Genomic DNA, 288,358 nt, shown 5'->3' on the forward strand with positions numbered 1-288,358 from the left:
GGTAGTTTTCTTCAAGATGCCTTGGCAAGGAATGGAATGAATAATAGTTTATACTGTGTGGGTAAAAGGTAAAATAAGTGCTTTGCTTTTGTTATCTCTAGCGGTGAAAGTAGATTTTAAGGATAAAACTTTTCAATTAAAAGGCAGAGAATGGAAGAGTAGATCAAGAAGCACGATGCAACCATATGATAACTAAGAGACACACTCAAGATTTGAAGACACAAATAGGTTGAAAATAAAAGTATGGGAAAGATATCCATGCAAATAGTGACCTAAAGAGAGCTGGAGTGGCTATACTAATATCAGACAGATTGAATTTTTTAAAAGATTTATTTATTTATTTGAGAGAGAGAGAGCACATGCACGAGTGGGGGAAAGGGCAAAGGGAGAGAATCTTTAAGCAGACTCCCAGCTGAACACAGAGCCTGACACGGGGCTTGATCCCATGACCCATGAGATCACTATCTGAGCTAAAACCAAGAGTCGGATGCTCAACCAACTGAGCCACCCAGGTGCCCCCAGACAAAATGGAATTTAAAACAAGAAAAGATGACTAGAGACAAAGAAGGACATTTTATAATGATAAAATAGAAAATCCATCAAAGAGCTATAACAATTATAAACACAACAAGAGTCCCAAACTACATGAAGCAAAACCGACAGAAAGAGAAATAGACAATTCAAAATAATAGTTGGAAACTTATTACCTCATTTTCATTAATGAATAGAACACTTAGACAGAAGATCAGCAAATAGTAGAAGACTCCCAACACTACCAAGCTGATACCTAATAAGTCTAACAGCAGAATACATTCTACCCAAGCGCACACGGAACATTCTCCAGGATAGACCACATATTCGGCCACGAAATGAGTCTTAATAAATTTTTTTAAATTTTATTTTATTATGTTAGTCACCATACATTACATCGTTAGTTTTTGATTTAGTGTTCCATGATTCATTGTTTGCGTATAAGACCCAGTGCTCCATGCAACACGTGTCCTCCTTGATACCCATCACTGGGCTAACCGATCCCCCCATAATCCTCCCCTCTAAAACCCTCAGTTTGTTTCTCAGAGTCCATAGTCTCTCATGCTTCATCTCCCCCCCTGATTTCCCCCCCTTCATTAGCACTCACCATAGCACATACCTTCCCCAATGTCTACCACCCAGCCACCCCATCCCTCCCCTTCCCACCACTCCAGGAACCCTCAGTTTGTTTCCTGAGATTAAGAATTCGGCATATCAGTGAGATCATATGATACTTGTCTTTTGCTGATTGACTTATTTTGCTTAGCGTAATACCCTCTAGTTCCAACCACATTGTTGCAAATGGCAAGATTTTGGTTTTTTTGATGGCTGCATAATATTCCATTGAATCTATATACACCACATCTTCTTTATCCATTCATCTGTCAGTGGACATCTTGGCTCTTTCCATAGTTTGGTTATTGTGGACATTGCTGCTATAAACATCGGGGTGCACGTACCCCTTCGGATCACTACATTTGTATCTTTGGGATAAATACCTAGTAGTGCAATTCTGGGTCGTATGGTAGCTCTATTTTCAACTTTTTGAGGAACCTCCATACTGTTTTCCAGAGTGGCTGCACCAGCTTGCATTCCCACCAACAGTGTAGGAGGGTTCCCCTTTCTCTGCATCCTCGCCAACGTCTGTCATTTCCTGACTTGTTAATTTTAGCCATTCTGACTGGTGTGAGGTGATATCTCATTGAAGTTTTGATTTGGAATTCCCTGATGCCGAGCGATGTTGAGCACTTCTTCATGTGTCTGTTGGCCATATTGATGTCTTCTTTACAGAAATGTCTGCTCATGTCTTCTGCCCATTTCTTGATTGGATTATTTGTTCTTTGGGTGTTGAGTTTGATAGGTTCTTTATAGATTTTGGATACTAGCCTTTTATCTGATATGTCATTTGCAAATATCTTCTCCCATTCTGTCTGTTGCCTTTTGGTTTTGTTGACTGTTTCCTTTGCTGTGCAAAAGGTTTTTATCTTGATGAGGTCCCAATAGTTCATTTTTGCCCTTGGTTCCCTTGCCTTTTGCGATGTTTCTAGGAAGAAGTTGCCGCGGCTGAGGTCGAAGAGGTTGCTGCCTGTGGTCTCCTTTAGGATTTTGATGGACTCCTGTCTCACATTTAGGTCTTTCAACCATTTTGATTCTATTTTTGTGTGTGGTGTAAGGAAATGGTCCAGTTTCATTCTTCTGCATGTGGCTGTCCAATTTTCCCAACACCATTGGTTGAAGAGACTGTCTTTTTGCCATTGGATATTCTTTCCTACTTTGTCAAAGATGAGTTGACCATAGAATTGAGGGTCCATTTCTGGGCTCTCTATTCTGTTCCATTGATCTATGTGTCTGTTTTTGTGCCAGTACCATGCTGTCTTGATGATGACAGCTTTGTAATAGAGCTTGAAGTCTGGAACTGGGATGCCACCAGCTTTGCTTTTCTTTTTCAACATTCCTCTGGCTATTCGGGGTCTTTTCTGGTTCCATACAAATTTTAGGATTATTTGTTCCATTTCTTTGAAAAAAGTGGATGGTATTTTGATGGGGATTGCATTGAATGTGTGATTGCTCTAGGTAGCATTGACATCTTCACAATATTTGTTCTTCCAATCCATGAGCATGGAACGTTTTACCATTTCTTTGTGTCTTCCTCAATTTCTTTCATGAGTATTCTATAGTTTTCGGAGTACAGATTCTTTGCCTCTTCAGTTAGATTTATTCCTAGGTATCTTATGGTTTTGGGTGCAATTGTAAATGAGATTGACTCCTTAATTTCTCTTTCTTCTGTCTTGCTGTTGGTGTATAGAAATGCCACTGATTTCTGTGGATTGATTTTATACCCTGCCACTTTACTGAATTCCTGTATGAGTTCTAGCAGTTTTGGGGTGGAGTTTTTTGGGTTTTCCACATAAAGTATCATATCATCTGCAAAGAGTGAGAGTTGGCTTCTTTGCCAATTCTGATGCCTTTTATTTTTTTTTTTGTTGTCTGATTGCTGAGGCGAGGACTTCTAGTACTATGTTGAATAGCAGTGGTGATAATGGACATCCGTGCCATGTTCCTGACCTTAAGGGAAAAGCTCTCAGTTTTTCCCCATTGAGAATGATATTTGCTCTGGGTATTTCATAGATGGCTCTTAAGATATTGAGGTATGTACCCTCTATCTCTACACTCTGAAGAGTTTTAATGAAGAAAGGATGCTGTACTCTGTCAAATGCTTTTTCTGCATATATTGAGAGGATCATATGGTTCTTGTTCTTTCTTTTATTAATGTATTGTATCACATTGATTGATTTGATGATGTTGAACCAAACTTGCAGCCCAGGAATAAATCCCACTTGGTAGTGGTGAATAATCCTTTTTTTTTTTTTTTTTATTGTTAATGAACATCCACATTTTATTAAGGTCTCCTTAGTTTTTTACCAAGTGTCCTTCTGAGCCTGTATCCCATCCAGGAGAACACATTATATCACTTTATGCTCCTCTGGGCTCTGACAGTATCTCAAACTTTTCTAGTTCTCTTATTTTATTTTATTTTATTTTATTTTATTTTATTTTATTTTATTATGTTATGTTAGTCACCCTACAATACATCATTAGTTTTTGATGTGGTGATCCACGAGTCATTGTTTTTGTATAACACCCAGTGCTCCATGCAGTACCTGCCCTCCTTAATACCCATCACCAGCCTAACCCATCCACCCACCCCCCTCCCCTCTAAAACCCTCAGTTTGTTTCTCAGAGTCCATAGTCTCTCATGGTTTATCTCTCCCTCTGATTTCCCCCCCTTCATTTTTCCCTTCCTTCTCCTAATGTCCTCCATGCTATTCCTTATGTTCCACAAATAAGTGAACCCATATGATAATTGACTTTCTCTGCTTGACTTATTGGTGAATAATCCTTTTAACGTACTGTTGGACCCTATTGGCTAGTATTTTGGTGAGAATTTTTGCATCCGTGTTCATCAGGGATATTGGTCTGTAATTCTCCTTTTTGATGGGGTCTTTGTCTGGTTTGGGGATCAAGGTAATGCTGGCCTCATAAAATGAGTTTGGAAGTTTTCCTTCTATTTCTATTTTTTGGAACAGTTTCAGAAGAATACATATTAATTCTTGAAATGTTTGGTAGAATTCCCCTGGGAAGCCATCTGGCCCTGGGCTTTTGTTTGTTGAGAGATTTTTGATGACTGCTTTAATTTCCTTAGTGGTTATAGGTCTGTTCAGATTTTCTATTGCTTCCTGGTTCAGTTTTGGTAGTTGATACATCTCTAGGAATGCATCCATTTCTTCCAGATTATCTAATTTGCTGGCATATAGTTGCTCATAATATGTTCTTATAACTATTTGTATTTCTTTGGTGTTGGTTGTGATCTCTCCTCTTTCATTCACGATTTTATTTATTTGGGTTGTTTCTCTTTTCTTTTTGATAAGTCTGGCTAGGGGTTTATCAATCTTATTAATTCTTTCAAAGAACCAGCTCCTAGCTTTGTTGATCTGTTCTACTGTTTTTTGGTTTCTATTTCATTGATTTCTGCTCTGATCTTTATTATTTCTCTTCTTCTGCTGGGTTTAGGCTTTATTTGCTGTTCTTTCTCCAGCTCCTTTAGGTGTAGGGTTAGGTTGTGTATTTGAGACCTTTCTTGTTTCTTGAGAAAGGCTTGTATTGCTATATAGTTTCTTCTTAAGACTGCCATTGCTGCATCCCAAAGATTTTGAACAGCTGTGTTTTCATCATTTGTTTCCATGAATTTTTTTTAATTCTTCTTTAATTTCCTGGTTGACCCATTCATTCTTTAGTAGGATGCTCTTTAGCCTCTATGTATTTGAGTTCTTTTCGACTTTACTCTTATGATTGAGTTCTAGTTTCAAAGCATTGTGGTCCAAAAATACGCAGAAAATGATCCCAATCTTTTGGTACTGGTTGAGACCTGATTTGTGACCTAGGATGTGATCTATTCTGGAGAATGTTCCATGGGCACTAGAGAAGAATGTGTATTCCGTTGCTTTGGGATGGAATGTTCTGAATATGTCTGTGAAGTCCATTTGGTCCAGTGTGTCATTTAAAGTCTTTATTTCCTTGTTTATCTTTTGCTTAGATGATTTGTCCATTTCAGTGAGTGGGGTGTTAAAGTCCCCTACTATTATTGTATTGTTGTGGATGCGTTTCTCTGATTTTGTTATTAATTGCTTTATATAATTGGCTGCTCCCATGTTAGGGGCACAGATATTTACAGCTGTTAGATTTTCTTGTTGGATAGACCCTTTAATTATGATATAGTGTCCTTCCTCATCTCTTATTATAGTCTTTGGTTTAAATATAATTTGTCTGATATAAGGACTGCCACCCCAGCTTTCTTTTGTTTTTTATCTCTCTTTTTCTCAGCTTCTTTATTCCCCATCATTTGGTCGTCTATATCATTAATTGTCTCTTCTGCCTCATTTATCTTAGCAGTTAGAGCCTCCATTTTTTATTGCACCTCATTAATAGCCTTTTTGATTTTGACTTGGTTAGATTTTAGTTCTTTTATTTCTCCAGAAAGGGTTTCTCTAGTATCTTCCATGCTTTTTTGAAGCCCAGCTAGTATGTTTATAATCGTCATTCTGAACTCTAGTTCTGACATCTTACTAATGTCAGGATTTATTAGGTCCCCGGCAGTCAGTACTGCCTCTTCGTCTTTTTTTTGAGGTGAGTTTTTCCATCTTGTCATTTTTTTCCAGAGGAGACTAGATGAATGAGAGAACAAAATGCTAAAAGGGTAACAATGACCCCAGAAAAATATACACTAAACAAATCAGAAGAGACCCAAAACCGGGGGGAAAGAAAGGGAAAGAAAAAAAAAAGATTATGATCAGGCTGGTGAATAGATCAGAACCACACACTAGATTTTGGGCAATTTTGGTCTTTTAGAAGAAACTGCCTCCCAAAATGTTAAAGAAAGAAAAACATATATGTACAAAAATAAGGGTAAATATGATGAAGGAATGGAATATGACTGTAAAGATGAAAATTATAAAAGATTTTATAAAAGGAATTGATAGGATAAGAAGTTGGCTGAAAAAAGAAAGAAGAAAAATTAAAAAAAAAAAAGGGAGAGACTGTGATCAGGCAAGATGCTAGAACGAAGCCATACACTAGAGATTTAGGGTATATTTTGGTCTGTTAGAAGAAACTGTATCCCAAAATTTTAAAGAGAGAACAACTTATATATATACCAAAAATAAGGTTAAGTACTATGAAGGGATAGAATATGACTCTAAAAATGAAAAATGAAAAAGATTTTTAAAAAAGGGATTGATAAGATGTTGGTTGAAAATGGAAAAAGAAAAATTCAAAAAAAAATAGAAAAAGAAAATTAAAAAAATTAACTTTGAAAGACTAAAGAATCATGGGAAAAAAGCCATGAATTCTATGTGCAGTATTCCCTTAGCGCTGGAGTTCTGCCGTTCTCATTGATCCGTAAACTTGGTCTTGGCTGGCTGTTCTCGCTGATCTTCTGGGGGAGGGGCCTGTTGCCGTGGTTCCCAAATGTCTTTGCTGGAGGCGGAATTGCCCTGCCCTTGCCGGTCCGGGCTAAGTAATCTGCTCCGGTTTGCTCTCGGGAGCTTTTGTTCCCTGCAAGCTTTCCCTACAGCTTTGGAGGCCGAGAGTGAAAATGGCGGCCTCCCAATCTCCGCCCCGGAGGACTCGAGAACTCGGGGCCCCGCTCCTCAGTGCGCCCCCAGAGAAAAGCAGTCAGTCACTCCCATCTCCCTGGTCTCCGGCTGCACTCCGTGCTCACCCGGCCTGTGACCAAGCGTTTCTATCTCTGGCACCCGATTCGGTGTGGAGTCTCCAAACCCAGCAGATCCCTGTGGTGCGCTCCCGTGCCGCTCCTCCTGGGGGAAGAAGGGGAGTCTCCCCGGATCTGCCACTTGTTGGGTCCCTGCTGGAGGAGCAGTGGCCCGACTATGCTGTGGGTCATGGTTTATGGCAACTCCAAGCTGAGAGCCGGTGCCTCAGCTCCGTCTCTGCAGCCAGCTTCCCCGCTCTGATATCTGGGAGCTCTGCCGCACTCAGGCACCCCCGGTCTTTCTGTGACCCCGAGGGTCCTGAGACCACACTGTCCCACGAGGGTTCCACCCCCCACTTAGCCACTGGAGCGACACCCCTCAGTGGAGCCGACTTCTAAAAGTTCCAATTTTGTGCTCTGTGGCTCTATCACTTGCCAGAAGCAGCCGACAGAGGCCCTCTCCCCCCGTCTATCTTCCCGAATATCGCCTCAGATTCACTTCTCTGCACGTCCTACCTTCCAGAAAGTGGTCGCTTTTCTGTTCAGAGAGTTGCTGCTATTCTTTTCTTCAATCTCCTGTTGAGTTTGTAGGTGTTAAGAATGGTTTGATAACTATCTAGCTGAATTCCTCGGACCAGACTAAATTTAGGTCTCCTACTCCTCCGCCATCTTGCTCCTCCTCTATGAGTCTTAATACATTTAAGAGGATTGAAATCATACAAAGTATGTTCTCTGAGCACAGTAGAATAAAATTAGAAATTAATACCAGAAGGGAATTTGAAAAATTCCCATACATATGGAAACTAAAAAATACACTCTTAAATGATCAAAAAGAAATCACAAGAAATTGTAAAATATTTTGAGATAAATGAAAATGAAAACACAACATTCCAGAATTTATGGGATACAGTGAAAGCAGTGCTCAATAGGAAATTTATAGCTGTAAATGCTTACATTTAAAAAGAAGAAATATCGGGGCGCCTGGGTGGCTCAGTTGGTTAAGCGACTGCCTTCGGCTCAGGTCATGATCCTGGAGTCCTGGGTTTGAGTCCCACATTGGGCTCCCTGCTCAGCAGGGAGTCTGCTTCTCCCTCTGACTCTCTTCCCTCTTGTGCTCTCTGTCTCTCATTCTTTCTCTCAAATAAATAAATAAAATCTTTAAAAAAAAATAAATAAAAAATAAAAAGAAGAAATATCTAAAGTCAGTAGCCTAGCTATCTACCTTAAGAAATTAGACAAAGAAGAGCACTAAACACAGACATCGGCAGGAGTTAAGTAATACAGATAGAGTGGAAATAAATAAATTGGAGAGCAGAAAAACAGTGGAGAAAATATACACAACAAAAAACTGGTTCTTTGAAAAGATGAACAAAATTGACAAAGCTGTAGTGAGACTGATGAAGGATGAAAGAGAATTGACTCAAATTACTAAATCAGGAATGAAAAGGAGGACATTACTATGTATCACCCAGAAGTAAAATAGATTATAAGGGAATACTATGAATGATTGAATGCCAAAATTTAGATTATCTATATAAAATGGACAAATTGCTAGAAAGATACAAACTACCAAAACTTACTCAAGAATAAATAGAATATCTGAAGAGATTTATAACAAGTAATGAGATTAAGTTAGCAATAAAAGAAAGCTTCCTACAAAGAAAAACCCAGAACTAGATAGAATCACTAATAAATGTTATCAAAATTTAAAGACAAATTAACACCAATTCTTCACCAACTCTTCCAAAAAGTAAAGGAGGAGAAAAGACTTCTCAACTCATTGCAGGAAGCCAGTATTACCCTGATGCCAAAACCAATTATATCACAAGGAGAGAAAACTATACTCTAATTTTTCTTATGAATATAGATATCCTCAACAAAATACTAGCAATACTAGCAAAATACTAGCAAATTACATACTAGCAGCATGTAAAAGTTATCATTCACCATGTCATATTTATCCCAGGAATGCCAGGTTGGTTCAATATACAAAATCAATGTAACACATAATATTGATAGAATAAAGGGTAAAAATCACACAATCATCTCAATAGATAACAAACTCTTGACAAAATCCAAAACCCTTTCATGATAGAAAACACTCAACAAACTAGAACTGAAAGGGAATTTCCTCAAGTTAATAAGAGGTATCTATGAAAAACTCACAGCCAATTCATACTTAAAGGCAAAGGACTGAAAACTTTCCCCTAAGATCAGGGATAAGACAAGGATGTCTCCTTTCACCACTTCTTTTCAACTTCATAACAGAGGTTCTATCCAGGCCAATTAGGCCAGGAGAAGAAATAAAAGACATGCAGACTGGAAAGGAATAAGTAAAAGTACATGTATTTGCAGCTGACATGATCTTTTACAAAGAAAATCCTAAAGAATGCACAAATAAACTATTAGAGCTAATGAGGGACTTATATAAAGTTGCAGGATACAAAATCAATATACAAAATCAGTTTTATTTCCATACATTACCAATAAATATCTGAAAATAAAGTTAATTTCATTATGATACCATCAAAACTAATAAAATACTCAGGAATAAATTTGACCAAAGAAGTGTAAGGCTTGTATGCTGAAAACTACAAAAAATTGTTGAAAGAAATTAAAAGAACAGCTAAGTAAATGAAAAGACATCCCATATTTATGGGTTGGATAAATTTGTTAAGATGGCAATACTCTTCAGATTGATTTGCAGTTTCTATGCCCTCCTTATCAAGATTCTTTTTTTTTCCCAAAATGGGCAAGCTGATCTAAAATATTTATGGAAATGGGACATAGAATAGTCAAAACAGTCTTGAAAAAGAACAAAATTAGAAGACTCATACTTTCTTGATTAAAAACTTACTACGAACCTACAGTAATCAAGACAATGTAGTACTGGCATAAGATAAATCTATAGATCAGTGGAATAGAATTGAGAGTCCAGAAATAAAACTATGCCTCTATGATCAATTGGTTTTCAACAAAGGTGTTACAGCCATTTAATGAAGAAAGAATAATCTTTGCCACAAATGGTGCTGGGACAATTGGATTTAGGCAAAAGAATAAAGTTGGACCCCACTTCAAACAATATAGAAAAATTAGCTCAAAATGGATTAAAGATCTTGATATAAGAGCCAAATCCTTAAAATTTTCAGAAGAAAACATAGATATAAATCTTTTTGACCTAAAGATGGCAGAGGAGTAGGAGATCTGGATTTCGTCTGGTCCCAGGAATTCAGCTGGATAGGGATCAAACCATTCTGAACACCTATGAACTCAACAGGAGATGGAAAGAAAAGAATAGCAGCAACTCTCTGAACAGAAAAGTGGCCACTTTCTGGAAGGTAGGACATGCAGAGAAGTGAATCCGAGGTGATATTCGGGAGGATAGACGGTGGGGGAGGGGCCTCCGTCAGCCCCTAACGGCAAGTGATAGAGCTGCAGAGCACAAAATCGGAACTTTTAGAAGTCGGCTCCGCTGAGGGACGTCGCTCCAGTGGCTATGCGGGGGGGTGGAACCCTCATGGGACAGTGTGGTCTCAGGACCCTAGGGGTAACAGAAAGTCTGGGGGTGACTGAGTGCGGCAGAGCTCCCAGGTATCAGAGTGGGGAAGCCGGCTGCAGAGACAGAGCCAAGGAGCGGGCTCTCAGCTTGGGGTTGTCATAAACCATGATCCGTGGCACAGTTGGGCCACTGCTCTTCCAGCAGGGACCCAACAAGCGGCAGATCCGGGGAGACTCCCCTTCCTCCCCCACCCCCTGGGAGGAGCGGCGCGGGAGCGCACCACAGGGATCTGCTGGGTTTGGAGACTCCACACCGAATCGGGTGCCAGAGGTAGAAACGCTCCGTCACAGGCTGGGTGAGAACAGAGTGCGGCCGGAGACCGGGGAGACGGGAGTGACTGACGGCTTTTCTCTCGGGGCGCACTGAGGAGCGGGGCCCCGAGTTCTCGGGTCCTCTGGGGCGGAGATTGGGAGGCCGCCATTTTCACTCTCGGCCTCCAAAGCTGTAGGGAAAGCTTGCAGGGAACAAAAGCTCCCGAGAGCAAACCCGAGCAGATTACTTAGCCCGGACCGGCAAGGGCGGGGCAATTCCACCTCCGGCAAAGACATTTGGGAACCACGGCAACAGGCCCCTCCCCCAGAAGATCAGCGAGAACAGCCAGCCAAGACCAAGTTTACCGATCAATGAGAACGGCAGAACTCCAGGGCTAGGGGAAAAAGGCACATAGAATCCATGGCTTTTTTTACCATGATTCTTTAGTCTTTCAAACTTCATTTTTTTTTAACTTTTTTTTAAAAATTTCCTTTTCCCCTTTCTCAACCAACATCTTATCAATTCCTTTTTTTAAAAACATTTTTATTTTTCATTTTTAGAGTCATATTCTATGCCTTCATAGTAGTTACCCTTATTTTTGGCATATATATATATATATATATATATATATTGTTCTCTCTTTAAAATTTTGAGATACAGTCTCTTCTAACAGACCAAAATATACCCTAAATTTCTAGTGTATGGCTTTGTTCTAGTCTCCTGCCTGATCACATTCTCTCCCTTTTTTTCTTTCTTTTTTTTTAAAATCCTCTTCTTTTTTCAAACAACTTATAATCTTATCAATTCCTTTTACAAAATCTTTTATAATTTTCATCTTTACTTTCATATTCCATCCCTTCATCGTATTAACCCTTATGTTTGTACATATATAAATTTTTCTTTCTTTAAAATTTTGGGAGGCACTTTCTTCTAACAGACCAAAATACACCCAAAATCTAGTGTGTGGCACTGATCTATGCACCAGCCTGATCATATTTGATCATATTCTGGGTTTTTTGTTTTTGTTTATTTGTTGGTTTGTTTGTTTTTCTCTTTTTCCTTTTCTTCTTCTTTTTTTTTTTTTCTTTCTTTCCCTTTCTTTCCCCCTGGTTTCAGGTCTTTTCTGATTTGTTTAGAGTATATTTTTGGGGGACGTTTTTACCCTGTTAGCATTTTGTACTCTCATTCATCTATTCTCCTCTGGACAAAAATGACAAGACAGAAAATATCACCTCAACAAAAAGACCAAAAGGTAGTACAGACTGCCAGGGACCTACTCAATACGGACATTAGTACGATGTCAGAACTAGAGTTCAGAATGACGACTTTAAAAATACTAGCTGGGCTTGAAAAAAGCATGGAAGTTATTAGAGAAACCCTTTCTGGAAAAATAAAAAACCAAAATGTAACCAAGTCGAAATCAAAAGGGCTATTAATGAGGTGCAATAGAAAATGGGGGCTCTAACTGCTAGGATAAATGAGGCAGAAGAGTGAATCAGTGATATAGAAGACCAAATGATGGAAAATAAAGAAGCTGAGAAAAAGAGAGATAAACAACTACTGGATCACGAGGGCAGAATTCGAGAGATAAGCAATACTATAAGACGAAACAACATTAGAATAATTGGGATCCCAGAAGAAGAAGAAAGAGAGAGAGGTGCAGAAGGTATATTGGAGCAAATTATAGCAGAGAACTTCCCTAATTTGGGGAAGGAAACAGGCATCAAAATCCAGGAGGCACAGAGAACCCCCCTCAAAACCAATAAAAATAGGTCAACACACGACATCTAATAGTAAAACTTAGTCTCAGAGACAAAGAGAAAATCCTGAAAGCAGCTCGGGAGAAGAGATATGTAACCTACAATGGTAAGAACATTAGATTGGCAACAGACCTATCCACAGAGACCTGGCAGGCCAGAAAGGACTGGCAGGATATATTCAGAGCACAAAATGAGAAAAATATGCAGCCAAGAATACTATATCCAGCTAGGCTGTCATTGAAAATAGAAGGAGAGATAAAAAGCTTCCAGGACAAACAAAAAATAAAGGAATTTGCAAACACCAAACCAGCCCTACAAGAAATATTGAAAGGGTCTTCTAAGCAAAGAGAGAGCCTAAAAGTAACATAGACCAGAAAGGAACACAGACAATATACAGTAACAGTCACCTTACAGGCAATACAATGGCACTAAATTTGTATCTTTCAAGAGTTACCCTGAATGTGAATGGGCTAAATGCCCCAATCAAAAGACACAAGCTATCATATTGGATAAAAAAACAAAACCCATCGATATGCTGTCTGCAAGAGACTCATTTTAGACCCAAAGACAACCCCAGACTGAAAGTGAAGGGGTGGAAAACCATTTACCATGCTAATGGACACCAAAAGAAAGCTGGGGTGGCAATCCTTCTATCAGACAAATCAGATTTTAAACCAAAGACTGTAATAAGAGATGAGGAAGGACACTATATCCTACTTAAAGGGTCTATCCAACAAGAAGATCTAACAATTGTAAATATCTATGCCCCTAACATGGGAGCAGCCAATTATATAAGGCAATTAATAACAAAAGCAAAGAAACACATTGACAACAATACAATAATAGTGGGAGACTTTAACACCTCCCTCACTGAAATAGACAGATCATCTAAGCAAAAGATAAACAAGGAAATAAAGACTTTAAATGACACACTGGACCAAATGGACTTCACAGACATATTCAGAACATTCCATCCCAAAGCAACGGAATACACATTCTTCTCTAGTGCCCATGGAAAATTCTCTAGAATAGATCACATCCTAGGTCACAAATCAGGTCTCAACTGGTACCAAAAGATTGGGATCATTCCTTGCATATTTTCAGACCACAATGCTTTGAAACTAGAACTCAATCACAAGAGGAAAGTCGGAAAGAACTCAAATACATGGAGGCTAAAGAGCGTCCTACTAAAGAATGAATGGGTCAGCCAGGAAATTAAAGAAGAATTTTAAAAATTCGTGGAAACCAATGAAAATGAAAACACAACTGTTCAAAATCTTTGGGATGCAGCAAAGGCAGTCCTAAGAGGAAAGTATATAGCAATACAAGCCTTTCTTAAGAAACAAGAAAGGTCTCAAATACACAACCTAACCCTACACCTAAAGGAGCAGGAGAAAGAACATCAAATAAAGCCTAAACCCAGCAGAAGAAGAGAAATAATAAAGATCAGAGCAGAAATCAATGAAATAGAAACCAAAAAACAGTAGAACAGATCAACAAAGCTAGGAGCTGGTTCTTTGAAAGAATTAATAAGATTGATAAACCCCTGGCCAGACTTATCAAAAAGAAAAGAGAAATGACCCAAATCAACAAAATCATGAATGAAAGAGGAGAGAGAGAACCAACACCAAAGAGGAGAGAGAGAACCAACACCAAAGAAATACAAATAGTTATAAGAACATATTATGAGCAAATACATGCCAGCAAATTAGATAATCTGGAAGAAATGGATGCATTCCTAGAGATGTATCAACTACCAAAACTGAACCAGGAAGCAATAGAAGACCTGAACAGACCTATAACCACTCAGGAAATTGAAGCAGTCATCAAAAATCTCCCAGCAAACAAAAGCCCAGGGCCAGATGGCTTCCCAGGGGAATTCTACCAAACATTTAAGGAGAATTAATACCTATTCTTCTGAAACAGTTCCAAAAAATAGAAATGGAAGGAAAACTTCCAAACTCATTTTATGAGGCCAGCATTACCTTGATCCCCAAACCAGACAATGGCCACATCAAAAAGAATTACAGACCCATATTCTTGATGAACACGGATGCAAAAATTCTCACCAAAATACTAGCCAATAGGATCCAACAGTACATTGAAAGGATTTTTCACCACGACCAGGTGGGATTTATCCCTGGGCTGCAAGTTTGGTTCAACATTCACAAATCAATTAATGTGATACAGCACATTAATAAAAGAAAGAACAAGAACCATATGATCCTCTCAATAGATGCAGAAAAAGCATTTGACAAAGTACAGCATCCTTTCTTGATCAAAACTCTTCAGAGTATAGGCATAGAGGGTACATACCTCATTATCATAAAAGCCATCTATGAAAAACCCAGAGCAAATATCATTCTCAAAGGGGAAAACTGAGAGCTTTCCCCCCTAAGGTCAGGAACACGGCAGGGATGTCCACTATCACCACTGCTATTCAACATAGTATTAGAAGTCCTAGCCACAGCAATCAGACAACAAAAAGAAATAAAAGGCATCCAAATCGGCAAAGAAGAAGTCAAACTCTCACTCCTTGCAGATGATATGATACTTTATGTGGAAAACCCAAAAGACTCCACCCCAAAACTGCTAGAACTCATAAAGGAATTCAGTCAAGTGGCAGGATATAAAATCAATGCACAGAAATCAGTGGCATTCCTATACACCAACAGCAAGACAGAAGAAAGAGAAATTAAGGAGTCGATCCCATTTACAATTGCACCCAAAACCATAAGATACCTAGGAATAAGTCTAACCAAAGAGGCAAAGAATCTGTACTCCGGTAACTACAAAGTACTCATGAAAAAAATTGAGGAAGACATAAAGAAATGGTAAAACGTTCCATGCTCATGGATTGGAAGAACAAATATTGTGAAGATGTCAATGCTACCTAGAGCAATCACACATTCAATGCAATCCCCATCAAAATACCATCCACTTTTTTCAAAGAAATGGAACAAATAATCCTAAAATTTGTATGGAACCAGAAAAGACCCCGAATAGCCAGAGGAATGTTGAAAAAGAAAAGCAAAGCTGGTGGCATCCCAGTTCCAGACTTCAAGCTCTATTACAAAGCTGTCATCATCAAGACAGCATGGTACTGGCACAAAAACAGACACATAGATCAATGGAACAGAATAGAGAGCCCAGAAATGGACCCTCAATTCTATGGTCAACTAATCTTCGACAAAGTAGGAAAGAATGTCCAATGGCAAAAAGTCTCTTCAACCAATGGTGTTGGGAAAATTGGACAGCCACATGCAGAAGAATGAAACTGGACCATTTCCTTACACCACACACAAAAATAGAATCAAAATGGTTGAAAGACCTAAATGTGAGACAGGAGTCCATCAAAATCCTAAAGGAGACCACAGGCAGCAACCTCTTCAACCTCAGCCGCAACAACTTCTTCCTAGAAACATTGCCAAAGGCAAGGGAAGCAAGGGCAAAAATGAACTATTGGGACTTCATCAAGATAAAAAGCTTTTGCACAGCAAAAGAAACAGTCAACAAAACCAAAAGACAACCGACAGAATGGGAGAAGGTATTTGCAAATGACATATCAGATAAAGGGCTAGTATCCAAAATCTATAAAGAACTTACCAACTCAACACCCAGAGAACAAATGATCCAATCAAGAAATGGGTAGAAGACATGAACAGACATTTTTGTAAAGAAGACATCCAAATGGCCAACAGACACATGAAAAAGTGCTCAACATCACTCAACATCAGGGAAATCCAAATCAAAACCTCAGTGAGATACCACCTCACACCAGTCAGAATGGCTAAAATTAACAAATCAGGAAATGACAGATGTTGTTGAGGATACAGAGAAAGGGGAACCCTGCTACACTGTTGGTGGGAATGTAGGCTGGTGCAGCCACTCTGGAAAACAGTATGGAGGTTCTTCAAAAAGTTGAAAATAGAGCTACCATACCGTCCAGCAATTGCACTACTGGGTATTTACCACAAAGATACAAATGTAGGGACCCAAAGGGGTACGTGCACCCCAATGTTTATAGCAGTAATATCCACAATAGCCAAACTGTGGAAAGAGCCAAGATGTCCATCGACAGATGAATGGATAAAGAAGAAGTGGTATATATATACAATGGAATATTATGCAGCCATCAAAAAGAATGAAATCTTGCCATTTGCAATGACGTGGATGGAATTGGAGGGTTTATGCTGCGCGACATAAGTCAATCAGAGAAAGACAAGTATCATATGACCTCACTGATATGAGGAATTCTTAATCTCAGGAAACAAATTTAGGGTTGCAGGAGTGGTGAGGGGTGGTAGGGATGGGAGGCTGGGTGATAGACATTGGGGAGTGTATGTGCTATGGTGAGCACTGTGAAGTGTGCAAGACTGTTGAATCACAGATCTGTACCTCTGAAACAAATAATACATATATGTAAAAAATACAAAATATAAATAATACCTGAAACAAATAATACATTATATGTAAAAAAAAAAATAAAAAAAAGAAGAAGAAGAAGATAGCAAGAGGGGAAGAATGAAGGGGGGGAAATCAGAGGGGGAGATGAACCATGAGAGACTACAGAGTCTTAGAAACAAACTGAGGGTTCTAGAGGGGAGGAGGGTGGGAGGATGGGATAACCTGGTGATGGGTATTAAAGAGGGCATGTTCTGCATGGAACACTGGGTGTTATATGCAAACAATGAATCATGGAACACTACATCAAAAACGAATGATGTAATGTATGGTGATTAACATAACATAATAAAAAAAAAAGAAAATGGGAAAAAAAATCTTTTTGACCTTAGATTAGGCAATAGTTTTTAGATATGACATAAAAATCATAAAAAAATCAAAGAAAAATAAACTGGACTTTATAAAAATTAAGAATTATGAGCATCAAAGGACACTATCTAGAAAGTGGAAAGACATAGTGGGAGAAAATATTTGCAAATTATATATCTGACAAGGATCTAGTATCTGGAATATAAAAAGAGCAAGTAAAAAGATAACAATTGAAAAAAATGGGGAAAGGACTTAAATAGCCATTTCTCCAAAGAAGGTCTACAAATGGCCAACAAGCACATGCAAAGATACTTAATGTCATTAGTCATCAGGGAAATGCAAATGAAAACCATGATGATATACCACTTCCTATACATGAGAATGGCTATAATCAGAAAGACAGTCAGTAACAAGTATTGATAAAGATATAGGGAAATTGGAACTCTTGTACACTGCTGATGGGAATGTAAAATGGTGTGACTGCTGAGGAAGACAGATTGGCAGTCTCTAAAAAAGTTATCCATAGAGTTATCTATGACCCAGGAGTTTCACTTGAAGGTGTATATCCAAGAGATTTGAAAACACATATTCCCCAAAATACCTTGTAAACAAATGTTTATAACAGCATTATTCACAATATCAAAATGGTAGAAACAACCCAACTGACCATTGTGATAATGGGTAAACAGAACATGGTATGTCCATACAATGAAATATTATTTAATTATAAAAAGGAAGAAAGTACTGATACATGCTATCATGGATGAACCTTGAAAATACTTTTATAAGTTGAAGATGGCTGATACAAAAGGCCACTATTGCATACCCACGCAAGTATGGAAAACTCATGATACCTATGGCGTTTATACAAAATGTCCACAATAGGCAAATCCATAGAGACAGAAAGTAGATGAGTAGTTGCCAGAGACTGGGGGTAGGGGAGAACTAGAAGTGACTAGTAATGGGTATGTGTTTTTTGGGGGGGATGGGGGGGTTGATGAAAATATTCTGGAATTGGATAGTGGTTATTGTTGCAAAATCTTGTGAATACACTGAAACCACCTGAATTTTACACTTTGAGTGAATTTTATGTTGTGTAAAATTTTATGTGAATTATACATCCAAAAAGAATCTCTGCATGTTTGATGATGCCAAATTACATATCCTGAGTTGCTTTTCCCAGTAAGGATCTTGGCTTGCCTAGACTCCAGGAGGATATATAATAGACAAATTTACGATTACTTTTCTTTTTGACCATATGATATTTTCTTCTCAAAGTGCTCTAAGCTGGGAAATCATCCCATGCCTCTTTGAGTAAAACACCTTGTCCTAAGCCTGAGAGAATGTTCTTTATTCTGAACAAGGAGGATATGGTCACCTCTCTTTCTCCTTTAAGCAGTACCCTGCATGGTATCTGGCACAGAGTGGGTGCTTAATTGCAGGTAACTTACCAGATGTCTTCACAGCATTCATTCATTTACTCATTTGCTCCATTCATCCCTCATCATACATTTCATGTCTTTAATACACATTATGTGCCAAGCATTGCCATTTTAATTCAATCCAGCCAACATTTATTGAAGAACCTATTGTATACCAGATGTCACGTGTGGGAGCAGTCAGGGAGTACAATGAAAGCAGAAATGAGACCCTCCAGTGGCTCATAACTAAAGAAGGTAGGCAGTTATAGACCCAAGATAGTTTATACCAAAGTTAACATGACTAAAATAATGGTGGACATTAAAACAAGTGCAATGGGGCCTGGAAAAGTCTAGCTCAGACACATTGGGCCAAATACAAAGAAGGGATTCCAGAAGAACCTCTGGGCCTCTGTTATTGAAGTATATAAACCAACAGTTACCAATTGATTACTGAGGACTCAGATCTCCTGAGTTCAATGCTCTGTTGACTATGACTCCCATGTAAGGCCTTCTTCTGCTGTGCATAGCTGTGAAGTTTCACATTCAATCTTGAACGCACCAGCAGGGGTGGGAATGGTGGCATTTTCTAACTTGGGGAAAGGACAGGAAATATACCCAAGGGCACATCTCCCCACAACATCCTATGAGGAAGATATCATTACTCATCCTCACTCTACAAGTGAGGTCTGGGAGACTCCATATGTCTTACAGACCTTCACAAGACCACCCAGCCACAGGTTTCAGTCTAGTGCAGCAAGTTACACTGGCTAGTCCTGGTCAAGCAGAGGAAGGGATGCAAACTGAAACTCATCAGCGTCACTCCCTAGCACCTGGCCCAATCTTTCCCCAAAAAGCCTAAAATACAACTACTGAGAAACCTCCTAATTAACAATGGGGCACCCTCTTAGGAAAATGTCTGGAGCATTCATTCAAAGGCTGCAACATGATATCCACATCTTAAGTAATTGATCCTATTGAATTTAAAAAATTATCCTTTATATATTACCTCCTTGCAGACAGGATTTCAAGTGGCATATAGAAAGACTTCAAGTAGATATCTACATCATAAAAAAAATAAAAACAAACATTTTGGAGAATGAATATAAAAACTAGTGTTAATAAAAAATAGAGTTACTAAAATTGACCTTTATATATTGTTTTGAGCTTCTTAAGAGTTAAGGGAGTAAAAAGGAAACATAATGATTTACAGAAGCACAGCAGCCTTTTCTTGCACTCCAATTCAAAGTATTTAATTACAATGGACCCTGAACAGCTATGATGGATAATGGCTTCAATACAAATTTAATGGCTTGTAGTTGAAAATACCAATGTAAAGTTATTTATATTCTATTACTTATGAACAAAAAGAGCCCCAAAAAATGAAAAAATTGAAATCTCCATGTTCAACTAAATAGAAAAAAAAGCCACCAACTCAAACCACACACCATGACTAGCTGGAAAATAGGTAAAATTGGGAACTAACAAAAAATAAAAAGCACAAAGTAATGATGACTACCCAGGTGGGGTAAAGTGGGAGCATACATAGCCATCAATGGATCAGATTAGCTTAAGTAAAAGCTAAGTGACCACAACATGAAACTATGCACCCGTGTTAGATGTTTTACCAGCCCAGTTCATGTTCTTTCCTTCCTTGACCTCTATCTCTTCCTTCAGTGGGTAACACTCAGAATGGACCAGCAACTAATGCTGGTCCAAAGAGGAAAAGAACTTAACAAACAAGGCACATGTCTGAAGACTTGAGCTGTAAAGTAGAAAGGAATTTTGGACGAACACTTGTGAAGTATGTTGGCTACCAAGCTGTCTCTTCTTGGCTTTGTGCCCCCTCCTTCTACTCTCTGCTCTTTGATGCTAGGGCTGGGACTCTGCAGCCACATTCCTGATCCATCAGTGGCTCCACACTGGGCTCTGCCAAGAAGGGGGTATTAGAGGGAAATTTTAAAGTGGGTGGAGGGACAGGGACCTACTCCTTCCCCCCTGAGTACTTCCTGTTCCTGTCAGCATTATCCCAACAACCCTTCTTCAATCCAGCACTGGCAAGTTCTTCCCATAGCAGCAGAGCAGCTGAATCTTATTTACAATTTTCTCACATTCATAGAACCAGTCACCTCTTGCCATTGACACACAGGCAGCACTCAGCTGGGACCCCTCCTTTGAGTCTGGGTCATAGTACTAGAAGACCCATCCTTGAGAGTCTGAAGTACCAGAACCAGCCAAGCACTGCCACTTCTCTGGTCCTTGATCTCAGCTCATTGGGCCTCTCCCTCTGGGGTTAGAGACATCAGCCCAGACAGGCAGCACCCCCTCACCAGGAGTCTTGGCCCCAGTACCCTCCTCTCAGTTCCTGATGTACTAGCACTGGCCAACCAGTCCCACCCAGAGATATCTGGGCCATAGGCCCTTAGGAACCTTCCACAGTGCTTGGAGACACCAGCATAACCAAGTAGCAACCTCCACTCAAAAGTCTAATTTCCAGATTGAGGATGTGCCTTTGCCAAAGTTACATACTTTAATATTCCAACATTTTATTTTGATTCTCTGGCTTAGGGATGATAGTGGCTTTCAACAGTAATTATCTTTATGATATCTCAGTGTGTCCCTTTTTCCTTTTCAGTTCTCCAATACTTGGTTGACAATGTTTTATATTAAATTCTTTCTGTTAAGATGCCTGAGGTGGTTTATTTTTCCTTACTGAACACTGACTGATGATAAGTTGTAAGGAAAAATAGCACAAAAATATACTAGACATAAGAGAAGAGGTAAGACAACAGAGGGATAATATTGGTCTGGGTGAGTTAAGGAAAGAAATAAAAGTAAAAAAAAAAGGGTAAAAATAAAGCCTCATTAGAAACACAAAATGTTAAAAATGTTAAAAAAAAAAAAAAGCCAACATTGAAAGTATAGGCAGAGGTATGGATCACACACTTGGAAAATAACAGAGAGATACAAATAATTAGAGAAAAAAAAAATCCAACCATATATACATATGAATGGTGGTCAAGAACATGAAAATTTAAGAAGTGGAAGAGAAAAAATATGTTAAAAGTATAATAAAAGAAAATAGGTGCACTTGGGTGGCTCAGTCAGTTAAGTGGCTGCCTTTGGCTCACGTCATGATCTCAGGGTCCTGGGATCAAGCCCTACATGGGGCTCCCTAACAGGGAGCCTGCTTCTTCCTCTCCTCCCTGCTTGTGCTCTCTTTCTCAAATAAATAAATAAAATCTTCTTTAAAAAAGAAAATACTCCTGGAATGAAGCAACCAGAGTGAACAGAATGAGAAAGAATGTCATAACTTAGGAAAAACTGATATGGAAAGAATATCTTCCAAGAAATATCTTGGTGAACATTTCAGAATTTGAAAATAAATAATTCTGCAGCGTCTCACACAAAATATACAAGTAACAGAAAAAAGAGAAAATCAGTTTGTTCTCAGGCTTCCCTATAGGAATAGTGAACACAAGTAGATGGCATGGAATATGTTTGGATTTATTAGAGAAAAAAACCCCCAAGAATTAAATTTTTGGAAAATTATTCTGATATAAATGCAAAAGTAGACATTTCCAAATATACCAGAGCTTGAGGAACACCATCTGTACATCAACCATTCCTGAAAAAAAAATGACTTTCAGCTAAAAGTGGAAGTTTTTATAAAAATAATTAAGCATGCAATGAGATGAGATGACATGAAGGAACTATAACAATAACAATAATATTCACAAAAGACAATAGGAACAGATCCATAGGAGATTCAGATATTTGAGTTATTAGATACAGACTTTAAAATAAGATTGTTTGCTATGTTAAAGAAGATAAGAGAACAGCATGAGACTTTCAGCCAAAAATCAGAATGTATAAAAGGAATCAAATGCAAATTTTAGTATTATAAAATTAAAGTAACTAAAGTTGAAAACTCAATGAATGAGTTTAATGGCAGACTAGACACAGTTAAAAATAGAATTAGTGAAAGATAAGCTTGAGGAACATATCTAGATTGATGCATGGGGAGAAAGGAATTAAAAATAGAGAAAAGATTTTAGGAGACATAGGGCATATGGAAAAGATCTAACATATGTCTAATTGGAGCCTGGAACAGAGAACAAAAAATAGGGTAGAAACAGTATTAAAGAGATAATTGCTGAAAACTTTGCCGAATTGGTTAGACAGTTAGAAGTATAAACTCTGGGTAAAATATATATAAAGAAAACCACATCTAAGCACTTCACAGTAAAACTACTGAAAAACAAAAACTAAGACAAAATCTTTGAAGTATTCTGAGAAGAAAGATATACCTCAATCTAACTTCCCAACACACATAATGGAAGTCAGAATGCAATGTAAACAATAAAATGTATGGTACTGAAAAAAAGAACTTCCAATCTAGAATTCTATGTTTAGTGAAAATATCATTTAAAAATTAATGTGAAATAAAGATACATACAGAAACACATACACACAAATGAGAGAATAAATCAAGTGCAAACCTACAATAAGATAAATACTGAAGGGAAGATAAAAATAATCCCTGGTGAAGATTTGTAAATTTGGTGAGGAATGAACACAAAATAGGTAAATTTATGGAAATTTAAATAAGTATTGACTGCATAAGAATGTCTTGTGGGGTTTAAAGTATAGTGAATTAATAATATACATAACGAATATAATTAGAGGTTGGGGTAAATAGAATTAAAACGTCCAAGTTCCTAGAATTGTCTGGGAAGAAGTAAAAACAATAAAAATATGAGACTTTGATGATATATAATGTAATTTCTATGGCAATCATTAAACAAACATAGTAAAAGAATGTATAATTACCAAAATAATAAAAAGAAGACAGTGAAATAATAAACCTAATCTGAAAAAGGCATGAAATGAACACAGAACAAATAGGAGATACAGAGACTAGGAATGTGGTAGATCACATCCAAACATATCAATTATTTCATTAAATATAAACGGAAAAATTCTCTAATGGAAAGATGAATAATTTTAGGTTGCATAAGGAAAATAAAGCATATGTTGCTTATAATAGACTGACCTTAAATATAAAGAGAAAGATTGAAAACAGAAGGATAGAAAGTATATAAATTAAATAATTTATGTTAATACTGATATAGTTAATACTGATATCAGTCAATGTGCATTTTTAGGTATAAAACATTTATTAAAGAAAATCATTTCATAATAACGATGGAAATAATAACAATAATAATAAAGGAATATGTAATTATTCTAAATTTGTATCTAATAATATAACATCAAAATATAGGGCAAAATCGATAGAACTAAAAGGAACAAAATACCAACCCACAATTTTGTGGGAGAATTCAATATGCTTCTCTCAATTGTTGATAGAATAAGCAGACAAAAAAAATCAGTAAGGAAATAGAAGGTTTGAACAACATTGAGAAACCTGGTCTGACTGATATATTCAAGTGCACAGAGAGCATTAACGTGGTTTGCTGCTGTGGCACAAACATGTCTCGTAAGTTCGAAGGACTGAGATTATTCAAAGTATGTTTTATGACAACAGCAGAATTAAGATAGAAAACAATAGGGGCACCTGGGTGGCTCAGTCATTAGGCGTCTACCTTCGGCTCAGGTCATGATCCCAGGGTCCTGGGACTGAGCCCCGCATCGGGCTCCCTGCTCTGTGGAGAGCCTGCTTCTCCCTCTCTCACTCCCCCTGCTTGTGTTCCCTCTCTCGCTGTCTCTCTCTCTCTATCAAATAAATAATTAAATAAATCTTTAAAAAAACATTATGGAAAACAATAATCAAGAAGACTAGAGAATCCCTGTATATAAGAAAGTTAAAAAACATCTAAAATAATCCATAGGAACAAGAAGAAATCACAATAAAAATTTGGATATATTTTGAAATAATTTAAAATTTATAACATTAAAACTTGTGGGGTAAAGCTAAAAATATGATTAGAGGGAAATTTATAGCTTTAAGTACATATATTAGGAAAGAAGAAAGGCTGAAATTTATGACATAAGTATCTGCCTAAAGAAATTATAAAAGAAATAGCAAATTAAACCCAAAATAACTGAAAGGATCAAAATAATTAAGAAAGCAGCTACTACTAAAATAGAAAACATACATATAAAAGAAATAATCAACAAAATTAAAGTTACTTTCTTGAAAGATTAATAAAATTTATAAACCCTAGTTAGACTGACCAAAAAGTAAACCAATATCAGGAATAGCAGAGAATGAAACTATAGGTTTTAGGACCTTTATATACTGAAAACGGAGAATACCATTACTTTCAATTATTTGTGCAATTACAAAAATTGTCTATCTGTTAAACTCTTAGGAAAAGCACTTTATATATCAAAAGCTTTATTTTCTTTTTTAGCTTTCTCTTCTTTAAAAACCAACACCACATTCTTTGACCATAATGTAATCAATTCAATTTTGATAACTATCTAGAAGATAGTAAAAATAATCTCATGTAGCTGAAGCTGTGCTCAGATAAATTTTTTTAGCCTTCAATATCTACCTTGGTCACAAGAGTAAAGAAAAAAACCCAACAAAGTTAGCCTTAGAAAAGACAAGGCAGGGAATTTAGTAAAATAAAAGAGATTGATGAATTTGAAAACAGAAAATGAGCAGTAGAAAATAGTCTCAAGAGCCTATTTGAAGATGTACATCTGGGTGCACATTCACAAGCTCCCAAGTGCACGTATGCTGTACATGGGCAGGTAAGCATGTGCACGCACACACGCAATCAATTCAGCAGCTTAAAATGAGGACAATTCACAAGGAGAGAATGGGGGAAACCACAGATACAGAAATAATGTTTCAAATTCAAATTCAAAAGAATACTTTGCTTAACTCTGTGTAGATAAATTTGAAAATTCATACGGACTGGATGATTGATTCCAGAACACCCAAGACACCTAAACAGATCAATGGCCAATGGCCATGTATGCAGCTGAGAAATTGCTCAGTTTATCTTCCAGAAGCATCACCCATGAGAAAGGAGATTATGACCAGGAAGAGGGAGTTGTGTATCACTATGGAAAGGTCTCCAAGGTGCTCTGCCAAATTGAGCCTTCAAGGGCACACAGGTGCACACCCACATTTAGGGTGGGTTGCCATTGGTGTAAATTGTGAACATGTGCACACAAATGTGAGTACTGTTGTGTGTGCATGTATATCTTCTGAGCACCCCAGAACCTGAACTCAGGAATACTGGGTCTGGCACACAGGCATGTGAGGTGGGAAGAAGCTGATTTTTCATTGCACTTCATTTCCATCCATCTGGGTCATTTTTATCATGCTCTTATTATTTTGTAATTAAAAAAATGGGGACAAAAAGAGTTTTATAGAAAATGCCAGAGGAATCTCCCCATTTATATTCCTTATAATACAACCACAGGAGCACTTTGAAATGTGAGCCCAGGATGCTGAGAGCCAGTCACTGGTGCTGCGGCTGTTGGTCTCCTGTGATGACCTCTGAGTGTCCGACCAGTCCCATCGCCTGTGGGTAATAATAATAACCCTCGCTGTGAGGCCCTGATTCTCTTTTTGCCAGTGGCAAATTCTAACTCATTCTTTCACTACGAAATAATAAAATTGAGTTGGCAGGATAGTTTCTGAAATGAGAACAGTGATTAATACCCACAGCTGTCAGTCTTTAGCAAAAATGTGTCATATTATACAAAGAATTGAATTCATCCTCCATTAAAAAATGACTAAAAGAATTAATTAATTTTCAATGTAATAACTTAAGCAAGCAAATCTTGCATGACAATGAGAGTTTCTGAACTTCTAATGAACTGTTTAAAATGTTCGAATGAAGCTGAATTCAAAAAGAAGCTCTCTGATGATAATTGCTAAGATCCAAGACTCCCCTAAATGAGCTATTAGTTGAGATGATTTCCAAGGGAATTAATTTGAGATAAGGACTGATGAGTAAGGAAGAAGGAAGAAGGGAATCAAAGGTTGGAGGTGATGGCAGACTGTGGTATTTGTGGCCCATGAACCACCCTGGCCTGGTGACCTTGCCCTTGTGTGGCCCACTTCGCCTTGCCCCTGGGCTTGGGCGTGTGACTTGTTCAGGATGGGTTATCAGCAAGTATAATGCCAGCAGAGGCTTGATAAGTACTTGTGTGTGGGGTTTGTCTTCCTGGAATGCTCCTTCATGGAAGCCAGCTGCCACATAAGAGGTCCAAGTGGCCTGAGGCCACTGTGTTGTCGAGGAGCCCAAGCTAGAGTGAGGTAAGGTCAGCTGGAGAGAGAGCTGTGTCTGATCAGCTCCGAGCTGGTCTAGCTCTCCCAGCTGGAGTACCAGATAGGTGAACATCCGTTGCCACAGCCCTAGCCGTATCCTGCTAGCACGGAGGAACCACCCAGACCAGGCCAGATGAAATTCGTTATTGTTACTTAAGCTGAGAAGTTTCGAGGTGGCTGGTTAGGCAGCAATAGATAACTGAAACAGAGGACTAGGCGTCTGAGCTGAGACACCTTGAGAAAAAGGTAGCGGGTACCAGAAATTAACGTACAAAGAGTGATAATACTTTTATCAGTAATGGGATCGGAGCACCAACTACCTACTTCATGAAGATTCTGTGGGTGACAGTGTAGCACAGATCCTTACAACGGACGTATGGTCCCCACACCAGCAGCATTAACATGCCCTGGGGGCTTGTTAACTTCAATGAATGAATGAGTGAATGAATGAATGAGTAGTTCAGGCCCTACCCTAGACCCGCCAAATCAGAACTTGCTTCTTCACAAGATTTCCAGGTGTTTCCTGTGCATGGTCAAGTCTGAGACACGCCAGTCTGGATAAAAGAGCAGCAGTGTGGGTCTGGATCCCCGTCTGTGAGCCCCCAGGGATGTCTTGCTCTGAGCGGCGGGCAGGGGAGGGCTGTGACTCCCCTCGAGCGCACGCACACACACACACACACACACACGTGTGAGCACGCGCACACACACATGCGCACGCACACACACGCACATTTGACATGTCTGTCTCCTTTGGAGGCCTCTGAAAGGGAGTGAGTCATCCACTGAAGGTCTCACTGCCCCCTACACATCAAATAATCAGTCTTTTACATTTCAAACTTATAACTTACCAGGCCACTGTGGCCATCCTTAGACAAAATCAGTAAATGGGGCTCTTTATTAACTGTACAAGCAGAGATACTGTATTGAGCAAGAAAGGAAGGTGAAGGCAAAATTGACCCCATCTGAGCGGGGTCTTGAGGAAAGTGGGAAGGACAATGGCTGAGGGTTCCATGGTCTCCGAGCACCTGGAGGTGTGGGGTGGGACCTGAGAATCTGCACGTTAATAGACACATAGCAACTAAAAGTCAATGCAGGTGACTCCAGGACCATCCTTTCTAATTTAATTTCAAAAGTAAAGAAATTTGACAGGCAGTGGTGTGCAGTAAACTGGCAATCCAGAAGGAAAACAACCCACAAAGGGACCCTGAGCTGTAGTGTCTTCTGATCTCTGTGGAGTAAACACTCCTACCAACAGTTTAACAATTGGCTCCCCAAATTGCTGACTATGTAACAGTTGGCCCTCAGACTTACCCAAATAAACGCGTAAGTGTGGTTTTTCTTGTTGCAATATTAACGCTGATAGTAACCCTAATGCAGCCTGCTCAGTGTGGGCTGGGCAGCTTACAGACCTCCCCTCCTGTCCCCTGGCCTTGACAACAGCCTACGCGGGGCAGGGAGGATGAAGGGAGTCTAGGCTTAACGCATGCTCCCAGGATTGGTCCCCTGCTGAGTGATGGAGTCCGGGCCTTGGTTTTCCTCTCTACAGCACTGCTGACCCTCCAGGAAGATCAGCGGACTCCTACCCCATCTTTGTAGACCTCAGAGTGGAGGACTCTGTCTGCAGCTCTATCGCCACCTGGTGGCGGGGCTGTCGTAACCGGGTGCTCAGCAAAGGGCACAGGTATTTCTTGGGATCTGGTCTCCCTGGTAGCTGCCTGGGGCCTGCCAGATGGTGCAGCTTGCCCAGGTGAGAGGTGGCTGTCTCATGGGATGACTTTTGATCAATGGGAGATAGAAACCAGAGGATGATTTCTCCTTTCTTCTGTGTCTGTCCCACCTCTTACGAATTCTTCCAAGACAGCAAAACACATGCCTCCCTGAAGAAGCTGGGAGACCTATGACCTGTGGCCAGCCCAGTAATGCAGCCCTTTGGTTCGGACCTTCCCCGCCTCACTGTCCTCCCTGCTCATGCCTGCTTCCCTCAGGTTGTAATTCCAGGGAAGCATTAGCAGGGACGTCTTTGTCTCAGGCTCTGCTTTATAAGGGACCGAAATTAAGACCAAACCCAATTCCAAATCAGGGTGGTTTCATTAGGAGCATGAACTTGTACCTGCTGTGCTGTCAGCCCCCCCTCTTCACGGAGTTGTTGTCCCCCCTCTGGCCAGGCCCCCCCTGTCCAGCAGCCAGACCCCATCTCTGGCGGGTCTGAACTTCAGGAGCCGGGAAAGTAAGTCCCCCCACTCCCGAAAGTCCCAGGGGTAGGAAACTGACTGAAGCAAAGAAGCATTTCTTCCTAAAAGCCTTTTAATAATGTTTCAAAATCTCAACTTTCCAAATATATTTAATATATACATGTATATAATAATATATAATATTTAATTTTATAACATAGTAATGTATAATATATCACATTATGTAGTCTCAGCCTCCTAAATATATACATAAATAATGATATATATATATTTGGGAAGCTGGGATTTTGAGAAGATATTAAAAGACTTTTAGGAAAAAAGACCTCCCTGCTTAGGAAGAAAGTTCCTAAGTTATAAGAAAAATGTTCTCTATAATTTTGCCCAGAGAGAATCCCATGGGTGGCTTAGCACATATTTTGCTACAGCTGTTCTCTTCTCAATAATTTATGTATGACTATATAACATAAAGTGTTATGACTCTTGCAGCCTCAGATTTCCTTAACCGCTAGTCTCAGAGCATTTCCAGAGGCATTTGAGCTCAAGCACCTCAAGGCCTTCAAGGGCTGATGGTGCGCCCTTGAATGAATGCCTGGGATTTACTTCCAGTGTGGTTCATCAGTCCCTACTGGGAGGCGTCTCGCATCTCACTTCCCACTTGCACATATTATGCTGCTTTCCGAGCAAGTGCATCCCAGATTCAGAAGTCCTTATAGGGATCAGTAGGAGATCCCAGGACCCCAGGCCGGCTCCTTGGTGTCTCCTAGGCCAGGCTGGTGTCTGTGTTCCCCTGGGGCAAACCAAACCGTGAAGAGATTCTGAGGGGACAAACACGTGTGCAAGCTTGCTCCCATTATCTGCTATAAGCCAGGAACATACTGTCATGCATTTCTAGTTCAGTTTTGCACATTTGTTGTTTTGCTGTTATTGACCATCAAGGACTCAGTGACCCAAAGAAAAAGCCCAGTCACATTTGAATTCGGGGATGTGAAACAAGGACCAACAGAGCTGCCTGAGAGAGGAGCTGCTGTCTGCCCCCGGCCTCCTGTTAGAATCGACCGTAACCCCATCCTCGCTCACCACCCAGTGCTTCCCTGCAGGCCCCAGGCCCAAGCCAAGATGTCCTTGGAGACACACACATTGTTGCGGTAACTCTCTCCACAGAGAACCGCCTGCCCTTCCAGAGCCACGGGGGCCGCTCCCTGGCTTGAGTCTCTGCAGACTTCCACCCTCTAGTCCCCAGGATCCACCTGGGTCCCTGCATGCCCATGCTCACTGCAGCTGTCTGTGGCTTCTTCTCGGCGTTTGGCTTTTGTTCCAACTTCTAGGATGTCACATGTCCTCTTGTGACTAGAAAGGACTCTGAAGCTTTGCATGATTTTGGTTCCAACAAAGCAGCAGCCCTTGCTCACGATGTAGGAAAGGGAAGGTGGCACCAGCACGAGCCTATCAGTGGACCGGCGGGGTGGGTAAAGGAGGCTGCTGGCTCACTTGGAAGGCTGGGCGGGGGGGAGCAGGGAGGCAGGAGCATGTCAGCACCCGTTTCTGAGAGCCCCCCTCCGTCCACAGGCCCAGCCTCCAGCAACCAACAGCCTTGCCCAGAGCTGAGCCAAATGGTTGGAGAGAGGCCCGTGAAAGGCACGTCCCTGCCTGGACATGGGAATGTTTGGACTCTTAATTAATTTAAATGTTCTTTACTCATCTTCAAATGGAGCCGTTGATGGGGTTGCCATGGCCACTGGGCTCTGGTGAGTGAAGAGCCCTCGACGCGTTCATCCCATCACTGCACACCCACACGGAGTGCAGGCAGCTCGTGCTCTGGGCACTGGCCGCCTACTGCAGTTACTGCGAGGGACCCGGCACCTGTTCCTTCTGGCATCCAGAGAATCACCCCACTGTCCCGTGGCTAGGAATCAGTGATGGCAGGCGGCCGTGGGACACTTGTGGCCTGCTTCTGTGTGTTCCGTGTGCCTCGCAGCACCACCACCAGGGATGGCAGGGCAGAGGCTCTTCCATCACCGGGCAGAAAAGAAGACGGAGGTTCCTAGAAGATCAGTGACTCACACCAGCTCAGCATGATTTGTCAAGGCCTCATGCCCTTTGAGGATGCTGATGCTACGGGCAGTTCTATGGCATCAGGTGCTGAGCTGGAGCATACATTATCCCACCCTATATCCCAGAGTGAGAACTAATGTGCAGATATCATGGTTGATGTTCAGGTGAGGAGAGAGGCCCAGAAATGGTGAGGAACTTGCCTCAGGTCACAGAGCAAAGTGAGTAGCTGAGCTGGGACCCCACGGCTGCCAGTGCCCCTGCTTGGGAGCAGAGACAGGGCCCAGGGCATGCTGTTTCCTGTCTGTGGCCCAGTATTAAGAAGTGGCCATAGCAGCGATGCTTAGCCACCCGCATCCCCCACCTCCCACCTCCAGTGTGTCACCAAGGGCCTTGGCACTGGACTGGGAAGGCAGGGAAAGAGGGGAGAGAATTTTACCACAGTCTGTGCTTGGATACGTCTGGGTTTCAAGCACGTTCCAATCAGTTAAATACCCCAACCAGACCTCCCCTGGTTTAGAAGTGAATTCTGTCCAGAAGGCTGCCGCGTCTCCTTCCAAAGAAGGCGAGTCTTTCTGGCTTGTGCCAGCACGTGGGGACTGCACAGCAGCCAGGCAGATGTGTGGCGGGTCCTGCACCAGCTGTGGATGTGGTGAGGAGCACACGGGGGGAGCAGCGAGCAGCCTGCAGCTGTCAGGAGTGACCCCCGCAGCTGGGCCTGGGCCCCGGTAATGAATGTCGCTCGCCCTGCTGTTCGGCCTCCTAACTAGAGCCTTCTCCTACCGCTTTTTCAGATTTTTTCTTCACCGGGCTATGTAGGGCTGTTAGGCCTAATCATATTACACGATTATGGGTTACACATGATCAGACATTTATTCTGGGAAGTTAGGTCTTCAGAGCAGGGAACTGTGGCTTGCTGGCCCGCCTCTGTGTTCTGGGCTGACCCTACCGGTTTTAAGGAAGGATTGTGAGCCCTGGGCTGGGCTGAGCGGGCCTGGGGCCTGTTCTCTTGCCTGAGGCATGTGCTTGTCTTGGACTTGACCAGATCATAGGAGCACAGCCCTCTCTTCTCTTCCGAAGCCCCTTGCTTTGTTCACACAGACACATCTCCCTGATGCCACTCTCCTTGTAAGAAGTTTTGCAGATAATTTGGGTCGGTCCCAGTTAGGGTACGCTGGCTGCTTTAGCAAAAAGACCCACAAATATCCAAAGTCTCAAAGACAGAAGTTTATTGCTTATTCATTGGAAAGTCCACAGTGGTGACTTCCTGGCTGGCAGGTAGCTCACCTCTATCTGAAGGTTCCTCCCAGAGATCTGTCCTCCATGTCCTCCATTCTCTAGGGCCTCATTGTCCAAGCCTGGATTCAGCTGCAGAAGGGGAAGGAGCATGGAGAAGGCACGGCCACTTCTTAAATACAGGACTAGAGACCGGCTCACCTCGTTTACCCACATCCCTTTGGCAGGAACTCTGGGGTCACCTAGCAGCACCTGCCTGCAAGGAAGGCCACATTTAGTCTGCTGGGCACAGAGGAGGAGGAGGGAAGAAGACACCTGATAGGTAAGCGGGCCCTCAGGAGCCCGTCTCAGAACAGTTGTGAGTGTGGAGGATGGAAGGCAGCTCATGGAGGTCTGATGGGGACCAACGAGCTGCTCTCAGCTCTTTGCCTTGCACCTCCTCCTTTCTTCATGACCCGCTAGGTGGGCACTCAGAACACCTCTCCATCCACAAGGGAACACAAACCTCAGAGAGCTGCCCAAGATCACACAGCTAGAAGTAGCAGAGTGGGATTTGGATGTCCTCTTTCTGCAATATGACAGCCTATAGCCTCAGGGCACCTGTCCACCTAGGGAGACAGGACAGTCCACTTGTTTGGCCTCTATCCCTTGTATGACCCAAAGTCTGAATCACCAAAGTTAACACAAATACATTTGGTTACTTTCTGGTGCCTAAATAATTCAAGATAGGCAAATGGATCTCCCCAGGTGGCCCATCTGGAGCAAGTGGAAAGCCCCTGCGAGCAGGATGTTGGAAGTAGGCGACGAGGCTGACTGTTCCAGAGGCTGCACCGATGTATCTCCCTCCCTGAACCCTTCAGAGCCTCTATGGAATGAACGTCCCGGTGAGGCCATGGGTCTGAGTCTGCGAAGGTGAAGCCCACACAGCACTGCCTCTTCCCAGTTCAGACCCCGGGCAGGCAGGGAGCAGCTACCTGCTTATCAGACCGCCCTCCCACCCCTGCGCCCTCGCCACTCCTGCCATTGCACCGCACACGGCCCTCACCTTCTTGGGGTCCAGCTCAGAGTCATCGGTGCTCCAGGCCTTCCATCTTCCCTCCCCCCACCCCCACACTGGTCTCCCACCTCATCCCTGCATTTCCCCCATGTTTCTCCCTTCCTGGCAAGTACCCCAACTTAATCACCCCCATCTATCACCAGTAGTCAATTCTGATTCCCTCTCCTTTCCTCTGTAGTTCCGGCCCTGTAGGTCCCCCCAAGAAGGGCCTCTTGCCCCTCAGCCCTGAGGACTCACCTGCCCCCCTCCCATGGCCCCTATCACTTCTCTCGGCTAAGAGTGGGTCAGGACCACCTGTTCGCTGCATGTATGCCCCAGCCCCACCACGTGGACCACACCACATGTTCAGCACACACAGGAACCGCTGTCTCTGATGTGCAGAATCAAATTAATGTGAGTTCCATAGGGCCCTCGTTCCAACTATAGGCCATTTGGGGGAGGATAAGGGGTTAATGGTTAAGGCTGAATTTGGAGGACTGCTAGTGGTTGCTGATGGACTGTTCCCTGCCTCTGGCTTCTTCCCATCATCCTCCTTCAGGCACCCCTGGAGCCCCATTGCGGTTGGTCGACCCGTGTTTGTCTTGGGGACTGCTCTGGAGTGCTGGAATGCTCCCATTTCCCACAGAACATCCAAGCACATCTCTCAGGGCAACAATCTCTTTTTGCCTAGTCATTCATGCTTGCCTCATTATATACGTATTTTATAATTCATATGTAATCATGCCACACACACACTCATACACACAAGACTGACCATTCCTCCTCTTTCCTCTCTGGCAGAATCCACCTATCACAGTGCCTGGGGCATGGCAGGTGCTCAGTGAAGTGTCTGTTGATTGAGTCGATACAAGAGTGAATGAATGAGTGAATGCACTTGCCAAGAAACAATGTATTTTTAACTCGATTTTAATATCCAACTGTAACTCAGCAATCAGGGGTCTATTTAACCCGTTATTCTCTATACATATTGTGCATTTTCCTGTGCTCGGCTTCAGAAGAAAATACGATTTTGGCCATTGAGTTGGCATCTGAATTAACTCACACTGCAGCCAGCAGAGCGCCACATCTCACTGCGTCAACGATCAGCTCTGTGGCATGGAGTGATCCCGGGGCTGGTTGGGGAACTGCAGCAAGCTAGGCATGCAAGGGATTTTTATGGAAATCAAAGAGTAGAAACAGAGGTAAGAAGGTCAGGCCTTGAGAAGTCTTGTTATTAGGAAATGAAAATTGCTTTAGATATGGCTTGGTTTTCTTGTTTTATCTCATCAACATTCTTGTGAAGGAGTAAGAGGAAGATGCCATTTCTCATCGCTCCCATTCAACCCCATCCTCTTCATGATGAACATTATTCTTGCAGTCGAAATGTCCCGGGCACGGAGAAGTCGGCCGTTTGATGACATCCACAAATCAGACGAATGCCCACTGGGACCCAGACTCAAGGACCTCCATCTGGCTCCTTCCCGGTGTCCTTACCGCCCAAGAAAGTCAAACAGGACACTTGCCTCTGGGAACAGAGGTCTTGAAGTTCGCTCATTTTTGCTTTAGTTGCAGTGAGCATCCTTTTCTATTTCTTGAAGATTAAAGGAAGAAGTTTGTGATAGCAACGTCACAAAGCAAAGCACCTCCAAGGAGAATTTTCTTTTTAATTTTTAAGCAAAGTATTTTCTAAGTGAAGTTAGAGTCTCCAGTTCCCCTTTTAGGAAACCGAGGTTTCTCATGATGCTGGCGGGTTGGCTTTCATGATGTCCAGCAACGCTGGACTTTATTCCCCAACGCTTTGAACCCTTTTCTTTTTAAGTTTGTGGTTGAATTCTCAGAGGCAGAGAAAATCCATACTCTTTTAAAAGTAGCCTGTTTCTGCATTTTCCTTTGTCAGAAGAGGAACTGCCTTGTCCGCTGAGAGGAGCTTCCATTTGACCTCTCCGAGCCTCAGTTTCCCCGCTTATAAACAAATGCCCTGCCTGCTTACTTCACAAGGGCATTTCTTGAGAGGATTAAATTTAGTCAGATTCAAATATATAAATCACTTTCTCAAATGACCAATGCAAAAGGAAACAAACAAGTGCATAAAATAAGATCTCTGTTCTCAAAAAAAATTGTTAAAAGACAGAGGAAGTTAGAGTCATGTCACCAGCCACGACGCAGGGCTGAGTTGGTAATCACAGTGACAACAGCCGTGGCCCGGTGCCCGCTCCCACCCGCAGGCTCTCCGCACTGTCCCAGCCTCACCTCCTCTGCTCCTCACGGCGGGTCTGTGGGAGACGATGGGCCCCCCACCTTCATGATGACATCGAGGCTCAGAGGTGTTCGAGAACGTGCCACCTAGGACCCCAGCGCATCCTGCCAACCCGAGGCCTGTGGGTGGAGCAGCTGTTGCCCAGGTTCATAGGAGTGGAGACAGGGAGCCCTTGAGCAGACGGGCATTGTCTTCTTAAACTCTTTATGCCTCAAACCCAGCAGTGTGCCTGGTGCAAACTAGATTTTGACTTTTTTTTTATTAAAAACCACGCACCATATATGTCCAAGCAATATGCATGATGTGGAAGCTGAGGAGCACTCACCCATGGAGCCCCAGCCAGCCCGAGAAGAGGCCAGGTGCTGGTAACCTCTGCTGACCACCCCCGATCCCCGCTATGGGAATAACCACTGTCATGAATTGTGTGATTTCCATGCTCCAGCTTTTCATTATAGTTTTAGCACCGAGGCATCCTTCATTATGGTTCAATTTTTTCCCTTTGAACCAGATCTAAATGGATCACAATATGTATCTTCTGTGACTTGCATTTTTTTGCTTACTGCCAGGCTGAGATTTGTTCAGTTGATGTTCCTTTGTTTTCAGGGCCCCAGAGCCCCTCAGGGCAGGGTTAATGGCTGTGAGTCTGCAATAAAAGCTGTTGAGTAAATGAATGGATAAAGGTCTACACGTGCCCCAGCAAGGAGGAAGGAGAGAGAAGTTCTGAGTCTTTAGGCAGCCTGAAGGCAAGGCTTGATAGATGTCCGCATTTATCTGGACCTCTGGGGGTGAGCCCATCTGTGACGTGTCCCTGAGTGGCCTGGGAGTGGGGTGGAGAGGACGGTGGGGGACCTGGGCAGGACTGGGCATGCCACACTCAGGGATCAGCATGTCCAAGGGCAGGGACAGGGAAAAGTGCAGAGAGAGGAGGCTCCTAGGGGCCAAAGTTAGGATTTCAGTTCCCTGTTCACACACTGCTCCCCACCCTCAGCCCAGAGGAGGCTCCCCGATACATGCTCTGAGGGGAGGCAAGTCAGGCTCTAAGCACCTCCTAATTCCACAGTCTCCCTCACCTCAGAACAGGAGGGCTGAGTTACACACCTGAGGATCACTGATGAGTTCTGAGTCACCAAATCACCAATATTTGTAGGTGGGACCATGGATGTAGCCATTCACAAGGTCTAGAGAGACCCATCCTACATGTTTTCTGTGTTTGCTTCTTGTGCACGCCAATATCCCCTGCTTTTTGCTCACCCAGGACTTTCCTCAGGATATCTGTCCACAGACACAGACTGACAAAAATTCAGGATAGTCCTGGTCAATGCCAGCAAGTGAAGTCCTTTGGAGGACAGCCTCTCGGGCCGTGTGTCCCCAGCTCCTGTGGATCTTTTTGTTCTTCCCGTGGGATGGTTTCTGCTTCAGGCCCCATTCCTGCTTGGTGTTTCTGAGGTCAGGGTATGTCGTGGAGAGGGTAGGCTGAGGGTCAGGCGGGATGGACTTCCCCTCAGGCTGAGGAGGTGGGACTCCATTCTGCAGGAACTATAGAAGGTTTTTAAGCAGAACTATGATATGCCACATGCATAATCTGTTATCTTGTGTGTGTGCCCCTCTCAGGGAGAGAAGGAGAGGCAGTTTGCTTCTGGGCCCCAGGGAAATATTCACTTTTAAGTCACTTATTGAGCCAAAAAGAATTAACCTCAAAATTGGGAAAAGTTAAGGAGCAAACTGGTGGCTCAGCGAGCTGGCTGCAGGGGTTTATCAACCGAAAAGCCAGAGGAGGTCAAAGCCACTTCCCCTGTGCTCTCATTGTTCGAGCTCAACAAACACTGGGAGAGAACTGTGCAGAACTAGCCCCTGGGGGCTGTGAGAAGCATCAGGGAGGACGTGCGCTGCACAGTAAAGAGGGGTGTTCAGCTGTTGGGCACCCTCGTCCCCTGGTGCTGCGAGCACATATGGGGTAGGACTGAGGTGACAGGCTGAGTCCACACACCGTGGCAGGAAATTAATCTCACTGCATTATAGCCCCATCTCACCCACCTTCCTCTGTAATTATATGAAATGCCCTCTCCCCAGTGTGTGCATGTAAGGAAGAGAAAGGCCTCTGCACTCGCCCTCACGATACCCCTTGTTCTCTGAGTTTCTCAGCTGGTCAAGGTCACTTTCACACGTCCTGCTTTTGCCAATGAGCAACTCAGGCTGCTGCAGGGCTGCCTTGGGGAGCTTGACACGGAAGTCCCTTCCTAGTGATCTTAGAATAAGTTCATTTTATTTGTAATCACGGGGCTTGGAAAGACCGGAATTCAAACTCTGAGAAACCAGGGCTGAAGGCAGGACCTTAAGGTAACCCCAGAGCATAGGGTGCTGCCAACTCAGCCTCCAGGATCCTGACTAGAGGATGCTGGCCCTGGGGGCTTACTGTCATGAGGAGGAAGATGGAAAGGGCCCCTGAGACAGTCCCCATGATTGATGATCCAGGGACATTTCCTGCGATCTTTTATTACTGAGACCTGCCACCTTCATTCTCCAGCTCCCGCTCTTTCTCACTTTAAGATGGGCCTCTCATTTTGGTTTGGACAGGCTTAGCACATCACACCTGAAGAGGACAGGCTATGCATAAAATCGCAAATTCTATGTAATTGAATTCCACAAACATTTAAGGGAAGTCTTCCCTCCACATCATTCTAGACATTACAGCAGAGTCCCATCATCAAGGTATTTAATTGACTTGCCCTCCATGGATGCAAAGAAATAGAGAGCTCTGGAGGCAGGGCAGAGGGAGGGACTCTCCACAGATAGGTCCCTCGATCAATGAGCATTCATCCAGAGGCCACAAATGCAATCAGGCCGAAAAAAAAAATCAATGCATTTAAAGCCAACTCAGACAAAGAATACGAGTGGTCTTAAGGTTTTCCTGCCACGAGGGGGTGAAAGAGGTTCCTGAGGGGATGGCCAGTGTGTGTGAGGTGATGATGATTCCTTCGATACTCAGAAGGAAGAATCCAAGAAGCCACTGGTGGCCTGACAGAAGACTGGCTGTAAGGGACACTCAGAAAACCTGACGCGCTGTCTCTGGGCGAAGGGTCATGGCCACCAGGAAGGGCTGGTATGTTGGAAGCTTCCTGCACTTGCTGCACCGTTACCCACAGTGACACACCGTGATAACCCCCTTGATGAACGGGGTCCCTCTGTGTGGTGAGATGTGCTGGGCCATGCTGTGCACGTGGCGCTGGAGGGTTGCTGTGCAGGGCTGTGGACCCCAACTCGTGATATCTGCTAAAGTAACATAGACCTTTCACATTACACTCTTAGTTTATAGGATCTCTACATTTTACATTACAAAATTTCTAGGGTCATTTTAACCACAGGAGGTTTTCACTTTATGCTCTTTTAGAAACTATTTCAAGATGCATCTCCAGGGTATGACCTGAGATCTTGTAACACCCAAATATAACCATCTTCGTCATCTACATCATCAGTGATTATTGCCAGAGCCAGCATGCATCACCACTCTGGAATGACAACCTGAATTCACCCCTCATCCCGGCCATCCTAGCTCTTCTCCGCAAGCCTCCCGCATCCTTTGCTGACGGTTACAGAAAGAGGGGTAGGGACGATGACTCATGTCCATGCTTTTCTTAGGAAGGGAAGGACACCAGCCTGGGGCAGAGGCTGTGAGTGAACCTGAGCTGGCCTCAGGCATGTCAATGTGACATCCCCATCACTGAGGACACATGAGGCTCCAGACCAGGGTGGAGCATGCCAGCCAGTCACCAGGCTCCAAGCCACTCACTATCCCAGAACTTCTGTGTGTGTGGTGACACCTGAGCTGGCTCCGGGGCATCTCAGTGTCGCCCCCTTGGATTCACCATCCCTGACGTCCCTGATCACCTCTGCTTGGCCCCATCCATGCCCATTCTGTCACCTGCCTTTGTTTCTTCATGACTTTCCCAAGCTCTGCAGTTACTTTATCAGCAGCTGGTTTGTACGATCACTGTCTGTCTCCTGCAAAGGCTGGTTCTTTCTCTTACCGATCACCATAACCTGTGAGCTCAGATCAGCACTGAGCACCAAAATAAAAGTGTTTTGGATGAGTGTGTGCATGGCTAGTCATGCACACCAATCATTTGGGAATGAGTTCTAGGGGCTATTGTTAAATGTTCCAGAGTTCACTTCAGGCAGGGGCCCTTGTGTGCTGGGGTCGTGGTCAGAGAAGGCTTTCTGGAGAAGGCGGGCCTTGGCTGGCCCTAAAAATGGGCAGAGTAGTTCATGGGCATTGGATGGGGCAGGAAGATGCTTCGGCTGTCACAGAGGCCAGTGTGCCTGGACCACCATCAGACACCTCCCAGCTGCTGCTTACCTCTGGGGGAGGGGGCTTTGGGAGCATTCTGAGTTGACCTTTGACAATCCAGGGCAGTGGTACCCAGAGTGCTGTGCAGGCTGGTGCAAAACCTTGTCTTTCCAAATCTGAGAGCTCTACTTGAAGTTTGGGTCTGGAGGGCCCCTGTTGGTTGCTAAGGGAAAGCCCCAACTTGTGGAGGTGGGGTGGACAGGGTCCAGGGCATAGATGTGGGGCTCCTTATGCCTGAAGTTGCTTGAGGAGGGTGCAGAAAATGCTGTTGGGCTGCTAGGGCTGCTGAGGAGGTGTGGGAAGCAGAGCCCAGGGAGGTCCATGTGCTCACAGCTTCTTTTTTTTGTGGCACATTCCTCAAGATCCATCCTTTAGGCTCCGTGGCTCAGCTGAGGCTGGGGGATCGGGTCTGGTTCATTTTCCATGGAATCAAATTTGCTTTTCTAACTTTTAAGCTGAAAAACATATTTATTTTTCTCTTTGACACACCTCTTAGAAGTGATGAGAGTTTTCCCGGCTGCACCACTCTAATCCAGCTCTGCTCCCAGAACAACGGAGCTGGGTTTTAGTCCAGAAGGCGATCTCTTCTGCATTGATGAGCGAGTGAAAATTGAGGAAGTTTAACTGCACCAGGAACCACAGGATAAAAAACAGTATAAACTGCCATGGCTCTGCAAACCGTGGTTTGGCAAACATTTATGCTGAACATTAGCTACACCTTCTCCTCGGTTCTGCTAACGGTGGCCTTCTGCAAACAAACACAGGCCTACAGTCTTTTGCAGACAGAGAGAAGTTTGCACTGTGCTATGCAGTCTGAGCGGATTCACTAAGTCTGTCAAACCTGCCTCGGTCAGAGTGAGTCTGTGAGGGCCGAACGTTGCCAGCACCTGGGGGGCAGGAGCCCGGGGGAGGCAGGCACCCATGGCCGTGAGTCCGGAGCTGTCTCCACGGCGCCAAGTCTTGTCCGTCGGAAGAGGGGAGGCTGGGGCGGGTGGGGGCAAAATGAGGGACATGAAGGCACTTCACAGATAGCCTTGTGGCTTGGGGGTGTGATGGTGGGAAGAGGGAGGCACCCCTGGCTCGTCTCTAATGGCTCATGAATTCTGGGCCTATCTTTTCACTGCTTTGGACTTCAGCTTCGTACAATCTGTGTTCTGGTTTCCCAGGACTCACCAGCAGGGACTGTTGTCGGCTGGGTTCTCCAGGAAGCAACTGGGCGTGGGGGGTAAAGACGTTTCCTGAGGAGTGAGCGTCTGTGTGTGAGTAACGGAGGAGGCGGGACCGGGCAGCCAGGGGGCGCCTGTGGCCAAGGCAAGTCCTCCCCGGGGACACGGGTGCTGGGTGGAAACGGCCAGGCTCCGTGCCTCCACCTGGCTCAGCCCTCGGCCAGGGCTGTCCTGGGAATTGTGTGGCCACAGCTCCAATGCCACAGGCTGCCAGCCGCCACGCTCCTCACAGAGGGCAGCCAGGGTCTCGGCGTCTGTCGGACACAGGGCCACGTAAGAGCAGCTGAAGAGGTCTTGGCTCCTACCCTCAGAAGCCAAACTGAAAGTTTGACCTGCCAAGTATTTCTGGGCATTTCTCAGGGCCACCCCCTCCAGTACCGCAGGTGGCCGTCCTTTCTAGTTCCCCTCTCTGCCCCACCTGGGGGTGGCCCTGTGTCCAGGCTTCTTTCATCTGTGTCCTGGTGGGCCCCACTGTTCCCACCTGACCCAAGGGATGCCAGTTGCCAAGGGGCTCCACACTGAGGCGAGAAGAGCTGCAGGCTGGGCTCTCTGAGTTTGACTGGGAGCCCCTGTCTGACAGGCTCAGCTGTGGCTGGACTGAAGGCAGGCCGAGTGAGACCCGTGTGGCCCCTAGCCTGAGGGGCTTCGTCGCTGTGTCACCAGTCAAGCCTGGCTCCTTCTTTGTCTCAGATGCTGGGGCACCCTCTGCCTGCAGGATTCCAGGAGCCTGGCTCAGCGACACAGCCTCGTCAGGATCCCACACGGGTATAAGCTAGTTTCCTGTTGTAGGGACAGTGGGGCCTGGGATCCTGAACATGTGGGCAGCTTGAGCCTTTGGGCCACCACACAAGGTTTGGGTGAGACCTACAGGCACAGATGGACAGAAGGGCAGATGTGGGTGGGGCTGAGGTAGGGGTGGAGGGGAGGATCGGTGAGGAGTTTGGGATGACTATGGGTGGTGTCTGTGCACGAGGGGCGGCAATCACAGGATGGAGGATGCACAGGCTTGGGTGCTGTAGGGCTCAACTCTGTCCCCCCCAAGTCCTGTGCTGACGCCTGGCTCCCAGTACCCCAGAGTGTGACCAAATGTAAAGATAAGGCCTTTAGAGAGGTAAATAAGGTAAAATGAGGTCTTAACGGTGGGCCCTAATCCAATATGACTGGCGTCCTTATAAAAAGGGGAGATTAGGACACAGACACATACGGGAGGAGGAGCACGTGGAGACACAGGGAGAAGGCAGCCATCTGCAAGGCAGGGAGAGAGGGCCCAGGAGAAACAGCCCTGCTGGCTCCTTGATCTTGGACTCCGACCTCCAGATCTGTGAAGAATACGTGTCTGTTGTTTCTGTCAGCCTGTCTGCGCTACTTTGTCCCTGTGGCCGGGGCACACCGGGACAGGCGGGACTCTTCCAGGGGACACGCTCACTCTCCCAGACATGGGGTTGCAGCCTGCTGTGCACGTTCCCAGTGATGTCCTCTTCTTCCAGCACATCCGTGCCTTCTGTGCATCCTCACCTCCACTCCTGGCCTGGGCAGGGCCCCTGGGAGGCGCCCAGGCTTCTCTGACTGACGCACAAGCAGAGGCGCCTCTGGGGAGAAGACAGGGCCGCCTGTCTGAACTCTGGCTCTGGCCTGCCACGGACCCGCTCTGTCATACAGGGAAGGTCTTGGTTCTCAGACCCTCAGTTTCCCCATCTATAAAGTGGGAATGAAGAAACTGGGACTACCTTGAAGGGTTGGGGTGGGATTTCCAAGGGACGGGGCACATGACGGTGTTTACTCCCCACTGACCATGTGCTGGCCCAGGGGCACAGCTTTCCTCCTTCCCTAGGGCCGCCACCATCTTCCAGAGATGTGGGGACATGGGTTTGATTTTCCCAGGCTCAAAATAAAATAGGATCGATTCTATCCAAGGAAGGGAAGGGGACCAGAAATCTTAGTCCAGGGCAGTGGAGAGAGCATACCAGACCTTCTTGGTCCTGGGACTTCACATCTGACACTTGATACTGTGGGAAAACTAGAAAGGCCACCCTCTGTTTCTCCTGAGCACCAGTGGTAAACAAATCGGATTCAACCAAAAGGCATGTGTTGGGGCATTAAGACTGTGAACCTTGGATTCAGGTAGAACTGTAGCATGATTCAGATTTTTGTTATTTGTGTGACCTGGGACAAATTCTTTCCCTCTCTAAGCCTTGGTCTTCCTGCCAGGATACGGGGGTCACAACAGTGTGCAGCACCTAGCTCCTGGCATGGACAGAAATTACATCCCTAGAGCCTGGTGGCTGACAGATGCCTTGCTCTCTGTAATTCCCTGTTATCCTCAGTGTCACTGTTCCCTTATCCTTGGACTGAGGTGTTACTCTTGACTAAAGGGGGATGACCCAATCAATTCTTCAGCCACCAGATCATTATTTTGTAGGTCGGTGGCCTTATTCTGTGGGAAACGAGGCTTCAGCCTTCAGCTATGCCCAACATGAACAGACGTGCGGTGATGACCATCTGTGGCTGCTCACTGGCCACGTTTGGTAGGTGAGACCATCACCCATGTTCAGGTAGACTTGGAGAATGTCTCCATCTTGTGCACAAGGCTGGGCAGGAGCACTCCCATGAGTGTCAGCGACGGTGTGCCCTGGGCCACGTGCTGCATTTGTGAACGATGTCAATGCAAGTGTAAGAACTGAACGAGGTACCAGGAGTGCAGGATGAAAAGTTGGGTCTTCACTGAGTTTGCTGCCCCAGGCCTGAGGAGTGCCCCCACTGCAATGAGCTTTTGGGCTCAGGTGTCCTATGGCCCAGACATCGCCCAACCCCATCCTGTAGCCCATCTTCTGGAGTGCTGGTACCCACAGTCTTGGCTTCTACTCCTGTACTCCCTCCTGGGAGGCTGTGCACTTCCCTAGATGTGATCCCTTTCTGTCTTTGTCACCCAAGGTCCCATCACAGCCTTTGTACCCAGCTGCCCCAAGGCACTGAACCTCTGGTTCAAAGCCTTGTCTAGGGCTCCGAATGGATGAATCCTGTGGGTAACCAAATGAAAACCCACAGCTCCCCATGACCCCTCTGAACTTCATCCAACCTCCGTTTTCAAACTTGGTCCTCCCCTTCTTCATTGAGAAGACACAGCACCCTTTCTATGACAAGCTTTAACCACGTGTGAGCTGAGGGATGGAGGCACATGGCTCCCTGGCAGAACCTGGACCCTTGTCATGGAAATGACAGTAAGAGCTGGCCTGGCAGGATGGCCTCCCTGGCCCTCACCTTGACAGGGCAGTGGGGGGAAGGGAGCTTGGCCGCCAAAGAGGAGACCTGAGTCCTCTTTACAATGATCTGACCACGCCGAATTAAGTCCCCTCCATGTGGCACCTACAGCCTCTTCTGACCCGGGGGATTTCTATGGCACCCAGCGGACAGGAAATCTCCCTTTGCAAAGCCCTAAGTCCTGTGAAGTGGGAGGGGTGTTATCACTGTTCTGTGACTGTTTGACTAGGACCACCCTGGGCTGATGGAGGCAGGCGATGTGTGGCCAGGCAGCGGCAGCCGGGCTGGCCTCAGGACCCTCCTTCCAGGAAACAGGGGCGCCTGCTTTCCCCGTGTACAAATCCTAGCATGACTCTGGGGAGGGATTGCTAGTGAAGTGTGGCTGTTCTGTGAGTGATTCCAAGCTCACTTCGCGGGTTGGTGCTCCACCTGGGGGGTGGCTAAATCAGACTCGGTTTTCCAAATGTTTATGCTGCGGGTGACCGGGGTGAATAATTGAGTGCAGGGTTCTTGGCCCTGCTGATGTTTGGGGCTGGCTGACTCTGTCGTGGGGACCGTCCTGTGCCTTGTAAGATGTTTGCAGCACTCCTGGCCTCTACTCGCTAGATGGGCAACTGTGACAGCCAGAAATGTCTTCAGACATTGAAAAATGTCCCCACAGGGTAAGGAGATGGGAACTATCCTTGTTTTGTTCATTCATTTGTGGCCAGACCTTGACTATCTCTGTGCCCAGGGTAGGGGGTCCAGGGCTCTGGCTTCACTCTCTCCAGCCTGCATGCCTTTGGCTTCCTCCACTGTTGTCCCTACTTCCCCGTGAATTGGCCTCTGACAGCCCTGGGGCTCGGGTCAGGATAAGTTCCCTCTCTGGTCTGAAAAGCCAGACTGGCTCCCACTCATACTCTGCCTGACGTCGGAGGAAGCCTGACTTCCCCAGCTTCCCGGCTGTCACCCATCCTCCTGTGGGGCTATCAGATCCCCCAGCCACGTGCCTCCTTGCCCAGGCTTCCGGGAGACTCGGGTGGAGCCTTGTAGTCTCCTGGCTGTGCTGGGGAGGGTGTTGGTGCCAGTGCTGCTGGCTGAGCCCAAGGCCAGGTTCTGTTCCTTCCTTGACTGTGACGATGGGGATGGCAGCCTCCTGAGCTCTGTTTCTGCATCATGTCAGGCCCGGCACAGGGCTGCTGTGAATATGAAGCTGGATCCATTTGCAATGCCCTCTTTGAATTTAAGGTCCATGTTATTTTAAAAAAAAACAAAAAAACTGTTTGGTGCCTGGGTGGCTCAGTTGGTTGGATGGCTGCCTTTGGCTTGGGTCATGATCCTGGGGTCCCAAGATCGAGTCCTGCATCGGGGTCCCTGCTCAGTGGGGAGTCTGCTTCTCCCTCTGACCCTCCCCCCTCTTGTGCTCTCTCCCTCTCTCATTCTCTCTCTCTCAGATAAATAAATAAAATCTTTAAAAAAATAAAAATAAAAATAAAAGAACTATTATCTGAGAATGCACAAGATGTCAGATGGAGATTGGTTTGGGTTGCTCGAACAGCTGGATCTCTTTGGGGAAGACAATGAGAGGGGCGTCATCTGGGGACCTCCACACTTCATTCCATCTAGGACAGAAATGAAGGGTGAGGGATCCTGGAGAGGCCTGATGTCTGCTTCTAAATCAGGTAACATCACTGGACAGTGACCATCTCTTGCTTCCAGTTGTTCTTGAGGGATAAAGGAAAGTCCTGTCTCAAGGTGCCCCAGTGGGAGACCGTACAGCTCTTCACCAGCTCTCATCTGCTCCAGCCCCTCTTCCATGTACCAGGGATATGTCATGTACCAAGTCAAATAGAAAAAAATGCATATTTAAGAAAATGTGCTGGGACCATATCCAGGGAATGAAGACATGAGCTGACTGAGAAGAATGCTAACTGTTCCCCATCTTGTCCCAGCTATACATCTTGATTAGCTTAATAAAATAGTTTGAATGTAAATATGGGTTCTCTGGCGTAGACAGACAACAGACCCAAATCACTGTCTGTTTTTCAGCTGAGTCATGAGCTAGGTCAGGTGACATGAGGTGTCATAGCCTGTCTCACTGGTGGGTAAGCACAGCCGTGTGCTCACCGTGTGCTAGAGGAAAGGGCATCTGGGTGACAGAGGGGAGTGACGGTAGTGCTCAGTTCAAGGCGCAGTCATCTCGCTGCCCGGAGCCTGGATCTGCCATGGAGGCCGCTGCACGGTGGGGCCTGCTGAAGCAGCAGTGAGGACCATGGCACGTAGGCCAGAGCGGTCTCGGAGCTGTTGCTGAACTCAGTGGAGGCGGAAAAGCCGAGACAGCCTGTCCCACCGTGCCTTGTGCCTCTCAGCACTGTCTGGGTTTGGAAGCCCTGGGAATGTCTCCAGCCTGGTGCTTCTTGGAGGCACCCACATTCTGCTCTATCAGCCCTGTGATGCTTCCTGAGCCAGCCACACTGTCTTTTCCACCTGGTGGATTTGGGCACATCTCTTGAGCCTCCAAGGGCCTGCCCTGCCCTCAGATGCACTCTCCACGACAGAGACCCGTGTGGCCCTCCACTCCCCGTGGTCACCATGCCCTGCTGTGTCGGCTGCTGTGCTCTCTCTTCTCATTTCCCTGGGGCCTGTTCAGAGGCTGCAGTGGGCCGTGGCCCATCGGTCATCCCTGCAGCACAGGGCAGCTCCGGCCCACGGGAGCTTGCTGCACCCTAAGTGTAGGGCCGGCAGCTCCCGCCCCTTCCCTCCTCACCCACGCGGAGCTCTGACGCCTTGCTATGGGGCTCAGCCAGACGACAGATTCATTACTTGTTTTACGTGCTTGTCTGGCAGGGAGCCAGCAGTCTGCAGGCCTCGAGCATCTGCGGCTTTGGCGTCTGTCGTTGCTTTGCTAGGTTGAGCAGAATCTTTAGATGAGTACCCCATGAGAGGGAGGCCACCACCTCTCGGGCAGCACAGCTCCTCCCGAAGACCAGGGAAGGGCTTTCAAGACGTCACCGGGTGGGGACATCGCAGCCATAGCCTCTTTCCATTTAGGGCTCTACCTGAGGCTCCCAACTTCGAAGGCAGAACACAGGGGTGAACGCGGCCTCTAGATAAGAGAGGGTACAGCTGCATTTTCTGAGAGGGCAGCCCCAGCTCAGGGTCTGAATTTTAACTGTTTGTTGGCAAATTGGGTCACCAGATGTCAACACCCATGACAACAAATACAGATGAACTTCGAGGTGCGTGAAACCCTTCTCATAAGGGCTGTTGCTCAAGCCAGTCCGCAAGGGGCCTCTAGGAGACCCTGTAAAACCTCAAAGGCAAGGCCCTGACCCTCAGGCCAGGGCCTCTGAGAGGCAGCGCTGACCATGGCTCAGTGGCGGTAACATTTGGCATCATTTTCTGCAACAATAGAAGCTGTTGGCAAACGGACAGGCTGATGCATTTTAAACCCAGAGGCTGCTCTGAATGAGATTTCCTCTAACATCTTGAGAGGGGCATGGTGACTGGCTGGCTGTGAGGAATGCCCTGTCCCAGCTTTTGGAGAGGCTGGTCCTGTTTCCTAGCCATAGCTGCGTGGCCTGACTGTGACATCTTGGGCAGCCGTGGAGGGCACAGTGACGGACGGATGCAGCCCCTCCCACCGCGTCCTCCTCGGGAGCCACTGTAGCTCCCCAGGGAAAGCTGGACTGTGTGGTCAGGCGGGGACACCTGGTGAAGTGGTGATCCTTGGTGAAGCGGAGGACCCCTGATGAATCCGGAGATGCCTAGTGAAGCAGGGGCAGAGAGGAGCTTGAGGGGGGTGAGGTAGGCAGGCCGGGGACGTCTCTGAGGATGCGGGAGGGACATGTGTAGAGGAAGAGAACCTGTCCTAACCACGTGTACCAAGGTGTCCTTTTCCAGGGAAGTCACCCCAGCCCCGCTACTTGTTCCTGCCACCCTCTGGCAAAGATATGCTGTGAAACACAAACCAAAGCAGCTTTTACGTTCCTGAGAGTCTTGACCCACAAACAATGTGATCTGTGCCCAGATGTGATTTTTCTTGCTTTGTAGAGCTATGCCAAGGCCGTGTGGTTTTTAAGAGGAAGCCGAGTGGGCTTAGGATGTGATGGTTGGGGTTGCATCTTGACTTTGCTATTTCCCTGGCACATAAGTTTGAGGGAAAATTACTTATAAAATGCTTGTAGTAAGGGTTTTTGCAAGTTTGAAATGAGTAGCTGTGGAATGGGGATCTTCGTCTGCGGTCAGGGGCGAGGTGGAGTTTCTACCTGTTGTGTGAGCGGCAAGGCCACACATGCTTCTCCAAGTTGTCCTCTGACTGGTTTGGCCGTGACCCTAGCACCGTCACACCCTTAGGGCCACCTGCACCATACGGTCTTGTGCTGGGTCTTGGGAAAGCCTTGGCAGAACTGGAGAAAGTACAGAGAGGCTGAGTCCCTTTAGCCTGAAGCCTTTCCATGTGGAAACACAGGGGGCTGAGAGAAGATGGGAAGGTGGTCTAGCAGGAGACAGAGCACCTGGGCACCAAGGGGCCGGGATACAGCAGCCATGACGGGGGCGGTGGAGATGGTGGGGTGAACACATGGGGTGGATTCTACTTCTCAGCCAAATCCAAAGATACAGAACTTTGGGCACCTCTTGAACTTAAAAGGGACCGATTTAGGACCACTACAAATAGGCCATTTCGCACAAGGTCTGTCGTGAGGAATACACCCTGAGATGTTGGGCCGAGAAGATAGGAGGACACAAACAAGTCGTGGGACAGGCTATCCAGGACACTGGGAGCAACCACGGCCACCCCATCTCTGGCACGCCAACCTGGGCCAGGCACTGGGCTCCGTGTCCATGAGTTTGCCAGCAGTCCTCGGAAGTGGACATTTGTTATCCTCTCCTAGAGATGAGGTTCAGAGATGTGCACCCACATGGATCACACAACTGGCTTGACCCCAATCCATGTTCTCCATCACCAAGTTACTGTGACTCTTACAGGGAGCTTTGGGCTTCCTCTATATATTCTTCTTCGGGTTAGGGTCTTAGACTATACTTTTGGAGCATCCACTAGAGACAGATGCTAGATGGATCTTGGATTTGGCCCAGGAAGACAGTGCTAAACACTTTCAGAATATGAAGCATTTAAGGGCAAGGGGAAGAGGGGCAGGTGAGGGAGAGGAAACCTGAGTCTGTATTCCAGGACACCTGACTTGTGCTGCCCACGAGCACGACCAGACAGTGGCCCTGGTCAGTGACATCAGGATTTCTGGGGCTCGGATCCAGGTGGCAGGGAGTTTTTAAGTGCCATGGATGGAACTACTGTCCTAGAGAGATGGCCTCTGTGTCCCCTAATATTATTATTAGGACAAGGATATTAACGGTGTTCAAGGTGAAAACTTAAGCAGCCAGGGGTGTTGTGACCCTTGTCTTAGGAGACCCTCCCACTCTTCTACCAGCTGAGTTCTGAGTTGCTCTGTGGTTATTTAAGACGAGTGAGAAGTAAAAAATGAAACCCAAGAATGGATATTCATTAGAAAAAAAAAGTCTTAAGCAAGAAAAGCTAAAAGATAATTTTTGTTAAATAATGAACACTCGTAAAACAGCAGTGAAATGGTATTAAAATGTCTGATTACTTATTTCTCAGCGTTCGTCTGATAACTTAAGCAGCATGAAGCAGTAGTTGCACTTAAAAAAATGACAAGAAAATAGCTATTCATTTAGTCGACAGGGAAGGTTCATTTCCTTTTAAAGATCACTGGTGTCACTGCTTATCGCCAGGGTGAGTGTCAACACAGGCATCTTTATGCTGAGACGGTGCCCACAGCTCCTTTGCCTACAGTTCATGGATCACACCTCGGTCCTTCCGGGAGGGGTTGGGAAGGGCTGTGGCCTGCTCCCCGCCCTAGATCAATGAGGCCCCGGGCCTGGTGGCTGCTGAGTTTGGACACATTCCAAAGGAGGCCCGATGTTCCTAGGCTGGGGGCAGCGTGGAGGGAGTGTCCACTGGGCCTGGGGACAGACCCCATGCTATTCATTCTGACGTTGCACTCTCAGGGCTGGACCCATCTGAAGACCAGTGACAGCTGGCAGTCCTGTCAGCAGTTTTGTCTCTCTTCCCGCCAGCCCCATTTTCTTCCTGCAGGGAAGGCTCGTGGGCGGGGGAATGCTGGAGGAGTGAAGCAGGGCCACAGACAGAAGTGACGTGTCCCCTGCCCTCTGCCTATTGCACCATATTCCATAAAAAATAAACACATATGTACTGTTCATGTATTGCTAATGCTATGGCATTCCAGGCCCTGGCAGGCTGCAGAGAGGGCTGCACTGTCACGAATCCACCAGAATCCATCCAAGACGGCTTTGCGGGTCAGGATCTTTGGAGCTTCCCTTTGGAAGGGTCAGCAGTGCCCATCTGCCTCGTGCTCTACACAGTGCTGTGAAAATGAAATTAACGGGTAAAAACAAAAGAAATCCCTGGGTAGAAAATCCCAGGGCTTTATGGAGTCGTTTGGCAATAACTTCTAGTGCACAGCATCGCACAGGTGTGTCTACCTGCGTGTCCACCCCTTGCCAGGCCTGCCTTCTCGGCATCTGCGTACGACTGGCCCTGGTTTCTTCCCCTGCACGCCTGGACGAAGCTCATAGGTGGTTGTTCTTGGAGAGGTAGGCGATGAGGGCCACGGCCACGCCCACATAGATGCCAGTTCCGATGGTGATGGACAGCACAGCCAGGAACAGGGCCCGCCGGGAGCTGGTGCTGGCCTGGTGGAAGTCCCCCTTGGCCACGGCTTTGTTCGTCTGTTGGAGAGAAAGGAGGGCGGAGAAAAGGAAGTCAGGATGAGCAAGTCAGAGCAAATGAAATGAGTGGGGTGCCCACCTCTGGCGCCCTTCCAGCCTTGAACTTAGCTGACACCAGACAGGGAGGACTCGCTAAGGGGTAACTGAGCATGCTCCCAGCATGATGGCATCTGTTCCGTGACTGGTAGAGGAAATGGGGGAGTATTGCCCCCCTAGACTGCAAGGCAGGCAAAGCTTAAAGAAAGGAAAGAAAAGAGCCCCCAGGAATGTCCATGGCTGGCAGCACTCCACCACCAATGTGGGGTCGGGGCCTTGGGCACCAGGATGTGAGGGAGAGAAGAGATATGATACCCCCAGCACCCTCATTTCTACCAAAGGATGACCTTTCCTTCATTTGAATAACACTGAATTTTTAAAAATATGTTACACTTACCTGATTTAATCTTTACAACATAGTAGGGGTGTGGGGAAGGAAATGATAGTTCTCCCTTCCCAGAGAGGAAAGTATGGCATAAGATCATTAAATCAATTGCAGGATACTTAGCACATCATTCTTCAGCTGGTGGCCATGGAATCACACATTTCTGACTATAATCCTTCCTCACCATAGCTGGAGTTGGTAGAACTCATCCATCAATAAAATATTTGATATAAGACAATACCCATATTTCTGTTCACTCAGTTGCCTAACAAGGTGTTGCTTTGATAATATTCATGTTTCTTGAGGTCACGGGGTGGATGGGAACATGGAGGTCTTGGATGTTGTATCTGGTTGGGTATTTTGTAGCATATCCCATGTACCCATCCCCAACCCCTTCCTTTGCCGTCCCCCTCCACAAGTGAGATGAGAAACGTGACACAAGAGTGGGACAACTGTCGTGTGCTACAGCTGTAACCACCCTGAAGGGACCAGCTGAGTAAAATGGTGAATTTGGCTGATGGGGGTGGAGGCTACCATGTCACCCTGACCCCTGGGAGGGTCATATGATGCTGAGGAGAGCTAACCCCAAGCTGGCTGGGGATTCTTTGTGGTCAGGGTAAAGGCAGAGCCCACTCCCCAGGTAGATGTCCTAGCTCATTCTCTGGCCCATCTCCAGAAAGCCAGATTTTCACCAGCCCCCCTCTCCGCGTGTCCTCAGGGGTATTTCTGCATTGTGTAAGCCAGTAGGGGAGTCGGTATGTTCTTTACTCAAACTAAAATATGTCACCGCGTGTGCCATGGACAACAAAGGGTGAGACTCAGAGGTAACTCGTGAAATGAATTTCCACCCTCCACAGTCCTGACCCTGATCGATGAGATGTGGAGCTCTGCATCGGGCTGAGGAGGGACCCTGGTCCACTTGGTGGCCTCTTTTTCCCTCCCTGCTGGATGCTGGAGGTCAGTTTTTGTCCTCCTCCCCTCATTTTCTGGCTTGGAAGGGAGCGTGGGGAGCTTGCTGCCGACAGTTCTTAATGAAGCAGAGCTAAGGGAATGCAGAATGGGAAGCCTCCTAGGACAATACTAATTAATTAATTAAGCCTTAATTAGCTGCATTTCATTTTATCTAATGCAGTACTCTCTAACACTCCAGCGTCCCATAACATCATTCACTTGAACTGCCCTTCCTTAGCCAGGCGGCCACCCTCTGTTAGAATGGGGCTTTGCTGCTCTCTCTCATTATCACCAGCCTGAGCCCCCAGGAGAGGACACAGATGTGTAGAGAGGAGGGCAGGGTGCACTGGGCACTCCCTCCCCTTGAACACAGCCCTCCTCAACCCCCCCCCCCCCCGCCCCGCTGGAGCACCTTTGTCCCAACCGACCTATCTCGTCGGAGCCCATGCGTTTCAGTAACTATGTTAGTAGTTGTCTTCCCGGCTCGGCCGTAAGCTCCAGAGGCAGGTCCACGTCTGCCTTGTCCATGAGGTCTGCCTGGAGCCTGAGGAATGGCAGGCACTCACTGCACACTTGAATGACCAGGTGAGTGGGCTGTACAAGATCAGCTCCCTTCAAACACTTCCAGGTGGTACTGGCCCCAGGTGCATGCTCCTGGGTTCGCTGGTGGCCTCTACGAGGAAAGTAGTGGCATGGGGCAGCCTCGACCTAAGCTCTGGCCCAACCCCACAAAGCTCCTCTCTGGTGGGTTCTGAGCTCACAGCCAGCCCTCGCAACCCCAGGAACCTGGAGCGTCTGCTGGGGAATCGAGCTCCACGGTTGACTCTCATGGTCCAAGCTGGGAGAACTCCATCTACGATTTGTTTGGTTATAGGGCAACTGTTCCAACAGGAAGTGTGTAGTGTTGAGCTGCTATCAGCTGAGATGCGTCAGGACCAGCAAACAGAGCCTCATTGACAAGCAGTCTGCTTTCAACAATGCCGCTCGGTGTCTGCATTTCGCAGAAGCTCCCATGAGGTAGCTATGCCATCTGCACCCCACGGACTGGGCATCCTGGTCTAACAAAGGTGGTGTCTGATGCATCCTTTGTTTCAGAAAATGGATCCTGTGGCTACGAAGCAGGTTGCACATCCGTCTGAGAGGGTGCAACTGCAGAGAAATATTTCCATTCTGAAAACTTCTGGGCTGTCTCCAGGCTCTTCTTGCTAGGCATGAGGGCAGGGGTTCTTGTCCTGGGTCCAGGGGTCTTCGAAGCCCTGATGCTGAAAGTAAGACTGTGTGTGCATGAGCATTTTTATGAGCGGAGGGTCAGCCACGATCACTGGATCCCCAAAGCAGCCACGTTCCCAGTTGCTCTGACTGCTGCATTGGGGCGGGCGCTGGTTGGAGAAGGAGAGGGGGTACCAAGGAACAGAGCCAACCCCGTGTCTCCTGGCAGGGACAGGAGGACGTCACAGGTGCTTCTTGGCTGGAATGAGCTGATGTTGTTTGCTCGTCCTAATTGGGAATCTAGACTTGTCTACAGCCTGGTCTGCACACGCAGCCCCTGGTTTGTAAGTGAGCGCGCTGCAGGCATTGCTGAGAACCCGTACTCGGAACGGCCCGTGGGTCTCGTCGGCACAAACTGCACCCTGTCGGAAGGCTCTGCAGCAGGAGTTCTCGAACCTGGTGCACATTCCAACTGCCAGGGAGCTTTAAGAATTCCTGATGCCCCGGTGGCACCCCGGGCCAGGGAAGTCAGAAGCTCTGGGCTGGGACCTGGCTTCTGTGCCTTTCATGCTCCCAGGTGATTCCCATGTGCAGGCAAGGTCGAGACCAAGGTGGCCAACTGTCCTGGTTTGCTCAGGACTGAGGGGATTCCCGGGACTTGGGACCTTCAGTGCTGGAATAGGAACAGTCCAGGCAAACCGGGATGAGACCCGCTGTTTCGCAGGAAGGCAGCCCTGGATCTGGCATGGAGAGCATCCTGGTGACCCACCTTTTCTGACAGAAGCATCTTTTCATGTCAGCAGGCCCGTGGTAGAGGGAAGTCCCCAACCTGAGGTCCACCCACACGTTTGGTTGTGGCAGCTCTGTGCCCCCATGGCCTGTCCGACTGGTGTGCAAGGCACCGTTTTGATTCCTGCATGTGGATGTTTGCAGGAAGGGAAGCCACATCCTGGGCACTCATCGTTTTGTTTTTAGTTGGTGGGGTGTCATTTCCAAACCTCATTCCCTCTTGACTGGTTTATGGCCCCCAGGAGTTTATAACCTGTTGGCATTTTACCTCCTGATCACCTCCTTTCTAAGGGCAGCATCGGGCTCAGCCCTGTTTTGGCAGGGCCAATGTGCCCTGCAGGTGGGGGCCCCATCCTTAATCTGAGTCTGTCCTCCTGGGGAAATGCCTTCCTCTGTGGAAGGTGATGTGTGCCGAAGGAAACAGAAGGCTTACACCCCCTCCTACTTGTTCTCAGACATTCAAATGGCTTACTTGAGTGGTGTTGAGCTTGTTTGGGGCCCCTGCCTCCTGATTTGCCTGCACCTCTCCCACTCTCTCTAAACGCTGCCCAGGACAGACCCTTCCATGGCAGACTTGCTGTGGTCCCTGTGCCCTGCAGCATGGCGTGTGTGGCCTTCTGACCCTGAACCCTGTTCCTGCCCAGCCTCATCTCCTCCCACTGTGGGGTGGCCTGCCACCAAGGCCCTCCCACTGTGGGGTCAAGGATACTCCCAGCCCAGGGAGTGTGTGTGACTTTACTTCAAATCAAACGCTCCACTGACTTTAAAAAGGGAACACTGAGACTCAGTGTTCCCATCTGTGCAGTGGGGCCATGGGAATGAGGTAGGCCTGGTCAGTGGAGGCTCCGAGACTGCCTCCTGCCTCCCGCCCTTCGCCCTCCAGACCCATGCTCCTCCCACATTTGCCTGCCCGTGGCCGGGAGGCTGACCGGGCTCCTTCTCTGGTCCCCCAGCTTCTCCCTGAGTGCTGCCCAGCAGGCCCATCAGACTGGAGGAAGGGAGGGGCTCACCGTTGGTGAGGGCCCAGCACTGACGCCTCCTGCAGGTTCTAGCCCTCCGTCCTACTCTCTCCAGGCCTCCACGTGTGGTGGCTCCGACACACCTGTCCCCGTCACTGCACTGTCCCTTGTGGCTCCTTGCCAGCCACCTTTGTAAATCGACCCTCCCCAAATGATCTAACTGGGGTGAGCCATCGCTTTCCCAAGTGAAGCAGCTACAGCTACGGGGGTGACAAATGTTTGCACCCGCCATGACCTGGCTGTGGGCCTGCAGCAGCCTCTGTGAGGACCTGACCCCCAGGCTCTTTGTCACCCGTGAGACACTTGCTGGTGTCCAGGCACCCAACGCAGCCTGCTCTCTCCTGATAGCTGTGCTCACCATCCACTGCGGAGAAACACATCATCCCCAACTTTGTGGCTTCAGACAAGAATAAGCACTGATGTGTCTACCGGTTTCTGAGGCTCAGGAATTTGAGACCTGCTCAGTGGGGCGGCTCTGACCTGACCTCAGGTGGGCCTGGGCTGTGTCTCCTCAGCGTCCTTACTGCGTTGTGGGCTGAGGCAAGCCACTGGGCTGGAGGGGAGGCAGGTTTCACTTGCTCACAGTGTCCTCCTGCTGGAAGCTTCTGGGCTCCTTCCTCATGGCTCTGCTCACCTCCAGTCTGCCCGGAGTCCCCTCCTAGGACAGAGGCCTGTCCTTGGGGCATCTGGGGATCTGCTCTGGGGGCCCCTTCACAGAAGTGCAGCCATGGTTCAGGCTGGCTCCTCCTTGCCCAGGTGAATGTAATCTCCCATGAAGCCACGGGACGCACACATGATGTCATAGTCCGGGGCTCCTCCAGCCGGCGCAGAGTCAAATCGGCGCCGACTGTCTGGGCAATGACCATTCCGGCTCCCGGGACTAGGCTAAGAGGTGCTCCTCCCCACGGAGCTCATGTTCCAAGGGCAGTTGCCCACAGGCAGCTCTCTCTCAGTGCCACCTCTGTCATCCCTGAAGGCTGAACTGCGCGGGTCACCGCACTGGACAGAAGGAGGTGTGACACTGTGAGCTGGCCCCTCTGGTCCAGTCTGCAAACAGCCTTTCCCATTCAGGCCCCTGCAGAGGAAAGAAAATCTACCTGCTCCCACTTTGGGCTGGGAACCTTACCTCTTGGGACTGGGTTTGCCTTCCCTGCCCTTTCTCCAACAGGTCATGAGTGAAGTTTGTTACTTTCATCTGGGGGCCTTTTGCTTAGAAAACAGAAAGTGCAGGTGGCCGGCAAGGTCCTGAGCAGCACCTAGCTGTACCTTCTCTGGGACCCGGATCTGCACCCTTTGGACGGCGGCTGGGAGTAAAAGTCACAGGGGACGGGGGAGCATAAGGAATCTGCCATCAGCAGGCAAGAAGCCCTTGGGCCCCATGGGGCACCCTGGGGGCAGGGCTCAGCCACAGCCCCGACTGGGGAAATGTCCTCCGAACCCGCACCCGGAGGCGTTCAGCCCTTCAACACCCCACTGGAACATTTCACACTGAGACATTAAATGTGCACTCTGGCTTTTCAGTTACACAATTACCCTCACTTATCTGGTTGTGAAGATACATAGAAAACCCGACTTTTAAACTAAGGAGCAAAAGGAAAACATTAGTGCTAAAAGTCATGAAAACCATCGGCTTCCTTTCCTCTCCCTTGAGTGAAGGGACTTACACTGAGGAAATAAAAATCGTATCAGCAAAGAATGCGCAACCGGGACAAACATGCTTTGGCTCAGTGTGAGGTCAGTCAGCTGCGCCACGGGGGCTGGGACAGGCAACAAGTCAGGCCACCATGTCAGGGGAACACGCCATTTATCACATGGCAGGAAGCTCCTTGTACTCAGTTAAAGCTCATTTTGCTCAGGTTTTCACGAGAATGGCCAGCTTGCGGAGGACTGAAGGCAAATTTACATTTCTTGGGGGGCACTTTTTAATGTTTATGCTTATTTATCTAGCCACACCTCTCTCTGTTGGCAGTGACAGAACCTGCCGAGTGGTAACTTTTAGGGGCTTTATCTGCAGGGACTGGCTTTTCCTTGTGGTCTCCGACCAGACTGGGGGCCCTGCTTTCCTCTGCTGCTTCCTGTGTGTCCAGGTCCTGCCATAGCCAGGGATCAGCCAGGCTGCCCAATTCTCCCCCCTTCCTAATATGGCTCCCCTTCTCGTTGCCCACTCAGCTCTGGGCTGACCTGAGATTTATCTTGGCGTTCGTTGGCATGCTGAAGCTCATGACCTTATTTGTTCACTTTCGCCTGCCTTCCTTCTTCTGCTCACTCACAACAGTTAGAAGTTCTGTCTGAGGCTCGACGTCACAAGAGACGTGGCCCAGGAATGGTTATATAGCCGCTTATCAGCATTTGCCAATTTTCAGAACAGGAGAGGAGAACCAAATCAGACATCTGAAGCCCTGTGCCCCCATGGAGAGGACAAAGGGGTTGGGTGTTTGCAGGCAGGGAAGGGAATCTGAAGGGACCTCAAAGCATGCTGTGAGACCCAGGTTCACTCCACTAGGAGGGTAGGCGTTTGCCTTTCACTTTAGGAGAGCAGCTTAAATGCGGCGCTGCGGGGTCTTGTGTGTGTCCCCTACATGGAGGGCATGAGGCCAGTTCTTGCCTGGAGAATCTCGAAGGCAGAGGTGGGCTGGCCAGTGGCTTCAGGGTCAGAGCTGAAAGAAGTGGTGCTCTGTGGGGACAGGCCAGGCCCTCCCATCGAAGACCAGACAGGGTGGGCTGCCACGGGGACCGTCTTAGATCCTGTCCAACAGAGACCATCTGAGGGGCAAGCAGATCTCCACAGAAAATGCTGATGGGAAATGCATGGCTTGTCTCAAGCAAACTGTAGTTTGAGGATGAAGAATGTGTGTGGGGTCTGCTAAGAACCCACCAAAATGCACAGATGGGAAAGAAAGCAGTATACATCCTCCAGGCCCAGAGGGCGTGAGGCCTAGTGACAGGTTGAGTTGGGCAAGACTGCTCTATTCCCTGTCTGGCCTCACCATGGCCAGACACCATGGCTGGCAAGCTGGAAGAGGGGGTGGGGGGTAGAAACGGCACCTCTCCTTCCTGGGCGTGCAGGCATGTCCCAGCGGTGTACAGCTTGAAGGAACAGTGCTGCACACCGACCCCCAGGCTCAAATGGAAAAGAGACTCAGTACCAAGTATTGGTGAGAATGTGGAAAAACCAAATTCTCATACAGTCCTGGTGGGAGTGTAAAATCTTATCACTACTTGGGGAAAGGATCAGTACTTCTTACAGCTGAACATGTGGGCATATTATCCAACAACAAATTTACTCTTGGTAAATACTTAAGAGATATTATTTATATGTTCACCAAAGGACATTGACAAGAATGTTTGTAACAATAACCATCATAATAGCTCCAAACTGGAAGCCAGCCAAATGTCCAACAGCAATAAAAAGGAATAAATAATAATGGTACCCAGTAACGGTAAAGAAATAAATCTCAGAAACATAATGTGGAACGGAAGAAGCTGGACACAGGATTCTCTTTACATAGAGTTCAAAATAGGCTAAAGTATTCTATGCTGTTGGCATAGAAATCAGGTTACTGGATATCTTTGGGGAGGGTCAGTCATTGGAAGAAAGCATAGTTTAAAAAAATCTACTTTTTCACTCCAAGATACTTTTAGAAGTGATTCTCCCAAAAATTAAATGACCAGATAAGAACTATTCATTAAGAATAGAGAAACTCATTTTATGAAACTAGTAAAATCTTGATATCAAAACCAAAAAAAGGGAAGTAAGAGAGAAGAAAAGGAGATGCTGATTTCTCCGTAAACACAGAAGCAAATCGAGGAAGTATGCTCCAGCTTCCCTCTCCACACTGCTCTCTGGCCTCTGTATTTGCAGGGGCCTTTTAAACCCCTAACTCACCTACTGTATCCTCACAGGAGCCTTACCTGCCCTGCTGAGAGAGGGGCTCCTGGGGGTCTGGTGCTCACCACCCGGCGCCCTACAGCTGCACGTTTCAGGAGCGTGGACAGGCTCAGTGCACATTCGCTCAATGAATGAAGAACAGAGGACAGTGCAGCCTTTGCTCCCACTGTTCCCGAGTGCAAACACGCGTTGGTCAGAAACATTCCCACCTTGTACAGGAACCCCCTGGAGGCATCCCCGTGGTTGACAATCACCGGCCTTATACAGAGTCTACAAGCTGATAAGGAAGATATAAATCAAGGATATCCACAAAGGAAATATTTACAACCACGCCTCCTTGCTGTGCAAGGTAAAGCCTAGTAGGCTTTGCAGCTGAGCACCAGGAAGGACGTGGCTGTTGAAGTTTGGGCATGATGCAATGCTCTGCATGACAGAGGGAGAGGGGTTTGCTGCCCCTCAGGGAATCCAGGAGAGGAGGGGGAAGAGAAGAGCCAGGAAGAGGGTCAGAGGCTGGGTCAGAGAGGGACTGTCTAGTGTGTGCCCTTCAGGAGAGCTTTCTGTGAGGATGGAGGTGTTTTATGTCTGTGCTGTCCAGCATGGTGACCACTAGAACACCTGCCTCGTGTGACTGTGGAATCTTTCATGGGGACATGCACTGGCTCTCGCTAGGTGACCATCTCCCCTTCTTGAGATGATCTGGAATGTCCCAAAGGATCTGGGCTCTGGTCCTTCACAGATGGGCCAGGAACCTTGGGCCAACATTTCTCTTAGCTCTGGGTTGAGTTTCTTACAAGCTTTGTCAACGTCTTCACTTCCTTTGGCTGGAAATGTTTGAGGTTCGAGTAAAATCATGATTTTACTCTGAGAGACACCCTGCTGCTTTGTTTCTCTTACACTTATTTTGAGGGTAAGATTGGGTAAGATCAGATGTTTCCACGTTCCATATCACCCATGGACACATTCAGTGCATTCCTGTTAAGGAGCAGGGTCCAGGCACGGCTGGGAGGGCCTGAGCAGAAAATGCCAACACCTGACACCAGCCTCCAAGATTTGTGACAGGCTCCCAAAGACACCTGCTGTCTCCAGAACCATCTCTCTGGAAATTTATAGCACTTTGGAAACTTTATGGCTCATTTTTCCTCTAGTACCAATATCTGTCTGACTGGATTACATTGCTTTGCATTATTTCAAAGGTTATTTCCATTATTTATTACTGTTAACATTTGCTATGCACTGACAAGTTACTCAGAGCTGTACTTGAAGAAAAGACAGACTCCATGTAACATTCTGAATGAGAGCAGCAAGAGAGTTTGGCCCTAAGCCACAAGGATGTAAAACCTCCCAGAGGCAGACGTCTCACACCAATCCTCAACACGCGTGTTTCTTTCCTCACATGTATTTAATTCCACGTGCGTTTTTATGATTTCCCCCTTTTAAGCAACTGTTGTATTTTAAGCCATTTAAGACAATGGATCTTCTGCTGCTAGTTAGGTCTGTACAGCTGAAAGGAGACTGGTTATGAAACAAATGTACAATTGTGTTAGAGGAAAACCTGACGCGAACCTCAGTCACCTGGGTGCGGGCACCGAGCGTGGGCTTTCACAGAACCACCGCACCTGTCCTTGGTCTGGGCCACTGCCCTCGGGGGCCAGACTTCCTGCAGGGCCATCCGAGGGCCCCTATCTTCAAAGTCATTTCTTCTGTGGATCTCATTTCATAGAGAACATAACTGCAACCACACACACATCAACAGGAAGAGTGGCCACTGTGCCACGCTCGTGTGGGGCACGTGAACTACTGTCATCGGCATTCTCCATGGAGAATGGCGGATTAGAGGAGCTGCCAGACCCTGGAGCACCCAGCACCCAGCTCCTGAGAGGCCTTCATGAGGGCCTTCCACCCTGCAGCCTCTGGCCAGTTGACAGCTGACACTTTCTCCACACCGCCCCCCAGGCTGGCCTCCGGTCCCATCCTGAGAGAAGCTTGCCGTGGTTTCCCCACACACTTGTTTTGTTTGCCTGTGAAGGGAGGGCTGGAAGGCTGGAACTCCTCCAGGGAGAGCCCGGAGAACTTGAGAGGAACCCAGGCCAAAAGGGAGCCTCTGGGGAGGGTGGGGGGGCCTTCCACTCCGCCCTGCCTCCTGGTGCCTCTGACCACCACCTTCCTGCCCAGGCCACCCCTCTACACTCCTACCTAGTGCCCCAGCGCCCCTCCTGCTGCTTCTGGGGACACAGGAGCTCAGAATGCAGGCTGTTAGGGTTGGTAGTGATCACAGGATCATAGGAAGTTCTATTATTAGTCAGAATTAGAGATGAAATCAGAGGGACTGAAAATTGTCACCTTCTCCATTTCTCAAATTTCAACAGCAGTAAATGGCCATATATTTGCATATTGGCTTATTCTGTGTCTTTCATTCTTTTAAAAAATGTGTCTGTATAAATAAATAAGTGTATCTGCATATATATAGGTAGATACACACACACACACACACACCATATATGTATTATATATACACACACCAATATATATAATATATATACATATTCACATACACACCCTCCCCAAATACAATATTCATAGCGAAAGTGCAAAATTCATAAACATACAACTTGGTGAATTTTCACAACATGCACACACCTGTGTCACCAGCGTCTGGATGGAGCGCAGAACACAGTCACTACCCGGAAGCCTTCTCTGTCCCCTTGCTGTCACTCTCCCCCAGCAGAAATCACCGCCCTGACTTAAAACAGCCTATATGAACTTTGCTTTGAAACTTCCTATAACAGATCCACAATAGTGTGTGTGGCTTCCTTCACTCTCAGAGAATCAACCCTGTTGGGTATATAGATAATTTATTCTCTAGTGTCCTACTGTATGAATATTTTATAACTTATTTGCCCATTATCCTGAGCGAAGGTCGTATCCAGTTTTTGGCTATTATGAATAGGGCTGCTATAAACATTCTAGTATCTTATTTTAATGAACATATATACTTATTTTTGTTGGTATACAGCTAGGAGAATTGTTGATAATAGGGTATGTGTATGTTCAGTCTGTAAAATTGTTTTTACAGTCACAGTAATGGGTTTTCTGATAAACTAATGTTAATACTTTATCATAAACCAAAGCCCATTTTTTAAAAACTTACTGTCCACCTTCTGTCCATCCCAGATACCACATTGTATTCAGATGTCAGGTCTCTTTAGGCTCCTCTTGGCTGTGACAGCTTCCCAGACTTTCCTTGTTTTGGATGGCCTTGACAGTGTTGAGGAACACTGGTTAAATATATTGTAGGATGTCCCTCTACTGGGAGTTATCTAAAGGATTTTGGGGAGGAAGAGCACAGAGGTAAAGTGGCCTTCTAATTTTTTTTTAAATTTTTTTATTGTTATGTTGATCACCATACATTACATCATTAGTTTTTGATGTAGTGTTCCATGATTCATTGTTTGCGTATAACACCCAGTGCTCCATGCAGAACGTGCCCTCTTTAATACCCATCACCAGGCTAACCCATCCTCCCACCCCCCTCCCCTCTAGAACCCTCAGTTTGTTTTTCAGAGTCCATCGTCTCTCATGGTTCGTCTCCCCCTCCGATTTCTCCCCCTTCATTCTTCCCCTCCTGCTATCTTCTTCTTTTTTTTTTCTTAACATATAATGTATTATTTGTTTCAGAGCTACAGATCTGAGATTCAACAGTCTTGCACAATTCACAGCACTTACCAGAGCACATACCCTCCCCAGTGTCTATCACCCAGTCACCCCATCCCTCCCACCCCACCCCCCACTCCAGCAACCCTCAGTTTGTTTCCTGAGATTAAGAATTCCTCATATCAGTGAGGTCATATGATACATGTCTTTCTCTGTTTGACTTATTTCGCTCAGCATAATGTAAAGTGGCCTTCTAATTACTTCATGTCAGGGTTACATCCTATCAATGGGACTTATCACTGGGGCTGCTGACCTTGATTGCCTAGCAGAGGTGATATTTGTCAGGTTTCTCCACAGTCACTCTTCTTCCTGCCTTTCCATACTGTTATCTGTCACAGGAAGTCACTGCTTAGCCCACACTTATGATATGGGACATGTGCTTTGCTTCCTTCATGTGGAGTCCCTACATAAATTATTTGGAATTCATCTGTATGAGAGATTTGTGTGTTCTCCCCCATGAATTGATTCATCTGGTCATTTATTTATATCAGTATGGACCCTTGGATATTTACATTATACTTTGGCTTATAATTCAGTACTACACTTTTTGCCACTTTGACCATTGAAAGCTCTTTTAGGTTGGTTCCTGTGTCCCCTTGACATGCTCCCATCCTTTTGCTTTTGGAGCACTTTTTCCTTTTTATACTATAGGATGCTGTTCCAGGTTCATCTTGTATATTTCCTGCCCAAATCCTAGAATCAGCCATTGCCCATGGAGCTCTGATCTCTTTTATTGGAAAATGGTGTTAGAAAACAAGATTTGGGCACTGGGTGTGCTTGTCACTCTAGAGATCTCATTGATTCTGGGATTTCTCAGCAACAGACCTAGGAACTTATATATATTATAATATATATTATAATATATAATTATACTCACACACACACACACACACACATACACACACATAAGCATCCAGTGCTTGTTGTCTCAAGCCACTTGGCACTTAGCTACAGAGCAATAGATCACCAGAACATTCACTACTCTGGCCTAGGTACTGGGTCTTAGTACCAAGATGTCGTGACATAATGACTGATTATCCTCAGTTACAGAGGAGGAAACTGAAGCACAGGGAGGGACAGAAACTTGTTCAAAGTCACAGCACTGTTAAAATGATGGATTTGAAACCTGTAGGTCTGACTCTACAGGAATGCTCTTGCATTAAGCTGTGCTCCTCCCAAAAATGCTCACAAATACTTTGGAAAGGAAATGAAAAAGAAATTAAAGTCCTCATCCACACCACCTGGGATCACCGTAGTCGAATGGATGATGCTGTGTCAGCATGGTTCTCTCCTGGTTGGTGGACTGAGCTTCCTGTTAGAACAAGGAAGCCAAACCATCCTCGAGCACCCTTGCTCATTAGTTATCATTATTGTTTCAACTGAAAGCATCTGCACCCTGTTGGATGTGGATCATCTGAATGGGAATGTCAGCCCTTTTACCCAAAACACAGATGAGCAGACCCCGTAGCTGGCTTTCCAGCCATGAGCCAGCTTTCCCACGCTGCCAGGAGGGATGCTGATGGCTAGATAGGCACCGTCTGTCCCAGTGGCTGCAACTCCCACTGAAGCAGCTCAGCAAGGAAACTGGGCACAGGCTCCAGAGAAAGGAGGGAGGGTGAGAGAGCAGGCAGGGAAGGAAGTAGGAGGGAGAAGGGCCTCCCCATTGCGGGAGGCAAGTCCTCAGCCTTGAGCAGGCTCTCTGGCCAATGAAATGTCTGCACTAGCAGATGGTCCTGCTGCCCCGTTAACCTACAAGCTGCAGGTCTACACCTGGGCTCAGAAAGGGGGGCCAGGGGAGAGAGAACCTCATGCCACCAGTATATATTGTTACCATTGGATTTATCTTGTATTTGCAGGGCTGAAAATTCTCAGCAAATCCTCATGTGATACTATCTCAGCAGTCTCAGGAACCAAAATATTCAGACCATGGGTCCCTCCTCCCTAACCCAGTGGGCTGTAGCAGGAGCACCTGGGCTGGCCAGCTGCAGAGGACAGGCTTCTTTCTCCAACGGTGGCCGGCACGAATCAAGGCACCCTCTCTCACCTGGACAGAAGCCAAGCTTGACGCATAGCTGGGGATGGATCTAGCATAGAGCCTTGTTGTACACAGAGCTGCTTCCATCTGCCCTAGCCTCCAGGAAGCTCCCCTGCCCACATCTGAGCTCTTTTCCAGTCAAATTCGATGTCAGAGTAGAGACCTACCCTTTGAAACCCAACATCTCATTTGAAACCCCCAAATCCATGTCCAAATGCCATTCTGAGGAACCCGTATGTCCCCTTCGATGCTGGGAGGTCCTGTGGACAGACCAGGGACCGTGTATACAGCCCAGTTCACCACTGAGCTGCGCTGCCTGCACACAAGGATGGTTTTAAATTATTGGCATTAGGGGACTTTTAAAAATTTCCCCTATTCTTTTAACCCAATAAAAGCAGATTTCCTGCCTTTGCTTTTGAATTCATTCCAACCAAGCAGATTCTCATTAGCTCACATCTGACATCCGGCACTTCATTAGAAGGTCTAATAAAGAAGTCAGCATAGGCATATTTGTGATTTGCACTCTGTTCCCAATCGGGGAAGCTGGGGGGGACGAAAGTGCAGAGTTTGCACACACGTGGGCAGAGTGAATGACAGCGCTTTCTCCACAGCTTGAAATCCATGCATCTGAGCTGAAACGGGGCGATGCAGTGGAATAAAGGGGACTCTGTCTGTTGTGCATTCATATTGCATCAAATCATGCCTCAGAGGCAAAATTCTCAAAATAGGGAAAGGAAAATCAGCATTACAGAAACATCCTCTTTGAACCAAACATTTCCCAAATAGTGGCACAGGAGATGTGGCTCAATAGGCATTTGTGGGAAACAACAGGCACTTTTTACTTCAGGTTGAAATATCAGGATTCTTCTCAAATGACAGCTCTCAAGGACTCAGGGAGAGCAGGAGACATCTGGACACCTTTCAGAGAAAATCCCATTATGATGGCTGGTCCAGCTGGAACCTGGTTTCCAAGTGGAAATTCCCTTTTTTATTTGGGATTTAAAAAACAAAACAAAACAAAACTTGGGAAATAAGTGTTTTATACTCATAATTAGGTAGATGCAAGGGAGGCCTGTGGAGGTTGGGGAGGGACTGGAAAGTTTGTATCTTAGCTTGGGTTGCTGTAACACATTACCAGAGACCTGGGGCTCATCTTTCTCACAGTTCTGGAGGCCGGAAGTCTGAGATCAGGGTTCTGGTGAGGACTCTCTTCCTGGTTTGCAGATGGCAGCCTTCTTGCTGTGTCCTTACATGGAGCAGTGAGAGCACTCTGGTCCTTTTATCCCCTTGTGGGGGGACTAATCCCATCATGGGGCTCCAACCCCATGGCCTCATCCCAATCCAATACCTCTGGAAGGCTCTACCTCCAAACGCCATTGCATTGGGGGTCAGGGCTTCCACATGTGGATTTGGGGACACAAGCTATCTTCGGCAGTCTTGTTCACAGGCAGGTTTCTGGGGGACAAAGATGCAAAGTGAACTGAACTGAAGCCCTTGTCTTGAAGTGGACACTTTTCCTTTCAGCAGAGGCGCTTTGTGAAGGTTCCTGTGTGATTTACAACTACTGTCCCTTGGGGTATGCCCTGGTGTCACGTCCCAGGGATGCTTGCCATGATCACCACACCTTCATTCCGCTTGACTCAAAAATAAGTTCTGAGACTTGACTCCCTCTTTCCCACTATGTCATCACACATTCGGAGTTACTTCAGGTCAGGAATTCTTGCAGCAGGAAAATAAAAACAAATTACAGGTCCCTTAGGAAATAATACTGGAACGTGCACAACCCCAGCTGGCAGGCCTTGCAGCCAAGCAGAAGGCGGCGAATTTCCCGGGGAAGAGGCCAGCCAGCCAGAAGCGAGCCCCAAACAGGGACCAGCACGAGCTACTCGCTGGCAGCAGATGCGGAACAGTTTTAGCAAGTTCAAATCCAGCTCCTTGCTACGCAAGCCATCATTAAGAGGACTGACTGAATGTTACAAACGAGGGAGCAGCCAAGTGCAGCAAGGCAGAGGCCCAGCCGCTGAGCCAGACGCAATCTCAGCAGCAAACACTGTGATGCTCACAGCTTGGGGTGGGGGCGGGGGACATGTCTGCAGGACACATCATTGCTGCATTCACAAATCAGCATGGTGTTTGAATTCATGATGGAAAAGGTACTGATTCACTCAAGTGTTTGGGATTTAACTGCAAAATCATTCCTTAAAATCATTCATTAAAGGAATATTTTTTAGCGTCATCCTCATGCAAGGTGCTGTTGCATGTTGTGTTGAGTGTTGAAGATAAAAGGGTTGAAGATAAAAGGGTGGGGAGCTGAACATTAATGTCATAAATGGTCCCATGAGAGCATGGTACAGAGGAGCATGACCTGACCCAGGGGCCAGGGAAGCCTTCCCTGGGGACTCAGGGCTTGAGCTAGAAGATGTCCTCTTGTGGGAATAGGCAGGGGGAGGGCTGCTGCCGGCTGAGGGTGGAGCACAGGGTGAAAGGACCTTTGAGGCCAGAGAGGACAGAACAGAATGGAGAGGCAGGGAGGCCCAGACCGTGCAGGTCTGGTGAGCCCCTTAAGGATGGAAGCTACTGAGGGTCTGCTTGAAGAAGAGGGAAGGGAGTGTGGGTGGAAGAGCATGAGGTGTGCATCTTTCAGATGTTCCCCATGCCTGTCCCAGAGCAGCCCAAGTGCGGGACAGGGATAGAAGACTGTGGCTAGTCAAAGGTGATACCAGTGAAACAGAGGGAAGTATATAGATTTGGGGGCACAGGGACCAGCAGGTTGGTGGCAAATTTGACCTTGGGCCCCGGCTTTGAGGTTACCTTTGAGATATCCAAGTAAAGACACATATTTGTCTATATGCATCTGGGCTGGAGTTATGAAACCAGAAGTTCACTATATGTAAGTGACGGTCAAAGGGGTGGTCAATGAGATGGCCAAGGGTAAAACAGTAAAATAGGGAGATGAAGGGCTTTTGTTGCCTTTTGTTGATTCTCCCACAGCCCTACCATGATGTATCCTTATGTGTGTTCAGCTTACTTTTTTCTGCTCAGGACTCAGTGAGCTACTTCAGTCTGATGATTTTATCTGTCTTCACTTTGGACAATTTCCGGCCATTACCTTTTTAAATGTTACTGCTACCTCATTCTGTCCTTACTTCTCTCCTTCCGGAATTCCTATTGGTTGCATGTTGGAACTCTTCTTTCTGTGTGCTATGCCTCCTTCCTGTTTTCCATCTTTCTTATCTGGATGATTCCCATGTATCTATCTCCTGGCGTACAAATTCTTTCTTCAGTTGCATCCAGTCAATCTGCTTTTTATTACAGGGACTCTATCCTTTCCAATTCTAAAAATCCTAGCTGTACAGTTTCCAAGTTTGGGTTTTTAAAAAATTTTTAAATATGATCTCTTATTCTTTCATATGGATTTCTATTCCTCCTTAATCACTTAAATGATTTTAATTATTTTAATCTCTTTGAGTTTGTTGTAGAGTTCTATAATAATCTCAGATTAAAAATGAGTTGTTTTGAGATAATTGAATTCTGGAAGTAATAGTTCTGTTTTGGGAGATAAATTTGGGAGATAAATACCCTGACCACCTCCTTGTATGATTTTCCCCCTTGTACAGATTATAATGTTCTATTGTGGTTTTATCAAGAACTAGGATTAATTATTTTCTTCCTTGCTGGTTTGCAAAACTGTCAGTCCCTAGAAAGCATCTTTTTATTGTCTGTGGCATAAATCCTGAATCTATGTGTATTTTAATTTCTCAGCAGGGTTCCTGCACCATGCTTATATGTAAATTTGGGGCCCACACCTAGGATTAGCCTGGCCCTGAGTTTCTGACAGTGCCCTGATGCTCCAGGATAGACACAGAGCTTACTGCCTGGTTTCTGAAGCCTAGGGGAAAAGTTTCTAGGCCCTTTCATAGATGGCACTCTCTGAAGCTATGGATTTGTGCATGGTCCTTCCTGGCCAAACACCATGGTCTCTCTTCCCTCAAAAGAATTAGAAACCCAGCCACAGTCCCCGGACCTACCTCCTGAAATAAGTTACCCTGGGTCTGCATGGTTCTGTGTCTTGCCATGTTGGCCAGCTTGCCATCTTGCTGGAATGCAAGACGTATTTCCTTGCATAGATAAACACTGATGACAGTAGCATGTGTTGCAGGGATAAATATTCCTGAGAGCAGATCTGAGATCCAAGAAACAAAACACAAAGGAATCAAAAGGAACCCCTAAGATGAGGTTAAATGGAGGCCATTAAAGAGCAGTCAACTTAAATTGGAGCAGGAAGACAGAAGACCCCAGGAGTGTGGTCTCCAGGAAAATAAGAAGGAATCCATAGTTTATCTGATATGTTTGGTCATATCATGAAAAATTGTATTTAGAGGCTATTGGTGAGTGTGGTAAAGAGAAAGAGTAAGTCCATGAACTACAGTAATTGAGGCCGGGAGAAAAGCAACAATACCACTTGGCATAGCAGTGACTGGATGTCTGTAGTAGATAATGAGTTAATGGGATGCCGTGATGACCATATTGGGAGGATGGGGGTGGGCAGAGGTGCCATGGGAAGAGTGGGCCGTAGGGACAGAGGACTTTTGTAAGAAAACAAGTCTTCACCCACCACGATAGCTGGCCCGTGATAAATAAATGGTAAGCCGACAGATTAAGAAATAAAGACCTTTCATAACTTCTTAAGGAATTACTAAATACCAGACAGATCCACTAAAATGTCCCAAACGTCCCTGTGAAAGGGCCTCAGACGTTGGGAAGCACTGGTGGCACCGCCACGGATGCTTTGTGCTACAAACCTTTTGTGCAATGTATTTATTAGTTGTGACAAATGGACCACACCCTGAGAGGTCAACAAGAGGGGAGACTAGACAAGGGGTAGATGGGAACTCTCTGTACTGCCTCTGTAAATTTTTATAAATCTAAAACTGTTCTAAAGTAAAAGGCTTATTTAAAAACAAGGCCAGGCTATGGGATGGGAGCAGGTGAGAGGCCGGGAGCGGTGACCACAGACGCAGGTCCTCCTTCCCGTGCTCCGTCCCTGGGGACCTGGAAGGCAGAGCAGGGCTGTGGGAGAGGCTCTCCTGGCTCAAATCCAGGGCTGACATGAACTAGCTCAGCCCTTGCACTACTCACTATTTTTTGAGTACCCAATTTTATTTTTCTCCCTAAAACAGAGTTATGATCCCTACCTAGCTGGTTGTTGTGACAAATATTAGCAGCAATAACATGCTGACTTCCCGCTTTATGTGGGACACCACACTGACACCTTACTTGCCTCATCTCATTCCTTCTTTCCACAGCACTGTGGAGTATGTGCCATTATTAATACTGTTTTCCCTAACAATGTATTATGAAAATCGTCAAGCACACGGAGAAGTTGAAAGAACCTACAGCGAACACCTATGTATCCACCACGTCAGCTGGCTATTAGCATTTTGCTCTATTTATGTTATTAGATGTCTGTTCATCCGTACAACTATCTGCCCATCCATCAGTCTGTCTTTTCTGGGGCACATTTCAATGTAAGTTGCAGATACTTTCTGCTAAACATGTCTGCATGTGAATCCATTAATGCGGGCCTAGAAATGTGGAATTAAAGTTCAGTGAGGTGAACTTATCCAAGATCACACAGTCGGTGTGGACCTCCTCTCACACAGGCGACAGCCTCCACCCCACGACCGTAACAGGTGCTCATCAATGGAAGCTACTGCCATCATTCTCAATCTCTAGGCAAAAGTCCCTCTTCTTTCCTAGAGATAAATGGGTGTTGGGGGGGGCAGATTTAAAGATTTAAAAGCTAGAAGATGAAGAACAGATCTTTCTCTTAAATACTCATAGGGGACATATAAAAATTCTCAGGAGCACAAATGAATGTTTGGACACTGCAGAATGATCAGCTGGGTCCTGGTGCCCCGGGGGCCTCCCGCAGTACGTGGGGTGCTTCCCTGACGTACGTGCAGCACCTGGCTGTGCCTGTGGAATTCTATCAGGGTGCCAGTCCAGTGCCTCCACAGAATTGGGGGTCCACCCCATGATGCCCAGAAAAGAGAGCCCCAGAACTTGAATTTGTGTGCACAACAAAGTTTCTTGTAATTGCTATAATATGGGTGACATGTCAGTTCTCTTGTTCTCCTCTTAAATACCCTCCTTCCGGTCCATTTCACAGAAAACCAATTACATAATAAACAAAACACATTTGTTTTAAAAAGTCTCCCCACAGCAGGGCCACTAGATAACCAAGAATTAAATTGCTTTAATCATCTTAAGAAAAGCTTATTAAAAAAAAAAGAAAAGCTTTTTTCTTAAGAAGTGACAGTAAAGACTAGCAAAGATTTAAGTAAAACATGAAAAAAAAAAACCCTACAGTGTTATTTATTAGACTGGAAAGTTGGGGGAAATCTAAATGCTTTAAAAGGTGAGTAATTAAATAATCATGTTATCTCCCTATGGTGGGGTATTAGGTAACAATTATGCTCACTGAGCATTGCTAATTATATGAAAAATGCTCACAATATCAGTTACAAAACAGTAGAATTTAAGACTTAATCTTACTTATATATATAGAATAATGCATAGAAAAAGGGATTGGAAGGAACAGACTAAATTCTTAAATGTAGTTGATTTTACAGTTTTCCCCATTGTTTTTATAGTTAATACACCATCCAAAATTTCAGTGGTGGTAAGCAGAAAGCCAAAATTGATACGCAGGGTCCATTTTCTCCTAGACAACCTCAGTCCCACCCCTGAGTGTGTGCAGCTGAGAGGTGTTAGTGTGGGTCCTTGGGGTGGGGGAAGTTCAAGTGCAGCGACCCCAAACATTCGTCCAGCACTGAGGATGCTGGGACGCTGCACAGAACCCAGCGCCCTGCTGCCTGTGCATCTGATCTGACTGCACTCTGCTGACTCTGAGGCACAGCACCTGCCTGGATCCCGGGGCGGGCCTCCCCTGGGGATGCAGGTCCCTCGCTGGCCATCCCTCAGCCCTCTCTGGAACCTGGTCACACTCTCCTTGGCCACCACTCACCACGCAAGGCAAGCCTTTTGTGCTGCTCTGTACCAACCTCTCCTGTCTCCACGTTTCAGACGGTGGCGGGGGGCTCTGTTATAATCATGTGAGCATCTGTCACTCTTGCCGTGAGGACCACACCTCCCTCACTTCTACTTCCTGGGTCCCCTGTTCACCGTCCTGCATCACCCCTGGAGAGAGGAGGAGTGTGAGGAGAGCAGGTGGCTTTCCAGGCCCAGGTGGCCTGCTGATTCAGTGCAAGGCCTGAGAGCCGGGCCTTTGACCTTGGGCATTTGTGGGCCGCTGGGGGGACACTTCATCAATAACACAGTGTGTCCACTCTGTGCACTTGGAAAAGGAAAGGATCACAGCCCCAAGCTGAGAGTCATGGGGAGCCCAGGGCTCTGGTTTCACATTTACTACACCATTTATGCTGACAACTGCCCTGCCTCTTTCTGTGGGTTGGTTTGTTTGTTTCCAGTAACAATCGCATCTATAGATATTCCTCCAGGGCCACATTTAAAAAACACACCAATTCTATTTTTACCTTACATCGTATTGCTGTTCTCAAAAAAATTTGCACGTTCGTCCATTATCGTCCCTTGTAAAAAATCCTGTTGTGCGTCTGGAGCAGAAGGATGAGGGCTGGCGAGCAGGTTCCTGTGTTCCGGGGGATGGCCTCCCCCTGTGTGCCGGGGGCGGGGACGGGGAGCAGTTCGGCAGCCTCCTGGACCTTCTTCACCGCGCTCGGTATCTATGGTATCTATTCCTTTCCTCGTAGCTCCTGCTCTTCCCAAGGTGGGAGGGAAAGGGTGTGTCTCAAATAGGGTGTTGTCATGGCAACGCAAGGCCGAAGGGCCTTTGACAAACCCTTGGCTCCTGAGTGCTGTGAGGTGAGGCGAGGTCAGCTTTTGCCTTCTGAGGCTCAGAGAGTTGCCTTCCCCGAAGCCCGGCTCCTCCTGGCATGTGGCGGAGTGCTGGGGGGACCACACCTCCCCAGCAAAAAGAAGGATGCTGGAGAAATGGGAGGGAAAGTGGACCTGCAATGACAATCCCTCACTGAGGGGCTCAGCATCAATACGAGGTGGCAGTGCTGGGTTGTGCTCGTGGCTTTTCTTCTTCTTTGCTTAGAGGACCTGTTTGCCTTCACGTTTTATGATCCTTGGGAGGCTAGGGAATGTGACGTCTGGAGGGAGCACTCTCCCTGACACTGGATAGGCAGGTAGGAGTCCTAGCTTGGCCATTAATCAGCTGTGGGTTGGGTCAAAACATTTAACCCCACAGGGTCTCAGCAGTGTCTAAGATGTTTCCATGATGGCCCTGGATTGTGTCCAGGGAGCTCTGACTACACAGAGTCCACAGGAAGTAGAGAGGTTTTCTGGTGCACAGGATGGAGGAACTACAAAGTGAACCGGGTAGGCAGAGAAAGCAGCCGGCCCGCCCTCATCCCTGTTCCTGCAGCCCGTCCTCCTGGTGAGACCTGCTGCCTCTGGTGCTGGATCCCTGGATGGTGCTTGTTGGGGAAGCATCTGTTTTACTCTTTGCTTGTTTGTTTTGTTTCTGGAACATCTGCCTTCTCCTTTCCTTGATTTGGAATTTAGGACTTTAATGACTTGGTATGTATCACATCAAGGGATATCAGTGTTTGAGAAAGCTCTCCCCTGTGGCAGGAAGGTAGGGGAGCCATTTTTCTGGGTTTTTCCAGGTTAGCAAGAGGCATCTGAAGAAGATCCGATGGCCAGGTGGTACTCGAGGACATGCTTCTCTGATTTGAGGGATTGTCATTGCAGGTCCACTTTCCCTCCCATTTCTCCAGCATCCTTCTTTTTGCTGGGGAGAGACTGTTCAAGTGAGGGAAGGGGGCAAGGGACAGAGGGAGAGTCTTGAGGAAAATGTTGCTCTGGGTGGAAGGAATTTTTTTTTTTTTTTTTTTTTTTTCTGGGTGGAAGGAATTTTAAGTTACCGTATGAAATACACACACACATAGTGCATTTTGTTGCTTGCTCTTCATTCACTGGCCTGTTTGCGATGTATCTGGCACCTCTGATGTGTGGGGTGGATCCTGTGGGTGCTGTGCCCTGACCCCTGGACCTCTCTTCAAGGCCAATGCCCCCTCTTTGACTGCAGGAAGGATGGGCTGCCGATGGCTCCCAGGGAACTGTCTTACTCAAGGTTCCCCTTCAGGGGAACATTGACCAACGCCTGGCAGATGTAGAGGGGGACATTGTCAAGAGAGTTCTCTGTAGGACTGACCAAGATAGGGTTCCCTTATAATGCTACATTAAAATTGCTTTCAAAATATGTATGATGAAAAGGAGTTAATTGTTTTCCTCAATAATGGAAGGATCCTACTTCCGGTTTAGCCTTATATACCAGTAAATAGGGATATAAACTTTCACCAAAGGCTACATTTGACCGAAACTTTGTTCATAGCCCCCCCCCCCAACCCAGAAAGAGTAAATGCACAGTGATGGAAGACAGTTGAATAAATTACAATTATCTTCCTGTAGATTTCTGCATGGATATTAAAAAGAGTAATATGGGTTTAGTAAGAAACTTCAAGAGTGTTGGGAGGTGTTGTCAGAGAAAACACTGAGATGCAGTAAGTGTGTCAAATCTCATCTAATTTGAAATAAATGATAGGACCCCCACACAGGTAGGTGTACTTGATGCAAAAGTGCACAGATGTGCACATACAAAGGGCTGAAGATAGAGGGGCCATGGTGGGCATTTGAGGTGGGTAACATAGACGCCCAGTGAGGGAACTAGTGTGGGGGCCCAAGCACAACACGGAGGGAGAAAAGATTGCACGAAAAAGTAAGGAGCGTGTGTGAATAATTACATTTGGTGCAGTTGTGCAAAATTATGTGTTTTTTAAATGCATAAAGAAAGAAAATAAAGGCTGTAAAAAGGTATTCTTTTGGCCTCCTCACCCAGATGTTTTTCCAATTTAGAAACCCAAGTATTTAACCGGAGGCAGGAGCACTGGTTGAAGGACCATGCAGCCCCCAGAAGATACCACATTGTCCATTTAGGAAAATGGGCGATGTCCACCGGTGTCTCCAACTAGCCTTTATCATGCCCATCACTTCCTTTCTTCAGCATCCCCGCTGGGAAACTATAAAAGACTACCAGGGCATGAAAAAGCCGGTCAGAAAAGTGCAAAGTCACAAAACCGGTGAATGATAAGAGAAAGCTGCCTTAGTAGGAGGCTCTGTGAAGCATACGCAGGAGGTGCGCGTAGAAAGAAAACGTGAGCTGAGCAACGGGTTTTACTGGCAGGACGATAGGGATCTTCTGCACACAGTTTTCTCCTCTTCTGCCGTCATCTGACGGCGGGAAGAAAGTACACTCGACTCTACGTGAGTTCCTAATTCACCAACGTGAAGAGAGCCCAGCATGGGGCAAGCGGCGGGCTCTACTACTTTTCCTCCCCTGTGCTGGAGCGCCTCCTGCTGGCGGGAGGGGGCAGGTGGAAGCCCATTTTTCCTCCTGTCTGGGAAACACGGGCGGCTACCGAGTCCCGCAGCCAGGCTGCTCTTGGGGCTGCTCTGTAGGAGATGCTCATTCAGATGGGGTCTGTGAGACGCCAGCACTACTTTCTGCTTTCTGCTTTCTGCTACGTCACGGTGAGATGCTCAAAAATTTGCCCGTGTCAGCTGTACCGACCGGACCCCGTGTTCTCTGAGTTTCCGCCCAACAACCACAGAGAGATCCCAGGACTTCTCTGTCTGGCAAACACCACTACTGACAAGTCTGCTGGGAAGAAATGGGGTGATAAAGCTAATGGCCAACAGGCTAAAAGCTTTAATATGAAAAGAGTGTCTGCCAATCAATAAAATGTAAAAGCCCAATAAAACATAGGTAAGGGTATGAGCTAGCAATTTATAGAGGAAATAGTAAAAACAGCAAGGATGTTTAACATTGTAGTAACTGATGAAGCGCAAACTGGAAAGCGGTAAGATCTCTATTTTTATCTATCAGATGAGTGAAAACTGAACCCTGAGCCCAGGTGGGGAAGATAGCAGCCAAATCTTCTTCGTGAGGATAAAAATTGGCTCAGACTCCTGGAGGTCAATTTATAATGTACTAAGTTTACATGTGTGTGATCTTTGATTCATTGGGATTTCACTTGCGGGTGTGCTTGCAAAAGGAGAAATTTAAATGAGCGGTATGTTCATTTTTAGGGAAATGATTAGACAGTGCACATTCATACACAAGAACACCACAGAATCACTAAAAACATTGATGCTGATCTCTATGTATTGATACAGAAAGTATTTACAATTATGCAGAAAAGTAAGTTGCAATGCATGTTGGTCCTCTTTTATTTGTAAACCCAAACTACACAAGTGCACAGGTTTATAAATGCACAGTATGAGGAGGTTCCCTTGGGGGCGGCTTTGGGGAATGGGCATGGAGAGCAAGATTCACTTTTATCCTTGCTTCTCCATTCTCCTCTTCCTTCTGTTCACCGTAAGAGTGTTAGTCAGGTGTGATGACTGAATGGTGCCATATGTCCGTGGGCTTCCCTGATAATTAAAGGGATATGAGGCAGAGAGTGGGGGGTGCTGGTGAACTTAAAGGGGCTGGGTCTGGAAAGTACCAGGTGACAGCATGATGATGTGAGCCCTCAACCATGACTCAGAACAGGGCATCTGGTGCAGAGTAAACCACTCGGCTCCCTCTTCCCATTTCCTCCTGGTGAAATGTGGAAAGCAGAAGAAAGCTCTCCCACTCAAAAGCTCACTGATGACTTGAACCTTGGTTTTTACTTTTGTCATAGTGTACTGGTTTCTTTTTTTTACACTTTTGGGTAATCTCTTCAGCTAGAAAGGAAAAAAAAGTAACACTACTTTTCCCCACCATATAACTAATAAAACTGCCTGTGGGAACTCATCTCTCCAACTCAATACTGAACTGAGTCCCAATCATGTACCAGCCATGGGAGCAGATGACAGGACACCTGAACAGGTGGGAGCACACCCTGTCTCAGGTAACCCACAAGTGAAAGCAGAGAACCACACTCTGCATGGCTCTGACAGGAGCCCATGCAAACCACCAGAAGAAGGTGGGGTTGGGGAGGTCAGAAGGCTGCCTGTAGGAGGTGCTCTCTGAGCTGAGTCCCACCCTTCTCATAAGGACCAGCCTGGTGATGAGGGAGAGAAGGCATTCCAGAAAATAGCCCAGTGAAAAAGTCTGGAGGTGAGGGAAAGTTTGGCTGGTCTGACATCTAGCTGAGAAACTTCAGGGTTGGGCACAAGGGGAATGCCAAGGGGTGATGTTGGAGAGGAAGGCAGACGCCAGCGATCCCATATTTGCATTTAGGGTTGTAACATCTGCCCAAATCGGCAGAGTAAGGGCGTTCTTCGGTCTAGAGATGATCTTTGATCAGTGGGAGACAATTTCCAGGCCTGCCTACTCACTGAATATTTATAACAGCAGTGAACTTGCCACGGGCTACCAAACCACATCGTATTCACATTAAACACAATCCATTCATCACTTCTGATTGTCCTGGGGAGACAAGGACCAGAACAGAACATGAAGAGCCACTGGAAATGATGGAAAGATTACTCTGTGCTACGGAAGCTGACAGTAAATTTATTGGCCAAGAATAAAATAAGAAACATCACATCATCTATGGCAGTATCCTCCAGGGCCTTTGAAATGCCATGGTTTCTTTCACATTGTTTTAGCTTCTCACAGATTTATTCCAAAAGGGAGGAAAGAGTTTGGGAGCCCCTGTTTGTGAGACTCTCCCATGCCTACCTCCTTTCTCAGTGCTCAGCTCCAAGAGACCGGTTTCCTCATAAAGGCACAACTGTTTACTGCCCTCTACCCCAAAACACTCATGAAATACCTGGCAGAAAAGGCAGTTTCCTGCTGCTTTTCTGGGCTCACCCTACCCATAGCCAAATTACCCTCTTGGTACCTGGACTCCCTATAATGAAGAGGAGGGGCCAGAGTCCCTGGACAATTTTGATAAAAATCTCATTGAAATGGAACAGTTTGGGGTGCTGGGGGGCTCAGTCATTAAGCGTCGGCCTTCAGCTCAGGTCATGATCCCAGGGTCCTGGGATCGAGTCCCACATGAGGCTCTCTGCTCAGTGGGGACCCTCCTTCTCCCTCTTCTACCTGCTTGTGCTCTCTCTCACTATCTCTTTCTGTCTCCCTCTCAAATAAATAATAAATAGAATCTTAAAAAAAAAAAAAGAAATGGTGCAGTTAGCATCTCCTGCATATTTTCACTGGAGTTGTAATGCTGTAATTAAATTAGGTGCTAAGTACAGGCAGCAAGAATTCCATATGACTGGCAAGGGTTAAAATGAATTGGTTTCCGAGCTCCTCACCGCCTACACTGCCCTCGCCCCATGGCCAGCAGCCTGCGCTTCAGCAGTATATTTGGAGAATGAAGAACCATTCTGGTCTCGTCTGAGGGCAGAGAACAGGACCACAGGGACACGTGAGGTGGACAGTGGTGACCTTTTGTCCACAATTTTCCAGGATCCTGGTTGGTGTAACTACCAGAAATCTAAGCTGTCATCCAAATGTTGAGCCCCTGGTTCCAGAAACCATCAACACTGCAAGCCCACTATTCAAACATAAGTCAGCTGATGGTGGGTTATAGAAACAGCCAAGGAGGTTTATGTTATTACCATTCTTTCAATGCTCATTGAAAATAAGACTGACACAAATAATATATATTATTTACCAAGAGAGGTGCTAGAGGCAAGGGGAATCATTAGGCTCTTTTCTGTAATTTTTACTTATTTGTTTCCAGGTGAGACACCTAAAGGTGCAGGCATGTCAGCAGATCTTACATCATGAAATTATGCTTTGAAGTCCTTTCCAGTATACTCCTGATAAACTAATATCATTTCACCTCAGCCATAATGTAAAAAATCTCTCCTTTCTTGGAAAATGAAAGTTTGGGGAAATTCATTCCAGAATGAGGAATGTTGTGTCGGAGGCTGAGAGTCCTGGGCAGGTGTGGCCAATGGAGCTGTCTTCTGGATGAGACGATAAGACCACCGTGGTGGTGGGAGTGGGCAGCTGTGGCTGCCAAGGCCTTCCATGGCCCTCATGACCCTCTGCTGTGCCTCCACCCTCCACAGCCCTCACAGCCACCCATGGTGACTTCTGCTCTGCACCAGGGCAGCTGAGCTGGGGCTGATGCCACGGCACCACTTCAGCCTCACCTGGGCCCACCGCCTGGATGTTCTATGAGCCTGTTCTCTGATTGTCCCCGATGTCGATTAGAAGCCCCTGCACCATAGCCTCTGCCTGTACTTTCTTGTGCTTCCTTGTACTTCACAGACAGGTAGAGGCTCACCAGGTGGGACTTTTAGGGACAGTCCTGAATTCTCAACATTGTCCTAGAGAACAGTAATGCCCTGTAGATGACACAGGGATCTGTGATCTGCCCAGTTAAAAACCTCCCCTACTTCCAGTCAGCAGCCAAGCTAGTAAATCTTTGGGACCTTGCTTGATCTGGCTATCCTCTAATCCTTACAGTGTCATTTTTGTCGTTCTTGACAGCTTTTTCCTTAAAGTTTAGTTGTCTGGTATTGACATCACTGCAGCTGGATGCTTCAGAACAACCTACCTCCTAGACAGGAACTCCACGATTCATGGGTTCTTCTAGAAAAGCAATGGAAGGAAGGTAAAACTCACAGTATGGGTGGCCCAAAGTGGTAACAACCAAGGTGCTGATGGATGAAGCCAATGCCAGCTCTGAAGGATCGAGTCCAAGGGCTTCCAGGAAGCAGTGTCTCAGGAGCATGGGCACTTCTGCATGCAGCCCCAGAAGGGATCCTGCTGTCTTTGAAACAGAGGGGCTCAGCTCCCCCAACCAATGTGACCTGCCTGGTAAGCCTTTCCTTAGTTGCAGGGGCCTTTAGGTCAACCCTCTGGCTGTTCTTGGCCCTCCAGGTTGCTTCCAGTTTGGGACCATGATGCATGAAGCTGCTAGGTGCAATCCTGTCCAGGTCTTTCTGTGGGTGTCCATTTCTCTTGGGCAAAAATCTGGGTGTGAAATACGGAGATCAACGCTTACGTTTATAAGAAAATGTCAGACCATTTTCCACAGTGGTTGTAGCATTTACACACCTACTGGCAGTGGGCTCGCGTCCCAGGCCTCCACATTCTCACCTGCTGTGATGTCAGCATTTTAATGTTCACCATTCCACCGGGTGTGCAATGGTGGTTTCCATTTGTACTCCCCTGATGGTAAGTGATTGTGAGCACCTTCTCTTGTGCTACTTGGTCCTTCATGTATTCTCCTCTGTGAATGAACTATAAAGATCTCTGTCTTTTTATTACTGAGTCATTGGCACTTTCTAGAGTCTCCGTATTACTGTTTTTATATAGGCATCATCACTGCCAGCAGCATCTCCCATTTCATGGATGAGTAAAATGAGGCGCGGCGAGGTGAAGCATCCATGCTTCATGGTCCCTGTGGCACTGGGCTTGCGATCCAGCTTCTGACTGTGTGATTGTGCATGGCCCAAAATACGGCCATCCTGACTGCGCAGCAGAGTGTCTGGTGTGGGGCTGGGCAGGGGCACAAGTGTCTCTAAGCAGCTGTGCTGTGTACTTTAGCTGCTGACGCTATGTCACCTCCTGGAAGCTGGCTGTACTCCGCATGGGCACCCATCTCCCTGGAAATGGTGCTTTAACATGATTTTGCAAAACCTCCACTATATTCATTTCTCTTTGCTGGCATTTTGCTGGGCTTTGTAAGTCACTTTCAGTTTTGATGCCTCCGTGCTTTACAAATGCATGGAAGACTCCCAGATCTCACGTGTTCCCATGGCACAGCACGGCAAAGACAGCAGCGAGCTTCTTTTCTGTGGCATGTTCATACACTGTGGACTCTAGAAAGTTCTGGAACACTGGAAGAGCTAGGGTGCCTGCCAGTGCCTTTTCCCTGTGGTCCTCATTTTTCTTCCTGTCTGATTTCTTCCTCCTTCCCTCTTCTTCCTATCTCTGTTTTTCTCTTTGGTACGCTGTTATTTTAAAACTGCCATCACTCTTTGAAAGGCCCTGACATCAAAGCCATCTTTTTTGACTCTCTTGCATAAGAAGTTGGACAAGGGACCTGTCTTCATCCCGGTACATGGCTCGACATGGCGAGTAGTGGACGCCATCCATGGAATTCGGAAGAATGCTTCCCTCGCTCTGGGGAGGTCTTTTTGGCTTTGGTGGGGAGATGCAAACCCATAGGTATGGAACAGAGTGAGTCCTCACCTACCCTGCCTTCAGAGTGGCTCACGTGGAATGGGCTGGAACCCCTCTTTCTCACCCAAGTGCTGTGGGCAGCTCCTCATCCAGATGTCCACCGCTACCACAGCTCAAACACCGCTTTCATTCTGCCCCCACTGGGCCCTTTACATGATATTCAATGAGGACAGATACAGAGAGTGTGGTGGGCACAGCTCTGCCCCCCAAGGTCCTGCCAAATCTCTAAATCCCACCGTTGTTTTCTGAGGGGTGGCAGAGGTTTCCTTATCAACCTGATTGGATCTGTATTTCTAAAGAGTATTTCAATCTCCCTTCGGACTGTGTGGTGGCTCTATTTCAGGCAGGAAGTCGGCCTCTGTGTGTAATGTCAGTCCAGCAGGGCCCCACGGGCCTTCACCAACATCCGAAGCTCTCTGAGGAGGAACGGCAGAGGCAGGGCGGAGCAGACACTGTGTCAGAGCATCTCTGGTCATGTGGCCTGGGGACAGTCACTGATGTCACCTGCTGGGATCTTCTTCCACATGGTGGCTGTGGGCCCCGCTCCCCCCACCCAGGGGCTCCTCCAGCAGGTGTGTGAGTATGGTCTGGGAGGAGGGGATCCCCAAGCCACAGAGCAGTGCTCCCTGGCTCATGATGACGGCTACCCTCAGAAGATCACCATCCTCTGCCTTTTAGGGTCTAGATCTTACAGTCGCGTGGGGACTCTGAAGAGTGTACAGCATGGACTTGACTTCCCTCCTGCCCGAGCTCTGACAGCTGAGGCTGGCTTTCACTTCTGGTTCTGGGATGACCAAAGGGAAGGTTGGGAATTCAGCTTCATAGAAATATCCAAGAGTCATAGAGAGCCTTCTTCACTTGGAAATCTTTTCAACCTTTCTGCTGTAAAGCAATGTTACTACACAAACATCACGGTGCTAATTCTTCTGCTTTTTCCTTTTTATCCAAAGATTTTTACCTAAGGAAGCAGGGGCTGAGCATGCCAAGGACAGCCCAGTGGGGAGTTGTGCTGACAGCTTGCCCGCTGTCCTCTATATGCAATTTCCTTGTGCCTGGCTGGCGAGCACCCCTCTCTCATCTAAGTGCCCTAAGTACAGATGATCAAAAATGATTTCACATCCACATTGTACACCCATGACATGAATAAAAGATCTGAAGATACTGCCACAGCCAAGAGCGGGTACTCTTCAATTTTTTATCACCAACTTTACTATCCGGGCCCCGGGGATCCCCGTGCCAAGCAACTGTGAACACTTTATTCCATAATGCCATGTTTATACACATCTGGGTGAGGAGGTCCTACTCACAGGGAGTCCTGTGGAGGTGTTCCCTTCTTCATGGTTCCTTCACCCCTGTGCTCAGTCTGGTGGCGAGACTATAGAGTCAAACACAGGCTCACAAAGGGCTTCCTTTGTAGTTTGGCAGCAAAGCATTTTGTTATTGAGAATGCATTATTTCCCATTTCTAAGGCTGGGGATAAAAGTCAGCTCTAGTCACTGGAATTGGGGAGACTTCATGTTTTTAACTATTAAAAGATTCACTAAGAGAAAAGCTTCTGAAGAGTAGGGAAACACCATTTTGCTCAGAGGATGTCAGAATGTGGAGACACAGGGAGAAGCAGTTTGATTGGGCATCTCAATTGCACAGGGGGTCCTAACACTGGGGTGCCCAAGCCCCACTCCAGCCCCACTCCAGCCACATAAAGATTGCCAGGAGTAGGACCCAGGCATCAGTAGGTCTTCCAGGTGGTTCCAACATGCAGACAAGCCTGAGAATCATGGCTTTCATGGCTGTAGGGTAACTCAAGTTCTCCATCCATCCTTCAGTTAGTTTTGACAGTTTGTTTTCAAGGAATTGGTCCCTTTCATCTAAGTTTTTGAATTTATGGGCATAAAGTGGTCCACTCTGGGTGAATTTTCTTGTTCTCTCTCCAAGACATCAGTAGTGACAAACATCTCTCACTCTTGATACAGATCATTTGTGTTCCCTCCCTGTCTCTCTTTTCTCAGTCAGCTGGGATAGAGGTTTATTAATTTCATCGATCTTTTACAATTTTATTGATTTTTTTTCCTTTCAAATGTTTTCATAGAACTGACTTTTAATTTTGTCGATTTTTCTCTACTGTTTGCCTGTTTTCAATGTCATTTTTCTCTTCTCTAATTTTAATTATTTTCCTCATTCTTTTTGTCTTAATTTACTCTTATTTCTCTAATTTTCTAAGGTCAAAGTTTAGGTTATGAATTTTAGATTCATTTTCTTTCCTTATATGTGCATTTAATGCTATAAATTTCCCCTCTAGGCACTGCTTTAACTACATCCCACAAATTTTGGTAAGTTTTATTTTCATTTTTATTTAGTCAGAGTATTTTAAGATTTCTCTTGAAACTTCTTCTTTGACCCATGAGTTCTGGAGAAGTGTATATTTTTAAGTTCCAAACATCTAGGAAATCCCCATCTTTCTCTTCTTGGTTTCTATTTTGATTTCTGGGTGGTCTAGAATGTACTTTGTATTTTTTGTATTTTTAGGGGTTGTTCTGTGGCCCAGAATGTGGTCTATCCTGCTGAATGCTCCATGTGTACTTGAGAAGAGGTGTGTTGTGCTGTTGTTGGATGGGGTGTTCTTTTAATGTCAGTTGGGTGAGGTTGGTTAATAGAGTTCAGGTCATTCTGTGTCTTTACTGATCTTCTGTCTGGTTGGTCTATCAAGTACTGATGGGGTGTTGAAGTCTCCTACTGTAATTGCATCCAGTTCTCTATCAGTTTTTGCCTCAGATTTTGGCTCTGTGCTTAGGGGCATACACATTTAGGGTTGTGATATTTTCCTGGAGAATTGACCCTTCTATCTTTATACCTGATAATCTTCTTTGTTCTGAAGTCAGCCTTGTCTGAAATTTATACAGATACTCCAGCTTTATCTTGATTTGTGTTAGCATAGTATGTTTTCTCTGTATCTTTACTTTTAATATTTACTTTTAATCTATCTGGGTCTTTACATTTAAAGTAGGATTCTTTAAATGTAGACAGTACATAGTTTACACTGTAGACAGCATATAGTTGGGTCTCATTTTTCCTTTTTTTTTTTTTAAACCAGTCTGATGATCTCTGTTTTGCAACTAGTATGTTTAAACCACTTACATCTAAGTGATTAGTAATGTAACTGGTTTAATATCTGCCATCTTTGCATATTTGTTGTATCTATTGTTCCTATTTTCTCTTTATTTTTAGCTTTCCTGGATTTAATTGACCATTTTATATGATTCCATTTGCTATCCTCTATTGATTTATCATTTATACTTCTTTTAAAAAAATATATAACTCAGTGGTTGTCTCAAGGGTTACAGTAACAGTTGAAACCAATCCAAGTCTACTTTCAAATAACACCCCATAGTCCCATGTGTAGTGCAGGTGTCTTATGACAGAATCCTCCCAAATCCTTCCTCTCCTTCCTCGAGACATGTTACTTCTAAGTTTCACATATGTATAATCATCTGATGCACTGTTACTATTTTTGCTTTAAACAGACAGTGAACCTTGAGATAAATTAAGAAAAACAAAAAACTACGTTTTTTTTTACTTATTTCTTTATTTATTTCCTTTTTATTCTTTTTTTTAAATGCAGATCTAGTTTTCTAACCTGTATCATCTTCCTACTGCCTGAAGAACTTTAATATTTCCTGTAGACTCCAGATCTACCGTCAATGAATTCCTTCAGTTGTTTGTCTGAAGCAGTTTTTATTCATCCTTGACTTCTGAAGGATATTCTCACAAATATCTTTCTTGTTGAAGGACATACAATTCTAGGTTTGTGGGTTCTGTTTTAGTCCTTCAACACTTTAAAAGATTGCACTAAACTGCATTCTTAGTTGCATGGCTGCTGATGAGAAACCTGCTGCAATTTTTATCTTTGTTTCTCTATAGCTCCGGTGTTTTTATTCACCTTCAGGAATGTTTAAGATTTTTCTCTTTGTTTTCAAATTTCTACAGTTTAAATATGTCATACCTACTTTTTGTTTTCGTTTGGCTTTTGTTCAGTTCTGCTTGGTGGTCTCTGTACTTCTTGGAACAGTGTCACTGATACTGGAAACCCCTGGCCATTATTTCTTTAAATACTTCTTCTGCTGCTTCTTCTTTTGGTATTTCAATTACATTACATGTTGTGTCATTGTATATGGTACCACAGTTCTTGGATGTTCTGTTCCTTCTTTTCCCCCATTCTTTTTTCCTCTTTGTGTTTTCGTTTGGGTGACTTCTTTTGACCTAATTCACTGATTCTTTCCTTGTCTGTGTTAAGTCTACCAACAAAAACGTTCTTCATTTCTGTTACTATTTTTAACTTCTACCATTCCTTTTTACAGTTTTCATCTCTGTGTGCTCATTACCCATCTGTTCTTGCATGTCGTCTCCCTTTTTCATTACAACTTTAACATATTGATCACAGTTTTAAATTCTCTGATAATTCCAACTGACATCTGAGTCATATTTGAGTTTGGTTCTTATGATTGCTTGTCTTTTCAATCTTTTCTTGACTCCCAGCATGCCTTGCAATATTTTGTCATATAGGGCAGTAGATATTGAGGTAAACAAACTTTTAGTGTGAGAGTTTTTGTTAATTTGGCCAGGAGTGGAGCATTTTTGATGTTTGTTGTAGCTTTAGGTACGAAAAGCTTCAAAGTCCTCTAATGTCCTTATTTTTATCTTACCTCTTGGCTTTGGGGCTTCCTATATACTGCTCTTCAAACAGAGTTTATGTCTTTCATCTCTCCCTGCTCAAATCCACGGTCATTGTACCGGAGGCTTATGCAGCAGTGGCAGGATGTGGGGGGAGGGGATGTTCTCTGACCTTCTGATTAAGTCTCATTTTTTTGGAGTGCACAGTGGGCCTAAGGTACACTGCACAAAGAATGATAAACTCTTTCTGTCACACTTCCAGGGTAGAGATATCCCCCCTATCAAAGAAATGCCAGAGACCACCTTGTAGCAGATATGAATACAGAGGAAGTAATGATATCCTCACAAACATATCATCAAAGGGGCTTGGGTCCAAATAGCAAAAGAGTTATTTAAAAATGTGAATAAGCAGAGTGTTGACATATAAATGCAGTAGTTCAGCAAATCTGAGATGATACATTTTGTAAATTGCCACTTAAAAAAACAAAAGAGTGTGCCAAATTGGTGTTAACCTTGTGCTAAGCCAAGCTCAAATCTTTGAAAGGAAATGCACTTATGATAAATTATTTACTTAAGTAACAAAAGCAAATAGGATAGGTTTTCCTGGCACTTTGATTTTGGAATAACAAATGAGATTCATGTTGAAGATGAACAAATGCTTTAAGGTGGCTCTTTTGTTGACACAGTTTCTATTTCTTTTCTCTACATTCACATAGCATCAGGTGGTAGGTATTTAAAGAAATATGCCAACTTGGCTTATTTTTAAAATCATTTAAAATATTTAATGCTATTATTTAGCCTTACCAACATACTGCTGTTTGCCTTGCTGATCAAAGATTCACAAGATTCTCAGCGCTTTGATCTTCATTAGGCAATGTGTTTATCATCATTGTTAATACATGTCAACATGCATTGATAAGTATAATAACTTCCGAGTAAAGATGTCTGTAATAATGCCATGACCTCAGAAACTAGAAGGGATTTTAGGTCTCAGAAGTATTGTTAATTTGACATATTCTTTTTCAATATATATTTAGGAAAAAAAAGTTGTTCTGTCATTATTCATTTTCCTATAAACTTGATAATACAAATATGTTGTGTGTCTAATTTTCTTCATTCCTACAAATGAAGCTCTGAAAGACTATATTTTCCCCCAAATGCCTGCTACAATATTTCCCATCCCTCATATTCTTCTAGAGCCTTGATGTCTACGTTTTCTCCCATGAGTGTGGATGGACTTCTACAAGTTCTACCAGTAGAGCCTGGCAGGAGTGATGCCACAGGTTTTGAAGGCTAGATCATACAAGGTCTCATGCTCCACCTTGATAACTTGAGACACTTGCTCTGGGAACCTAGCTGCCATGCTGTGAGGGAGCTCAAATTAGTCCATATGGAGAGACCACATGGAAAGGCCATGCAGGGGGTACTCCCGTGGGCAATCTGGGTAAAGTCCCAGCAGACGGCCAGCATCACCTACCAGACATGGGTGTGAAGACACCACAAGGGCTGCCAGCCCATAACTGTGAAGCCATGTCAGCCTTGAGCCTTCCCAGACATTTCGGAGCAGAGACAAACCATCCATATGGTGCCTTCGGAACTCCCAGCACACAGAAACCATGAACATAATGAAATGGTCATTTTCTGCCACTAGGTATACGGTGGTTTATTTTCCAGAAATAACTGGATCACCATCCTAAGTAAGATGTAGAGGTTTATCAGAAAACTGGGACCAGTTGTTGCATGTAAAGCTCAACTTTCACCGTAAAACCAGGAAGAATTACATAGATTGTGGGAGTTTGCAGGAAATGATACAAGGTCCCGGAGGTGGAAGAGTTCACCTCCTGTAGAAGTCTTAGGGCAATTCTCCTCTTATTAGCTGCTAGGCTTTTGAGTCCATACTTACATGGCCTGGCCCTCAGCTGCCTCACATGCAGAACCTGACAATGTACCAAGCTCATGTAGGCTTCATGAACACAGAACGGTAGTTTCCACCCCTTTCTCCTCCATCCTAATGGTGCTCTGAACCAGAGATTACTGAACTGTGTGAGTTTAGACAAGAAATCTGGGTTGGGTCACACCACATGGGGTCAGGGATGTGGCATGTTCTGGTCACTATCTAGGGGATGACTGCCCTTTTACCCCTGGAGATTTATTGTCTGGTAAGCTAATGAAAATATTGTAGCCAGGAAGGGCTATATTATTACAGGATCACAATGCTACATTTATTTGACTTACAAACGTTAAAAATAAATACAATGTATGGTAAGATTCTTAAATTGTGTGTGTGTGTGTGTGTGTGTGTTCACGCACACCCATGTGCGCACTTCCTGTTTATAGATACCAGCTCCCATGAGACTCATCTAGGAACAGGAACACCTGGATGGCAGCTGGAGGGGGATCGCATTGGAAAGGGGAATTTGAGAGGTCTCTTGGGCCCGTGAAACTTCCTCCCTGCTCTTCCTTTGTTGTGTGGTTGCCCCTTTTAGAAACCTCAGCATCCTTGCCACCCTCTTTCCCGCTGTAAGAAATAAGAAAAATCTCCAGAAGAAAAGGCCCCGCCTACCTGGAGAATTAGTACAGAGAGAATACTTTAAACTTTGCTCCTTCCTACTTCCTACTCCCTTCCAGACCATTCCTTTTGGTAAGTCCCATGCTGGGGCCAGGTATAAACAGGCCGACCTCTGTCTTGTTTCTCTTATCACGCCCTGAATGCATGATTAATGCTGTACAAGTGACTTGCTGCCTCCAGTTCCCTTAATAAGGGCAACATTGAAAGAACAGACTTAACTCTGACAAGTGACAGTTGAGCAGGGAATGGCCTGGGGGTGGCAGCTCTTCAGAGGAGGCACAGTCCAGGCGGCTGCTCCCGCGAGGAGCGTGCAAGGACATGCTGTTCCTGCCCCGTCCAGGTCCTTGTTACACACCCCGGGTAAGGATCCTTGGGACCCAATAATGGTCAGGCTCAGCTGGGGCTTCCAGTAAGTCAGACTTCCAGGCTTACCACAGACTTTTACACTTCTACACTTTTCCAGCATTCAAACAAGGTGATACATTGTATACTTTAAACATGTCCATTTTATTTATCAATTATACCTCAATAAAGCTGGAAAGAAAACATGATAAACCCAAGACCACAGCCTCCCTCTAGACCCTTTTGGCAGATCTAAATCACAGGACGCTGATTGAAACAAAAGACTCTCATCTGGGGTGAACTGTACTCCCAGTTGCTCCCCAAGATCTGAATCTTCTCATACAAGAGCCTGATATTTTGCAGAGGCCATAACTGGAGGAAATGAGTGCTTTCGTTTCCCTCTGCATTATCTGATGATTTTCTTTGTTGTTGTTGTTCCTTCAATTGAGGAAATACTAATTCCAGAAGATGCCCTGGTTGTTTGGCTATAGAGGACTGACATCTGAAATGAAAAAACAAAAAAAAAAAGTGCAACCTTGGAGGGAAGGAATGAGAGAGAAAAAAAAAAAATAAGAGACTCTTCCAGAAAGAAGAAAAGGTTACTGCGTCTATTTTCAGTGTGTAAAATATTCCATTAGCTTTATTATGTGGAGGACATTAGCATTATGCACGGCAGGAAGGAACATTTTAATACAGAACATCTTTTCCTAGCTTCAAAAGACAAGAGTAAAATATAAAGGTAATGAAACTGCTGTTGGGATGATGTCTTTTTCTCCTCAGGGGCTTTGTAGGTTGGCAGAGTAACAGGCTAGCAGGAGCATAATTTGCTGGGTCAGAAATAACCCTGGCAAGAGAAGGAGAGGCAGGCGGGGCCCTCAGGGCTGGTGAAGCCCGGGGCTCTGATCTGCAGAGCCCCTGCAGGACCGCCCTCTGGGGCTCCCCTCCGCCCTCGGACAGAAGGAACCAAACAGCTTTCCTGGGCAAGCCCTGGGACTCTGATCCCCTCTGGTTCCCTTGGTAAATGGGCCTTCCCCTGGGGCTTTTAAATTCACAAAATAGAATGCAAAAGGTTACAATAGGAACCAAATGCACCGAAATAAAGCTGTGAAAAAGTCATAATTGTGGTTACATTAACAAATGTGCTACTTTACTAAGGCACTAAATAGTAACTAATACTTGGATTTTCAAGGTGGTGATAAACATAAATAACATTTGGGGATGTGCAGACGCTGTGGTTTCTACTGGTCACGTAGCCACAACGATGCGGTGTGTTGCCTACCTTCATAATTGAAGGAAATGCCACATTTTAGTTAGAGGTTGGTAAAAATCATGATGTACTTCATTTCCCGTCCAAGCTCACTCCAAATGCTCTCCACCAACCTCTTAGGGGCCCAGGGACCTCCCCTGTAGATGAGAGAGGAGAAGCGGGGCAAGCCTGTGCTCTCTGGGCGGAGAGGATGACACTCAGGGCTCTAGGGAGCAGCATGTCGGACGGACCAGGTAGGAGATGGAACACCCCGCTGACCCTCTGTCTCAGGGACAGCAGTGTGGGGGAAACTGAGGATCTGTGTCCCATCTGCAAAGGTGCCTGTGGGGAGAGACCACCTGGAGAGGGGCTGGGGTGTGCTCTGGGCAGGGAAGAAGGCTGCTGAACCCCGGACCTTGGGGAGGATGGAGTGGGCACAGCAGCCTCTGGGTGCTCCCGGGACCCCTGCAAGGTGTCAGGAAATTCAGAAGTGGCCTCTCACACTGGGGGAGGAGCCCAATTCAGGAAGAAGGAGGGGCTGCAGAGGAGACCCTCAAGGAGGCAGGGTTTGGGGTAAGAAGACCTGGCCTCAGTTACCAACTAGGGATTCTAGGTGGGTCATGTGGTGCCTCTGAGTCTCAGAGTTGTGTCTCTGGCCACACTGGAGTGACCCCTGTCCCCTGGCTCATTCAGATGGGTGTTAGGGAACCTGCAGCCTTGTAAGAACGTCACATGGCAGGGGCAGGCTACTAGGATAAACGAAAAGCTATGAGGACCAATTAAATGGATGTTAAAATATTAGCAAGGAAGCTGCCTTACTTACTTCACACTAATGTCTGTAAGAATTTGATAAACATGTACAAATAGTTTGTTCATTTTGACGATTAGCTTTCATTTATTAAAGTAGGCCATTGAAAAAACTCCTTTGAAATATAAACTAGTTAACTGCCAGGTGATTCAAGTCCTTGAAAGTAATAACACCGCATTAAAAATACCTCACCGTTCATATCTTTTATGACTTTTCCTGACACATAGTACAAACTCTAAGCTATTGTTACATTCTGTTCATATCTTTTCCCCAACAGTATGTGTTGAAAAGGAGGGCTTGTGTGTTTGGGTTACATTAATTTCCATATGATAAATATTCTAAATATATTCTGAGCATTTAAATAGGCGAAGAAGGACTTCTCCTTGACGACAATTTGCCAATTAGTACTTAAATCATATTTATGTCTTATTTATATCCTGACAACCTCCAAAAAAGATCTCAGTGGAGGGTTATCTCATTTCCTGCATGTAAGTGATCTTTTCTCATTGCATTTCCCTAGCCCCAATTTCTAAGGTCTAATTGAATATATTGCCTTGATCACTCCAGAATCTTAAATTAGGGACTTTATATTAGTTCCCCCAGATTGCCTTTTTCAGCCAATGAGAGTGGAAAGCTTTGGGGAAAAGTGCTCTTGCATGCCAGGTCCCTTTATTCTTAAATGTTGCCTCCATGTTTTAGTGTTTACACCAACCAATCAAACACAGGGATGAGTATTTATTACACTCCTCTGCTAGGCCACAGATCCCATGAATACTAAACACTCTAATGATGCATGTTTGGGTTGTAAAGGGATGCGTAACTCCCTTGATCACCTGTGCGCTCTCCTTTGTCAACTTTAACCAGCACCATGAGCAGCCCTCACCCCACTTGGGAGAGAGTGTGCCCTCTCCACCAACCCGAACCAAAGCCTCATAAACCTATCTTCTTCTGCCTCCAGAAGCTAGGAATTCAGATTCCAAGTCTTATTTACATCCTTGTCATCTGGGGGTCATGGTCCCTTCACCAAACTGGAGAAGAGCTTCCTGTCGCGGGGGCTACAAGGCAAGGCAGGTAAGCAGAACCCAGCAGCACTCAGAGGGTCTTGGGAAAGACGTCAGCGAGGAGGTGACTCACTCTCACGCGAGCAAGTGTTCCTGCGTGATGACCAGAGGGCCGGCAAGAAGGGAGAGCCTCTGGGGGGGGCTCTGAGGCAGGCGGGGCAGGTGGCTTTGGCAACTGCAACGGGTGGGAGCACTAGGCCGGGTGCAGGCAAGACATCATGGGGAGGCTGCAGACACGTCCTCACCGTGGCGGGTTGAGGTTTGTGTTCTATCCTGGTGGCCCTGCAGAGCCCCAGTGTTTCTCAGCAGGGGTCCCATGGGCCGCTGTGTGTCTTAGGAAGCGGACCATGGGGCCAGCAAGCAGATCGCATGGTTTGGGGGATGCCCTTCTGTTCAGGGAGGCAGATATATGGACATGGGGAGGCTGTCCAGGTATGAGATGGCACCATTCCATTGACTATGCAGATTGTTCACCTACTTCATCCAGGGCAACACAACGGCTGCCGGTGGTGCCAGATGGCACCGTCGCCTTAACTGATTTGGTCTTATCTTCAAGGCCCCAGAAAGGTGAGTAACTCACTCTGGGTCACACAGCCAGGAGGGAATGTCACTGAGATGGTCTCTAAAACCCCAACTCCAAGCACCCAGACGCTTTATCTGAATAGCATGGAGCTATGGTATCACATCTGGTTTACTTTGCATAGAGGCGGGTTAGAGACATGTTGAAAGTGTCTGTTCTGAGGTGGGTCTCCAGCCCAGGTCTGTGCCCTGCTCATTGGCCTTTACGGTCTGGGGCCTCAGACAAGTTACCCGATCTCCCTGAGATCCAGCTTCCTCGTCTGTAAAGCACTTCTCCGCGTCAACTAAGGATCGGAAGGGGACATGTGTGATAATGCTCGTGAAATGCCTAGCCTGTGCCTGGCACATGCAAATGCTTGGGAGACACTATTAGTGTCCCTGCAGCGGATGCTGGGTGACTTGCCCTGTTCCTGAGTAGCCAACAGTGATGTTTCCAGATCAGGGAAACTCCCCAGACCCCGAGGGCCTAACTCTTACAATCATCTGTTTCTCGACCCCCATGAGCTGAAACCCTTAATTCACACTTCTTGAGGTGACAGACTACTATTATAATCCTATGTTGGGAGCTGAGGGGGACTCGTTCTGAGTTAAGATATATTTAGAAGCACAGCTAAGGTTGACTCTGCTTTAAGCCTCCCCCCCCAGCTTTTGAGTTCTGTTAAGTTCCTGGGACATAAAATCAGCTAAAATCACTTGCAAGCCCAGCTCCCAGAGCCCTTCTTTGGTTTTCTGGCTCGTGACGCTCCATGTCACACAGGATGGATGAGCACTTCTTTTGTCCCCTGCTCTAAGAGAGGAGCACCAGGAGCTCTATGTCAGAGGGCTAGTCACCATCTTTCCAATCAGAGGGGGGCTGATGCTTGGGGTGCACCTGAGTTCTGTCCTGGCCACAAAGGGTTAAAATCCTAACTCAAAGCCACCACCTCTCCATTACTTTCACCTGCAGTTAGACTGTCCGTATCTAATGAAAAAGCAGAATTCATCTGGGGAAGAGCTCACTCGCTTGTGAGATATACCAAGTCACTTTGGGGCCTCCTCGCTCCTGAGATGATGAGGAATGACAAAGAATTTTTGGAAAGAATTGGCCTTTCTCATGAAAAGCTGTTATGCCAAGAATGGAGGCAAGCAGAACTCACCCTGCACTGAACCAATCATGCACTTAGAGGACTCGATAAATTCATGCAATATTCACCGGGGCAATATTTTCTTGCCACTGCTGTGAAGAGGTTATGTAATGCAGCACAGTCATGCAATGGACTTGGATAAAACAGGAAGACTCCCATGAAGTTGTGGAATTATAGGACAGCAGGGAGGGCTCTGTGTACTCCCTGTATGTTAGGTTAGAACTCCTGAATTACAGGTTTATCCCCTCCTGAGGATCATGTCTGACACCCACAGGTAGACGGGTCTGGCCCAATTCCCCGTGAGTCTTGAGCCAAGCTGGTCCCCTCACCCATCTGAGATGGGCACCAGGGAATGGAAACAGCCAGAAAGTACCAGGGTGTTTCCCTGGAGGGGCCGCACTATGTGAAGGCCTGGGTCCACAAGAAGGGGCTGAGAGAGCACCCAGCAAGGATTTCTGCAGACCAAGTGAGTAGACCACAGGGTTGGAGGGACAAAGGCTCCTGGGGGGAGTGGTGTGAGGACCATGAGCAGGTCTTAGGGAGGTCGGGCTGTTGGACGTAGAGACCCGAGTCCAGGCAGAAGGGCTCCAGTCTGCTCTACAGACCAGTGGGAGCCCCTGCAGTCTGTGAGCTGGGACCCCACATGGGCTTATCTGCCGAAGGAATATTAACTCGGGGCCTCGACAGATATAATTAAAAAGGGAGGCTCTGGAACAGGGTCCTGAGCTGGAACAAGTTTCATGTCTCAGAAAACAGGTCATGAGGCCCTAGAGTCAGGCAAAGGGACTGAGGGAGGCGCAATGATGACAGGAGTGTTGGACAGAGAGGCTTTGAGGATTCCCAGAGGATGTGGTGGGCAGAGGCCAGGGAGCCTTGTATGTGGGCAAACGCTACTTCCATGAACAGAAATCAAGAGAACTCTCAGGTAGCACCCAGAATGTCCGAAGCAGCTCAAGATTCATGCATGGGAGCAGATTCTAGACAATCCTCCATGATTGGTGCCTGAGAGCCCACCGTGGACAGAAAATGTCCCTCCGACCCAAGGACAGAGATGTCAGCTCCCCCTCCTGCTGTAAGTGGGCGGCAGGTCCTGCAGCGAAGAGACAAACCTTCTCTAGAAGGCCAGACTGCCTGGAGAGACTGCCTTTCATCCGTGGGCACACCCCCACCCCCCGGGAGGTGACAAGCACACCTCCAGCAAGAACACCCACAGGTCCCTGAGCGGGAGAGGCCGGCAGCTGTACTCAGGGCTCTGGTGTCCTTTAGACCCGAGCATGTCAGCTCAACTCTGGCAACTCCATTTCTCATGATTCAACATTCGTGTATAGCAAATCATGCCACGCTGTGAGCGTTCCTTGTGAGATACCTTGCCAATTACCTAAAAACCACCTTAAGGGCCGGAGCAATCAGGCGCTGCATAAATCTGAGCTTCTTTTGTGGGCGGTGTGCGTGACTCAGGCACCCTGCTGTGGAATCAGAGATGGTGCTCTTACCCGAGGTCCAGCTGATTAGCGCTTGGCTCCCTCGTGTGCAATGCTACATGCATAAACATGCTCCCAAGTGCCCCTGACAGGGCGATCCCAAATTGTTGTGTGGACACAGATGGCTCTGGAAGGAAGATTTGTCACTTACAAGATTCATTTGGTTTTCAAACTCTGCTTGCCATTTCCAAAGGAATGCAAGGCGGTGTAACAACTAAGCAAAATATTCAAAATCATCTCAGGAATGCAGAGAACTATTTTATTTTAATTATATTTTTAAAGATTTTTATTTATTTATTTGAGAGAGAGAGAGCATGAGCGAGCGAGAGAACACGAGCGAGGGGGAAGGGCAGAGAAAGAGGGAGAAGCAGAATCCCTGCTATGCAGGGAGCCTGATGTGGGGTTCGATCCCAGAACCCCAGGATCATAACCTGAGCTGAAGGCAGATGCTTAACTGACTGAGCCATTCAGGCGCCCCAAGAATTATTTTAAATTGGGCTCTAAGGACAGTCTTAAGATGCCCATATCTTTACCAACCTATCATGTCTCCACTGCATTTGGAAGGATTTCTGGAAGGACCACAAAGTACTGCCAGTCTGTTTTTGGTGTTTCTGTGCCTGCAAACCATCCCAGGACAGCCTGGAAGCTCCTGTGTCTCCCTTGGTGATAAAGAAGAGACCACCAGAGACCCCATGTGGTGGTGGTAGGCCCTGCGGACCTGGGAGGGGGCAGGTGGCCTTGGAGCGTAGCAACTTAGCAGGAGGCTGGGGGATAGTGGCAGAATAGGGGTAATGGAGAAGCCGTGGGGTTCATGCTTGCTTTGAAAATGCCCAGTGAGTTTGAATGGAAGGCGCAGTACCAGGGAGACTCCTGCGGGGTGATACTGTCCACGTGGAGGTTGGGCCTTGTAAGGGGAGCTCAGATAGGAAAGCTAAATTGGAAAAGCTTTCTGGAGAGCCACAGTTCTGTTGAGATGGAGGATGGCAAGGATCCAAGGCATGGCCAAAGGAGGTGACTGGCCCCAACAGCAGATGACTCGTACTCATAAATTCACCACATGCGTTTTACTATGCCCCAGTGCACGGCCAGTTCTAGAAGACACCTCTCTCTGCCTGCATACCTTGCTGTTGCCTAGTCCCCTAAGCAAACTGCAATCATGTCATTCAAGAACTCATTGCTTTGTCATTTATCTTTGAATTATTTCTGGGTCAATCAACCCCACAGCTCTTCTCTACCAGCTCATGAGATACACCTGTGGGGCTCTCTGTTCTTGCGTGGGCTTGCACATCGCGGTGACGCAAAGCTCAGGTGGACAGAGACGCAGACTGACAAAAACACATTCTGCAGTTGCGCTTCAAAGACTCCTTACTATTTTATATACAACCTAGACAGGTTAAAAATAAAGAGGGCCCCATATAAGAAGAGAGAGGGGAAAATCAAGATGAGCAGTATAACACGCGTGCTCTGCAGGTCATAGTACATGTTGTGCTCAGGGTAATTTTTTCACCTCTGAATTCAGCATCTGCTAAGCTCTGTGTCTGGTGTTCATATGACTCTCAAAGTTGCATAAAATGCTAAAGCTTATCAAGAAGGCAAGGAAAGGGGGATTGCCAAGAATACCCACCTCCAGAGTCATCAGGCAGGGTCCTGTCCTCTTTCTGTACCATTTTTTTAAAAAAGATTTTATTTATTTACTTGAGAGAGAGAGAGAGAATGAGCAGGGGGGAGGAGACAGAGGGAGAGGGAGAAGCAGACTCCCCGCTGAGCAGGGAGCCTGATTTGGGGCTTGATCCCAGGGCCCCAGGATCAGGACCCAAGCTGAAGGCAGATGCTTAACTGACTGAGCCACCCAGGTGGCCCCTTCTGTACCATTTTTTATGCAGAGGTGCAGATGGTAATGTTATAAGTACCTTTAAAATATCCACAGAGGATTGGCCTGATGGGTGAGGTAGTCCGGTAAGAGGCTCTCTGTCAGTGTTAGAGACTGAATTCCACTGATGTCAAAATGGAAATATCAAAGACATACCAAAAATGGCGCTAGATTCCCATGAGTGTCTAAAATGCGCTCATCAACCAATGACTCACCACAACCCTTCTTGAATTGGTATGTTCAGCTTGCATCAATACATTTGTGAGCTGGAACAAAGGAAATTGCTGCCCTCTGTGCAAGCTGGCACTTACTCCTATGACCAGCAAGCTGGGTCAGTAGCCTTGGCCTGTCCCCAGTTCAGAGGAGAGGCAGGGGTAGCCCACTGACCGTCCCTGACACACATGGAGCCCTGAGACCTGACTGGAGGCCATCTGAGGCTAACAGGGGCTGTCCATGTAGCTGCCCCTGGAGACACTTGTGGTGACCCTTTGTTGCCTCTGTCACGGACCAGCGCATGCCCGGCCAGGCTGGACTCAGCATTCATCAGCATGGCCAAGGGCTACCGCACAAAACCGGAAGCCCCTGGCACTGTACTTCTATGTTAGTGCTCAGGATGTCACAGGACCAGTGTAGGGGCCTTAATCTTAAAAGAGATGCAAAAGAAACATGAAAAACCCTGCTTTTAGAGGCACGTTATATCCTCAAAGCTTTATATACATCATCCAAAAACAAAAAGTTTACACATTTGGAAATGTAATTTGAGGCAACCCATACGGCCAGATGGGAGAATGTAAAATTTAATACATTGAGATTTTAACCCTAGATTCAGAATCTGCAGGCATGGCCTGGGCTCTGCCCTTGGACCATCAATGTGTGGGTTTCTCTGCTACAGACAAATAATCACAAAATCAAGATGCTAATTACTGAGACAATGCATCTTCTATATCTGGAAAAAAATGCCTGTAATGCACTCCAGGGAACAAAACAGACATGACGTATTTGTTCATTTATACACCAAAACTAGTTAAAAATCAGTAACTTATATCCAGCATTAGATTCCAGAGGAAAAAAAAACCAAAAACAGATCAAAATCTGATTTGTCTTGGCTGCCCCAGATCATTAATATTTATGTGGAATTGTTTAAAGTTGCAAAACAACTCTCAGAAGCTACAATCAGCATATTAAATGTGCATATGGAGATACAGATATCCATGGAGCAGGGGAGAGGGAGGAAGGAAAGGAGGGAGGAGCAGGGAGGGAGAGAGAGAGAGGGAGAGAAAGGGAGAGATCTTTTGATGGCCATCAAGCCTCCATTGCACAATTTCCTGATAGAAGTTAAAATATATCCATCTGATAGAGTGAGCCCATCCCTCAGTCGTGTTTTTAAATCATTTGCCTACAAAGTCAACTCTATTTCTGTGCCTGCCTCTTATAGCCCTGGAGCTCCCTCTTCATAACCTTAATTGACATGGCACTCACTTTGGGAGACTGAGGTGGACCTGTTCCAAGTCCTTCCCATCCATTCTGTCCCTTGGTAACATTTTCCTCCCCATGTGGCCCCTTCACCCCTGTTTCTCTGCACCTCCTGGGGCCGTGACATGCTTTGCCAGGTCTTTTTCCCAGACTCCAGTCCAGGTTTTGTGGCTTTACCCTGCTGAGCCAGAAAATCTCTAACTCTCCGCCTATTACCTTGGATGACTGGTGATTCTTAAGTGGAAAGTTGGATCCTGTGCTAATTCAGAATCTGCTAGTGCTCACAGATGCATTCATTAGGTGGTATTCAGTTTACTATGAATCAGGGGACATTTGAGATTATGAACTTGAGGACAAAAGAGGTGCATGGTGAAGTACATAAACCACTGGACTCCAAGACATGCTGATGATTACGAACAGCACCATTCAGCACGTGTGGAATATGCAAGGGTCCAGTTTTATGTAAATGCACCCGTTCTAAACACACAACTTTGGAACAAAAAGAATAATGACTGTTTCAGAGGTATGTCCTTGTGACAAGGTTTAGAATGGAGAACATAAATGCTGGTTTGTTTTGGTAAGAGAAGTGTTTAGAAAGGACAGGTGACAGCTTCTGAAAACACCCAAAGCATTTTTCTTCAAACATTTGAAAAGGTCCCAGTTGGTTTTCACACCCGTCAAAGGTTTGCTGTGACTATGCATCTGGCTGACGGGAGGGTGGAGGAAGGTGAATGGCCCTGGGTCTTCCTCCATCTATCTCCAGTGACCCCAAGGGTGTATGGGAGACATCCAGAGAGACCTCACAGTGCCTGACAAATGTGTCTGCTCACTTCCTTGTGAAATGATTTTTTAATCTAGAGATGAGTCTATTTTAGAACATACTCTTTGCATACTGTGCTTCCTGACTATTCTTCATGGTGTTGTACTTCCAACCTGTTACGTTCTGTTAACAGACTCTCTGCTCTGCATTCAAGGCTCTCTGGTCCTTCCCTGTCTTCTCAGTCCTATGTCAGTTGGCTTCCTTCTGCACCATAAAGTTTATGTCAGCGTGATTTACTCCTCCCCCCACCCTTAGGTCATCTCTGTCTTTATATTTTCCAGCTATGAAGCGGGAACAAGCCAGATGGGCCAAAGAATTAACACCCCCTGAGAACAGCCCACAACCCATGACTGACAGCACCTCCCCCTGTTGGTGGGGTGCCTTGGAGGAGTAAGATGGGCTCTGTCTCCCAGAGGTTCCCTGTGGGCTTACTGCCAGTTGTCCACTGTCCTTCATGGGGCATGTCCCCAGAGTATTCTTCGGAAGCCTGACTTGGTCTCTGTCATGGCCAACTTCTCCGAGCTCTGTCTGGACACCCTTAGGTGATACTACATTTATAAGCCAAATGGCTCCTCTTTAGGAAAGAACCAAGCAGAACATGGGTGTGCACATCTCTGCATCAGACACAGGTGCAACCAGAACTTAGTGAGCACCTAAGAAGTGCCAGACCCTGTGTTTGGTACCATTTACACAGCGATGCTACTTCCTCTGAGTGTGATGGGCTTTGTCCCATTTTCTCACACACCTGTCAACCTCAGTAATTTTGTACTTGGTCACTCATGCAGAGCAAAGAGCCAGTTCAACTTCTTGTTAGCACCAGAAGGAATGGGAATTCAAGCAACAGATAATCTAAGTTCTTCAACCAAGCCTTCAATTTTCTAATTAAAAAATATTCCTGTTATGAAATAAATATATTCTCCATATAAACAATTAAATAAAGAGAGAAATGCAGACTTCTGCTTCTGGTAATGCCTCTAGTAACTTCTCCACAGAAGACAGATAAAAACCCTAGAGCAAATATTGAAGAACATTTTTAAAAGCATCAAAAAGATAAGAAAATGAGGAGTTATTAGGCCAAGCCAGAGGGAAGGTGAGAATCTGGAGGGGTAGGCCAGGCACAGGGAGACACTTCTGCTCTGGTGATGTTTGCTGACCCACAAGAGGAGCCTGAGAGGGAGTGTTTTGGTTGCTTTTGGGCCTCAGAGCCCACCCGAGATGGAGATCTTGGCAAACAAGCCACTGCCAGAGGATAGAGCACCAAAGAGCTATCATTGAAGAAACAGTGAAGTAAAAGTATACCCTCCCTCTCATGAATTACAGCCTGGCTTTACATCTACTCAAAACTTGAGTTTGGGGACCCCTGGGTGGCTCAGCTGGTTAAGTGTCCGACTCTTGGTTTCAGCTCAGGTCATAATCTCAGGGTCGTGGGATCAAGCCTCATGGCTGGTTTCATGCTGAGCTCTGCACTGAGCTGAGGGTGGAGTCAGCTTGAGATTCTCTCTTCTTCTCCCTCTGGCCCTCTCCCGCTCGTGTGAGCACTTTCTCTCAAAATAAAATAAATAAATCTTAAAACAAAAACAAAACAAAACAAAAAAACTTGAGCTTGGACTAAGGTGACCCTGAATTCTTTGTGCCCCAAATCCCGGCAAAAGCAAAGAAATACCTATCTGAAGGAAGGTGGCATCATTCTAATCCTCAAAATATTCCATGGATACTTTTTTAAAAAAGATTTTATTTATTTATTTGATATATATGGAGAGAGACAGCACAAGAAGGGGGAGTGGCAGGCAGAGGGAGAAGCAGGCTCCTCGCTGAGCAGGGAGCCCAGTGCGGAACTCGATCCCAGGGTCCCGGGACCATGAGCCAAAGGCAGACGCCCAACTGACTGAGCCACCCAGACGCCCGTCCATGAATACTTTTTTTTTTCGAAAATAATGACCAGCATACAACAACAAAAATCTAAGATCATATGTCATGAGTGAGAACAAAGAGAAATAAAAAAATGGACTCACAGGATTCCCTATTATAATCATCAGGCATAGACTATAAAACACCTCTGCTTACTATATTCAAGAAAACAAGAGGTTTAAAATTTTGGCAGGTAATGGCTATAAAAAAGTGTTATAGCAGATCTGAAAAAGAAGAAACAAATTCTAGAGCTGATACATTAAAAAGAAAAAAAAATTCTACCTTGGTGAATGGTTTATCAGAAGCTTCAATACACCTGAAGAGGGAACTGCCACCCAGAATTCTGTATCTACTGAAAACATCTATAAGAATAAAAGTAATAAAACGATATTTTCAATGACACAAAACAGCATTTCACCAACAGACCCATATTAAAGGAAATTCTAAAGGATGTTCTCTAGAAGCCAGAAGGTCAAAGATTCAGGAAGGAATAAAGAATGAAGCAAGTGGAGTATGCGGATATATGCAAATATAAGACAGTAACAATAATATCTTCTTGGAGGTATATCTGTCTATCCACCCTTCAATGTATATCTAAAAAAGGAAATAAAACAAGAAAGGCCCAAATTCATACTTTGGAAAGATTAATAAATTTGATCATGTAGATGAAACTGACAAAATTCTAGAAAAATATAACTTTCCAGAATCCAACCTAACTTATCAATGTTAAATACATTAAATCAGTAATTAAAAATCTTCCTACAAAGAAAGCTCCAGGCCCAGATAGCTCCACCAGTGAGTGCCATGAAAGAGACAACAAATAAATAATTTCAGTTTTATATAAATTTTCAGAGAACAGAAAAAGAAGGCAATGAATGCAAGGTCAGTTTAACATTTTCCAACCAGCCAATGCAATTCACCTCACTGTAGATTGAAGGAAAACACTCACATAATTTTTCATTTGCACAAAAAGCTTTTGATAAATTCAACAACCTTTCATGATTAAAAAATAAGGTATCTGAAAGATCCTATGTCACTATTAAGGTTGGAAATTTTCCCTTAGACACCTGAGACATGATAAGGATGTCACTTATACTGAATAGAGCTTTTGCAAGTTCAGTCAGGAAAGATAGAGCAATGAGGGCTTGGGAATGTAAACTTAGGGGATAAATAATAAAGACATGCAAAGAAGCGAGCCCTAAGGAAGTCACCACAAGTGCTCACTGGTGGGGTCAGGGGCCAAGGTCAGGAGAGAGTGTGGCTGGGGGGACACTGGAGATATTGTATTTCTCGACCTAGGTGATGGTTATTTGGCCATGTGCTTTAGACTAATTTGTTAAGCTATACAATTATATACATATACTGTTTTGAGTGTTATTTTCAAACTAAGAATGGTTTGAAAATCATCTTCACATTAATGGTGTTAAACACTCAAATAAGGGCACCTGGCTTGATCTTGGGGTTGTGAGTTTGAGCCCCAAGTTGGGGGTAAAGACTACTTAAAAATAAAGTCTTAACAAAAAAACCAAAAAACACACACAAAAAACCACAAAAAATAAACACAAACACACACCAAAAACCCATGAAAAATAAACACAAACACACTTGTGCAAAGGAGAGAAAAGCCTCTCATTGCCTGTATTTGGGGTCGTTTTCTTTCTAGTCCCTTTCTATTTTCCTGACTTTCAGAAATGTATAACGATATATTCCACACCTGGAGAGCTCAACGCTGTAATAAATGAAGACATAAAAAAAGAATCAATCGACTGATTCTTCCAACAAACAACCATGGGATAATTTTTGAAGCCACAAACTAGCTCTTGTTGGAAGGATAAATGGGACTGAGAAGAAAATAATAATTTTTACATGGGAACTCAAATCAATCAGCATTAAATTGAAAAAAAAAAGCGATCATGGATGAGACTGAATTAGGACTTCTAGGTACCAAATGTGGGCACAGAGGAACTCTCTTGGCGTCGCAGTGTTTCCTTAGAACCTCGCCTCGGCCCCGTTCTGGTGTGCAGTGAACCTGTTATTGTGATCCTGAATACGTTAAACTAACTTGCTGAGCTTCAGCTTCCTCACTTGCTGGGCCCGAGAGAACCTGCGTCTTGGCCAGTGGTCCTCGTGAGGATGAAATGCGATCCACCGTAAACCTGCTCCGCAGAAGTGGCTCTGAGTGTATCTGAAGGATTCATACACAGCACAGACCCTGATGTGAACAGGGTCTGCACGCCTTTTTCATCTGTGCAATGGTGATAATACTGGTACCTCATTGAATAGTATCTTTGTGATAATTAGGTGCCCATAAAGCACTTTGCCCACTGCCCAGCTCGAATTTAGGGCAATGCTCTTACTGTCGTTCTGGTTCCATGGAGGGGTGCTGCTCTCGCCCAGTACAGAATAAAGACTGGAGGTCAGCTTATTATATCACCCACTTTCCTTTTGGTCCGGTCTGTGTAGACCACAGAGAGCCTTTCTGCTGCATTTTCAATGTTCCTGTGTCCTTGGAGGAGGGGCAGCCCTCCGGGGATAACAGGGGATAGAACCTCAGGTTGCCGGATGCCCATGTGACTAGCTCAGCACCTGTGCTTCCTGGAGGAGGGACATGAGACACATGTCCTGCACCTCAGAGTCCCTCAGCCTCCTGCCTCAGGCTGGCCACCAGCTGCTCTGCCCCAGGCCTCTCCTCCACCGCAACCCAGGCGCATGACACTCCACCTGTGCAGGCCATGGGAGCGGGACAAAGCTCCCTCTCCGGTGGCCCCTGCCAGGAAGGTCCTGTTGCTGGGAGGTGGTGGCCAGCGTGGTAAGGCACTTACATTTCTTTCCTTCCATATATCATTTCCATTCTACCTCACTTTCGTTGGCCTGGGATTGTACCTCTAAATAAAACAGCACCCCAACCTTGCTGCAGGTTCCATGTCTAGGGAGCCAGGGACAATTCCAGGGGGCGGGCAGACCTTTCTGCTTGGTGCCCGTCAGCCTGCTGCGGTGGTGTGAGGCATCTCCCGGGGCCCCACAGGGGAAGCAGCGGCCGGCGGCCTTCCAGCCCCCTCGGGCCGGGCCAGGCCGGGGCCGCGCTCAGCCACTGCAGTAAGGGCTCGCCCTCTCTCGGCCCAGCATCTCCTAGAGAGTAAGGCCCCAACTGATACACTGCCTAATAACTGTAGTTCTCTCAGAATCAGACGTAACAAGGAATGGGGCAGTCCCTGGGGAGGCTGAAATATGTCCTGAACTATTAGAATAGAAACAAGGAAAATCACATGCAGCGCTTCCCCTAACATAAAGCCCGAATCTCTTCTGCGCACGCTATTTCTTCCCTCCAGCTTGCACTTTTAGCCGCAGACAAATGCAGCATGGACCTCCATCATCCGTCTCCTGAGCAGCAGTTCCTCCAAACGCATCCAGGAAGACTGCGAGAAGTCTGGGTGACAGGCTGGGGGTAAGGAAGGAGGAAGAAATTCAGGGGCAATCTCCTCCCTGATCGATGGAGGAAACAATCTCATTGGCTCAGCACGCCCCAGACACCGTGTGCACCTCTCTGTGCCTCCATGAAGCTCCCTGCACCCCAGTCACAAGAGCTGCTGCTTCCGGGCTCCTGCACGAGCCACACATGTGCACAGGGCGTGGCACCACCCCGTAGTTGGCGCAGAGACTAATCATATAAACATGGTAACAGTTGATGGTCGTTGACATCTGGGGGTGCGTGGGGGAAGGGGACATGGTAAACACATGTGTGGGTGCTGTGGAGAAGTAATGTAACAAGGAAAAAGGTGCCTTCACGTTTAATCATCTCTCCAGGTTGCTCTTGGCAAAATACACACACACACACACACACACACACACACAGAACATGGGAGGCATTCCAGCTGTAAGAGGTCAGAAGTCTAGGCAACGAGCAGAAATCCCTGACAGTTTCCTGCTTCATATTTTTAAATCATCTGGCCAATCGCACATTTTTCTAAGGGCAGCTCAGTTTGTTCTTTTGATATCAATAAAGTGGAAGATGGGGCAAGTCATCTAAGTCCCGATGGCCCCACGGATTTGTTCTTTTTAGCTCCAATAGAGTGGTGGCTCAAGAGCTAACTACGAAAGCAAATCCAACAAACGGCATTATTTGGCAGTCTGCAAGGAAATCATGCCCTCACTCTCTTTGAGAGGCATGTCTTGAGAGTGATTATAGAAATGTTTGGGGTCTTTCTGGGAAATGGGGTGAAAACCTTGACAAGAATCCTATGAATCAGCCATAATCAATTAGTATTAATATCCAAGATGGAGATTCAGGAGGGAGGGAAGCATTTCATTCCTGCCAGACAGTGATGGTGTCTTCTACCAGGGCCTCAGGTCTTCTACCAGGGCCGACCCAAGTGGCAGGTTTTTACACCCCAAATGCCATAATTGTTTCCCCCCACCTTTGCAGAATTTGCACAGTCACTTATTCAGAGGGAAAAAGACAGCCTACAATGTACTTGACTTGTGTTTCTACTCTGCTAAAGAAAGTCAAATTCAAGAAAAATAAGTACCTTTAGTGTATATTATTACTCAGGATTGCCTGGTTCTCTCCCGTAATTTAACAGCATCCCATCCTAATGGAGTCAGATGGGGGAAGGACAGACATATCCCTAAGAGCTAAAATCAGGGTTGTTATTTCACTGAGAAAACAAGAGGAGAGGATTCTAGATATGGTCCAGACCACCACTGGATTGTCTATTCCTGGATGATTCTATCAGCCTCCAGCAAGTTGTCCTGGCTTCTACCCTTGCCCTCCACAGGCTCCCCTGATAGAGTGTAGACAGGTGGAGTCTTTCCCCTGCTCAAACACCCCAGTGGCTTCTCGGCCCAAAGAAAAAGCCTGAGTTACAACCTAAAAGGCCCTGTGAGGTCTGCCCCCACCCGCCCCTCTCTTGGCTCATTTCCTCCTCCACCCCCAAAGGGCACCTGCTGCAGCCACATGGGCTTCCACATCATTCCCTGTGTGCACCAGGCATGTTCTCCACTCAGGGCCTTTGCACTGGCTATCCCTCTGCCTGAGATGTTCTTCCTCAAGAGGTCCTCACGGTCAGTCTGTAGTTTCATCATGAAGTGTCGCCGCCTCAGCAAGCCCTTCCATGGCCACCCTATTTAAAAATGTATGCTCCATATCCATTTCCAACTTAATTTTTCTCCTGTATAATGTATCACTATTGGACACTCTCTAAGTTTACTTTTGCATGTTCTCTGCTTCTCATCACGAGAATGTCGGCTCTGTGAAGGTGGAGTTCTGCTTTGTTCACTGCTGCATCACTGCACCCAGAGCAGGGCCTGGCACATAGTAGGTGCTCAGTAAATATCAGATGAATGATTGGATTTTAAGGATACTATTATAGGCCAGGTTGGACACTCATTCTTCTAGTTTTTATACCATAGAGAGATTCCTCTTTTTCCCCCCTATTTTGTCCAATTCCCCTTGCTGGTGCTATTCATAAAATTCATAATCTGGTTATTAATACCCTTTTCTCATTTACTTACTGTTATAATGCTGCAGTTAGTAAAAGAAAGAAACATTTTATGAAATGAAATGAAATCAAGACATAATAAATACTGGAACGTAGGAGACGTTTGCCGCGGATGCAGCACACGCAACCGTCCAGGCCGTCCGGTGCTCAGGTCCAGACCCAAGGCCTCCTGGGGGAGGTCCTCAGCCTCTGTCTTGCTAGCGCCTACCCTGTGGGATTGAGTGAAGGTGCTGAGGGCAAGCACCACAATCCTGTCTAGAATAGATCTTTCTTTCTTACTACAACATGCTGTAAGCAGGGTGGGGGATGGTGGATTTAGAAGCAAGTACTGCACTTCTATTTTTGTTTGCAAACAGATAAAAGTTAAAATTATATTGCAGAAGATTGGATTTTAAGGGTTAGAAATATCGATATTTACATCATGTACCCATACTTGCTACCTCTCCAATTTCTATACATCATTTAATCCTTTGAAACTTCAGTTTTCTCATCCATAAAATGAGGATAATAACTGCCCATCTTTCAAACTCATTGCAAGGATTAAATAAGAAAAAGTGTGTGCAATAACCAGCTCATAGCAGCCACTCAGCAAACTAGGGATTCATTTCTATCCTCCACATCATTCGGAAGCATCGGTTCCTAGATGGATCTACCAAAATTGCACACAACACTTTCCCCTCTATAAATTGGCTTATAAAATCTGCTTGCATTGAGAGCTGGATCAAACAACTGATGCAGCTGGAGTAAAATCAGGCTGTGCATGAATGCCATGCTCATCCCCCCACCAGCCTCCACGTCAAGTCCTCCATCCTGAAGGGCCCAAGCAGCTGCCTCCTCCAGAGGTGGCTCTGCACCAGGCCATCCTGGTAATCTCAGCCCACGGCCAGCCATCTCTGGCCTTAGGACACCATCCGACCTCTCTGAACCCCAATTTCACAGCTTACGGAGTGATATGATGGCAGTGCTGCGTCCCAGATCTCCCATGTTCAAATGCAAATTCCTGGGCCCCACCTCCAGATACTCTGATCGAGCAGGTGTGTGGTGAGACCAGACAATGTGCATTGTAAACTGTGCTGGCCATGTTGATGCTGCTGGTCAGGACCAGGCCCCGAGAAAGCAGGTGCGCAGTTTTTAACGTGGGACCAGCACCCATGAGGTGCTCAGCGGCTGTCACCTAGTTTGCTAACACTTTCAGTACTATTGTTACTATTACTTAACTAACATCGTTTGATTTATAAAATCTGTTGGAGAAAATATCCTCTGTCTCCTTCCAAGTGTCCCTTCACTAGGGACCCACATGTGTATAGACAACTGGGATTTCCAGTAGAGCATGGTCAGCCCCTGCTGCTTGCAGGAACCTTGTGGGGATTATCTCCCTAACTTCACTTCCCTGGTCTGGCTGACTACATGCTGTAGGCTATTTTGATACCATTTTATGGATCAGGAAACTGAAGTGTGGTTAAGTTTCCTGCTGACCTGGACCCAGCTGGAATAAGGCAGAATAAAACATAAGTTGGGTTTTGTAAGTCCAGGGAACCTATTAATTCTCCTCCCCACTGCCCCGTGTCATCTAATCACTGAGATTTGTTTTGTTTTGTTTGCCTGGAATGGACTCACACGTTCCTGAGTGGTTCCCTGAGTGGTTATTTTGACAATGCACAGACATGATCTAATTGTCAGTGACTACACTGAGATCTGATCTATGATAAAAGGGAAAAAATTACCCAACGTCACACTTAGATGTCAAAGATTTCCTTGTGAACAGCGTCTGGAACGTGAGGGGTCCTGTCTTCACAGATAGGCCGTGACCTCACTGGCCCAGCACACCCACCCCTGAGGGCATCAGGAGGCCCTGGCGGCAGGCCACAAGGGACCGCAGAGGAGCGGGCTCGGCCCTGAGCTCTCCTCTCTCCAGTGTGCGCGGGGAGAACTCCCAGCTGGCCTCGCCTAGGAAAGCACTGATTTAATTTAGTGTAATGACTCCCAGAGTGTGTCTGTTCTATTGCGTGCCCCATACTCGCCCCTCGGCAGCTGCCTGCTCTCCTCCAAAGCCTGCTGCAGATTTTGTGTCTGCATAGAAGGCCCCACAGCCTGATGGCTGGGCTGGAGCACTGTGTGCCCGGGGCTGGTCGTCCCCCAGGTCTGCAGGAAAGCCCAGAACTGCCAAAGCTGTGGGCTGTCGAGCAGCAAGTGTTGTGGGGAGAAGGATCGGGACACGGGCCCAGGGAAGGGCACTCACCTGCAGACAGTTCTCTATGAAATGCGGTACCCTTTCTTTGCTGGGGTTCCACTGAGGGAAATCCACGCTCATAGCACCGTGAAAAGAGGGACTGAGAGCCTGGGAGCCGGAGGGGCCCCGGAGCCCCTCTTCTAATTCCAGTGCTGCAGGCAACCCCGTACACTCCTCAAAAGTATTTGCTTTTCACTTCGGAGCAGTGTGACCAGAGGCCTCCACAGACATCGCATTTCACATTCACTGCGAAACAAGTAATCAGAATGGTCTTTACCACCGAAGGTGTTAAACGTCATGACGCATCAGGCCCAAGTAAGAGGCTCTTAAGGTGTGAAGAATGAAATTACTTTCTGAGAAAGAATCTAAATGCCAGCCTTGGCAATTGTGGCCTTGATATTTATTATAGTTACAATCTTTCAGACAAAGATGCTGTGCACAGCTTGTCCTGCTCCAGAGATGGGGGCTTCACCTAGGATATGGAGTAGCCAAGACAGGGCAACCTCTCCAGCCTTTCCTGGTGCCCAGCCATTTACCCAGTGCTCACTTCTGCCCAGCGCCCTGCCCTGCCCGCACGCTCATGCCGACGTCGGCTGCCATGCCTTTGAACAGGTAACACCTGTCCCCATGGAATCCAAGGGAAAAATATCAATCCCACTGTAAAATTTGGCAATCAAGATATAGCTCTGACGTCGATGGTACTCCGCCCCCCAACCCCAGCCAGGATAGGTAACGGGCTTTCTCAGCAGGGTTGGCCCAGGAGGTTGGGAGGGACCCGCCCCACCTCACCACAACAGGTGGCAGGACTGGGATGCAGGGGAGAAGGCTGATGTCACACATGCAGCTCCTGGGAAAAGCCTGAATGGCCTGTGATGTACGAGAAGCTGGTTCTCTTTGCCCCACACTCCCGTCCTTCCCTTTCTTAGTGAAACTACCCTGGCCCATCTGCAGCAGGCTCACTCAGGTTCAGGGTGCAGTTTACACAGGAGCGGGCAGGCTCTGGGCCTTGGGGATCTTCTTCAGAGCATATTCCACTCACTGAGGGCATCTGTGCACATGCCTTTCTCCCGGTCCTGCTGTGTGTCCCAATCCTCGCCCGTGTAGTAGTGCCCATGTCCCCCCTTCTTGGCGTCCAGGTACACCCAGGCCTGACTCCGCCCCACAGCCACCCAGGCCCCTGCCAGACCTGGAGTCTTGCTTCCTGGCCCATGCCTGTTCCCCCAGAGAAGGGGGTCTTTGGCATTTGTGGGATAAAGTCACAAAAGTGAAGTTCAGATAGACCCCCAGGCCTAGCTGGATATGGAACAGCGGCTGAGCCCAACCCCAGCAGTGCAGGACTGCCCCCATCCTCCATCTCGCCCTGCCCATATCTTCTAGAATTCGGACCATAGTACAGTGCTGGGAGGGAGGCCTGCTTCATTCCTGCGTGGAAGGGTCTCTCCAGAGTCCCTGCTAAGAAGCACCTGCTCTCAGGGGTGTTCACTGCTCTCCCCTGCTCCTCTGTGATGTCGTAAAAGGAGGGAGGGGAGAAAGGAAAACGTATCAGGGGAGTCTCCTCTCACCAAACAAAACAAGGTCAACAAAGAAACCTGCAAAAAGCAGTGAGAGGCCACTGCTGGGCTCAGCCAGGGGACCAGTTTTCAAGCCAGGAGAAATAAATGTTTCAAACACAAGACCTGCCAGAGCCCCAGAACCCTAGAAGCTGGAGAGGGAGCCCTGACTGCTGAGCGATGCTCGGCATGCCCCAAGGACACACATGGGGGTGGGCACCACGTTCACCCCGCTGACCCAGGGAGCTGCCTTCCTCCGGTCTAGCTGGGATGACGGTGTCCATGTGGTGATGCTGAAACAGTCCGTGACTGGCAGATCAACAAAAACCGGTACAGAGACTGTTGTTGCACGAATACTCTTCATTTGCTACAGAACACTTTTCAAAGCCTGGCTTCCATGAAGGCACAACAGGGAGCATGCTTTGCATGAAAAAGGCCCAGGGACCGACCCCCAGAAGCCCTCACACTGGAGGAAGGAGGGCACGATTCCCTGTAGGATGGGCCATGTCCTCCAGCAGAACTTCAGCTGGGGAGGAGTACACATGGGCTGCTGGAACCTCATTTTATCTGAATGAGACTCTCGGCAGAGAGAACCACCCCGGCTCCCCACCTGCTTTCCCAGCAAGTCTGAAGTCCTTGCCCCGGGCACGGCGCCTCCCAGCACTGGGTCCAGCCCACTGGCATAACCCCTGTGCCTGCTCGAAGGCTGAACTCCCAGCCTGCTTGCCTGGGGGCCACAGGGCAGTCCCAGCACGCTGAGCTGAGGCCTCCTGACCCCCTCGTGGGCCTGTCCTAACCAGAAAGCACAGGCCCCATGGCATAGTCTGAGCTGCATAGGCTTCACGGGCTCTCCTCCTCAGCGGCCTCGCTGTGCTGCGTGTGGGGCTGAGGAGAGAGGCTTACCTCGTGGGACAAGTAGAAGGCGGCGATGCCCAAAGGCCAGAAGCAGCAGAGCATGGAGAAGACGCTGAGGCCCAAGTGGTCCCTTGGGGGCATCATGAGGAAGTTGTCCTCGCTCTCTGTGTCGCTCGAGTAGTCGCTCTGCAAGACAGAAATGGGCAGGGATGGGACAGAAGAAGAGAGCATTAACAATGGAGTCACTCTATGATGCCCTGGTCGTGGGTGTCGAGCCTGGCGCAGAGCAAACCCTCCTGAGAAGGCCACTGTTGTTATTGTGCAAGTATACTTCCCTAAAGAAAGGAAGCCCCCAGTTAAGGAGATCTTTATCAAGAACAGGAGGAGAAAAATCCCAAGGACTTGGCTCTTGGGTTGTTCCGTAGAAGGTCAAATCCTACACAAGTCCATTATTTCACAGATCTTTGGGATCCAGGGACCCACGGTGGGGATAGAGGTTTAATCTATATGAGGAAGGGATGGGCACACTCACCAGCATGTGGACTCCTCTCTTTATTCTAAGACTTCAAACTGGTTTACAGGGCTAGGCAGGGCCAGTGTGGGGCAAGGGGACACTCCTTGAACCCCCTTCATTTCCTTAGACTCTGATCCGAGTTAGGATGTTGCTGGGCCTAGAGTCCACCCCGGGTGTTTGTGCTCATCCCAGAGGAGCTGATGGCTGCTGTGTGAGAAAGCTCCTCTGGGATGAGGCCACTTGGCAGGCCCGCGGGCTCCTCCCAGCCCTGGCAGAGCCTCCTAGGGAGTCTGGTGCAGGGGTCGGGGACTGGCACAGGGATTTGCAAAAAGCAGCTCAGAAGACTCCAGCACTCACCGAGCAATGGGAACCGGGGACCAAACCTCCCTGCCGAAAGCTCCCTAGCTCCAGGATGCTAGATGGCCGTCCTCCCACCAGCACCTCCACCTCTAGATGCTGTGCCCAGAGGATGCTTTTAGCCTCAGGGATTATTCCATTTGCTGGGCCCCCATCCTGAATTTTCTCTTCTCATCAAAACATGGCACACTCAACGCTGACTCATCCAAAAACCAGGGCCAGCCTATCTCTGTGCTTATTTTAAGCAAAGACAGGATTGCATTTTACTCCAGATTTTGTTTCCTAAAAAAGAACTGGAGCATTTGTTCCTGAAAGAGGGTCATTAACTTCCTCACTCCCTTTGCCAGCGCCAGAGGTGGTTAAACATGCAGCCTCCAGCTGCAGGGTGGAGGCATTCGGTGCACACTGCAGACAGGCTGGCTGCTTCCTCAGGTGGCTTCAGGGCAGGCGGTGACCTGAGGCACCAAACACCCGGGGAGACACCGTGTGTGAGCGTTGTGCTGTGTGGATGCTGTCACTGCCAGGACCACCCCCAGCAATGCCGCTGTGTGTCTCCCTTGACATTCCCACGCACAGACAGACAGATGAAGCCCACAGGGGACCATGGATCCCTCCCTATCTTGGTTAACTAAATGCACATATCACTGCCAATCAGAGCCTCCAGTTGGCGAGCAGACAGCCGCGGGGCTGCAGGGAATTAATGGAAACTTCCTGTTAGGACTCTGTTTCTGGGTAGTTGAGGGAGAACAGGCACATTCTGAGGGTATCATTCAAATCGCAAACAAGGACCCTCTCCAGAGGACCTGTGCTTGAAGTGGGTGATGCACTGTGGACACAGCCCCCCTCCACCCATCCCACACTTGCACACATGCACACCCCCGCCCCCGCCACCGATGAGTCAGGAGCTGGGAGGTATCCCTTGTCACAGGGGGCTGGCTCCTTCCCACCAGGCAGGCTCTCTGCCCTGGGAAGACACTTGCCCCTCACGACACATCCCTCCACGAGTCTGGGACCACACAGCCTCTACCACCCCCCCACCCCCACCCCCTGACAGAGCCTGGTCTGTGAAATTTCTATTCTTTTCACTCTGCTTTCCATATGGTCTCTCAAACAATGAAGGGAAATGAGAATCATGATCCCTATGTCTGTCCGGAAAGGGCACTGAGCAGCCCCTGGAATGCACAATTCACAGGTGAGACCTGGGGTCGGAGGGCTGGCCAGGGAGAGATGCACGTGTGCCCGTCTGCTGGGAAGCCAAAATCTTTTGATCTCAATGAAGGAGTGCAATGTTCTGGCTGAGCCTGAGTGTCCTCACGGCTGTGTGTCTCCAGACAAGCAGCCACATGCCAACGCCTTGGCCTCTAGACCCTCACTCTGGAAACAGCAGAGTGTCAGCGCCATTGGGTGGCTTAGCCGTGATGCAAAGGGTCCTCTGCATGAGGAGCTGGTGAGGTCTGGGAAGGGAGGCACCTACGGTGACAGTCCCAGGGCAGGCCGTGACCGTGACCAGAGAGCCCCTGGGAGGGCTGGAGGACCAGGTATAAAAGAACAGCCACTTCCTCCAGCCCTGGACTCAGACATGGAGCTAATGGGCGTCACACCAACCGATCAGGATGCTGCAGGTCGATGTGCTTGCACACGGCCAACAGCTCTGTCAATGGATATTCTCGTTTCTTGGCTTTTGTGGGGCTTTTTGTTTGTTTTAGTTTATGAAGAGTTTTATATACCTGCGCTGGCTGGAGTCTCAGGGCAACTCTGGAAATAGGTGTCGTTACTATTTTTATTGTTATTTCTACTTTATGAAGGACAACGCTGGGCTCGAGAGCTAAGCGTCTTGCCGAATCACAGAAGTGCCCAGTCAGCGGCCACTCCTTCCAGAACTCTGTAGAGTAAGCTGTGCTGGACAGCAACCACTGCTAAAAGCAAACCCCATTTGGGCTCAGTTGCATCTTGCCCAAAGGTGAGGTGTCTTCTCCACCCTGCCCATCCCTGGGATTCCAGTGACCGCTACGGACTGGTCTGCTTCATGGTGGCTACAGGGTCGCCAGTGGGAGTACTGGGCAGGGAGAGCCCCCCCCAGTCACGTGCCGTGTGAACTGTTGCCACAGACCACATAGGTACGCTGAGCCCCGACTTCCATTTTTGGAATCTGCCTAGAATTACACTGCTATCCCCATGAAGCAAAGAATTAGATTTCAGGGCACTCCCCCAAAATCTTCACAGATTTTTATTTAGAAGCATAAGGGAACCACACTCTGTAAATTGCAAAGTTGTGGCTACACGGTACCAAAATAATTAGTCAATTTTGATTAAAATAGATTTTAAAAATTCAGGCAAATTACAGGGCAGACAGAAACAGCCCAGTCCATTTTATGTTCTGTCTTCCATCTGCGGCTGTTCCGTGGGTATAAGTGGCCGTGGGCATCTTGCCACCAACAGGGAGGAGAGGAGATGAGAGGAGGCTTGCCTGGGCGAGGCTGAGTAGACACCAATACGCCAAATAGGGAAAACACACGCAACCACCAGCACCAAGAAATTCATCATGCACAGCAGCTGTTTCTAAAAATGCTCTTCATGGGTCATCAGATTAGAGAATTGCAAGGCCGACTGAAAGCATTCCAAGGGGGCTTACAGTCCCTGCAGGGGCCCTGCTCTGCGGCGGCCAGTACTGAGCGGGCCCAGGCAGAGGAGGACGCTGTTGAGTCCACGGGCACCTCACACAACGGGCGCATTCTCTGCCCGGTTCCATCCCCTCCGCTCAGAGCGACAGCTCTTGACCCCGTGGGGTTTTCTTCATTAGGCTATTTTAATAAAACAGTCATAATGCCAGGCATGATGCCCCGTGTTTCGCACATCACAATTCGCTCGGCTATGTGAGCCTGGGCTGCGAGGAAGCCATTTTAGGGGCGCACAGCTGGGCTCAGGCATGTCATTTGGTGTCACTCAAGGCCTCACACATCCTCCTGCCGACCCCTCTGGGCCTCGAACTGCCCTCCCATCTCCCCCGGACTCTGCTTGCTCCTCTGCAGCGCCGCTCTGCGTGGCCCCAAGGAGAGAATGGAGGGGCACGGAGCAGGATGGCACAGCCCCGGCTTCGAATGCAGGGCTCCCCACAGAGGCTCCCTTTCCAGGAATGTAGGGGTGTTGTTCTAGAGTGTTTTTAACAGCACTGTTTAAAAACAGCGAAATCACAGAAGAATTCTACGTAGAATTCTATAGATTCACGGAAAATGATGTTTATAAAAACTCAGATGAAAAACTAGAGTAGAATGTCAGAAATTAGATGCTTCTGGATGGTGAGGACATTGGTGATTTTTTTCTTTCTGCATTTCTGGGCTTTAGCATTTTTCTACAACAAGCAAGGTCATTTGACAATGAAAATTATAAAGGTGCAGATGTGCTAACAGGCGCAGGGCTTCCGCCATCCCTTCACCCTCACATAGAACCCTGCGGAATATGGTTTCGCTGAGATTCGGTACAGAGAAATCGCACAACGTGGGCCCGGCGCCCGAAGAGCTGCTGGTGGAGCAGCTCGGAGCTCATCACACCCCCGAGCCCGCTCGCTGACACATGTCAGGCCTGACCCCGTCACTGGTCCCCTCGGCCTTGTCTCATGGAGGGTCAGCACCAGAGGCCTCCAAGCAGCCCACGACACACATCTGTGCCGATGAGCATGCCGGCCATAGCCATGTGGACCCACTTAAACTGAAATTACCTAAAATCAAATACACCTAACGATTAGTTCCTCAGCCAAACTACCACATGCCAAGGGCTCAGCCGCCACAGGTGGCAGCCGCCTATCCCTGACAGCCCAGGATAGAACATTTGCAGCCTCTCAAAAACTTCTATCAGACGGCACTGTCTTACAGGATCTGACCCCTATTAACTCTGCCCTCGCTGTCTTTCACCCCCAGGGAACTCTCTGCTCTTCCTGCAATATGCTCAGTGAGTACCTGCCTCAGGGCCCCTGCACTTGATGTTCCTCAGCCTGGAACACTCTGCGCCAGAAGACACACAGGACCTACTTCCTCATTTCATGTGGGGCTTTGCTCAAATGCCATTCCTCATTATGGCTTTCCCTGGATACCCTGCAAGACTGCCACCGCGGGCCCCATTACTGTCCCTTTCCCTGCCCGGCGCGTCACCTTTGTACCACACGTGGCACTGGCTTCTTTACTCTGTGACTCCTCCTTGAAGCATAAGGAGGGCAGGAAACTGCATGTTTTGCCCACAGCTGCAGCCTAAGTGCTCAGAGCAGTGCTGGGCACATAGTAGGCACCCACAGCACACGTGCTGAACGAAAGCAGAATTCACATGTGCCTGTAGCCAGCGTGGACAGTACCAACCGAAGCAACAAAGCTCCCAGGATTTGCCCAGAGGGCACTGGAGTAACTAGGGGATTCGCTCCAAGCGGGCTATTGGTGCCCGTGAATACGCTGCCTCCAGCCCTGCTTCCCACCTTGGCTCCTCTCCTCTCCCCCCTGAAGTGCTTCCCTATGCACCCCAGGGTGCACAGCCTAACCGTCCATTAGGTGCGACCGCAGGGAGGGTGGGGGAGAGCGGTGACTTGGGCAGGCTCAAGGCTGTCTTACTTAGGGCAGCTGATGAGCAGGAGGAAGGAGCCAGCACAAGTATGCAGGCAGGTGGATGCAGTTCCCGCAGCCTCCGTGTGTCTGTCAGGGGCATACCCAGTGGTCGGTGGCCTTGCAGCCGGCATGGAGGGGGAGACGCCCTGTCTACATCAGATGATTGATTACTTCGGCCATATAGTTTAGTTTCTCCTACTAGGTAGTAATCGTCTTATAGACAGAGGTTATTTGCTACATCGGTGTAATGTGGGCAAGAATAAACCAACGAAGTCTTCTGCTTTAACACTGAGACTGCTCTTCAGGCCACTTTGTAAGCGCTTGTTTGTTGAGCATGTCGTTGCATTTGGATGGCCCAGTGGAGAATGGGGCAAGGGGCTGGAAAGAGCCCCCCTGCTTCCGGGCTCCCTAGGGAAGCCTGTGTGGGAGTGGGGAGGGGGAGAGGAAGGGAGGAGACAAGGGTGGGCCGGGGGTGGGCTCGGCAGCAGGGCCCTCAGCAGGGCGGCAGGGTAGAGACCACCCCGGAAAGAATCCCAAGTCCACGTATGTCACCCCCTTCCCGGTGCTCAGCAAGGGCCAAGGAATTCGGGTGTTTGGAATTTGGGAGTCAGCCCAGACAAGGAGCAAAGCAGATTATGAAGGCGGAACCTCAGCCTTTGCTCCAGTCTCTTTCAAGTATGCGATGCTCGGAGCGCATGCTTCACAGGGCAGCTTCCTCTGCCCTGCATGGGGACAGCCCAGAGCAGGCACGACCAGACTTTCCCCAGCAACGCTCAGCAGCCATTGCTCCCGAACTCATGCCCTGGCTCATCTTTGGAAGGTGAAACTATGTGCAGTGTCAGTAAAGTATCACATGTACTTCACTCTCTATTCTAATTCCTAAAACCTAGGAATTCAGTTATTTTTTGTTAATCAAACTCCCCAGTGATCAGGCAGTTCAAAGAACAGAAATAGAAGATTTCCTAGTAGATACACATTTTTCACTGCAACATGTTTGATTTGGCTCCAGTAATGACAATCAGTGCATTTGGTTTGGGGGAAACATCACAGTGTGCATGGTATTGCAGGGGCCGCATCATTTCTCACTTAATGGGGGGGGGGTGCTTCTGTGCTGCGGTCCATGCAGTGTGCTGGCGGCCCCCTGAAGGGCAGTCCTCAGACCCAAATCACCTGCACTTAAACAGCTCCAGCTCTTCTCGTATGGATGTTGAGTTCCCAAGTAAACTTTTATAAAACAAATGGCTCTCAGCCGAAGGAAGAAAGGAAGGATGGAAGAAAGGAAGGAAGGAAGGAAGAATGGAAGGAAGGAAGGAAGGAAGGAAGGAAGGAAGGAGGGAGGGAGGGAGGGAGGGAGGGAGGGAAAGACCGAAAATGAGGGAATTAATGCATTACTCAGAAGTAAAAAAATTTTTTTTTGCCTCCTGGTAGTATCTGGCACAATATTCCCTTAATGATTTTATATTCCTTGAGGAAGGAGGTATTTTTAGAAGGCAATAATCCGGTTAAGAGCATAGAAATATGAAATTTTTCTGAAGACGGGGGAAAAATAAAGTTAACTCAGAAGGGATATCAAATACCACGCCGGTGTCTCCTGCGTTCCAGGACGAATGAGACCCAGTTCCCATGACCCACAGTCCGGGTTACGCCTGTGTAAACAGGTACACACAATGCGGGGTCAGCCACCTCTCAGCGCTCACCTCCCACCTTGCCTGTCTCTTCGGGAAGCTCCAAAGTTGATTCCAGGGTTAGAGCGGATGACCACATAAATAATGTAAGGAGATTATTTGCAAGGAGACTCTGCGGAATAGACTGGCGCTATGTGCAAATGTGAGATGGTAGGAACTAAACAGACACCCGTTGCTGGGTCACCTCTAAGAACCATGCTCTTTGTTCTATTTCTTCCAAGTTTGTTTTCTCCTTTGTGGTGGGGGCTTCAGGTCTTAGTTCCTACTATAGTGCCATGAAGACTATATTCCCATGATCAATAGATTTGATTCATCTGCGACTTTAATTCCCTTTAAAAAGGTTCAGCCTTAGGGGCAGGCATCAGGTAACCAGAGGGCGACTCCAGGAGGAGCCCCTGCAAGGCTGCATCCGGCATTCATCACCTTCAGACAGCCAGCTCATCGAAGGCGACTGGATGAGGCTGGGGACACACAAGGAAGGTTCCCAGGGCCAGGTCTGCTGCGCTCTGGGGACACAGGCCCTCCTTTACACAGAGCAGTTGTTAAGAGCGAAACTTGTGCTGCTGATGGTTACTTGTCCTGAACAAAGTGCAAACTCATCTCTTGTCTGGGAAGTGTCTAATTATCATCTAAGCATGGTTGAAGCCTTAAGATCTGTAATGTTCTGGCAACAGGAGTCGAATGAAGCAAGGTTCATTAAGATTTACGTCTGGGCATTGCTCCTGGTTTGTCCAAAAGTGGGGCGTGCCGGTAAGACATGATCACACTACAGGGCTATTCAATATGCCTGCGTTAATTTAAATGCTTGTTTTCTAACTAGATATGGCTATTTGATCCAATGGTTAGGATAGGAGGACCAGCTCCCTCCATGACGTCCCCCACCAGACCAGGTCTTCTTGTGGTCTGGAAGTGCTCAGGGGCCCTGGGAAACAACTTATAGCAAAATGCTTTCTTGAGACACATTGTAGTGTGGCTCCCCTTAGAAGCAGATTTTGAGCAAAGGATTGGGGTGAATTGTTTTCCTGGGAGATGACCAAAAGAGATTCTGGCAGGAAGGAGAAGTGGGACCTGTCTGGGAACAGAGTGGATAAACAGCATGTCATTGAGGCAGGCACCCGTGAGACCTGGAGCCTGGTCCTGCTGGGACCTCAGGGGGCCAGAGTGAGACCACTCCCAAAGTTAGCCCACCAGGAGGAACTACCTCCTGGTTGTTAGCAGGAGAGTTGTTCCTGGGGGCAGAGGTTCTCCCACACTTTGCAGATGGCCCCTCAGGTCCCCAGAGAAAGTCCTCAGGAAGACGGAGGCCAGGCCAGGGGGCTTCTATGTCTTCTTCTTCTGAGGGGCTATGGAGAGCACGTGTTACAGAGCCCATGGAGAAACTGGGGATGTTAGTAGACACCCTAAAAGTTTGAATCAGGGCAATGCTAGATGGAGCAAGACTACCACACTCAGCCAATACCTGGGAGGGGTGAGGAGATGGGGGCCCACAAGTGTGGGTATCCAGGATGATAAACCCCATCCCTGCCAAATAAATAAGCACAAAGCACAAATATGCATCCATGTGTGTAAGACTTAGTGTACAATAACAATAACATGAATCAGGTAAAACTGATCTGGGCACAGCAAGCAGTCACTGTGTGTTGGTAATTAGGTTACTTTTTCACAGACATGTGTTTGTGTTTTATCCAGTGTGGATATAACTGAGTTGTACAGTGGACTTCAGATTTTGTGACGAAACTGAGATTCCCATCTGAAGGCCCCTTGCTCAGTTAAGGACCTGGGGGCAGCATGTGCAAAGGCCCTGGGTCAGGAGCACTGTACACACACAAGGCTCTAGACAGTGAGAGAGAAAATGGTGTGAAGTGGGAGCAGAGAGGTGCTCACAGCCAGACCATGCACAGTACTGGCCACTTTCCACTGCTTGAGAAAACCAAGACTTATTCTATATCAGGAAATAGATAGGAACCTAGTCTTTTATGGCTAACCTAGTCTTTTACAGTTGTAAACCAACCCTAGCATGTCTAGTTATCATTAACTGCTGACCCAGTTTCTAAGGGTGCATCCCTACTTCTAATCTGTGCTATTCGCATGTGTGATTTTCTGCAAGCTACATACATCATTGCATAAGGCGATGATTGTCCTTTTTAGATCTTCTTGCTTCTAGTCTACGATACATTTGTCTGAGGATCTCAAAACATAATCCACCGAGTTCCTCACTGTTTTCAGATGGAAAGTCCAAGTAGTTGTAGCAAGGTGGATTTGGACTGGTTTGAAGGTGAAGAGAGGAACTAGGACTGAACTCTTAGCCCAGCTCCCTTGCCACTGTGGCGCTCCTCACTCTCAGAGTTCCTCCTTCGCATGGCCAGCATCTGGGATGGAGCGCCTCCTGAATTTTCATGGCCTGGGCACTCTGCCTGCCTCACCCTTGTCCAGGTGGAATCATGCTCAACCTCACTCACAGAAAGGACAAGGAAAACTAAACCAAGACACCATTTTTCACCTATTGAGTTGTCAAAAATTAAAAAGCACTATCAAGGTTATTATTAGTTAGGCTGTGGGGAAACACGCTGATTGGGATGCAAATTGGTGCAACCTTACAAAGCATATTTGTCAATATAACACAATTTATTTTTGGTCCTGTAACCTCACTTCTAGGAATTTATCCTGAAGAGTCACCTCCAATAATATGAAAATACATATGTGTGAGGTTATTTGCTGCAGCATTGTATGTAATTGCAAACTACTGGAAATGACTTAAATGCTCATTCAAAGGAGAGTGCTCACATAAACTGATACATCCACACCATGGAATACAATGCAGCTTAAAACAGCATGAAGGGCACCACTGTGAGCTGACTGGACTGGAACTGAGGGTATCCATTACCATCTGCCCATAACACACAGTTATATAGATACATTTATGTAATATATGCCCATAAGTATTTCCTAGCTCTGTCTGCCAAAAGTGCCTGAAAACAGTGATCCTCCTCCCAGGGGCAGTGAAGAGACTTAGCACCCAGATGTTGGTTTCTAAATACCATTCTCCAATAAAAGCAGCCAGGGTTCTTTGGAGAAATGGCTGATTTCAGGGCTAGGGTTGCCAATATAAAAGATACATCTAGAACAGCTAGGAAATGATGATGAAGATGATTAAGGAATGTGCCCTTACATCAAAAGGGCACAGAAGCCAAATTGAAAGGGCTGTCGAGTACATAACAAAGTAAGCATCATAATAAATAAACAATAAATAGTGTAGTAAATGGAATAGTAACCCATTGAATAAAATAAGAATCAATGACACAGCCTGAAATAAAGTTCTAAATGAGGGAAACAATATATATGGGGGAAGGGAAAACTGTTTCACAGTGGAATGCCAACTAATAAATACAGAAGGGACTACGGGATTACCAGTTGTGGGAGAATGCTAAAACCAGCAGGTGAATGACGAGTGGGACATAGGATGTCCCCATAGTCTCATAATACCTCCTTACAGGATACTGATTGATTGCAAAGAAACGCTATCTCTTGGCCAGTGAGAAGCTTGGCTAGCACCATCATCAGCAGGTGACGAAAGTTATAGGTCACTGACACCATGGGCCTCCTGATGCCTTGTGCCAGGAAGGGCATGGTCTCGCTTCTGTGGTGGTCTTGCCAAAAACACAGGAGGTCAAAAACTGTGTGGGTCAAATAGCCAAACTGTGAAAAGAGCTGAGATGTCCATTGACAGATGAATGGATAAAGAAGATGTGGTTCATATATACAATGGAATATTACTCAGCCATCAAAAAGGATGAATACTCACCATTTACATGGATGTGGATGGAACTGGAGGGGATTATGCCAAGTGAAATAAGTCAAGCAGAGAAAGACAATTATCATATGGTTTTACTCATATGTGGAACAGAAGAAACAGCACAGAGGATCCTAGGGGAAGGGAGGGAAAACTGAAGGGGAAGTCACCAGAGAAGGAGATGAACCATGAGAAACTTTTAACTATAGGAAACAAACTGAGGGTTGCTGGAGGGGAGGTGGGTGGGCGATGGGGTAACTGGGTGATGGGCATTAAAGAGGGCATGTGGTGTGATGAGCACTGGTGTTATATTTAACTGATGAATTATTGAACTCTACATCTGAAACTAATGATGTACTGTATGTTGGCTAATTGAATTTAAATAAAAAAAACAAAAAAACCCTGCGTGGGTCAAATAGGTGGATTTTTTTTCAATAAATACAGTACAGTAAATGTATTTTCTCATAATTTTCTTTATAAGGTTTTCTCTAGCTTACTTTATTGTAAGAATACAATATATAATACAACACACAAAATACGTGTTGTTTATGTTATCGGTGAGGCTTCTGGTCAACAGCAGGCTATTAGTAGTTAAGTTTTGGGGGAGTCAAAAGCTATATGTAAATTTGTGACCATGTGGGGTCAGTGCCCTACCCCCTGTGTTGTTCAAGAGTCACCTGTATATGGATAGAGAGAATGATGAAGGAAGTATGGTGAACTATTGACACTGAGGAAAACAGGGTGACAAACATATAGGAGTTTTTATACTGGTCTTGTAACTTTTCTGTATGTCTAAAATTATTTCAAAAATAAAAAGTAAAAAAAATCTTTCCTACTTATGCCATTTTAGAAGGAGAAAATTATACTTTAAATTGATTTCTTTTCCTTTGGGGACTATGCATTGCATACATTGTTTTCTTTTTTCAGTTGTGCTTTAATGGAAACACTGTGAGCATTATGGGAAAAAATGAAAAAAAATTGAATTCACTTTTTTCATGAAACATGAATAATTCATTTTACATTGCAATTTGGTATTCCATCAAGCTTGTCCTTTTCATGTTTCCACAGAGAAACTATTTAGTGGCATTTTGGTATCACACACCTGCCCACGGGAGCACAGCATGTCCAACACCTCAGAGAGGTCTGGCTGAGCTAAACAAGCCCAAGGGGGCTTCCAGGATAAAGCAGGGGCACCACGCACAGTGAGAAATATCATTTCCCAGGACAGGGCAACTGAGTGCCACTGCCAGGGCCCATGGGAGCAACAGGCTCCTGGGGGATCCGGCAGAGGATGGCTCATTAGTGCCCACAGTGAGGCTATTCACAGGATGCCCAACCTTAGGAGCTCAGAGAAAAGCAATGGATGAAATTTCAGGCTGAGGAGGGTGAGGAGGGGCAGGCTAGGAGCCAGGCATAACAGGCAAGCTTGGAGGAATGTGACATCATCCATCCACAACTCTCCATCTACCCAGCACATAGTCTGTGAGTCTCTAGTAAGGGATTATTCTAGATGCTGTGGGAGGGGTGCAGGTGAACACCACAGTGCCCCTTCTTTTAAGAGATCACTGGTCATCTCTGCTCCCCCTACCCTGCCAGCCCTGTCCTCCACCCCAGGGAACTAGTAACCTCTTTTGTTTGAGTGAGAGGCTTGACCGTCTTGCTCCAGAATGGGTAGAATGTGGATCCCCCACCTGACTTGCTCAATGTCTCTTCTGTCCTCTCAGAATTTCAGGCATTGGACAAGTCACCAGCCCTTACGTGCTGTGAGACCCCTGAATCCACATCTTCCATCTCTACAACGAGAAAAGACAACTTCGCAAAACATGGGATCAAGGAGAATCTTGCATTTATGTGGTTACAGAAGCCACCTGCCTGGTCTCTCTTAGCTCACTGAGGGCCCATGGACCATAACCCCACATATCTGGAAACAACTGTGACCCATGTGGGCTCCCTAGTTTGTAAGAATTAGAATATTTTCCAAACCAAAGGTTGCTTCTGCGCAAAATCCAATTATAGTAAACCTCTGGCTACATATCAAGGGATTGACTGGGGTGTTCTAGGTAATCAGATACCAGCCATTTAAAAAAAAAATCACTAATTTCTTCATTTTCTTTATTGTTCTAAAATATTCTGCTTTACTGAAAGGAAAACATGTATCTAAGTTGTATTTTTAGTTAGTTTTTGAAACCTATAGATAGAATGTTAAAATTCATTAAAGATGACCTCATACAATATGCATATGTGTATATATATGTGTATATATGTATAAACTATTTCAGTGTGTGTTCAATTGAAACAATTTTAGACTCACATAAAAGTTTCAGAAATAGAACAGAGTTCCTGTAGAAATTGCAAAGATAGAACAGAGAGTTCACACATACCCTACAGTGCCTCTTACATAAGTGCAGCACATGATCAAAATCAGGACATTGACTCGGGAGCAAGGCTAAACCAGTCACCTAAATCGGATCTCACAGCTTAGCCATGCCCTCCTTTGTTTGTTTGATTGTTTGTTGTCTATAGGCCTATGGGTTTGTTGCATGTGTAGATTATGTAGCCACTACAAAAATCAGGATATAAGGAAGGTCCCATCACCTCCAAAAAACTCTTTCTTGTTATTGCTGCCTTTTTATAGTTACCTTCTTTCTCCCAACCTCAACTCTTGGCAACCACAGAGCTGCTGCCTGTTGCTACACTTTTGTCTTTTGGAGCATGTCAGAGCAATGGAATCAGACAGTATTCCACCATTAAGACTTGCCCTGTCTGCTCAGCACAATACCTGGGTGTATCAGCAATGCATTCCTTTTATTCCTGAGTGATATTGCATGATAAGGAAGTGCCACCATCCATGAACGAAGCTCATCCATTCATCCACTGGAGGACGTTAGTTTCTAGGTTTTGGTTATTACAAATAAATGCTATGATATACACATATAGGTTTCTGTGCGGACATAAGTTTTCATTTCTTTAGAGCAAATACCCAGGCGTGGGATCATTGCACCGGATGATATTTGTGTAACTTTACAAGAAAGCAACTGACTTTTCCAGCATGGCTCTACCCTTCTGCATTCCTACCAGCGATGAATGAGAGTTCATTGCTTCATCCTCCCCAGCACTTGGTAGTGTCCGTGGCTTGTATGTCAGCCATTCTAACAGGTGTGCCCTGCCATCTCATCATGGTTTGAGTCTGTGTCCCCGATGGCTAACGATGCTGAACGTTTTTGTGTGCTTAGCTGCCATCTGCATACCCTTATTTGATGAAGTGTCTGTTCAAATCTTTTGCCCTTTTAGAAGTTAGATTGTTTGATTTCCTACTTTAGAGTTTAGAGAGTTTTTAAATATACTCTGGATACACATTCTTTGTCAGACATGTGATTTGCAAATATTTTTCTTGCAGTCCGCAGCTTGTCTTTTCATTATTTAAAGCATCTTTTTTTCAGAGTAAATTTCTAATTTTGATGAAGTCAAATTTATCTATCCTTTCCCTTAGGGATTGTGCTTCTAATTTCACATCTAAAAACTCTTCACCTAACTCTAGGTTACAGAGATTTCCTATGTTTTCCTCCACACCTGTTAGACTTACATACTTAACATTTAAATGTGAATGCGACAGCCCATTTCTTTTTCAGAGCAACGTTGCCACCATTTGTGCAGTAAATTAACTCAACCACGAAAACACATTGGCCTGTCAACACAAACTCCAGAAATGAAATACGACACTGGGATTGGTGTATGATAATTGTGAAACAGAAGGTTAAAAGTGGATTAGTGAATAAGTGGTACAGAGACAACAGCTTTCTTATTTCTTGCATCAACATGCACTCCAGCAGATAAAATGTACATGACAGTGAAAATAAGTATATAGAGAAGGCACACATCCTTCACTCAGATTCTACCATTAGCATCACTACTATACTGACTTTACGATACATTTACCAATTTGTTCATTCTTCTATCCATCCATCACTTCATCTAACCTTCGTTTGGATGCATTTCAAAGTAAGCTGCAGACATCAGTATACTCCCCCTAAACACTGCAGCATGCATGTCGCCAACTGAGGTTCAGTATTTATTTTCCAGAGTAAAATTGACAAAAATTGATTTTAATAAAAAACTGGCGTTTCTTCTTCTGATTTAGGTAATTTAATCAACAATGACAAAAAGATACAAGTTAGTTATTATGGTAGAATGGAAAAAGTACAGGATTTAGAGTTCAAGTTTGGTCTGTCTCTCCTAGCTGTGTGACCCTGGGCAAGTCACCCATGTCCTGGGGTCCGGCTGTCCTTGGAGGCTCACTTAGGGGCTTTAAGATTCCTGATGCTTAGGTCCTCTGATGTTCTAAGCATCAGGGATTTTATAAGTATTTTATATGTGATTGTAAGTTTTATATGTGATTCTAATATGCAGCTAAGATGGAAAACCACTGTCTGGAACCTCAAGTTCATGATCTATAAAATAGGGGTGCCACATCTTCCTGATCAAGCTAGTGAAAACACTAGGGATGAAAGCATACAAGAAGTGAGTCACTCTTCCTTCCATATACTACCTGAGTATTGAATCATTTCTTCTTGCCTTTTTTTTTGCACCACAGAGAAATTCTCTTCATATGGTCCAAACATAAATATCCTTAAAAAGTTAAGGGTAAGAAGTGGGGATAATTGTCAGTTTGCAGACATTCCAGAATTTGTATTTCTGATCCCAAGAAGCGCCAATTTCTCTCTCAACAGGTTGGCTCTTGCAGGGCATGCACTTTCTGTCTCCTGACAGGGGGTGAGACAGTTTCTATAAGCAGATTTTGTGATGAGCTAGCAGATATTAATCCTGCTATGCAGCACCCCCCACCCCTGCCACAGTTTCTTGGGTCTTTACAATGAGTTATGCACTTACACTATCTCAGAGAACCCCAATTTATCAAGTAGTGGACTTGGTGACTCCTGACACTTATTTTTTTATTAAATATTTAATTTATTTATTTAACAAAAAGAGAGAGAGAGAGAGCACAAGCAGGGGAACGGCTGGCAGAGGGAGAAGCAGGCTCCCCGCTGAGCAGGACCTTGGGATCATGACCTGAGCCAAAGGCAGACGCTTAAGCGACTGAGCCACCCAGGTGCCCCAACTCTGTCACTTCTAAGAAGTGTGACCAGTGGGTCCAGGACCACACCATCTGTTCATCTGAACCAGTTTAAGCTGCAGTGAATCTTCTGAAAGAGGATTACAAAAAAAGTGGTACCCACTGTCTTATTTCATCCCCACCCTGGAGACTAGCCCTTACTAATACAACAAATACTATGTGTACCTTTTACCTTCTGATAGCACATTTTGAGTGTTAATGGAAATATAGGAATTTTTAAAAAAGATTTATTTATTTTAGAGACAGAGAGGGTAGGAAGGAGGGAGGGAGGGGCAGAGGGAAAGGGAGAGAGTCTTAAGCAGACTCCCCGCTGAGCGCAGAGCCTGAGATCAGAACCTGAGCCAAAAACAAGAGCTGGATACTTAACCAAATGAGCCACCCAGGTGTCCCAATACAGGAATTTTTAATTTTATCATGTTTTGAAAATCCTCTCTGCTGCTTCCAGATCCATAAAGCTGACTAGGATGACATGTGCCTCTCATTTGTTGGCAGCTGGTTCTTTCAAAACTCTCCTCACAGTCCTATCACTTTATCACAGGACTTCTGAATACTGAAGTCCTGCCAGCCAGGGTGATTCCAGGTGCTATGAGAAGCACATCAGAATAGACAGATCAGCAGTTGGCCTGGTAAAGAGACAGCCTCCCAAGGGCATCCAGTTCTAGGAGCCTGATATTCACACCTCTTCCCCAGTGCATGCTAACAACAGACAGATGGGGCTGTTACAAGGGACAATTCCAGCTGGAATAATATGGCCCAATCTGCTAGCAAAGCAGAGAGCTGTGTAAGTCCCTTTAATGAGCACATTTATTTCCTCCAGGTCATTGCCTGAAGCAAAGATAAAGCTTGAACCTCCAGGAGCCATAGTGCAAGGTTCTCATCTACTTCTTCTATAAAATTGGACCAGTGGCTGGCATTTTTAGAACACGCAGAGGAGATACGGTGTAGAGGATCCCAGCCCCAGTTACACCCAATACCTCGACATGGAGGCTGAGTGTCAAGAAGTGTGAGGACCCACCCCCGTTATGGAAAGAGCAGCAGTGGGAGGCAGAGGAGGGCAGTGAGGGTGGTAGATCTTGCCCAGAAGGGCACAAGACCCTGGCAGGGCTCACAGGCCACAGAGTGGGGAGGTGTTTCAAGGAGGGAAGTATCCAGAAAGAGAGGTAGGGGGTGGGTCCTCTACATCGGCTTCACACAGGTCAGACCACTTCTGGATTATCCATTTCTTGGTTCATTTCAAGAGGGATCTAGAGGGATCTAAATGGCCAGGAGAGTAGAACACTGTCCTAAGACGAAGAGTGGAGACACTGGGGGTGTTCTGTCCAGGGCCTGGCAGCCTTGGCGGGGGCAGTGAGGGGTGTGAGGGGCCATCTCAGAAGAAGACAGACACGGATCCCTGGGCTTCCAGAAGGGTCTATAAGGAGCAGGTCTACCTCTAAAGTAGGTCTACCAGAAAATGTTTCCAGTAAATGTTGATCTTGAATGTTCTCTGACCGTAAGGGGACTAGGAGAAGCCGTCTGGACCACTGGTCAGGGAAGCTCTCTGTCCTTGCTGCTGAGTGTGGTTCAGGGGCAGCCACAGCAGCATCGGCTGGGAGAGGTGAGAAATGCAGACTCTCAGGCCCCGCCCTGGACTGCCTGAACCTGCACCCTAAAAGCCCTTCCACTACAGGAAGTGATTCTTTCACACACTCAGCTGGACGAGGCTTAGGAGAAGTGTGTGGACAATTAGTTGCCAGGGACGGCTCCTTCCCTGGGAGCTTCTCTCCAGCATGGAGCACCAAGGAGTCCCCTAACTGGGACACTCCCCAGCTTTCTGCCTGAGCTACTTGGCCTTTTTTTTTTTTTTTTTTAGATTTTATTTCTTTATTTGACAGAGAGATAGACAGCATAAGTAGATAGAGCAGCAGGTAGAGGGAGAGGGAGAAGCAGGCTCCCCACGGAGCAGGGAGCCCGATGCGGGGCTCGATCCCAGGACCCTGGGATCATGACCTGAGTCGAAGGCAGACGCTGAACAGCTGAGCTACCCAGGCATCCCCAGCTACTTGGCTTTTGTCCATCCTCCACTTCGGCAAACAAACAGCAGCAACAACAGTGTGATATACTAATAGCCTCTCCCCTTGTTCTCTGTTCATAGTTCAGCTTCCATCCTTCCTCCAGGATCCTCAGGATCCATGAGCTTCTCCTTCATTTTGTTCATTTTGTTTCAAGATGGAGTCTCTCCAGGTGACAGTGGCTTTCTGGAGCTTGTCTGCACTGACTTCATCCTGCAATGTGATCAGGCCCTCATGACAGGGCCCAGAACGACTGTCACAGGCACTTTGAGACGTAGCTCACCTGGCGTGGTACCAATTGGCTAGGGAACAGCTAGGCCTGTGTGTACTGTGGCACACTGGTTCAGGAGGTCAAAATACATGGTGTTTTGAAAGCCAAAAGGCTCAGGGTCAAATTAACCCAGCAATCACTGAATTAAAGTCAAGCATATGAATTTTGACTCAGCCAAAACTGACCATAGGACTTGTAGGGCTGTAACTTTGTAGGGAGTATCAGGAGTTTCCAAGGGTTGCCAAACCCTTTCTGTTTTCCCAGGTGAGTGTTCCGTGGAACCCACCTTAGGGAATCTGTGCCAGGGTTGCTGCCTGCCTCCAAATCTACCTGGAACCGGCCCACAGTTCATAAGCTAAGATGTCCTGGAACAGCTGGTCTGGTTAAGATCGTGGCATATACACACATTCGAACGCTGTATCACACTGCTGGGGCTTGAATTAGCGCCACTTGTGGCCTTTACAAAAAATACCAACCCCAGAGATTGTGATTTAATTGGTTTGGGGTGTGACCTCCGAATCCCTGGGTTTAAAAGCTAGGGCGGACACGGATGCCAGCTGAGGGTAGGGTTCTGGACTGAGGGCAGGCCCGGGGAGAGGGTGGGTGTTGTCTGGGCCCCCACTGCCTTTTGCTTGCTCCAGCTTTTCTGTTGCTTCTTCCTACTCTACAGCCCACAGAGTAAGAGCTATCTGGGTAAAATCACTGTGGGGTTTCTTTTTTTAATGAAACACCAACGGTGTGTCATTTATAATATTCTTCATGTCATGCTTCCTCCTTATTCCTTATTTGGAGCCTGTCTTTGTTTTTGTGGTTTGTGAAAAGCACAATCTGCTCTTGTGTTGCAACACAGCGCGAATGTTGCCTGGGAGCAATTTAACATGCGCCACTAACCAGCAGCCCAAGACAGGAAGATATGCTGATGGTACCGCAGCGCAGCTCACCGTGCGCCCGGAGGCCCCTGTTCTAGTTCTGCTTCTTGCGCTTGACACGGGTGACTTTGTAAAGAAAACAAAGTCAAGGTCGTATAAAATTCTTGCCAAGAAAACTCTCAAGGAGCTTGGGTGCTCACACAGTTTGGCTTCATTTCTATTAAAAAAAAAATCTTATGAAATTGATCTTGGAATTCTCTTCCCTCTGATAGATTCATTTTTTCATTAATAAATTAATGAGCACAAATACTAACTGCATGCCTACACTGTGGAGCTATGGGCTAAGCAGTGCAGACATACGCAGGAGTTTATACCTCTGCTCCTCACCCTGGAGGCTGCAAACCACTCACTTACAGCTCCTGCGGGAGAAGTGGTCCTCAGACCACCAGTACATGACCCATACTCAGGTCTCCCAGGGCCAGGCTGGGGCTCCCTCTGTGGAACTTAGCCTGAAACTCCCCTCCTAGGCTTGCTCTCCCAGCTGGCTGGCTTGCCTTCCCCAAGAGCATTTCCTTAGTCAATCACTTGCTCATGAATCCTCACATTGCTGTCTTTTTCTGGTCAACTCAACCTAAGACAGCTGTGGCAAAGACAGAAAATAAAATAGTAAGCAAACAGATTATGAACTGAAACTGCAACATGGATGCTGAGAAGAAGCCAGGCCAGTGAAGGGCAAGGGAAAGAACATTCCAGGCATCAGAAATGGTTGTAGAAACCCCGTGGTTGAAAGACTGAAGGAGCCCCTGAGCCTGCAGGTGGTGGGGAGGCAGTAGGGGCGTGGAAGCCTTGGGAGAGGAGCGCTGCTCATGGCCTCCCTGAAGGCCCACAGGGAGTCTGTATTTATTGAACTCTGGGTGATCTGCTATCTAGCGATAGTTTAAAAGAGATAAAAGCAAAAGTCCTAGAAGAGGAGGCTCAGTGATTGATTTTTTCTCTATTTTCTAGAAGAAGCATCAGAGTAAAATTCCCTGCAATCTACCATATTGAAACGCATCCAGATTGTACCCGGCCAGCACAACATGGACAGGTTGCTAGAAAGAGGGCTATCCTCTGGGATTTGACTTCAGTTTACAGATGGCCCACCTCTCTTGTCCTGGCCCCTCCACCAGCAAGCTTCCCGGAAACACCTCTATCTCTGCTAACTCATTCTTGAATCTATATCTCACAGTCTAGACCTCAATGGATAATATCTTATTTAAGGTTATAAGATTCCAAGCAATGTATTCTGTTTCTAAATATATTTCTCTTAACTGTGAAAATGTTTCCTGACTCCACACATTCTATTTGTTTTATGATGGCACAGACTTCCACCATATTCCCTGGTAGCTCTCAACTTCCCAAGCAAGAGATTCTAGTTACTTGTCCTTGGACATATGATACCACTGTCCACTGTAGGCTGGCTTACATTCTACTTACAGGTACTCTTGAGGCTCAATGTGAAAACTTACTGAAGACTCAGGTTAACCCTACGAAGGGGACGTTTTCAATTAACATCACTGTACAACAATATACACTTCTTATTTTGTAGATTCATTTCTTAAAAACTGGACAGAGGCTATTTATCCTAACATAATCTAGCATTTCTCTGGTGACAGGTTCATGGTATACCATGTGATTTTTATCACCTAAGAGAAACATCTTTTCTTCTGAGATCTTCAGCCAGCTCCAACTGCTTCACTCCACTCACAAATAAGAAAGATGAGCCTGGCAAGAATCACTCAGCATAATTTCCACAATGAAGTCCTCCTTCTTACTTCCCTCTCCAGCTCCTCCATGTGCATAAAGCCCAGGCCACATGCACCACAGTAACTGGTTCCACTGAAGATGCCTGTGCTTGTTCTTCCTCTGTGAGGACAGAGCCTTCCTCACCCTTGTGATGACTGAACAGGAACAGCTCCTTGAACCCACAAAATGCCTTTTGTCATGGAAATTGCACTGAAAAAATCCCAGCACACTGAGGGGCAGGAGACCTGCCATGTTAGTTTTCTTTCTGCACATGAATATTGGTGATGCACTCCAGACCACCTGTTTCACTTGTGTGATATTCCCCCCCCCCCTTCTATTTTTAGGAAGCACTGGAATGGTTTGCTGGAGAAAAAAAGTGAAAAATATTGGTTCAAATGAAAGCTGGGCTCATCTCAGATTTTAATGCTGTATCTGTCATTGCTTCCGGTAGCATGATTCGTGGATGCTGAGCTGTGCTGGATGTAAGGACCCTGCTTCCCAGCACATTCTCATCACCAACCCTTTGATGCAAAGGATACATCTCTTCTAACAAACTTTAGTGCTTGTCATTACTTTCTTTTTCTTATGGTATAATGATATGGTAAGAAGGAGATGATGTTTTTATGAGCATTGGTCAGGGTTACATGGTACCCCCAAGGTCTCAAGGCTGTCCATCAACAGATGAATGGATAAAGAAGATGTGGTATATATATATATATATATATATACATATACATATACATACACATATATATACATATACATATATATATGTGTATATATATATATATATATATACACATATATACAATGGGATATTACTCAGCCATCAAGAAAAATGAAATCTTGCCATTTGCAATGACATGGATGGAACTAGAGGATATTATGCTAAGCGAAATAAGTCAATCAGAGAAAGACAATTATATGATCTCACTCATATGTGGAATTTAAGAAACAAAATAGAGAATCATAGGGGAAAAGAGGAAAAAATAAAACAAGATGAAATCAGAGAGGGAGACAAACAATAAGAGACTCTTAATCATAGGAAACAAACTGAGGGTTGCTGGAGTGGAGGTAGGTGGGGGGATGGGGTAACTGGGTGATAGACATGAAGGAAAGCACGTGATGTAATGAGCACTGGGTGTTATATAAGACTGATGAACCACTGACCTCTACCTCTGAAACCAATAATACAGTATATGTCAATTAATTGAATTTAAATAAAAATAAATAAATTGCCTGCCCCTGAAAAAAAAAGTCTCAAAGCTAATCACAGAGGAAGTCTGCTTTACACACTTAATAAAGAGTCATCAGAACGCTGAGGTTAGTGGTGGCCTGGAGAAGAAATGTTTTCATAAACTATTGTGCAAATCTACATTACATGGATCTCTAAAGAATCCTGTCTGTACTGGATTTATTCAAATGAGTATTACCAAAGATAAGTGGCCCTTCAGCTAGCTTGGGGAAACTTTATTAAAATACAATTGGGTTTAGAATAAACATTTTGCTGGTATTTGTTCAAAACGGAGTATGGCAGAAATTCATCAGAAACCTGAGTCTTCTCTTCGCTGGTATTCAGACTACATTTACCCATGTTAGAAAGCATGTAGCTCAGAGCTACACGTCCATATATCAAAGCTGATTTCATTACAAGAAATACAGTCTTACAATGACAGAAGATTCCAATTCTCTGGCACGGATTCCCTTTATTAAGGCAGCTGTAGGTATGACAGGCCCCTCCTCACCCACAACTGTGACTAGTGGCTCAGAAGTCCCAGTCAAGAAATCTGGTCAGCACAATGAAAAATTTAAGAAACCTTTTATTTATTTGACATATTAATTTGGTTTGATGTCCCCACACTTTTATGTATTGAAAAGTATTTCAGAGGAATATGAAAAATGATCAGATTGTATTATTATGACAGAAGGATTTATTATCTTGGGAGATTCTCTTCCCATCTAATGGCTATAATTACACACTCCACTGCCTTTTATTGATATATAAGATGAGAATATGTTAGATGAGAACATAAGAGATTGATTTTTATTTTTTAAGAAACAGGCCTTGAATTCCACATTTAAATGAGTTATCCTTGATACAGAAAATTAAAACAATAAATGGCATACTATTATGTCAATCACGTTTATATTTCACAAAATATTTTTGAACTTTTCTTTGGAAATTGTATTTAGAATGCCCTCACTAGTGGAAAATATTTCATGAAAGTAAATTTAATTTCTAGATGAGTCAAACTTACTCATACAGTGCCCCTTTGAAGAATAAGGTGGTTGCTACAGTTTGAGCAATACAAAATGAGTTATGACTATAAGGAGATAAACTATTCCTTTGTGTAAGTGATCCACACGTGGATCCAAAAGAAACGGGAATATCTAAATATATTTAATTACAGACTGTCCTAAGGGAGGAAAATGATAATTTAATTTCCCAATGCTATAAGCAAATATATGTCATATTATTTAAAGATAATTAATTTGATTAAAATTCTTAACCTAACTGCAAGCCATCTGTGGACATTTGAACATATTTTTTGTCTGAATCTAGTGATGCTGGAAAATGCACATCTAGTACTTCAGGCAATATCTTGGCAAGACTTCTTATATGACAGTGTCAGGAGGTAGGCATATCTTATCTTCCAGAAACAAGTGGAAAAAAAATTGTCAGTACAGTTTTATAAAGGCTCCCAACATTGACCAAAGGCCAATAGTATTTGAAAAGTATTTACTTACCAACCACTGCTGAAATCTGAATAATTATAGTGGGGGTCTATGCTTGGCCCATGCAGTATTTCTGCTAGGGTGGGACTAGCCATGGGAACTAGTCACTTCATTGTTGGAAGGGGCTTTATTGATTGGAAGTAGAGTGGAAAATCCATTCCCAGCTATGAATGAGAAAAGCCTAAAGCTCTCCCAACCTATGGCTATAGTCCTGGTTGGGTCAAATGGCAGATTGGAGGACAACCCAAGAATTTAACAGGGAGCTCCTGAAAATGAAAACTAATAAGCTCTCTTCACATCCCTGGCTCACATGGTGGCTAACACCAAAAAGTCAGGAAGAGGAAAAAAGAAAACAACAACAAAACCAAGAAACAAGTGGAAAACAACAATCAAAATGGCAGACAGAAACCCAATCATATAAAAATTACATTTCATGCAAATGGACTAAATATTCCAATCAATTGACAGACTGTAAGACAATAAAAAAAGAAAAAAAAAAAAAAAACCAAGATCAACTACATGCTTCCTTTAAGAGATATACTTTAAATCCTGAGATAAAAATTAATTCTAAGCAAAAAGATGGAAAAAGATGTATCACACAAACAGTAGTAATAAGGAAGTGGGAGTGGCTATATTAATGTCACACAAAATAGACCTGAAGACAAGAAATATTATTAGACATAAAGAGGAACATTTTATGATGATAAAATGGTCAATACTTCAGCAAGATACAATAATAATAATAGGGGCACCTGGGTGGCTCAGTAAGTTAAGCGTCTGACTCTTGGTTTCAGCTGAGGTCGTGACCTCATGGATCATGAGATCGAGTCCTGTGTCGGGCTCCACACTCAGCAGGGAGTCTGCTTGAAGATTCTCTCCCTCTGCCCTTCCCCCGCTCTCTCTTTCTTTCTCCCTCTAAAATAAATTATTAATCTTTAAAAAAATAATAAATGTGCATGCACTACCAATGGGGCCCCAGAATACATAAAGCACACACTGACAAAATTAATGGATTAGTCAGATAAACAGCAAGGACAAAAGACATGAACAACATCATCAGCTAACTTGACCTAACAAACATTTATAGAATATTGCACACAATGACAAAATACACATTCTCTCCCAAGTGTGCACAGCACATTTCCCGGAACATATTATATGCTAGGCCCCATATCAAGTCTCAATAAATTTAAGAGAGAAATTATACAAACTATGTTCTTCAACCACATGAAATTAAACGAGTAAATAATAAAAAACATTGGGACACTTAAGGATATTTGAAAAATTAAACAATACTTTTATAAATAACCCATTAGTAAAATAAGAAATCACAATGGATATTAGAAAATATTTTGAATTATATTAAAAATGAAAACAACATATCAAAATTTGTATTTGAAACAGTGTTTGAGAGAAAGTTATAGCTTAAGAAATATATATTATGAAGGGAAAAAAAATCTCAAATCAGTAACTAAGCCTCATGTAAAGAAACTAAAAAAAAGGCAAATTTAACCGAAAGGAAACAGAGAGAAGGGTATCATAAATATCTGAGTGAAAATCAATGAAATGGAAAACCGAAAAGCAAGAGAACAATCAATGGAATCAGAAGTCAGCTACTTGAAAAGATCAACAAAATTTATAAACCTTCGGCTAGACTGACCAAAGAAGAAACAGAAAACCTTGAATTACCAAAAGTAGGCACGAAAGAGGAGACAACACCAACCATACAGAAAGTAAAAAGATTTAAATGGAATATTATAAAACAACTGTATGCCAGTAAATTATATAATTTGAATAAAATGAAAAAATTCCTAGAATGACACAAATTAATAAACTTGAGTCAAGAAGAAAGGAAAATCTTAAGATTTTCTTTAAAACAATAGACTTAAAATAATAAAGAAATCAGATCAGATCCGTAATCAAAACTCTTCCCACAAAGAATAGCCAAGGCCAGATGTCTTCACTGATGACTTCTAATAAATGTTAAAAACAAAAACAATACTATGCAGAATCTTTCAGAAAACAGAAAAGGGAACCCTTTCTAACTCATTCTATAAGGCCAGTATTACCCTGATACAAAAGCCAGGAAGAGATATTACAAGAAAAGAACCACAGACTAATTTCACTCATGGACACAAATATAAAAATTCTTAACAAATTATTAGTAAATAAAATTCAGCAATATTTAAACAGGAGTACATATTATGACCAAGGGCGATTTATCCTCCAAAGTAAGGAGACTTTAATATCTGAAAATCAGTTAATGTAATAGATCATATTAATAGAATAAGGGACAAAAGAAAAAGCCCCCACATGATAATCCAAATAGAGAAAAAGCATTTGTCAAAATTAAACAACTATTTTTTATGAAAAAAAGACCAAATTGTTCAACAAAGTTGTGACTTTGTTGCCCTTCCCTTAAGAGGTAAGCTCTCTTCACATCCCTGGCTGTGAAGGGAACTTCCTACCCTTGATTAAGAGCATGAGCAACATTATCCTTCATCAGGAAAGTCTGAGTGCTTTCCTAAGATCAGGAGCAAGGCAAGGATGCCTCCTGCTCACCATTTCCCTTCAACATCATATTTGAGGTTCTAGCCAGTGCAATGAGGCAAACAAAGAAAATCAAACCCCAAATCCTCCTGCCCCAAATCTCTCAAAGGGAGACTAAAATATTTTTTATAATATTGTCGATTATTTTCTGAATTATTTCTGTTTCCTCTGGGTCAACTTTTCTATTGTTGTTGTTTTGTCTCATTCATGCTTTTGAATTTTCTTCAAGTGTTTGTTGAGTCCTCCCTCTTTGCTCATTATTTATGAAAGGGGCACATGTCAGCGTTATACCACAATTGTGAAATTCTGTCTGTCTTGACAGGCTTCAAGTGTGTAATAGGAGGGCAGACTCCTGGTCTTGGGAAGACCCAGTTGCAGGCTCACAGCAGTGAGGAAGTGGTCTGTGACCACCCCAGCTCTGCCTCCTTGTGCTTTACCTGTGGACTCTGAAACAGCAGTTTACTGTAACACATACTTTTTTTTTTTTTTTAACAGCATCACCATTAGGAGGCAAGAGTCTGAAGTCAGCATGTCTCAGTTCCAAGAGCTGCCAGCACAGCCAACTGTGTGACCTTGGACACCTCCCAAGTTTCAGTGTCCTTGTGCACAGGGTGAGGCAGGATCAGCACCTGTGGCCCAGCGCTGCCATGTGGTTACATGACAGAGGGTGCACGAAGGGCCTGGCATAGACAGATGCTCCATCAGCAGGTCCTACCTTCCCCTTCCTTCCTGTGGTGAAGAAAATGCTCCCCCACCACCTTGGGCATTGTTTCTAAGTGATGACATTCCATGTGCTCTAGGATCCTGAAGGGTGGCACTATTACAAATAAATGGGTAATAATTGGCCTTTCAACATTTGATAAGCATCTCTAACAGCAGGAGGGCTGTTAGGCCTCTCTAGCCATGAACTTTGCTTACTTTATTTCATAGCTTTAAACTCAATTTTTCTATTTCATAGAACTGCTTTATTACCAGAGCCTGAAATCTCTGTTTGAGTTTTTCTGTGTGAAAAGGAGAAGTGGTTTCCTGCTGTTGGTGTTCCTGAAAGCTGAAGTTTTAGCTGTGGACTGGGCACTGGATGAAGCAGTGGTCAAATATCAGGGAGGAGGCCCTGGGGCTGTGGAGCACCAGGCCCCAAATCGTGCACCCAGAGTGGCCTGAGTGTCCCCCCCCCCACCCTCTGCCCCAGGGAGGCCTGTCTGGTCACACTGAGTGCAGTGACACCATATAATGAGCAGCCACCTCTGCATTCCTGCAATCCCTCAGAGGCCCCCTGAGATCTCCCTATCTGATTTAGAGCCCCAACAATTCACCAGGAGTAGCAGCTTCCTCTTGGGTAGAGCAGGGCAAACCTCAATTTCTGAGGCCTTTCCATAAAGATTCTTGAAATTAGCTACAGAACCTACTCATATTAATACAACCTTGAGGGCTACCCCAAAACTCCACATGTTCTTGCAGAAATGTGCATCAGGTGAGCAAACCTCTCTGGATCGGAGATATCTTCATTATAAATGCCAGAGATGAACCTCTCCAGGTAGAGTGATAAGGGGACAGGTAAGAGGCAGGTTGCCTGGTACACAGGAACTCTAGTGACAAGGACCCCTGCTTTTCACCAGCACAATGGCTTTCTGAAAATTGCAATTTTTAGGTAACAGTATCAATTTGCTATAGACCAAATGAAGTTATAGAATTCCCAGAAGTTAAATTCTTATTTTTTGTTGTCGTTTTGTCTGAAGTAATACTGCCTTCTGGGAAGAGCTCCAGATCAATATCTACTGTGTTTTCTGTTTAAGTCACAAAATAACTACAGCTGTTGTCACTCTGTTCAATTAGATGATCTTAAAAAAATATATGTCAAATAGGCCAAACATTTTTGCTCTGTGGTAGACTACAGACTACAATAATTGGTACCCAATTTGTTGGCACTTTCCTATACTGTCATCCTAAAAAGTCCCTCCCACACTGGCTTTGGGCTTAGTCATGTATCTTTCTTTGGCCAATAAGACAATAACATGTATAACACAAGCAAAGACTTGGAAAGGTCTCGTATGCTGGGACTCACCCTCTCTTGCTGCTCCGGGAATCTCTAGCATGACTGCCATGTGATGGAGTGACCTGCTGGATGATTAGAGACATGAGGTCCAGTCACCTCGTCATCTCAGCTAATGGCCAGACAGCATTCTCAGGCACAGCTGTGTAGCTGAGCAGCAGCCCCTACAGACTAGTGAGGGAACCCGAGTGAGACTAGCAGAGCAAGAACCATCCAGCAGACACCCATTCCGGTGGTTGACGCTGAGAATCATGACCAAAATAAATAGTTGTGTTAAGCCATTAAGTTTTAGGGTATTTGTTATGCAACAAATGCTAACTGATACATGCCCCTTTATTATTTCATGGAATAGAAAAACAATAAATCTTAGAACAGTTGCTGCATGCACACTGACTCTTCTAGCTACTCATTAGTTTTTCTTCATAAAGACTGCCATGTCTCCACCATAAGAATGTTGCTAAGAAAATACCTTGTTTTTACAGAGTTCCTAATGGGCCATGCCAACCACTTTGGATGACTCCCTGGACTCCTCCATGGCTGTACTAAACAGCACTGAAGGAGTGACAGTCGCCACACTGTGTCTTGATTCCTTCCCCCAGACCTGTGCGAAGAGCCATTTCTTAGTCTGGGTTTGCCAACCAGAAAGTCTCATATGAGGCAGCCCAGCTTTTTTTTTTTATGTGCATATCTTTTTTATTGTTATGTTAATCACCATACATTACATCATTAGTTTTTGATGTAGTGTTCCGTGATTCATTGTTTGCATATAACACCCAGTGCTCCATGCAGAACGTGCCCTCTTTAATACCCATCACCAGGCTAACCCATCCCCCCACCCCCTCCCCTCTAGAACCCTCATTTTTTTTTCAGAATCCATCATCTCTCATGGTTCGTCTCCCCCTCCGATTTCTCCCCCTTCATTCTTCCCTTCCTGCTATCTTCTTCTTTTTTTTTTTTTTAACATATAATGTACTATTTGTTTCAGAGGTACACATCTGTGATTCAACAGTGTTACACAATTCACAGCGCTCACCATAGCACATACCCTCCCCAGTGTCTATCACCCAGACATCCCATCCCTCCCACCCCCCACCACTCCAGCAACCCTCAGTTTGTTTCTTGAGATTAAGAATTCCTCATATCAGTGAGGTCATATGATACATGTCTTTGTTTGACTTATTTCGCTCAGCACAACACCCTCCAGTTCCATCCACGTTGTTGCAAATGAGGCAGCCCAACTTTTAAACAACTTGTTCCACCGATGTCATTGGGTGTGCCCTTTCTGACTAAGGTATAAATGCCAGCATGTTCCACCTTACTGCCATCAGAGGTGACTATAAACATGTTACTACACAATAGGCACTATAATCACAAGTAAAGATTCCAGCTGCTGTATCATTAAAGTTAACTGTTTCTGATGGGCTATTGCTACTGTTGCCAGGACAGGGAAACAAACTGGGTGGCAGAGCTCACTTCCCCAGAAACCTGCACTACCTGTCAAAGCCTTGGACTGACCTGGTAGAAAAGCCTGTTGTGCCAGCCGCCCACCTCCTAGCATTTAATTTAAAAGACTGTCTCTAAGTGGGTTCTGGTCCTCTGCAGATTTCCAAAAACCACATCTATTGGCTGAGGTCATTGTGTGAAAACTGTTGCAAAAAAATGGATTCAGTAATCGACTGCCAAAAATGTAGATTAAGACATATTATGAAAAGAACATTTGCATTTAAATAATGGCTGTATTTATTTGCAAGCTCAATCTGAAGCCCATGCAAGTCTTAAAGAAAAAGGAATACGATTCCTTTCAGTGTATTTCATTATGAAGTCATAGAACAGAAGTAGACTAAGGACTGAGAAGATGTGTTATTCACCTGTTCATCCTCACCTACCCTGGTGGAATGTAGTTATTCAAGGATATGGACTTTAAGTCAATGGATATAAGGAGAGGGAGGGAGGATGAAGCCCACACAAGTGACAAAGTGATGATGGAAACTTTCACGAATTTCTTTTACATTTTCAGTCTAGTAACTATCCCAAACTTTTAAATTCTGATAGATATTATATATTGGAGCTTATTTTCCAAATATTCCTAACAAAGCTGAAAATCCTCTGCTGACCAGCTTGACCATTTGGAAGCTTAGGGACATCTTTGCACAGGGCAGGCCTGACCCCTTCCTTCCCATCATCTCTGAACAATGGCAAACTTCACTTCTTAAGTATTTCTTCACTTCTAATGCTGTCCTGATTCTCTCATCATCTCTTATGACAGGTCCCAATAGGTTCTGTGAATCTAGTTTGGTCCTAGCCCCATGCCCTTCCCCCTCCCCCATCTCCCCACTCTGTCCCACTGTCCCACTTTGCAGCCATAGCAGCTTCCGAAAACTCGAATCTGACCCCAGCCTTCCTGCCTGAAACCCCTGAGGGTTTCCACACCCATGACACCCATCAAGGTGCCTCGCAGTGTGGCCTATGAGGTGCAGCAAGCAGCATCCCTATAGCTGAGGGTGGGCCTGGACTCTCTAGTCTCAGGCCACTCCCCTCAATATAGGGTTCCTTCTTGATGTTGTTACCTGTCCTTCCTCTTGTAGGCATCTGGGTCTGTGGCCTCGCCTAAATTCCAGCCTCCCTTCGAAGGCTGGTATGGTCCTCAGTTATGGTCCTGTCTCCCAACTTCCATGATCCATAAGTCTTAGCAACTGTAATCAGTTACTGTTCTCTGCATCCTAGGTTGGATGCCTCTGTGCTTTTTCTGCTCATGCTGTCCCCTTGGACCAGGGTTCTCCCACCACCTCCCCATGAGCCTTTTTGTTCATAGTCTCGTTCTCCTCCTCAAGATGTAGTGCAGGGGGTGCTTCCTCTGTGATGACTCCTGACCCCTCACATTATACTTGGAGTCCCATCTCCTAATCCTTTGCATGCTCTCAGAGCAGGATTGGTACTCTACCATCATAACTCCTGTGTTTTGTGAAAAGTGCATTTTTGTATATTTGCTTTCTGAACTTCATGCAGGTCAAGCGACATTTATACTTCTGCATTTAGCAATACCCTCAGGCCTTGGAAAAGAATGGACACATGACAGAGCCTTGTGAATGGAAGCCAAAGTACTTCTTACAGCTTTCTAAAAACTTTGGCATTGCCAGAGCCTGTTCCCCTTAACAGGTGTCACCAGAAGATGTGAAGGTCTACTCTGATGGCCTTTCCTATAACTTGACTTCTCTGGACTCCCTGCCAGTTGGTTTTCATGGGTTCCATTCACAGGAATCGCTACAAAACATTTCCCATTTCTGAATTTCCTTTCTAATTAAAACCATCTCTTTCCAGCTGCTTCTGGTTCTCATTGCACCTCCAGGCCTGATGCTTCTGGTTTCCTTGGCTGCATGTCCAAAGTGCACGTTTCAAAGCATGTAATACAAATGCCCTTACTTGCCCCCCAGTGTACTGAAGAAGTGACTCTTGAAACAACTCAACTCATCTTCCCTTTAGGCTAGCATTCCTACTATTTTTTCCAGCAGATTTAGCTATACCAAGGATCCCTTAGTAGAAACTTTGAAATGCCAAATTAAGGAAACTGCTTGTGACAGCAAAAACTCTTCTCAAATTGTCCCCACACATGTCTTTCTAGCCTCATGTGGCCCTAGGACCCTGTGTCCCTCTCTCACCTTGATCACTTTTGCCAATGACCCCTCTGTCCCAAGTGGGGGGTGTCAGCAGGAATCCCCAACTGACTTCTGGTGCTGGCAACCCTTTAGTCCACCAGTAGCCCCATTCTCATGGCCATTACCTTGGGTCATCTCTGCCAGCATCCCTGCTGAAGCCCCTACTGGGTGTTGGTCACCTAGTCTTTCTCCACTTCATTTTCAATGGATATTTAACAATGTTTCAGTTTCTCTGCATTTTTGCACACTAGTTGCATTCCCTAACTTTTGCCAGACACTCATGAGTCCCCACCCAATCCCCATGTCCCGTTCTCAAAGGCTCATGATAAATACATCCTCTGACCTCCAGCTCCTGGAATTCCTCCTCCTCCTCCACGTCATAGGAGAGGGTGTGGATCTTGATGTCATCAGCCGAGAGGTCGATGAACTTCCCATCGGGGTACTCCAGACTCTCTTTGGTGGGTGACCGGTCCTCAATGAAGGTGGTCTCACAACAGTCGGCAGCCACGCCATCCCCCCAAGAGCGCAGCACACCCTCCGAGTAGAGAATGATGTTGGGTCGGAAATGGGACTCCACAGACTGCTGAAGTGTGTTGGGGTCCAGCAGTTGCTGGACTGGCTCATTCCTGCTGCCATCCAGGCTGGCTGGTGCCACGCTGCCCACCACCCGGCAGCTCTGGTACTGTGGCGCTGGGTAAACGGACACCAGGCCATCTCTGTTCTCGGCCATGAAGTTTCTTGTGTTAATTAAGCCATTCCTCTTGCCAGCATCACTGATTTTACTGTGCACCAGCATGCTCTTCTGTTCAATTATGCCATCCATGGTTCTCTCCCTCCCTGACTGGGCGTCAGGCTGGCGGGCCACACTCCAAGGTCACACTTGCCTCATAGGACCCATTTCTCCTGGAGGAGGAGGAAACAGAGATGAGACAAGAAAATCACACCTGAAAAAAAATCTAATCACCCAGACCCTTGCTGTTTCAGCGTGTACTAGTCAGCTGATATGCACAGAAGCTGGAGGGGGGTGGGTTGTCAGATGATATTCTAGTCCTACCTATTCTACCAATTTTTAAAAGGCTCTATCAGGGCAGCCAGTCAGAGAAAGCCAGAAATTGATTACTCACATCCCTATAAAGTCTTTGCTTCCAAATAAAGGAGACTCTGCAGAAATTGGAACCACTGTAGCTCTAGAGAAACCTGTGATTGCCAATAAGCATCTTGAAATCATGGGTAAATCCAATTACATTAGCATTGGGCCAGTCCACAGGGAAAATAAGGCTGTAAATCTGCAATGGGGATCAACTCTTCCCGGCTCCATGGCTATTCATTTGAGCAGAAAACATACACCCAAGGAAGAAAAGGTTTAAAATAATGTCCCACACAGATTTAGAAGATAAATGACAAGAAAACCCACGCCATTAGTTCTGTATATAGACAAAATTTCCAAACTAAGGAAACACTCACATGTACATTCTAATGTATGTATTAACATTAGCTCAATGCTCACACACGCCTACTGGCCTTCCAACATGGTCCCAGGAATTGAACTAGAAGTTCCCCTGCCTTAATCGTACTCAACTTAGAGAAAAATCCACATATATGGGATACAATTAAAAAGCCCTCTAAATTGTTTCTCCCTAGATCACGTTCCTTTCTAGGGTTTTGAATGTTCAAAAAAAAAAAAAAAAAAGGAGGGAAAGAAAAAGATACCAAAGATTAAGATTTTAGAGATAATGCATTTCCTTGCACAGCAAAGGACACCACCAACAAATAAAAAGACAATCTACTGAATGGGAGAAGATATTTGCAAATGATATATCTGATAAAAATATATATCTGATAAGAGGTTAATATCCAAAATATATGAAGAACTTACACAACGCAACACCAAACAAAACAAAACAAAATTAAAAAAAAAACAACAATCTGATTAAAAAATGGGCAGAGGACCTAAACAGACATTTTTCTAAAAAAGACATACAGATGGCAAACAGACACATGAAAGATGATCAACATCACTCATCATCAGGGAAATGTAAATCAAAACTATGGTAACATATCATCTCATACCAGTCAGAATAGCTAGTATCAAAAAGATAAGTAATAACAAGTGTTGGTGAGGATGTGGAGAAAAATAAAGCCTCATGCACTGTTGGTGGGAATGTAAATTGGTACAGCCACATGGAAAACAGTATGGCAGTTCCTCAAAAAATTAAAGATAAAAATACCATATGATCCAAATGCCAAATACTACTGGGTATTTACCCAAAGAAAATGAAAACACTAATTTGAAAAGGTATATGCACCCCTATGTTTTTTTTTTTAAATGTTTTATCTATTTATTCATGAAAGTCAGAGAGAGAGAGAGAGGTAGAGGCAGAGGGAGAAGCAGGCTCCCTGCCTAGCAGGGAGCCCGATGTGGGACTCGATCCCAGGACCCTGGGATCATGACCTGAGCCGAAGGCAGACGCTTAACCATCTGAGCCACCCAGGCGCCCCTGCACCCCTATGTTTATTGCAACATTATTTACAATAGCCAAGAATTGAAGCAACCCAAGTGTTCATCAATAGATGAATGTATAAGGATGTGTTATATGTATATATATGTGTATGTGCGTATATATGTGTGTGTATGTGTGTATACACATATATAATGGAATATTACTCAGCCATAAGAAGAATGAGATCTTGCCATTTATGATGACAACATGGATGGACCTGGGGATTAGGGGGCACAATCTTCCAGTTATAAAATACATAAGTCACGGGGATGAAAAGTATAGTAATAATGTTGTAGGGTGACTGATGGTGACTACAATTCATCATGGCGAACACTGAATAATGCATAGATTTGTTCAATCACTATGTTGTACATCTAAAACTAACATAGTATGTCAACTATGGTTAAATAAGAAATAAAAATACTTTAAAAAATTTTAAATAAAATAATTTAAAAGCATTTGAGTCATTTTCCTATAAGGAAAAAAATTAATGATGACTTAAAGACAACCTTTTCTCAACATTTTTAATGCTTAGATTTTTCCTAACAAAAACAAAAAGAATGAATTTCCCCAAGTATTTGCAAGTTAGTAAGTAGTAAGTTTGCAAGTTAGTAGTTAGTAGCTATTATGTATGAATGATATTATATATGTACATATGTACATATTATATATATACATATAACACATCTTTATACACTCATCTATTGATGAACACTTGGGTTGCTTCAATTCTTGGCTACTGTAAATAATGTTGCAATAAACATAGAGGTGCATATACCTTTTCAAATTAGTGTTTTCATTTTCTTTGGGTAAATACCCAGTAGTATTTGGCATTTGGATCATATGGTATGATTCATATATAATAGCTACTTTGCAAGTTAGTAGCTATTATGTATGAAAACTTTCCATCTTGGGGACTTTGAGTACTCTGGCTTTCTATGAGATTTCAGAATTTTCTGATATCCTAACTGCTTTATTTGGTGGTAGCTATAAGAATTTAACATTTCAGACCAACCAAGAAATAGAGAGGTCTCCTTTGTGACTAACTGGAAAATAACACTTTAGTAGAACTGACAAATGACTAGTCAAACTACAGCATATGCACGGAGAGATGGTGGGTATTGTTTACGTGATACTGTGTCAGATTTTAGAGAGGTCAAAAACACCCTGCCACCTCTGCTGATGTGGCACTAAGAAATACTTAGCTCTGGAGACACATTTACAATCTGAGAGCTAAAACCATTAATTAAACTATTTGGACAAGATCTTTTGAGCACTTGCAACATGCAAGGCACAACTTGTGTCAGCATCATCTCTGGGACTGATCATCTTCCAAGCTAGCGCAATATGCTCATTGAGGTGTTTCTGGTCCAAACCCTCAACTTCTCTAATCTTCTCCTTCTACAGAGAAGCCACTGGGTTAATCTCAGAATTGGGCCCTTTGTACAGTTTGCGATTGCCAGATGTACTACCAAGTTTAGAATAATCTTCTTGAAGTGTAGTTGGGTTTCTCAGATTGAGCTCCTTCTCCTCAAATCTGTTTTAAGTATCTTACAAAAGACATGTGGTTGCATCTGTTCAAAGCCCACCTCTTCAATGGAGTCACATGCTCTTGCCCAGCCAGAGGGACCTCCCCCTTTTCTGGTGTGTTCTACAGTTTCTGTTATGGGTCCTATTGTTTCCTTCTCTGCAAACATGACAGCTGCTAATGTCAACATCCTCCTCCAGCCCCTGCCCCTGCTCTGGTCCCGGAGCTGCTTGAGACTAAAAAAACCAATATTACCTTTTCCTTTTCTAACACCCAGTATGCAGTAAGTATTCAATGAACTGTTGAAATAAAGTCTCAAGTGTTATGTAATTAGAGTAATCCCCACTTAGTGACCTCCTTGAGCTGCACAAGCCCCAAATGTGAATCTGATATTACAGCATCTGGAGGCAGGCACAACTTAGGTCTCTGAGGTGCTGTCCACCTAAAGAGCCAGCTGAGACCTGGCAGCATCAGCACCACCTGGAAGTTCGTTAGAAAGGTGGAATCTTCAATACACCTGGAACCACTGATTCAGAATCTGCATTTTAACACCACAGAAAATGATGATTCTGAACATAAAGTTGAGGGGCCCTGTTCTATGGTATAGAGTGCAAGTTTTGGCCTGTTGCACTAGTTGGCTCCATTGTACAATGGATAATTTACTATCTTTTAAAAAAAGTCTTCAAATAAATATATCAAACATGCTTAATGAACTTTCATTTTCTTCTTGAAGTAAATTTTTCCAACTTTGAGCATCATAAGTTATGATTACATTGGAATGAAAGAGGCTGAAATCAGTGGAATCTTATCTTTATCACTTGCAGCATCCTTCAATATCTCTTTAGACACAGACCAGCTTATTATATATATTGTATTTCACTTCGTAATTCCTATTAGCTCGTTTCCTCTGTGTTCACTTCTACCCTGTCCTCCCTGATAGCAGATTTCCGCCAGCCGGAGTTTAGCAGCTCAGAGATAACATGGAGAGAAAATGCTGCTACTCATTGGGGTAACCCACCAGCCTCTTCCCCACTGCTTTCTGGAGTCCTACGCAGGGACTGGTGCTATTCTTCCCAGGCTCCTTACAACAGACATATATTTATATAATATCACTGGTTATATTGTGTAACAAATAATGTTTTGCTTATTCTGTGTTTTTTTTTTTTCCTCAGTCCATGATATTCAGAACCAGTGGCTGTCTCCCACTTGACCCTTTATTTGCTTAAATAGCCTCAACTATGTCTTGGATGCCGCCTCCTGTTGACAAAACTCTTGCTGGACTGCATCAATGGCCAAGCTCCCAATTTCGATCTCTGGGTGAAGTCTTGGAGGCTGTTTCTGTGAGTGCAGCACTGGAAGCTGGTTGGAGGGCATCACCAGTCAGTTACGCTGCACCTGTTGCTTTTACAGCGCTGGCAGGTGGGGGGGCCTCCATGTGTCTGCCTGTGACCCGCAGTTACTCCTCCTTCCCTGGTTCTTGTTATCTGTACCAGTGCTTAAAGAACCCTCATGTTCACAACTTTGGATGAATACCAGGCAGATAAGAAAACTGGTATGATCCAGCAATTGCACTACTAAGTATTTATCCAAAGGATACAAACATAGTGATTTGAAGGGGCACGTGCACCCCAATGTTTATAGCAGCCATGTCCACAATAGTCCAAATATGGAAAGAGCCCAGATGTCCATCGACTGATGAATGGATAAAGATGTGGTATATATGTACAATGGAATATATTACTCAGCCATCAGAAAGGATGAAAACATGTTATTTGCAGTGATGTGAATGGAACCAGAGGGCATAATGCTAAGTGAAATAAGTCAGTCAGAGAAAGACAAATACCATATGATTTCACTCATGTGTGGAATTTAAGAAACAAAACATAAGCATAGGGGAAGGGAAAGAAAAATAAAATAAGATAAAAATTGAGAGGGAGTTAAACCATAAGAGATGTTGAACTCTAGGAAACAAACTGAGGGTTGCTGGAGGGGAGGTGGGTGGAGGGATGGGGTAACTGGGTGATGGGCATTAAGGAGGGCACTTGAAGTAATGAGCACTGGGTTTTATATGCAACTGATGAATCACTAAATTCTACCTCTAAAACAAACAAGCAAATAAAGTTAAAAAAAGGAAAAAGAAAATGGTGAATCTAAGTAATCCAAGCCACTACAGTCCCTTCTATTTAGGATCAGAATATCACTTCTGATATTTCATATCAAAGTACATGGTCTTCCAAGAGATAAATTTTATGGCTCAAATAAATACTTTTAGTGAAGAAAAAAAAAGGAAAACTGATAGAGATTGTGAAAAAGAAAAAAAAAAAACCAGAAAGTAGGTATCCAACATCTATACAAATTTCATATAATATAGAAACAGGATTTTGTTACTTTGAGACTGTCATGCTATAAAGAGAACTATACTAAGAGGCAGGAACCAGGGATTTAGCCACAGCTTTGCTACTAAATATCCGTGTAAACTTGGGCAGGTTGCTTATGAAAGTGGAATTATTAATAAAGTAGTTAAGCAAGAGAAACTTTAAGGTCCCTTTCAGCTCCATGATTTGTACCTCTTGGCCCATGAGTCTTGGGTTTTATAAGATTAGACAGAGCTTTTCAACAAGGTGGTGAAAAAAATCTCACATTGATCATAATAGCCTAGGTTTCAGTTTAATAAAATAGATATTTATCATTTGTTATTGTAAGACACCATGTTAGGTGCTTGCTGGAGATAGAATGATGAGTTTCTAATAGTAAAGGTCCAATCAATGAAAAGGTAAGCAATGACATAAACTGCTGTAATAGTGGCTAGATAATGAACATACCAGAAAGTCATGCCAATGTGAAACTGGAATCTGATATTTCAAAATAAGCTAAAAGCAATTAAGAAAAGGATAGATATTATGAGAGAACAACATATAGCAGAAGTGGGGAAAAATCAGAAGCAATGTAATTTGAGAATAGAAAGAGATGTGATCAGAGAGGGAGACAAACCATGAGAGACTCTGAACTCTGGGAAACAAACTGAAGGTTACAGAAGGGAGTAGGGTGGGGGGGATGAGGTAACCTGGTGATGGGTATTAAGGAGGGCACGTGTTATGATGAGCACTGGGTGTTATACACAACCAATGAATCATTGAACACTACATCAAAAACTAATGATGCATTATATGTTGGCTAACTGAACATAAAAAAAAAAAGAGAGATTGAGCAGAACTTGGGAAAGAATTCGAAAGAAAGTAATTTCAGAAATCAAGGCTAAAAGGGAAGGGAAGCAAGGGCAAAAATGAACTATTGGGATTTCATCAAGATAAAAAGCTTTTGCACAGCAAAGGAAACAGTCAACAAAACCAAAAGACAACCAACAGAATGGGAGAAGATATTTACGAATGACATATCAGATAAAGGGCTAGTATCCAAAATCTATAAAGAATTCCTTAAACTCAACACCCAAAGAACAAATGATCCAATCAAGAAATGGGCAGAAGACATGAACAGACATTTTTCCAAAGAAGACATCCAAATGGCCAACAGACACATGAAAAAGTGCTCAACATTACTCAGCATCAGGGAAATCCAAATTAAAACCTCAATGAGATACCACCTCACACCAGTCAGAATGGCTAAAATTAACAAGTCAGGAACCGACAGATGCTGGCGGGGATGCAGAGAAAGGGGAACCCTCCTACACTGTTGGTGGGAATGCAAGCTCGTGCATCCACTTGGAAAACAGTAATGAGGTTCCTCAAAAAGTTGAAAATAGAGCTACCCTACGACCCAACTATTGCACTACTGGGTATTTACCCTAAAGATACAAACGTAGGGATCCGAAGGGATACGTGCACCCCAATGTTTATAGCAGCAATGTCCAGAATAGCCAAACTGTGGAAAGAGCCAAGATGTCCATCGACAGATGAATGGCTATAGAAGATGTGGTATATATATACAATGGAATATTATGCAGCCATCAAAAGGAATGAAATCTTGCCATTTGCAACAACATGGATGGAACTGGAGGGTATTATGCTGAGCGAAATAAGTCAATCAGAGAAAGACATGTATCATATGACCTCACTGATATGAGGAATTCTTAATCGCAGGAAACAAACTGAGGGTTGCTGGAGTGGTGGGGGGTGGGAGGGATGGGGCGGCTGGGTGATAGACACTGGGGAGGGTATGTGCTATGGTGAGCGCTGTGAGTTGTGTAAGACTGTTGAATCACAGACCTGTACCTCTGAAACAAATAATATATTATATGTTAAAAAAAAAAAAGAGAAGAAGAAGATAGCAGGAGGGGAAGAATGAAGGGGGGGGAAACTGGAGGGGGAGATGAACCATGAGAGACTATGGACTCTGAGAAACAAACTGAGTGTTCTAGAGGGGAGGGGGGTGGGGGGATGGGTTAGCCTGGTGGTGGGTATTAAAGAGGGCACGTTCTGCATGGAGCACTCGGTGTTGTATGTAAACAATGAATCATGGAACACTACATCGAAAACTAATGATGTAATGTATGGTGATTAACATAACATAATAATAAAAAATACAATAATAAGTAAGATTAATGGTAGAGTAAAGGAAAAACAAATGGGTAATAAAAGATTAGAAAATAAAAAAAAAATCAAGGCTAAACCAGAAGGGACACAGGAGTGAAAAAGCACAGTGGGTCATACCTTAAAAGAAACATAACATGTAAAATAGAAAAATGTGTTAAATTTGAAAAACATTAATATTTCAATTTATATGAAATTCTAGAGCAGACAAAGTGTTGTATTGTAGAAGCAAAAGAAAGGTTGTTTGGCTCAGGGTGGGAAGGGCTCTGTCATGGACAGGGCAAGGGAAAGGTCCTCAGGTAATGCACACACTCTACATCTTGGGGGAGCAGAGGTTCCAAAGCAAATGGAACTGTAACACTAAAGATGTACATTTCCCTGTGTGCATTTGAAGTGCTGAAAACATTCTGAAAGAAAGTAGCAAATAAAGAATAAAGACAAAAAAAGCAGGTATGTATATAAAAGGAGACTTTAGAGGAGCAAACAAACAATGGATAAGAGCAAATACTAAAAGTATGATTTAAGAAAATTTTTCTGTAATTAATGTTGAAAGGGTACACTAAGTACCTGGGAAAACTGACCCAGAATGGCCAAATCCAATATAAATTATAGTAAATCTACCAAACTTTAAAGGAAAACAGACAAACATAAAAACACCTTTGGTTATCCAGGAATTAAGAAACAAAACAATGTGAATCACTAAAAAGAATAAGAAAACCAGATTATCATTAGACTTGTCAATAAAAATGCTTAATCACAGAAGCCTGTGGAGCGAGGCACTGAAGATACTCACTAAAACGTGGTCATGGATTTTATACCTAGTCACACTGACCTCCAAGTATAGGTAAACTAACAGAAAGAACTAGAAAAATGCCATTCACAGGAGATCTTCCTATGGAATCTAAATGAATATAAGCTACAATGAAATAATCAGACAGGTGTTATATAAGGGCTGGTAGTTGCTGATGGCTGCTAGTAGGACAAAAATAAAGACAATTACATGCCTTCTGATGACAATGCATGCTGTCACCCATGATAAAGGAAATTTTCAGCTTTTAATGCCTGCGGGCCCTGCTCCTGGGCTCCCAGGGAAGCTATACTTTAACATTTACCAAGGTCAAAATGACTTGGCAAAACCGCAAAGCATGGGCTCTGTTTCTGCCCTAAGCACACATTGTACATCTGCTTCATTAAAAAAATAACCAAAAAGAAGTATTCCAAACACAAAGACAAGAAAAACAAAAAAACCTTTCCTGGTCACCGTAAGATTAGAGTCCTACATCCTTGCACATACTAAAAACATAAGATAAAGTCTATGGTTTTCTGGAATGTCCTCTGTCATGATAATTTGTAACTCTTTATATAAACAAAAACAAAAACATATAGCCCTGCACCAAATATTACTTCCCTGGGGCACTTTCTTCTTTGTGAAGATTGTGTATCCCAGGCAGCTGTCCTCACTTGGGTTTCAATAAAATTCCTTAAATCTCTCTTTAAAATTTTTAAAAATGTTTGTTCATTTTGGTCAACACCCACAAAAGTCTTCTTGCCAAACGAAGCAAAATGAAACAAAACATAGCCTTATTTTAATCATATCTCTATATCTAACTACCAATTATAGGAAATTCATAGGACAGGAGAACATGTCAAATGATGTTATGGTTGTAAGCAATCAGTAAAATCCAGAATGGGGACAACTCTACAGGAAGAACAACTAGAAAACCTAAGAATTAAGAAAGAGAGAGAGAGCACAATAAAGATTCTATGAATTAAAGACACTTAGAAGACATAGCAACTAATTGTGAGTATATATATATATATATATATATTTTTTTTTTTAAAGATTCTATTTATTTGTTTGAAGGGGGAGAGAGCACAAGTAGGCAGAGAGGCAGGCAGAGGGAGAGGGAGAGGTAGGCTCCCCGCTGAGCAGAGAGCCCAAGGCAGGACTCGATCCCAGGATCATGACCTGAGCCGAAGTCAGATGCTTAACTGACTGAGCCACCCAGGCGCCCCTATCTATTAGCTTTTACTTTTTTAAAGATTTTATTTATTTATTTGACAGAGAGATACACAGCGAGAGGGGAACACAAGCAGGGGGAGTAGGAGAGGGAGAAGCAGGCTTCCTGCTAAGCAGAGAGCCCGAGGCAGAACTCGATCCCAGAATCCTGGGATCATGACCTGAGCCGAAGGCAGACACTTAACCGACTGAGCCACCCAGGTGCCTCCTAATTGTACATATTAATCTTATCTGGATCTAATCAAACAGATGAACTGACATGTTTTTGTATGTACATATGTATGTACATGTCTATGTATACACACAAACACATCCACATACTTATACAAACACATTTATACATGAGTGTCTCTATATTTACACGTATACTCACATCCATTGCTATAATAGACACTGGAGAAATGAGAGCACTGGCTAGCTAGTTGATGACACTAAATTCTTGTAATTTTTTTTAAGCATTGTTAATTTTTGAAAGTATATGATGAGGATTATAAAAGAGCTACCTAAAAAAGAAAGAGCTACCTGCTTTTAGAGATTCATACTGAAATATTTACAGATTTAATAAATATTGTGATGTCTGGGATTTGTTTAGAAACCATCTGGTTTAGGAGGAGGAGTGGGTAGCATATGGAGAAAACAAGATTGGCCATGGGCTGATAATCAATGAAGTTGGTTGATGGGTACATGGGGTCCATCCATTGTCCACTTCTTTCTACTTTCATGTGGGTTTAAATAAAGAGTTTTTTAAAAATCAACAGGTGAAGATGTGTAAGAAAGGTGCTGTAGGCGGAGGGAAGAGCATGAGACCAGGAAAGTGGCAGGGACATGCAGGTAGTGTTGGGGCAATTCTGGCAGAAGGGAGCTAGAAGAGAAGTTGAAGGTGGGGGAGAGGCTTCATTAGGGGGATCTTGAGTGTCAAACTCTACTTTGGCGATGGGCATTGTGGAAGAAAGGCCCTTGGGTGGAATGTGAGGACTACGGAGGCAGCTGGGTCTGTGGACAGCATGGGGAATGGGTGCAGGAGAAAGCACTGCCAACACTGGGGGTCTGGCTCTGAGGGACAGAGCACTCTGTGCATGTTCAGCTCGCCTCAGGACAATGGGGAGGGACCAATGCCCTGCAGGAAACTTTAGGGTGGCATGAGTCAAGACAGCATGGATTAGGATTCCTGGGTTTTGTGCATTTCATCCCTTTGACAAACTGATCATAAAGAGGTGGTGTGAGTAGTGACATCAGTGGCTGGAGGATGCTCAACAGCCAGGTCCTGTGCTGCTGTCCCAGCAGGGGACAAGGCCGCCCTGGGGGTCTGGAGACCCTGCCGGAAAGCTTTCACTTCTCATTGTGAGTCCTTCTGATTTTTTAAAATATTTTATTTATTTATTTGAGAGAGAGAGAGAGAGAGAGCACAGAGGGAGAGGGAGAAGCAGGCTTCCAGGCAAGCAGGGAGCCTGATGCGGGGCTCGAGCCCAGGACCCCAGGATCATGACCCGAGCCAAAGGCAGATGCTTCACTGACTGAGCTGCCCAGGCACCCCATGAGTCCTTCCTATTTAACTGAGGGGTTCCTCTGTGGGGGTGTCTGCTGAACACAGGTGTGCTGCCCCTCTCACTCGTTCACCACAGGTACGACCATTCTCCCAGCTGTGGGTGGTTTTCCACTTTTCAGAAGATAGTGTTCAGCTAGGTTTACGAATGACAGATGGGGGGTCTAACACTGAGATGGCTGTGGCCTGGGGCCGTCTCCCAGAAGCCCTGGGAGAGCTCTGCAGGGGCACAGTGCTCCCTGCACAGCCCCCAGAACCTGGGAGCCCTGGGCTGGCCCTCCCTCCCCCGAGACGGGGCAGCAGGCAGGCTCACTCACTCAGGGGTGTCTCTGAGGGTCACAAGGCGAGGACTGATGGCAGCTCATTCACTGGTTTGGAGGCAGAGTGGGGTTCACCCAGAAGGTGAAGGCAACAAAATTGGCCCCTACTCACGTCAAAGAGACAAGGATTTACCCCAAACTGTTTCTGAATAATTAATGGAAAATAGTTGTGAATCCCAGATAGAGGAGCCCCCCAGGAAGAGAAAACAGCCAAAATAGGGAATCATGAGCAAGGGGGGGGGGGCACAAAAATTGAGAGCACAGCTCAGGGTAGAGTTCTTGGTCCTCCCCGCCCATTTTGTTGCTGGTTTGTTTACTTGGTGTTTGATTCTTGGTGCTTCTGTGGCCAATAAACCGAGTTTCAAAATCACTCTCCACCCAGCTCATCCCTTCAAGTTTAGAAGCGATTCTCAAACTTCCACTTCTCTCCACTGTCTCCTGCAGTCACCAATTCTGTTATTGTACCTCAGAGATGCCCCTCAGGTTCAGGCCACCCAGAAAGCCCTCCTCAGCTGGTGGTCAGACCAAGGGTCTCCAAGGCAGCGCCCCCAGGGTCCCCAGGACAGGCAGGGCACACCCATGTCTCGGGGCAGTCGCTGGCTCCTGATACCTGCTGCCTCTGTCCCTGCTGAAATGTGTTTCTACGCGGCCACTTCTCATTTTTCAAAAGATACTCCAAGTAAAGATGTTTATGAAAAATCTCTCAAATTTATTTACATTGACTCATTTTTGTACAAAAATTATGAATGGTGCTCACCAAGTCCTTCCCCAGCACTGTTGGTGTGAGGGTCAGGAATACACTGGGACTTGTGATTATGTCTCTCCTGAGAGGGTCATGTGGGCCTACCGTCCATCCTCCAGGCTTCAGGTTAGCCTACGAGGCCTGATGCCTCATGTCTCACTTTCCTGAAGACAAATCTATGCTCTGAACTGGCCTGTGCATGTACTGAGCCCACTGGATCTGTCACACTCTCCTGTCCATGCTCTCCCCTCCCTGGCTTCCTGCTGACTCCATAAGCAGTCTTTGCTACACCTCATCTCCCCCGTGGAGCAGTGTCCAGGTCAGACCTCTGTGACATCACCGGCAATGCTCTCTCCGTGATTCACCTTGGACAGGGTTTTGCCTCAACGGGTCTGTGAGCTCTTCCAGGTTAGGGATCAGCAGTTTCACCATTCCTTGCAATTCTGAGGATGGGTCCTAGATCATCCATAGGGTCCACGAGGGCTTGACGAATAACTAATGTTTTGTCAATATAGGCTACAACTGGACCCTCAAATATGTGTGACAAGAACTTCACTAATGAAAACAAAAACTTTATCAATTGAGAGAAAATACCTGTATAGCCACTAACCTAGCCAGGTGGGCATTTTAAGAGCTCACCTTTCTTAGACTGAGTTATTGAATGCTATGGCTTTTCTTGATTTATAAATAATCTTTTCACTTAGGAAGAAGCTATTCCAGCCAGAAATTCTATGTTTTATAGGGGGAAAGCATATTTCCATACATTTGCTGATGAGGGTTGGATTTTCATCAAGCGATTTCCTAGAACTTCCTTTGGCACAAAGAGCAAGCATTCTGTTCTCATCTACAAAGTTTTTGCACTTAAGCCAGCAGTAAACCAGCAAACTACTCAGATCCTTCCCCCAAACAGGTAATGATTCCCATCTGTCCCCTATTTTAATTAAAGATAATGATGTCTACATATAATAGGAGCACTGTTTTCCTATGGGTCTGGATGCTGAAGGCTTTCTAACCTGGACTAGCAAACACTCCGCACCCCAAGCGACAATGATCTCTCAGTGTCTGGGGTTGGAGAATCAGGTTCTGGGGGGACGAAAGCCAGCTCGCCAGAGCAGACTATGGCCTGAGCAGAGGTGGCCTCAACCCCTAATGCAACAGCACCAGAAAATTTTCAAAATGGAATTTGAACTCCCTCCCCCAAAACCAGGTTAGGAAGGAGGCTGGCATGTATCTAGCACCTGGCATGTGGTGAGCACATACCAGGCACTTCCATGCATCCACCTGACAGGCATTTAATGGGCACAGGAGAACTGTCTGTGAATAAGCACTGAAGTGTACCTAGTGACCTAGACAAGGAGAAGCCTGCCTTTAGAAAATACACAAGAAACTGGGAGCAATTACCTGGGCTGGGGATTGGGAAAGAGCCTCCCGTGGAGCTGTCATTGAAGATAAGATCTGAATGGTGAGGAGGAGGTGGGGGTCAAGGCGGGGTGGGGAGTGTTCCTGACTGTCAAATGCTTTAGGGCTCAAGGCAAGGAACCAGCAGGACAGGGGGCAGTGCAGAGGTTGTCAGGACAGGATGGAGCAGAGGGCTGGGAGAGACAAGAGGGTGGGGATGGTGGCGGGAGCACTGGAACCTGTCCTGACAACCTCAGGCAGCCAGCGAGGGGTGGGATGGACAGGGAGGCCCTCCAGGTGTATCTGAGAAGGCCGGAAGCAGGAATCCCAGCTGAGGTGCTGGTGGCTGGACCTCAGGAAGGGCCATGAATGGAGAGATGTGTTCAGTCCCGGAGCATGTAGGAGGCAGGGTCAACAGGCCTGAGTGCTTCCTTAAATATGTACAAATGAGGGGTGCTGGGTGGCTCAGCCATTAAATGTCTGCCTTCGGCTCAGGTCATGATTCCAGGGTCCTGGGATCGAGCCCCACATTGGGCTCCCTGCTCGGCAGGAAGCTTGCTTCTCCCTCTTCCACCCTCCTGCTTGTGGTCCTGCTCTCGCTATCTCTCTGTCAAATAAATAAATAAAATCTTTAAAAAAACATGCACAAATGAGGCAGGGGAGTGGAGAATGTGGGAATGAAGCACCCCTCCTGGCCCAGTCCCCTGGTGGACTGAGATGCTATTGCCAAAGTAGGAAACAACGGGTGAGGGATGGATTTGGGAAAGTAGGGGGGATGATGATGAGTTCACATATACAAGATGAGCTAAGTCCATGGATGCCCCTGCCCATGCCCTGGTTCCCGCCATTCTGGGACTGATGGCAACATTTTGGCTATCACAGGCCCGGTCAGAGGGGTAAAGGCCCCGGCTGCAGCTTCAGCTAATGACAGAGGGAAAGTGGATGGATGAATGCCCAGCATCTTTGTCCCTTGGTGAGACAGTCTGAGGCAGGTGTCCTGCACACTCTCTCAAGGCCCCAGCAGCCTATCCCCCCAGTTGCCCAGAAGTTATCTTGCTGGGCAACGCACCATTTGGTGGCACCCTCCCTCCCTGTCTCACTTCCCCTCTCCTCTACTGGTACTCTTGAATTCTCGTTTTGGGGCCTGCTTCTTGGGAACGAACCCAAGGCATCAGACTATTGTCCAACAAGCTGAGAGGTGCTACCACCACTTCTAAAAAGAGAACCAAGTGAGCCACCTTGCAAGTCTACAGGCTTACAAGACTATGATACTATTGAATGACTGAACTCATTTCTCTTGTCAGAACTTGCAGAAGAGGTACCTGTCTGCCTTTACATACCCACACAGAAGCCACCGAAGGAGACGGAAGCCCTCCTAGGCCAGCCAGAGCAAAGAAAAGGTAGCATGCTGGTTTGGATGAACATGTTTTAAAACAAAAATTAAAAACAGGCCTATGGGACAGTTAATTCTCTTTGCAAATTCATAAGCTGCCTATTACAGGGACGGGGTGTGTGGGATCATTCATTCAGGCTTCATGCCCTCAGTCCCCAAGGGATTGATTCCTCACTGCTAATTGGTAAATTTGCAATCTGTGTCCAGGGAGCAGTCTCAGGTAGGATAATGTAAGCCTGCCCTCTAAAAGATGGATTCTCTCACGAGTTGGGAATCGATTAGGTTTTCTGGCCTCAAACACACAGGGTAAGACTGATTTACCAACTCTCTTCGCCAAGATGAATGCCTCCAGTGGCCTCAGGGATTCAGGGGTCATGTCTCTCGTGGTGTCTTTCAAATTCTACAAGGTCCTAAACCCTCACCGTGAATGATTTAAATACAAACAGAGAGGAGTAAGGGAGAGGAATAGGTGGGATTTGAACCCAGGTATATCGGACTCCAGGCTTATGGTCTCCTCATTCAGCTGGAGTCATGGTGACCCATCACCTGAGAAGCAGGCCAGACTGTGGGCCTGCACCATCAGCTCTCACATCTGAAAGGCATGAGGTACTTCAGGAAGATGCCAATTCTCTTGCTCTCTTTTTTTTTATTAGTAGTTTTATTCATTTTAAAAAATAACAGCATTATTCAGATATATTGCACACTATAAAATTCACCTAACTTTTGAAGTGCACAATTCTGCGGGTTGTAGTATATTCGCAGAGTTGTGCAACTCTCACTGCTATCTAATTCCAGAACATTTTCATCATTTCATAGCCGGTAAGCTGCCACTCCCCATTCCTCCCTTCCCCAGCCCCTGCCAACCATTGGTCTACCTTCTGTCCCTATGGATTTGATTATTCTGGACATTTTATATAAATGGAATCATAGAATATGTGGTATTTGTGCTTGCCTTCTTCCACTTTGCATGACACTTTCGATGTTGTTGTATGTATCAGAACTTCACTCCTTTTTACGGCTGAATAATAATGCATTTTAGGGATATACTGCATTTGGTTTACTGCTTTCACTGGGGGATGGGTTGTTACCACTGGGCTACTATGTTATACTGGTATAACTACAATTGATCTCTCTTGTTGAATGGTCGATAAAATAGTACATTCTTTTTCTGGCAAATACAGCGTGAGGATGAAATTGTCTTAAAAACAAAACAAAGCAAAACAAAGTCTCAGTCTGCACCTCGGTCTGTACCTCTGGAGTGAGGAGAAGGCACTTCACATACGGCTGGGAACACCGAATGACAGACACCATAGATGTTTGGTAAGCAGAGGCGGTCTCTCAAACATTAGCTGGACCAGAGAAGCCTCACTGGCAGGCAGGTCATGTGACCTGCTGATGGAGAAAACACTGCAGGCTAAGCCTGCCTCCTCCCTGTGAAATAGAACACTCAGACACCCAAACGTAGGAGATGCTTTGGTATATCTGAGTTTCAAGTCAGAATAGGCAGCCCATGCTACAGCAAAAGCCTCCACCTTCCTCACTAAGAACAGGGTCTGAGCAATTTTATGTTCTATCTGCTCCTAGCCCCTACAACATATACCCTTTTTAAAGAACCCTAGCACACTCCACCAGGAATTATGTACTATGAATATGGTAGAATTACACGCAGACCTATCCATGGAGAAATTGGGATTATACATTACAGGATGCATTTTTCTCAAATTTGTCTCTAATGTTTAATAGATGCTTTGCTCTGAGGAATAACTAGAAAAAATCAAATGTAAGTTTCAGGAACCAGTGTTATAAGTACAGTGATTTCCAAACAAAGGCATGAACACAGAAGTAAAGACAAATGGAAGTACTGTCTCATAGTTTTCTTTTTTCTGAGTCTGCGAACAATTCTAGATTTTTAATAATTCTGTCTCCTGTCTCACCTCCCCCTGCCCCCACACACCCTTCCAACAGGAAGATTTAAAGATCTGCACTGTTGGGCTTAGGATTTGTTTAGTGTGGAGTAGAAGGAGTTTTACAAAATATTATCTAATACCTGTACCTCCGTGGCTGATTAACAACCTTACATGCCAAAGATCTTGTGTAGTAACAGTTATATTTAACACATAAAACAACCTTTAGAGCAGCATCTCCAAGTAGAAACAGAACAGAGCAAACTATGCAACTGATGTGGAAAATTAACTAATTAGCAATTAGTTTAGCCAGGACACTTGGGATGTGTGACAGGCATGGATTGCTCCTAACACTTTTAATCCCTTCTCATACGGCTCAATTAAGGAAAACATTAGGGCACCAGGTGCTAGGTCTTCCCTAAACCCCAACACTGTTAGATGCCTTTTGTGTAAACAGAAATACTTGCCTCCTGCTAAGCAAATGATGTATGTGTTTCCGCCAGTGCCCAAGTGTTGAGAGAAAAGAGCTGCTTGCAAATCATTAAAACAATTAAAACTTGCCTTTGGCAGAAACACATAGAAAAGCCTGTGATTTGGCAGTGGAGACAGTTAATGAAGCATTCAGAACCAGATCAGTTATTGTTATTTAACATTTAAATGGTACATTACAATTGCAAAATGCTGCATCATCGAACGTATCACTTTTGGTGACCTGGGACTTCCTGTGCACAAGGCCAATCCAAACTTCTGCTAGTGAGCAAGGCTTTGTCACAGTACCTCCAGGAAAGAGTCTGCAGGAATTCTAACTCGATTCATTAATGATCAGAGAAGTGCAGAGGAAATGCTGTGATATTGGAAATGAGAAAACCTGTGTATTAAGGCCATTGCTGCCATAAAAGTTATGCCAACTTGCTTTAGCTTTGTGGGTCTCCATCTCAGTTTGAAGGAAGATGTTAAAGGAAGGTGACTTCTTCACCAACAGCGCCTACATGTCCACCTCTACCAGTTCCACCACATTTATCAGCTTTAGCAACATCATCATCCTACAATCACTATCATTACCTTCACCACCACTACCTTCAGCACCACCACAATCAACTCCATCACTACCATCACCACCACCACCACTATCATCACCACCACCATCATCTCCATCCATCACCACCACCACCATCATGACCACCACCATCATGACCACCACCACCATCACCACCACTACCATCACCATGACTGCATCACCATCAACATCATCATCACCACCACCATCAATCATTTTGACCACCATCATCTCCATCACCGCCATGACCACCTCTACCATCCCCACCTTCTTCACTACTACTTCACCATCTTAATTACCACCACTATCATTATAACCACCATCACCACCACCACCATCATCATCATCCCCAACACTAATAGTACCACCAGGAATTGGCAACTGTAGCCCACAGGACACATCCAGCACACAAGTTTGTATAGTCTACAAGCTAAGAAAGATTTTTTCAAAGATTTTATTTACAAATGAGAGAGAGAGAGAGAGAGAGAGAGAGAGCACAAGTAGGGGGAGGGGCAGAGGGAAAGGGGAAGTAGGCTCCCCACCAAGCAGGAAGCCCGATGTGGGACTTGATCCCAGGACCCTGGGGTCATGACTTGAGGTGAAGGCAGACGTTTAACTGACTGAGCCACCCAGGCACCACTGATTTTCATATTTTTAAGTGGTTGAAGTAAAGAAGTATATTCCAAGATGCATGAAAACCATAAGAAACTCAAACGTCAGTGTCCACAAATAAAGTTTTATTGAACCACACCCACATCCATTCATTCATATATGCCTATGGCTATTCTGCACTAGAAAGGCAGAATTCAGTAGTTGTGCAGAGGCCATTTGGTTTGCAAAGCCTGAAATATTTATTATCTAGCATTTCACAGAAAAAGTTGACATTCCATAACCCCTCCCATTCGACCATCACCACTACCACAATCACTACCCACACCACCACCACCACTAACACCACCTCTACCATCACGATCAACAGCAGTGACACCCCCATCCCCAACCCACACACCACTTTATGGTTTGGAGATATAGAGGCTGCCCATGTGGTGTTGAAGAATTCAGTGAGAGTACAGTGAATGTGGACACATGCTCAAGCAATAAGTCTTCCTCCCCACCAGTGAGTGAGAGAGACAGAAAGCCTTGAAGTTATTCTTGTCTCTAAAATTCTTGTGGGTAACCTATTGTTTCTGGAGAGCGCTAGGGTGACTTCACCTCTGAGAATTACTAACCACAAGCCTACACTCACACTTAAGTTTCACACTCTCAATGTGCCTTGAAAAATGCAGCTGAACACTTAGTTTGGAGTGTTTGGGACTGGAAATCTCACACCCTGATTCTTGGCAGAGGCAAATGCAAATCCCTTCTGGGAGAATGTGTTAAAGACAGGCCTAAGAAAATGTCCATAGATAACTGTTAAAAGAAACCTCAGTTTGAAATTAAACATATAAGGAAATAAGCCACAATTAGCAAAGGTAAGCAAAAATATCACCAAATTAGATCTCAGTGACTGCAGCTATTGATATTATCAGATAAAGGTAATAAAATAAATGTGCTTAATATGTTTAGAAATGAAGAACTTAGCACTTTAGAGATAAAAAATACATTTGTCAAATTAAAACCTCAATGAACAGAGTGTCACTTGCAGCATTATAGCTAACTAGATGCTCTGAGGGCTTCTCTTACTACAAAATAACACCCTGGATTTGAACACACTTGAGATATTGCTGATTGAGAAAAAAACATCAAGATTACCACCATCTCATGAAACATTACTAGAAGGGGCAGAATTGCATTGATTTAAAATGCCAACAGTAACAAGGATAGTAAATTACATGGCCTTGTTAGAGACACAAGATGAAGAAGTTGAGACAGAACCCCTATGCTCAGCTAAGATTCTTTATGGAAGTTCTCAAATTTAAGCATGCCTTAGAATCACCTGGAAGGCTTGTTAACTGTAGATTGCTAGGCTTCACCAGCAGAGTTTCTTATTCACTGTGGAATGGTATCCAAAATTTTTCGCTGTTAAGAAGTTCATGGGTGATGCTGATGCTGCTGATCCGAGGACCACACTTTCAGAACCGTAATTCTGAACGTTCTGACATAGTGTCAAATAAGCAATGGCCCCTGGCTACAAGCAGAAATAAAATCAAACCTCTGTGGTAAAAACTCCCCAAATTTAACCACATAATAAAATCGAGCAATGAGTTGACAATTAAAGATCACCATGTACAAAAGACCGCATGTCACTGTGAGTGAGAATCAGAAAAGCATAGCTTTGAGCAATCAAGGATTTCACGTATTAGAATAGTAAGACTATAGAACCATTATTCATAAAATATTTATGGAAATATTTGTAGAAATATAGAAAAAGTTATAGAAACATAAAAATAATTTATAATATAAAAAATGTATGGTGATTAACATAATAAAAATATATTTACAGAAATAGGTAAATAGAGATACTTAAAGATGAGCAAGTAGCAAGACTATCAGAAATAGAAAAAAAAGAAAATGGATTGAATTTTAAAAACAGAAAAATTTTCAGTTGAAATAAAAACATAAAAGAATAATTAAAATTTAAAGAGTAAAAATATAAACTAAGGTAGATTTATGAAAAATATAGGCAGAACTCAGAGATATTGTGGGTTTGATTCCAGACCACTGCAAAATGAACAGGAAGAGTTATGTACATTTCAAACCAGGAGAGAGAAAAACTGACTAAGAGTAAAAACAAAAAGCACAACAAAAGTGAAATAAAAACAAGATAATAACAAGGAAAATATATCTGGATTCACACTAGGCAAATACCCATTAAAATCACCAGTTAAAATAAATTTTTAGTCTGGATTTAAAACGATATCCAGAACTGACATGCTGTTGTTAAACTGATGAACATGAAATTGAAAGATGATCCTAAATGTAGTCAAAGGCAAAGGACAGATAATTTACACAGCAAGGACAGACATCCAGTAATCATAGAAGCCAGACCACAATGGACTAATATCTTCACTATATTGAGATAAATTATCTGTCAACTTTAAGCATTAAGACCCTTAAAGATAGATTAAAAAAAAAAACACCGAGAGACTTAAACCAAAGGAATTTTAAAGGATGCACTGCAGAAAGAAGAAAAATAATGCTGGTCCATGGCTTAAGATGGAAGGACTGATGAGCAAATAAGCCAGCGACATGTTTGTGAATCCAAACAAATAATGACTATATACACTCCACCAATTGTGAGGTTTATTTAAAAAATTAAACTCTGTAAGGAAAATAGTATCTCCATTAACACATGGGTGATTTTAAAGTCCTTTAAATATTTCAGAAGTGTGTTAAAATATTCAGGTTTAGACTTAGGTAAAATACAAGATGAATTTCAAGGATAACTACAAAATGAACAGAAAGAGTTATGTACATTTCAAACCAGGAGAGAAAAACTGAGTAAAAACAAAAAGCACAACAAAAGTGAAAATAAAAACAAGATAATAACAAGGAAAATGTATCTGGATTCATACTAGGCAAATACCAATTAAAATCACCAGTTAAAATAAATTTTTAGTCTGGATTTAAAATGGTATCTAGAGATATGTTATTTATAAGAGACACACCTAAAACATAAGGGCATTGAAGTACTGAAAACAAAAGGAAGGAAAATACATATACAAGAACAACAAAAAATTCTAAACAAAAGATAAGGAATCCAGCAGGGTTTAATGGGCTTAAAACAAAGCAGACATTAAGGAGTAGAAGATGTTACTACATAGTTGCTACATAGTAAGAGGTTTAATTCATTAGATTGAATTCTCAACTTCTATGCACATCATCCATTCGGATCATAGTATATATACAAAGCAAAATTGATAGAATACCTGGATTATGTGACATCTTTACTACCAGAACAAGAGACTTCAAAACACTCTCTCAATTATATTAGGAAATAAAGAGACCAAAAATAAGAAAGACATAGAATATTCAAAAAACAGAAATAACAATTTTCAGCAAATTAGTGCATATAAAACTCTGGATCTAACAATTAGAGACTAGAGATTCTTCTAGGCACCTGTTTTCTTTTTTTTCTGTTTCTCTTTATGTTTTCTTCCTTCCCTTACTCTGTTCAGTTTTCCCTCCCTCCTTTCCTTCCAAAATTGATGAAGTAGTAGACCATGAAGTGCCTATAAATTTCAAATAATTGCTATCTTATAGACCACTTTCTCTAATCATAACAGCGGGTATACAAGTCAATACATTTCATAAAAACTAAATTTATTTGCAAATGAAGAACAAACGCCTTCTTAATAACCATTGGACCAAAAAGGAATCAAAACAAAATGTAAAATTATTTAGAACTGAACCATATGATAAAAACTACGTATCAAAACAAAATATGTATCAAAACCAACAGATGCAGCTGAAGCAATACAAGAGAGAAACATAGAGGCTTAAATGCGTATATTAGGGAAATAAAGGCTAAAAAGTAAGGGGTGGACATCCAAATAAATGAATTAGATAAAATAATAATAAAGGGAGAGAATACATGTGACAGGTGGTAATAAAGATAAAAGCAGAAACTAGTGAAATACAAAGGAAAGCTACAACGTGGAGAATCAACAAAGCCAGAACTTTGTTCTCTAAAAGCAAGCCTCTGATGAAACTAACCAGAGGGACAGAGAACCATATCCATAAAGAAGCTGTTCTTCTGATGCAAGAGGGAGCACTGAGCACACATTACTTTTCTTCCCTCTCTTAAAGACCTCATTAAAATGTTCATAAAAGAATAAAAAAAGATTTTAATAGAAGGGAAAATAGTAACAAATACTTAACAAAATAAAGAATTTTAAAAAGCCACAGTAGATGTAGTGGAAAGAAGGAGCACATGCACGCAATGTTCATAGCAGCAATGTCCACAATAGCCAAACTGTGGAAGGAGCCGAGATGCCCTTCAACAGATGAATGGATAAAGGTGTGGTTCATATATAATGGAATATTATTCAGCCATCAGAAAGGATGAATATCTACTATTTACTTCGACATGGATGGAACTGGAGGATATTATGCTAAGTGAAATAAGTCAATCAGAGAAACATAATTATAATATAGTTTCACTCATACGTGAAACATAAGGAATAGTGCAGAGGACAATAGGGGTACAGGGGGAAAACTGAATGGGAAGAAATCAGAGAGGGAGACAAACCATACGAGACTCTTACTCCGGGAAACAAACTGAGGGTTGCAGAAAGGGAGGGCGTGGGGGGATGGGGTAACTGGGTGATGGGCAATAAGGAGGGCATGTGATGTGATGAGCACTGGGTGTTATCCTGAACCGATGAATCGTTGAACATTATATCAAAAACCAATGATGTACTATACCTTGGCTAATTGAATTACAAAAGAAAAGCCACAGTAGATGTCGAGTCGCACAAACTGCTAGAGAAGGAAAGTCAGTGGAAGCTCAATAAGGCAGCTGCAGCCCAGCCTTGGTGAGGGAGGTGGATGGCAGCCGAGAGCACAGAGGCATACAGGCTGACATGGGACTTTCCATTACAACAACCCATGCTGGAAAGACAACTGGGTAATGCCTTGAGAGCTGGCAGAAAAATCTGTTAAGTTATGCACTCAACCAAGCAATCATTCAAGTGTAAGCAAAAGCAAAAAAAGAAACAAAACAATAAAAATGACAAATATTTTCAGCACTCAGAAAATTTATCTCACATGTCCTCTCCCTAAATAAGTAACTTACAAATTTACTCCAGAAAACAAACAAACAAACAAAAAAACTGATAGCAGACACCAAGGAAGTGGAAAATCAGGGATAAAATAAACAGTGAATAATTTCAGAAATGAATAAAAAGAAATCCCTCTTTGGCAGGTTTCTATCAACAGTCTGTCCAATTTGTAACAAACATCTGTGGGCTTCACAAAAGCCATCTTCCTGAGTAGGAAAGACCAAACAAACGTGAAGCTGAAAGATACAGTTATGCTTGGAAGAAGGTGCAAGTTTCTTCCCTCAATGTTAAAAGAAAGTCATTTAGAAATGCCAAAAAACATACACACACAAGTGGAAAAGTTGTATACGAATTTCATAAATCTAAATACAAAGCAAAACAAAATTTCCCATTATTTTGAGCAATTATGAAATGTAAAAGACAGAATCCACTTGACCTAGACACTAAAAATATTTTCTTACTTCTGGTGTATAGGGGATCATGATACTGGAAACCAGAACTGAAGAAATATTTCATCACTACAACTTGGGTTTATAGCCCGAGTGTTTATAGAATCATGATGATAACTGTTTAATAATTTAACATTTGGAACTGACATAACTAAAAAAAAGATATTAAAGTTGTGAGTCCTGACAAGACACCATCATCACCATCATCACCATCATCACCATCATCACCATCATCATCATTTTGACCAGACAGCTAAATGCCAGACAGACACTGTGGCCTCTTCATGAGGATTGCCTTAATTTTCAAAATATGCCCGTAAGGTAGCTATTGCTGTTACCTTCATTTCACTGATGTGCAAACTGAGGCACCAGGAAGTTAAGTAACTTGCTCAGTGTCTTCCTCCTATAAGCAGCAGAGCCAGATTAATTTCTGGGAAGTCTGATTTATGGTCTGACTCATAGCCACTAAGCTAGACTCACTCATCCTAATGTAAAAGTGAGGACACAGCCAACCTTGATGGGAAGGCAAATAGGAACAAAGGAAGCAGAGTGAACAAGCCTGCCACCCACAGCCTCATCCTGCCTGGTAGGAAGACAGGAGATGGAAGTTTAATGATGTTCACTTAAAGATATAATAGGAACCTATGGGACAACTCAAAATTATACAACCCTGAAAAGTTAGAGGAGGTAGGAGATGGGCAGTAGTGTTAGTGAACTACATGCTAACTTTGAGTAAGCTAAATTCTACCCTTTCCAAGTTAGAAACCCATTGGACAGAATCTAAAGTCAACAGATCAAGAAATAACTGGATGGGTATGGCTTATGACAGTCAAGGTATGGCTTATGACAGTAACTGTCAACAGAGAAATGGGCTGCCTCTGGAGAGCAGGTTGGGGATATGCAAGAGTATGTTGGAATGGCGGTGAGAGATTTGGAATTTTCATTACTATTTTTGTGTACTACTTAATATTTTACACGTCTTTTTTATCCTAGCCAAAATCACCACACATACACACACACACACACACACACACACACACACACACACACAGAGTTTTTTTAATCACTTCATCGTGGATAAATTGGAAGCCTCATCCATTGCTGGTATGGAAATGGAAATGGAAAACAGCATAGCCCCTGTGGAAAATAGTCTGGCAGTTCCTCAAAAATGAGATATAGAATTTCCCTAAGATCCAATAATTACATTTCTGGATATATTCCCCAAATAATGGAAATCAGGGTCTCAAAGAGATATTTGTAGACCCTTGTTCATAGCAGCATTATTCACAATAGCCACAAGATGGAAGCAACCTAACTTCCTTCAAAAGATGAATGGATAAACACAATGTGAGATATCCATATAAGGGAATATTATTCAGCCTTAAAAAGGAAGGAACTTATGACACATGTTACAATATGGATGAAACTTGAAAACATTATGCTAAGTGAAATAAGCCAGACACAAAACAAATACTGAATGATTCCACTTACATGAGGTATCCAGAATAATCAAATTTATAAGACAAAAAACATAATGGTTGCCAAGGACTGGAGCGAGGGAGAAATGGGGAGTTATTATTTAATGAGGACACAGTTTCAGTTTGAAATGATGAAAAAGTTCTAGAGATGGTTGGTGGTGATGGTTGTACAATGGCATGAATGTACTTAATGTCACTGAACTGTACACTTTAAAATGGCTAAAATGGTCCATTTTATGTTACATATATTTTACCACAACACAAAGAATCACCTTCTTCAAAAAAGGAAGCAATAACTTTGGCACCCAAGCCAAGAAGATATGGTACCTCTGAACTTATTTGAGTTTAATATAAATTGGTTCTTTTACCATTTTCTGAAAAATACAAGAACCTTAAAGCATGTTAATTCTTATCACAATCTTTCAACTTAGCACTATTGTTATCCTTATTTTAGATTACATATAATATATAAAATATTATTAAATAGATATATAATTATATTAAACACATATAGTTAAGCCCTGTAATAATTTATTGTTATTTCTTTATACAACCAATATTCACAAAGATATGCTCAAGGAAAACCTTCTCATATTTCATAAAGTCTCAGTAGTCTTTGATTGTAAGATGCATCCCTATTTCAGAATTTCAGAAATGTTAAAATGTGAAAGGAATATGCATGTTACAATTGGATAAATATATTAAAAAGAAAATAAGCTAAAAGAGAGAGAGCCTTAGACTGTAACATTTACTGAGAAAATGAGTTAGCTACTAAATGGGTGTAATCTTAGCAATTATATTCTGTGTTTTGTGTGGTGGTAGGTGTGAATACGTGTTTGTGTGCACGTGTCTGTGTGCGTGTGTGTGTGTGTGCACATGCAGGAAAGAGAGACAGAGAGGAAGAGGGAAGGGGAGAAGGAGAGAGGAATCCACTGTGTACCAAGGGTTTCTCATAGATCAGAGTTTCCTAAGGAATATAAACTATCAAAGGATCAAAGAAACCATTTAGCCTTCTCTCTATATCAATAGTAAAGACACAGAACAGAACCGGGATAGGGATTGGTTGTTGCTAGAATACATTCCATGGAAAGGGGTAACAAAGAAAACTGCAAGAATAATATGCTTCTTATCTTCCCAAGTTCACACAAGTGAACCCCAAAGTGAAAACATGTCCAGCTCATCATCCACATCATAAATCATCTACTAAAAGATACTTAGGATGCAACCTAATTAATCCCATGTGCCCACAAAAACAAAACGGTAGAGTGATTTGCTATTTCCCATGTACTGATTTTACTAAACTTCAGATTTACTGAAGTAAACTAAAAGCATAAAAACTAAAAATGAAATCTCCTCACAGTTTTCCAATAACTAAGTGCTTCTTCAATAGAGAAACACAATTTCTTTTTACAAAGATTCAGAAATGAATGCACAATCTAAGGGGTGGCATCCATGGCCTACCTTCCAATTAATTAGCATAATAAACAGGCTGCTTCCTGAGCTTTCATGCAACAAACAGAGGGCCAGCTCAGCCTGAGAAACACATAAGAAAAATCAGTAGCTGAAATTAATTCATCAGAGTCCTGACATAGAAAATGAGTCACATTTCAACCAAGCGTCCCTATGCTAATATCTCGTTTATTCCCATGGCCATTTACTCTTCAGTTATTCTCTGCCTGTCAATGATGGCTTTCACAAACCTAGTGAAGGTCAAGAAACACAAATTGGAATGAGGCACATGCTCCGAGGAACCTGCTGGGCCAGCCTTGGTTCACACTGGGATGTTTGGACCGACAAAGGGTAAATAAAGTCTTTAGGAGAATGGGGTGGGGATGGCCCTCACCACAGGTCACCTGGCTGCTTCGTCAACAGATGAGAGCTGGCATTTTCTTAGGTTAATTCCTTAGTGTTCTGTGGACTGGGCTTTAAAGAGTGAAAACACAACGTAAGAGATATACTCAAGCAGTGAATATGGTGAGTCACATATATGACAGCTTTATGGCCCTTATGAATCAGAACTTGGCAGGAAACCAGAGACTGGGACATGGGCAGGGCCAAGCAGCTAGTTACTCCTGCTGCAGGAGCTTTGGAAGAACTGTGCTTTCATTTGGAACAGGGATTTCTCTTTGACAGAAACCGTTTACCCCAAGAGGTGAGAAAACTGAAAATCAGCCCTGCTGATTGCTATATATGTTGTGGTTGCTATAATGTTCAGGATGGGACATGGAGAACCCCCACAACAGGACATGGAGAACCCTCACAAACCATGTTTCTGCCTAAGAAACCTACTGCAGCTATAAAAGTACCTTCAATCTTTGCTTCTGAGCAAGTGCTGGTCTTACCAATGGTAGGCCCAGCTCTGCTTAGTTCTTCTGCCTCCTGAACACAGGTTACTGAGATATCCAATTATTGAACTTCATGTACTTGTCCACAGTATCACACCCATGGCTGCCCCCAATTGCTCCTGAGAATCATTTAGCACAGCCCCAATCCTATAACAACCTTCTCCTCCCTACTAGGGATGCTCCAAAGATTCTATGTTGTCCATTTGACTTGCTGCAGCGGCTAAATATAAGCAATTTCATTTGACTATAGGTGCTCCTGTTGGTCTTTAGCTGGTGGGCTTTGACAGAAGTGAGCCTCAAAGTTGGAAATAGTAGGCACCATACAATGCTGGATCATAAATGCCAACACAGGGATGAGAATAATATTGCAAGTGACAATTTAGAGACTAAACACAGAGCACACTCCCCCGCCTAAGGTTCTAGCCTATTTCAGTCCTGCTGAAACAGACCTGGTGTTGCTAGAGCTTAAGATTTCTCAGGAGAAATCTGCTTTTTTTTTTTTTTTTTTTTTAAAGAATTTATTTATTTATTTGACAGAGAGAGACACAGCGAGAGAGGGAACACAAGCAGGGGGAATGGGAGAGGGAGAAGCAGGCTTCCCGCGGAGCAGAGAGCCCGATGTGGGGCTCGATCCCAGGACGCTGGGATCATGACCTGAGCCGAAGGCAGACGCTTAACGACTGAGCCACCCAGGCACCCCAGGAGAAATCTGCTTTAATCATGGAGGCTGACTATACAATGTGAAACCCTCCTGTAACACAGTATCTAAGCATGTTACATAATGCAGCCAAGATTCCTTTAAAAGCACAGTTGAGCTCACAAGAAAGCTAGGGAAATATTCAGAGACAAAAATTAAAGAGAGACATGAAATATAGAGCCTGAAATGCAAGCTGATGCTTCTGCATCCTTGGGGAGAGAGGTCAGTCTTGGTTTAAAAAAAAACTCTCAAAAACCCCTCAAAAAACCACACTGGGTTTTAGTGGTCATATAGAGAGGGGAGACAGGCTTTAGGTCTCCTCAGAGAGGGAGTAGGACCTGAGATCCCACATAAAAATGGGAACCCCAAAGGATGACATATCCACTGAAAGTGCTCACTTTGTCCCATCAGCACAGTGAGGCAGAAAACAGGGCTTGGTCCACTTGGCCTGAGACTAGGGAAAGTTCTCTGTTGGAAACTCAATATTATGTGGCACTGGGGTTTGAAACCTTAGTGTGCATGATCAGAAAACCATAAGCTGAGAAACTAACATGAAAAAGTGGTCTCAAGTCAGTGATCCCCAGGGGCACCTGTGCCACATACCTTCACCTCAGGAAATCCTCAACCAGAATTTTCAGCTTGAGTTCCAGCGAAGAGGGTCACAAATCAGAAATCTAAAATTTACTAAGAAACAATCCACCATGAGCCTGAGTGAGCAGATAGAGTAGCCGCCCAAGAACTTCAAATAATAAACACTAAGACAGAGGTGACAAAATAAGTCTCTTTGAAGATATTCAAGAAATATAGGAAGGAACTAAATCCACATAGGGAAAAATCACATGATCAAAAGTCAAAGTAAATTGGAATTTCCTGAAATAAAAATACATATTTAATTTAAAACATGATGGACAAGTGAATGAGCAAACAGGAACTAAAGAACTGGAATGTGGATACCTGGAATTCAGCATAAAATAGAAAACACGAAAGACAGATTAAAAGGTAGGAAGATGAAAATGGCAGTGTCCTTCAGTCAACCAGTAGAAATTCTAGAAGAATAGACCTGGGATTCCAGAATGAGAGAACACTAAGATTGGGGGAGAGGCAATATTTAAAGAGATTTGAGAATTTATCGGAACTAATGAAAGATGTGAATTTGCAGATCCAGAAACACATAATGCAAATTAAATGAAAGGGATTCTACATCTATAGGTCTTGTAGTAAAACTATAAAAAAATATGATCTTAACTGGAGAAAAAATATATAGATTCCCTATAGGAAAAAAGCAAACCAAGAGTAGATTTCTCAACAGTCATATGAATCATACAAAAATCAAAAACAGTTTCAAAGTTCTGGAGAGAAAAAAAACTTTCAGCCTAGAATTCTATACCTAGTTAAACTATTAATTCACCAATAAGAATAAAGTCTTGGTTAAAGACTGAGAGAATGAACTACTAAGAGATCTTCACTAAAAGGACTATGAAAGCGTGTGCTCCAGACCAGAGGAGATCCATCACCAAAGGCAGAAATAGATGCAAATATAAGGTAATTGAGGAATATGAGTAATCTTTAATAAGCATTGACTATAGAAAATAATAGCAACAAGAGTGACAATAATAATGATGAATTCTGGTATGACAAAAGTAAAATACTGAACAATAATGAAACATGGAAAGGAGATTCTAAGATCCTTATACGCTTAAGGAGAAGGATGGTGATGGCATTAACTCTGGAATTTGTACATTAAGGAATGCATATTAAAATTTTAAGAGTAATATCTAATGATATAAATAAAAATGTACATTTTAAATAAGTTGAGGGAGAAGAGGGGCACCTGAGTGGCTCAGCTGGTTAAGCAGCTGACTCTTGGTTTTGACTCAGGTCATGATCTCGGGGTCCTGGGATCAAGGCCCCAGTCAGTCTCCTTGCTTCCCTGGGGAGTCTGCTTGTGGATTCAATCTCTCCTTCTCCCTCTGCTCCTCTCCCTGCTCTCTCTCTTACTCTCTCTCTCTCTCTAAAATAAACAAACAAATAAATAAATCTTTAATAAGCTGAGGGAGAAGAAAAAAATAAAGTTCAAGAGAAACTAGGATCTAGATTTATTTTTAAATGACAGTGTGTGATTTATTTTAAAATGAAGTGTGTGTGTGAGCCCGTGAGTATGTGTGTGTGCACCCATGTGTGCACACACAGCCCTTGAATCCCTCTAGGTACTAAATAAAATACACCTAGAGCACATCAGGTTGTAAACTTTAAGTGAGAGGTGTTTGTGCCAGGGGTTTCTGCAAAAACTACGGGGACCCAAGGACATCACACAAGAAACATACTCCAGGGAGATTTACACATTAAGCCAGCGAAACCCTTCATATATTTTATTTATGGTCTTTTTACACTCTGTGAGTTTCTTAAATCACTATGAATTCATTCTGTTGCAGGACTTGGCATCTAGGCAATTGTGTTTTTATTTCTTATTGACCTGATTGCAATACTCTTAATTTAATCTTTAGGCTCCTTACTTCTACATTTATTTATTTCCTTTCTCCTTCAATTCTCATGATTATCCCACTGGGTGCCTGTGGGGCAGGTGGGCTAGGAGCTGGAGCAATCATACATTTTTTATCATTTTGAAGAATTATATGTATTTAGTTTCCAATTCCTGGGCTTGTTTTAACATTTACTTCCTCTTTTGGTTTTTGTTTTTACTTTAAAATACAATCTTTAAATTCTGGCTCTCCCCTTTGTTGTTTCTATGTTTTGTTTTAACATTTATTTTAAATCTCTTTTATTTTATATGCCCTTTTCTTCATTAGAGCTTTTAAATTATCTGATATTTAAATATTAACTCCCTTAATTTTAACTTTCTACTGACCCATTGTTATCATTGTGTTAATCTCTTAACTTTCTCCCACCTTTCTTTATCCCCTTCTCCTCTCAGGCAGTTTTTCTCCTTTTTTTGCTAGCTTTTCCTTTTGTTTTTTAAGCACACATTAAGTGCCTTGAGGAGACTGAGATCCTTCTCTCTACCTGTGCCTGAGTGGCCTCTTTGTGCTGAGGCACTTATGAGGAACTACAGTGGCCTGCTGACCTACTTCTTGCTTAGTGGTTCTTGGATTTGTGGGAACAGTGCACCTCCTCATTATCCTCCTGGCCCTTCTTGGCAAAGAGTTCCTTGTGTGGGATCCACAAATTTTGGGCAAACTGTGCCCACAGCGTGTCCTGGACAAGGAGGAGACAGGCTGCCGAAGGAGGGCAGCGCAGGCTGTTTCTTTCCTGTTAGGATGGTGGAGAAGGCTTGGCCAGGCTGCAGGTGTCCTGCTCATACCCGCTACTGGCAGCCTTTCTTTTTTCCATCATAGAAGTCCTCAAAAGCCACAGGAGGAAACTACAGCCTCACTGACACCTCTCCTGTGTGTTGAGTAGGTACTCCCTTTTGGGCCCTGCAGCTCTCTCCCCTCTGAGTCCCATGCTCACAGCAGTCCAACCATGGCAGAGTTTGGGTCCCTGCTGGTGCCCAGGGATGGACCAGGAATAGGCCTTCATACAAAGGAAGGGCCTCAGTGATGAGCTCCAATAGTATCTTCCAGAAAAGCCCGGGCTCTCACCAGCCAGGGGTAAAGTGATACTATTATTCTCTCCTCCCTCCAAAACCACTTGGGAATATAAATGGTGAATCAGAAAAACTTGAGGTATTTCTGGTGTTGCAGATGCTGACGGTCCCTGCCTGTACACCCTCAGCACTCATCCCCACAGCAGGCACTCACGCATCCGACTGCAAGCAATTGAAAGCACTGCCTCGATCCACATGCTTGGTGAGCTTGGAGAGAGTCAGTACCCCCAGGAGCAGCCTCAGTCACTGTGGACTGAGGTGGAGAATGAATCTACCAGCCCTGGACTGCAGGTGTGAAAACTCTAAAGAGGTCCTAGTCCGCCTCCCAGAACTCACCCAGCAGGACTGACCCCAGCTGCTCTCCTTGCATGGCAGACTTGCATCTGTCCCTCCCATGTGACCTGGGTGACAAGGTGCAATCTCTCCGTTCTGGGAACTGTGTGGTCTGCTGTGGGCCATGCTAATTTGGCTTGGTAGGTTGAGGAAGAGCCACTGCCCTGAAAAATCACAGTATAGCAGATTTTAAACAAGCCAGAGCGAAACCAACAGGCATTTTCAGTTTAGGTGAGGACAATTTCTGGATTGCTGGCCGCAGATCCTCTGCAGCAATAAGGCGAGACTGGAGCTTCCAGATAAGGGCATTTTCTGGTGGTTGTTAATGTTATGTGACTTCCAGAGACTTGAATTTTGGAAAGTTTATAGTTTGAGATCTCGTTTCTCCAGCTTTCAAGGGGAAAAATGTGGCAATATACCAGGACATTGGCCACCCTGGTGGCATCAGGGGGATTGCCGTCACATTCTCCATATCTTCAAGGGGATTTCTCTCTTTCAAAGCTGGCTTGGTTTGCTGACGACTTGGATGTGCCACCTCACTTGCATTTTTTCTTTCTGGGTATGTGAGTTTGCTGTTGTTTGGACACATGGCATGTTTTGGATAAAGGCTTCACTTTACCTTATTCCTGTGCCCTGGGTCTAAAAACCTGCTAAAAATAGGGATGCCTAGATGACAGACCCCTAGCTGGGTGTGCTTGCAACCACAACTGCATCAACCTAGATGGAAAATTCCTCCTGGGGGTTACTGATGAATGGAACCAGGTGGTGCCAAATTGGAACACCTGGGATAAACTGAGGGTAGGGGGATCTAAATCATAGCCCAAGCCTCATGGTCAGCATTGAGATAATGTCATAGCTTTCTTTTATTTCTGCCATGCTGGGATACTTATTCTGGACTGGTTAAAAAAATCAACTCTCTGTAGCAATGTTGTTCTGAAGCTGGCCTCTGGCTGGTTACCACTGGGCCATGACATTCAGCAGGATATGGAGACTGAGGTCATTGAGAAACAGTGAAACTTTCAATGATGTGTCACTATCTACACACTTAAAAACTTGCTTCAAGTGCTAAAGGGTAGGGTCTAGCCTCTTATCTGCTGTGCTGGGATTTCTGACCCCCTCAATAAGCCCTAACCTCACTATGCTATGATGTCTAAGGTTTGGTCTCCTCAGAAGGATGCTTTGTTCTGCAGACACAGCTTAACCTGGTGGATGAAGTACTGTATGAAACAACAGATATGCATTGAGGCCACCTGGGATTCTACTAAATTTAAGTTTTATTAAAAATGTTGCAGTGCCACTGAAAACTGAATGCCATGGTATAAGAAACCAATGTGGATACTTCAAATCTACCCAAATTTAGCTACAAGGTTGAGTGAAGAGGGCAGATCTGGGGCAGGGGTGTGCAGGAACCAATCTGGTCCCCTCCCCACCATTCCACTGAGAGAACTCAAGGCCTAGATGTCAATGAGCCAGGAGGATAATTTCACACCTCACAGTGCTTGGCAACTTCCTTCTCCAGATAATTTTGCCTGTGGCTTCTCTGGCTGCACCTTCTCCTGTGTTTCCTGCTCCCTCTCAGGTCTTCCCACCCACTCTCTGCCAGGTCATCCTTCTTTGTCCAGCCTTCAAATGTTGGGTTTAAATCCTTTCTTACTCATCAGTCTCCCTGTCACTCATGGTGCCAGTGACCACCAGACCCACTAGAATCCCCACCAGGACCTCTCAAAAGCATCAGACTCAAGGAGCACCAAACCCTCGGCTGGTTCTTCACTCCACCCTGTGTCCATGAACCACTACCTATCCAAGTCCCCAACCTTGCGGTCTTTGTTACAACTACCTCCTCAAAATCATGCCATTGACAAGTCCTGCTGATTCTTCCACTTGTCTCCCAAGTCACCCTAGACCAAGCTGTCACCATCTCTCACCCAGACCATCTCAGTATCTCTTAGATCCTCCCTGACAGCTATCACTGTGCAGGAGCATAGGGGTCTTTCAGACATATAATCGATCTTATGACACCCCTGTGTACATTCCTTCAGTGACACTGCTCCTGGGGTGCAGTCCAAAGGCCTCAAGCCTCTGTCCTTGCCAAGCTTATGCTCTATGTACCTTAGGGGGCCCAGCAATAGCTAAACTCTGTCTTTCTACCTCCATCCCACCCCTTGGCTCCACCCCATCCCCAACTTTCTGTTGGCCTCCACTGGCCTTCTTTTACTTCTTCGAAGTGGAAGATAATCTTTATGAACTATAGATTTCAAGTTTAGAGTTTGATCTACCCTGAAGAAAACTGAAAACTAAGAATTTCCATGCTTCACAACAGGGCAAATAAACCCCAGGACCCAGCTCATCAGTAGCCTCACAGCCACAGATGGAGACCCACAGCCAAGGTTAGGGCTGGACAGCACACAGGTGGCTGATGGTGGCCCAGCCCAGGTTATATGGGACTCTTTCCTTTGTTTCAATCTCCAGGGTCCCCCATATTCTTTCAATGGGCCTTTAAAACATTTTTGTTATTTATGTGCTCCCTTTACATATGTGCATCTATTTGATCCTTGGATGAAATACACCACAATCTACAGTGCACTGAAACAAGCCATCAGAGACCCATGCACCATGAATGTCTGCAGAGCATAAAACGTCCCTTGCAGAATCTCATGGATCCACTTTGTAAGGAAAACTCCTGATGATCCAATTATTCAACAAATACTCACTGACCACCTGCGCTGTACCAGACACTGCTCTCCATACTGGGGGTGCAATGGGGAACCAGCCAGGAGCCTCTGTCCTTGCCAAGCTTATGCTCTACCTAAGGATGGGATGCAGACCATGAATTTAATTAGTGAGTTATGTAGATAAGGGTCATGGAAAAGCTAGAGCAGGGTAAGGGAAACTGGAGAATTGGGGGAGGTATTCCCAGTGGGGTATTTTTGGGGACGCTGCTTGTTGCAGTGCAGTGTTGCTTCAATGAGAACTTTGCATCTCATCTCAGGACCAGAAATAGATGAGCTTCTCATGAGTCCTTGGTCTATTTTTACCACTTGGACACTGTGAGTCATGTTGCTGATTGTGTCTCCCTCTTTGCATTGCTGCTGGTGAGCTTACAGCCAGTTCTGGACATCAAAATATATATTTGGAGTACTGTCCTCTCTCCTGGTTTTAGCACATTTTTCCCCTAGTTTTTTCCCTTCACTTTGTTACCATCACCCATGTATTTAGTTGGCTGGTTAACCCATCTTGTTATATTGCCACTAGTCTTTGTCATGCCCTGGGTGATAAATACCATGTGTTAGCAACCCACTCCTGAGGTAGATTTCCATATATCAGCAGCCCTTTTTCTGGCAGAAGAAGCAAGTTCTTCCACAATCCTCAGAAAGGAGGCACTGAGAGGAAGAGAAGAGGCCCTGGTTTGCTCACCAGCCTCACGTGACCATAGAACTTCTGAGACCTGACCATGAATCTGGGGCAAAGGATCATTCACATATCTGGGATGAAGGGCCTTTGAAATTTGGAAAGCAAGTGTGATATGCTTAATGCTATGACTTCCAAATGAGCACTGAGCATAATTTTGTAAAAGTCCATATCCACTGAAGTTCTTAACTAGTCAGAATTTAAAGTAGAATAAATATAAATACAGATAAAACTCTCTTGAAGGTGCTTTCCAGATACATCAGAAACAGATCTGATGACATTTAATAACATGATTGCTGGCCGGCTATCTTACTTCAATGACCTTTGTGTATTATTATCTTTACTGGCAGAAGACAGCCCTACAGGCCTTCACACCTTTCTGATCAGAAGCCAGATGGCAATGCACTGTGGTGGATAAGCATTTGATTTGGAAAAGCAAATTAGCATGTTCTTAAGAGATTTTGGAAGATACATCCATGGAATGACACTCTTAACAGTCATTAAGATAGCTGCTGAGATCAAATGAATGATTGTTTCAAAGTCAGATTCTTTCCTATTAGATTCTACAGTGGGACATTGATTTGTGAGGATCCAGAGAGATTCTGTCTCCCTGAGAGATTCTGTCTTGTGTGTGCCTGGGATGTGATTCACCCTGAAGAGGCTGTGAATCGGAGCAGCATCAATGCATGAGCAAAGCCACGTGACACTGTCTTCCATGTGACACATTAGTCCCTGCTTTCCACTGGTCCTGGGACAGAACTCACTTAGTGAGCAGAAGAGAAGCACATATGCAGAACAGTCCTATCATTTCAATAAGGCTATGATTCCTATGTCTGTGGTGATACCCAAGACTTGCCATTAGCAGCCCTGAAACAAGGATTGGAATATAAACTGTTTATTTGGGGGGTGGTTCCAGGAAGTGCTAGATAGGTAATGGTGAGTAAGGCAGGGAACAGAGAGAAGCCAAGAAAGTATGTCCTATTAAAAAGCCAGTTTCTGCTGTAGGCAGCTAGGGCTCAATCTTTTTGGGGAAGTCTGAGAGACCATGTCGAACATGTACTCAGAGTAATCTGACCTGAGGGGCAAGGGAACTGGGCATTTGTACACCAACTCCCTGTTCATCATTGGTCAAGACCTGATCCCAGGGCATTCACTCTCTGGCCCTTGAAGCTTGCCCTGGTGTAGGCTGAGTGGTCTTCTACTGCTAGGAAAGTGGTGGAAAATTGGAGGTCTTAGCCTGTAAGAATCTTTGGGCTTGTAGAGGTAAGTGTGCAGAAGATACACCTGGACAGAAAACTCCTGGATGAGATATGATGAGTAGAATTCTTTAGCTCCATAAGGATGGATAATGTCAGAGGCAACATGGACCAAGCACCTCACAGTTCAGTATGTCACAACCAACCTGTAAAATGGTCCTTGTTATTACCACTGCCACTTTCAGAAGAGGGAACTGAGGTACAGAGAGGTAAAGTCAGGTCTGACAGACAGCCAATAAGTGGCAAAGCTGGGATTTGAACCCACCAGCCTGGCCTCAGAACCCCTGCCCCAGCCTCTGCTCCACACTGTTTCTATCAGAAACACAGTAGGCCATGCAGCAGCCTAGCTGTGCACAGCCTAGCTTAGGGCTGAAATAAATGGAATCCAGCAAATGGGTGGGAAAAGCCTTCATTAGCTGCTACTGCTCAGCAGTGTCCCATATATAACATCTTAGCCACTACCCAGGGCCAGTGCACTGTGGGTAATGGAAAGTCTTCTTGGGCTGCCATCAAAACACCACAGAGTAGGAAGCTTAAACAGCAGACATTTATTTTCTCACAGTTCTGGAGGCTGGGAAGTCCAAGGTCAAGGTGCTGGATGATTTGATTTCTGGTAAGGGCCATCTTCCTGGCTAGCAGAAGGCCTCTTTCTCCCTCTGTCCTCACATAGCCTTTCTTGGTGTGTCAACAGCAGTTCTCTCCCTTCCTCTTATTATCAGGCACCAATCCTATCATGAGGATTCCACACTCATGACCTCAACTAATCCTACTCACCTCCCAAAGGCTCCATCTCAAAATACCATCACACTGAGGGCTAGGGCTTCAACATAGGAATCCTGGGGTGATAAAAAACATTCCGCCCAAAGTGCCTTGGGATAAGGGCTTTCAAGAATCTTAGTATAGCATCTATAGAAGTACAGTTTTCAAAGCAAAGCACATAGTACTATATAAAGTACAAAACAGAATTTACAATATAGTCAAATATATGAAATATGCAAATATGTTATTTACCTAGATTAGTAGTTAAAGAGATATATTTCTTTTCCTAAAAGCTTCAAATTATTTCAGATTCTTGCTAGCTTGAGGAAATCTCATTTCTTTTCCATTTTAAAAAATGTTTATATAGTAGAGTTGGTAAGCCACCTGCTTCCGTTTTCAATTTATCTTCACTAATTAGAAAAATCCTCCCTTGCCCGCCCCCTCCCCCCAGGGTCTGGAGCACAGCTCCTAAAAGCATCAAATGATGAGTACAATTCATTTTGCTTTACGGGAAACAGATCTCCCACAGCACAGACTTCTGAGTAGAGACCCCATGTTCTTTGTCTCGTGCTCCTCCGAGGCAGTGCTCATGCTCTGATAGAAGCTCTGATATGATCAGCCTTTTAGAAGCTGGGCCTGAACTGAGCATGTGGTAAAGCTGGACGACAAAGCCAGATCTACAGCATTATAAACACTAGGAAGGGGGCACATTGCTTCAGTCAAGACGGAGGGGAAAAAAAGAAGAGTATTTGTTTTTGTTTGCTAACTGAAAACATCAGATTCTCCAAGTTGATACAGAAATGCCCAAAGAGCCCAACATCCTGTGAGAATTCACAGAAAAGGGATTAAAAACAGAACTTGGGGGAAAGGAAGGTGCTAGCCCTGCTGTTTTTTTTTTTTTTTTTTTTTTTTGCAGCTTATGAGGTGTTTCTGGTTTTTCTGGTATTTTCTTCTAATTGTATTTATTCCAGTTGCGTTAAAATCTTCAAGCAGTATTTGTTCATTTCTAACGAAACATTACAGTCACCATTTGGCATCTTTTAAAATGCACTGGGTGTTATACGTAACTAATGAATCACTGAACACTACATCAAAAACTAATGACGTACTATACAGTGGCCAACTGAACATAATAAAAAAAAGAAAAAAATGCCATTTGTGGGGCGCCTGGGTGGCTCAGTCGGTTAAGCGTCTGCCTTCGGCTCAGGTCATGATCCCAGGGACTTGGGATCCAGCCCCACATCGGGCTCCCTGCTCCGCGGGGAGTCTGCTTCTCCCTCTCCCACTGCCTGCCGCCCCCCCGTTCATATTCTCTCTCTCCTTCTCGCTTACTCTCTCTCTCAAATAAATAAATGAAATCTTAAAAAAAAACAAAATGCCATTTGTGAGCTATAAATGAGCAAACAGAAACACTACCTGGAGGATGGGGATGACATGCAGCCCCTGAGCTTCTGTCTGCACGGAGCTATAGACACTGGCTCCTCAGGCTGGCAGGGAGATGGAGGGCTTGCTGGTCCCGGGTGGTCTTCCTTTCCTGATACGTACTGCCCATCTGACTTCCCGCCTGACCTCGGGAGAGGACTGGGCATGCAGTGCCAGTGACTGTGACATTTCTAACGGCAGCTATTTGTATTAGGAACATGCTTTGCTCAGAATCATTAAAATTAATGGCACGATTCACATGGCATCTATTATCCCTCTTCTCTCAGCTGATAATCAGAAATCACCTGTTTATGTATTTTTCAACCATTTGTAAAGAATTTCACCTCATTCTAGAGATATTTTTAAATGACAGGAAAGGGGTCACTCTGCTTTATCAGGAATGCTTCTTTCCCTTGTTTCTCTCCCGCCAGTGAGCAGCCCCTGCCTGCACAAGGCAGGAAGAATGGCTGTTTGCATGGTTAAGATTCTCTGCAAAGCTCATAAATCTAGACTGGTACCGACCCATCTTTCACATGTGATTTCTAATTATTAACACTAAGTGACATAAAGGTTTATGTCACGACAGGTCGTTTTACATCGGTGTATCTCATGTGCTCATAAGGCCACTTACTGCAGCCTTGCCTGGGGCAGCAGAGGTGAGCACTGGAGAAGGTGAGCCTATTACCCTTCACTTCTACCTGAAATTAAACCTGAGCCACTAGGTGTGAGACACCTCATTCTTCTATTCCTCTTCTGACCACGCATGCCTGCGAATCGGATCAGGAAGGCCTTCCATCTCTCCCTAACGGGGTAATGCTCAATGCTCATCAACATGCTCCTTCAAGGTCTAGGCTGTGATGTCACCATGTGGGGACACCACCTGTGAATGAGGCTGTAAGAGCATTAGGGGCATCAGGTTGATGACAAACTCCACCCCGCATGACAGCATGTACTCTTTCCAATGAAAAACACAGATTTCTACAGTGCAGTTTGGGAAAGCCATTTCTGACCATACTTAGCTGTCATTTTACCTGTAGCAGAAGTGAACGCACGTGTCACATTTAAAATCAGCATGGCGTATGATCTTCAAGCCCCTGTCACTGATAGTCTTCACTAGCTCGTGGGTTTTCTGTCTAACAGCAACAGTCCCCAGTGTTGGTTAAAAGCCCGTGTTTCTATTTAACTTTGGAAAAGAGACCCCGAGTTCCTGAAGAGGTTTTGCTTTTACAATTCCATCCCACCAAGTGCCAGTGGAGGAAGCACCCCACCATGCCATGGGCAGTGTGGTGCACTCGGGGAGACGGCGGCTTGTCCCCTCAAGGCCAGGTCGTTAGTCCTTTGCTAGGCTTTGAAACCTGAGTCCCATGTACAACAGAAAGCACTAAATTAAATGAAGGGGGGGAAAGCTTGCTTGATTTACAGGGGCTGGGCATCAATCACTTCAGGTATTAAATATGATAAAATATATTTAAAGATAGAAGAACAGAAGAATTCTGATAAAATTCCATGCTTCTAAGAACATATGAGTTGGTAATGAGATAATAAATGAAGTGAATTGTGTTAGTGAAACTTTGGGGAGAGAAAATTCTTTAATAAGCTCACAAAAGCTGGATGTAGGTCAAAGAATCTCAAGGGGATTTTTTTTTTTTTTGAGGGGGAGAAATTGAGAATTAGAAATAGATAAAAATTATATCACTGAAGAGAAAAGAAGGGTGAAAAAATATTTTTAAATATCTGAAGTACAAAAGTAGGCAGATGTGTGTCCCCCAACCATGTTAGCGGTATTTTGATAGAGCACACACAAACACAATGTCATGTGTGGAATAATAACGGGTCTTACTGCAGACTTAGTAAAGGAAGGAATACAGCTAATCTTCACTAGCACTGTGCTGTGTGCTTTCCTGTGCATTACCCGAGGTGATCAGCTTGCCCGCCCCAGCAAGAATGAACTGGGATGCCTACTTTGTAGATGAGGAAACAGATGTTCAGAGAACATCAGTATCTTGCCCAAGGTGCAAAACTAGTCATTAACAGAGCCAGAATTTACACCCAGGTCTGCTGGGTGCTGATGATCATTCCATTATTGAAAACGTCACACGTTCGGAATCCAGAAGAATAAAATGCTCAGGGATACATTTCACAAAAGACATGTAGAACTTGTACACCAAAGCTATAAGATGTCATTGAAAGAAAAGACAGAAGAGTTAAATAAACGGAAAGGTGTTCTGTGTTCATGAATCGGTAAACAACATTGCTAAAATGGCAATAATCCTCAAATTGATCTACAGATTCAATACAATCACATCAACATTCCAGCTGGCGTTTTGGCAGAAATTGAAAAGCTTACCTTAAAATTCACAGAGAAATGCAAGAGATAGGATTCCTTTCTTGCAGCTTTTGCAACACGCAGTTAACCTAACAGCTTTTGAATATAAAAATAGTAACGATCCCCATTTGTCAGGCAGTTACTATTAGCCTAGGGGGCTAGCACACTTTACCAATGTGTACTTGTTCAAATCCCCCCTAACCTCAGGATTATATTATTCATTTTATGCTTAAAGCAAGTGTGGTTCAAGTCCCTGGATTTTATCCTAGTTCTGTTCAAATAAAATCCCACTGGCATGGTTACAGAGGGACGTTCTCTAGTGTCTATGCAAACTGACCAGCACCAGTTAAGGTTTGGATTGTCAATTTGGTATGTCTCAGAGGAAAGCCGTGTGTCAAGGCTGCCCCTCTTGTCCTACCCATGTGACACTCGCAGACTCACAGTCATTACCCTACAGGGAATCAGTCAGTTTGGGGAATGGAAAAGACATCGTCTTGGATTACAAACCGAACAGGGTTTACAAACATACAAACTTACAAACATAAGCAAGGACAGGGGCAGGTGTGGCAATAAGAGATGGGCATTTTGTGTCTCTTCTCCCGCAAAAGGCAGTGATGGGAGGGCACTTGCTAATGGCCATCAAGTGGCTGACGTTCAGCAATAATGGAGGGTTGGTCTGAAGCAGGTTTACTGTGTATATCTGACAAGGGACCCAGCCTTTCTCTCCATGTCTCTGAACATGTTGTTAAAGTCCAGGCCCCAAAATTTAACTGGCAAATCCCATTCTAATAGGGGAGATACATCTATATCTCCTGTGCCCCAGGCCATATCCTGGAGCATTCCCCAAAACTCTTTTTTTAACCAATCGGTTTAAGTGTTATGTAACAAATGAGAATCAACATTTCTGGGATGTTGAATTAAAGAGTGTAAACCATTCTTAGTTGGGGGGGAGCCCTAAACAGACACAGAAAGGGCACTGAGCAGGACCTCCATGGGGTGACCAGCAGGACCTGCTGCAGGATAAAGGGCATTTGTGGGTCACATCAGAGAGGGTATGAGGGGCTGCCAAGTGCCTCCCTCAGGCATGGCATGAAAGCAAGGACTACATGGTGTCTGCCATGTCCATGTTCCTCTCAACCAGCACAGTGGGGGCTCTGCTGGGGCAGCCACTCTAGCCTTCTCTAGGCAAAGGAGCAGGGCAACCAGACTGGACCCTCAGAGTCCCAGGCCCACCCCTGTGACTAGTCCTTCTCTTGCCACTTGAACCTCTCAGAGTTGGGTCTTCCTTCCTCCATTGTGGCCTACTGATCCTCCAGGGCTCAACCTCAAGGACACCTTCAACAGGAATCATTCACAAATGGACAATGTCAGCCCCGGCCACTGCGTCTTCACCCTCCAACACTTATGTCACTGTTTTCGTGACTTCACTGCTCGCCCCCCTCCCTGGCTTCTCAAGGGTTTTGCCTTCCCTCCATCACTACTCTGCCATCCACTCACAGGGCATTTCTCTACCTGTGCCAGTTCCCCTGCATCCCCCATCTTCCTTATGCCCCCCAAGCCCTATATCCTAATGAACAGACGGTGTGGTTGAGTCACCCCGGCCGAGCTTCCCCAGGACCCTCCAGATGCAGATGTCCACTGGAGCACTGCCATGCCTCCCTCTGAGCATGAGGCTGCCTGGCACTCTGCTGGGAGAGAGCCCCTAACTCTCAGAGCCACAAGACACAACCTCGCTCTCCCTCCACCACTCACCAACTCCACACAAGCATTAGAGCCCCTGCAGCATGCCAGCTGCAATCCCAGGCCCTGGCATAGTGCAGTGAGCAAACCAGACAGAACCCCTGCCCCATGGAGCTTACAAGTAACTCTGTCAACCCCAAACCCCAGAGTTATCCTCCATTCTTCTTTCTGTACTGATTCTCAGCAGCCCAATCCTCCCCCACCCAACCCCAGCATCCCCAGCACCCCACTTCACCCACAGCCGTGCCCCACCTGGACCAAGGCAGTCACCCCCCACCTGCCTCTCCTTGTGCCTTCACATCCAGTTCTCTGAGAGCACAAGACGGCTCTAGAAATGCTAACCAGACCCTCTCCCTCCTCTGCTTATAGCCTGCAAGGGCCTCCGTCTGTATTTAGAATGAAGTTCAAACCCGTCAGCCTGGCCTGAACTCCTGCACAATCCAGCCTCTGCCAAATTGCCCCAGGCCCATCTCCTATTTCTGTAGCCCCTGCACTTGGCGATCCTCCAACACCAGCACCCACACCACTGGTCTCTTGGCGCCTGCTCCCGAAATACTGGTTTGTTTCTGGTTGGGTCCCGCTCCACAGCCTTTGCACTTGTTTGGTGCCTGGGCCCTTTGCACATGTCTTGGCATGGTTAGATCCATCTAGTTTCAGGATCTTAGCTCCAAAATCATTTTCTTAAAGATGCTGTCCCTGACTACCACATACATTGTTCCACCCTCCCCTAGTCAACCTGCCACTTGAACCTGTTTTCTTCATAGCACTTACCACAGTCTACAACTTGTTTGTTTTCTATGCCTGTCCATTCTCTGTACCTGTTTCTCTACCTGCCCCAAGGGAGTGTGCACTCCATGACAGCCGAGACCTTGTCTGACCCACTGTATCCTGTGCACCCAGAACAGAGCTCGGCACCTAAAAATGCTCAGCTCTTGGTCAGATGAAAAAACTAAGTCTTTCTGGGAGATACCAGCCCACACTTTTCTAGCCTCTTTAACTTACACTTCTACTTCATACCCTGAGCATTTGATTGACTCTGGTATGTTCATGACTTAGCATCCAAACTGGCTACTTATGGGCATGGAAAGGGCAGTGACCAGAGGGACACTAGTCATACCAGGCTATGAGGTCAACCGTTTGGATCTGCTCTCAACCAGTCTAGTTACAAGCGCGAGTGTTCATCATGCCTTTGATGGCAGCAGGACTGGCTTTTCTTCCTCACGATTCTCCTGGGCTCAGCATGCTATCAGGATGGAGTGGGAGCTCACAGCCCCTTCTCCAGCAGAGGAGGTGAGGAAATCACAGACCAAAGTAGTCCCATATGTGAGACTTTTATGAAAGATGGTCTGAAAATCTCCAGGAACCTATGTTAATATGAAACGTTATTGTTTCCAAAGAATATTTGATAATGGGGGGAAATCCAGTTAAAATAAATCCACCTAACCAAGGAACCAAACTTCACAATAGTGTGCATGTGCATATGTGGGCTTTATGCCAAAAAAGGAAACCCAAAGCTATGTAAGTGAGTTCCTTCAATCTTTAACAAGATTTAGATTATAATTACAAATGTGTGCTAATTCTCAGAGCAAAGAATGATCGAGTGTTGTTTAGGTTTGCTGGTGTAATTAATTCTTCCAGTGAAACGGACTTTGATAATAATTGGAAAGAGAATGATTTGGGGGAAGTATTCAGGGTTTCCCTAACTTCTGTGAGGATACCTCAATACTTGGATAGCTTTGTATTACAAAGTGCCTAAGCTGTCTCTTCCCTTAATGGGTTAGCACAGTGGGACAAGCGTAATCACTGCTTTGCCTGAAGCCAGTGCCCAGAGTCACCCACACTGACACCGTGAACTCCTGCCACTGTGCAAGTTATGTGGTTCCCCTTTGCTCGGAGGATCTGGCTGGCAGCAGGAAGCTCCTGCTGGATGGCATGGAGAGGCGCTGGAACGGGAAGGGCAGGGCTGCTTGAGGGGGCCCATGGGTGGGTGGTGAGCTGGTCAGCGAGCCCTTCCCCGTGTAGCCCCGTGACCAGGGAGGATCTTCGTACTCCTCCCTGTGGGAGGAGGTGGGGAGGTGGGGACAGAGGGTGGGGAGGCCACTATCTAGCGGTCCTACCTGCCACTGTTTTTATACTCTCTGTACTCTGTGGTACGGAACAAGGGATGTCCAAAATCTGACTCAGCTCATTCTGTGAAGAAAACAGAAGGCATTCCTGTCCTTTATCCTGCAAGGGGGTGGCAGCGACATTTTGTTGTTTGTTTTCTCTTTGGGACTTGGAGGTTTACCAAAGTCTCCCAAGCCAGGAGGGAAATACACATGTCCCCTGGGGGGGCCAGCAGCAGAACTCAGACCGGACAATGGACAGGCATCTGGGCCCAAGCTACAGCTTACCTTAACTGAGCCTGCCCTTCCCTCCCGCTCACCTGCACTGCCTCTCCTGTCTAGTGATTGCCCACCTTTGACCTCTCACTCAAAGCAGAGCTGGGGGACTGCTTCCTGGGCTCAGTGTCGCTCGGCAGGGCGCCGACACCAACAGAAAACCACAATGCCTACCAGGAACCAGCAAAAGGAGTGGGCACATTCTGAGGGGCATGGACAGAGAAGGTGCTACCCAGTGTCCGTGTGGGCGCCTGGAAGTTCACTGCCAGCACAAACGCAGAAAAGCACGGTGGTCACCAGCATCAGCTCTAGCTGGGCCCCCTGTTACCTGGGTCTCCTGAGCAGAACTGTGCCTTGCTGAGCGTTAAACAGAAGTTAGCAGCATCTCCTATCATGCCGATAATGGAGTACCTATTTAGCCCTGTTTTTGTTCCCTTTACCCATCCTTGGCATTTCTTATTCTTATTTTTTATACTTTGTTGTTGTTGTTGTTTTGGTTTTGTTTTGGTTTCTTTTGATGATTTGCATCAAAGAAAACTATCAGCTTCCCAAGGGAAGGTACCACATCTTCTATTTTCTTGTGTTCCCAGAAAACACATAATATGTAGCAGGTGCCCAATGACTTGGGACTCTGAGCAAATAAATTGAACCATCTTTACTCATAAACATACTTCTAATATTCTCAAATGCTGTCAAGTTGTTGTCCTTTGTCAACATTTCATTAGGTTTCCTGTGTTATCATTTGATCTTAACATAAATGTTAACATTGGGTGCCCATCTGGGAGCCACTCCTGGGATGTACCCCACATGGGTCTGCACCCCCAGGCTTCAGGAATCCTTGATGGACTTTGCCTGGGTCAACCATGGGAACAATGCCAAAAGCACCTCCGCCTGCAGTGGCCCCCATGACTAGCCCTGCATGCCACCCTGCTATGGGCCCCCCTCTGTGATGACTATCTCTGTCAAATTCAGCTGCTGATACTGTTCAGGCGATAGCATCTGAGACTTGCCCCCTTTAATCCACCATACCTGTCAGCCTGCTGAGAAAGAGTGTGCATTGTTCTGACATGACTTGTTCTGTACAAAGACTCCACGAGTGTCCTGCCTTCTCCGGGCTGTTTGCAAAACGTATTCTCCCAGCTTGTGGAGATCTTGAATCTCCAGGGGCGTCCTTTACTTTGTTTTATTTAGTATTCCACTAGTCACCACTTGCATGTTCAAAAACTCCCCAAAGTGATTGTAACTGACCTCACATTCACTCCAGCCAATGGGTTGGCATCTTAAGGACCAAATCCACAGGGTCTGTTAAACGAAGCACATTCAGCCTATTGAAACCTTTTTTTCTGTGAAGGCCATGAGTGTGGCCCCTCACTACGGAGCCCAGCCCTCTCTGCTGGGCTCAGGAATGTTGGTCTGGGCCAGCTCCTCTGGGATCTGCTTCCTCCCTGACTCTGCTCCCACTCAGATGGTTTGAGTTTAAATGCAGGTGAGTTTAAATCTACCTCCTCATCCTCTGTGCCCACCTGGAACCTGGCCTCCCAGGCTCCAGCATTGCCTCATCCACCATACCATTGCCCAAATGCCACAAGCAAATCCCATCCTTTCAGGCTCATAGGCAAAGCGTAACTAGTATTTTAGGTGAAATAACTCTCTAGAAATAAAAATCAAGAAGCCACAAAGACAAGCTTTTCATAAAATACTCTGGGAACTGGAATCTGTATGCTTTTTATTCAGCCATGGAAACCAACTGATCCCCCCAAAAGAACCAAGCACAATAGAAGACTTCCCCTTTGCCCCCTACCCCAGTCATTACTAGGAGCAAAATGGAAAGAATATACTTATATACAAAAGCCTGGATCCCCAAGTTTACCCTATGGTCTTTACCTGACAGTTTATGTTCTCAGGCTCCTGGCTGCCCTACTCCCTCCCTGCCACCCCTCTGCTGTTATTTATAGGCAGGGATGCAACAGACCCATCTCTGGGGGCTATGTTTGGATCCTGCCAGCTAGATGAACCAGAAGCTCAGATGCACCCAGGGCAGGAGGTGCTGCTTGGTGAAGACATGAAACGTGCCATGAGGCTTTTTTAACACAGTCCAGGAACTGTGGACAGAAAGTCTAAAGCTCAGCTAGGTACATCTAGCTATCTGTATCCCCAAGTGCTGTCCATTGGCTGGCTGCCTGCCAGGCTCCCCAGGAGCAGCTCAGTGCAGGAGTGACGTTCACGGTGGCTAGGTTTACTGCTCAGGGTGTTTGTGTGCATGTCTATGTGTGTCCATGTGACTGTTAATATGTATATGTGTGTCTGTGTGTGTGTGTGAGTAGATGTACCTGTCTATGTGTGTTGGTGTGTGAGTGTGAGTGCCCATGTAAATATGTGTGTGTCTGTGTATCTGTGTGAAGAAATGGGATGGGAAGGTGATCTCCATATGTGGAGGATATTGTCTCATAAAAGAAGCTGGTCATCCAGTTCTAGGTCAGGGCACCTGTAGGAATGTTGGCCTCCACAGGTAGCTTAGACTTGCCAAGACCATGAACAGGACTGAGTCACTGCAGGGGAAATGAGGATTAACACAAAAAAGGCTTTTTATGTACCATAGGCAGGACATCCTGACCCAAGATTCAATGTCCTATTCTAGAACAGCAGAGTGATGTTGACTCTTTCATCCCAGAGCCCAGTAATGCCCTGACACAGGTCTGGTGTTAAGGGCAGTGGCAAGTCCAGGAGTGATGTCTTTAGCTGAGAATCCTGGCAGAGAGTCTTATTCCATATTTACCTCCTATTCTGCAAAACACTCACACCTTGGTCTCACTTAGCTCATTGATATGACTCCTCGGTCTGCCTGAGGAATAGAGAGTTCTCAGTAAAGGCTGAATAAATGCGGATTCATCTTTCCTAAGCAGGAACCTGTGCAGGGCACAGGGAAGGGCTCCTTGAACCCACATCTACAGGTCCCAAGACAGAAGAAGCCTGCCTCTCTTCAGCTTGTTGCTGGAGTTTGAGAATGGTCTGGAGCCTGGAGAAAGAAGGGCTCAAGGTAAGTGATTAATCATCACTCTGCTCAAGTTCTTGTCCATCTGGTCTACCTTGTTCTCAACACACCGTCGGGAAGTGTGAACCACAATTAGGTGACAGTGGACATCAAGTGTGGATGAGAAGAACAATTACTCCACAAGGTACTGGTTTTTTTTTTAATTTTTTTATTGTTATGTTAATCCCCATACATTACATCATTAGTTTTAGATGTTCCACAAGGTACTGTTTTAAGCACTTTGTATGTAGGAAGGATGAGAAATGTCTGTTTGGCTTTCCAGGGTCTGGTTTAGTGTGAAGGCAGCAGTTTGCATGGTCCCAGTTTGGACTCTTTCACAAGCTGGCGGATGCGGTCCAGACAAGTGAGTTCAAGTTGTGATGGCTTCGTCAATCCTGACTTAGAACTGATGCACTGCCACTTCACTGTGTTGATCAAAGTCAGATATACAACCAGTCCAGATTCAAGAGGGGGGGGATGGACTCTTCTTGAGGGGAGGTGTGAGCATGTCACAGTGCAAAGCAGGGGATGTGGAGAAATAAGAGTCACTGCAGCTCATGTTTGCAAACAATCTACCACAACCCATAGGGGCAAAGTACTATGGAGTGAAGGAGATCGGGAAGGGAGGTTGGTATGCATATATTCATACATGTACTCACACATTTACACATGTATATATGTGTGCATGCAGATACATGCATAAACATACTTATGTAGGCAAATACATATTCATTTATTCACTTAGCCTCATGGATACAAGAAGTGTGCTAGACCCTCAGCAAACTTCACATTCTTTGAGATAACAGCACTTGTCTCCAATTTAGAAGTGGAGAAACCAGAGCATAGAGTTTAAGTAGCTCAAGGAGAGTCATGGACTAGTCCCTTCTGAGCCTGGGCACTGACCATGTGTCCTTACAACACACCCCAGTAAACCCAAAGACACAGTAGTCACCAACTCTTGCATCTGTTTTGTACCTCTGAAGATTTAAATAAAAGGGACACTGAAAATTTGTTTATATTATGTATTACATAAGACAAACTTTAAACATATTATATTTCTTGACCCCAAATCCAGGTTATGTAAGTTTACTTAAGATAAGTAAAATCATATGTAAAAGCCCTCAGCAAGCCTACACTGTTGGCATCTCCAGCTGAACAGCTGCTAACCTCTCTTGACTCAGACCAGTGACAACAGAGGTAGTCCTTCTCTTCTGTGCCCCAAACATCATCCATCTCCTCCCCCTATCCAGTAGGGGATAGGCCTTTATGACCTGGATGCTTCAAGTGTGACCCAGGAATCAGTAGCGTCATCACCTGACACTTGCTAGAAATGCAGACTCTCAAACTCCAGCCCAGAACTGCTGAGCCAGAATCTATGTGTCTGCAAATCCCCAGGTGTTTTGTGCATGCATTAGAGTTTAAGGAATACAGCTTTTTTTTTTTTTAAGATTTTTTATTTATTCATTTGAGAGAGAGAGAGCAAGCGACAGCACTAGCAGAGGGGAGGGTCAGAGGGAGAGGGAGAAGCAGACTCCCTCCTGAGCAGGTAGCCTGACACAGGGCTAGATCTCAGGACCCTGGGATCATGATCTGAGCCAAAGGCAGACACTTAACCAACTGAGCCACCCAGGCATCCCAGGAACACAGCTTTAACAGATATTTCAGTAAGCAAAAATGATTCAGCAGCTCCTTTAAAATTATTGACCCAACTCAATTTATATTCTTTATATTATTTGTGTGTAAACCAATTTTTCAATATCCCCAGATGAATTTACTGTGCAGTCAAGTCTGAGCACCCCCTGGACCTGGGCTACTCAGAGTGAGGCAAGAGCACGAGCTAGGGGTGTGGTGCAGGTGCAGGATTCCCCACTCCAACCCCTTCATCAGAACCTGCACTCTACCGGTGCCCCAGATGTGCTCACTTAAGCTGAGCAGTTCTGCTTGGCCTTGGTCCAGATCCTCTGCTTGGCTTCCCCAGCCCAAGCTCAAAGTTTGCCACCCCTCTTTTACCCACCTGGCTGCCATCCCTCCCACACACAATATACACAATTTCAATGTCATGAGCAAACCACTGACTGTTCCTTGTGTTCACAAACACATGTGTTCTGGACTTCCTATCCCACATCTATCCCATGATGTGCCTTGAAGTAGGTGACAGTCACGGGCTGAGTAGAGGACCCACCCTAGGATATCACCTTTGCCCACCTTCACCTGGAGGCAGGATGGTTAGATCCTCATCCTTACCCCAGGCATTCTTATAACCAAGAGTGGCTGAAGACACAGCTCTAGCCAGAGAAAGCCATGGACAAATGTTTTTGGGGGGCTCTGTCTAACTCTCCCACTTCTTGCCTTGATTTCAGACCTGATGTCTTGGGTTGCAGCAACCATGGAAGTGCCGCAGCCCTAACTGCACTGAGCTGATGAGTCCGCACTTCCCACCTCCAGCATCTTCATCTGAACAACTGCTACCTTCCCCTGGCTCGGGCAGGGACAGCTGATCAGTCCTCCTCTAGTAGTCTGGTAGCATGTCAGCATAACAAACCCCATAGTTCAGCTGCTGTGTCCCTGGTTTTCTGCTATTGTTGCTGTTTCAGTTTGTGAAACTGGGTAAAAGAAACCTCATTTAAAATAGAGCTGAGAGAAAAGCACCCTATGGAATGGGAGAAGATATTTGCAAAGGACATATCCAATAAAGGGTTAGTATCCAAACATATAAAAAACTGATGCAATGCAGCACACCTAAAACAAATAATCCAATTTAAAAATGGGCAGAAGACATGAACAGATGTTTCTCTAAATAAGACATCCAAATGGCCAACAGATACATGAAAAGATGCTCAACATAACTCATCATCAGGGAACTACAAGTCAAAACCACAATAAGATACCACCTCACACCTGTCAGAATGGCTAAAATCAAAAACATAAGAAATAACAAGTGCTAGAGGAGCAAGATGGCAGAGGAGTAGGAGACCTGGATTTTGTCTGGTCCCAGGAATTCAGCTGGATAGGGATCAAACCATTCTGAACACCTACAAACTCAACAGGAGATCAAAGAAAAGAATAGCAACAACTCTCTGAACAGAAAAGCGACCACTTACTGGAAGGTAGGATGTGCGGAGAAGTGAATCCGAGGCGATATTCGGGAGGATAGATGGTGGGGGAGGGGCCTCCCACAGCTGCTTCTGGCAAGTGATAGAGCCGCGGAGCACAAAATCGGAACTTTTAGAAGTCGGCTCCGCTGAGGGATGTTGCTCCGGTGGCTAAGCTGGGGGTGGAACCCACATGGGACAGTGTGGTCTCAGGACCCTCGGGGTCACAGGAAGACCGGGGGTGCCTGAGTGTGGCAGAGCTCCCAGGTATCGGAGCGGGGAAGCCAGCTGCAGAGACGGAGCCGAGGAGCGGACTCTCAGCTCGGGGTTCCCATAAACTGTGATCTGTGGCACAGTCGGGCCACTGCTCCTCCAGCAGGGACCCAACAAGCGGCAGATCCGGGGAGACTCCCCTTCCTCCCCTGGGAGGAGCAGCGCAGGAGTGCACCACAGGGATCTGCTGGGTTTGAAGACTCCACACGGGGTCGGGTGCCAGAGATAGAAACACTCCGTCACAGGCCGGGTGAGCACGGAGTGTGGCCGGAGACCGGGGAGACGGGAGTGACTGACTGCTTTTCTCTGGGGGCTCACTGAGGAGCGGGGCCCCGAGTTCTCGGCTCCTCCGGGGTGGAGATTGGGAGGCCGCCATTTTCACTCTAGGCCTCCAAAGCTGTATGGAAAGCTTGCAGGGAACAAAAGCTCCGAGAGCAAACCCGAGCAGATTACTTAGGCCGACCGGGCAAGGGCGGGGCAATTCCGCCTCCAGCAAAGACATTTGGGAACCACGGCAACAGGCCGCTCCCCCAGAAGATCAGTGAGAACAACCAGCCAAGACCAAGTTTACCAATCAATGAGAAGGGCAGAACTCCAGTGCTAGGGGAATACTGCACATAGAATCTATGGCTTTTTTACCATGATTCTTTACTCTTCCAAAGTTAATTTTTTTTTTAACTGTCTTTTTTTTGTTCTTTGAATTTTTCTTTTTCCCTTTTTCAACCAACATCTTATCAATCCCTTTTTTAAAAAACATTTTTATTTTTCAGTTTTAGAGTCATATTCTATCCCTTCATAGTAGTTACCTGTATTTTGGCATATATATATAATTTGTTCTCTCTTTAAAATTTTGAGATAGTTTCTTCTAACAGATCAAAATATACCCTAAATCTCTAGTGTATGTTTTTTTTCTACTCCCCTGCCTGATCACATTCTCTCCCTTTTTTTTTTTCTTTTTTTTTTTAAATCCTCTTCTTTCTTTTTTCAAACAACTTTTTATCAATTCCTTTTATAAAATTTTTTATAATTTTTATCTCTACAGTCATATTCCATCCCTTCATCATATCAATCCTTATTTTTGTACATATATAAGTTTTTCTTTCTTTAAAATTTTGGCAGGCACTTTCTTCTAACAGACCAAAATACACCCAAAGTCTAGTGTGTGGCAGTGATCTATGTACCAGCCTGATCATATTTGATCATATCCTGGTTTTTTTTGTTTTGTTCTTTTTTGTTTGTTTTTATCTTTATCTTTTTCTCTTTTTTTCTTTTTCTTTTTTCTCTCTTTCCCTTTATTTTCCCCCTGCTTCAGGTCTTTTCTGATTTGTTTAGAGTATATTTTCTGGGGACGTTGTTAACCTGCTAGCATTTTGTTCTCTCATTTATCTATTCTCCTCTGCACAAAATGACAAGATGGAAAAAAATCACCTCAACAAAACGAACAAGAGGTAGTACCAACTGCCAGGGACCTACTCAATACGGACATTAGTATGATGTCGGATCTAGAGTTCAGAATCATCACTTTAAAGATACTAGCTGGGCTTGAAGAAAGCATGGAAGTTATTAGAGAAACCTTTTCTGGAGAAATAAAAGAACTAAAATCTAACCAAGTCAAAATCAAAACGGCTATTAATGAGGTGCAATCAAAAATGGGGGCGCTAACTGCTAGGATCAATGAGGCAGAAGAGTGAATCAGTGATATAGAAGACCAAATGATGGAAAATAAAGAAGCTGAGATAAAGAGAGATAAACAACTACTGGATCATGAGGGCAGAATTCGAGAGCTAAGTGATACCATAAGACGAAACAACATTAGAATAATTGGGATCCCAGAAGAAGAAGAAAGAGAGAGAGGGGCAGAAGGTATAATGGAGCAAATTATAGCGAGAACTTCCCTAATTTGGGGAAGGAAACAGGCATCAAAATCCAGGAAGCACAGAGAACCCCTCTCAAAATCAATAAAAATAGGTCAACACCCCGACATCTAATAGTAAAACTTACGAGTCTCAGAGACAAAGAGAAAATGCTGAAAGCACCTCGGGACAAGAGGTCTGTAACCTACAATGGTAGAAACATTAGATTGGCAACAGACCTATCCACAGAGACCTGGCAGGCCAGAAAGGACTGGCAGGATATATTCAGAGCACAAAATGAGAAAAATATGCAGCCAAGAATACTATATCCAGCTAGGCTGTCATTGAAAATAGAAGGAGAGATCAAAACCTTCCAGGACAAACAAAAACTAAAGGAATTTGCAAACACAAAACCAGCCCTGCAAGAAATCTTGAAAGGGGTCCTCTAAGCAAAGAGAGAGACCAAAAGCAACATAGACCAGAAAGGAACACAGACAATATACAGTAACAGTCACCTTACAGGCAATACAATGGCACTAAATTCCTATCTTTCAATAGTTACCCTGAATGTAAATGAGCTAAATGCCCCAATCAAAAGACACAGGCTATCAGATTGGATTAAAAAACAAGACCCATCGATATGCTGTCTGCAAGAGACTCATTTTAGACCCAAAGACACCCCCAGATTGAAAGTGAGGGGGTGGAAAACCATTTACCATGCTAATGAACACCAAAAGAAAGCTGGGGTGGCAATCCTTATAACAGACAAATTAGATTTGAAACCAAAGACTGTAATAAGAGATGAGGAAGGACACTATATCCTACTTAAAGGGTCTATCCAACAAGAAGATCTAACAATTGTAAATATCTATGCCCCTAACATGGGAGCAGCCAATTATATAAGGCAATTAATAACAAAAGCAAAGAAACACATCGACAACAATACAATAATAGTGGGGGACTTTAACACCCCCCTCACTGAAATGGACAGATCATCTAAGCAAAAGATCAACAAGGAAATAAAGACTTTAAATGACACACTGGACCAAATGGACTTCACAGACATATTCAGAACATTCCATCCCAAAGCAACGGAATACACATTCTTCTCTAGTGCCCATGGGACATTCTCCAGAATAGATCACATCCTAGGTCATAAATCAGGTCTCAACCGGTACCAAAAGATTGGGATCATTCCCTGCATATTTTGAGACCACAATGCTTTGAAACTAGAACTAAATCACAAGAGGAAAGTCGGAAAGAACTCAAATACATGGAGTCTAAAGAGCATCCTACTAAAGAATGAATGGGTCAACCAGGAAATTAAAGAAGAATTAAAAAAAATTCATGGAAACCAATGAAAATGAAAACACAACTATTCAAAATCTTTGGGATGCAGCAAAGGCAGTCCTAAGAGGCAAGTATATAGCAATACAAGCCTTTCTAAAGAAACAAGAAAGGTCTCAAATACACAACCTAACCCTACACCTAAAGGAGCTGGAGAAAGAACAGCAAATAATGCCGAAACCCAGCAGGAGAAGAGAAATAATAAAGATCAGAGCAGAAATCAATGAAATAGAAACTAAAAGAACAGTAGACCAGATCAACGAAACTAGGAGCTGGTTCTTTGAAAGAATTAACAAGATTGATAAACCCCTGGCCGGACTTATCAAAAAGAAAAGAGAAATGACCCAAATCAACAAAATCATGAATGAAAGAGGAGAGATCACAACCAACACCAAAGAAATACAAGCAATATAAGAACATATTATGAGCAACTGTATGCCAGCAAATAGATAACCTGGAAGAAATGGATGCATTCCTAGAGATGTATCAACTACCAAAACTGAACCAGGAAGAAATAGAAAACCTGAACAGACCTATAACCACTAAGGAAATTGAAGCAGCCATCAAAAATCTCCCAAAACACAAAAGCCCAGGGCCAGATGGCTTCCCAGGGGAATTCTACCAAACATTTCAAGAAGAATTAATACCTGCTCTTCTGAAACTGTTCCAAAAAATAGAAATGGAAGGAAAACTTCCAAACTCGTTTCATGAGGCCACCATTACCTTGATCCCCAAACCAAAGACCCCATCAGAAAGGAGAATTACAGACCAATATCCTTGATGAACATGGATGCAACAATTCTCACCAAAATACTAGCCAATAGGATCCAACAGTACATTAAAAGGAGTATTCACCACGACAAAGTGGGATTTATCCCTGGGCTGCAAGGTTGGTTCAACTCCGCAAATCAATCAACGTGATACAATACATTAACAAAAGAAAGAACAAGAATCATATGATCCTCTCAATAGATGCAGAAAAAGCATTTGACAAAGTACAGCATCCTTTCTTGATCAAAACTCTTCAGAGTATAGGCATAGAGGGTACATACCTCAATATCCTAAAAGCCATCTATGAAAAACCCACAGCGAATATCATTCTCAATGGGGAAAAACTGAGAGCTTTCCCCCTAAGGTCAGGAACGCAGCAGGGATGTCCACTATCACCACTGCTATTCAACATAGTATTAGAAGTCCTAGCCACAGCAATCAGACAACAAAAAGAAATAAAAGGCATCCAAATTGGCAAAGAAGAACTAAAACTCTCACTCTTTGCAGATGATATGATACTTTATGTGGAAAACCCAAAAGACTCCACCCCAAAACTGCTAGAACTCATACAGGAATTCAGTCAAGTGGCAGGATATAAAATCAATGCACAGAAATCAGTGGCATTCCTATACACCAACAGCAAGACAGAAGAAAGAGAAATTAAGGAGTCGATCCCATTTACAATTGCACCCAAAACCATAAGATACCTAGGAATAAATCTAACCAAAGAGGCAAAGGATCTGTACTCAGAAAACTATAAAATACTCATGAAAGAAATTGAGGAAGACACAAAGAAATGGAAGAACATTCCATGCTCATGGATTGGAAGAACAAATATTGTGAAGATGTCAATGCTACCTAGAGCAATCTACACATCCAATGCAATCCCCATCAAAATACCATCCACTTTCTTCAAAGAAATGGAAGAAATCATCCTAAAATTTGTACGGAACCAGAAAAGACCCCGCATAGCCAGAGGAATGTTGAAAAAGCAAAGCAAAGCTGGCAGCATCACAATTCTGGACTTCCAGGTCTATTACAAAGCTGTCATCATCAAGACAGTATGGTACTGGCACAAAAACAGACACATAGATCAATGGAACAGAATAGAGAGCCCAAAAATGGACCCTCAACTCTATGGTCAACTAATCTTTGACAAAGCAGGAAAGAATGTCCAGTGGAAAAAAGACAGTCTCTTCAACAAATGGTGTTGGGAAAATTGGACAGCCACATGCAGAAGAATGAAACTGGACCATTTCCTTACACCATACACAAAAATAGACTCAAAATTGTTGAAAGACCTAAATGTGACACAAGAGTCCATCAAAATCCTAAAGGAGAACACCGGCAGCAACCTCTTCGACCTCAGCCGCAGCAACTTCTTCCTAGAAACATCGCCAAAGTCAAGGGAAGCAAGGGCAAAAATGAACTATTGGGACTTCATGAAGATAAAAAGCTTTTGCACAGCAAAGGAAACAGTCAACAAAACCAAAAGACAACCGACAGAATGGGAGAAGATATTTGCAAATGACATATCAGATAAAGGGCTAGTATCCAAAATCTATAAAGAACTTATCAAACTCAACACCCAAAGAACAAATAATCCAATCAAGAAATGGGCAGAAGACATGAACGGACATTTTTCCAAAGAAGACATCCAAATGGCCAACAGACACATGAAAAAGTGCTCAACATTACTCAGCATCAGGGAAATCCAAATCAAAACCTCAATGAGATACCACCTCACACCAGTCAGAATGGCTAAAATTAACAAGTCAGGAAATGACAGATGTTGGCAGGGAGCGGAGAAAGGGGAACCCTCCTACACTGTTGGTGGGAATGCAAGCTGGTGCAGCCACTCTGGAAAACAGTATGCAGGTTCCTCAAAAAGTTGAAAATAGAGCTGCCATACGATCCAGCCATTGCACTACTGGGTATTTACCCCAAAGATACAAATGTAGGGATCCAAAGGGGTACGTGCACCCCGATGTTTATAGCAGCAATGTCCACAATAGCCAAACTGTGGAAAGAGCGAAGATGTCCATCGACAGATGAATGGATAAAGAAGAAGTGGTATATATATATACAATAGAATACTATGCAGCCATCAAAAGGAATGAGATCTTGCCATTTGCAATGACGTGGATGGAACTGGAGGGTATTATGCTGAGCAAAATAAGTCAAACAGAGAAAGACATGTATCATATGACCTCACTGATGTGAGGAATTCTTAATCTCAGGAAACAAACTGAGGGTTGCTGGAGTGGGGAGTGGGGTGGGAGCGATGGGGTGACTGGGTGATAGACACTGGGGAGTGTATGTGCTCTGGTAAGCGCTGTGAATTGTGCAAGACTGTTGAATCTCAGATCTGTACCTCTGAAACAAATAATGCAATATATGTTAAGAAAAAAAAAAAGAAGAAGAAGAAGATAGCAGGAGGGGAAGAAGGAAGGGGGGGAATCGGAGGGGGATACGAACCATGAGAGACGATGGACTCTGAAAAACAAACTGAGGGTTCTAGAGGGGAGGGTGGGTGGGAGGATGGGTTAGCCTGGTGATGGGTATTAAAGAGGGCACGTTCTGCATGGAGCACTGGGTGTTATGCACAAACAATGAATCATGGAACACTACATCTAAAACTAATGATGTAATGTATGGTGAGTAACATAACAATAAATTTAAGAAAAAAAAGAAATAACAAGTGCTGGCAAGGATGTGGAGAACAAGGTGCCCTTTTGCACTGTTGGTGGGAATGTAAACTGGGGCAGCTACTATGGAAAACAGTGTGGAGATTCCTCAAAGAGTTAAAAGTAAAACCACTCTACAATCCAATAAGTACTCTACTAGGTGTCTGCCTCCAAAATACAAAAACACTAATTCAAAGGGATACATAGACCTCTATGTTTATTGCAGCATTATCTACAATAGTCAAACTATGGAAGCAGCCGAAATGTCTATTGACAGATGAATGGATAAAGAAGGTGTGGTGTGTATACACACACACACACACACACACTGGAATATTACTCAACCATAAAAAGGAATGAAATCTTGCCATTTGTAACAACGTGGATGGAGCTAGAGAGTATTATGCTAAGTGAAATAAGTTGGTCAGAGAAAGACAAATACCATATGATTTCACTCATGTGTGGAATTTAAGAAACAAAACAAATGAGCAAAAGAAGAAAAAGAGAAAGAGACAAATCAAGAAACAGACCCTTAACTGTAGAGAAAAAACTGATGGTTACCAGAGGGGAAGGGGGTGGTGGATGGGTGAAGTAAGTGATGTGGATTATATAGTACACTTATCATGATGAAAAATAAAATTAAATTAAATTTAAAAAGTAAAAAAAAAAAATTGGAGACTGGCCACATTATTTTAATAAATGGTAGCATAATCATAATTTGATCTGAACTTATAAATAAATGACCATTTGTATAATATTTTCTTTTTTATTAAAAAGCCATACAATTGGAACAAACCAACTGACAATAACATGTTTTTCTAGGCAAATTCCAGGAGAAGTTAGAGCATCATAGCACAATGTGTGACCCGCGGGTCTTCTACCCCTTCCAGAGCTTCAATACTCTAAGTAATAATGTCTATCATTACAAGCCAAACATAGTGTGAGACCGTCAGAGCTTTCTGAACTGCCGCTGTATTAGCAATCATTTTAGTTTAGCTGTATTTAATTGTTTTCTAATAGTTCTTAACCAGATTCCAGATAAATAAATACTTGTTTGCTGTATGAAAGTTTAGAGAACTACTTTATAATTCTAATGAGGTAGAATACTACTTGCATGTTAACTGACAACCTACAGGACATCTATCAGAAGGCACGTCATCATAAAAAAGAAAAAAATAATACAGCCAAGAGGCCAGAAGGGGGAGCACTCATGACCTCACATTCCTAAACTTCAGACCCCAGAAGGAAGGTACCTTGCATTTTTCCATCAGTAAGAAGTCTACTTTACTAGATCCAGGAGAAGTAGGTAAGATTTTCTCCTTGCCAGACAACAGTCCAGCCAATGAGAAACTGCCACAACTCAGCCAATGAGAAATCACCACTGTAAACTCTCATCCTCCCTCAATGGACTTTCATAAAAGCAGCCCCTCTCAACTTCTTCCTTTTTCTGTACAAATGGTTCCTCTCCTTTGTCCTTCAGACTTGCCTTTAGTTTGGCCATAGCCTGCATGTCTCAAATTGCAATTCCTCTGCCATTCTCAAATAAATCTATTTTGCTAGTAAAATAACTGTTTTATTTTCAAGCTTGACAATTTCTAACCTATGTACTCACACAATTGCATAAAGAGATCTTTGTATTTTGCATGTCAATAAAAAAGACAAAAAAAGGTTGAAAAGCCCAAAAAAACCCCCCAAAATAAAAAAACACCTAGATCCAAATCAGCTTTGCCACTGATTTCTGTGTAAATCTGGAGAAGTTATTAGACATACAAGGACATGAAACTTAAAATTTTTTTCTCACCTTTCCCTTCTATCTCTTCAGTAAAAATACTGGAGAAAGATGGAATTGAACCAAATTCCTAAGACCTATAATCCACTTATGTAATAACTAACCCATATAATGTACAATATTGGTGCTATTAACCTATGCCCCAGTTTCTGATTATGAACCTAAAAGAGCATCACACTCTAGGATATACTTTCGAGAAATAATTTAACACACTTTATGTTGATATTGGAAAATAACTAAGAAGCTATGGAAGAACCCACATAGTAAAAAGATGGATTTAGATCATTTGCTGTTGAGAAAGGGTTCCACTTGTCATTTATCTGTGATCTAAAGACCTACCATGTAGAAAGCACATCATTTGAGTATTTTATTTTTCAGTATTTGTGTCAGATCATATTTTCCAAAAGTGGACATAACAGTATTTTCCATCCCACAATTATTTCACAATGTGTCCTTGGTGCTCCTGTCATGGGGAGGTGGGGGCCCTGTCCCTTTTCCTGAATCTAGGCAGGCTTGTGACTCAAGTATAATTGATGAATGTGGCAGGAGTGCCATTACGTGACTCCTGAGGCTATGTCAGAAAAGTCTGTGCGACTTGTGTCTTCTGCTGGAAAACTCACCCTGGTGCCCTGAGCAGTCGCTGAGGAAGCCCAACACCTCGAGGCTGCCATGCTGCAAGGAAGCCCAATGCAGCCCACGTGGAGAGTTCCTGAGGTTTAATAGAGCTTCCCAGCTGATGCCCAGCTGCCCAAATTCCCTAATCTTCCAGCTCTGACTGCACCCTAACAACAGACCAGAGTTGGACATACCCAGCTGTCTTCTTCCAAATTGCCAACTCTCAGAAACTGCGAGCATTTTATGCTAGTAAGTTTTGGGGCAATCTGCATGTAGCAATAGGGAGCCACAGCTGTCTGTGACTTAATCTGACTGTCTACAGTTTCCCATCCAGTCTTCTAGATCACAGGAAACACCACTGGTGCAGATCAGGTTCTGAGGCCATACAGAAATGCCATATCTGATCTCTGATCCTTATTCTGAACTCTCTGCCTACAAGATCCCTTCTTTTTACTTCTTCTCTGGTCTAACCCTTCCATCTTTTGAGTCCTGGCTGAACCTTGCCACAACACCCCCACCCCTAGCTCTGACTGAGGTCTCTCCAAGCCCCACAGCCCCTGTACCCACCTGTATCATCCTGCTTGCATGCATGCAGAGGAAGTGAAGCCCCTTCCCATCAGACAAGCCCTTGAGGGTACAGTGAAGGTCCACAGGTTTTCCTCTGATCTCTGACATCTAACACAAGATAGAGCACATGGTAGGCACTTGAGATATGTTGAATGAATTACTTCTAAAGAGTCTCCACTGTTGTGGGCTGTAGAGCCATGGGAGAGGGCTTGCATGAGTGTGTGCAGAGGAGAGGGTGGGAACTCACTCAAACTGGGGATGCTGGGCAGGAGCACAGAAAGGCTTTTTCCAGAGAAGCGCAGGGGGCTGAGACAAAGTCAAGGAAGGGCAAACATTGACTAAGCACCTCCTACCGTGTGCCAGGCTCTAGGCACAGGACGTAAGAATACAAAATAGAGAAAAAAATAACATCTTTTCTAAAATTTTTAGTTTGCTCTAACCCAAATGGTAATAACTGATCAATTAGAACATTAGAAAAGTACTTAAGGAAAGAAAGAAAATCTGCATATAAGGTTGGGGTCTCTTCTCCAGTCTTTTCCAAACACACATGAATTTTTCTCCCTCTGCACATAAGTACATGCAGTTTTGAGTCCTGCTTCATCACTGCAACCTGAGCATGCATTACTCACTTTGCATGAACACCCCTTACTCCACTTTTACAAGGCCCCAGGTTTCCCACTTTCCACAAAGCATGTATGAACATGTAACCAAAAAACTTTATCCAGACCTCTGATTATTTCCATAGGATAGATTTTTATTTTTTTATTGCAAAAGTAGCACATGTTTATTTTTATAAATTTATTTTTTTCCAGCTCATTTATTTGCTTTATTTCAGAGTTAGTCAGATGTCATGGGACTCACAGTTCTAGTATTTTAAACTTTTGGATGTTTGTGCCCCAATGCTTGCCCAGAGAAGAAGGGGGAGGGACTGTCTAGATCCATGGGTGTTCTTTGGGCTGCTACAGCTGCCCTACCTCCAGGGGCTTCTTCTGATGTGTCCTTTCTTGCAGCTGTTCTTCTTGTTCCTGACATTTTGTCTCTTCTAAATATCTATCTATCTTTCTGAAGGTAGGAAGTTAGTTTATTCTCATGACCAGAGTCCAAAGAGATTTCTACATCCCACTTTTTCTTTCTTTGCAGTTCTTTATGTATAATCATACAGAAAATAATGTCCACCAAAAATATAAATTTAAACCATACCAGTGTGTATAATATAAAAAACAAAACAAAAAACAAAACATGAAAGTTCCTACTCCTGCCCTATTCCTCATAGCTACTGTTGATAATTTGGGGAATAGCCTTCCAACATGTTTTGAATGAATATATGAACCACACACCCCCACACACACAGAGTAACACATTCACACAATTTTTAACATATTTCTCTCTAGATTTCTATCTTTATTAGCTTGTCATGGACATGCATCTGTATACATACCAGGCATGGTCCTGGCCAATGGACCAAGTATTGAGTCTGTCCTATTATTTATTGGGAAAACTTCATTAGTTTACATATTTAATCCCTTCATGACAGACATTTAGGGTTTTTTCCCCTGATATTTCATTACTTCAAGTCTAGATGCACATATTTTGCAGGTATCTCAGAATTGTTGCTTAGCGGGTTCATGTATGGGATCCAGGAGGTAACAGAAGGATCTGGATGAACATTTCATGATAGCTTTTGAGACAAGTGCTGACTCAACTCCTCTCCCGCACAGAGAACCAAGGAGCTCACGTCTGCCTCAGGTGTCCTTACTGACTTGAGCAGCACCATCTTTGAATCTATGCAATTGCTTTGGAAGGACGATGTATCTTCCCAAACTCAGTTTTGTATTTTCACAAGTGAGGATAAACACTTTTGCATATATTTATATATTAGTCATTTACATTTCTTCTCAACTTCTCCTCCATGGCATGTGCTCAGTTTTTGATGAGGTTGTTTGGGGTTCCTACTCTACAAGGATGAAATATTTGTTACATTTGTCACAAATGTTTATTTCCAGGTTATTTTATGCTTTTTAATTTTGCTCATAGTGTTGTTGCACAGAATGAATAACATATATTTGGTTAATCTTTATCAATATTCTCATTTAGAAATGCTGCTAAGAATTCAACTGCAGGCTGAATTTATTTAAGTTTTTATATATATTTATCAATGCTTCTCTTTTTATATTCATTCAGAAATTTTTTACGATGTGGAGATATATAATTCAACTTTATACCCAAACAGCCAACTTCCTAAATTCTAGTTGTTGACCAATAGAGCTCTTCCCCTGATTGTCATGCTGCCTTTGCCAATACAATAACCTCTGAGGGGTCAGAAGCTATTCCAGAGTTCTCTATCTTACCTATCACGGCAGACCGAATGTGATCACAAATTCTTTGACGTGTCTCCCTTCAGGAAGTTGGACCTAATTTGCCTCTCCTTCAATATGGGCTGGCTTAGAGACTTGCCTCTAACCAACAAAATGGGATTGGGCTGAATAAGCCTGTACACTGTGCCTCATTCATGCTCACTCTTGGAGCACCAGCCAGGGCACATGAAATCTGTCTACCTTGAGTCTGCCATGCTGTGAGGAAGCCCCAGGGAGAGGCAACGTGTAGGCACTCCAGGTGATAGTCCCAGCTAAGTCCAGCATTCAAGCGAGCCCAGCCCAGGCACCTGAGAGATGGAGTGAAGAAGCCTCCAGTGACTACAATCCCAGCCATCAGTCTTCAGAGCTGAAGCCCCAAACATTATGGAGCAGAGACAAGGCATCTCTGCTCTGCTTTCTCTGAATTTCTGACCCACATACCCATAAGCACTAAGTTCTGGGGGCAGTTTATTGTCAACAGTAGATAACCAGAACAATCTGTCAGTTATTTGCTAGTAATTAGAACCTTAGAGCTCCAACGAATGTGAGGTTGTCTTTATTGTGATAAAAAGACACAACATAAAATTTACCATCTTAACCATTTTCATGTGCGTAGTTCAGTAGTGTTAACTAATAGTCACATTGTGGATCAGATCTCCAGAATTAATTTTTTAGCACCGATAAATAATAATAAAGGATGGATCCTTTTTTTGCATTTTGCAATAACTCCTTAAAGGAGGTAGGTAGGTATGTTCTCCATTTTACAGATGAGAAAGCACCAGTCAATGGCCTCATCTTGTCCCCTGGGATCTTAAGTGGAGGGCATCTGGATCATCTGGTACCCATCGCACAGTTCTTGCCCAGAAATGGGGTGATTGTGAGCATGAGAAGCAGTTAAGCAACTGGTCTCACCATTGTGGGTTTTTTAATTAAGATATAATTGATATATAACATTATATTAGTTTCAAGTGTACAACATAATGATTCAAAATTTGTATATATTGCAAAATGATCACCACAATAAATCTAGAAAATCCATCACCATGCATAGTTACACTTTTTTTCTTGTAATGAGAACTTTTAAGATCTACTCTCAGCAACTTTCAAATATTCAACATAGTATTATTGGCTATAGTCACCATGTTGGACATTACAGTCCCCAGGACTTATTAATTTTATAATTGGAACTTTGACCATCTTCACCCATTTACCCCACCTACCCACCCCCTCCTCTGACAACCACCAATCTGTTTTCAGTACTTATGAGTTCAGTGTTTGTTTAGTGAGTTTAGTTTTTGGTTTTTGGTTTCTTTAGATTTCACATATAAGTGAGATCATACAGTATTTGTTTTTTTATGTCTTATTTCACCTAGCATAATTCCCTCAAGTTTCATCCATGTTGTCACAAATGTCAGGATTTCCTCCTTTTTTATGGCAGAATAATATTCCTGTGTGTTTGTGTGTGTGTGCGTGTGTGTGTGTGTGTATGTGTATGTATACAACTTCTTTATCCATCCATTCATTGATGGACACTTAGGTTGCTTTCCATGTCCTGGCTACTGTAAATAATGCTTCAATGAACATGGGGCTGCAGATATCTTTTTGGGTTACAACCTAACCCTTTCTTTGGGCAAATACCTAAAAGTGGAATTGCTAGATTACATAGTGGTTCTATTTTTTTTTTTTTTTTTGAGGGGTCTCTATACTGCTTCCTATAGTAGTTGCCCAATTTACATTCCCACCAATAGTGCACAAGGGTTCTTTTTTCTCCACATGCTATTTCTTGTCTTTTTGATAATAGCTATCCTAACAGGTGTGAGGTGGTATCTCATTATGGATTTGATTTATATTTCCCTGATGATCAGTGATGTTGAGCACCTTTTCATGTACCTGTTGACACTCTGTATGTCTTCTTTGGAATAATGTCTATTCAGATCTTCTGCCCATTTTTAATCAAATTGTTTGGGTTTTTGTTATTGAGTTCTACGAGTCTTTTATATATTTTGGATATAACCCCCATCAGATATATGATTTGCAAATGTTTTCCCCCATTTGTTAGGTTTCTTTTTCATTTTGTTGATGATTTCCTTTACTGTGCAGAAACTTTTAAGTTTGATATAGTTCCACTTACTGTTTCCTTTTGTTGACTTTGCTTTTGGTGTCAAATCCAAAAATCATTGCCAAAACCAATGTCAAGGAGGTTACTACTTATATTTTCTTTTAGGAATTTTATAGTTTCAGGTCTTATGTTCAAATCTGTGGCCCATTTGAGTTAATTCCTCTGTATGATATAAGATGGTGGTCCAGTTTTCCCGACACCATTTATTGAAGAGATAGTTCTTTTGCCATTATATATTCTTGGCTCCTTTGTCATAAATTAATGGACCAAATATGCATGGGTTTATTTTGGGCTCTTTATTCTGTTCCATTGATCCACACATCTTTTTGTGCCAGTATCATACTGTTTTAATTATTATAGCTTTGTAACAGAGTTTGAAATCAGGAAGCATGATGCTTCCAGCTTTGTTCCTTTGGTTTTGGCTATTCAGGGTCTTTTGTAGTTTCATACAAATTTTAGGATAGTTAGTTCTCTATGTGAAAAAAGCCATCGGAATTTGAAAGGGATTTCATTGAATATATAGATTGTTTTGGGTGGTATGGACATTTTAACAATACTAATTCTTTAAATCCATTTGCACAGAGTATCCTTCCATTTATTTGTGTCTTCTTCAATTTTTATCATCAATGTCTTATAGTTTTTAGTGTACAGGTCTTTCACTTACTTGGTTAAATTTATTCCTAGGTATTTTATTCTTTTTGGTGCAATTGTAAATCAATTTTTTTCTTAATTTCTCTTTCTGTCAGTTTGTCATTAGTGTATAGAAAAGTAACAGATTTTTGTATATTGATTTTGTATCCTACAACTTTACTGATTTTGAGTGTGGTTATGTGGAGTCCTTAGTGTTTTCTAAGTAGTGACACCTGCAAGTAGTGACAATTTTAATTCTTTCCAATTTGGATGCCTTTTATTTCTTTTTCTTACCTAATTGCTCTTGTTAGGACATCCACTACTATGTTGAATAAAAGTGGTGAGAATGGGAATCCCTGTCTTGTTCCCGATCTTAGAGGAAAAGCTTTCAGCTTTTCACTGTTGAGTATGATGTTAGAAGTGGGCTCATCATATATTGGTCTTTAATATGTTGAAATACATTCCCCTTATACCCACTTTGTTGAGTTTTTATCATAAATGGATGTTGAATTTTGCCAAATACATCCGTCTTTTTCTGCATCTATTGAGATGATCATATAATTTCTCTCCTTCATTTTGTTAATGTGATGTACCACATTGATTTGCAGATGCTGAACCATCCTTGCATCCAGGGATATCCCACTTAATCATGGTGTGTGATCCTTTTAATGTATTGTTGATTTTGGTTTGCTAATATTCTGTTGAAGATTTTTGTCTCTAAGTTCATCAGGGATACTGTGATTTTCTTTTCTTGTGGCACCCTTGTCTAGTTTTGGCATCACTTGCCTTATACAATGAGTTTGGAAGTGGTCCCTCCTCTTTTTTGGAAGTTTGGGAAGGTCAGACATTAATTCTTCCTTAAATGTTTGGTAGAATTATCAGTGAAGTTATCTGGTCCTGGACTTCTGCTTGCTGGGAGATTCTAGAATCTTTTCATTTTGCAAATCTGAAACTCCATACCCATTAAACAATTCCCCCTTTTCCCTCTCTCCCATTTCCTAGTAACCACTGGTCTATATTTTGTATCTACGTATTTGACTCCTCTAGGAACCTCAATAAGTAGAATCATACAGTATTTGTCTTCTTATGAATGGCTTACTTCACTTAGTAAAATTCTTCAAGGTTCATCCATGTTGTAGCATGGATCAGAATTTTCTTCCTTCTTAAGGCTGAATAATATTCCATTGTATATATCCCACATCCTTTTAAATCAAATCATCCATCAATGCACATTTGGGCTGCATCCTTGAGTTCTACCTCTTGGCTCTCATGAATAATGTTATTAACATGAGTGTGCAAATATCTCTTCAAGATTCCACTTTGAATTATTTTGGATATATACTCAGAAATGGGATTGCTGGATCATATAGTAATTCTATGTTTATTTTTTTTGAAGAACCTTCCTAGTACTTTCCATAACAACCGCACCATTTTAAAGTCCCACCAACAGTGCACAAGAGTTCCAACTTCTTCACATGCTCTCCAACACTTACTATTTGTTGTTGTTCTTAATTTTATAGTAGCCATCCTAATGGGTATAGTTTTGATGCTCAGTTTCATTATCTGGGAGGACAAGTTCTCCTTCATTCCTCTTCACTTAAAAAAAAAAAAAAAAACAAAACTTCACAGCCTGATTATTCTTTCAGGAAGTTTTGAATAATTGTGTCAAGTTCAAAAGGCAATTATAACATCGGCATTCTGACATAAATGGCATTAAACTTATAAACTTATAAATTAACTCGGTGAAAATAATGTCATCTTGTTACTATTGAGTGTTCTTATCCAAGAGCATGGTATAACTTTCCACTTTTTCAAGTTTTTTCTTATTCCAGGAGTAAAATTTTATAGTTTATTTTGTATGGCTCCTATATATTTCTTGTCAAAATTATTTCTACATGTTTCTTACTTTGGTTGTTTTGTTAATGCCATACCACAATGAGGTAGGCCCAGGTAACAAGGAAGCCCAGAGGCAGGGACACTGAACTTTGAGGGAAGGGCACCAGTACTGGCCAAGCTGAGCCTTGAAGGAGATTAGCAGGAGGCACCAACCGAGATGGGGAGAGGCATGAAAGCATGTAGTGTGTGTGTGTGTGTGTGTGTGTGTGTGTGTGTGTGTGTGTTGGGGGCAGGAATGGCCCAGTGTTCTGGGAACCTAGACAGGTGGAGATGAAACTGGAGGGTGGATAAGATGTCATGGGCAGCCTGCTATTATCCCCAGGCAGCCTGTCCTATTTCACTGGAGATGAGAAGGAGATGAAGCGCTTCGAGATGAGGACCACTGAGGCAGAGGTGTGTTTTAGAATGCTCCCTCTTCCAAAAGTCCTGGAGGCTGGAAGTAAGAAGCACATGGAAGCCGGTAAAGAGACCTTGCAGGAAGCTGCTGAGAGAACCTGGAAGGAGGTGAGTGTCTAGATGGGGCTAAGGTAGAAGAGATGTAAGGGAGAGGTAAAAAATACTGAGAAGAAAAGAAATCTGGTGATGAGGAAGAGGGGAAGAGGTAGGAGCCTAAAAAGCAAGCAGTTTTCTGGTGTGGATATCTGGGTCACTGTGTGTCATCACCAGGAATGGCATGGGCAGGGAACGAGAGGGCCTGGGCTGAGAGGGTGTTCTCTGAGGCTGATGCCCCCAAAGGAGATGCTAGTGGGCATGTGGATAGACAAAGCTGAGGCTTGGGAGGGTTTAGGGATAGAGAAAGAAATCTGGGAGCCAGCTGCATTTAAATCACAGCCAAAAGCAAGACCACAGGATAGTTTGGTTAGTTAGAATATGGGCAGTATGAAAAACAGTGGCCTCTTGCCAGGGCTCAGCCCATTCTGTTAGAAAAGTCCTGGTCAGTGAAATCAAGGAGGGTCAAGGAGGGGAAGGAAGAGTCAGAAAAGATAGAAGTTCACAGTCAGGATGGTACTCCCAAGACATCCTCCAGGGCTAAGCCATACCGCAGTGGAGACAGAGACCCTTTGATTTGTGCCGTAAGAGACAATGAAGTTCATCTGTGTTTCACTCTCTAAGAAAGGCACCAACTTAGTCTTAAGAAGAGAGACATGAACAATGGGCAGAGTCCAACTCCCTGAAATATATTTTTGAAATATATAAAGTTCTGGATACAAATTCCAGGAAGACCAGCATTTTTGGGCAGCGTTGAAGGACACAAGACATTTGCATCTTCTGGGAAAAGCCTCATGCTGAGAGCAACAAGAGAGCAGAGTGCCCATCCCTGGGTGACCAGCTGTCCTATTTAGTTTATTTTGATGCTCTCTATAAATGTCTGGGGCCCGTGGCATTTAGAGGAAACAGGTTTTCCCCTGTGACTGCTATATGTTCTGCAGGAGATTTCTGTTCTGGTCTTTTCTAGGCACACAACTCCCTGGCCTGGCCTAAAACAGCTTTCCCTTCCCCCATTCCATGGGTAACAGATTGCCGACTTGCTGTAGTCACTACCCTCCAAGGAAACCACCAAAAAGCACAGATGGAGAAATCACCTAATTACATTTTGTACTCCTTGGGCTTCATTGTAAAGTGGAAGTGTCTGCATCTGTTTGTCTGTCCAACTATTATATAGGATGTATTACTGTCCTAACCATTATGCCAGATACTAGCAATGCTAGGAAAACTGAGTGTCATGGATGAGAAAGCACGAACTTTAGAGACAAACACAGAAACAAACCCTAAAGATTTGGGTCCATGCACAGAGGCCCTACAACTAGCAGTAAAAGGTCACAGAGCGGGTTGAGTAAACCTTCTGGGTCTCAGCCCACCAAGTATATTACGGGGGCATCTCAGGAGGTTGCCAAAGAAATGAAATGGAATAATACACACATTTCAAATCTCCATCCCTCCCCTTCCTTGCTCTTCCCTTCCTCTTCTTTCCTGGGAGAAAGATATGGATAATATAATAAGATACAAGCAGTAGAAGGCATCCACTGGTTATCCTGGTCACCCTCATGACAAGCTACAAACAAGCTCTGCAAGCTTTAATGTGGCCTCCAGACTTGAGCTCACTTGGCTTCTCCAAATTCACTCACTCCCCTCCATTTCATCCAGAAACCAGAATGGTGAGGCTGCCCCTTTCAGTGCAGCCAGCCCAGTGTTGCTGTGAGGTGCCAGTGGGTGCAACACCTCCCCTCAGAGAGGGAGTGGAAAGTGGAGGTCTACAACTCATGGAGTGGGTGTCCATGTCCAGCCCCGAAGAGTCAAATACTGAGGTCAAGAAGGCTAGAAGACTGCCACGGTGTCATAGGTCCAGACGGGCCAGCCCCTGGCAACTGGAGTATCTGTAGCCATGCAGAAGTGAGGCCTGGTTATGGGCCAGGGCTCGTCTCTCTATGAGCCCTTGCATCACTCACCTCTCACCACCCCCACCACAACAGCCTCAATTTCCACTGAAGTGCCAATGCCTCCAGAGCCCATGGCTGCCTCCAATCCACTTCTCTGGTGCCCAAGGGAAGGTGGAGTGCCATGTGCCCCATCAAGACTCACAGTCCCCTGCTCTCCTAGCTGGTCATGCCTCCGCCACCTGCCATGTCCACACTCTAGAAACTCATGGTCATTACTGAGCACTTCTTCTGCTCCTAAAGTGGGCTGATTTCACCTTGACACTGCCACTCCTCAGGCCTTGGTATGCAGAGAGCTCATGTGCATACACAGGCCTCTGGGCCCTCACCTGGAAGATGGAGAGACCCTTTCTAGGTCTGAGGATGAGGTTCCAGAGAGGTCACATGGCTTTCTCCCAGGAGTGCACAGGACAAGCCCAGGAGCATAAATCCTGAGTTTGGGGTGACCTGTCAAGTGTGGAAGCTGAGCTCCTATTCTGTAGAAGCAGAGAAGCTGTGGGGCCTGGGGCCAGAGTCAGGAACTGGGCTATGGAAAGGCCCTCAGAAGTTACCAGGAGGATCTACTAGTTCATCTGGGTGCCTGAGGGCCTAGGGTCCCTCCCACCAGGCAAAGTTTCTCCAGCCCTAGAAATCAGCCTAAAATGGGACATAACTTGCAATTCTAAATTGGAGTAGGCAATTTCCGAAGGTCACCAGAAACCTTTGCAGGTACCAAGGGACACTGGAATAGCTAGAGCACAAGATATAGGGAGGTAGGGCAGTTCTAGATGGGTTACAGCTCAGCTAACTCATCCCTTATCAAGGGGTCACCAGGAAGCCCTTTGCCCACACCATCTGTGAGTTTGGTCGCTATGGTCCTGGGTGCACAGAGCAGCTTGAGACAGGCAGTGCTCAACTCTGAGTGGGATGGAATGGCTTTGGACCATCAATGGGAGGCAGTCTTTGCCTGCAGAGGAGCTTCCAACTGGAGGAATGCAAAAAAGATGAATAGGAAGGGAGGAGGGAGGAGCCAGCCAGGGGTGGCATTCCAAAGCATGAACTTTCCAAAATAGAATGCTGGTATCATGAAGTTCTCGAACATGGAAAAATATCTCTGCTCTGGCAAAGAAAGAGGGTGTTTGAGGCTGGACCATGGTCAAAGACCAATGGAGAGAGGGCGCCACCATGCTAGAGCCACTCACTGAGTTGACATGTGCTGGGTGGCCCTGCTGGCCTGCCTGCAGTGCACAACCTCAGAGCAATTACTGGAATCTGGGATGGAAATATATGTTTGGGACCCAAAAGTCTGAAGGATATGTTTTTCCTGGAAAGGTACTCGCCAAATCAGCTACTCAAGGTCTAGTATCCGGAAAGGAAACTGTATTATTCTGCACATTTTGAGTCAACAAATATATTTTTCCTCTTGCTTTAGAATAGACTGTGATGTTCCAAAATGCTCCTATTCACAGCCAATATACTTACACCAAGAAATACTCAGATTTACCATCGTGCCAATGAATATTATGCAAGAGGATCCCACCAAGAAGGGTCAAAGGGAAGGACAGAAGGATCAAGACCGTCGAATCAGTGCCCCCACCCTTATTCTGAGTCACTGATGGGACGCTGTTGCAGGTTGCATGGCCTTCCCCTCCCAGAGGCAGTTAGAAGAGAATTCCAACAAGAGCCTTGATGATCTAATTCTGAATAAAGAACAACAATGTGGTTGCCCCATGTGTGAAGGTGGGACACTTATATCCACGGCTTTAAAAAACAACAATCAATATGAGAATAAAAGGCAGAGAATGAACTTAGAAACAACAAAACAGATGATTCCCCTTTACTTAAAATCAGCTTCTACCAGGAATCCATGTTTGTGAGGGAGTTCAGTGCACTGCACTACACTGGAGTGCTGATAAGGAATGTGCTGTGTTTCTGGGTTTAGTGTAGAAAGGAAAGCTGTGGAATAGTATGCATATTAATTAATCCGCTCATAGCTCTTTGTGGAGGAACTGCTTGTGCCCAAGGGCACTATGGGAAAAGAAAGAGATTGGGGGAGTAAAGGGAAAATAGGATTGCATGCAGACAAGAGACACTGGCATGAATTTCAGGACTGGGCTGGAGTGGTGGCACTGGCCAGTGCAGGGGCCTGTCCACCATCTGTGTGCACACGGAGGCTACAAGACATCTGGAGCTGCTGAGTGGCTCTTTTTTTTTAAGATTTTATTTATTTATTTGAGAGCGAGAGCACACATAGAGGTAGAGGGAGAAGCAGACTCCCTGCTGAGCAGGGAGCCCCGTGTGGGGCTCGATCCCAGGACCCTGGGATCATGACTTGAGCTGAAGGCAGACTGAGCCACCCAGGCATCCCAGCTGAGTGGCTCTTAAAATACATCTATGAATGAGCTACTAGCACAGGCCAGACCCTGTGCTTAGATGGTGTCCAAACCCACTGCACACTGTTAACCTGTCACATCTCAACTTTCCTGACTGCCCTACAGGACGTGGCCCCATTACCCCAATTGGTAAGCACAAGGTCCCTTCTAAAGGAAACACACGGGGAAGGGGCCAAGGCTGAGATTTCAGATATTAAGGTTGCCTACAGAAACGTCCCCCTTATCCGTGGTTTCACTTTCCGCAGTTTTAGTTACACACTGTCAGCTGAGGTCCAGAAGCAGATGATCCTCCTTCTGACAGGCAGTAAGAAGGTCAACAGCCTACCCCATTCCCTTCACTTCACCTCATCACGTGGGCATTTTATCATCTCACATCATCCCCGGAAGGGTGAGTACAGTTCAGTAAGATATTTTAAGAGAGAGAGAGGGAGACCACATCCACATAACTGTTACTACAGTGTATTGTTATAATTATTCTATTTTATTATTAGCTATCATTGTTAATCTCTTACTGTGCTTAACTGATAAACTTTACCATAGATATGTATGTATAGGAAAAAACATAGTGTATATAGGGTTTGGTACTATCCACTGTTTCAGACATCCACTGGGTGTGGTGGAACACGTCCCCTGCAGATAAAGGGAACAACTATTTATTTAAGGCAAGTTTAGGCACTGCAAATGACAAAGTAATTGGTAGCAATCTATGGTAGGTGGAGTTGGGCATCCTCAGGGTCCCTTCTAATGCTAAGTACAGCCTGAGGCCACCCCTCAGCAATGCTACTGGCTTTCCTAACCCTGTCCCAGGACTTAAGCCCATTAGGACCCCAAAAGCAAATCCTCTTATTTCAAACACCTACACCAGCTGAGAGCCTGTGCCACCAAGGTCTGAGGATAAGGTCATAAGAATAAGTTAAAAACTGCATATTGTAGGGGCGCCTGGGTGGCTCAGCGGGTTAAGTGTCTGACTCTTGATTTCAGCTCAGGTCATGATCTCAGGGTTGTGAGATCCAGCCCTGTGTCGGGCTCCATGCTGGGTGTGGAGCCTGCTTGGGATCTCTCTCTCCTTCTCCTTCTGCCCCCTCACCCCCTTGCTCACACTCGAGCTCCCTCTCTCTCAAAAACAAAAACAAACAAAAACCCTGCATATTGTACACATGGCAGAAAGGTGAGTTTATGTAACATTTTTTTTCTTTGCTTCCTTGAGCAGAGGTGAAGCTCCAGAATATTTGAGGTAAAATATTTTTTCTCTTTCAGAAGTATCTTTAAAGTTGAGGCAATGAAATAAAACATTTGTAGTTCTAATTGTCTGGAATGTTTGTTTGCTTTTTTGTTTTGTTTTGGACACTGACATTCCCCGATCAAGAGAAGATTAGGGGGGCGGAGCAAGATGGCGGAGGAGTAGGAGACCTGGATTTCGTCTCCTCTCAGGAATTCAGCTGGATAGGGATCAAACCATTCTGAACACCTACAAACTCAACAGGAGATCGAAGAAAAGAATAGCAACAACTCTCTGAACAGAAAAGCGACCGCTTTCTGGAAGGTAGGACGTGCGGAAAAGTGAATTCGAGGCGTTATTCGGGAGGATAGACGGCGGGGGAGGGGCCTCCGTCGGCCGCTTCTGGCAAGTGATAGAGCCACGGAGCACAAAATCGGAACTTTTAGAAGTCTGCTCCGCAGAGGGACGTCACTCTGGTGGCGAAGTGGGGGGTGGAACCCTCGCGGGACAGTGTGGTCTCAGGACCCTCGGGGTCACAGAAAGCCCGGGGGTGCCTGAGTGTGGCAGAGCTCCCAGGTATCGGAGCAGGGAAGCCGGCTGCAGAGACGGAGCCCAGGTGCGGGCTCTCAGCTCGGGGTTGCCATAAACCGTGATCCGCGGCACAGTCGGGCCACTGCTCCTCCAGCAGGGACCCAACAAGCGGCAGATCCGGGGAGACTCACCTTCTTCCCCCGGGAGGAGAGGTGCGGTAGCGCACCGCGGGGATCTGCTGGGTTTGGAGACTCCGCCCGGGGTCGGGTGCCAGATAGAAAGGCGCGGTCACAGGCCGGGTGAGCGCGGAGTGTGGCCGGAGACCGGGGAGACGGGAGTGACTGACTGCTTTTCTCTGGGGGCTCGCTGAGGAGCGGGACCCCGAGTTCTTGGCTCCGCCGGGGCGGAGACTGGGAGGCCGCCATTTTCACTCTCCGCCTCCAAAGCTGTAGGGAAAGCTTGCAGGGAACAAAAGCTCCGGAGAGCAAACCCAAGCAGACTACTTAGCCCGGACCGGCAAGGGCGGGGCAATTTTGCCTCCGGCAAAGACATTTGGGAACCACGGCAACAGGCCCCTCCCCCAGAAGATCAGCGAGAACAGCCAGCCAAGACCAAGTTTACCGATCAATGAGAACGGCAGAACTCCAGCGCTAGGGGAATACTGCACATAGAATTCATGGCTTTTTTACCATGATTCTTTAGTCTTTCAAAGTTAATTATTTTTTTTAACTGTCTTTTTTTCTTTTTTCCTTTTTTCTTTTTTTTTGAATTTTTCTTTTTCCCTTTTTCAACCAACATCTTATCAATCCCTTTTTAAAAAAAAAAAAACATTTTTATTTTTCATTTTTAAAGTCATATTCTATCCCTTCATAGTAGTTACCCGTATTTTTGGCATATATATATAAGTTGTTCTCTCTTTAAAATCTTGAGATAGTTTCTTCTAACAGATCAAAATATACTCTAAATCTCTAGTGTATGGTTTTTTTCTACTCCCCTGCCTGATCACATTCTCTCCCTTTTTTCTTTCTTTCTTTTTTTTTTTTAATCCTCTTCTTTCTTTTTTCAAACAACTTATCAAATCCTTTTTTAAAATTTTTTATAATTTCCATCTTTACAGTCATATTCCATCCCTTCATCATATCAACCCTTATTTTTGTACATATATAAGTTTTTCTTTCTTTAAAATTTTGGGAGGGACTTTCTTTTAACAGACCAAAATACACCCAAAATCTAGTGTGTGGCACTGATCTATAATCCAGCCCGATCATATTTGATCACATTCTGTTTTTGTTTTGTTTTGTTTTGTTCTGCTTTGTTTGTTTTTATCTTTTTCTTTCTTCTTTTTTTCTTTCCTTTTCTTTTTTCTCTCTTTCCCTTTCTTTTCCCACTGCTTCAGGTCTTTTCTGATTTGTTTAGAGTATATTTTCCGGGGACGTTGTTACCCTGCTAGCATTTTGTTCTCTCATTAATCTATTCTCCTCTGCACAAAATGACAAGACGGAAAAAATCACCTCAACAAAAAGAACAAGAGGTAGTACCGACTGCCAGGGACCTACTCAATATGCACATTAGTACGATGTCAGATCTAGAGTTCAGAATCATCACTTTAAAGATACTAGCTGGGCTTGAAAAAAACATGGAAGTTATTAGAGAAACCCTTTCTGGAGAAGTAAAAGAACTAAAATCTAACCAAGTAGAAATCAAAAAGGCTATCAATGAGGTGCAATCAAATATGGGGGCGCTAACTGCTAGGATAAATGAGGCAGAAGAAAGAATCAGTGAGATAGAAGACCAAATGATGGAAAATAAAGAAGCTGAGAAAAAGAGAGAGAAACAACTACTGGATCACGAGGGCAGAATTCGAGAGATAAACGATACCATAAGACGAAACAACATTAGAATAATTGGGATCCCAGAAGAAGAAGAAAGAGAGAGAGGGGCAGAAGGTATAATGGAGCAAATTATAGCAGAGAACTTCCCTAATTTGGGGAAGGAAACAGGCATCAAAATCCAGGAAGCACAGAGAACCCCTCTCAAAATCAATAAAAATAGGTCAACACCCCGACATCTAATAGTAAAACTTACGAGTCTCAGAGACAAAGAGAAAATCCTGAAAGCAGCTCGGGAGAAGAGATATGTAACCTACAATGGTAGAAACATTAGATTGGCAACAGACTTATCCACAGAGACCTGGCAGGCCAGAAAGGACTGGCAGGACATATTCAGAGCACTAAATGAGAAAAATATGCAGCCAAGAATACTATATCCAGCTAGGCTGTCATTGAAAATTGAAGGAGAGATAAAAAGCTTCCAGGACAAACAAAAACTAAAGGAATTTGCAAACACAAAACCAGCCCTACAACAAATATTGAAAGGGGTCCTCTAAGCAAAGAGAGAGCCTAAAAGCAACATAGACCAGAAAGGAACACAAACAATATACAGTAACAGTCACTTTACAGGCAATACAATGGCACTGAATTCCTATCTTTCAATAGTTACCCTGAATGTAAATGGGCTAAATGCCCCAATCAAAAGACACAGGCTATCAGATTGGATTAAAAAACAAGACCCATCGATATGCTGTCTGCAAGAGACTCATTTTAGACCCAAAGACACCCCCAGATTGAAAGTGAGGGGGTGGAAAACCATTTACCATGCTAATGGACACCAAAAGAAAGCTGGGGTGGCAATCCTTATATCAGACAAATTAGATTTTAAACCAAAGACTGTAATAAGAGATGAGGAAGGACACTATATCCTACTTACAGGGTCTATCCAACAAGAAGATCTAACAATTGTAAATATCTATGCCCCTAACATGGGAGCAGCCAATTATATAAGGCAATTAATAACAAAAGCAAAGAAACACATCGACAACAATACAATAATAGTGGGGGACTTTAACACCCCCCTCACTGAAATGGACAGATCGTCTAAGCAAAAGATCAACAAGGAAATAAAGACTTTAAATGACACACTGGACCAAATGGACTTCACAGACATATTCAGAACATTCCACCCCAAAGCAACAGAATACACATTCTTCTCTAGTGCCCATGGAACATTCTCCAGAATAGATCACATCCTAGGTCATAAATCAGGTCTCAACCAGTACCAGAAGATTGGGATCATCCCCTGCCTATTTTCAGACCACAATGCTTTGAAACTAGAACTCAATCACAAGAGGAAAGTCGGAAAGAACTCAAATACATGGAGGCTAAAGAGCATCCTACTGAAGAATGAATGGGTCAACCAGGAAATTAAAGAAGAATTAAAAAAATTCATGGAAACCAATGAAAATGAAAACACAACTATTCAAAATCTTTGGGATACAGCAAAGGCAGCCCTAAGAGGAAAGTATATAGCAATACAAGCCTTTCTCAAGAAACAAGAAAGGTCTCAAGTACACAACCTAACCCTACACCTAAAGGAGCTGGAGAAAGAACAGCAAATAAAGCCTAAACCCAGCAGGAGAAGAGAAATAATAAAGATCAGAGCAGAAATCAATGAAATAGAAACCAAAAGAACAGTAGAACAGATCAATGAAACTAGGAGCTGGTTCTTTGAAAGAATTAACAAGATTGATAAGCCCCTGGCCAGACTTATCAAAAAGAAAAGAGAAATGACCCAAATCAACAAAATCATGGATGAAAGAGGAGAAATCACAACCAACACCAAAGAAATACAAACAATTATAAGAACATATTATGAGCAACTCTATGCCAGCAAATTAGATAACCTGGAAGTAATGGATGCATTCCTAGAGATGTATCAACTACCAAAACTGAACCAGGAAGAAATAGAAAACCTGAACAGACCTATAACCACTAAGGAAATAGAAGCAGTCATCAAAAATCTCCCAAAACACAAAAGCCCAGGGCCAGATGGCTTCCCAGGGGAATTCTACCAAACATTTCAAGAAGAATTAATACCTATCCTTCTGAAACTGTTCCAAAAAATAGAAATGGAAGGAAAACTTCCAAACTCATTTTATGAGGCCAGCATTACCTTGATCCCAAAACCAGACAAAGACCCCATCAAAAAGGAGAATTACAGACCAATATCCCTGATGAACATCGATGCAAAAATTCTCACCCAAATACTAGCCAATAGGATCCAACAGTACATTAAAAGGATTATTCACCACGACCAAGTCGGATTTATCCCTGGGCTGCAAGGTTGGTTCAACATCCGCAAATCAATCAACGTGATACAATACATTAACAAAAGAAAGAACAAGAATCATATGATCCTCTCAATAGATGCAGAAAAAGCATTTGACAAAGTACAGCATCCTTTCTTGATCAAAACTCTTCAGAGTATAGGCATAGAGGGTACATACCTCAATATCATAAAAGCCATCTATGAAAAACCTACAGCGAATATCATTCTCAATGGGGAAAAACTGAGAGCTTTCCCCCTAAGGTCAGGAACACGGCAGGGATGTCCACTATCACCACTGCTATTCAACATAGTATTAGAAGTCCTAGCCACAGCAATCAGACAACAAAAAGAAATCAAAGGCATGCAAATTGGCAAAGAAGAAGTCAAACTCTCACTCTTTGCAGATGATATGATACTTTATGTGGAAAATCCTAAAGACTCCACTCCAAAACTGCTAGAACTCATACAGGAATTCAGTAAAGTGGCAGGATATAAAATCAATGCACAGAAGTCAGTGGCATTCCTATACATCAACAACAAGTCAGAAGAAAGAGAAATTAAGGAGTCGATCCCATTTACAATTGCACCCAAAACCATAAGATACCTAGGAATAAATCTAACCAAAGAGGCAAAGGATCTGTACTCAGAAAACTATAAAATACTCATGAAAGAAATTGAGGAAGACACAAAGAAATGGAAAAACGTTCCATGCTCATGGATTGGAAGAACAAATATTGTGAAGATGTCAATGCTACCTAGAGCAATCTACACATTCAATGCAATCCCCATCAAAATACCATCCACTTTCTTCAAAGAAATGGAACAAATAATCCTAAAATTTGTATGGAACCAGAAAAGACCCCGCATAGCCAGAGGAATGTTGAAAAAGAAAAGCAAAGCTGGCGGCATCACAATTCCAGACTTCCAGCTCTACTACAAAGCTGTCATCATCAAGACAGTATGGTACTGGCACAAAAACAGACACATAGATCAATGGAACAGAATAGAGAGCCCAGAAATGGACCCTCAACTCTATGGTCAACTAATCTTTGACAAAGCAGGAAAGAATGTCCAATGGAAAAAAGACAGTCTCTTCAACAAATGGTGTTGGGAAAATTGGACAGCCATATGCAGAAGAATGAAACTGGACCATTTCCTTACACCACACACAAAAATAGACTCCAAATGGTTGAAAGACCTCAATGTGAGACAGGAGTCCATCAAAATCCTAAAGGAGAACACAGGCAGCAACCTCTTCGACCTCAGCCGCAGCAACTTCTTCCTAGAAACATCGCCAAAGGCAAGGGAAGCAAGGGCAAAAATGAACTATTGGGACTTCATCAAGATAAAAAGCTTTTGCAAAGCAAAGGAAACAGTCAACAAAACCAAAAGACAACTGACAGAATGGGAGAAGATATTTGCAAATGACATATCAGATAAAGGGCTAGTATCCAAAATCTATAAAGAACTCATCAAACTCAACACCAAAAGAACAAAGAATCCAATCAAGAAATGGGCAGAAGACATGAACAGACATTTTTCCAAAGAAGACATCCAAATGGCCAACAGACACATGAAAAAGTGTTCAATATCGCTCGGCATCAGGGAAATCCAAATCAAAACCTCAATGAGATACCACCTCACACCAGTCAGAATGGCTAAAATTAACAAGTCAGGAAATGACAGATGTTGGCGGGGATGCGGAGAAAGGGGAACCCTCCTACACTGTTGGTGGGAATGCAAGCTGGTGCAGCCACTCTGGAAAACAGTATGGAGGTTCCTCAAAAAGTTGAAAATAGAGCTACCATATGATCCAGCAATTGCACTCCTGGGTATTTACCCCAAAGATACAAAAGTAGGGACCCGAAAGGCTACGTGCACCCCGATGTTTATAGCAGCAATGTCCACAATAGCCAAACTGTGGAAAGAGCCAAGATGTCCATCAACAGATGAATGGATAAAGAAGAAGTGGTATATATATACAATGGAATATTATGCAGCCATCAAAAGGAATAAGATCTTGCCATTTGCAACGACGTGGATGGAACTGGAGGGTATTATGCTGAGCGAAATAAGTCAAACAGAGAAAGACATGTATCATATGACCTCACTGATATGAGGAATTCTTAATCTCAGGAAACAAACTGAGGGTTGCTGGAGTGGGGGGTGGGGTGGGAGGGATGGGGTGACTGGGTGATGGACACTGGGGAGGGTATGTGTTCTGGTAAGCGCTGTGAATTGTGCAAGACTGTTGAATCTCAGATCTGTACCTCTGAAACAAATAATGCAATATATGTTAAGAAAGAAAAAAAGAAGAAGAAGAATGTAGCAGGAGGGGAAGAATGAAGGGGGGGAAATCGGAGGGGGAGAAGAACCATGAGAGACAATGGACTCTGAAAAACAAACTGAGGGTTCTAGAGGGGAGGGGGTTGGGAGGATGGGTCAGCCTGGTGATGGGTATTGAGGAGGGCACGTTCTGCATGGAGCACTGGGTGTTATGCACAAACAATGAATCATGGAACACTATATCTAAAACTAATGATGTAATGTATGGGGATTAACATAACAATAAAAAAAATTAAAAAAAAAAAAGAGAAGATTAAAGAGGAACAGATGGGAGGCATGTCTGGAAGTGGCTAGCCAATGAAGGTCAGAGGTTTGAGAAGCAATGATTTTTTATCATATGAATTTAAACTAAGCGGGCCCTTTCTGAGAGGCTCACCGTGCAATCAGGAAATGCCTCCATTCCCTCTTCCACGGAGTCACACCCCCTAAATGCCACCACATTATAGCATTATCAAGACCTAAGTTTCAAATGACTGTGAGCACACAAGAATCGATTGAGAACTAAAAACTCAAAATGTTTCACAACAACTGAACATTGATTTGAGCCTCCAGGGCAAAACTCCCCATCTCTCTGTAATAATGTTAATTGAACTCCTAGATAAATTCTTCTCATGTGAGTAAATATGCAAAGCTGTCCCCTGGGCTGGTCTGAACTATGCTTCCAGAAGAAACTTCTATCTTCCGTATATATTCTACGCATGTATAATGTTTCCTGTTCATGTTATGCTTGGTTCTTCCCATTATCTCAGATCCCAGTGCTTATTTGTTGTTGTTGGTCTTCAGTATTTTATGTAATGCAACCTAATAGGTTATTTATCATAAAATGATTTAAGATGACTTGGACTTTTGATCTAAGCAAAGTTCGTAACTTAAATTACCATGTGCTTTGGCGCTTTGTGGCTTGTTGATAATCTCTGTTAAAATGTTTTCTCCTAGAGACCATGCATCATGTAATTTTTATGTGATATGAGTCAAAATTGAGTTGTGTTAAGGATATATTTCTGCTCACATGCCTTTCCTGTATACTCCCTCTAAACCCCACGTGACACGAATGTCTGCACCACTCAGGCACGTTCCTACATGAGAATGCACACCCGCATGGACGAGTGCGCACCGTCCTCACTCTGACTCTTGCTGAAGATGCAAGTGCAGAGCAGGGTCTGTTCTGAGCTCTCAGAGGGCCATGGGGATGCAACTTCACCCAGAGAGACTTGCAGTTAAGACACTAAAATGTTCTCAATCCCAAGTCTTCCCTGTTTAAAAAAACTGTGTCAACCATAACCATTTTGTTTTCAAAATCCTGGAAAGAACAAAAATGAAAAGAAACAGAAGCTCAGAAGAGCTAAGTGAGCAGTCTAAGATCAACCAAAAAGCAAGTGGCAGAACCCAGAGTCTGAAACCTAAGCTCCTCACAGGCCCTCCAGAAAAGGCAGTGGGGTGGGCAGCCACAGACTTGGGAACATCCCAAATGTGTATCCCCCACTCGGTCCCCCTGCACACTCAGCTGAAATCCAGTACACCGGCTGGCGAATAAAACCACCATGGAGGTACTGATTGTAGCCTAGTGCCTGAAAGGGTTACCCAGCCCCTTTTAAAAACACATTTATGAACTCTCAGGAATAACTGGAAATGTCTAAGCATCTTGCAAAGAGAATGTTGAAAAATCACATTTGTTAAAACCACCTGCTACTACCTTCATTATTCCAATTCTGGTGGCATCGGCAGGAACTTGGTCAGTCTATCTTTAATGTTTGGAATTTTTTTTTTTTTTAAAGATTTTATTTATTTATTTGAGAGAGAGAATGAGATAGAGAGAGAGAGCATGAGAGGGGGGAGGGTCAGAGAGAGAAGCAGACTCCCTGCTGAGCAGGGAGCCCGACGCGGGACTCGATCCCAGGACTCCAGGATCATGACCTGAGCCGAAGGCAGTCGCTTAACCAACTGAGCCACCCAGGCGCCCAATGTTTGGAATTTTTAATGTATGCACATCTTCAATGTTTTGCTTTTTTGACATGTTGGCGCAACATGTGCAGTGTAGTGATGCTGGGTCCAAAGCTACGGCTCCAGTGCCGCCTCACGGCAGCGTGTTTTCAGCAAAATAGCCTCAGGACGTCCCATGGAATGAACAGGTTGTTTTGCTACCGATTTAGCCCCACTGCTTTGCTGATGCTGAAAAATGAACACCCCACCCTTCAATCCTTGCCACCTTCACCCACTCACTAAAAGAATCTTGCTGGTAACATGAAGTCTGCTCAAGCTACAGGTCACAGTATTGCAATTAGTCCGTGTTGGTCATGAGACTCTCCAATGTGCCTGGGGGACCTGCAAAGGCCAAAATGAGGGGCTCAGGGCCATGCTGGTATCATGGAAAGACAAGATTTTGTTTAAAACTGCTCACTTACAGGATGGTTATTCATATTGCAAAAGGTTAACTAAGGATGCCTTTAAATAATGCACTTTATAAAGGTATTCAAAAGTCTGACTGAATCCTCCAAGAACACTGACAATTTTTAGGAGCAGCTTTTATATAAAGGAAGGCACAGAGGTGGCAGGGTGGGAGGGAGCCGTGTAAGAATGTGGTGGGGAATCACTTCCCATTGTCTCTCGAGGCCTCACCCTGCTATTCCTCTCCAGCCAACAGAAACCACATTTGGACTCAAATCTTTGTAAGCAGAGTATCTCCCTAGAGGTGGTATCAGATGTGACTGGTGTGATGACCAAACATTTTCTAATTGAGAGATGAAATATTCAGTACTGCTCACGAACCCCAGAATAGCACCGACTAGTGTCTTGGATAGAAAACTTACATAAGAAAATACCATTTTATTATCTTATAATAGAAATAACTCCCTAGAAAAATACAGGTCAGAGTTAATGGGAAAGATGAGTCAAGTCCAGTGTATAGCACTTTTATGTCATGCTAAATGTGGAATAAATTAATTGCTTCTGATTTATGGATTGAGTTTAAAGTTTTTACTATATATATATATATATATATATATATATATATATATATATATAATTATTTTGCCTCTCATGGTTCAGCTGGAATCCTGTTTATTCCCTACACATCAACTAGTATAAGTCAAATCTAATGGTTTCAAATGTCTCTTTTTCTCAGGATCTGGATTTCTCTTTCCTTCTTCAATCCCCCCTATGTCTCAAGGAACATCAGCAGGTTTTTTTTACTACCTCAAAACAGAAGTGGAGGTGCCTTCATTTCTATTTTAACATCACCTAGGCTCTAATAGAATCATTTAAAGCAGTTTTTTTTTTTTTTTTTTTTTGATGATAGGTGAAAATGGAACAAAATGTCATCAGCTGGAGATACACAGGGATGCGTTTAGAGTGAGGTGGGCTTGGAATGGGTTTTTAAATTCTTCATCAAACATGGCCTCCAAAACTCTGAGGAGGGGTGATTAAAAAGAGGTCAGGACAAAGGGTCAGAATGTGGTGCTGGATGAAGAGTACACTGGGGGTTCAGTATATTATTCTCTCAACTTTGGTGTACCACTGAAATTTTCCATCGTAAAAAAAAAAACAAACAACTTTAAACACAGATTTTCCCATTTCCCCCCTTTATTTAACAAGGCCCTCTTGGCTATGGTGATCCCATTTTCATGCAGTAGGTGGGGGCGAGGTGGGAGAGGGCACCAGACCAGCTACAAACCAACATTTGCTCCTTGCAAAGGTACCAGGGGCGTTGGAAAGAGGGAGGGAAGGAAGGAGGTGGAGGGCTCTTCCTCACACCCTCTCACAGGCTTGGCACCTGTGGTCTGATCTCCAAAAAGACACTCCACACAACCACCAGGCACACTGTATGCAATCAGTCATCCGAAAATTTGGCTCCCGTTACTTCCTGTCCTAGCCAGAAGGGACATCTGACTGCCGCGGGGCCACCTCGGTGGCTCATCTTCAGTTCTGTGAGGATTTTGGAGTCGGACCCCTCTCGGAGGACCACATCCAGCACCAACACAGACTGTCCTGGCAATCACACCTCAGCAAGGAAAAGTTGGCTCGCTCTGGGGTAGGTTACCAGGCTGCTCACCCCACAGGCTGCAGGTCTGCGCAGCACGCCTCTCCCTTTGGGCTCTGACTAAACACGCCGGCCAGTAGGAGGGAGACGGACAGATACACAGACAGTCGCGCACGCACCACCGCCTGAGCCCCATTCTAACTAGAAAACGGAGCCAGCCACCCACCCTCTATCCCTCAAATCAGCTAAGCCCTCGGCTGGTGTCTGCTGTCCCGAGCACCGGGACAGGGCCAGGGAAGGCGCAGACCTTGAGTCCGGGCCACTAGCCCCGCGGCGCCCGCGCATCTGACGCCGCAGAAGGGCTGCGCTCACCTGAAGTCTGGGTGCCAGAAGCCCAAGCCTCTGCGGACAAGCCCCCCCCCCCCGCCCCCAAGGAAATGAAGGCGACCAGATGATGCCTTCCTCTAGTTTTTCAGAAAAGCCAAGCGACCCCACTGGCATCCTCCTCAAAGCAAGACTGCAAGCGCCCACTCTATTGGAGTCCTGCAGAAAACGCACAAGCTATCAAAGCCCCTTCCCTCAGAAAAGTGCCTAACTCTGCCCGTAATCCATTCCTCTCTGTCCGCAGCTCGGAGAGCGCACACCAAGAGGCAGAAATCATGCCTAGGGAAATCGAGACTAGAACTTGATCCCCAAAAGCGTGTCCACTCGGTCCCCTCTCTGAGCCGGGGCTGGCGACTCCCAGGGCTGCGGGCTGTCGCGGCTGCCAGGGACCAGAGAGCTCTCGGAAGCAGGGGGCTCCAGGAGTCCCCGCCTTCGTCCTGGTTCGGGGTTGGAAGTCCCGATCCCAGCGCGTTCGCGCCCTCGCCTTCCTTTTCCCCTTTGCTTGGCGAAGGCAATCCAAGCCGGTTTCCTTTCCCGGTCCCATTTGGACCTCGGTCCCCAGCTCCGCGGCTGCCCCGCTCACCAGCCCCAGCCGGTCTCCTTTGGGTCGCTTCAGGGAGTCGCCCGGACCCGCAGAGCCAATGCCTGCCGCGCGCCGTCAGGGCCTTGGGCAGTTCCGCTCCTCTGCGCTCCCAGGTCTGGGTCTCACTAGCTCCCAGCGACTTTGCACAGCAGCCCCTCCGCGTCGCCGGGGCGCCTGGGGTGGCGAGGCGCCAAGCTGCAGCCGGGGCTGATAGCACCCGGCCCCTTCCTCCGCATCTTCCTCGCCCGCTCTGCTCTCCCCTCGCTCCTGGCGACCCCGCGCCTCCCAGGTCCCGCCGCCGCGACCACCCGGACTCACCGCCGGCATCGCGCCGCCGCTGGGTCTGCGCGCTCCCAGGCGGAGCCAGGGCGCCCTCCCGCGCGAGGGCCGCCTCCTGAGCCCGCCCGCGGCCCCCGCCCTGCTCCTGCCGGCCGGCCTGCCCACCCCGCGCTGCCGGGGCGGTCGGGACTTACCTCCCGGACAAGGTGACCCGGCCAGTGCGCCCAGGCGGCCGCCCGCGCGTCTCCGGAGCCGGCGAGCGTGCGGGGCGCGGGGCGGTGCGGCGCCCGCCTCTGCTCCCCAGCTCCCCAGCTCTCTCCTCCTCTGCCCTTCCCCCCTCCCCGCCTCCCCTCCGCGCCGCTCCCCGCCCTGCGCTCGCCTCCCGCGCCCCCGGCCGCCCCGCGCGTGCTGGAGCGCCCGGCTAGGGGCAGCGGCGGCAGCCCAGGGCGGCGGGGAGCTGGCGCGTGGAGGCAATGGGGCGGAGCCCGGCCCTCCAGCCCCCGGGAAAGGAAAGGGTGCGGGGAGAGTCCCGCGGCCCGCGCCTGCCCGGCGGGTTGGGCGAGGGGCGTCCCGGGACGCGCCACTCGGCTCGCCAAGCCTGGCGACACGCGTGCTGGAGGCGGTGGCCACGGGCTCCGGGGGAGGATGGCAGCGAGGAGGAGAAGGGAACGGGCTCGTGCGAAGGCGGTCGCCAACTTTGCCCCAAGCTGACCGGGCCCCCGGGGGTGATCACGTCTGGCGGGTGGCCCGGGGTTCGGTGTCTGGGAATGTGAAAGCGACAGAGACTGGGGGAGGGTGGGTAGGTGCTGGGTACTCGGAGGACAGGGATTTGCAGCCTGGCTCTGAGAAGAGACGGTTCCCCTCGGTCCTAAAGGCCTCCCCAAGGCTCCTGTATGGTTTTGAGGTTCAAAAGGACCCACTTTCTAGGTCTGGCATCTGTTCAAGTCCTGACCAGCCAGCTATCCAGGCGAAACAGGTGCGGGCCCAGATTCTGAGACACCTTGCCCAGCCCCAAACCGGTCTATTTTCTTCCAATGGCTGCCCTTTGGCAGTTGGAATTATAAGGAAACTAAGGCTGTGGGGTGGGCAGGTTGGGGGGCATAATCCTGGTGAGGAGAGTGGGTATAGGGGAGCAGAGAGGAGGGAGAGCCACCTCCAAGATATCCTGCATTTGAAGTGTTGGGGGAAGGGGAGAATAGTGTTTTTAGTTTGAATTCCATAGAGAAAGAACCTGAATGAAAGCTGTATCAGAAAGGGTGTCACAAGTGATTTAGGAAAACATTCTGTGAGCCCATTTCTACCCCAGGCTCAGACCTGCCTCAGGCTCCAGCCTTGCTAGCCCAGGCCCTGATAGTCAAGGTTGGTTACGCCCCCTGAACCCTCCTTGGCACAGAGCCCTCCCTGCTGCCCTTTCCCCCTGAGAAGGCACTGCTTCTCTGGGCAGGCTGCCTCTAGTAGAGTTTTCAAAGGGCAGGAGTTGGAGGTGGTGCCAGAACCACAGGTCCCTCCCTGTGCTCCCCTTGTTGGGGGTTTGGCGCCTATGGAACATCAGCAGCCCAAAAAGAATGCTAAAGTCAGAGTGGGACTGTAAAAAGGCATTTGGGTGGAGCAACAAGTCAGCAGAACCAGCCCCATCTGTGGTTTGCCTTTATCCCCCTGAATTGCATCCCATCTCCATCTCTCCAGCATGGCAAAGACAATGGGGGATTCTTCCTCTAGATCCTCAGAGCTGCAAGTTCATGGTCTGGTACATCTCTCCCATCTAGGAGAACTTCTCAAATGGGAAGAAAATGCTCTTCCCACCTTACCTTAGTAAAGTTGCTCCTTGTTCCTAGAGTCCTTTCCTGAACACAAAATTCTCTCATCTGAACCACTCATCTGAACCACTGAGAAGATATTGTTAGACTCATTTGAGTTGGAGAATCATTCGCATTTATCAGATGAAGAAGCCGAAGTTTTTCTTTAAAAAGGTTAACCGAGATTTATGTAGCTACCCAATATACAAAAGTAGCCTGGAACTCAAGTTCCTGCCTTTTAGCAGGCACATTTTTGCTTATCTGGGCTTTGGGTTGGATTTTGGAGGGCAGTTTTGTTTTGCCAAGAAAACACTTTGACTCTAGGTACTGTTTGAATTTTAAGTTGGATTTTTCCTAATAGTGTAGGCAGGCACCTTCTTTTGTGCAGTATGAGAGGTGATCACTGGTCACCACTGGCTGCCTGTGGAGTGTTCCCTCCAGAAGTGAGGATTGCAGAAGTTAAAGGAAGAAAACACCTTTGTACTGAGTTTTGTGGACTGTCTTTATGTCCTAGGTACTTTGAAATTTTTCAGGGTGATACTTTGGAACGGTATACCCTGGCTCATCTGGATGATGTGTTGAGCAAGGATATATTGGTCGGGGGTGGGGGTTGCGATTGCATTTCCTAATATTTTCTAAGAGTTGGTTTTCATAACATGCCTCATTCAGTTTAGCATCTAAATGTTCACATTTTCTTTTGTTGTGGAATGCATATGTAACTTCTCTCTGACAGTAATATGGGTGGACTCTCTTAAGTCACTATGTTCTATATTTGTATAGCTCTTTGCTTGGACACTTTACAGGTACTGAAGAAATACTCAGTGATTGATGGTTATTGAAAAAACCACATTGGATTGTGAGGTCAAAAAACAGATGTCTCTGAAAAAAGAGGGTAATTTGAAAGAAATGGAACAGTTCACAATGTGGTGTGGACACTCCTCTTCCTCCTCCTCTTCTTATTGATTTCTTCCATGCCACTCACATAGCTTCAGGATCCCCGGATATATATAGTCTTTTCTTGATACTAACCCATACACACACACACACACACACACACACACACACACACACACACACTCCTTTTAGTGTTTCTGCAATCCTAATGGACCTTACACTTCACTGCAAAAGAAAATTGCCAGGACCAGGAATCTAAAACTTGAAGAGAGGACTGTCACCTGCTCCCAGTAAATGTGGCAGCTCATCCCTCAGGAGGGCTCTAGGGCTCCTGGTGGGCACCTTGGTTGATCGGAAATGATAGCTGTGCACATAGGGCAGTTTGTCTTAAGTGTGGTTCCCTACTTGCTGATGGGAGTACTATTATAACTATTACACGTGATGTAACATTGAAATGAAAAAGTAAATGAAGGGTTGCTGCATGTTGGGCAGTGGGACACAGTAGAAACTGGGTAACCTTCTCAACAACGCTTATCTCTTACACGGGATTATAGAACTTTTCAGATCTAGGAGAGGTCAGTGGGGCCAATTCATGTGTTGTGAGGAACTGTCACTAAAGCACCAAGCCAGCTATCAAGGTTCTCAGCAACTTTCAGGAGGGGCTGTTACCTGCCCAGAGATAGGTGGACTTGATGAGATGAAACACAGATTTGAGTTTTTCAAATAAGAACTATTCCTTAAAATGTCTTGAACTGAAAGGCCTTAGCACAGGGGCCGTAGTGCCGTGCGCAGAGTCTGGAGGTCAACAGTGCTCATTCAGAAACCATCTTTAGATCAAACGTGTAAAATGCTCTGCTCCAAATGCTGATTGTAGTATTAAAGATGGAGAATGGTATATGCAATTTTAAAGCAATCTAATTAATGTAATGCAGTGTTTTCTTTTTCTCTCCCCAAAATTTATTACTAAATTGTTTATCTTAAGTTGATGACATCCCGGAATTGAAAAGCTGCAATGTCTTATGACAGTAAATCTTTTTGACTTAGAAGGACAGGAAAATGAACATTCAGATGATCGATGTAGACATGATAGGCAAGGTTTCTAAGAAAAAACATGAATTGAATCAGAAATAAAGGGAGAAAAAGCAAAACCTAGAGAAATTTCTGAGGCCATGTTGACATGAGAGTTTAGACCATGAAAAAAGATACAGTAGAATGTCATAACGTTGGAGTGGAGGAATTCTTGGTGACCCCCTAGGCCCACACTCTGATTCTCCCCATGAGGAGACAGTTCCAGAAGAACTGTGTAGAGGGCCAGTCAAGCCATGTCTGGGTTCCTGATTTCCAAATGAGCAGTCCTGCTTCCATATCCATTACATCAGTTTGGAAAGAATCAAAGAAGAGAGAAAGTTAATGTGTTATAAGCAATCTCTATAGTGCTAGAGTATCCCTTATCTATTGCTGCATAACAAGCTTCCCCCAAACTCAGTGGCTTAAGATGATAACCACTTATTTGCTCACAATTCTAAGGGTTGGCAAAGAGGGCTAAGCCCACTGGGATGGAGTGCCTCTGTTTTACATGGTGTTGCTGGGCTCACTCAGACATCTGTGGTCAGTCAAAAGACTTACTCACCTATCTTGGTGAGTGTTATCCCTCTCATTCAAGAGAATGTTATCTCTCTCATTCAAGAGAATGTTTTGTTTTGAGGGGGCAGAGGCTTGTTTTGAGGGGGCAGAGGCTGGGTGTGGCCAACACCATTGGGGGTTGGCCGGTTGTGGACTTGGTGATGGGCCGACAGGGCCATAAGTCTGCCATCCAGAAGGCTGCCCCAGCATTCCTTACAAAATGGTGGTTGTAGGGCGCCCAAAGGCAACAGCTTCAATGCACACAGATTTCAAGCTGACTTCACATTAGATAAGGTCTTGTTGACCAAAGCAGGTCAGGTGCCCGGCTTCGATGCAGGAGATGGGGAAATAGCTTTCCCCTTTTGATGGATGGAGCCATAAAGTCACATTGGAAATGGGCTGTATGTGATGAAGGGTGGAAGGAATTGGGGGTTGTTTTTGCTATCGACTGCGCCTAGAAATGAGATAGGTTCTTTATACACATAACCGCATTGAATTCTGATCTGAGCTCAATGGGGCTGGTAGGAGTGATCCCAGGAGCTGAAGAGGCTGAGGGTTGGGGACTGAACAACTCGCCTGTCTTCACATAGCTATTGAGAGGAGGGGTGAGGCGCAGATCCAGCCTGTCTTCTACTTCCCCAGTAGCCAACATTAACAGAGGGAGTCTGTTCAGAGTCTGCAGAATGCTTACCATTGAAGTTAGGAGCTCAGATGTTTACCTGGGCTCCAAGTAAGCATCTGCCACTTCCTATCACCCTCTGTCCTCACTTACAGAGCCTGGATTTCTGCATATCTAAAATGAGTATAATAATATCTGCTACCTGGCATTGTATGAGGCATGAATGTGTTCAACGCACTCAGCCTGTTTTCCTGACCAGAGTTGGCTGGTTATTGTTCTTAAAGACTGTTGGCAAGACAAGGTTGCTGGGTACTTTTTCCAAGGTAGTTGAGAGGAATGGCAAATTCTGGATTTTTGGCACAAAACAGATGCTGGTGCTCAGAAAGCTCCCAGAATGCTACATAAGAGGGGCGACTGATGTTATCTCTCTCATTCAAGAGAATGTTTTGTTTTGAGGGGGCAGAGGCTTGTTTTGAGGGGGCAGAGGCTGGGTGTGGCCAACACCATTGTGTCCCTTCAGATCCCCCTAGATCCTTTGGGCTGATTCCATCTGCCCACTCTCCAGCTTATGTAGAACTTGCTGCTTATGACTCATACCTACATATTTCTTTGACATTATGCTAATTCCTGGGACAGCCTTAATTTCTCTTGTAAGAGCATGAAAACATGAGTTTCCTGCTCCAATCTGTCCCAGGCCTTTAAAGCCAGAAACTGAGAGACATATGAGCACGTCTCATATGAGACATAGGACCACGGGGCACACCATGGTATAGTGGACATTCGGCCAGCTCCTCAACCTCTTGAAATATCAGTTCCTCCAGCTACAAAATGGGTATAACAACATTTGCCACGGGCCGCTAGTCCAGGGCACTTACAGGAGTAGAGATGGTAAGGAAGACCTGTGGTTGTTAGGGGTTTGGTGAGATGTGCTGGCAAGGTATGCTCCAGAGTTCTCCCTTATTCCCTCAAGGCCCACTGAAACTGAATAGCAGGTTTTGCTACCTATTCTCTTGATGTCCTGATGCCCATCCTCTGTTGACATGCTTTTCCTCAGTGGAGCTCATGATTGCGCATACCTGATTAGAAAAGCCGTCACACCTCAATAAACAGAGATGCTGCAATATTCAGAATGGTAGCTTGGCCTCGGTCTCCTTTTCTGAAACCAGAGCCTGAGGGTGCAGTCCGGCTTTTACTGGGGGAACTAATCCCAGGGATATGACGCATGGTCCATGGGGAGGAAGGGGGAGCCAGTCCAAGGAGAAACTCCTGAGGTGGTCACGGTGGGTGAAAACCAGCTCTCCATCCCCGGGGACCATCTGATGAATGAAGAGTGTTTCTCTGAACCACCCAGGAGAGGGATGAAGAGGATGTGCATGTCCGGGAGCCCCCATCCTCCATGGGCCCAGGAGGCATTGGCCCACATTTCTGGGCGGTGTCTGAACGTGTGTCAAACAAGCTTCCTCTGGCACAAGAGAGGCATCTAAGTAGGATCCTGGAAAATTCTGCTGCATGATTTACTGTGTGAAATTCCTGTATCATTCATGTCTTCTTTAAGGATCTGCCTTTTACTTCAAGATGTTAGGTATCAAATTGCTCTTTCTTTGAATGTGGCCCTGTGTTGAGGCTCAGCCACAAGCTGCTCATTTTGGTGGGTTACATCAGATAAACATAGAGGTAGGTTCGGCTATGCTATCCAGTTGAGAAAGATTCCGTACCTCTCCCAGCAAACAGGCCATACACACCATGCAGCCAGAGATCAGTCAGTAAAGAGCTGTCAAGTTCAAGTGCCCCCTCTGTGCTCAGTGCAAAAATTGTGGATCCTTCCCACTTTTATCTGCTTGTCTCCCACCCTGAATTTATTCCCTCTCCCGACTTTGACAACTCATTTCTTCTTCCTAGACTGTCACACATTGTCTTGGCATTTCTGGAGATGTCAGGTAACAACACAGCCTGTTCACACCAGAGCCTCTAACTCCTGCTCTCTGTGTCCCCTACATGGCTGGTCCTCACATCCCCCAATACCACCTCACCACTGTCCTGAATTGGCAGATGGCTCCTACTTGAATTTTATCTAGTTACTAATATCTATGATCTAGTTAATGATCCATAACACAAATCTATTATTATGACAGAGTACAGTATCAGAATATTCAGTATCTTTGAGAAAATGCAGTTGCCAAACATTAGAAAATATGGCTGTTTCCAGGACTGTTAAAGAGAAGAAAAATTAGAAAAAGCTTAGCTTTACAAAACCTTGCTATCAGGTTTGACTGTGAGGCCAGAATTTGCAGCATGTGTTCAGAATGCTAGTATCAAAAAATAGATTCAGTTGTCCACTTCAATCTCCGTGCTGAAGTGGACAGGGCAATGTACCTTCTTCACTGAAATGGAAGGAGAGCATGTTTTCCTTGCTGTACAAAAGAACTACATGTACTAGTGTAGCTCTAACATAATGACAAACTAAGAGGCTGGGATCATTGAAAATATTGCTGGTGCAGAACTAAGCATTTAAACATGTCACTAATTATTAGTATGATTTCTGGCATTTTCTAAGAGGCCTAAGAACTTGTTTTTTGGCACAAGAAAAAATATTTTTTGCTGCATGTGCTCTTTTTTTTCTGCAAAAAGGAGAAAAAAAAGATTCTATTGTAAAAATAACCACTTCTGTAATTTTGCAGGATGTGGAAGTGGAGGGAAAAAGCACAAAGGTAAGCAATTTCACTTGTGTGATTCCCGGTTTATCACTCATATTTCAAGAAAAGAATGGCTCTTAAACAAAGAGGCTCAGTCAGGCATGTGCCAGAACCAAACTGCCCGGCGTTCCCCTCCACACTCTAGGTGTATTCACTGGGTGATTGTCATGCACGCGAACAGGGGCCCAGAGAAGCAGGGCTTGGCGGTACCACAGCTGTCCCATCAGCTAGTCCTTCCCACTTAAACGTGGTTGGCTTGATGTCAGGGCGCCAGGATGCCATGAGGATCTCCTCCCATAGAAGGGGGTGAGCATGGCCACACAGAATCTATTCCATTTGGGGGTGCAGGACTAATAAGCCCTGGCTGGCAGCATGAAGGAAATAGCTCCCTCAGTCCGAGGACCACCTGACAATCCAAAATATACCCAAAAGCGCTTTGTCAGATAAAGTATAGCTTGTCAAACGTACTTCAGTGATGTCCCCACAGACATGGAAGGAATAGCAAAATAAAATGTTTAACAAATAATGGAAAGCAAAAAAAAAAAAAAAAAGGAGTATCTGAAATAGTAGACTGCTTTGGGCAGCCAAGTGACTGGGTGGGTCTTTCCTGGCCTGTGTGCTTGTCATTGGTTCAGCAATGTTCGCTGGTGTCTACTACTGGGCAGGTGGGAGCAGTGATGGTGGGGAACCATGATAGGTGGGCCCTTCCCTTAAGGACAGTGGACAAGGGCTCTGTAGATCCATGGTTGCTCTGATGGGGAAACGCAGGGGCCCAGTAGAGCAGAGAGGGAAGGCAGCCCAAGAAAGCTGGAAGTAATCAAGACAGCTGAGCCCCGAGTGAGGAGCAGAAATTAAGGGCCTCTATATGGGCACTTGTGCACACTGAGGACTAGGGAAGGGGTCCTCCGGGGGCTGAGTTGCTTTTACAGGTTTTTAGGTCAGAAGTATGGAGCACCAGTGTAAGCTGGGTGAGGTCAGGAGGTCAAGCTGGGGAGGGAGGCAGTGGCCTGATCACTAAAGGCCTCACACCAGGTTTAAGGAGGTTAGACCTCATCCTGGGGCCACCAAGCAACCTTCGACTAGAAGAATGACAGAATCAGATTTGTATATGTAAGCTGTGAGTGGATATTTCACAGCCAGTAAAGGAGGACAGTAAGCTTTGAAGAATCTTCAGATGACTTTGAAATCATCATATACGATTTTTCTCATACTTTTTGCAATGCGTTTCTCTTAGAAAAATATCTGAAGGCAAATGTTGTGACTCCCTTGTTCAAGGTCATAGCAGGAATTCCCATCACTTTGTACTTTTGGCCAGACATGCATCTCCACCTGCCCCCTCAACTGCCTCACCACTGGATGCATGGCCATCCCACCCACAGGCAGGCTTGTCTCCAACATCCCCACTCCCAGAACACAAAATCGGGGCCATGGCCTTCTTTTAAGAAGGGAATCACCTCTTTCTGTCTCCCTTGGCTGGACCACTTCCTGCCTGGAGCACTGTTCTGTATTTGCCTTAGTACCCTTACTGGACAGGAAACTCTTTGCAGGGGAGGACTGCATGTGTGCATGCACACGTGTGCACGTGCTTGTGTGCAGGGGGCACGGGCGGGGAAGTTATTCTGGACTCTCTATGCATCTGCACATTCCCAGCAGCCGCCGCCCTGAAGGCTGGTTATAGTAAAAGCTAAAAAGCATTAGAGAACTGAGTGCAGGCCATTTGAAAACTGTGGGGCTTTCTGTCTGCAAACAAACAAATTTACTTATTTCCTAGAACGTATATATATTATGTGGCTTTTTCTTTCTTACACAAATATATTTGATAATTAAACACTTGGATTACCTGTAACAATAATTTAAAATTTTTTTGTCAAGGTTTTCATTGCTGTGGGTTTTCAGCAGGGGCAAGTGGGTCTCCCACTAACCAGGCAGCAAGTAGTTCATGGCTGGAGACACGGCACTGGAATAGTCAGCAGGGTCTACTGAGGTCAGGCCTGCCCCCACCCCGACCCCCGCCACTCATGCACGCAGACTAGCTATGTCCGCAGTAATGTATTTTGTCTTGTCAAGAAATCCTGTCTAGGCACTAAAAATGTCAACAGGTAGAAAAATACGCTTTATTGCTTCACTAAAGACACTGAAAACACACTTTTCAATAGAAATACGTCTATTTCCTGCAAATCAACTGTTCCCTGTCAAGGCAGAGGCAAATTCTGGAGGAGCAACAGAGATGCTGCGGTTGCATGGGGGCGGCAGCTGTAAGCCTGCATCCCGTGGCTGCCCTCCACTTTGGGCCCGTTCTCAGGACAATGTGCGGAGGGCGGGAGCATGCAGGGCGGAGGCTGCAGGCTGGCATCCGCGATGGTCTCATGGCACGGAAACTGCACCACAGCATGGGGTGGCCAGAGGCCTGGGTGGCATCATGCAGAGAGAAAGCAGCTGTGCCACTTCTCAGGCTGGCAGGCCTCCCCACTCCTTCCAAAACTAGCAGCAATTTGTGCTTAGACAGGGCGTTCTCATCTCTGTGTCCCTCCGGAATCTAGTCTGATTATTTCTGCTCTGGTGTACTCTCCCTCCAGCCTCTCGGCGTCACCTCACCGCCCCTCACTGCCCTTCCCACCAGTTCAAGGGGAAAAGGAAAGGAAAAGTCAGAATATGTCAAGTGGCCTCGATGTCCCCCCCACTCTGGGGGCACAATAGGCTAAACCTCCCAGCTGCATGGATGGGAATTTTAAAGAAGTGAACCTGACAATGCTTGTTTGCCTGAGAAGCAAAGGATGTTTGCATTTTTCCTTGACACGGTCTTCAGACCCCTGAGCTCTCGCTGTCACAGAAATAGCTGCTAGCCAAAACTAAAATAGTAACAAGAGAGTCAGCCAGTGTCTTCAGACTCAAATGTCCACGATAACTTCTACTATAATTTAAACGGCAGGCTCTGATGGGGATCCCCTTGCAGCTTGGCCACGTCCTCCTTGTGGGGGGCAGGAAGGGTCATGAAGGGGCTAGCTGCCTGGTGGCCAGAGCAGGGCTGCCTGCTGCAGAGAGGCCTTGGGTGAGCCCGCCCCTTCCCTTCCCGCATTCTGCATTGTTGTGAAGAGTGAGTGAGTCCACAGGTAGAAGAAGAGTAAAAGAGCCTTACATCTGCAGTTCATGGGAGTGGCTGGGAGGTGACAAGGGAGTCTCTGCCTTCTGCAAGGCACCCGGAGCCTCCCTGTCCACTGGCACTTAGCAGAGGCTCCTCACACCTGTTCTCTCCACTCCTCTTGGATGGCCCCTTTCACAGGTGTCTTTAGCCCTGTTTGCAGAAGAGGCCTAGGTCCTGGGAGCTGCCCTGCGGATCTTCACTCTGAACCATACTCCAAAACCTGTTTTTGCCCCTGACTCCCCTTGGCTTTTACTTCCCTAGCTACTGATCTAGGTACTTACTTTCATTCCCTTCGTTGGGAAGTCTTTGAACTTAACACCATTTTTCATTTTCACACCTCAGCTTCTCCCAGCCACAGATCTGATGCTGGACCCAGGCTGTCTTGCTTTGGCCAACCCCTCTCACTTGGGAGCAGGAACTCCATTCCCTCAGTCCCTGTGAGCAGGGGAGGAGGTAGCATTCAGACCTTGCCCTAGCCATGGCCCAGGGACCCAGAGCTGGGGACGCCAAGGTTGCATCTGGGAAGTGGCAGGGATGGTATTTGCATCCAGGCCTCCAAACTGGTTTTCTCCCATCCTCAGCCTGCACCTGTACTCACTCACCTTGGAGGGCTGTGCTTAAGACTGAGAAGTCCCTTCAGTTGACACCTGGGCTTGTACCCAGAGACCTGATTGGGTGGGTGATAACGTGTTGGACCTACACTATGCCATTTGTTTTCTGCTCAGGGGGCAGCGCCTGGGGTGTAAATCAGGGCACAATGTCAGATTCTGTATGCCAGAACCCCGGCCTGAGATGTGAGATTTCCATACCTCTCCTCTGTGCTCATTTCAAAGTAAGATCCAGTCATTTTTATGAAAACATGAAGAAAGAAAAAATATACCTCAGAGCAGGCTGAGGAACGAAGCGCTTTGCAGGCTTGGCTCATGGAGTGGAAACTAGAAATTCAAGGAAGGAAACCGGCAGCAAAGCCTGCTTTTGCTCCACATTCAGGAAGTGGAGACTTGATCCATTTCTCAGTTTCTGTATCTGCAAAATGGAGATGCTAATGCACCAGCTTTAGCTCACACCCAAGGACTCCGGGAAGACGAATGAGCTCGAATTTCCACCTGGCACTGATGAGATGGAAGGTGCTATGTCAATAGCTGGAAGAAATATAAATAGTATGAACCGGATATTCAAGACACTTGGGTGTCCCTCAATGATGAATTAAAATAAATTCTGCTCCAACAGATGAGCGTTTTAAGCAGCGAACGTCACCTTTCCACCAGGCATGGGCATGCATTCACGTTTATTCGCAAAGTGACCTCCTAGTTATTTTGTTATTTGTTCCCAGCTCTGAGTGTGTCTGTGCCCACTGGTGGCACCTGGCAGCAGCCCAATGAGGCAGGGACCAGAGCCACTGCCACTGTTTGCACGAGAGAGGGCACTGAGGTCCACAGAGGTTAAGTAACGTCCTGAAGTCACTCAGCGGCAAGGGCTGTGACCTGGAGCATCCTGATGCCAGGCCCACGCTTGGAAAGATGAAACTACTTCCGCTCCCCTCACTCAGGGCCGACAGGGTGTGGAAGGTGTACTCTTCCTGGCTTTGTCGCTTCCTTGTCTTCATGTACCTCTACTCCCAAATACCCATCCTTCAGAGAAGCTCAGAAATGTTCTTTGCTGTCATGCTTCACGTGTTTGGAGCCAATCACTTCAGGATGGACCCCGTGCAACCCTGCCCAGGCGTGATGAATGCCCCTCTCTGAGGCTGGTCGTTCTCCTGTCACACATTTTCTTGTAACATCCAGTTATGTATCCGGGTTGTTGAATAAGCTGTGACTCTCCTTGTAGTAAGCCTCTGTTTACCTGCATGTCACTAATAGTCTGTTCTTGAGGCTATTAAATATTTAAATTATGTTAACCTTTCTTTCAAAATCTATTTCCAATCTTCTTTTTTTTTTTAAGTTTTTTTTGTAAAAGATTTTATTTATTTATTTGACAGAGAAAACCAGAAAGCTCAAGCAGAGAGAGGGGCAGAGGAAGAGGGAGAAGCAGGCTGCCCACTGAGCAGGGACCCTGATGTGGGACTCGATCCCAGGACCCTGGAATCATGACCTGAACTGAAGGCAGACGCTTAACCGACTGAGCCACCCAGGCACCTCTCTATTTCCAATCTTCTTAATCAGTTTCTTTGTATGCTTTCAGACATCCTTCCAGTTCCTCCCCACTCCCTTGTGAGGCCGTGGGGTTGCGTGGTAACAGGGCCTGCTTCTGGCTCCATGTGAGAGCACTGTACTATCCACCAGGGGCCCAGTGCCATGGATCTTGGCAGTCTCCACCCGGATACACCCTGACTCCTTTATCAGACCTGTGCACTCATCCTGCAGTTTCTGTATGCTTTTCTCCTAACTCCAGCACGTGCACTGTCTTCAGAGGACTTGGGTCACTGGAGCTGCTTGCCCTCAGGCTCAGAGAGCTGGGGACACGTGTGGGTTGATGTCCTCCCTGGTGGTCAGTAACCAGTGATGGACTGGTAGGGGTATGAAAGTCCAGCTCCCTTGCTTCAAGGCAGGATAAACTCGGAGGCATCGCTTATCTTCCAGAGCCCTCTTTGGGGTCAGACTGAAACTCCCCTCTGGGATTTCCCTGATGTCCTGCACAGGCTTGCATTCCTCCCTTCCTGTCCTTCCCTCCTGCTCCCTGGGGGGTGAATCTTCTGTAATCAGTCACTGACCCATGGATCCTCACCTTGGGGTCTGATTCTGGGAGAACCTGGTTAAGACACTTGGGTTTCAAGACTGGCTCGAGGTCCAGAAGACTGTCTGGATAACCTCATCCCTGTGACCCTGTCATGGGTCTCACTTGAACTAGAGTCTGCCTGTTCTAACTCCCTGAGACTCTACACCTGAGGTCCATAAAGGGAAGCTGCTTTTAGGAGGCATCATGACATCCTGCTCTGGAGCTAGATCTCCAGGACAAAAGGCCACTCTGCCACTTATCAGTGCTGAGTATGCATGTGTGCACACATGTACACGTGTAGGTGTGTGTCTGGGGAAGTGAAAGAGAGACCTTGGGCAAGCTGCTTCATCTCTTCAGGCCTCTGGTCTAAACTGTATGATAGGGGCAATAATAGCATCTTCAGCATTTGGGAGGATTACATGGCATCACCCATGTAACGTGTGTACGGCATGGAGCCTTACGCTTGCATTCAAGATGCATTAAACAGTCTGTCTGTTACGCTTTTCCCATTGAAGTCATAGCCCTGAAGGCATCTGGGAATGTTTCTAGGGGAACTCTCTCCCAGTCATGGGTCTCAGAGGCCCTCTCCTGTTCCTTGGGGTTGGAACAGGTGGAGAGACTCATACATCAAGAGGATGCTGTCCTTGGCATTCCGCAAAGGCATACAGGGAGCTGGGAGATGCACAGCCAGTTTCCAAGGTGAAGGAGGCAGATACCACAACTCAAGGGTTGTGGGGTGGGCACAAGCATCTGGCACTGGCCTTTGCAAAGGGTCAGAAGAAGGATGGCTTCAGCTCTGAGAGGGACAAGAAGACATTCATCTCTGGGGTCAACAGTAAAAAAAAAAAAAAAAAAAAAAGAAGTGAAGCAATTTACCCTTGCCTTTGGCTCACACAGCAAGCAGTGCTTTATAATTAGAGGACTTTGCCAGGGAAGGAATGTCAGAAATTTATGGCACCAGTGCCTGCTCATTGGATGCCTGCACATAAGAGGAAAAAGGACAAAACACTTAGGAAAATTAGAAACCGTTTAGAAAATAAATCCCTGGGGAATCTGTTGAATTTCAATTGGTGGCGGAACACTGCTACTTTTCCTACTATACTTTCCTGTCTCTTTTCTCTGCCCCAGTCAGGCCATACTTTTGAAGGGATGGCTGAGCCCTTGGCTATTGATCAGCAGGAACTCCTGAGCTGTCATAAAACCATGCCTTGAGAAGGTAGATTCTGAATCTACAGAAAGCTTCCTGTCTTCAGATCAGTAGGTAGGCAAGAGACTCAGTTCACTCAAAAGTTTAATGAGTGCAAGACGTCTTAGATGTTACAGAGGATATAAAGATGATTATAATAGAGCCTCTGTCTGTAAGGGCTTATAATCTAGGAGTAGGGAAGAGACAAAACCAAAAACATCCAAAGCAAAGAGAAAAAGTCCTGTGAAGGAATTGCAAAGTGGGAGAACTGGGGTCAAAGAAAGGAAATTGTGTCTGACCTAAGGGCTGGGGCTGTGCACAGCCCCTGTCTCACCCCTCCCTCACCACCCGCCCCCACCAGTTGGTTTCCAAGTGGCTGGAAGGAGCCCCTGGGGTCATACTGCTTATCTCCCCAGAGAACTTTTTAATTAAACATGTGGCCTGAAAACTTTAAAAGCATGCATACTTGCAGAGATAGTATTTTATTTTATTTTCATGTAGCTTTGTGATCAGTTTAAATATTTTCATGATATAAATGTTCTTCCCAGAAAGAAGATTCCATTTTATTGCATCATGAATATGGAAAGTAATGGTCTGAATCAAGACGACTTGATTTGGAGCCCCGGCCAATGAAGTGGTTAGTTAGCTGTTGTTGTAGCTCGATTTGGAGAAAGCATTTACCAAACTTTCCCATCAGCCTCTGAGCCATGGCATCACATGCTGGTCTTTCTGGACGGAACACAGGTGGCTGGTGGTGTCCCTTTCCTCTGGGTCACCTCTGTGTGTGTTCTCCCTTGGCGGACCACTAGGCAAGTAACTGTATATTCTCCCAGCCACCAACTTCTCCATATTTAACAAAATCAATATACTTTTATGATTTTCTCTAATCAGTTTCCTGATTTTAATTTCAAATTGGATGCGGCATCATTATGTTGCATTCTTTAGAACAGATCACTTGATTCACTAATACATTCATATTCTTAATATGTTTCACTCATTGCAAAAACATTAGATTGATTCATTAAACTATGCTTAATAGATTGAGTAATATCATTAATCATGCAATGTCTTAACATTAAAATAAAAATTAGTAGCTAACCCAGAGAAGCAGGAAGGCTATCAGGTCTGCTCCCCTGAGGACTGTGGAGTCGGCTGCATCTGCTGAATCTCCAAAACTTTCTTTCCATTTACCCTTTTCTGAATAGACTTCTTTCCCCACCCATTCAAACTTGCCTTCTGGTGATTAATGCTGAGTACTGAAACCAGCAGGATTTCCAGCCCCTGTGTTAGAGTGCTGGGGGCACCCAAGCAAAGGTGCAGACGCAGTGATAACAAGGCTGTGTGCTCCAGAAAACCCTCCTTCTGGAAGGTAAGACCCCGCACAGATTCTGCTCCAACACCCTCCATTTGCTGTGCCCACAATCCAAGGCTGTTTTGTCAACTCTGCCCCATTCCAGTCAATTCCTCACTTTTCAAGACCTGCCTAAGAATCACTGAGGTCAGGCCCTGATACCGATACCTACTGTCCCCAGTTTTGCCCTCCCGAGCACTGCCAGCACCATGCAGGTGCGCCGTCCTTGCTGTGGTGGGTCTTATCTTGGAGTCCTTTTGAGAAGTTGGGAATGGACAGTATTGGCACCCAGGGCTGAAACCTCCGTTCAAGGTGACTCTCAGCCTTAGATGCACGATTGATTCACATTTGCAGTTTTAACAGATACTAATGCCCGGGCCCTTCCCCAAAATAATTAAATCAGCAATTCTGGGTATAGGTCCCTGATGTTCATTTTTTTTTTAAAACTCCTATTTGATTCTTTTGTGCCTCCAAGGTCGAGAAACACAGATAGAGAAGGTCAACATTTGTCACTCGATTGTTTACCATCCATTTAACAAAAAATATTGGCTGCTTTATACATGCCTGGTCACTGGAAATAAAATATACACAAAACCGACTTGGTCTCTGCCCTCAAGGAACTTATATTCCATTGAGGGAAGAAAGAACACAATCCCATGATTAACATAAGTGTTGGGGCACCTGGGTGGCTCAGTTGGTTGAGCATCTGCCTTCAGCTCAGGTCATGATCTCAGGGTCCTGGGATTGAGCCCCGCATTGGGCTCCCTGATCAGCAGGGAGTCTGCTTCTCCCTCTCCCTCTCCCTCTGCCCCTGCCCCCACTTGTGCTCTCTCTCTCAAATAAATAAATAAAATCTTAAGAAAAAAAACAAAAACAAAAACAAACAAACAAATAAATAAATAAATAAAATCTTAATAAAAACAAGATAAATACCTATGTAGATGATAAAGACAGGGTGATGAGTGAGGGGTGACCGGGGTGAATGGTCAGAAACCTCTATGAGGAGTCACCCTGGGAGCCGAGGCCTCTCATTAGAAGCAACAGCCATGTGAACATCTGGGGAGAACACGAAGGCAGAAGGAAGGGCACATGCACAAACCCTAAATCAGGTGTGAGCCTGGATTATTTAAAGAACAGGAGAACAGGTCGTTGCAGCTGAACTGTATTGGGCCAGGAGGAGGGTGGTCCCTGAGAGCCTCATCGGCCATGGTTAAGAAGCTTGCATGTGACTGCAAGTCCAGTGGGAGGCTTTTGCAGAGATGCGGGGTCAGAGAGGGCTCTCAACAGTCCCGTGCCCTGATCTGACTTCTGTAACACAATCACACAGGTTGCTGATCAGAGAATGGGTGGGAGGGATCAAGGGAGGGTGCTGGGGAAATAGCCATGAGGCTGCTGTAAAGGCCCACAGTGGGATGATGGGGACATTGAGCAAGACGGGGCAGTGGAGGTGGTAGGGAGACTGGGCCTGTCCAACAGGTACATGCGGGCAGAGCCATGAAGCGTGCTGATGGTGAGAGCAGGGCATGACGGAAGGAGAACAATCAGGAGTGATTCTTGGGTTTGGGGCTCCAGCCACCTGATGCTGATGTTGCCCATCACCGTGACTTTCAGCACTGAGAGTGGACAGAGGGCATCTGGGCTGAATTCCAGGTGCCTTTCCACATCCAGGTAGGGTGTTGGGGAGGCAGGCACTCCTCTGAGAACGCAGGTAGCGTTCTGAACCAGAGACTGGAATTTGGGAGCTTTGGGAGTTGTCATCAGCATCTCAATGCATCGACGTCCATATCGCTTGATGACATCACCTCAGTTACAAAAGAAGATGGAGGAGAGGAGTGGGCCTTGGACCAAGAGCTAGAACATGCAGGCACATCAGTGGAGAGAGACAATGGAGAGATCCACAAAAGAGGTGGAGGGCGAATGACCACGGGGATGTGGGGGAGCAGGGGTGAGCCATTCTCACAACCAAGAGAACAGAGGATTTCTGCATGCAGGAAGTGTTGATTAATCTAAGCAGAAAGGAGACCCGTGGACTAAGTAGGATGCAGCCTGCCGATCCCATGTCTTGCCCAACTCCCTGGGGGCACCATTATACCCCTCAGTCATGTCCCCGAGTGCACCGTGCGAGATGCTCCCTGGACACGAGCAGCTCTGAGTTGGGTCTCACAGAGGCCGCTGTGGCCTGGATGACAGTGGGGTCAGCACAGGGGTGGGGCCGGAACAGCAGTGCAGTGGGGTGACAGACAGTGGCCTCTATCTAAAACGAGGGCATCTCCCGAGTGCAACCAGAGCCATGTCCTATATAAAAGCAATTATTTCCACCTAGATCTGCCCTTGGAAAGTGGGTTATGTGTTGGACTATTTTCAGGACAAATCTGGAGTGAGGCTGGCAGAGGACTTGGAGCAGAGGTGGCAGAAAGAATTAAGGAGTGAGGGCCTTCAGGATGGGCGCATGGGGTGTGTGGAGAGACAGTGGTCAGGGTGAAGTGTTGGAGGTGTGTAGGAGTGTTTGTGGGAGTGTGGGTGGCCGTGGGTAATAACCACAGTGGCAGGAAGGAGGTCTTTGGCTCAGGCCTGGGTCTGGCCAGTCTACCATCTTCACAAACAACTGGCATGAGGCAAACTTACCATATTTAGACACAAACACAAATTCTGGGCATGAAAGGACAGAAATACATTGCTGATTTTCTCTCTCAACCTGCAGGATTCAAAGTGGACTTAAAAAGCCAGAAGGTGGCCCTAATTGAAAAGAACAAATTTAAGGGGATAACCCCGGCTCCTCCACGTAGAGAGGGACACTGATAAATCAGACCCCGCTACAGAGTAGTGGCACGTGCGAAGGATGCATAAATGGGTGGGTGTTTAGCCCACAAAAGAGACGTGGCAAAGAGAGCAAGGCAGCAGTGTCCTCGTGTGTGCTGGGCTCGGGGACTGGACCTGCTGTGCCTCCAGCAGAGTCAGAAGTGCCGGTGACTGCGGGGAAGAAGCCAGCCACAACAGTGTCAGCCGCTGCCGAGGGAAGGGTTGCGCGAGCACGCCTGATTCTGAACAGGCCACCGAGGTGCTCCCTGGGCTGAGGGGCTGAGCATCCTCAGGCCCTTCCAACTCAAAGATTTTATTGTTGCCCAAATAGAGTGAGAAAACTGGAATTCTGTAAATGGGGCACGGGACAACACCCTTATACCGGAGGTAGTAGAAGACTCAGGTTCAGATCCAAGGCTGTGTGACTCTGGACAAGTCGCTTAACCACTCTGCCCCTCCATTTCCTCATCTGTGGTATGATTCTAAAGATTCCAGTGATTTCCAACACCTCAGGGAGCACTTGCAGGGGAAGGGTGAAGGGCGGGAGAGCAGTGCAAGGAGAAAAGCAAAACCTTGGTAGCTGTCAGGTGCTCTGAGCCCAGGCCATGCAATGCACAGCGGGGGCTCAGTTCCTCACTGAGCACAGTGTACTGAGCAAGTGAAAGGCAAGTGAACAGCTCCTGTGTCACGTCCCTCCTTTTGGCAGTTAAGGTTTTCCTGACGAGCCGTCCAGCTTGCCCTAACCCTGTTTGACATTGCTGGTTATAAAACCAACACTGATGAAGAGGACCCAGTCTTCTGGCTTCTGGACCATCTGACAGACACCCAACAAACGCCAGGTGGATAGTAACATTTCAGTTTTTTGTTGGTAGAAGCTGACCCAGAGAACATGGGTTGAAGTTGAGGCCAAAGCAAGGCTTCATACATCTTGCCCACTAAAAGGAACTTATGCCCAAGCAGGGAAAACCAGCTGGAACCCTTGTCTTCAGGCCACTTTTATAAGATCTAACGCCCATCTGCTCTTCCTAAATGAAACATATAACTTACATGCATACATCATTTGAAATAACTTCAAAATTGAAGTCCATTTAATGCCCTAATTATAATATGAAGGAGAGGTGAAAGAGAGTCAGTTGTGGTCATCTCCTATCATATAAATTCTTGGGCACAAACATGCACTGTAGGGAAATGAAAGCCCAGGATGTGGTGAACACCAGATTAAAAACCAGTTGCTGGGAAAAGCAATTAGAGGCCAGAATTGTTTGTATTTGCTAGGAGAACGAGGGGTCCCACCTTCACTGAGGTGAGGATAACGGGGTGGGAGGAAGTGAGGCAGTATGGTGCCCCGTGAATGTGCTTGGTCTATGCACAAGCATAAAGTCAATGGGATTCCTCACACCACGGGTAGTGTGGACATGAGTCCCTATGATATCACCTTGGTTAGGGGTAAGGATGTTATGGGGCCAAGGAAACATATCTTTTGTCTTAAAACCCCACACCTCTAAGCCTTTATTCAATCTTTAGTAGTTAGAGACCTTGGATACCATATCCTTTCATAGCTGGCAGAAATATAAATTAGATGTTTTTCACTAGTTCCATAAGAAAACAACTGTGGCCCTAGAAAAAAGAAATACATTTAGTATGTTATCCTCACAACCTAGACTTTCTTGCTGTGGTTACATGCATGCATACCCCCACATATACACACATACGTTTTATGGCAGTTATATAAACATTTTTTTTTTTTTTAAATAACTTATTGTGCACCTGGGTGGCTCAGTTGGTTAGGCGTCTTCCTTCATCTAGGATTGTGATCCTGGAGTCTCGGGATGGAGTCCCATGTCGACTCCCTGCTCAGTGGGGAGTCTGCTTCTCCCTCTGCCCCTCACCCCGCTCTCATCCTATCACTCTCTCTCTCTCTCAAATAAATAATAAAAATAAGTAAAATAACTTATTGATGAAATTAAGTAAGATCCCTGCATTTCATGTGTCTCTGCCAACTAGAAAGTACCTGCCTGTAGGGTTGCATGAAGGGTCTTCATTCTCCTCCTTACACAGTGGCCACCAAGACCCCATAGGTCCTACATGAATGTCCTAGCCTATAGGGTAGGGGAAGGAGCAGACAGGAGGAAGGGCAGGAGTAGGCTGTGTGCTTAAACATTTATTAGCCATGTTTCTGATATAAAAATCAATACATATCCTTTTAAATTTTCTCTGGAAATATGGAAAATTACAAAAAAAATAAAATTCACCCCAATGACCAGATAGAGTCACATTTAACACCTTTACAAATTTTTTTGTCTTTGTATTTCTTCTCTAATGAAATTGGATCATACTCCATAGTTTTGTTTTTTTGCAAAACATTATATTATCACAATTTGGCCACATTATTATTCCTTGTTTATTCTTAGACTATATCATATTGTGTTATCTGATCTTACCATATGCTTCACCTACTGCTCCCCTTCTTTTTGGACACTTCTGTTTTATACAGTGTGCAATGCTTATAAAAAATGCTCTTTATAGGAACTTTCAAGCACATTATTTGAAGAATATCGTCACTTTTGCCGCAGCAGAGCTACCTGGAGCTCCAGGATGACATTTTTCAGCAGTTGACTAGCTGAACTGCCCCATTTTACTGTAAGGAATATAAGCCTTAGGGTGCTTCAACTAATATTTTTTTCTATTTGATTCCCATTAAAAGCATCACAAAGCACAATAAAAATAAATAAAAGTATCAATTTTTCCTATTAGAAACATCTCAGTAAAAACATACTGAGCTCTAAGATACCTCCCAGGAAGTGACACAGAGAAATTTGAAAATTTACTTGTACTTCTCAGAGACATCCCACTGCTGGGAGGGCAAATAAGACATGTAATAAGAGGAAAGTTACATGACTAAGAAATGCTAAAAATTATAACTAAACTAGATGGTTAAGAAAGTCCAAAGGCCTAAGTGCTGCAGACACAGAAGGTGGGGCAGGGCTTTTTAGCAGGCATAGAAATGCATTAGACTCCAAGGTTCTAAAATACACAGGCGATATGACACCAAAAACACAGGCAACAAAAGAAAAAACAGATAAATCGGACCTCATCAAAATTAAGTACTTTCTTCATCCAATGACATTATCAACAGAATGAAAAGGCAACCAACTCATTGAAGGAGAGAAAATATTTGTAAATCATAGATCTGATAAGAGGTTGATATTTGGAATTTATAATGGCTCCTACAAATCAACAACAAAACAACCCAATTTAAAAATGGGTAAACAAAGTATTTCTCCAAAAAAGATAAATGGCCAATAAGCATATGTTTTCGACAGCACTAATGATTAGGGAAACACAAATCAATACCACTTCTCACCCATCAGGATGGCTATTAAAACAAAGCAAAACCCAATCCAGAAAATAAGAAGTCTAGGCAAGGATGTGGAGAAATTGAAATTGGAAGCCTTATACAATGTTGTCGGGAATCTAAAACAATAGAGCTACTATGGAACAATAAGGAAGTTCCTCAAAAATTAAAAATTACCATATGATGTAGCAGTTCCATTTCTGTTTATAGACTCAAAAAAATTTAAAGCTGAAACTTGATCAGTTATTTGTATATCCATAGTGATAGCATCATTATTCACAATAGCCAATGGACAGATCCAAGTATTATTGATAGATTAATGGATAAACAAAATGTGGTAATGCGTGTGAAGGAATATTATTCAGCCACAAAAGGAAGGAAACTATGATGCATACTACAACATGGATGGACCTTGAAGACATTAAACTAAGTGAAATACGCCTGTCATACAGAGACAGATACTCTATGATTCCTCCTACACGAGATACATAGGGTAGTCATATTCATAGACAGAAAGTTAGAATGGTGGTTCCAGGGGCTAGGAGGAGAGGCAACCAGGAGTTATTGTTTAATGGGGACAGAGTCTGAATTTGAGATGTTGAAAAAGTTCTGGAGATGAATGGTGGTGATGGTTGTACAAAAATGTGAATGTACTTAATGCTGTTGAACTGTCCACTTAAAAATGGGTAAAATGTTGAATTTTGTGTTTATGTATATTTTATCACAATAAAAACATCTTGGGGGGGTGGTGGGTGGTGTAATGTGCTGTGTCAGTGGTACAACAGAGACACAGGTCAGCAGGCAGTGGGGCAGGAGTATTAGGATGTAGTCCCACGTAGGGCGTCTCTAAGCCACACCTTCCAGGGGAGCCACAGTTTCTGGGAGAAAAAGATGTACAGAAGCTAACATTTGACTTAAATAGAAGGAGCTGAACTAGTGGGTTTGGGATAAGAAATGAGAATGAGAGCTGGTGTCACAGGCAACATGTTGAATGAGGGAGATAGGAGGCTAGTGTGCTGAGACAAGAACAGGGGTGTCACAGGATGGCGTAGGAGCCAGACAAAGGACAACCCACCTCTACCTCAACTTGGCAGAGGTCACCTTGCCCTGTGGGAATCCTGCCAGAAACCTAGGTTTGCCCTGTTGCATTGGAGATTCATTTTTCTCAAAGTCTGTGTTGACCTTCTACAAGGTCATTCCTATCACAGGGGTACAGTTCTATTGGAAAGGGGATTAATTGCATGATTTAACATGCCTTCTTTTTAATCCTTCCTGATAGAGTAAAATAAAAAATAAAAAAGATAATCATTAAATGTAATAGAAATTCACTTTTGAGATTCACGGTCTGTGGAAATCCACATGGAAAACGCATGGCTGAACAGCAATCATCTTTCCTAGGCTTTAGTCATTTTAAGACAATTTTGCTGAATTCCCTACTGGAATTTCTTTCTTTTTCATTGCAACTGAAAACAATAACGACAATCTGGTGTGGCTCCATGGGCAGTTCATATTTACTTTCAACAGTGTTTTGGCTTCCTCCTTGCAATCTGAACCTTGCTGGTGCATGTGTGTTTCTTTGGTCTGTGTGTTACAGGGGTTGTTAATGGTATGTGAGTGTGCATGGCAAGATAGGGCTCTCCAAGGCCCACCCTTGCTTCAAGGGGCTTGAGATGAGAACAGAGTAAAGGATGGGAAATGTTGTGGGAGGTTGACTTGGGGCAAAGACTCCCCGGCAGCTGAGGGCCTCCCCTTCCTCTCAAGCTGTTGTTGGTGCTGGTGGTCCAGAGGTTTTACTTCTTGGAGGCTATGAGGACCATGGGGCCACAAAGTGGTTGCTATAGCCAAATTTGTTGTCATAACAGGACATGAGCCTGACAGAAATGTCATCCAGCCTAACGCTAGCCTCAGCGCCGAAGTTGGAGGAGTGGGTGTCACATTCAAGTCTTGGAAGATAACTTGGTCCTTATTAAAGCCAAAATGGCCTGTTGGGGTCCCTCTGTCTCTTTACCACCTTGTCCATGTCATTGTATTTGGCATATTTCTATAAATAAGCAAATCAGTTCAATGGCAGACCCACCGGGTGTAGAGGCAGGGAAGACTGTGCAGTGAGTGCCCCTTTCAGCTCAGGGGTGGCCTTGGCATGCCAGTGGATGCTGGGATGGTGCTTGAGCAGCTTCATGTCTTCCTTGCCACAGTTATCCAGAGTCTTCTGGGTAACAGGATGATGTCGACCCCAGTATTGAGCATCACCATGATGTTAAATTTTCCTGAGGGAAGGGAGGGCAGGGGTTCATGGTGCAGGAGGCATTGCTGAGTTTGGAGGGAGTTGTGCACATATTTGTGGACCACCATCACAAGCAAGGGCATCTGCAGAAGGGGTTGAGATGATGAGCCTTTGGCTTCACCATTTAGGTGAGCCACCACCTTCTCTAAGGAGGTGATGGTACAAATGGGCTCCACAGTTCTTCCCTCACCCATTGCATGTCAGCAGGATCCTTGTCCTTGACTTTGAAGGTTCCCCTGAACTTGTCATGGGTAAGATTGTACTGGAGCATGTAGACCATGCAGTCAGAGTCAATACAGAAGTCATCAATAGCAACTGTCTGCATTCTGTCAGTGTTGGAAGCAGCCCTGGTTACTGAGTGCCCAGTCTGAGCCTCACAAACCATGGTAATCTTTCCAGCTCCAAACATCCCTCTGATCTGGTCTCTTCCACACAGGGCACTGGCCTCAACAACAAAAGGAAATGGTGGTTGTCTTCTGGGTGCCTGGTGACTACTGCTTCAGCTCAGTAATGGAAGTCTTCCCCCTTTTGTACTCACCCCCAGTGAGGAACACAAAGTTTGGCCACCTACTTGGGAGAGGTTAGGGAGAGGGCAGGGGTCACTAGCAATCAGACCAAAACACTATTTCAGTACAACTTGTGGTTGCACTGAGTCTTTATCAAGTCTTATGAGTGGGCAGAATTATTCGTGGTGACCTCACTTCACCCAGCCACAGGAAGCCCCACTTCTGCCCCTGTTAGATAGCTAGGTATGGTTCAGCCCCATGGGGGTTCCCAGACACGCCACAGTGTTCACACTGGGGGCCAAAATGTTGGCTGCCCAGAGTATGTGGCTTGTCCGGGCTGACATGGCTGGAGAAATTGGAAACTGGACCTCAAACACAACCTTGCCTGTATAGCCTTCTGGGTTCTCTCTGACCGCGCAAGACCACGCCCTGCCTTAGAGCTCATTGTGCACAGACGCTAGCGCTTATGGACTCTCCAAGGCCTCTGTGTACCTGCCTGTCTGTACCACAAGAACCTGGCTCAGTCAACGTTGGCTAAATGAATAAATGCAGTTCCAGCTGATGACTCTGATTTCCCCCTTCAACTGACCCACGGATTGCCATGATGTATGTGTACCATGCTGCCATTTTTTACAAATCGTTGCCCTCACTTGTTAATGATATGAAAAGATTGGTTGTTGTTACTTCCTCTTCTGGTTGACTTTCAATTTCCACATTTCTCTTCCTGGACCCCAGGACTTATGTTTTTTCTCTGGCAGCATCCTTAATCCATGGCTTCCCATGGGTCCCATGGGCAAGCCACGGGACCAGGTTGCTCTGCTGTGTGGTCCCTGGATTTCTCCCAGCGGGACCTCCTTGGTGAATGCTCTTTTAATTGCCCACCTGGCAAGTTTCCTAGTTGTAATGGCTGATTCAAGTCATTTTCAGATGCGGCCTAGAGGAGAAAACTATTCCAAGGTCCTTTTTCCGAGGACTACACACCAGAATCCCCTGAGGAGGAACCCTTAGAAGGCAGATGGATCACACTCCATCCTAGAACACCCACATCAGAAACCCTGGGGCCTAGGACTTTCATCTGAAAGGGGCCAGCTAGTATCAGAGCCAGACCTGGGTTAGAGTACATCTGCAAACCCTGGTCTATGGCAAAGACACACCATGGCAATTTGTTGCACTTGGAGAAAAATATGACTTCATCCGTTTTGGTCACGTTATAGATATTTGTGTGATACGGTGGGCAGAATTCTAGGATGGTCCCAAGGATCCTGCTCCCAGATGCTCACTGCGTCCCACTCAGCAACATGTGAGTCTAGGGAGTGATGAGAAGGAATCTCACAGATGTAATTAGGGTTTCACAGCTGTCCACTTTAAGATGGGGAGACACCCAGCAGACCTGATCTGACTGCAGGATCCCTGGCAATCCCAACTAGAGTCAGGAAGTCAACAGGAGAGGTTCTCCACTGAAGACTCAGTGGCCAGGTGACAGGCACCTGAGCATGGCCTTTAGAAGCTGAGCATGGTCCCTGGGACCAGCTAGAACATAGGGCCCAGGCCTGTGGCTCAAGGAACCTGAATGAGCCTGGAAGCAGTTTCCTCCACCAACAGCCTCAGGTGAGAACTCAGGAGGCCTGGATGTCACCTTGGCTTCAGCCCCATGAGACTCTGAGCAGAGAACCACGCTGTGCCTGGGCTCCGACCCACAGAACTGGACTGCAATACACGGGTGCTGCTTTATTACCTTAGCCTATGGTAATATTTCATGCAGCAAGAGAAAGCTGCTACATGTGCCCCTCACAGGGTTCCACCCCAGCCGCAAAGACGAATGAAAAACGCATCCTGCATGGGAAAGCTAGAAAATCTAGGGGAACAGAGAGACCAGTAACCCCACAATGTTGGAAGCTGCAATAATAGTGAGGGCTATGTGCACGAGAAGCCAGTTAAAGCACTTAGAAAACTGAGTCAGGAGGAGGCTGAGCAAACATTCCAGGTCACTGGTAAGCTTTGTGGGAGATTAGCACAGCATCCAGGCATCCTGTTTGGTATGGTTGTGGCTGGGTGGGGCTCTTGGGAGTGCAGGTCCCTGGATGAGTTCTCGCATGCTGTAACCTTCAGCGCTTAACGAAGGAAGCAGATGGGACTTTCCAGGAAGGTCTGTTACACCCAGGCCTGGCTCTCTAGGAAAACTGCTTTCTATCGAACAAGTACAGCCCCGCTCCTCTAAGGGAAGAGGCAGCTCACTGGCCACACCGCATGTAAGATGGTTTACCAAATGTGCCTGGATGATAAAGCTGAAACCAGCCATTAGTGATGTCACTAATCTAAACTATATCACACTTAAAATCACAACCAGTTTCCCAAAGCACCCCTCACACATACGATCCCATTCACACTTCCGGATGCCCCCAAGGGGAGTTATCATCGAAGCTGCATTTGTAGTTGAGGAACCGAGGCTCAGAGAGGTTGTCGTTCACCCACGTTTGCTCCATTCTAGTGACCACCCTGCATGTTCTGGTGCTCTCTCCTCTCCAGTCAGCTCCTCCTGAGTAACACCCCTCCTCCAGCAGGGCTGGCCCAATTTGGGAGCTGGGAGCTTCCCTTTGCTGTTGTCCATGCCCTGTGCCGAGACAGGACAGACTATTTCTTCACTAACACGGTACGGCACACAGCATGTGGGCAGAGAGGAAGCAGTCATTGCTAAGCTTCTAACAGATGGAAAGGACCCACAGCCTTCCCACACGGAGATGAGACAGCCACCCAGACGTACTCTGATGCGTGCCCTGATTACGGGGAAGCAGCCACCGTCTGTTGACCTGCCACGGAGGCTCTCTCTGCAGTGAGTGTCTGATTGTGGTCCTCTCCCCGAGCCCGTGGTGGGGAGCACCCCTCCAGCTGCCCTCACAGAGGCTGCTCTGTGAATGGCCCCGGGACTGGCAGCCGGGAAAGGAGAGATTAGGAAGGTACTGTTCTGATTCACAGGTGCCAACTCTGACCTCAACTCTGTTGCTAGGTGGGAGGGGGACAGGCCAGGACTGGGATGCTCAACAACAGGAAGATTAAAGCATTTCAGAACTTGCTTTCCTTACAGACTTCCTTATGCTTGTTCCTTTACTCACACTCAGGTGTCTCTGCTACCCAGATGGGAGTTCTCAACTATCTGGTCCTTGCCTTCTAAATGAATGCTGTTTAGCCTGTCTCTAAGCTGTCACAGAGAGCAACTTTTAATAACCTCAAGCTCTTAACACTTGTGAATTTGCAGGGTGACACCTCAGGCCTGATTTTCACTGTGCTAAGCGGGAAGACGTAGGTGGAACAGTGGCTCTTCTTTTAGGTGAGGAGATGTGTGTTTAAGGTTAGGGGCACTCGACCATCCTGGGCTAAGACCTTCAACAAGCTGGTGAGCCAGGGTAGATGAGGGATACACTGTCGAATGTTCGTCCCTGGGGAAGCCTTCTTGAGCCCCTCGATGGGGAAGTGTGAAGACAGAGAGATGTTGAAACAACTCTCAGTGAAGAGCACTGCACTGGCCAGATGGTCTACCCAGATTAGCAGCAGGGGAGCCTTTCCTGATGGGGGAGACATGGCATTTTCTTTCTTGGGCTGTTCTTTATGGTCTTCAGCCTTGCTCATTGGAAAGACTACGCATTTAACTCCCAACTGAAACGAAGTTGAGTCCTAGTGCTCTCTGCATAACTAATGCATGGCCAATCTTTCTCAGTCTCAGTTCCTACACCCACACAGCAGGGACACTACTTCAAGGTTGTTATGAGAATAATCAAAGTGGTCACCAAGCCAGCAACCACATACAAGTGCACAGCGCATGGTTCACTGATTATATAATAGATTATCGATGATCATAGTACATGATAAAATAGTAGTACCTCCACATCCTGCCTTTATGGCCATACTACACTCTTCCTCTTGGTTAGGTGCGTAGAGAAAAATAATCACGAATCAGTGTTAATTACAAACAACATTGCATTTGAGGGCTATGTGGAGAGAGGCTCTACCTCTGCAGATGTCTTTTGGAGCTACAAGTGGTCTGGCCTTCCTCTGGAGTTTGGGTTCCTGTCTCCTGCCTGGACCGTGTAAATGACCAGGGAAAAAGAGGGGTGAAGCTTCCTGCTCCCCAGCACCACACGTACCCTGCACACAGAACAAGCTGTTACTGCTGTTAGAGACAACACCCCCATCGTCTCCCCCATGAGCTCCACAGCCACGTGTTAGCTCTCCTCTGGCTCAAGCCCCCCCGATGAGCAGCCGCAACTCTGCACAGGGGGGCTTTGAGGGAACACTTTCTGAGCTCCTGTGGCAGATTGTATTTTCCAAAGATGTAGCTTATGGCTTACTATGTGATGCTCATAGTACTCGCCATGGGTCTGGGCAGGACTTTGATTGTGGGCAAGGAATGCTGCAGAACTTAACAGACAAAAGTATCAGAGGTGGCACAGCCTGTGTCTGAACACTTGGATATTCGCTCTTGAAGCAGCCACCATGAAGTGAGGAAGCCAAGCAGCCCCACGGAGAGGCCACGTGCTCCAGCCACAGCCTCACTCTGCCACCTGACAGGTAAGGGCGCAAACTGGCAGGTGATTCCATCTCCCAGCCTTGGGGCTGTCCCCACTGATGTGCTAGGGAAACAAACTGACCCACTGCACCCTGTACAAATTACAGATTTGTGAACAACCTGAATAGTGTCATTTTGTTAAATTGCTAAGTTTTGAGGAAGTATATTCTTCAGTAACAGGTGGCTGGAACACCTGCCCTTGATAAGTGAGAGCAAACTATGAGCTGCAGAGGCATTGACCTTCTTAAATTTTCAAAAGACAGTGCCAGGCATAGATGAGATGCTTAGTTACTGTTTGTTGAATGAATGAATGAACTAACTATTCATAATTACGATCCCTCAGAGTCACAACTAAGCAGATGGATGTTACACCCTCTCTCCCAACCTCCCTATCACAGAGCAACATCTATAGTATGGATGGGATGGAGGTAGTATCCTCTCCAAGTAAGTTGGCTTATAGAGCAAAGAATATCCCCTGACTATTACCAAACACATTGTTATTTAACCAAAATTGTTATAAGATGTTATTGTGCTGTTTTCTCAAGACCCACTTTGCAGGTTGGGGAGAGAATGTGGGATTTGGTGGTAACTTTTCCAGAAGAGGCATAAAATTTGAGCTGAATCATCCACAAGCTGGTGGTTAGTTACTTCACCTCTGACCACCAATCCCTTCCTTCATAAAATGCAGAGGAATGTGGATGAAGGGTCACCCAAGCATGAGGTCAGTTCTCAGCAAATGACAGATAATATTTTTTTTTGAACTGTAAGTGGTTTCTTTTTTTTTTTTTTTTTTTTTTTTTTTTTTTTTAAAGATTTTATTTATTTATTTGAGAGAGAGAGAGAATGAGTACATGAGAGGGGGGAGGGTCAGAGGGAGAAGCAGACTCCCTGCTGAGCAGGGAGCCCGATGCGGGACTCGATCCAGGGACTCCAGGATCATGACCTGAGCCGAAGGCAGTCGCTTAACCAACTGAGCCACCCAGGCGCCCTGTAAGTGGTTTCAATAAAAACTGTGTTTTTTTTTTTTTTTTGGCTCAGACTTCTTGATGTTAATATAGGTAGAGATGACATTTAGCTTCAGCAGCTCAGATATGATAACAGTTGCACAAGGAAAACCAGAGACATTTTGCTCTTGGGCAGAAGTAGTTTCCTTTGGACCATGGAGTGAAGCAAGACTTGCTAGTTTTTATTTTAATTTCATTCCAGATGTGGTGTAGCTCAGAATTTTTCTCTCCCACACAGTATTTTTTTTTCCTGAATGTGGGTAATACCGATTTATAAGCTCTGTCCTATTTGCTTCCTGTCCAACCTGGGTTGCCCGAGAGCATCTTATGTCTGCTGGCATCATTTTATCAATAAATCATTTAATATTGATTACTCAAAACAAAGAAAAGTTTTGAAGATAAAAAATAAACAGGGAAAATGGGCAACTGAATAATCTCAGATGGTGATTTTTCAAAGTGTGGCTTGGATATCCTATCTTAGATTATTGAAAAGCTCAACTGACAAAATAGAGGAACTGAGCATTCAAGTAGAAGGAATGACCTTCTATGATTGTTCCAAGTCAGTGACCTCAACTCCAAGAGAAGAGATTTGGGAATTGTCACCTCACTCTGTGCAAAACCAAATGACCTCTCTGGTTAGTTTATGCCAAACCCTTCTTGTTATACAATGGGGAAAAACGCTCTGGTTCAGATGCTGAATGAAAAAAGTAGGGGTACAAAATACATACACAAGATATGCGCATATAATGCCTTTAAAAAACAAATGGCTAGGACGAGAAGAAAAAGACCAAAAGTGGCTCATATTTAATATCCGAAATCTGAAGATTGCACAGAACCACTAGTTCCTAATTCAATCTCGCAACAGGCCTTTGGCCAGAAGCAATGAAAGTCTCATTTACAGAAGGGGCCAATGCCCAGAGGAAAGGGGAAACATACGCTCTACTGCAATCATTCGCAGGGTGTGGTTAAAGAGGGCATGTGAGGCTGGGGTTGAGGCTAGGACACAGCATGGCAGCTTCCACAACGGCAAACAGGACACGGGGGCTCTTGCTTGGGAGCCTATCCTTTGGTGACAAGTTCTGTCATTCCGGGGAAATGGACAGAGAAGAAAAGCACTGGGTTGGGGCGCCAAACACAATGAAGAGGCTGCCTAAGCTGGCTTCCCACACCCTCCTGAAGAGTTTTCGATGTGCAGGAGCAGACAGCAAAGACCCACCCAGAAGAATCAGCAGATTCCAAAACCAGAGCCTGTTTCCACCGGTATGGTGGTACCATGATATACATGTGTGGCAGCAAGTGCTGGTTGGTCTCTCAAAAGCAAAGCTAACGCTTTCTGGTTTGCTCATTCACCAACAGGCGTCTTTCACTCTCTAAACCCAGATACGCATCTAAACTCAGGTAAAGGCCTATCTAAAGAGATGCATACCTATCCAAACGCAGAAATTCATTTCCCAGCATCCTTGGCAGCTAGGAGGGATCTCGTAACTCAGTTCTGGCCAATGAGAGGTGAGGTGAAAATTGGCTGCAGAATTTCTGGGGGGGAAAATCCTCCCTAATTAAAAGAGAAAGGCAAGAGGCAGGAGGAAATCCTTTTCTTTTCTCTGCTGCCCCACCCTCTCCCCTCACCCCAACCCTACTTCCCATCTTTGGATATGGTTGTCTGGAGTTGACCACGTTTGGATGAAAATCCCGAACCCTGACGATGGCATAGTAAAAGGATAAAAGGAACTGAGATCATTGATGAGTCCTGGACAACCAGGCAACCCCTTACTTCTTATAAAGTGAGATGAATCAGCTTGGTATCATTTAACCTACTTTCAGTTGTGGGACGCCTGGGTGGTTCAGTCAGTGAAGCAACAGACTCTTGATTTTGGCTCAGGTCCTGATCTCAGGGTCCTGAGATCAAGCCCCGCATCTCTTCCACACTGGCCATGGAGCCTGTTTAGGATTCTCTCTCTTTCTGCCCCTCCCCCCACTGCTTGTGTGCGCTTATCGTGCTCTGTCTCTCTCTCTCAATAAACAAACAAACAAACAAACAAACAAACTACTTTTAGTTGTGAATTCTGGTCCTTGCAGGAAAATACATACTATTCGATGTGATACACCTTAACTAATACTGCCTTTTTGAGAAAATATTGAAAGAGTCTGGATCCTTCTTTTAACAAAAGATCCATGAAATTTAAAACATGTGGGAATTCAGCTTATTATCTTATATGGTCAAACTTTTATAGGAAAAGATTTAAATGAAATAAAAGTCCACTTACCAATAAAAGTATAAAGAAGGTTTTTATTAGTAAATTACACTGGCAATTGTAACAACATTTCCTTACATGTGCAATCATTTCATGACACTTGTGCAAAAGCAGTCAGTAGAGATGCAAACAGATGAGCTAGTCCAGGGAATTTTTCCTCAAAGGGCCAAAAGTAACTATTTTAGGCTCTGTAGACCAGACTGTCTCTGATCTGGATACTCAGCTCCATTGTTAATAGTCAAAGTGGCTATAGACAATATGTAAACAAATGAAACTGGGTGTGTCCCAGTGAAATTTTATATACAAGAACAGGTAGCAGGTTGGATCTGGCCCTCAGGCTCTCATCAGCCTCAGGCTGGCTCCAGAGATGAGATTCTAGAAAAGCAAAAGCAGCCGACATTTGTCAAGTCTTAGGCACTGTTGAAAGTTTTACATATATTGACCTACGTTCCTCATCGTAGCAACTCCATAAAATAGATAGCCAGGGTTCAGAGAATTAACTAAATTGTCCAATATTACATGCTTAGCAAATGACAGGGCTGTAATTCAAACCCAAAGCTCCAAGCATCATACCATGTTTTCTGCTCATTTTGGAGAATTTATCTTCCTCACCCCCAGAAATGATATAGTATGACCAATGACATATTTAGAGCAGATACCTAAAAAAGTTTACATTTCATGATTTCTCTTAAAATGGACTCCAATGTTTGCACTTCTCCCAAATACCTGCTAAAACAATTGCTTTGCTTGAGGAGGAGGGAACACTTCCCTCCTGTAGGCAGGTATAGCGAACTACAGGTCTGGCATCCGGCTTAAGCACCTGCAGTTTTGTACTGAGTATGGTTTAACAAATGTGACGGTGGAGGCAGTCTCCATCAGTCCCCGCATGGCGGTCAAAGGAAGCATGCACATGTGCACACTTACACCACATGGCCTCTGATAGTTAGATCGAGTAATCCGTTGTTCAGACACAACCAGATCAGTGAACATTTGGTTTATCTCCAATTTCTAACCTACTATAAACCAAGCTGCAGTGACATCCCTGTTGCATTTATCTTTCCTCACCTGCAGGAGTTGCTAGGGCCCTATCACTCAAGGTGCTGCACGGATTTCTCCTGCCAAAGAGGATTCTGATTTCTCTCTCTCTTTTGGTTGCGGGGTGGGGAGAGGCCAGGCTCTCATGTTTTACTTTGAGTCCTTTTATTAGACTCAGATTCTGTGCTCCTGGACAGAGAATCTCACAAGCAATGTCTCAAATTAATAAACTTGGAGTTTTATTTTCTCCCATCTATAAAGCCATTCAAAGCTCTCTAGAGAAGGGAAAAGGGCAAGAGCAAAGTGTTACCACCAGCAGCAGGGAGAGCTTGCCACCCATAGGATCAAGGGCAGGAAGGCCTTGCAAGAATTTAAAGTAGTTCTCCCCCTCAGACGCTCTCCTGCATCTGCCCGGGTGGGGTGGGCTTGCACAGCCTTACCACAATGGCAGAATTAAGCAACTGATTTATTGTCCCTGGGCTTTTCACTCCTCCAGTATTAGCTCAGCTGCTCTGACCCTTGTGTGTGAGTGCGTGTGTGCGTGTGTGCGTGTGTCTGCACATGTGTGTGCACACATATGTTTATCTTGTGTAATAGAAAGAAAAGAAACAAGTTTAGGGTTGACCCAAACATGGCGTAAGCTGGATACAAAAACGTTTTACTGGGCGCCTGGGTGGCTCAGTTGGTTAAGCGACTGCCTTCGGCTCAGGTCATGATCCTGGAGTCCCTGGATCGAGTCCCGCATCGGGCTCCCTGCTCGGCAGGGAGCCTGCTTCTCCCTCTGACCCTCCCCCCTCTCATGTGCTCTCTCTCATTCTCTCTCAAATAAATAAATAAAATCTTTAAAAAAAACAAAAACAAAAAAACAACAAAAAAAACCAAAAACGTTTTACTTTATTTCATTTTTATATATTCGTATATTTACATACTATAGAAAAATAAGACTGAATAATATTCAATCAATATCTATTATTAATAATTGAACAGTTTGCCAATCTGATGGGTGAAGTATTATTAGTTTCATGACCATTCCCCAGATTTCATTTTTTTCATTTACTGGCCATTTGAATTGCTTATTCTGGGAATTACTGGGTCTCATACTGTCTAATTATTTTTCTATCCATTTATGTTATGTTTCTTAAATGTTGTATTATTTATTTTCTATAGCAAAGACACTATTCCTTTGCTAACATATGTTAGGTATATTCTTCCCCAGGCTAGTTTCGTTTTTGGGGTTTTTTTATTTTTTGAAGTCGAATTTATCCGTCATTTAATTTTCTTGCTTCTAGATTTTATGTGTTGCTTAGAGAGCTTTCCTCTACCTCAAATGCATGCACACGTTCTACTAAAGCTTCTTTTATTCCTCTCTCTCCCAACATCTTACAAATGTGTGTGTGTGTGTGTGTAACTAACCAAATGTTTTGTTGTATTTGGCCCATTAATTAACCAGAATTTCTTTTTTTATTTAAAATGAGATAGAAATCTTACTTCTTCAAAGTTATATTAGTTTTTGACTGCTGCGTAAGAAATTAGCAAAGATTTGTGGCTTAAATCAGTACTAAGTTATTATATTACGATTCTGTAAATCGGAAGTCCAACAGTGGTCTCACTGGACCAAAATCAAGATGCTGGCAGGGCAGCATTCCTTCCTGGAGGCTCTAAGAGAGGATGTATTTCTTTGCCTTTCTCAGCCCATAGAGGCAACCTGCGTTCCTTCCATCTCCTGACCCCTTCCTTTATCCTCAAAGCCAGCGGCATCTCATCTCCCCGACCTTCTTCAAGGGTCACTAACTACAGCCAGGAAAGCTCAGGTTTTAAAGGCTCATGTGATTCATTTGGACGCACCAGGATAGTCCAGTTTAATCTCCCTATTTCAAGGTCTATAACCTTAATCAAGTCTATGAAGTTCCTCCTGCCATGTAAGTTAATAGAGTTTAGGGAGTAGGATGGGGGCATTTAGGGGACTATTACTCTGCTTACCACAAATGTACGGAACAATCTGTCTTTCCCGCACTGTTCCAAATACCATGGGTATATCATATATGGATCTGTTCCTGCGCTATCTATTCTCTGTCATTCATCTATTTGTTTGACTCTGTGTTAGCACCACACAGCTTTCATTACTGTAACTTTATACCCTGCTTCAAATCTGGTAGGGCAAGTGTCTCATTAATATTAATATGATAAAAACCTTAATATTCTTTTATATTGTCTTTTCTGTATTAATTTATAGACACCTTACCAAGGTTCATTAAAAATTATCATAGGATTTTGATAAGGATTATTGGTTTACTGATTAATTTAAGACTATTTGCATTTTTATAGTACTGGGATTTCCCTTATAGGGACATGGCACATTCTACATCTATTCCTCTTTTTAATGTTGCTCTGTAAAGGTATTTGTAGATATGTGTGGATATGGATTTTTGTAACCAACAGTCTATGCATTTCTTAATTTGTTTATTCCTAGGTATTTCATCATGTTTTCACTCTTTTGAATGCAATCTTTTTTTTTTTTTCTTGATCATTTCCAGCAAACAAAGCAGTTGGTTTTTATATGCTGAGCTGTTGTCAAGCTGCCTCATTCAATCTCCTTATTAGTTCCACCACTTGGTCAGTTGATTCTATTGGAGTTTTTAAGTAGACAAATATTTGGAGTTCGAATTTCAGAAACAGAAATTAAGGTTGTTAATCATTTCCTTTCCATTGAACAATTTTGCCTTAGGGCTTTTTCAGAGTCAGGGAAAAGGCAGAGTTGAATAATTTCTTTAAAAGAATGTGCTTCCCCGCATTCCCAATTTATTCAGGAAAACAAAAGACTGGAAATAAGGAAAATAACTTTTTAAGTTAGAGCAGGGCAGACATTCCTGCTCCTCAGGGAACCCCAGAGTGGGTGGTCTGCTCCTGGTGGTTATCCCTTCCGGTTTCCCAGTGCTCCTTAGAACCAGCTTAGGACTCAGACTCGTGGGGGATAGTCCTCCTCTTTTATCCTCTCTATACATCTTAGTTCTCTCCTCACTCGTCCTGGGTATAGTTAGAAGACACATGTATGATATTACCGTACTGTATGCTGTCATGGAATAGCAAGAATCCATGTATTCTGGGTTCCTTGGTGTTTTCACACTTGGTAGCCTCCCTGTATCTCCGCACCTTGTAAACTGTGATTCTAGTTAGTGGCTCAGCAGCTGGTGGTCAGAACTCTTTGTTGCCTTTGCTTTAAGCAAAGCTGCAAGGAGGAAAATTAGCCAGTGCTTGAGAGGAAAGAGTAAGATGGATTTCTTAGGAGGTGGCTGGACATAAGAGGAGAGATCTGTGTTCTCAGGTTGAGCATCTCTACTGATTGTGGAAAATATACAATTTCTTTTCCTTTTTTCTTTTCTTTCTAGAAGAATGCTTCCTGGTTGTGATGGGGTTTTGGAATATAGGTGAGGTTCGGTGGGGTGAGGTCCGGAGCTGACGACCAAGAAAGAATTCTTGGTGCAAAATGGTGGTTTATTAAAGCACCGGGACAGCACCCGTGGGCAGAAAGAGATGCTGCCCCGGGGTTGTGAGGGGTGGCTGATTATTTACTATGGGGTTGGGGGAGGTAAGGTAAAAGGGAGGTTTCAAAAGAACTTTCATATGCTAAAGAAGACCTACAAGATACCAGAGGTCTTGCCATTGTCAAGTTAAGGTTGTTTTCCCTATAGCAAGGCATTAACATGAAGATAATTGGGAACTTTCTGGAAGAACATTACACTCTGCCCGGTTCAAGTATCTGTCAATGGGCTGCAGGTTAATTGTATCTACATTTCCTTCTGGAAGCTGGGTTATTGATAGAAATGCTTTGTTCTTTTTTTTTTTTTTTTAAGATTTTATTTATTTCTTTGACAGAGAAGGACACAGCGAGAGAGGGAACGCAAGCAGGGGGAATGGGAGAGGGAGAAGCAGGCTTCCCGCGGAGCAGGGAGCCCGATGTGGGGCTCGATCCCAGGACCCTGGGATCATGACCCGAGCTGAAGGCAGACGCTTAACGACTGAGCCACCCGGGCGCCCCGAAATGCTTTGTTCTTGTAGATCATTAAGACATTTGTAAACTGAGGGAGACTCACTTCTTGCAGGATTGTGACCTCTATAAGTTGTTTTTCCTTTCCTTAGCTTTAGGGCAGCCAGGAGTGCCTGAGGAATGTCCTGTCCCATGGGTGGGGGGCGGGTGTTGTGGGGTGTCAGCTCCTCAGCTAGCCTTCTGTTCCCTCATCAGTTGTGTTTGTATCTGTTAATTATTGTCCATTCTGCTCTTACACACATACATCCATACCTATGTATGCACATGTATATAAATTATTAGCAATAATGTTTTAAATTTTGTCAGCCTCTTTCTTGTTCTCCGATTGCTCTTTTTTTTTTTTCATTTCATCTGTTCTTGTTTTATGGGTGTGATGTCTTTATTGTTCTGACTACTGATCACCAAAAATGAGAAGTTTTTTTAGGTTGATTTTTTCCTTATATTTCTATTTCTTCATATATCTATATCTATATCTATATCTATCTATCTATCTATCTATCTATCTATATATATATATAGTTTCAGTGGGTTCATTTGGTTAAGCTTGATTCCACTCTTTGAGAAATGAGGTGTTATGTTTCATACACTCTTTTGTGTATAATATATATTTATATATATCTGTACATATAACTATATGACATATGCTATTATATTTATGGGATATATAACATAATAACTATAGATGTGTAAGTATATTATACTTATCTATTATGTCCAATTTTACTAATTGGTTCATTTTACTATTAGCTCTTAAATTTTATTTATTTATTTATTTATTTATTTATTTGACAGAGAGAGACACAGTGAGAGAGGGAACACAAGCAGGGGGAGTGGGAGAGGGAGAAGCAGGCTTCGCATGGAGTAGGGAGCCCGATGCGGAGCTCGAACCCAGGACTCTGGGATCATGACCTGAGCCGAAGGCAGACGCTTAACGACTGAGCCACCCAGGCGCCCCAGCTCCTAAATTTTTTATTTCTCACTTCCATCTAGGCAGCTTCCTTTGAGGTAATCAAATTGTTGACATTTCATTTTAGTTGTCCTCTATAATTTGAACTTTTAGTGGTTGTTATAGGAATTTTAGTATGCATTTCATTCATGCATTAACAATGTATCACTTCATATAAAATGTTCAAATATTACAACAGAATAATTCCATTTACCCCACGTAATTCATACTTAGTATCATATATTTTCTTATAAATGTTATAGCCCTGAGCATCATGTTATTATATATTCTTTAAACATTCAAGTATCTTTTAAGAAACTTATAAGAAGAAAAATATATAATCTTTTATACTTAATCATTTATTTAATATTTCCAATGCTTTCATGCCTTTCTTTGGATTCATTTATCAATCTGGTATCATTTCCCTTCAGCCTAAAGAATGTCATTACCATTTACTACTGTCAAGGTCTGCTGGTGACAACTTTTCTTGGACATTATTTTGCTGTATATAGACTATGAATTTACATGTACATTTTTTTTTAATCGCCTTAAAGCTGTCTTCCCATTGTCTTTTGATCCATTGCTTCAAAGAGGAAGTCATCATCATTTCTTTCACTGGTTCCCAGTGGATAATGGATCTTTTCCCTCGGGATACTTCTAAGATGTATCTAGGTCTGATGGTTTTCCTTGTATTTGTTCTGACTGGGATTTGCTGAGATTCCTTCATCTACAAGTTGATGAAGTTTTTGTTCATTATTTTTTCAAATATTTTCTACCTCTTCTCATTATCTTCTCTTCCTGGAATTCCAGTTACTGAAATGATATTATGCCACAGATCATTTATGCTCTGCTTATATATTTTTCAAACATTTTTTCTCTCTATTCTTCATATTGCATAATTTCTATTGATCTGTGATGAAGGTCACCAGCTCTTTTCTTCTTCAGTCTATAATATGCTTATGTAACCTAAGGAAATTTATAATTTAGATACTATAATGATCAGTTTTGGAATTTCCATTTTGTTCTTTTTTTAACAATTTCCATTTTTGCTGACATTCTCTATCTGTTCAATCATGACTATTCAACTTTTCCTTTAAGTCTTTGAATGCATTTATAAGCATTGCTTAAATGCTTTTATTGCTAATTCTTACATCGGGGCAACTTTAAATGTGTTTCTATTGATTTTGTTTTTCAAAGTTATAGATCATAATTTCCTGCTTTTTTACATGTCTAGTAATTTTTAATTGTATGCTAAGTATCATGAATTTTACATTATAGGGAGTCTGAATTATATACTCTTTGAAAGATACTAGTTTTTTTGTGAAAAGAAGTTAAATTGCTGACAGAGCCTCTGGTCAAGCTTTCTGTCAGGCTTGATTTTATTTTATTTTTTTTAGACTTGATTTGTTTCAGTAGTTTCTTCAGTTTTAGAGCATGGGCCTTTATCTAAGACATAGTTCTGTTATACATATGTCTTTCCAGGTTTTCACTTGAATGCCTTTTCACCAAAAGCAAAAATTTAGAATGGCTCTAGCTGGTTCTGGGAGGTTACTTTTAATTTATTACTTTTCTGTATGTTTTAACCATGTTAATATATACTTTTATCATTAAAAAAACACAAGAAAATGTCATAGTTAATTCTATTTATGGATTAAACTATTTAATGTGTCATTTTCTTCTACTTAACATGCTACATGCATTGTGTGAACTCTTTATGGCTTTCCACAGAAAATAGCTTTCTTTAAAATATCAAGAAATATTGGTTTTTAGGTTATTTAACAAAATCCCAAGGAGCTCAGTGCCTGACAAACCATAGGAAATTAATTAGTATTTTGAAATGAAATGTCAATATGCTTGCCTTAAAGTCTTCAAATAAAGGGCCACACATCACCATATTTGTTTTACACTTTGTTTATGAAAATGGAAAATCTGTATTTGAAAGATAGACACCTTGACACCTACATTTCTAACAAATATTTACTCTATACAACATTGTCTTGAAGCAATCCCTCTATATGATGATTTTCTGGGGCCTAGAAGGCTTTTCATCTGGAAATCTGGTGTGATTGGATAGCACTAGAGCTTAAGGGGCAGAAACTTGTTTCCAGGCCTGGTTCTGCTGCAGCAGACAGACAAGATGCCCAATGACTTGGCTTCCTGTGTGTGTGTGTGTGTGTGTGTGTGTGTGTGTGCATGTGTATGTGTATGTATGTAGTCAAATGTAAGATTAAATATGATAGTAAATATAGGAAAGTGAAGTTTCAAAATTGATTAAATATAATTTACTAATTTATGCGTCAGAATTATCCCTTCAACAAGAACACTTCAGAGAAGACACTATGGGGATTTAAGCAACCAAATCTTCTCAGTGGACTACCATATGCTTTATATTCAGAGTGACCTATGTCCTGGTTTGCCCAAGACAGTCCAAGTTCACATCTGCTGTTGGCAAGTTACTAAAAGCATCCCCTTCATTTGCATTGTTGTCCTGGTTGGGGCTCTTGTGAGATCTCCACACTTACTGCTAAATGTACCCCCCATTGTAGTGATAAGTCCCAGTACAAAGGACAAGAAGAGTTTTGGTTCAAGAGTGTACAATTTCTTGAATACTTTTTATGTATAAAAACCTTTCACTTTTCTTAATATGGAATTAAGACAAGCTCAAAAGGCCTGGTTATTTTGCATGCTTATTAATTGAACTCTAGTACATAAAAGGGAATAACAGCTCCAAACTTAGCATACATATGATCAAATTCACCAGAAGGGGGAAACATACGACCTTGAAAATTAAGATGACTTGTTTCACTGTTGACTTGACACTGTTTTCTGTCCTTTGAAGTCCATTAAACTATTATACCTGTGAACAAAGATAACAAAGCATTCTCTAAAGTAGGAATGAAGGGCAGGAGTAATTGGAAGCTTTCTCTATAAAGCACAAGACAAAGAAGCCCTATAAGCAAAAAGTAGCCCCAGGCAAATAGTGATACCTATGGTACATTTGTTTATACCTACTGTCATGTCTGGGAACAGTAACAATAAAAGGTGAAGCAACACAGACAGCAGAAAATGGCATTTGCAAATGTCACCAATGTGCCAGAAGGAGTGATATCTACCACTCAGTAGTACTCTCTACCTCACGTTAAAGGGAGTCTTGATGGCTGGAAATATTGTGGACTGCAAATGAATCACTCTTCCAGAAAGAGAGCTACAGAATATAGTTACTCAGTGGCATAGAATTCTATATAATACAGCCTTACTACAAATAAAGAAATTACCTTAATACTCTCTCCACCATCTGATTTCTAGAGAGGCCAACACCACATGTAGTAGTCCCTTTGCTGTCATACATAGAAGTGGGTATAAAAACAAGGACAACTATTCATTATAAACATTTTCATCATAGGATTAAAAACTGTCAGGTCAGAAAAACTTCTAAGGAAATCTCTTCACCTGTGCCAAGAAACCAATTAAAACTAAAAGAGGATGGACAAAGTGGAAAAAAAATTTAATTGGAGATCCAAGTCTCCAATTTATTCATAGTGCAGCTTTGAAGAAGTCACATAACAGCTCTGAGCCTCATTTTTCTACCTGTTAAAAGGAATAATATCCTTAAAACCCAACATGTTGCCTGGGACATAGGAGATGCTCAATAAAAGTCCACTGAAATAAATATTGGTTAGGACATAGTGCTGTGTATGCTCCACACATTTCCTCTTTTTGGACACAGAGGAGGCTCTGCTTCCCTGCTCCCTTGGCTTGGGCGATGCTGCTGACTTCTGGAACATGAGCTGAAGCAATGTGAGCCCTTCCAGAACCAGCCCATAAAAATATATCTAGTGTAATCTTCTAGCCCTTACCTTCAGTGCTGTCCTGAGAGGCCCTGTGTTCCAGATCATGTAGCTACAAGATGGAGGTAGACTACCTAACCTACATTAGACTATGACAATGGCTAAACCATTGAAATATTGGGGTTCATTTGTTACTGAAACAAAGCCTTGCCTATCCTCCCTAATATAACTATCCATCAAGTTGTTCTTAGAATTAAAAGAAACAATGTTATTTGGAGACTACCCAACATTATTAAAAGACAAAGTGGTTAAATCAGTATATTTATATTAATTTATATTCACTTGGAGGGCATTCTGCTTTGGAAAAGCTAACCTAACACAACATATAAGAGTTGGCCCTTGGGAACTTTTCATTGAGAACACAATGAATCCAGAATTTGATTTACATTTCATGCTAGAGCTGTCCCAGTGGGAGACCTTGCAAATTTTAACCTCACCTGACTTAAGGCCAATCTTGACAAAGGAGAGCAGGTGTTTGGTTTAAAGATGAAGGGGCTGTTCCCTGGATCCCCAGTGTAAACACAGCCTGTACTTGGCATGAAACACCTGCCTTGAAATCTAGGGATCCTGAATGAATTATTAATGTTGGTCATTTACATTATCTCAAAATTTGGACACAAAATGAACAACTTCATTAATATTTACCATATTAATCCAGGGCAATGTAATTAAAATTTGTGTAACGTATGACCACACAGTACTGTAACAACATGAAAATGAGGGGGTGGGAGAAAGCAATATAAGGAGAGGCGGAAAAAGGTGCAGTCCTAACACATTCACACTGTTAGAGTCTAAGTACTGGGCAGTGGCATTACCTGGAGGTAAAGGAGGTAAAGAGCTGTTCAGCAGCCCTCGGGTCTGCTGGAAGCCCTCCGTTCCTCCACAAACCCACCGGCTCAGGGTCAAAGGAGAATAGCCTTGTGCAAGGATGTCCCTGAGATTCTGCAGCTCCATATATGTCTTTATTGTGAAAAAGAGTTTGCTTGATTTGATATGATTCTGACTTGGTGTCAGAAATCCTACCTTTTCCAAATCCAAGAATGTATTTATGAGAGTGTATTCAGACTTGTATACGCTTAGCACCTTCTCCCTCTTCCTCTTTCTTGTAGCCCCTCCCCCACCCATTCACCATCCCAAGTAGGGGGAGAAACTTGCCCACAGGCAGGATGTGTACTGAAAAATGACAGTAGAGAGTAATTCTAACAGAATCGTCTCCCCTGAAGGGATTGCCTGTGACAATCGTATCCTGCGCCTGATTTCTTTTTTTTTTATTTTTTATTGTTATGTTAATCACCATACATTACATCATTAGTTTTTGATGTAGTGTTCCATGATTCATTGTTTGCGTATAACACCCAGTGCTCCATGCAGAATGTGCCCTCTTTAATACCCATCACCAGGCTAACCCATCCTCCCACTCCCTTCCCTCTAGAACCCTCAGTTTGTTTTTCAAAGTCCATCGTCTCTCATAGTTCGTCTCCCCCTCCGATTTCCCCCCCTCCATTCTTCCCCTCCTGCTATCTTCTTCTTTTTTTTTTTTTTAACATATATTGTATTATTTGTTTCAGAGGTACAGATCTGTGATTCAACAGTCTTACACAATTCACAGCACTCACCATAGCATGTACCCTACCCAATGTCTGTCACCCAGCCACCCCATCCCTCCCACCACCCCCCACCACTCCAGCAACCCTCAGTTTGTTTCCTGAGATTAAGAATTCCTCATATCAGTGAGGTCATATGATACATGTCTTTCTCTGATTGACTTATTTCGCTCAGCATAACACCCTCCAGTTCCATCCACGTCGTTGCAAATGGCAAGATCTCATTCCTTTCGATGGCTGCATAATATTCCATTGTATATAAATACCACATCTTCTTTATCCATTCATCTGTCGATGGACATCTTGGCTCTTTCCATAGTTTGGCTATTGTGGACATTGCTGCTATAAACATTGGGGTGCACGTACCCCTTCGGATCCTTACATTTGTATCTTTGGAGTAAATACCCAGTAGTCTGCGCCTGCACCTGATTTCTAATCCTGATTGTTCTACTGTGCCTGTGATCTCCTAAGCACTACAGAGCAGGGACTTGTCTATACTATTTCACCGATGTGACTCCAGCCCCTAAAACAATAACGAGAGCACAGCACAGCAGTACACTTAAAATGGATGTATTTGTCACTCTATAGAGGAGGGCTAAAATTCTTAATTTTTATTTTGCAACAAGAAGAAAAAGAAAGAAAGGAGGGAAGGGGGGAAGGAAAGAAGAAACAACTATTTGAAAGGAGGAAAATATATTTTCAGTTTACATCATGCTTTTAGTCACTTTCACTGGTACTTAGAGCTCCATTTATTTTAAAACTTCATGTCAGAGATGGAATTTTTATTAATTTAATCCACATTTTGAAGCAGCACAATGAAGGCCCAGATGGCAAGCAGTGCCTCACAGAGCCTGTTAGCAGGGTCCAAGCTCCTGCCCCCTGCCCAGGGCTGGAGGGTCACCACCTTCAGCTGCAAGCAAGAGATGCGGGCAGCTCTAGCAAGTCTCTGTAGGGTTGAGAAGAGTTCTCACTCCCCACTAACCTCACACACATCACAACGCAAAGCAAACAATGGGGAGAATTTGACAGAGGTCACTCTGTGGGATTTCAGGTTTTGATTTTGGATTGAAAACACTACTTCTTTCCTAAGCAGCATGATTTACTAGCCAGGCTCCCTCTCTTGGTTGGGCTCTATCAGAGATTGAGGCAGAAGTGCTGGGCCCCCAGCCATTTCAAAGGACACATTGGCCATCTTGCTGGTCAGTCCTCTGCAGACAGAAGATGGGCACGGGCTGTCTACTTGACATCAGCAATTCCAATAAACGTTCCTGAGTCCCCGGAGAAGCTTTTAGTCAATAAGAAACAAGATTTCTCCCCTGTTTGGGAAGTCAGTTGCCAACAAGGTCAACGGAGACCCTGGGGGTGGCTTAACAACATCCCTGCTCACAGCCCAGTTTCCTCTCTTCTCCCCAGCTGACCACTCCCACTTCCCTGGCCGCTATTTCCTGCTAGATTCTGTCCTAATTCAGTTCAATGATTGGGCATGGAGCCAACATGCAGCTTTGAATTTGTGGTCCAGCCCCTGTCCTGGGTCTTCGTTCTGTTCTATAATCAGTGTTGGCCATTATGGCCCGGTTGCTGCTCAGCATAGGACCACCTCTGATGCGATCATTCCCTTTGTGATCTTGTAAAGTCCAGAATATGCAACCATTGTCTTTGGCTCCCTGTACACAGTGTGGTCAGCTGCTGGTATGGAAGTGAGGTCTCTACTGGGGGGAGGTTGGCAGTCCTTGGATGCCCCCTGTGACATTCCCATTGCTTATGCTCAGGTGGTATTTGCTAGCTGCTGGGAGCCCTTTTGAGGAAGAGGAGTCAGAGTGTGAGACTCCAGAGAGGGCATGGGGGAGCTGCAGTCTTGGTCCCCCTCTGCTAACTCTGTCCCTGCCCACCTTGCGGAGGAAGAGCCAGTGCAGCTGCGTGAAGCTTGGTGGCAGGGCCTTCCTCTGGGCTGCCCTTGGAGAGCCTTCCTGCCTCCTCCTCAATGTGGTGAGCTTTACTGGGCCAGTGAGGAGCCCAGGATGAGAACCAGATGGGTACCTGCTACCTCCTGACCTGGAAAGCCCAAGGATTCTGAGGTCGGCTGTCCCGTTGCCAGCAGCATCATCCAGCTGCTTATTAAATAAAAATCAAAGGAACCATGCCCTTCCTGAGCTCCCCCAGCCTCCAGAGTCTGAACTAGGACTGGCTGGGTCCTCATCTGAGAATCTATGAGCAAAGCTGCAAGAGTCACATGGGTCCTGGTACATGTGGAGTCCCTGCTATCTTCCCTTTTTTGTAGTTGCTCATGGCTCCCTGTGGCTGATTGTTCATGGACCAAGTATCTGATCATGCTCTGGACAACCTGGACCTGCCACTTAACAGTGTTCTGTCACCACAGGGGCCACCAGGCCTTCTGCTGTTCTCTGAGTAGTTCCACTCTTCTTCCTGCCTCAGGGCCTTTGCACACATCATTACCTGCCTCTGCCCTCACCCACCTCCCTCTGTGGACTCGACTTGACTCTGTGTCTGGATCCAAATCTATATGAAAGTTTCTTTACTCCTACCCCTGCCTCCGCCAAGCTAGGTCAGGATGCTATGTTCTATTCTTGGCATGATTTTTGGCATGGCACTTGTCACAGTTTATATGTGTGTTTCTTAGCATCCCGGTTAGTGTCTACTTCCCCTATTATATTGTAAACTCCATGAAGGCTGGGTCTTATCTGTCCACATTTCATCCTAGTAACTAACAGAGATGTGACTCATAGAGGAGGTTTAATAAATGTATATTAAATAAAAAAAAAAACCTAAGAAATGTACGTTCTGATTCTAAGGATCAGAACAGTAAAGTGAGTGCTGCAGTCCAAAAAACTTTCTTTCAGGGCAAAGTCCTTACCATGGAGCTGACTGCCACTTGTGATAGCTCCCCACGGAGTTGTCATGGGTGCAGACCGACTCCAAAGCCAGATGTAGGCTTTGTGCCTGGATTACAACCTTACATTCTCAAAAGAACACTCAGATCAAGGACTCCACACACCTTGCCAGGGCTCCCTCCAGTGGGAGGAAACAATGCGGGTGTCCCCGAGGGCACTGGGTTCCTGGCCTTGGGGATAGTCCAGAACTAGTTCCTATTGCTGCAGTCACTCTGACCAAGTGTGGACTCTATCTAGCGGCTGGAATTACTTGCTGGTATTTGGAGACAGTCCACGATGAGTGACATTAGGATAATTGGGTCAAAGCTTGCGGACTTGGCCTGGGCAGAAAGGAAGAACACTTTGAATTTTATTTTATTATTATTATTTTTTAACCTTTATTTCTTAAGTAATCTCTGCCCCCAATGTGGGGCTTGAACTCACAACCTGAGATCAGGAGTCACATGTTCCACCAACTGAGCCTGAGCCAGCCAGGTGCCCCCACTTAGTGTGGGTGCCGAGTTTAGGAGCCCAAAGAAATGCAAGTAGTGCTTTCATTACGATTTGCTTAAATGGAAACTTCAGAAATCTATTTCCCTGACAGATACAGATACATTTTTTTTTCTCACTTGCAAAGCCTAAAGCATGGGGCTTCAGAGGTTTGAAAGAAGGGGTTTGATCTAGTTCAGCTCTCCTCCAGATGATCATTGTGGTACTCGTGTGATTCATGGTGAAACGAAGGCTAAGAAGGTTCAGGAGTTTCCTACAATAACACAGCCAGAGGTGGAACGAGTGGAAGCCCGTGGCCCTCCCTCTGCACACTGTTTTACTAGCTGTTGGACCATTTTCAGCCAATATCCCCCATGCTGCACCCTGGAGAAGAGGAGATAAGATATGTTTTCAATCTAAAATTCAAGATCCCTGTCTCTGTAACAGGCACCTTTTCAATCCAATGTTGAATATCAAAACTTTCCACCAGAGCAGTAGCGCGTCAGCTCAGGGTGTCCAAGTGTTGAAAGGAGAGCTTGGCAAAAATGCAGTTTCTTAGGGCCCAGCCCCACAAACCGGCTGTGGGTGAGCCCACGTGCAGATGAGATATTTATGACGAACAGAAACTGCAAGCACACTGTTCCATTGTCGCCTCCAAGCACATCAATCAGCGCAGAAAACCCTCCACACACTGTCCCTGGGTCTGAAGACAAATGTGCTTGGGCTCCAATGCCCGAGACAGAAAATAAAAGACTGAAGTTGTTAGAACTCTGGCTTCTGATAATTCTCAGAGTATACCACGATTGCAACGTTTTACAGGTGGAAAATCCCCAGAGCCCGCACACAAGTCTTTGAGGTTCGCGTCTGCAATTTTGCATACTGAATGATTGCCTTCTTTGTAAATCTGACCTCAGGGAGAGGCAGACGTCTCCACTCTTCTCTCTGAGCCCTAGCAAACTTGAGTTATTTTGTGAGGGCTCAACTGTTCTACCTATTTACTATGCAGCAGTATCATTTTTATATTTCTGTTAATATATGAAGGGATTGTGAATAATGGATACTTTAAAGTCTGATCAGTTTTGATATGTAATCAGCTTCCTCCTAAAGACCGAACAGTGAAAACTGGGAGGGGCTATGTCATGTGGTGAGCTGAAAGCACATCCCAGCTCCAGCACTTGCTATTTGCAGAAATTGGGGAAAATTATTCTATCTGCAATAATGGGTACCTTGTCCATATGCATGCATTTCACTGTAATGGTGAAATGAGGTCTTACAGTAAACTGTTTAAGATTATCTGAGGTCAGTTCCGTAGAAGCAGAGCCTGAGCACATGATTTACTGAGGGAGAGCTCTCAGGAGAAACCTGTAGAGGAATGAGGGAAGCAAGGGAGGGTTGGGGAAGAAGATGGGCAAAGATGTGGTTTAGGAGAGGTCCAACCTCAGCCTGGTTGCACAGGGTTCTTTGGACTGAGAATTGTTCCAGGGTAGTTATCCACCTGGAAGCAAGGGTCTGAACTGCTCACTCCCACATCACTAGTCGGGGGTTGTGGGCTCCTTTTGGGTAGGGGCTGGGGCAACCTCTCAGTTCTCCAGGTGCAGGGGTTTGCCTGAGCCAAGGTCAGTCCCACAGAGAAGTTCCCGTGCCTGATAGCAGCTGGGCTGGGATGCCTAAGCCCAGTAAAATGTCACCAACAGCATCTGCTGACAGTCAGTGGTACAGAGTAAATGTTCAATGACTGCTAGCTTGAGAATGAGAACAATAGCAACACAACAATTATTCACCCTAAGCTGCTGAGTTAATCTCAGGTCCTTAGTTAACTATATTAGCAAGAACAAGTACAGATTTTTCCAAATGCATTTCCATGTGACCTACCTGCTGATAAATACAAATAGCTTGGTTACATGCAGGTAAATAAAAATTGCTCTACTTTGCATTTGTATCATGTTTTAAAGTTTATTAAATACTTTCTTACCTCATTTATTATCAAAGCAAAGCACAGTGTACCATTTTTTTTTTCTTTCTGAGAAACATAAACCCAAAGATGGCTGGGACAATGGAACTCAGATCTGAAAGATGAGTGGGTCATAATGGGCTACTCCCTCTTCTCTGGCTTCTTCCTTGGGAAGAACCCCACATCCCTCAAGACCCAACTCTTATCTTCTCACTTGTCAAGGGTTCCCCACTGTTTGGCTAGATTCGGTCATCCTCTTCCTAAGCTTCTGCGGAGCATTGTATATGGCTCTGTTTGACCTCTGACACTCTATCTTGCCTGGATTTTTGAATAAGCCACTGATGCATTTTCCAAGGGCCTTTTCTGGCCCTGCTTCCCCAGCTGAAAACAAACACAGACACCATCAGAGACAAGGTGGAAAAATCCACAGCTCCTCTAGGTCAAAGCTCTCTTACCAGGATGGACTAGAAACTTTGCTATGACATTCTCAGTGCCCAGGGCCCAGAGTGCTCCTGAAACTTACTTACACTGACCTTGGTGGAGGTCTGTACTAAACCCTGAGGGGTTCAGGTCATTCCAAGGGCTAGATGCAGCTCCAACTGGTCTTTCTGTGTGAGCTAACCTCCAAATTCTACTAAGTTTTTTTTTTTTTTTTAATACTCTTATCACTCTTCAAGTTTGTAAGATCTCCCCAGGACCTTCCTTCCAGAGTTTCCAATTATATTCTTAGTCATAATAAGGTCTCACCAACTTGGCATCTGGAGCCCCTGGAACCTTGCTATTGCCAGTGCAGACCCCAGACCAGCACCATGGGCAACATCCGGGAGCTTGTCAGGAAGGTAGACTCAGCTCCCCCCCAGACCTGCATCTGAAAGTGCATTTGAACAAGAACCTGCACTTTTAAAGAAACCTATTAGTGATACACACCAAATGTCAGAGCTCTTCCATTTTATTTATTTATTTTTAAATATTTTACTTATTTATTTGACAGAGAGAGAGTGAGGGAAAGAGCGCACAGGCAAGGGGAATGGCAGGCAGGGGAGAAGCAGACTCCCCGCAGAGCAGGGAGCCTGATGCAGGGCTGGATCCCAGGACCCTGGGATAATGGCCTGAGCTGAAGGCAGCTGCTTAGCCGACTGAGCCACCCAGGCACCCCATCTTCCATTTTATTTATTAACATTTATTTATTAATTAACATATGTGGCTACATAGCACTTTTTTGGCCAGGCAAATAGCATCTATATATGCAAATGGAGAGGAGAATATGTAGACCGCATGAAAGCAGATGGGCCGCTCATGCCCTCCTGCTTCCCATGAGGCTCCTGTAGAACCTCCGTAGGATGTTTAGGTTCCAGGAGGAGTTGGTTTTATTTCCGTAGAGTTCCCAGATGCACATGAAAGCTGTCATCCAGTCCATGTCATCGACAGCACCAGCAGGTTGGACACAGAGGTAGAGGTCCTAGGGATCTTCTTCTTTGGAATTGGATGTTAGCACTGCAAAAGAACAACAGTGGACTTGGCTTCATCCTCCTGAGGTCAGGATGGGGCTGGACTTCAGCTAAAAGACATAACCAAGCAAGCCTGGCCCTCTCCATTGATTCTTGTGTATGCAGGAACCCCATGTTCTAAAGCTGATGAGAGCTGGTCCTGAGCCTGGCGTGTGCTTGGTGGCTAATGTCACTACACTCCAGACATGCCTGGTATTCTGCCACCAACATTATAGGTCACCTTTCATTTAATCCTCGTAACCACTCAATGACGTAATTCCCATTGTCATCTCCATTTACCAATGAGGACACTGCAGCTTGGGTATGTAACCTACCCTGGGTTGTACAACTGGTATATGCCAGGGTCAGCCTTCAAACTTAGGGCCAACCCCAGAGCCCAGACTCATAGCCATCTTCCACATGAGTTGTTTTAGATACAGATACAGCCAATGACATATTTTTAAATAAAAATTTTAGGGGGTGGTAGAGGTCCTGCATTCTTGTGCTATAATACACAATGGGTTGGAGAAATTCCAAAGGTTTGCACTGGCTGGAAACAGAGAATGAAGGAGCCTCAGAATGGAGCCACTACCATGATATTCTGGAGTGAGGTCAAGCAGTCAAAAAAGATGGGGTTCCTCTGAGCTAGGATGTGGGTAGATCTTGACACCAATAACCACATGGGTGGGCTTACTATCCGGCCTGAGTTGGGCTGTGCAGAACCCTCCCAAACACCCAAGGAACTTGTGATTTAGGGTGAAAAGCAAACAATTGGAGAACTGCTCATCACAGGCAGCAACATGGGGGGAGACTTCAGCCTCATGCTCTGGAGTCACTCAGGAGCCCCCATTCCAGCCACAGATATGTCCACACTCTCCTGGGCCCCAGCACATCACAAGTAGTTCATCCCTAAGTTGTGGCAAGTAGTAGAGGCAGAAGGGACTTTTGTGAACATCTTGTCCAATATTTGTATGTTAAAGATGAAGTGAGAGAGAGAGCACAGAAGTTAAGGCATGTCTGAGATTCAATGCTGACCAGTGGCAGAGCTGGTCTTGAACTCAGATCTCCTGACTCCTAACCCATATAGACAGACCTTCAAAAAAGGAGGTGAAAGAGACTATTCCAGGGCTTAGCCCTCATCCTTGCAGCTCTTTTGGTAAGATGTGCCCTGGGAAGTAACAGGGGGTAATTGCCCATCACCTAAGAATATGAGCACAGTATGATGTCAAGTGGGAAATGGAGGGTAGGGGAGACAGGCCCCCAAATTCTTGACCCTTATGCTTGTCTTGGGCAGTGGTTCTCAGTCTTGACTCCACATTAAAATCACTTGAGGAGCTTTTCAATCCCCAGGCCAATGAAGCCAGAATCTCTGGGGTTGAGACCCAGGCACAAGAAGTTTTCAAAGCTCCCCAGGTGATTCCTATGAGTCTCCAAGGTTGAAATCAGCAAGCCTTGGAGATGGCATTACCTTCCATCTCTGTGCAGTGACGCCAATGTGCTGTTAGGTGGACATCCACTTTGGTGCCACTGCTGACTCTGGGTGGCCTTCTTATTCCATTCTTGGCCAGGCAATGACAGGGCACGAGGTTGCCATCCCAGCTAGACTGGCAGATAGGCCTTGGGCAAGAAGACCAGAAGGTGATAAGGTAACATTGTTAACAAATGCGAGACTGAAGGTCATCATGCAAGAAGTACATACACAGGCCAAGGTAGATCCAGGTCAGTGCATTTAGGGCAGGGTCCTGAGACCTTGCATATCAGGTCAGTGCAAGAGCCTGGAGTCTGGATTTACCAAGGGCAATTCCCTGACAGGGGCAGTGGACACTGAGCTGTGCTCAGTGCAGCTCAGCTCTGTCCTGCCTGCCTGGCTTCCTCCTATTCCAATAGAGAGGCTTCTCTTGAGACAGTTCTGACCTTGGGGCAGTTCTGACCTTGGAGAAGTTCTGGAGCCAAGCTCACTCCAGAACCACTCTTGCGTCCGCCACAGGTATCCTGGTAGCTGGAGATTTGGTTGAGGCCTTGGTGTCTCTTAGCTTCTCTAACACTAAATACAGGTTTAGGTTTGCCTATCACTTCCAACTTAAAAGTCACTTTTGGCCAATCATGTCATAAGAAGTAGACATCCTTTTCAGCAGGAAAAGCTTGGGCTCCGTCTGCATACATTTATTCCCCTAAATAGATAATGTTTCAATTTTAAAAATGAGAAAAACAGCCAAGGAGAGCTGCCAAAATTCATGAATAATCTGGTTTTAAGACTAGTAGGAAAATCCCATACGGCACAGCAAAGGTACTCAAATTAATTATTTTGGCATTAAACGTTATTTTTCAGCTCCACAGAGTCCAGCTGAGGGCAGAATTCTTTTTTGTCACCTGTCGTATATAAACGTGAGGAAGGTTCCTGCTTCCTGGCACAGACTTCAAAGCTCCGACTTTTTCTGGGTGTGATGTTTAATGTTGGTAACTGAAATGAAGGGTAGATTTAGGTGCTGTCTGGGGGTCCAGATGCTTTCTGAACAAATATATACATGATGAGTAAAGGCTTGGGAAACAGTGTGCCAGCTTTCTTTATTTGTTCCTGAGTAATTTGGTTCATTCAGTGGGACGTGTGAGTGTGGATGCTTTTTCTTCACCATATGGCTTCAGCAGCTTAAATGGCGTTTTCTACTCCAAGCTGTGTATGTAAATCAGGTGTGAATGTGTGTGTGGATGTTAGCATTGGCTGTGTTCAGGCGAGAAGCTGTGGCAGATGTGTTGAGGCCTGAGCTGTATCCCACTGGCTCATGTCCAAAGTCACCTATAGCAGTGATGGTCAATTGCATGTGTATTGATAGCACCCCAACCTACACACCTGCGTGGGTCTGCATCCCTGCTTTCTGCAGCATTATGGCAGCTTGCCCAGACACTTGTCGGAAATCCTGGAAATGCCAAGGATTTAATACCCCCAGGGGTAACCCTCAACCAATGAGGGACAAGAGTCATTGAATAAATATTCCAGGTTCCCTATCCCCCAGAAAGGAAATTCTGAGGCTTTCACGGAGGGTCCCGAGCAGGATGGAGCCTCATCTTCCCTTTAACGTAACTCATTAACTCCTTTTGTTGGCTTTCAAACCTTCCTTCTCCCTCACTCTTCTCCCTTATCGAGGCTTCTGGGATCACCTCCCAAATAAACTACCTGCACTTAAATTGTTCTCCCAAGGTCTGCTTTTGAGGGGAACCTGAACTAAGAGAAAGCTTGATCTGGAACGGAGAAGAACGAGAAGCCTTGTTCAGGTGTTGTGTTAGGGCTAGTCGCAAAGCTCAAGGCTCAGATCCCCAGCAGAATGTATAATCCGATGGATTTATTGTTGAGAATGGAGAAAGCTGGTTATATTCCACTTATCTCTAGCAAAGAGGCAAGAGGAAGGAAGTCAGAGCTGTTCTTTCTTGGGGGTTAAAGGATAAATAAGGGAGTCTCAGGTTTCTTAAAAGACAATCAAGCTGGGCCAACAGGCAAAAGGGAAGAAATTATGTGGTTTAGAAAAAGCTAGTTTAATGTTCTTTTAATGTGTTTGCTCTCTCACATGATATATTAAGAAAAAAGCTGGAGGATGCCCATTTGTTGCTAAAGAGTAGAAGTTTGTGGGTTTAACACGATGGTAGTTATTAGAGACATTCCCAAGCCTGCCAATGTGTGTTCTAGACTGCTGGCTCGAGGTATTGGCTGTATGAGAATCTCCCACCCACCCAGGAGTTTGCCAGATCATCTCTTGCAGTCTTGGGGTATGGAATGTGGGAGTTGTTACACCTCAGACACTGTTATAAGTGGTAAGTAACTCACCATCATCTGGCCTTTGTGATGATGTTCCTTGTATCATGAAATGAACAAAGGAGTGTAAGGACTATGTCCTTAAGGCCAAAGGAAACAACAGGAATCATTCAAGTTCAGGCAAATAAAAAAGGAAAGCAGAAGCTGAGATTTGAGAAAAGTTGTGATCCTTAAAATCTCCATAATTTGTAAGTTTCAAAATAGTTGACTATCATGTCTGGCTTAGCCAAAAATAAAAAGAGGTGCCCATGTGTATGTATGTGGAAGGTTGGCACTGGTTTACAGTTGGGCAAGGGGAGGTGGTGAGGACATCAGGGAGCTGCCTTCTAACAAAATAAAAAGGATTGCCTGTCCTGTGAACTGCAACAAAAATCATGCCCCCTGGATTTTTTTTTTAGGACAATTCTTTTATCTTCTTAAAAAAATCAACTATGAAATTCATGGTTAAATGTGATTTGATTGATATAATTTCACAAATATTTTACTAATACACATTTAATGCATTACTACTAATAATATGCCAATGTCTTCACTAATTAAAAATTATCAAAGCACATGTTCTCTTTAAACTTTCCTTTTGATATGAAATATAGATGCAGCATGCACACAAATCATAGATGTATAGCTTGATTAATCTTCAGAAACAGCACACAACTGAGTAACCAGCACCCAAATCAAGAAACAGAACATCAGCAATACCCCAGAAGCCCTTTATATGTCTTCTCCCCATCACTTCCCTGCTTCCCAAAAGTGGGTCACTATCCTGATTTTGGCAGCGTAAATTAGTTTGTATTTAAATGAAATGATACAGCATGTACTTTGCAATCTTACCCTGTGTACTTACTTTTATTTAAGTTCTTTTGCTCAACATTTAAGTTCTTTTGCTCAATATCTAAACATTAGAAAATATGTTTACTGTCCCTAAATCCTACTGGTTCTTACCAAGTGTTGCCTGATTTCTTCCCTCCATAACCTGGAATCATAAGGATGAAGGAAAGATAGATCTGGAATCTTTTGCTTTGGGTCAGTAGCAGTATCAAGGGGCTCCTGGTGAGGGTCTTGGTTCTCTGCTTGTAATGACAGAAGGAAGCAAAGCCTTGTGCAGATTTGAAGGGTCTCTTTGCTGACATCCTCTTGGTTGTTCCAATGACAGAACCCACAGGTTGTCAGGGAGCATTTATCTAGTATTTCCTCTAAACTCTGCTATTTGGGACCCTGGAACTATGTGACTATCAAGACACATCATTATGGCACTACTGGGGACCTGTTTGTCACAAATATTTACCTGCAATGCTAATCGTAATAACAAAATAAATAATCAATATAGCCACCATGTATCGAGCACATGTAAGATGTGTGTTAGCACTTTCCATAGCTTGCCTTATTCAGTCCTTATAAGAGCTCTGTGAGCAAGTACTTATCCCACACTGTATTAATAAGAATAAATAGACTGCTGTAACAAGCAGCCCCACTTTCAGGGGCATAGTGCAGAGGTTCACTGGGTGCACGCATCACACTTGAGTGTAATCAGCAGGGAGGCTTGGAATGTTGCTGTCTTGTAACCTTGCCCTCTTCCCTGCATGATGTTGTGGTAGATTGTAAAAATGAACATGATTCTTTGTAACTTGTCTCATCAGCAGGTGGAAACTATTTTCTTACCCCTTGAACCTGGGCTTGCTTTGGGACATGATTTGGCTAGCACGTGGTGTAGAAGGT

At 44.7% G+C, this 288,358-nt stretch overlaps 1 protein-coding gene across 4 annotated transcripts; it reads right to left on the minus strand.

The window, feature by feature from the left end:
- Positions 1–49,949: 49,949 nt before the first annotated feature.
- SYNDIG1 (synapse differentiation inducing 1) lies at positions 49,950–232,090 on the minus strand. 4 transcript variants are annotated; one of them, XM_036109988.2, is made up of 4 exons: positions 231,956–232,090; positions 143,918–144,477; positions 111,595–111,732; positions 49,950–51,185 (listed from the first exon to the last, which is right to left on the minus strand). In XM_036109988.2, the coding sequence occupies exons 2-4, from the start codon at positions 144,395–144,397 to the stop codon at positions 51,027–51,029; spliced, it is 777 nt and encodes a 258-aa protein (XP_035965881.1). In that variant the 5' UTR covers positions 144,398–144,477; positions 231,956–232,090; the 3' UTR covers positions 49,950–51,026. The 4 variants fall into 4 exon arrangements, with proteins under 4 accessions (XP_035965881.1, XP_035965883.1, XP_035965882.1 ...); XM_036109990.2 differs by lacking the exon at positions 231,956–232,090 and adding an exon at positions 231,801–231,892; XM_036109989.2 differs by lacking the exon at positions 231,956–232,090 and adding an exon at positions 231,483–231,668.
- Positions 232,091–288,358: the final 56,268 nt, after the last annotated feature.

Source organism: Halichoerus grypus, chromosome 10, assembly GCF_964656455.1.
Source record: "Halichoerus grypus chromosome 10, mHalGry1.hap1.1, whole genome shotgun sequence".
Classification (NCBI taxonomy): Eukaryota; Metazoa; Chordata; class Mammalia; order Carnivora; family Phocidae; genus Halichoerus; species Halichoerus grypus.

Bases quoted from the DNA above. Each gene is read 5' to 3' on its own strand.
- SYNDIG1 (XM_036109988.2), bottom strand. From the start codon at position 144,397: ATGGATGGCATAATTGAACAGAAGAGCATGCTGGTGCACAGTAAAATC. The intron at 111,733-143,917 runs GTCAGAGGATGT...TCTGTCTTGCAG, and splicing joins AGGAATTCCAGGAGCTGGAG to AGCGACTACTCGAGCGACAC. The intron at 51,186-111,594 runs GTAAGCCTCTCT...TCTCTCCAACAG, and splicing joins CCTTCTACTTGTCCCACGAG to ACGAACAAAGCCGTGGCCAA.